We start from the raw sequence: 283,291 nt of genomic DNA on the forward strand, positions 1-283,291 counted from the left end.
CCAGCCTATTTCCAGAGCAGAGGGGCTTTATCCCTTGGAGCAAATCCATAGGCCTCCTCTGGATTCACTCCAACAGCTCAATGCCTTTCCTCTGCTGGGACCCCAAATACAAAAACACAGAAAGCATTCTTCTGTAAATGCAATTGTCCAGTAGGAATAACAATCTGACCAGACAAAAAAATAATAGTAACAGAAAAAAAAATGTAGAAGAGAATTAGCAGAAAAAGAGAAGGCAATTTAGTTCATACCTAAAGAAGAGCAATCAAATGTGATATAGGAGTGTTTGTTCCATCACATGCTATTTTAATATATTCTCTATCCTCACAGATACTTGCTGCATTACGTGTTGTAAGCAGCAGCCATGTCTACGGACGCTGAGATGGCCATCTTTGGGGAGGCAGCCCCTTACCTCCGAAAGTCAGAGAAGGAGAGAATTGAGGCCCAGAACAAACCTTTTGATGCCAAGTCATCAGTCTTTGTGGTACATGCAAAGGAGTCCTATGTGAAGAGCACTATCCAGAGCAGGGAACCAGGAAAAATCACAGTCAAGACTGAAGGGGGAGAGGTGCGTAAAATAAAAAATGTATGAAAAGCAGTTCATTCCCATGCTGGCTCTTAGCTGACATGCAATCCTGCCCTCTGACAGACCCTGACTGTGAAAGAAGATCAAATCTTCTCGATGAACCCTCCCAAGTATGACAAAATCGAGGACATGGCCATGATGACCCACCTGCACGAACCCGCTGTGCTGTACAACCTCAAAGAGCGTTACGCAGCCTGGATGATCTACGTAAGTGGCAGCAGCAGCTTCCTCTGGGCAGCCTCAGCAGCTGCTGGGCCAGCCTCAGGGGAAGCCAAGGTGCTGTGTCCCTTCCTTGCAGACCTACTCGGGTCTCTTCTGTGTCACCGTCAACCCCTACAAGTGGCTGCCGGTGTACAACCCCGAGGTGGTGTTGGCCTACCGAGGCAAGAAGCGCCAGGAGGCCCCTCCACACATCTTCTCCATCTCTGACAACGCCTATCAGTTCATGCTGACTGGTGAGTGGCTCTGTCTAGTCTTTAGGGGCATTGGATCATTAAATTCTCTTAAGGGATTCTCTGTCTCAGCAAAGTGAAGAGAATTTTTCAAACCTTTCTTGGATCAGACATACACATCTGTTGGAGTTTACTATCTTCATAGTGTCCTTTCTACTGTTTTAAATGAATGATATCTCTGCACTCAGTGATGTGCTTTGGAGGTTTGATTCTTTAAGTGAAGCTGACATCAGGCAAAACATTAGACCTACCTGATTATGTTTCATTCTTTCTCTGTTGTTATTGAGTTTAAGTACCGTGTTTCATCCTTGTTCACAGATCGTGAGAACCAGTCCATCCTGATCACGTAGGTACCCCCCTGCGCGGGTCCCTGCGGGGCTGCCCGGTGCCAGGGCACCTCCTGCCTGACCACACACCCTCTGCTTCTCTCTTGGCTTTGGCAGCGGAGAATCCGGGGCTGGGAAGACTGTGAACACAAAGCGTGTCATCCAGTACTTTGCAACAATTGCAGCCAGTGGGGACAAGAAAAAGGAGGAGCAGACCTCAGGCAAAATGCAGGTGAGGTCCCAGGGCTAGAAACCTGCAACAACTCAATTTCTTGATGAGCTAGATCATGACAAGAAGACATCTGTTCTAGGGGACACTTGAAGATCAAATCATCAGCGCCAACCCACTGCTGGAGGCCTTTGGAAATGCCAAGACTGTGAGGAACGACAACTCCTCACGCTTTGTGAGTTATTAATTGGTACAACTGCCAACACCAATTTGGATATTCTTGCTGTCCAGATTGGTAAAAGAAATCTCCATTGACTCTCCTTCTGCTTTCAGGGTAAATTCATCAGAATCCATTTTGGTGCCACAGGCAAACTGGCTTCTGCTGATATTGAAACATGTAAGACCCTTCTGGCCGGATCCCCCTTCCCTCCAGCCTTCCCCACTCCTTGTGCTTGACTGTGTCCTACCTTCCTTGCCAGATCTGCTGGAGAAGTCCAGAGTCACTTTCCAGCTCAAGGCAGAAAGGAGCTACCACATCTTTTATCAGATCATGTCCAACAGGAAGCCAGAGCTAATTGGTAGGAAAGATCAGTAACTCCTCCACAAAAAGGTCATGGAACAACTTTGAATTCTTTTCTGTGCCAATTGCATTTGACCTGGCTCGGTTTTGTTCTTCTTTTCAGAGATGTTACTGATCACCACCAACCCCTATGACTACCTGTATGTGAGTCAAGGTGAGATCACAGTTCCCAGCATTAACGACCAGGAAGAGCTGATGGCCACCGACGTAAGTAGCAGAAATTTTCTCAGGTGAAGTTTCATTTCTCTGACCTTTAACAGCTGGGGTACTCACCTTAACAACTCTTTTGTCAGAGTGCCATTGACATCCTGGGCTTCACTGCAGATGAGAAAACAGCCATCTACAAGCTGACAGGGGCTGTCATGCACTATGGGAACCTGAAGTTCAAGCAGAAACAACGAGAGGAGCAGGCAGAGCCTGATGGCACCGAAGGTACCAACACAACCCATCCCAGAGCACAGGAGATAGTGAAAACTCACTGAGTTGAAGGCAGCATGTGAGGGTCAGAATGATTGACTCAGCCTGTGCATTTCCCCAGTGCCACTACTGTTGAACAGCCAGAGGACTTCTCTACAGTAATATAACTCAGTGGAACCTGTAGATTTTTTTGAAGAAAGCAAAAATTAAGTCTAGTGACTCCTAAAGCAAGCTTCTGTCTTCTGTCAGAGTAGGAGTCAGGCAAAAGTAAAGCAAACTTTGCTGCTGTGTTGAATGGAAACATCCCAGACTTGACACAGAACCAGGAACTGCTCTCAAGTACTAATGAATAATTATATAATTATACCAGAGTAGCCTATATACAACCACAGTGTGTATACACACACACATATATATATATATCTATAATACTGCAATTTTCTTCTTATTTCAGCTCTCTAGTTATGAATGTGCCTTAAATGTCTTGTTGGAAATAACACATAAAAGCAGCTCAAAATTAGCATCTGTGTGTAAATCTTACATAATGATGTTTGGCCTTCTCACATTGAAGAACTCTGTAAATAGTACTGGTGTTTGCTATCAGCTTCTCTGTGGGACAAGACAGGCAGCAAATTGGAAAGTGATGACAGACTATATGCTGTGCTGCTTGTGTTTGTTAACCCAGCTGCAGATAAAATGGGAGCTGGGAAAGACTTAATGTGTTTGATATTTATCCTTAGGGACAATATAATCCGACTACGAAGGTTGTACAGGATATCCTACTCATACTTTTAGCATTATATCTCACTGATCTACCTCTCTCTCTCCAATGACAGGAGAGTTTCACTGACTACAATTTTCAGTGCAGTGTACTTGAATACCTAAGAAATTGTAACTGTTTGATCTGCCATTTTCATGGCCCTTAGTCCTTTTGTCTGTCTAGTCTCTTGCGTGTACACTGTAGAAGTATTGGAATGATATTTACCTTTATTAATCATATAGATTAAATTAGAAAAAATTAGCAGGTCAAGAAAAACTACAGTATTTTAAAGGACATGGTAACGTATATGAGGCTTCTGTAGAAATCTGAATTATTGTAAGACCCTTTCACTGGAGAGCTAATATCTGATCCTGCTCTATGCTTTTTTCCTTAGTTGCTGACAAGGCTGCCTACCTGATGGGTCTGAACTCAGCAGACCTGCTCAAGGCCCTCTGCTACCCCCGAGTCAAGGTGGGGAATGAATACGTGACCAAGGGCCAAACTGTGCAGCAGGTAAGAGACAAGTGAAAATAGGGAAAAAAATTTACTTGAATTAAAAATTTCAAACTCCTCTTTTGCTGCAGATGGTAGCTTTCCTTTAACCTTTTCTTAGGTATACAACTCGGTGGGTGCCCTGGCTAAGTCTGTGTTTGAGAAGATGTTCCTGTGGATGGTTGTTCGCATCAACCAACAGCTGGACACGAAGCAGCCCAGGCAGTACTTCATTGGTGTCCTGGACATTGCTGGCTTCGAGATCTTTGATGTAAGAGGAGGATCTCCATAAAGCATTCCTGGAAGAGGCATTAGGAAGTTGGAATAATCTGGGGGTCGGGATGTGCTTTATATCAGTTATGGGTTATTTCTATTTATTGGATAATCCTGCTTTTTCTCTAGGAACTGTCCCCTTCTGGTTCTCATTGCATGTAGTATCCCACAGGACTGTATTTATTTGTAGATGTTGTTGCATGCAGAAGTGAAAATTGCATTGAAAACTGCCCTGAACAACTGATAAATAATAGCAGAGAGAGACTTTGAGGAAGTTAAAATATGCCTTTTTAGAGGAAGATTTTGTTAATGCTGAAGCCAGATTTCCTCTGAATGCTTGGGAATAGAGAGGTAAGGTACACAAATTCATATGAAAAGCTGGACTCGGACTAAGCTCTGCAGATCTATTCAGAGCTCAGAAATATGTTGAGACAGTGCCAGGGCCTAAGAAGTTAGATATATTAGAGGATGGAATGTGCCAGTCACCTGTCCAGTTCCTGCACTAGAAATTCAAGATTCCAGTCATGGAGACCTTAGTGGGATAAGAATTAAGCCTATTGGAAGACAGAAGGTGTTCCTGGAACTGAAATTCACAAATAAGTAAATCTTTGCCTTCTGCAGTTCAACAGCCTGGAGCAGCTGTGCATCAACTTCACCAATGAGAAACTGCAACAGTTCTTCAACCACCACATGTTCGTGCTGGAGCAGGAGGAGTACAAGAAGGAGGGCATTGAATGGGAGTTCATTGACTTTGGCATGGACCTGGCTGCCTGCATTGAGCTCATTGAAAAGGTTATTGGCCCCCATATACTTAATAGTTTTTTCGGTTATAAAATCTCTAATGGTTCTTCAGAAATTTTCTGTCTCGTTTTAAAGAAAGAGCATACTCTTCCTTATATCTGAATGCTGCTACTTTCATTTATTTTGCTTCCCACTTTCACCAGACATTTACAAAATTAATTTCTGCATGCTAGATCTTTATTACATCCCAACCCTGAATCTTATAGGGGAGCTTGTTTTTGTATAACTGATGGCATATCCACTGACAAAATGCCCTTTCTGGAGAAACATAAGATTACACATACTGAGGAGGATTTTTTGGTATAACTTTAATCTTCCATTCCTCTTTCTTACATACATTACCTCTGTTTCTTCCTTCCACACTTTCTTCACATGTTGCTATTTCTCCCAGCCCATGGGCATTTTCTCCATCCTGGAAGAGGAGTGCATGTTCCCCAAGGCAACTGACACCTCTTTCAAGAACAAGCTCTATGACCAGCACCTGGGCAAGTCCAACAACTTCCAGAAGCCCAAGCCAGGCAAAGGCAAGGCTGAGGCCCACTTCTCCCTGGTGCACTATGCTGGCACAGTGGACTACAACATCACTGGGTGGCTGGAGAAGAACAAGGACCCTCTGAATGAAACTGTTGTGGGGCTGTATCAAAAGTCATCCCTGAAGACTCTGGCCTTGCTCTTTGCATCTGCTGGAGGGGCAGAAGCAGGTGATTTCTTTGAAATCAGTTCTACTATAATTTACAGAAAATTAAATTTAAATGTTGTAATAATATTTTGCAATGATATTTACATTTCTAAAATTAAAAACCCAAAACCTCATCATCTAGTCTAATAAAGGACATTATTACTCCCTAGAGACCTTAATAGACCTGTAGGTTTTAGAATGAGATAGCTGTTCTAGAGCATTAACCCAGTCTAGCTGAGAAACCAGATTTCTGCAATATGGACCATTCTCAAATACTTCAGTAAATACAATCAAATGTATCAACATGCTGTTAAATTTATGCATACACTTAGATGTAAGGATACATAAACACTGCATTTGGTGTATTTACTAAATATTAGTTTAGTGCCACAAATATCTTTCTATGCAAAATATTATGGTTTTTTTTTCCCCCTGTATTTTCTAAATTTCAGCTTGAAGTCATTAAATTTCCTTCTACTCTCATCTGAAAAATTCAAGTATTTCTCGTAACTTTAACTACAGCCTGAGTTAGCAAATTTTGATCATATTATTATTTTTGCTATATTTTTTAAGATGAACATATAAGGTTTTTCAGATTCTGTGTGCTTTTGTTGTTCACGTCTTTATAAAAAATTGATTACTTTTTAGAGAGCAGTGGTGGTGGTGGCAAGAAGGGCGCCAAGAAGAAGGGTTCTTCTTTCCAGACCGTCTCAGCTCTTTTCCGGGTACTGTAGAATAATCATTCTAAACTTACCACATTCTTTTCATAGAAAGAAAATCAAAAAAATTCAATTCAGAAATGCTTTAGATTGATCTAATATATCTTTGTGTTCAGAAAGGATAAAACTCTAGTAAGAGGAATTCTTACTGAATCTTGGGAAGTATTCTTTCAGAACTGCCAAAAAGTTCTGTAAAAAAATTATTGATCTTGGTTTTATTGCAGTGTTTTTATTTCCACCTAGTATTGAGATTGTGTAAATGACACTTTTAAACCTGAGGCTTTGTTCTTGCTCCTAAGGAAAATTTAAACAAGCTGATGAGCAATTTGAGAAGCACACATCCCCATTTTGTACGGTGCCTTATTCCTAATGAAACAAAAACACCTGGTAAGTTGTTAAAGTTCAGAGGTGGGATATATCTGATCTTCTCTGTGCAGTAAAATGATATACAATTTCATTCTGTGATTTATTAGGTGCCATGGAGCACGAGCTGGTGCTGCACCAGCTGCGCTGTAACGGCGTGCTGGAAGGGATCAGGATCTGCAGGAAAGGGTTCCCCAGCAGAATCCTCTATGCTGATTTCAAACAGAGGTCAGATTACTTTTCATCACCCTCCACCAGATCCACAAATGTTGAATCATTTGCATTTCCTAATTGTTTTAAGAACTGTGGAAGTTACCTTTAGGTATACAAAAGTCATTTGTCCAAGTGAGTCATCCAGGTTCTTTCTATAGCTATTAAAAAAAAAAAAAAAAGACATTTTCAAAGGGCTATTATTTATTACTTATCTTCCTCTGATTCCACAGATACAAGGTGCTTAATGCCAGTGCCATCCCTGAGGGACAGTTCATCGATAGCAAGAAGGCTTCTGAGAAGCTCCTTGGGTCAATCGATGTGGATCACACCCAGTACAAATTTGGACACACCAAGGTACAAACCCCCCCATTCACTGCCTGCCTGGGCTTTGCTCTCTCTGCCTGACAGTGATGAGCTGCAATGTTCCCTCTCTCAAGGTGTTCTTCAAAGCTGGGCTGCTGGGGCTCCTGGAGGAGATGAGGGATGAGAAGCTGGCACAGCTCATCACCCGCACCCAGGCCATGTGCAGGGGTTACCTGATGAGGGTGGAGTTCAAGAAGATGATGGAGAGGAGGTAGATATTTACTTGGCTTGCTGGGCCAATCCTTATCAGATACTAATGGCATGAACAAAACTGAAAATAAGCTGCTTCACAAAAAATCTCATTTATTTCTCATTAATTCATTTTGTCAATATGAAAGTATATCCTGAAAACAGATGAAGTAGTGTAAAACCTCAACTTAGGGAAACAGTTTTTTTAATACTTTGTTGCTGAAGTCATTAAACGGCTCTATTATATGTATGTCGAGCAAATCAATATGAAGTCTAAGCTAATTCTTTTAGGTCACTGCTAAATAAAATGAGAGAAAGACATATTTCAATCATAAGAGAAGCATCCTCTTCCCTTTGATAAATTTTATAAAAGTGACTGAGTCAACTTACAGAAGAGTTCTTTTCATTGGCCATAAGAATGAACCAAACATCTGGACCCCAAAACTGTCTATACAGGTTGATATTCTACATAACACTTGAACGTTTTCAGTGGAAATATATATATTATATATATAAAAAGTGATCTAAATATTATTAAGAAATATATATTGAATGATACATGATAAATATTTTACTCATAGAGATATACAGAACTATATATGATACATATATACTGTACATAGATTGTATATATATATTTATATATATATACAACTAAAAAGTATTATGTCTCAAACTTCCTGTTATACATATTAATATATACTGTTAAATACGTTTTATAGATTTTAAAATATATACATATGTACCAAAATATATTTTGTTATTACCTTTCAGGGAGTCCATCTTCTGCATCCAGTACAACGTTCGCTCATTCATGAATGTCAAACACTGGCCATGGATGAAGCTGTTCTTCAAGATCAAGCCCTTGCTGAAGAGTGCAGAGTCTGAGAAAGAAATGGCCAACATGAAGGAAGAGTTTGAGAAAACGAAGGAGGAGCTTGCAAAATCTGAGGCAAAGAGGAAGGAGCTTGAGGAGAAAATGGTGGCCCTGGTGCAGGAGAAAAATGACCTGCAGCTCCAAGTGCAGGCTGTGAGTATTACTAAAGTTTTTTGACTTGTGATGGCCTATATAAAATCATTCCAAATGTCTCCCTAAAGACAAATTATCCCAAAATAGCAATTATTTTAAAAACATACATATATTTTATAAAATGGGAAGAAAATCCACATACAATTGCTACCTTAATCTTTATAGCTATAACTTTATATACTTTACAGAAGTAAAGTATATGAACATAGCAATTTTGATATATCATCAAGTGACCAATTAAGGTTGTCTGGAGGTCCAATTAACACATTTTGTTTGGAGAATCCCAAGTGAATTTGAATGAAGTAGGAAGATCTGATAGTGTCAGTTATTTATCAAGCATTTATGGTCCCTGTCTCTTCAAGAAAAATGGTGATGAAAGTTCACTGCTTCCCTTCTTCCCAGGAAATAAGAATGTAGCAACAATATTGTCCTTAAAAATGTAATTACAAGTAAGTATTTGGATTATTCTGATGGCATTTAGATGTCTACAACCTAAAAGTACATCAGAGCCATTAGCCCCAAGTTGAACATTGTTTTATTTAATTGAATCATGTAGGAAGCTGATGGTTTGGCTGATGCAGAGGAAAGGTGTGACCAGCTCATCAAAACCAAAATCCAGCTGGAAGCCAAAATTAAGGAACTGACAGAGAGAGCAGAAGAAGAAGAAGAGATGAATGCTGAGCTGACAGCCAAGAAGAGGAAGCTGGAGGATGAATGTTCAGAGCTGAAGAAAGATATTGATGACCTTGAGCTAACACTGGCCAAGGTGGAGAAGGAAAAACATGCCACTGAAAACAAGGTATGAGGTAGAACCCGCCACTTGCACTCTGGAAAAGACTTGTCTTGTTAGAAAGTGTTAAGCACCACTTTCTGTCTCTGCTTGCTCCCTACTTCTCAAAGGTGAAAAACCTGACTGAGGAGATGGCAGCTCTGGATGAGACCATTGCCAAGCTGACAAAGAGAAGAAAGCCCTCCAAGAGGCCCATCAGCAAACCCTGGATGACCTGCAGGCAGAGGAAGACAAAGTCAATACTCTGACCAAAGCCAAGACCAAGCTGGAACAGCAAGTGGATGATGTAAGCACACAGACAGCAGGAACAGGGCAGGTATGGAGTCCAATGTGGCTGGCACAGGGCCTGATGGTCTTGTTGTGTTTAGCTGGAAGGGTCCCTGGAGCAAGAGAAGAAACTGCGCATGGACCTGGAGAGAGCGAAGAGGAAACTGGAAGGAGACCTGAAGCTGGCCCAGGACAGCATCATGGATTTGGAGAATGATAAGCAGCAGCTGGATGAGAAACTGAAGAAGTAAGTGTGGCTCTGGGGCACCTGAGTGCTGGGCTGCAGCACTTGTCTTGTTTCTTGGAGCTCTAACATGGTTCACTTGTCCCAAAGGAAAGATTTTGAAATCAGCCAGATCCAGGGCAAGATCGAGGATGAGCAGGCCCTGGGCATGCAACTTCAGAAGAAGATCAAGGAGCTGCAGGCAAGTCTCTGTTCCTTGCCCTGCCTTGCTCAGGCTCAGCTCAGGCAGGAGGAGGGCACAGCTGTGAAGGGTCCCTGCTGTTCTGCAGGCCCGCATTGAGGAGCTGGAGGAGGAAATTGAGGCAGAGCGAACCGTCTCGCGCTAAAGCAGAGAAGCATCGCGCTGACCTGTCCAGGGAGCTGGAGGAGATCAGCGAGCGCCTGGAAGAAGCAGGAGGGGCCACAGCAGCTCAGATTGAGATGAACAAGAAGCGTGAGGCAGAGTTCCAGAAGATGCGCCGCGACCTGGAAGAGGCCACGCTGCAGCACGAAGCCACGGCTGCCGCCCTGCGCAAGAAGCACGCGGACAGCACAGCTGAGCTGGGCGAGCAGATCGACAACCTGCAACGCGTGAAGCAGAAGCTGGAGAAGGAGAAGAGTGAGCTGAAGATGGAGATTGATGACTTGGCCAGCAACATGGAGTCTGTCTCCAAAGCCAAGGTACATAAATATTTCTTCTCATTGATTCAAACATATTCAGATATTTTTATTTCAACATAGAAATTTCAATTAGTCATACTTTAGAATAAACTATTGCACTTTGCAACTTCACTGTGTGTTTAAACACTTCAGTATTATTTAAATCATTTGATCATATCATTTCGTCCACCCTACAATGGGCAGGGAATATACTAGTGTTGGAACTGGTATCACAAACTTCATAGAAATATATATCAGTTAACTGAGAAATTTTGGCTTCTGAATCATTCTTTCTTCCTTTTTATGATTTCATTTGCTCACGTATTATGAGTTGAACCATTTAATGTCTTTCCTTCCGTTCCTCATGTAAACAGGCAAATCTGGAGAAGATGTGTCGTTCCCTAGAAGATCAACTCAGTGAGATTAAGACAAAGGAGGAGGAACAGCAGCGCATAATTAATGACATTAGTGCTCAAAGAGCTCGGCTACAAACAGAATCTGGTAGGACATTTGTGTTTTTAAGAGAATACTGTATATTATCTGTGTTGTTCAAAAAAAAAAAAGTAAAACTCACCTGGAGTCTTGGAGGACTGGACATGAATAAAGTAGAACCTGAGCCAAAAGTATGTTTTGTGATGAAGCTGGCCAACAGAACCCTGAGAGAATCCTGAGTTGCATTAGGAGAAGCATTGCCAACGGGTTAGCGGAGAGTGATCCTTCACCCTACTCATCACATGAGACCTTGCCTGGACTGCTTGGCCTTGTTAAACCTCCTGAGATTACCCATGGCCCATAATCCCTCTGGATGGCACTGTGGTACTCATTCTGTAAACTCAAGGCTTAATGCAAACATAGAGTAAGGCTGGTGGGATTTTACATGACATGTCATTTCTAGTCTCTAAGAGATGTGGGTATCAGTGATTAGGAATGCAGAAAAGAAGTAAAAGTTTGTTTAACTCAAAATATTTGTATATGGGCATTTATTATCAAAATTAAAACTTTTATGTAAGTAATAAAAAGGTTTTTTTACTCATCTGAACACTCCCAGGTGAATTTTCACGTCAGGTAGATGAGAAAGATGCTCTGATTTCTCAGCTGTCAAGAGGCAAACAGGCTTTCACCCAACAGATTGAGGAACTCAAAAGGCATCTAGAGGAAGAGATAAAGGTAAGAAGGCTCTCCAAATTCTGAGTTGTCCATTGGACTCCTTCTGTCTACGAGGAGCTTTGGATATGAACAACATTACAGAATCAACAAGATGAAAGGGAGGGAAAAAACCACTTAAGTAATACAGTGCAAGCCTTGCCATACTAGTTTTGTTCATCGTTCCCTAAAGTCTAGGGAATTGTTAATTGTTTTGCAGATTCCCAGACCTCCGATTTTCATTCAGTAGATTGCCATTACTCACAGCAGAATCAGTGCCCATCAGCATTTCTGTCAGGAGATCTCCCAGGATATTTCCATTCATTTTCTCACTGTTTTTTTTTTCACACAGGCCAAGAACGCCCTGGCCCACGCCCTGCAGTCCGCTCGCCACGACTGTGACTTGCTCCGGGAACAATATGAGGAGGAGCAGGAGGCCAAGGGGGAGCTGCAGCGAGCCCTGTCCAAGGCCAACAGTGAAGTGGCCCAGTGGAGAACCAAATACGAGACGGATGCGATTCAGCGCACAGAGGAGCTCGAGGAGGCCAAGTACGTGGGGAAGCAGAATGGGAAATGACTGGAGAAGACTGAAAATGGCCAAGGGAAATTGGAATCTCTGAGAGTGGGTTAAGATAAGAATGTCACGGAGGCAAGGATGTAGTGTATTTGTAAAAAAAGGACAGAGAGGGAAGGAGATAAAAAGAGAGAGATTGGAAGGGAAGTAATAGGCTTTAGGGCTAGAAGGACTAAGACAGGCGTAATATTCCATATGGGAAAAGACACAGAAATGATAGATCTTGTTGGCTGCATGTACTCATGGACAATAAAAAACATTGTGGAAAGCATTTGGAGTAAAACCTCCAAAGTGACAAACTCATGACAGTAAAGAACTGATGCCCATCCAAGCTCAAACATGGCATGTGCTGCTCTCCTCCCAGGAAGAAGCTGGCCCAGCGCCTGCAGGATGCAGAGGAGCATGTTGAGGCTGTCAATGCCAAATGTGCCTCCCTGGAAAAGACAAAGCAGAGGCTGCAGAATGAAGTGGAGGACCTGATGATTGACGTGGAGAGATCCAACGCTGCCTGTGCTGCTCTGGATAAGAAGCAGAAGAACTTTGACAAGGTCTTTTGGCCTCCAGCACCAGCACTCCTGGTCAGAGCAGGGCCCTGTGATGGCCACAGCCCTACTCACCCCCCGTTTCTCTTCAGATCCTGGCAGAATGGAAGCAGAAGTATGAGGAAACGCAGGCTGAGCTGGAGGCCTCGCAGAAGGAGTCGCGCTCTCTGAGCACGGAGCTGTTCAAGATGAAGAATGCTTATGAGGAGTCCCTGGACCACCTGGAAACAATGAAGCGGGAGAACAAGAACTTGCAGCGTAAGTCCCTGGCCCTCTGCTCCTCCCTGGCCTTTCTCACTATCAGGCCATTCCCACCATTCTTCATGGCTCTGTGCCTGCAGGTCTGCAGAGATGCCTGGCACCTTGGTGGGACAGGGCCCTTTCCATTCTGCTCTCTGCCTGACCATGCCATTGATCTTTGTTCCCACAGAGGAGATTTCTGACCTCACGGAGCAGATTGCAGAGGGAGGAAAGGCGATTCATGAGCTGGAGAAAGTGAAGAAGCAGATTGAGCAGGAGAAATCTGAAATCCAGGCTGCTCTGGAGGAAGCTGAGGTACGCAGCATTATTTCTTGCTGTCTTACGTGTCTTGGATCTCTACCTTGCTTGTCTCATTCTGAGACAAAGGTGAAGGTCTTATAAAAGTAGAGATATTATCTAAACATAGCACTCATTTTACTCAGAGCTTCAGGTTCAACACTTGTTACATGAAAAGTATTCATATTTTTTTTGACCAGGCCTCCCTGGAACATGAGGAGGGGAAGATCCTGCGCCTACAGCTTGAGCTCAACCAGGTGAAAGCTGAGATTGACAGGAAGATAGCAGAGAAAGATGAGGAGATCGAACAAATGAAGAGAAACCACCAGAGAGTTGTGGAGTCCATGCAGAGCACCCTGGATGCTGAGATCAGGAGCAGGAATGAAGCCCTGAGGTTGAAGAAGAAGATGGAGGGAGACCTGAACGAAATAGAAATCCAGCTGAGCCATGCCAACCGCCAGGCTGCAGAGGCACAGAAGAACCTGAGGAACACCCAGGGAGTGCTCAAGGTCTGTTGAACAGAAATTGCCTACAGAGAAATATCTTGGTTAATACTTTCAGTCCACAGGAGCTCTAAATCTGCTCATAATTTCTTTCAATGGCTCTATAGGACACCCAGATACACTTGGATGATGCTCTCAGGTCTCAGGAGGACCTGAAGGAGCAGGTGGCCATGGTGGAGCGCAGAGCAAACCTGCTGCAGGCTGAAGTTGAGGAGCTCCGGGCAGCCCTGGAGCAGACAGAACGGTCGAGGAAAGTGGCTGAGCAGGAATTAATGGACGCCAGTGAGCGTGTGCAGCTCCTCCACACCCAGGTGAGGTCATTTGGTGAACGCTTTTGTGCTTTATTCCAGTCACCATTGAATGATCAACTTGGAGGAAGACAGTCCTTTTTTCTGGAGTATGCATCATGCTACTAAAAAAAAAATCTTTGCTGAAAAAAAATGTGTGGTGACTTTTCCCTTACTCTATTTTTATTATTTTCCTGTGCCAGCCTTGGTGGATGAGATGTGGCACAGATTATATTTCTAAGCACTTTTTCAAATTAATGGAAAATGGAGAAAGAAAAAAACCAAAATGTCTTTTCCCCAGAGAAAAGAAATTCTACTAGAAAAATCTCTGGTATTGCTTTTTTACATAATTATGTCTTAAATTGTTTAAAATCTTGTAATGTTCATGATTTCAAATACTGAACTTACAAAAACAAACCTCTGATGCTACTCAACAGAACACCAGCCTGATCAACACCAAGAAGAAGCTGGAAACAGACATTGCCCAGATCCAGGGTGAAATGGAGGATACCATCCAGGAAGCCCGCAATGCTGAGGAGAAGGCCAAGAAGGCCATCACAGATGTGAGTTGGGTGCTCCTGGCATTGCTGATGGTGAATGTAGTCTCCCCAAAACATCTCCAGTCCCAAAATGGCTTTGACCCTTTGCTCTGATCAGGCAGCCATGATGGCAGAAGAGCTGAAGAAGGAGCAGGACACCAGTGCCCACCTGGAGAGGATGAAGAAGAACCTGGACCAGACAGTGAAGGACCTGCAGCACCGTTTGGATGAGGCCGAGCAGCTGGCACTGAAGGGAGGGAAGAAGCAGATCCAGAAGCTGGAGGCCAGGGTGTGTAGGGCTGGGGCTGTGCCTGAGTGAGCGTGTCCCTCCTTGGAGAGACATTGCCAGGGCAGCTGCAGGGCTGGGCTTGTCCTTGCAGGTGCGGGAGCTGGAAGGGGAGGTTGATGCTGAGCAGAAGCGCAGCGCTGAAGCCGTGAAGGGTGTGCGCAAGTACGAGCGCAGGGTGAAGGAACTCACCTACCAGGTAAGGCAGGAATCTTCTTTGTGTTGATGCACTCTTATTTCTGGAACCGAAAATGTATCCCTGAGGGATTTCTCTCTGTCCTGAGTCTCACATACAAAAAGGAGAATAATGAAAGCATCAGAAGTTTAGTATCTTTCTAGTCATTCTAACAATATACAGCTTATCACTTTTGTCTTACTGGGCAGCAATGTCAAATAGAAATGTTACCTTTTATTTAATGTAGAGGAGGGTAAAAGAGATGCTTCTCTGTCTTGTCATTCTCTTCAGTCTGAGGAAGACAGGAAAAATGTTCTCAGGCTGCAGGATCTAGTGGACAAACTGCAAACTAAGGTGAAAGCTTACAAGAGACAAGCTGAGGAGGCTGTGAGTATCACTGTGTTCAGTCAGTCCTTATCCAGGTGAAAGTGGGATTCTGTGTTGGTGTTTTCCCCTGTGTAGCTCTGTTTGAACCCAGCTCAACATTGTGGTAGTACGTCTCTCTTCGTTTTGCTTTCTTTATTTCGTATTTTCACCTAGCAGTTTTACAGTGGAATTGTTTTAACCCCTGTTTGATGCTTCCTCCTATGTCCAGGAGGAGCTGTCCAATGTCAACCTGTCCAAGTTCCGCAAGATCCAGCACGAGCTGGAGGAAGCCGAGGAGCGGGCTGACATTGCAGAGTCACAGGTCAACAAGCTCCGAGCCAAGAGCAGGGAGATCAGCAAGAAGGCAGAAAGTGAAGAGTAAATGCCTCCAGTGCTGTAAAGTGAGAGAATTGCACAAAATGTGACGTTCTATCACTTTTATTTGTAGTCACTGCTTTGTCCTTCATTAATCTGTAGATGAGTAATGCCTTCATAATAAAAATTGTAGAGCTTATGCCATGTAAATAATGAGAAGTTGAGTGTTGCATTTTCATCATTACCCTGAATTCTTCTAAGGTTTACATTTTTCCTTGCTTATTTTAAACTTATTTGTTCAATTAAAAATCTTGCTTCAGGTATTTCAAGGTGTTTGAACCACTTTTAAAGTGGTCCAATCAGACATCCTGCTTTGTTCTCGCTAGGAAATTTCATCTAATACTTCCTTAGCCGGAAAAAATATTTTTTTCTCTGGAACAGAATGTAATTATCCCTTATAATAGTTGCTTTAGGAATAAAATAGATATTATCCCAAATGTTCTGGCCAAGCAATAAGAACTTACTACACCTTCCTTCCTACTCCCACTTAATCTTTGATTATTCTTTTAATTCTTGTGTCTTCTTTGCAAGATCTTACTTCAAGTTAAATTTCTTCAATCCTTCAAGCTGCTTTGGAGTATAATTTAGAGAATATTTAAACCTAAAATGAGATTTACTTTCAACTCTTGTTCATGAAAGTGATGTGCAAACCAACATTCCCAGGGCAGCATAGCCAGCAACCTCATAGTCAGTTGGTCATTGTCTATATTCTGTTTCCAAAACTACTCTACATTTTCTAAACTGGTCAGGCAGACACTACCTCCTATCAAGTCTCCATTGTAATCCTGATAACTTTGCCCAGCGTGGCATCACTCAAAATATGGATTTTCATCCTTTGTGGATATCAGCAAACATCAGAGAAATCTATGGTCACCTCTTAAAAATCACATTGATCATTCAGTGTTGTTTCAAGCTATTGCACCCCAAAGTGATCTATGAACAAGAGCCTGGGTTACTCTCATCTCCTGGCATGGGTTGTACCATCAGGGACACCTTCCACTGGACCAGGTTGGTCCAAGACTCATCCAACCTGGCCTTGAACACTTCCAGGGATGGGACAGCCACAGGTTCTCTGGGCAACCTGTGCCAGGGCCTCAGCACTCACACAGCTGCTTCCTAATATCCCATCTAAACCTACTCTCTTTCAGTGGCAAGCCATTGCCCTTTGTCCTGTCCCTCCATGCCTCATCCCCAGTCCCTCTCCAGCTCTCCTGGAGCCCCTTCAGGCCCTGGATGGGGCTCTGGGGTCACCCTGGAGCCTTCTCAAGGTGAGCACTCCCAGCTCTCCCAGCCTGGCTACAGCCCTTGGGGCACCTCCATGGCCTCCTCTGGGCTCTTTCCAGCAGCTCCATCTCCTCCCTGTGCTGAGCCCCAGGGCTGGGACAGCTCTGCAGGTGGGGTCTCTCTCACCTGAGTGGGACAGAACCCCCCTTGACCAGCTGCCCACCCTGGGGGCTCAGCCCAGCACAGAGGGGGGTTCTGGGCTCCAGTACCCATGGCCTTGTTGGGCTTCCTGTCAACCAATACTCCCAAGTCCTTCTCCTCAGGGCTGCTGTTGATTCATTCCTCCCCCAGCCTGTAGATGTGCCTGGGAAGGCAGTTAATGCATTCATATAGATCTCTATGTGTCTATATATACATACAAATACAAATATACGTATTTATACATGCCCAGTGACCCAGGTCTGCACCTGGCTGCGGGCAGGACTGCAAGGGGAAGGCGAGGCTGATGTGGGCACTCAGAAGGCAGCAGAGAGAAGCAGCCTTGCTGTGACAGAAGTTCACTCCTCCACACTGCATTTACTGCCAGACAGCTCCAGCAAAGCACAGTTTTGCTGTCCCAGCCACAGAATACATTTTACAAAAAGCAGAGGAGTCCTTAGCAGCAGGCAAGGCCCTCCTGATGCCCTGGTAATCCCTACTGGGGCTGTTTCATAACCTGCTAGCAGGCTCTGTGCAGAAGGGTTTAGGGGACATTACTGAGTAGGGCTGTGAGGTTCATCAAGGACAAAGAGCATCCCAGGAGGGCCCTAATGCAATAAATACATAAATAGAGCTGCTGGACTGAGCTTCCCCTGGGAAGGTCCTGGGATTTGCTTTAGATCAAGCCACTTTGGACACACAGACATCATCCCCAGGGAGACTTACATTTCTGTAGCAGGATTATCAGCCTGTCCTTGTCCAGGATCACTTCTCAAAATTATCTTAAATAACATCACAGACACAGACTTAGCTATACCTTCTCACATGCCTCACAGATATTCATTAAGAGAGCACCATCTGCTTCTCCCACCTATACACATATTTTTTGATTCCCCACTAGGTTTGTGGAATGCTACCTCCCTTTACAAATGCTGCTGTGCTCAATATGTTTATTTATCACTGTGTCCTCAAATTCCAATCATTATTAGCTTCTACTTTTTCCTAATATTGGCACTAGGTCTAGCGGGCCACCTTTCCCTGAAACACTTTTCAAAAATCAGAATTTTACTAGACAGCTTCCAGATCTGCAAAAGCAAGGCAGCTTCAGCAAGAGCTCACACACCACAGCCAACAGCCCAGATGTTACATTTCCATGCTTTTAGGGAAACCTTGGGTAAGTACCCTCTGCTCTTGGCCACCTGTAACTGATTATTTTTGTTGTCTATTTGGCAACTGGCAGGTTTACAATCCTCATCATTTAATTAGCTGAAAAATTCTAGTATGGAACTCAAGCCATTTTTATCTCGACACAGGTTTTTTCTGCTGCTACTAGATAAAATCCCAAATATGCAGTATAATTTGCTCTTGTGCAAGGACACAGTACAGATATGAGATCAGCTGTAAGTGGGAGCAAATAATATGTATTATTTCAATTGCTTCTGCCTCTAGTTCTGTTTTTGCTACCAGAATCTTGGATTAAAAAGAATAAAAAGTGTTTTGTTGGCTTCAGAGTGACAAGGTACAAATAATAGCCTGGTAATTCATTTTTTTCAGTTTGGTTGCCTCCAAAAGGGAATAATAAGGAAGATCTATCATTTAAGGTGAAATAGCCCTGCAATCCACAAGGTAATAAATAGTTCTTGTCAGTAACTTGCACAGAATATGGATTGCTGCCAAGTTTGCAACTGCTGAAACAACCTGAAGACGTGATCACACCACTGGTTTATGCTGGGGAAAGAAAAAAAGATAAATTTAGGATAGACATCCCCTTTCCCCTAAAATATACAGTAGAAATCATTGGCTATTTTGCAGTGTTCAGTAGTTAGCTGAAAGATATCTTCAGTGCCCATGTTCCAGTATTATAAAAGAAGCTTTTCTAGGCTGGGGGTAAGTGACAGCTGTGAAAAAAAAGCTTGCAAATATATTTTTAGAAAGGAATCCCTCAAAGATTGTCATTAATTCAATTTGGCCTTGGTGCAGTGTCAAACTCATGTTCAGTGGTGCAGAAATCAGCATGAAATATCATACACTTTTGACAAGTTTGGGTTATCTTTCTGTTCCCTTTACATAAATTAATCTTTGTACTTTCATTAGAAAAGAGTATCACTTAAAGACAGGCTCAGAAGATAAAAGTACATATTCTCAAACCTCAATTCATTTGTTTCTATTAAATGCAGGAACATTTGCTGAAACAAAAGTTTGTTTGAAGGTGTACATCTCTATGTGTATATGCAGTTTTTCTGGCAACACTGATCATTTGAGCCTAAAAGTCATCAGAGACCTGAGAAGAGCTGTGGAGGAATTCTTGGTCTTTGTCCATTTGGACCAAAGACCAAAAAGCTTTCAATAAAACAGGACACCACCAAATTAAACTGTGGGGTTACCATGGTAATAAATCTCAGTGACTCATGTTATGCACCTTGGGAATGGTGTCTCTTCTCCTCCTTTTCTCCAAAACCAATCCCCTACAACTTTGCAAACACATAATTTAAATCACAGGGAACAGGCTTTATCCGTGAATGAGCACTAATAATGCTTATCAGAGAGTACCTTTGTAGTTTTCAGAGACCTGCATGAACAGTGAAGGATAAAATCCAAACTTACAGAATTGTTAATGCAGATTAATGATCTTAAAGGCCAGGCAACTTTGCATCAGATGTGGATGGAGGCTAAATCCACAAAAAAAATACATTTTCAGAAGCTTTTTGAATTGATGAGGGACAACAAGAAGGTAATTGCCCCTCTTCCCCTTTCAGTCTACCTGGTGTGCAGTAACAAAAGCAACACAAAAACCTGTTAAGATGGAGTGATGAAAGGTCTGAAAGGTGATGGTATCAGAAACACACATATGTGCCTGAAGGCCCAGGGAAAGGGGGTTGGGGATGAAATGTGAGAAGAGCTGTACTAGTTTAGACCAAAATGTCCATCTGTCCCCAAAGTATCAGATAGTTGCAGATACAGCAGCTGATCTGTCAGGGGTTTGGGCACCTCGTATGGAAGCCTTGCTTCCCTGGCCACTGGTACTGGGAAAATTATCTCTTCATGAGCATCCACTGGAAAAGCTGCTGGGCAACTGTCACAGGACCAAAGCTTTTAGTGCTGGAACAGGTGTGGTGTGTAGCCTAAGTCTTGGCAGAAAACAAACACTCTGCCGTCCACAAAAAGCAAAGAATTCCTGAGATTACCAAATGAACAAATCTGTCAGGTTGTGCTTGGCATGCTACCTAACCTTCCAGCTCCCAAAACAGGCTGACATTTATGAGGCACACAGTTTGACAAAGCCAGAATTATGAGAACTCCTGAAGATGTTTGTGATTGACCAACATTAGCAAATAGGATAATATATAGAATTCCAGGAATAACTATTTACAGAAGCCATGCAGATGAATCTGCTGGTACAACACATATTTAGAGACTGACACAGTAAATGTGTGGTCCTTCCCTCGCCAGATAAATTGCTGTAATGCGAGAGACACAAACCAGGTCTTGAGATTGTTAAAATGTAAAAAGTGCCTGCAATTCTGCTGTTGCAACCAAATTTAAAAGTTAATTCAAAATGTCTGATACACAGCAATTGGCAGAAGAAAAATACAGTAATAATATTATCTCCACATCTGTGTGGTGTCATTGCCATTTCAGAGAGCATTTGTGATCACACTTCAGGTCAGACTGGAAAAGACTCTGATTAAAAAAAAAAAAAAAAAGTAATGAAAAACACTGAAAGACATTCTAGAAAGGACTCAAAAAAACAAGGGAAAAGGCCTAAGTAGGATTCCTCTCAACACTGCAGGAATCCATTTTCTATTGCAGAATCCAATACAAATGCCTTTTGTTCCCAGTGTAACTAAACCATGGGCACCCTGAAGACAACCCAAAGCAAACAGCCAAGCAGAGCTGTGTAAATGCACCAAGGATTTTCCCCAGACTGAGCCAACGTGAAGCAAAGACAACAATTCATCTGACAATCCATCTCTTCCCATAGAGGAAACTGAGTCATTCCACAAAGAGGTGGTTAGATTTCATGGCCTCTGAAGTTTAAGTAATTTTCTGATGAAAGATTCTTCTGCCTTAAAATAAAGAAAAATGAGGCAATGATGACAAATCTACTTTGCCACCACATCTCCTTTACAAAATCATCTTGTGGTAAGAGTATTTTCCAAAGATGTGAGAGACCCTCAAGACTGTTACTTTTTGCACTTTCAAATGCCTTCAACAAGCAGTGTGGCTGAGCAGGTTTGGTTCACACCACCTCCTCCCTTACCATTTGTCAGGCAGGGTTTTGTCCCAGCATGTTCTCAATTATTCCTCCTTTTCTTACTGTCTCTTGCAGTGTCAAAACCAGTCACAGCTAATCTGAAAGAAGCAGACAATCCCCTTCCACCTTCCCTTACAGAGCAACTTACAGTCATTGTGGTTTGACATCCAGCCTGCTCCATGACAGCCTGCGCAGGAGAGTGGAGTGGCACAAAAATCAGGCACCTTTCTGCAGGCTGACCTTGAGCAAGCCTTGCAAACTCACAGGTCAGGAATGCAAGTCTCTCTTGTGGTCCATGAGCTGGCACTTGGTTCACTCTGTCCCAAGACAGGCTGGCTTCAGGCTTGCCAGCACCCACTGAAAAGTATAAAAAATTTGCCTCAATAAATCTTTCTTCTTATCTAGCAGCATGTGTAGACAAACAGGGAGGATAGGAGGGCACCCATTAATGTTATATCCTTAAAGAAGGAATTGTGCACAATTAGCAAAACCCCATCCTGCTGACTCAATCAAACTCTTGCAGTGCAGAGCCAAGTGTTGCCTTATTTGGCTTTATCAGAGCTGTCTTTGGGTTCCTCCATCCTCCATCCTGGCACAGATCAATGTGAAAAGGACAGGTCAGGGCAGCTGACTTCATACAACCTTAAACCATTCCTGTCCCTGAGTAATTAGCAGAGAGATCAGAGCTACAACACGTTTACAACTAAAGAGTAAATTATTATTGACCAAAAATAGAGCTCTGGAGTGCTGTGTGGGCAGGAGATAAGGTATAAAGAGCTGCAGCTGAAGGCAACTTTGTGATTTGTTATCTCAGCATCTCACGGTAAGTGCCATCCACTTGCTTCATGCTCTGACCATGACCATCTCCACAGATCCCCAAAAAGGTGGAATATGAAGGGGTGTTTTCTTCTCATTCCCCACCTCTAACATTCCAGGTCATGCTTTACATGCAGAGTCAAGGTGATACCACCCAAACCACTCCAAAGTGGTGCACAAGCAGAAGCAGGAGAGGCACAGCATGCCACTCCTTGGAGGGGCCTTCTACCAGCTCTGCTACCTCCAAGTCCTGTGGAAGCCACAGGAAGGCTAACTCTGAAGGCAGTTGAAATTGAATGGGATTAAATATGTAAAGCAAACTAATTTTTTCCTGGACGTCAGATTTGTTTCAAGCAGCTCACAGAAATGTGGGGAGGAACACAAGGCTCTGTGGAATTTTGCTCTAGGTCGGGAGTTTTAAGGCACTGTGTGCAGTGCAGCTATCTGGAGAGGCTACACAGGGTGTAGGAATGTTTGATATGGAATATGCTCAGGACAATGGACTGGTTTTGATGGACAATGGACTGGTTTTGATGTAACTCTCTCTGTCCTTTCTTTAACCATTCCACACAGGTTCTGAAAACAGATTTCCTCGTGGGATCTCTGAAGGTAGGGGTTTAACAAATAACACAAATACCTTTGCTAATTGATCCTGAGCAATAAAAAAAAGCTCACTCAGACAATGGAAAGGGTAGGTGCAAAAGACAGCAGAACTAGGATCACTGGAAAGGATATATGGTATTTTAATCAACATGAGCAATAGTCATAGTTCTTGGCAGGAATACTCCATGTATTGGGAAAGAAAAGTTACAGATGCTCAAACTTAGTGAAGAGCACAGAGTAGACAGAGACAGGAATGGCTTTTTGTGGTGTAATCTTGAATTCTGGGATTTACAGATTGCTAAAATTCATCCCCTGCCATCTGCACAGCTGCTGGAAGCCTGAGGTTGTGTTCGGAGAGGAGGCTCAAAGTAACATTCAAGTGTTAATTTCCTCTGGGGTAAAGTCTAGAAAATTATTTACTGACTTTGGTTTATCACACACGTAATGAAACCCAGAAAAAGTTCAGAATTCTCATGTCTCTTGCCAGTTAGGCAGGTCTGTTCATGTCCAAAGAGTAACCTTTACAGAGAACTTGTGTGCATCACTCCCTTCTAGGTTTTCTGGGGAAGGTTAGAGACTGGGAGTGTGCAGCAGAGCAGAGGAGGAACCTTCCTCACATCTGCATTCTATCCTAAAACCAAAAAGTGCTCACTGAAATTGGAGCTGAAAGGGATGGAAGCACAGGTTATTCTCCTAGGGGATGCTGCCTTCTCTGCTGAGGAATGTGTAAAGATTAAATTTTACAATATTTCCTATCAAAGACATTCAGTAGTTTAACAGACTATGCCCCTTGAGGAATTTTCTGATTTGCCTTTTCTGATGGCTTTTTCTGATTTCACTTTTTCATGGACACTGTGAAATACCTTCTCTTTTTCTTTCCTACTGCTTCTCTTGAGCCCCACAGACACAAGATCACATAGGCACAAACTCTGGGCTCTGTATACACAGAATACTACTCTCAAAGTAAGCTAAAGGTTCTGGATTTTATGCTTTTGAAATTCCTGGCTGTTAAAAGCTCTTGCATGAGGCAGTTCCTCAAAGTCCTGCAGGGTGCAGATCCCATAGCACACAGCTTTTGCTGGTAGAGATCTGCACTTCTACAACATGTCCAGAAGTAGCATTACAAATGTGTTGAAGAATTTTACTTGCTATTTCAAAAAATGCAAAATAAAACGGAGCATAAATTAGTTTTCTGAAAAATTTCTACTAGACAAATCCTTAAAAATATCTGGTACATATGAATTGTCTTTTAGTGATTCATAACTAATATAGTATGTTCAAGCAATAACATGTTCAAGCTATAATTGAGATTATTTGAAATGTTATATCACATACTTCTTTACCTAAATGCTATGTTATTTAGTTAACACTATGTTCTTAATTATTATCTGTAATATTCAAGATATTCCTTTATTGTCCAATTTTGTAACATAACAGGAAAAGATGTTTTATATTTGGTTCACCCAATAATCAGGTTTGGCTTAATATAGGTGATGGCTGACGTTCCCAATTTGTTCCAGTGCTTGGTATGGACAGAAACTAGTTGAACTTCTCATGCTTGGTATTAAAATATCAAAACCAGAGGGTGTTAAACTTACCTTCACCTGGAAATCACATGTGAGAGCCACTCTACATGACTCTCAAAGCTTACTTTTGTCTAAATTTTTGGCATAATCTCAGTGGCTTTGTGTATGTGGCCTGGAGAAGGATGTGGCTGTGCAGCTCTGTGAATAGAGGGTGAAGATAGAGGAGGATCAGCTTTTGAAGACTTCTAGCTTGATATTTTCTCTGCCCTCACTTGGTCACATAGGCCTATTTAAGAGCAATATCTTTAAAGACAATCTGGCTACAAGAAGAACTTTCTTTATTAGCACTTCTTCAGTGGATAAATAAAATTGAGGCAGAAGTTAAGTGCCTGATTAGTCCTCCTCTTCCTTTAAGTCATTGAGCAGGATCACTGTCTGGATAAATGTAAATTACAAATGCACAAACTTTCTGCAACTTTTCTGCATTCCTCCAGAGCAGCGGCAGCCATGAGCTCAGATGCAGAGATGGCAATCTTTGGAGAAGCTGCTCCCTATCTACGGAAGCCAGAGAAGGAGAGAATTGAAGCCCAGAATCGCCCATTTGATGCTAAGACAGCCTGTTTTGTAGTAGATGACAAGCAAATGTATGTGAAAGGTACCATACAGAGCAAAGAAGGTGACAAAGTCACCGTTAAAAAATACGATGACACAGTAAGTGATACCCTTGTTACTCCTATGGGATCATCCAGTTCAGGCAGTTCCCTGCTTTGGATTTCTCCTGTTGTTCCCTTCTCTTTATCTTGCTAGACTGTGACTGTGAAGGATGATGAAGTCTTTCCCATGAACCCTCCCAAATTTGACAAAATCGAGGACATGGCCATGATGACCCACCTGCACGAACCCGCTGTGCTGTACAACCTCAAAGAGCGTTACGCAGCCTGGATGATCTACGTAAGTGGCAGCAGCAGCTTCCTCTGGGCAGCCTCAGCAGCTGCTGGGCCAGCCTCAGGGGAAGCCAAGGTGCTGTGTCCCTTCCTTGCAGACCTACTCGGGTCTCTTCTGCGTCACCGTCAACCCCTACAAGTGGCTGCCGGTGTACAACCCCGAGGTGGTCACTGGCTACCGCGGCAAGAAGCGCCAGGAGGCCCCTCCACACATCTTCTCCATCTCTGACAACGCCTATCAGTTCATGCTGACTGGTGAGTTACTTGGCAAGAGTGGAAAACCCTGATATATGAAGTGCTGGCTATTTGGTCAAGGAATTTTAGGTTCTACTCAGTGGTCCCATAGTCCTACAGCACAACGCAAGATCACACCGTGAAAATCTTGATGGTCTCAAATCATCAGATAATAAAGGAAAAGCAGTAGCTGGCTGTATGGCTATGTGCCTCCTCTCTTTGTAAGGAATTTAAAGGAGAAACACAGCAAATAATCTGATTATAATTAAACAGTATTTAAGCCAAGGTATAGACATAAAAGAAAACAAATAGTAAATGGGAAGACTTGTAAAGAATTACTGCTTGCAGTCAAATTTTGTGCTACTGCATCCCTATCTGTACCAAAAAGAAAAAAAGTCCAGATGCAAACTAATGTGTATTCATGCATCACTTAGCTTGTATGAAGGTGATAAATACTGATATAACACAGCTCTTTCCCTTGAAGTCAGTTGTGCCTGGGGAACTGACATCCTCCACATCTCATTTGAACAGCTCTTTCTGTGATTTTGTTTTCAGATCGTCACAACCAGTCAATCCTTATCACGTGAGTATGTTTTGGTTTGAGTGATAGAGCTGACAGAAAAGTGATGATGTTTCCTGTTTCCTGTAATAATTAATAGTTTTGTTTCAACAGTGGAGAATCCGGTGCAGGGAAGACTGTGAACACCAAGCGTGTCATCCAGTACTTTGCCACAATTGCAGTCACTGGTGAGAAGAAGAAAGATCCACAGCCCGGCAAAATGCAGGTATGGCATCAACTCCCCCTTCTAGAATTTGCCAACACTGAGGAGAAAGTACCAATGTGTATTTTGGGGCTGCAGGATTATCTAAAGGCAGGAAGTGTTGTGCAGCTGAGAAGACAATCAGGATGCACAACCCAAGAACACCTGTGCTCATTTACCCCTGATGCCCAGCCTCAAATCTGCTGAATTCTTATAAAACCATTTTGTCAGTGTAGGAAAGCCTCTATTTACACAGGGGAGTCTTTACCAGGGAGGGGGAGATAATGTTAGACAGCAGCTTTCTCTGAGCTGGTTGTCCATCTGTGTACTTCAGTGTCCTCTGAGATCCTCAGCACCTGAGTGCTGCAGGTGAAAAGAGAGCAGCTGTAGGTACACAGATTGTGGGAATTGGAGTTGGGGCTGTGTGTGGCACAGTTTGGGGTCACTGGGCTGTGTGTGGCACAGTTTGGGGTCATTGGGGCTGTGTATGGCACAGTTTGGGGTCACTGGGCTGTGTGTGGCACAGTTTGGGGTCATTGCCAGTGGGGCTGTGTGTGGCACAGTTTGGGGTCACTGGGCTGTGCGTGGCACAGTTTGGGGTCATTGCCTGTGTGTGGCACAGTTTGGGGTCACTGGGCTGTGCGTGGCACAGTTTGGGGTCATTGGGATGGGGCCGTGTGTGGCACAGTTTGGGGTCACTGGGGTGTGTGTGACACAGTTTGGGGTCACTGGGCTGTGTGTGGCACAGTTTGGGGTCATTGGGATGGGGCTGTGTGTGGCACAGTTTGGGGTCACTGGGCTGTGTGTGGCACAGTTTGGGGTCATTGGCAGTGGGGCTGTGTGTGGCACAGTTTGGGGTCACTGGGCTGTGTGTGGCACAGTTTGGGGTCATTCGCAGTGGTGCTGTGGCCCAGCCTCATCCCCAGTGGGTGCAGCTGTGAGCAGCAGGTGAGCAGCACTGACAGCAATGAGCCATGGAGTGCCCAGGTGTGCTGAGCAACCACCCAAGGGAGCAGAGGGCACACAGGGGCAGTGCAGGAACATCAGGGGTGTAAAAGGTTGGTAAAGAACAAGAAGGGCAGATGCTTGCAGCCTCCTGAAATGATTTGATGCTACTCTGTATGGGCAAATGCTTAAAGCCTTCTGAAATTGTGTAGTGACACTCTGTGTGTCGTGGCCATCTCAACTACAACGCCTGCTGTGACAAGCAGTCAGTTCCCACTGGCACATGGCTGTGCCATTCCTGGCCCTTGGCTCATTCCTGTTGGCAGGGAAGTACAGGAGCTCTGCACTCCAGAATGGCTGTGCTGAAGTTAAGCATCATTTTGCTTGTATCAGGCAGTAGCTGCCACTGGCTGGTTTTCCTGTCTGTGGTCAACAGAATGGCCCAGAGGGACAGCATGAGAAAGGGGCTGGATTTGGGACAGCTGGGACCACTTCCCTGACAGTCAGAAAGTAACCTCAGAAAGGAGCCTTGCAGGAAAGAAAGTGCATGCCTCGATGTCCCTCTGCTGAGCAGCACAGCTGCTGCAATCTGAGCCCACTGCTGCATTTGCAAGGCACAAACTTCATTCCCCATCACAGAACAAGCAACAAACACCCTTGTGGCACAAGTGTGTGCCACCACAGCCTGTGAGATGCTCATCAAAGAGTGTGACATGTGTCAGCATGTTATTTGAGTCCCCAAGGGCATAGTGGAGCTTAAGGAGATTCCAAGGCTGAATATTCTTTCACTCAGAGGCAGGTGTCTGTGATTGATGGGTTGTTGTGGCCAAGGCAAGTTCATCACAGGCACTCTTTCCATCAGCATCATGTTAGAATCTCCTGGGCTCAACTTTCATCAGCTGCTCACTATGCCAGGACTGATCTCAGAAAAGCTTCAAGACAGCTGAGACATGTGCAGACCATGTGTGATAGAAGGAAAATCACCTGGCTCTCAGACTGACAGTAATCTGTTCTGCCCTCTTCTGAGTATTCACAGAATACTCCATATTTTTAGCATTCCAATCTCTGTGACAATAGTATGTTCCTCTTTATAAGAACATTAAATAAAACAGGTTATGGTTCTGTGTAGCACAGCTTTCAATGGCAGATCCAATCTGAAATCAGATGCCAGGTAATGGTACAGGAATAAGGGAAGTGTCTAACAGCATTTCTTCAAAACACGGTCTCAGCCTCCAGCACTTTGTCACCCAGCCTGTAAACAGGACTCCAGAATGAACTTGTGTAAAGAATTGCCATGTTCTTCTACACTGCTATCCATGTACAGTGCTCCTGTTTTAGTTCCCTGGTTACAGCTGTGCAGTCAAAAGAGACTTGGTGTTGGTGTAGTCAGCTGCACTGACACACACATCCCTCTCCTCTCCTCTCCTCTCCTCTCCTCTCCTCTCCTCTCCTCTCCTCTCCTCTCCTCTCCTCTCCTCTCCTCTCCTCTCCTCTCCTCTCCTCTCCTCTCCTCTCCTCTCCTCTCCTCTCCTCTCCTCTCCTCTCCTCTCCTCTCCTCTCCTCTCCTCTCCTCTCCTCATCACTTAGAAAGGCAAAAGATACATGTGAGAGGGAATTATTCAATGGATTGAGGATATTTTATTTTAAAAAAGATAGAGGTTTCTATGGTACTGTGTTGCTTTAATTTTAGAGGCCCATCTTCACCGTGGACTACCAAAAACTAATTTAAACCTGCTGTGCCATCTGCAGACAGTGCTGGGAACAGCAATGCCTCTCCCCTGTACCCAGGGCTGCACAGAGATGCAATTACTGCATGCACAGAGATGCAGTAACTGAAACGGTGCTGCTCACCTTTCATCTGACATAAACTAATTTATCTTTTTTTTTTCTTATTCTTTGTTTTCCATCTGTCTTGGAAATTATCCCTGGCAACACTTTCATGGCCAGGTTATGTAGGATCAGTCATGACTTTGCTAGAGTCACACTAGTGACTCTGCTTCCTGGACTCTATTGAACCAAGAAGGAGAGAATAATGTCACAGAAGCTTTTTTTCCTTCCATATTTTTGCACTTACCAAGAGAGATACAGCACAGTATCAAAACTTTACATGTTGATAATTCTTTCTGCAGTAATGCAACAGGGAAAAAAAAAAAAAGAAATTGAAGTGTCTCTGTTCTGTGCTCATCTAAGTCTGGTATTTGAGTGTGAGGCTTTGTCCATGTCTCAGTTTTCAAAGAATGTCAAGAGTTGTATTCCTGCATCCTGAAAGGCTGCTGTTGTTTGACTGCAACTGCAAAGTTTTGCATTCTCCCTTGGTAAGTGTTTCCTGCCAAAGTCTGTACTTGTAGGGCTTGAGCAACCTTCAAAAAACTTTCCAGATTTCTCACATTTTCTTTAGCTGTCAATACTTTTGTGAACAGGAGTGCAGAAACACTTCTCATACAGGTTTCAAATGCCCTGAAGTCCACTGAAGTGACTTTGTATGCGATAACCAACATCTGGTACCAGATACAAGAAACAAGCAAAACACAGATCTGTCTTTTAGCACTCTTCCCTTTGAAACCAATGGCAATATCCATGAGTGTTGGCTGATGAGTGATTAAGAACTATGCTAATTTTTGGGTTTAAATCACATGGGATATGTAAAAAATATCTGTAATATCCTTTTTGCAATATTTGTTAATTACTAAAGTGATAAAGAAGCATTTTCTTCTGTGACTAGGGAACTCTGGAGGATCAGATCATCCAGGCCAACCCACTGCTGGAGGCTTTTGGCAATGCTAAGACTGTGAGGAATGACAACTCCTCACGCTTTGTGAGTTCACTTCACATTTGTTGGAAGGAAGAAATTTAATGCAAGTCTCATTTATTGATTGCCATAACCAATGGTTTGATCTGCTCTGCTTGACAGGGAAAATTCATCCGGATTCACTTCGGACCAACTGGCAAGCTGGCCTCAGCAGACATCGAAACCTGTGAGTTGGAGCAACTCAGTGCAAGCAGAACTTATGCATTTGCAACCTCAAATTTATCAGGAGATTAACAGCACCTCTCTTTTGGTTAGATCTCCTGGAGAAATCCAGAGTCACTTTTCAGCTGTCTAGCGAAAGGAGCTATCACATTTTTTACCAGATAATGTCCAACAAGAAGCCAGAGCTCATTGGTGAGTGCCAGCAGTGCTGGGCTTGGCTCAGTGAGTGCTTTCTCTTCCCACTGTGACCTCCCCAGTGCCACTAAAGGTCACCCACATACCTGCAGATCTCCTCCTTATCTCCACCAACCCCTATGACTTCCTCTACGTGAGCCAAGGAGAAGTCACAGTTGCCAGCATCGATGACAGCGAGGAGCTGCTGGCGACAGATGTGAGTAGAACAGATGAGACATAAACTTTAAGGAATTTAGAGATTTTAGAGGAGCTAAGATTTTAGTTAGAGATAAGCTTTATGGGAGTTGATTAAAATAAATGGGTAGGCCTTGATGAAGTTAAGAGTTAGTAGTTAACTAATAATTGATTGCTTGCCAACACAGTGTTTGGTTAGCTGGGGTTATAATGAAGAATATAGAAACTGATAATTAGCTTTTAGGAACATAATTGTAGCCTCCTCTGTTCTGAAACCAACTGAAGACGAGAATGGGAGTTCTACCAATGGGTTCATTTGTCATATTTGCATTGAAAAGGTAGAAAGGACAGAATGAGGAAGACTTCATTTACTTCCTCATTTTGGGACCCCTCCCCATGAAAGGGACCACCAACCCATTTCAAGGAACAAACTACGCAGGCTTAATAGCTTTTGAACTAATTACAGTACGAAGTGGGGAATGGGATGTACCAAAGTTATGAATATGTATTTGCATTTTGGGTATTCAATACTTGTATAGATAAAAGGACTCTGTGATCACCTGCAAATTGTGGTGTGTATTTGGGAGTTATCCCACAATAAACATACACCTTCTAACATTAAACTGTTAGAGAATTTTTGTCCATTACAGTTGGATATCAGTACTAGATCAATATCCATATTTTCTTAATAAATCACAGAGCAGCCCTGCAGCCAGCCCAGCTGCAGCCAGGGGGGCCTGGCCAGCCAGACCCAGCACTGCTGGCCCAGTGCCATGGGGCTGGGATGGTGCTGAACACAGCTCAGGCAGGGACAGAAACCCCATATGCCCCTTGTGATTCACCCTTTGTGCTTTCCCAACCTGCCTGTTGCCCCTGCAGAATGCTGTGGACATCCTGGGCTTCAGCCCTGATGAGAAGGTGGGGATCTACAAGCTGACAGGGGCTGTCATGCACTATGGGAACCTGAAATTCAAGCAGAAGCAGCGGGAGGAGCAGGCGGAGCCGGATGGCACAGAAGGTAGGGCTGATTGCAGAGCTTGCTTGTGAACTGCACCAGCAGAGAGCCAGCAACCCAACCCCACAGAGTGCCCAACACTTTGAAAATTATTTTTCTTTCCAGAAATTGGTTTTTTTTAAAGACAGTTTCAAGTTTCACAAAGTCTGTAGTTTAATTTATGCTCTACAAGGAAACAGAAAGACATACAACTTAAGCATTGCTGCAGCCCTTTAGGCACAGACACAGCATTGTGCTGCAGCTGAGATGTTGCCTTTGGAGCAAGGGGAATATTCTCCATGAGATTGGAGAGGAGCTTCTCTTGATAACACATGCATTTGAGTTGTGCCAAAAGTAGGCTCTTTGTAACAGAAACATCCCAGAGAACCAGGACATTTTTCTTTGTCCCTACTGAACTCATTTGCTGTTTCTGATCCTAGTGGCTGACAAGGCTGGCTACCTGATGGGTCTGAATTCTGCTGATTTGCTCAAGGCTTTATGCTATCCCAGGGTGAAAGTCGGGAATGAATATGTAACCAAAGGACAAAATGTCCAACAGGTATATAAACAGCCCATCAGCTTTTCAATTTCTTCAGAGTTTTCTTTCAAATTTAAAGCTGACTCAACATTTGTTACTGCCATGGCTGTGCTTCTTACAGGTGTACAATTCAGTGGGTGCACTGGCTAAATCAGTCTATGAGAAGATGTTCCTGTGGATGGTTGTTCGCATCAACCAACAGCTGGATACAAAACAGCCCAGACAGCATTTCATTGGTGTCCTGGACATTGCTGGCTTTGAGATCTTTGATGTGAGTTACTGTAGGTATGCTCGTCCACTGAGGGTTGCTTGAAACTAAATGGCTTTTTTTTTTTTTTTTTTTTTTTTAATTTTTAGTTCAACAGCCTGGAGCAGCTGTGCATCAACTTCACCAATGAGAAACTGCAACAGTTCTTCAACCACCACATGTTTGTGCTGGAGCAGGAGGAGTACAAGAAGGAGGGCATTGAATGGGAGTTCATTGACTTTGGCATGGACCTGGCTGCCTGCATTGAGCTCATTGAGAAGGTGGAAAAAATCTTTTTATTGTAGGAGAGTACATTTCTTTTATGATAATTTATTTTACTTCAGTCATTCTTGACAAAATGATACATTACTGTTGAGTTACCTTTTCACATCAAAATAGGCAGCTTATGAAACCAAAGCTTTTGGAACAACAGTTGTCTCTGCACAAACAATGGTTTCCTGAACAACACAGCTGGGGTGGAAGGGAGAATGCCTACACAATGTTCAATTGATGACTTTAACAACTGCCTCTGAACAGTAGGTGAACAGTGAGGAGCGGTAATGGCTCCCTTCCCCACCTCTTACTTCCTTTGTGTACTCATATTTCTCCCAGCCCATGGGCATTTTCTCCATCCTGGAAGAGGAGTGCATGTTCCCCAAGGCAACTGACACCTCTTTCAAGAACAAGCTCTATGACCAGCACCTGGGCAAGTGCAGCAGCTTCCAGAAGCCCAAGCCAGGCAAAGGCAAGGCTGAGGCCCACTTCTCCCTGGTGCACTATGCTGGCACAGTGGACTACAACATCTCTGGCTGGCTTGACAAGAACAAGGACCCCCTGAATGAAACTGTTGTGGGGTTGTACCAGAAATCATCCTTGAAGCTGCTGTCCTTCCTCTTTTCTAACTACGCTGGTGCAGAAACAGGTGAGTGCCTTTTCAGAGATGGCCAATAAGGCAAAAGTCAACTAAAGCTTACTTCTGCTTCTCCTCTCAGTGGTATACTCAAGGCTACTAGCCCATAAGGTGATCTTGTTCTGTGTGCATCCAGATATGCCAAAACTAGGACACATTTGTGTGCTGCGGAGAAGTAAAGCACAGCAAGTCCAACCCCAAGTGACAGGAGGTGTATGTTTCCTGACTGTGCTGTGAATCACCTGCATGCTTACTCAGCCACTAGACAGAGAACAAATAAGTGTGCAAAGTGCAAGTATTTTAGTCTTTGTAGACAGAGTTTTGTTTCTTGAGGGGAACTGGAAGAACAGAAAGGAGACCATGGAATAATTTCATATCCAGCTGGGCAGTCCTGGTGTTGTGACAGAAAAAGAGACAGAGAATAAATTTAGAATTCCTCTATAAATCTTGATTTGATTGGTTTCACAGTATAGCAACTATGGAAAGACACTGAGCTACTTGGACTTGCATTTCTGAGACTAAAATTTGCCTCCTGTTGTAACTCAGAATAGAACTGTATTCTTCACTGGGAGTATTGGATTAGGAGATTTTTCTATAGAAGACCTCCCTGAACTAAGTGGATGCCCAGTGCTGAGTCTCATTTTTGAGGTCTTTCACCTAATTTAAAAAAATTTAAATGGGGGTTTGTGTAATAGTGAGAGCAATATGTGACCAGAAGCACAGAGTACACTGTTAGGAAACTTAGGTCAGGCCATACTGTTCCATACTAACAACCTAAACCTTGCATTTGAGATCAAATATCCCACACACTGACCAACTACTACCTAGCAGCAGTTCACTAAACTCTCAAGGAGCAGCGTGTCAGTATTTAAAATGAAATATTTTATTGGTCCATGGGCAAAGGAAGATGAAGCCTACAAAATGTACTGCATATTCTAACTGTTCACCTCCCATCTACTTCTTCCAAGGTGAGAGTGCTGGTGGTGGTGGCAAGAAGGGTGCTAAGAAGAAGGGGGGCTCTTTCCAGACAGTGTCTGCTGTGTTCAGGGTACGTGAATTTCTTTTTACATGAGCCATGCTTCCACGAAATGATCTGAGGGCCGGAATACCTATCTTAGAAAAACAGCTGAGAGAGTTGGGGCTGCTCAGCCTGGGGAAGAGAAGATTTCAGGCACACCTTATTCTGGTTTTTCAATATATAAAAGGGGGCTTATCAGAAAGACAGAAAGTTACCTTTTGCTGGGGCCTGTAGTGACAGGACAAAAGGCAATGATTTTAAACTGGAAGAGGGTAGATTTAAACTGGATATAAGAAAAAAATAATTCACTCTGAGGGTGGGGAGGCTCTGGCACAGGGTGCCCAGAGAAGCTGTGGTTGCCCCATCCCTGGAAGTGTTCATGGCCAGGTTGGATGGGGCTTGGAGCAACCTGGGATAGTGGGACAAGAATGCTGGGCTTAGTGACCTTTGAATGCCTCTTCCAAACCAAACCATTCTGTGATTCCCTGAACTTAAATAACTACCTGACTTTAAATAAGAATGCAAAAGCTTTGTAGCTTGAAGCAGAAGCCCTTGTTTTGTTCTATCCCAGGAGAACCTGAACAAGTTGATGACTAACCTGAGAAGCACCCATCCTCACTTTGTGCGTTGTCTCATTCCCAACGAGACCAAGACACCTGGTAAGTCCACCCTTATGTTCTGAAGACATGGGACTGGCAGGAATTGGCCTGTTAAGCTTCCACACCAACTTCCCAAATAGCTCCTTCTGCATGTGAATCCTTTTGGGGGCTGGCCTGCAAGACAGTAACAAGGGGAGCTTTTTTGTGCTGTCTACTGTGACTGAAAGAATTTGAGCATTACATGGCCCATTTACTCAGTTTTGCTTATGTGTGTATCTGCATCTCTGTTTAATGTGTGTACAGAACTGAGGGTGAAAAAGCTGGGTTTGATTACAGCTGATAAAATTGCCTGTTGTGGGTAATAGCATTTGAAAATCCCTTGTCTGAATGGCACTACACTGTTCCATCTTTGCCTACATCCAGAGAGGAGGCTGATGCTGTTGAAGATTTTTCAGGTGGTCTCCTAAAGCACCATCCTGCCACTTTTTGAGAAATGTGGCCTGATGGCTTTGCACAAGCACTGCTAGCCCTCGTGTTCTTAGTAAAACTCACTGATGCAACTCTCCACAACTTATATGAATTGAAGGCATGTTCTGTCTGCTCTTCCTGCATTTTTAATTGAGGGCTGGTTGAATTACAAAAAAAAAAAAAAAAGATAGGAGATAATTCTGAAATGCTAATACACATGAAGATTCCCTGGGATAAAAAAGGGATCATGATGGATGCATTTTGTTTAAGGTGCAATGGACCATTACCTGGTGATGCATCAGCTGCGGTGCAATGGGGTTCTGGAAGGCATCCGAATCTGCAGGAAGGGGTTTCCAAGCAGAATCCTTTATGCAGATTTTAAGCAAAGGTAGGTCCTCAGTTATTACTCACTGTCTGTTAGGAAGAGGCCTCAATAAGCACACAGATCAGGTGACAAGTCTGTGACACTTGCCCAGCCAGACCAGATTAGTGGCACTGGAGTGAACCGAGGCATTAATTCTGTTCTGAGGTCACTCCAGTGTCTCCCTCTCTGACCAGACCAGAGATTTCTCTAAATATCAGAACCAGGATAATTTCTAAAGTGAAGCCAGTGCCTGATGATTCAAAGAGATGCAAAACACTTGCAGTGTAATGAGTAAGGTGCCATTATAGGCTACTCTTTGAAGTCTTCCAGAGTACAAAGTCAATCCACAAAGGCCTCCTCACAGTGCTCTGTCTCTGCATTGTGTGCCTTTCCATCATCTTTAAAATGAAGAAAACTAACTGGTTCATGGGGGCTCAGTTGCCATAGAGTGCTAAATCAGAACTGTCTGCTGTCATAGTTAAATACAGCATCTTCCATGCTGCACTGGTGTGAAACTGATCCATGATATACAATTATTCCTATTTTCCTCACCCTCTTTGCAACCAGTTCTTGCAACCTGTCTCACCACAGGTACAAGATCCTTAATGCCTCAGCCATTCCAGAAGGCCAATTCATCGACAGCAAAAAGGCTTCAGAAAAGCTTCTTTCTTCCATTGATGTTGACCACAACCAGTATAAATTTGGCCACACCAAGGTAAAGTCCTTGTGGAAGAGCAGGTATAATTAAGCAAAATATTTTGTTTGTTGAAAGTATTTCTTGCATACTAAATCAGCCTTGATGATGATTGTAAACAATCCAACCATTCTGCCTTGGGCAGGGACACCTTCCCCTATCCCAGGTTTCTCCAAGCCCCATCCAACATGGCCTTGGACACTTCCAGAGAGGAGCTAAATTCTCCATGAACTGCAGTAGAGCAGGCATCAAATAACACTGCAATAATATGATTAGCTCATACTCAGAGGGACTTGTCATGAATCACAGGAACACTGAGGATTTGAATACTGACAGAAAATTTCTCTAGCACTTAAACCTTTCCCCTGAGGCATTTTTCTTAAACCTCCTTGCACTGCCCTGCATCAGCTGTCAGTGGCCATGTATCTGCCCAAGCCGTCAAGCTGTTTGACCCTTTTCTTTATGTTCCAGGTGTTCTTCAAGGCAGGTCTCCTGGGACTGCTAGAAGAGATGAGAGATGAGAAGCTTGTGAGCCTCATCACTCATACACAAGCTATGTGCAGAGGGTACCTCATGAGAACTGAATTTAAAAAGATGAATGAAAGAAGGTAATGTAAGAAAATGCCAGCAATTGTATTGTGTCAGACCAAAGGCCCGTCAATGTAATATATTGTCTCAGGCAAAAAGCTGCCCTTGGGAAAGAACCTTAGAAATTATTGGGGAGCAGAGCAAGTACAAACAATCAGCTTCCTCCTGACAGTCTCACAAATTCTGGCAGCAGCTGTTTAGCATTCAAGTCCATAAAAACGTTTCCTTATTTTTCAGAAATTATTTTTCACTTTCTGTCTTAAAAATTTCTAACATGGTATTGGCTATTTTGAGTGACCCAAAAGCATCAAGATGCTGTTTCCACAATCGACAGTAACTGCCAGATTTGTAGTCTTAGCAGCAGTACCTCAACCATATCAGTTGTCACTCTGGTATTTACCTGAGCACTTGTGTTTTCCTTGAGACTGAGGAAAGCCTCAGAGATTCCCAGTCAATATGGCAGAGAAGTCTGTCTGTTCTGTAGTATTTCTTCCTTGTATATTTAGACAATAGATATTATTCAAGCTACTGAACCAGCCATTCTCCAGTAAGGGCCTTGAAATTAGTCTTTAATAAAAGCAAGGGAGATGAGGGAAAAAAGCCTCATGCAAAAGGTCTTGGGGTAAATCCTGATGATGTGTGGAAAATAATCAGTATGTTTCCAGCTTGAGCCTCACCACCCTCATTAACTGGTTTCATGTGTTTTCAGAGAATCTATTTATATCATCCAGTACAACATTCGTGCATTCATGAATGTCAAACACTGGCCATGGATGAAGCTGTACTTCAAGATCAAGCCCTTGCTGAAGAGTGCAGAGTCTGAGAAGGAGATGGCCAACATGAAGGAAGAGTTTGAGAAAACCAAGGAGGAGCTTACAAAGTCTGAGGCAAAGAGGAAGGAGCTGGAGGAGAAGATGGTGACCCTGTTGCAGGAGAAAAATGACCTGCAGCTCCAAGTTCAGTCTGTGAGTAAACTCCATTTGCAGATTCACCTCATTTCCTCTTACTCTGCTGTTCTTTTTCTCCTCTTTTCCATTGTCCTCTATAAACAGGCACGTCATGGGGACAAAGCCTCCACTGCTTCGTGTCTGATCTTGTCCCTTACACCCAAGCAAGGTGCAAAGCATACACCAAACACTAACACCAGTAAAAATACAGGAGGTTCCAGTGCTATCACCAGTGGAGGAATCAGACATTCCACAGTGTCTATAATGTGGTGTTTGATTCTGGATGAAATATCGGCTGTTTCCACATCTGCTGCCACTATAATATGGAGCTTTTCTGTCAGAGGCAGGATTGAAACTGTGGAAACTGCTTTTCTCTGGAATACTTCTGAACAGAGACTGAAATTGCACCTGTCAGGTTCTAAAAGGCAATAAAATATTACATGGCCAAGAGCAGTTTGGTGAAAGTGGACTTGTCACTTGTTGCCAGGTGCTTTCAAATCAGTTCAGTTTCAAAAAAAAACAAGTATTGTTTCAGTCACCAACAATCTTTAATGTCTTTTGTCATTTTTATGATCAATATAATGTGCCTTCAATGTGTTCTGGTAGGAGAGTGAAAATCTAGCTGATGCTGAAGAGAGATGTGAAGGACTCATCAAGAGTAAAATCCAGCTAGAAGCTAAAATTAAAGAACTAAACGAAAGACTGGAGGACGAAGAGGAGACAAATGCTGAACTGACAGCAAAGAAGAGGAAACTTGAAGATGAGTGCTCGGAGCTGAAAAAAGATATTGATGATCTTGAAATGACTCTGGCCAAAGTGGAAAAGGAGAAGCATGCAACAGAGAACAAGGTGACAGAGGAATCAGAGAATTATTCTTCCCCAGGCAGTGCAGAGGAATCAGGGAATTATTCTTCCCCAGGCAGTGCTCTCACACAGCTTGTCAGTTTTGTGGGAAAATGTAGCCACTTGTAAGTTCTGTGAATAGAAGTGAGGTGTGTCCAATGCATAGGAGAGAGGTATTTTCACTTAATCAGCTGACAAAAAATTTTCTGTTAGGTTTCTTTATCATGTTATCATGGTTTGTTTCACTTTTACGGAAAACTTAACATATTTTTGGCTGTGCTTAACACTTGATAATCTCTTTTTAAAGAACATGACTTGCTGAGAAATTACAGCTGTTTTCACAGCAAATATATGCAGGAAAGACATTCCTTGAGCAAGAGCAACTCAGAGGGGTTTTGCAAATCCCAATTGGAAAAACTTTCAGAGGCAAGGAAACCTCTAGCAGGTTTCACTATAAATTTAGTAGGATAGGGGTGGGGATCAAAAACAACTAAAGCAAGAATTCCTATCACTGCAGGACCAGGGAGATGAGACTCTCAGGTGTGACATATGCTGCTGCCCTCATGGAAATCAATAGGAACCTTTTGCAGAGAGCATTTTGACTACATCCATGCAAGGATGCAGTCACTGCGTTCTCAGCCTGCCATTTCTCAAGGCATCCCCTCATGGGATGGATGCTGGCTGTCTGACAGGTAAAGAACCTCACTGAAGAGATGGCAGCTCTGGATGAAAACATTTCTAAACTCACCAAGGAGAAAAAGGCCCTCCAGGAAGCCCACCAGCAGACACTGGATGATTTGCAAGTTGAGGAAGACAAAGTCAGCACCCTCACCAAAGCCAAGACCAAACTGGAGCAGCAAGTGGATGATGTAAGGAGAAGTTTTTGGGTCATGTATATACAAACTGTGACAGACCAGAAATCTGTAGTTTGGAGTATATGCAACACCTAAAGCAGATAAGCCAGCTCTAATAACTTCAGCCAATAAAACACTGCTAATTTACAGGCAATTGTGGAATCCAGCATATCTTTCCTGTTCATCACAGGGTATTTCAGCACTGTAGACTTTTGTGATGTGATTTAACCCATTAGCTGAAGCAGGAGACGGTGCGACAGTTTGAAGGTTGCTGCAGAGGTATTTATGTGCACATATACTCCAGAAAGTTATAAATACTGGGAATTTATGTATATTTAGCAGTCTATATGCTAGGAACTACAGCTACTGGAAAAAATTAATTTCTGTTTTTTCAAAAACTGGTGTTTCAGTATTTATATTTCATATGTGCACAGTCAAGTTGTTGACACCTCTCTCATAGTGAGAGTGCAGCACACATAGAGATGTCCTGATTATTGTCCTGATTATTTTCTCTATCATCAATTTCCAACTTACTTAGATCTTTAAATCAAGAATAGTTACTTTGAAAGTATGATTTCAACTGTGTTTTATATGTTTTAGCTTGAAGCATCTCTGGAACAAGAGAAGAAGCTGCGAATGGACCTTGAGAGAGCAAAGAGAAAACTGGAGGGTGATCTGAAAATGTCTCAGGATTCCATCATGGATCTAGAAAATGATAAGCAACAAATGGATGAAAGGCTAAAAAAGTATTACACTGACTTATTGTGCTCTGAATTCTGAAATTCGTGTTTTATCTTAACCACACTGAATTTGCCTTCTTGTTCTTTAATAGAAAGGACTTTGAAATTAGCCAGTTGCAAGGTAAAATTGAAGATGAGCAGGCTCAAAGTTCTCAGCTGCAAAAGAAAATTAAGGAGATTCAGGTAAAGTGGAGGAGTTATTTATAATTTTAGTGGCAAGCACAAGTTTCTTAGAATTAATTGGTATTTATTCCTAGACCATTCTACAAAAATATTATCCCTCACATGAATAAAACCATTAATATGGGACTCTGGGTGCTGTTCCCATCTCAGGGCACTTTTACAGAAACTCTGTACATGACTACATAGGAAATTTCTTACATGAACATTGTGGCAGTCTTTGAGAATGGATGTGAATGTTTCCTCTTTATTCCTTAGTGATGATTTTACATCTGTCCATCCAAAAGTCCTCTTTCAACCAATTAACTCTCATAGGCTCGGATAGAGGAGCTGGAGGAGGAAATCGAGGCAGAGCGCGCTATCCGCGCCAAGTCTGAAAAGCAGAGAGTCGACCTGTCCAGGGAGCTGGAGGAGATCAGTGAGCGCCTGGAAGAAGCAGGAGGGGCCACAGCAGCTCAGATTGAGATGAACAAGAAGCGTGAGGCAGAGTTCCAGAAGATGCGCCGTGACCTGGAAGAGGCCACGCTGCAGCACGAAGCCACGGCTGCCGCCCTGCGCAAGAAGCACGCGGACAGCACAGCTGAGCTGGGCGAGCAGATCGACAACCTGCAACGCGTGAAGCAGAAGCTGGAGAAGGAGAAGAGTGAGCTGAAGATGGAGATTGATGACTTGGCCAGCAACATGGAGTCTGTCTCCAAAGCCAAGGTGGCTGCATGGAAAGGAGTATTTGTCATTTTTAGCGTTGTTCTTCTGAGCAAATGGATGAACTGAGGGATTTGTTTTCAACCTCTTTGCAGAGTAATCTGGAGAAGATGTGCCGAGCTCTTGAAGACCAGTTCAGTGAAGTCAGAGCCAAAGATGATGAACATGTGCGGCTCATTAATGATCTGAACACACAGAAAACACGCCTACAGACTGAGAATGGTACGTCCCTTGGTGAAATGTAATATTCCAGTGTCAAGCACTTAAATATGCTGCCTGAATGCCCGTGTGTTTTGCAACATATTCATCACTTGGGGATCTGAACAAAACTCAGAATGTAGAATCTCCTCCTGGTGGCAGTCATAGAAACCTGCCCAAGGAAACACAAAAACAAACCAGAAGCAGTACTGTCAGTCAAAATTAACAAGTGAGTTTGTGGTCAGTTCATCTTTTCTTTGATGTCAGCACAGCTTTTCATATCAGTGGGAATGCAATTACTACTATTACTACTTCAATTTACTATGTTATATCTTGCAATCCCACATGGCTAGCTGCTCTCATTCATTTGTTTAATGTCTCATATCTCTGTGTAAAAAATAACCTTTTCCTTGTTAGGTGAACTTACTCGGCAGCTGGAGGAGAAGGAGGCCTTGATTTCTCAGTTAACTCGAGGCAAACATACTTTCACTCAGCAGACTGAAGAGCTGAAGAGACAACTAGAGGAAGAAAATAAGGTGACTTTCATTTGAAACAATAAAATATTTATTTTAAATTTATTTTAAAATAAATTAAATTTCTCCTCAGAGAAGGGACATCAGAGTAGTGAAAATTTTGAACTTTGCTTTGGAATACAACACAGAGAGGAGACATTAGAAAATTAAATAAGCAAGACAGTTTAAGCCGTTCTCATCATGCATTCTGAAGATCAAAAACATGAGAGAAGTGAAGGAAAGCAGTTCTGTGCCTATAAGCAAAGCAAACAGCAGCAGCCAAGAAAAGGATATAGAGCAGGAGTGCTTGCACTTGGTTTGTTGGTGGATTTATTTTGCCTCTGCCGGAAACACCTGGTGCAGATGTGTTTGAGAGGTGTTCTCCCCCCAGACAAGCTGGGCAAGTTTCACAGACATATTTTATGAAAAATCCTTCTGCCAGGATTTTTTCTCCTGAGAAGCTGAGAGGCCTCAGAAACAAAATGTAAACAATGATTATCTGCTGCTGTGGAATGCAACAGGTGCATCTTTGATTGGTCTCATGTGGTTGTTTTTACTTGATGACCAGTCACAGGTCCAGCTGTCTCGGACTCTCTGGTCAGTCACAAGATTTTATTATCATTCTTTCCTAGCCTTCTGATGCCTCCTTTCTCTTTCTTCAGTATAGTTGCAGTATATAATTTTATTTTAATATAATATATATAATAACCTAATAAATCAGCCTTCTGAAACATGGAGTCAAGATTCTCATCTCTTCCGTTGTCCTGGGGACCCACAAAAACCACCACAGGCAAGCACCCGACCCTGTTTAACAACATCAGGCCTGAAACACAGAATCCCTAATGTTATTCATTTTGCTCCTTCTGTTTCTCTAGCAACTGCAGCACATGGACAGGGAGATATGAATATTTTATCAGACTAGAGGAAAAATACCCAGTCACAAATTATTTGTGTTCTCACAACTTGTTTCATTTTAACTGCCAAGGCCAAGAATGCCCTGGCCCATGCCCTGCAGTCCGCTCGCCACGACTGTGACTTGCTCCGGGAACAATATGAGGAGGAGCAGGAGGCCAAGGGGGAGCTGCAGCGAGCCCTGTCCAAGGCCAACAGTGAAGTGGCCCAGTGGAGAACCAAATACGAGACGGACGCGATTCAGCGCACGGAGGAGCTCGAGGAGGCCAAGTACGTGGAGGGGTGGCTTGGAGCAAGTAGAAGGATATTTAAGCATAATGAGGGCAGAGCTGAAGGAAACCAGAATGTGTTTGTAGGGGTAATATGCAGAGAAGTGTGCTTTTTAATGTATTAGAAGTGAAAAGGGGGGGTGAGTGGATATGTAAAGGAGAAGTAGGGGTGGAGGCTTAGGGGAGTCTACATAAAGGAGAATTCCAGTGCATTGAGTTAATCATAGTAGTTGAAAGAGCACATTCTTTACACTGTCAGTATTGAAAGCATATTTTTGGTCCCTCTCCACATTGCTACAGTTTCTTATCCTCTCAATCTATGCACCACTTCAGAGTGCTGTGCCACCCCAGGCTCCTGGCACCACAGCATTATATATTGCTCTCTGTGCCCATCTTCCCCATTCCAAACTCCTTTCATGTCCATTTTCTGAGAAGGCCAGAATTTTCTTTTCCTCAGTGCTGAATGTCCCATCCTGCAGGAAGAAGCTGGCCCAGCGCCTGCAGGAATCAGAGGAGCAGATTGAGGCTGTCAATGCAAAGTGTGCCTCACTGGAGAAGACAAAGCAGAAGCTGCAGGGGGAAGTGGATGATCTCATGATTGACGTGGAGAGGTCACATGCAGTCTGTGCAGCATTCGATAAAAAGCAGAGGAATTTTGATAAGGTTTGTTCAAAAGATCATGCCAGATCTAAGCAACATGAGATATTTGATAGGACAAGACAAATTCTGAAATTACCAAAGTTCTGCACTCACAGTAAAATAAATTGCATCTTACCCAAAGCAAAATTATGGTAAGGACCCCATAGTGGTACATATGGTAAAGTCACTGTGTAAATAGCCCCAGGTAGCCACAGCAAATAATAAATCAGCCTTCTGATAATTTTAAAAAAACATGAAGTCTTCACAAGAGAGACTGGTCAAGCGGACTGGGTACTCACATGCAAGCCAAGCCCTGGTGCTAGTCTGCCAGCCTAACCTTGGGGTTAGGCAGAGCCTCACATTCTTGGCAAGTTCCAACCTTCAGTGCCCTTACTAACATTTAAAAGAATCTGCACTGTTGGACCAAGCGATGCTGCACAGCCTTGTGTCTTGGCATACCCTTGTGTGAGTGAGAACACTGTGCTAAAAAAGGAACTTACAGGTCTGTGGTATCAAAGTAAGGAGAGAATTGGTAGAGAATGACCTTGCTTGGTGGGCTTAGTCCAGGACCACTGGCTCCTGCAACACTATCAATCCTCACACATCCTTATTCAGACCAACTACATTATGTTCGGGCTAGTGTCAAACCAAACTCCTTCCTAGCAGCTTGGGGCATGCACTAGTGTTGGTTGAAGAGGTAAATTTATGTAGATCACACCAAAACAACCAGAGCATGCATCACATGGAGTTATTGTCACAGGCAGAGAACTGTCCAAAGCAAAAGACCATTAAGATAGGCCAGGCCTCTTGGGTTCTTTTCACACAAAGGTGCAGAGAGGGAGTGGGTCAGAATGGGTCATTCTTCTCCTGTCCCTCCAGATCCTGGCTGACTGGAAGCAGAAGTACCAGGAGAGCCAGACTGAGCTGGAGGCTGCCCAGAAGGAGTCGCGCTCCCTCAGCACCGAGATCTTCAGGATGAAGAATGCCTACGAGGAGATGCTGGACCAGGCCGAGACTGTCAGGAGGGAGAACAAGAACCTCCAGCGTGAGTTCATGTGTCTGTCACCTTGGATTCACTGTGAATCCACATTTCTGGACTGCCAGAGCTCTGCCTCTTCCCAGGGTTTTGTTCTTTATGATTTTCCCACAAAGGTGGTGACTTCCTTTCCTGTTCAGCTGATCATAAAGTTGCCTGCAAGCACACACTTCCACCTCTACAGCATCCTGCCTCCTCAGGATGTTCCCCCTTCTTCACACCATGGCAATCCTCTGCATGGATGAGGACCAAGTTAACTGAATAGACAGAAATTATAATGATACTCAGGTTTTTTTCAGATTGCTTCAGTCACTGCTACTAGAAAAAATCTGGCAGGCTGTTGCCTGTCTCCTGATTATTGGAGGATCATGCAGCTGTGGCACAATAGGTTGGCATTTAATAAGCAAACTAATTATAGAAAGGAAATACAACTCAGATCCTTTTTGTGAACTGAATGATCACTGGGAATTATCTGAGCATAAAGAGATCAATCAAACATGACTGTCTCTGGAGATGTAATTTCACTACCCAGAGGAAGTTGACATTATTTTCTGAGCTTACTCCAGTTGGTCCCTCTCATTTTCAAATTGCACACTGAGCTGGGATGTGCAGGTTATCAGAAAGATTGCACATAAGATGTATTATTTTTCTCACAGTTACATCCCATTACACCAGAGTCTCTTTTGCCACTCCCATTGCCAAAGAGCGATTGCAGGTGCCACTGATCACACTGTCTGAGAGGAGCTGAGTATGTGTTTTCTGGTTGCAGAGGAAATTTCTGATCTGACTGAACAGATTGCTGAGTCTGGAAAAGCAAATCATGGGCTGGAGAAAGCAAAGAAGCAAATTGAGCAAGAAAAGTGTGACCTACAAGCAGCATTAGAAGAAGCAGAGGCAAGTGTCCTCAGTCAGGGCTTGTTTTTAGAGAAATCAAGAACAGAGAAAATTTGGGGATATATTTTATATTCCTGCTTATCCTGAAATTGTCCCAGAAGTGCAGTAAGACAGCACAGACAGACCAAAAAGCACAGGGACTGCTCCCCTGCCATACCAACGTGGCATTCCTTGCTGTGCTATCATGCACAAAACCCCCTCAGTCCCAGTCTAAAATTGAGCTCATTTTGCACCATCTCTTTGAATTTGCTTCCATGGAAGGCTGAAGAAAAGTCACTAAAATTTAAAAACTCTAATAGTTTTGTTTCTAGCCTTCTGTTCTCTATCTTCTCTGACTGCCACTTGGAAAAGATTTTATTACTTCTGTATTACCACATCTGATACTCCACAAAATATCTTTGTGAGCACAGAATTAGCTTGTACAGGATCCCTAGAAGTCTTTAGTCAACTTCCTGGTCAAAGAAGGGCAACTTTGACCCTACGTTAGGTTACTCAAAGCCTTGTCTAATTGGTTTTTATAATTTTCAAGGATGGAGATTACAGAGTACTGCTGGAAAACCTTTTCCAGTACAACATCATTCTCGGGGTTAAACATTTCTATCCCTGTATGCAGCCAGGATTTCCCTCGTATTGACTTTTAACAGACCTTTTGTCTTTTTATTGTCCACCACCAAGAATAGCTTCCCTTTATTTTCTCTTTAACTCCTCTTAGGTAGAAAAAGAAGTATAAAACAATCTCTAGATCTCACTAAATGAGTGGGCAGTAGGAGCAAGAGTTATCTTGGTCATGTAATCCATATACTCCAATTTATGCACCTAAATAGCATCAGTCTAATCCTGAATTAATCAACATTGGCTTATTCTAGAATCCAAAAGGAGAATCAGGGATCTCTGGAAAATATGTTCTTAAAAGGGATGCCAGGGCTGCATCAGCTGTTTTATTCTCTGCATGTGCTTATTTCTGACCAGTGGGTGGAAAGACCCAGCCTCAGGCTTTTCACTGTGCCTGCAACTGAAGCTGGATGGCACCAGAGGGAAGGAAATGAGTTCCAGACGGAAAGGTTGTGTGAAAGGGCAACTTGGCCACACAGTCACTGGGGTGGGGCAAAGCAGAAATCAGCATGGAGATGCCAGAGCAGGCAAGCTGCTTCTGAGCAGGAAGCTTGGCTGTCCTATTTTATATTTCCTCATGGTCTGTTGTCTCTCCAGTGTCACCACAGATTTCAGTGCCCAGACCTTGTGGTATCTGAGGCATTTTCCTAAGGAATATTATTCCTAAATTACCATTGAATATCCAGCTGGGCTACAGTGAGTATGGAATAGGAGTCAGCTTTTTCAGTGCTTGGTCTTTAAAGGTTCACATTCGGGTCCCTCCCAGCTGCAAGGGGCCACATTTCTGCTCGGGCATTTCCCAGCAATGGACGCTACAGAGACAAATTATAATATTTCAACCTTCACAGGGCTCTTTAGAGCACGAAGAGGGGAAAATCTTACGTGTTCAGCTGGAGCTGAACCAGGTGAAGTCAGATGTTGACAGAAGGACTGCAGAGAAAGATGAGGAAATTCAACAGCTGAAGAGGAATCACCAGAGGGTATTAGAGTCCATGCAAACCATGCTGGATGCTGAGGTCAGAAGCAGAAATGATGCCCTGAGGCTGAAAAAGAAGATGGAAGGAGACCTGAATGACATGGAAATCCAGCTGAGCCATGCCAACTGTCAGGTAGCAGAGACACAGAAGCACCTCAAAGCTGTGCAAGGGCAGCTCAAGGTAGGGACCACAAGGCTGCTGTCCCCTGAGCCTTTCCCATTCCCTCTGCTCGCTTCTGGGTCTCACATTTGGTGCTCTCACCTTTCAAGGACTCCCAGCTCCATTTAGATGATGCCCTGAGAGAGAATGATGACCTGAAGGAGCAGCTGGCTATCGTGGAGCGCAGGAATGGCCTGATGACAACGGAGATGGAGGAGATGAGAGCTGCCATGGAGCAGACGGAGCGAGCCCGCAGGGTGTCTGAGCAGGAGCTCACAGACGCCAGCGAGAGGGTGCAGCTGCTCCACTCACAGGTATTGGGCACCTCCTGGCTCCACGGGAGACTTCTACAGGCCTGTGGGAGTGGCACAAACACAAACTCACAAATGGGAGTGGCACAAACACAAACTCACAAATGGGAGTGGCACAAACACACTCAACTGCCGTGTGAGGGCAGTGGGAGCTGGGGCTGGGGTGAGAAGCTGGAGGGTGAGGTGGGGCTGGGTCAGGGACCAGCAGGTGCCTGGCAGGGCTCCCAACCCCACTCTGGGCTCCCAACTCCACTCTGGGCTCCCTGGCTCAGGGGGGCACCAGAAATGCAGCCCCTGTATGAGCTATGCTCATGTGGCTCTCTGCTTCCGATTCCCTCAAATGTGGAATTCACGTGGACTAGGATCAATTCAATATTGTGGCATTCACAGGGAGTAGGAAGAATTAAATATTCTAGAATTCTGAGTTTTTAGGCAGCAGCTCATCCCACACTAATTAGTGCAAACGGGGTGGGAATGACCTGTCTGCTGACTGCCCCAACAGAACACGAGCCTCATCAACACCAAGAAGAGACTGGAAGTGGACATAACTCACTTACAGACTGAAGTTGAAGACAGCATTCAGGAAGCCAGGAATGCAGAGGAGAAAGCAAAGAAAGCAATCACAGATGTGAGTCCTCTTGCTCTTCCATTTTGTGCTGCCACAGTCACTTTTCCACTTTAGAAAGGCAGCAGTCAGATGGAGGAGAACCAATTCTTCAGCAGAAAATATCTGTGACACACAGTCCCTGCCTCATGCAGCCATTGCCCTACCATTTGTCCCAGAAGATCCCTCCAGAAAGGGTCCTCATGTCCTGCTAGATGTCTATATTGAAGAGGAATTCTCTCTCCCCTTCTCCATACCCATTCACTTTTGCTTCCAGAGTAAATGTAGTAGGCAGGATAGAACAGGTGGTGGCAAAATTGTAATAGAAAAAGAGTAGTTTGAAACAAAGGCCTGTCTAGACACAGCACAGAAAAGCAGAAATTAAGGCTAAAATCATACATAATTCTATACAAATGCTAGAATGTAATAAAGAAAAAGAGAGAATACAAGTGTTTCATTTAAATGAGGCTACAGGTTCCACATTATCAGAAATAACAACACCTGGGACCATCTAGGAAAGGTATAGGAAAATTAAACAGAGGAGAATGGTGACACTATTGCATCAAGTGCTGGTTCACCAGTGTCTGGTCCTGCCTGCCCACCAGCAGCAGTGCTGCAGGACCCCTGACCTCTCTGCTGTGCCATGTGGGTGACAGCTATCAACCCCAGCTTCTGAGCTCCTCAGCAGGAAAAAGCTTTCAGTGCAGTTTGAGGTACTGGCAAAAACTGCTTAGAAGTCTGACTCTGGCAAATTTCAGATAGCCAAATACTCCAAGTCATGAGGAAGCCCAGAGATGCAGAGTGCTGGCTGCTAATACCTCAGTTTTGACTGACTTAGAACACAGAACTTTGGTACCAATCCATTTGCACACCTTGATTATTATTTTATTTTTATCAACACTGTCTGTTCTCTGAGGTGAAGCAGTTTTAGAAGCACAGACTTTGAGAAAGAGTGATCCTGTTTGTGTGGCAGAGCCTTAGCCAGGCCATGGGCACTGAGAATGTGCAGAGCCCCTCACCAATGTGAAGCTGGGGCTTTTTCTCAGGCACCCAGAACTGCTGGGATGGAAATATTTGTAACATAACTGTGACCACAACCAGGCAGCCATGATGGCAGAAGAGCTGAAGAAGGAGCAGGACACCAGTGCCCACCTGGAGAGGATGAAGAAGAACCTGGAACAGACAGTGAAGGACCTGCAGCTTCGTCTGGATGAGGCCGAGCAGCTGGCACTGAAGGGGGGGAAGAAGCAGCTCCAGAAGCTGGAGGCCAGGGTATGGTGAAGATTTGGGTAGATTAAGGTGAAGTTTCTGACTGGGCCCTTGGTTGCTGGAACATCTTGGGAGGGTGGAAACAGGGAGAGCCCCGGATATTCCCAGCAGGTTTGGTGAGAGCTGTGCTGAGTAGCCAAATATTGCACTGGGGGTGAAGAACCCGAGAGTGACCTCAAAAAAACTGAGTGGGCAAAAATGGGGGCAGATGTACATCAGGGAGACATAGAAGGTGGTTTTGTCTAGGGAAAAATAATTTAAGTTGTATTTACTTGGGCATGAAATTGGAACTGGTAATGGACACACTTCAGAAGCTGTTGAATGTGCCATAGAAATGGAAACTTAAAACAGAAAAAAAATTGGGCTTCATTAGGAAAGGCGCTGAGAAGCAGACAGAGCTGTATGGCAACACATTCTTGCCACTATATTAAGCATATCACGTGCAGTTCTGCTCTCTGCAGCTCAAGAAGGATCTGCAAGATAAAGATTGACATACAAGTCTAGGACTCTGTCACTGAGAGAGACCAGCCCATCTTTACCTTTAAAATAGATAAAAAGAAATACTTTACAGAGTGGGCAGTGAAATTTGGAAACCTGCCACCATGGAAGGCTGTAGAGGCAGCTGGTAAAAGGTACAAAAAGGGAGTAGAAATCAGCAGGTTTACAGAGGGGCACAGTCATAGATATGCCACCTTACATCTCCAGTTCAATGCCTGTGGAAACTGGACAAGTGGAAAGGGAATAGACAGCAGCCAAGTTTCCATGCTGTCCCTAAACAGTATTTGCCCCTGCCACTCCCAAAGATAACAAATGCAAGACAAAAACTAAAACAGATTTTTCCCATTTACCTGGTGAGCATTCATAGAACCCACCCTTCCCTGTTTCAATTTACTCCTCTCTGACAGATTTAAGCCTGATTTTCACTACAAATTCTCTAGGTATGCACAGCTGACTTCCTTTTATAGACAGCTATTGGTTCACACACTTTGTCATCATCAACATAACACGGGAGCATATTTTAGCTAATCTAGACCCAAGAAGCAGCTGGATCAGCAGCCATTCTTGCCATCTTCACTGTGATCCTGTGTTCCAGATTAATGAGTTAGAAAATGAGCTTCATTCTGAGCAGAAACGAGGAATAGAATCCCTGAAAGGAGCTCGCAAGTACGAACGGAGGCTGAAGGAGCTCACTTACCAGGTACTGCACATCCTCCACCCTCCTACGTGGGCCACCTCAGTTCAGCTGCCAAGGCTGACTCCTTTTTCACTTCCTACAGTCTGAAGAAGATAAGAAAAATATCTTCGGCTCCAGGACCTGGTGGACAAGCTGCAGCTAAAAGTGAAAGCCTACAAGAAACAGGCTGAGGAAGCTGTGAGTGGAGGAATCTTTTCAGTGGGGCCTGGGTGGAGATTTCTGAAAGGTGGGCTCCCTAGATCATTAAAATAATTGAATACTGAGTTTGACAGGTCAGCCAAGACCACACTGCCTTTGAATATTCTTAATTATGGCTCACAACAGAGCGGGTGTAGCTGTAGTTCTCCTGGAACTGGTGCACTTTTGGAGCCACACAAGCCAATTTTCCCACCTGGAATGGAGTGGGGTAATTGTTCTGCCCCCTGAGTGGCCATGCTGTGGATGGTACTGGGTATAAACACAGAGTGCTGGCAATGCAGGGCTGTACCTGTGAGGCCAGCACAGGTGTCAGTGGTGGCAGGGTATTGCTGGGTGGGGTCTCTGTACAAATCACAAACAGGACGGGACTGCTGGGAATGTGCCTTGAGCTGTTGGATTTTCCAGCATCAGCCTCATTCCATGGCTATGACAATGGGAAGATTCCAGCAGCTCACATCCCAGGCAGCAGACACAGAACTTAATGTTACAATTCACTTGAAAGTTTTTTGACCAATCACACAAAGCAAAAGCACATTGACAGTAGTTCCATCCAACCACTATAAGCACAGGTACCTTTGGTTAAACAATGCTTGCTTATTTCAAATACAATACCTGCTTGTGAGCCTTCAAACACAATGCACAGAGCTCCATTACTGAGCTTAGAACTCCCCAATATCTCACTGGATAAACTTTTCTGCAGCTTAGGGAGTTATTCCAGACAAGCATTAATACACAGACCATTGTTCTATTTGTCCTTACTTTTCTACTTCTTACATAATTTTTCTGCTGCCCAATCTCATGGCCTCTGCTTAGCTCCAATCACAGTTCTGCTGTCTCTGAGGCTGCCTTTTGCAGCTCTCCCAAACCCTCTGATTTTATGGATTCCCACAGTTCCCTCTCCTGGGTGATTCCCGCAGCAGGGCAGTGTGATTTGTGCCAATGCTGTCTGATTTTCAGGAGGAGCAGGCAAACATCAATCTCTCGCGGTGCCGCAAGGCGCAGCACGAGCTGGAGGAGGCGAAGGAACGGGCTGACATTGCTGAAGGGCAGGTGAACAAGCTGAGAGCCAAAAGCAGGGACATGGAAGGCCAGGTGAGTTGGAGGCTGCAGAGAGGGGCCTTCCTGTGCAGGTGGTCACTGCCCAAACAGCCACAGCTGCATTCCTCCCACTGTTTCACTGGAGTGTCCTCACTCAAAGAGGTCAAAGAAAGGCCAGGAATTGTTGCTGTCTTGGTTTGGAAAGACAGGTGTCTGCTAAGGAAGGCAGGAGCCTCCCCTGAAATGGAAAATGTAAACCCTCTCCCTCCAAATTGCTATAAATTTTAAATTAAGGGGCTCTCCGGCAAAAATATGGGAGCAGGAATAACAGTTCTTTAATAGGGAAGAAAATAAGAGGATAAAATAAACAATGCAGTGCACTAGAACAACACTGCCAGAGTCAGAACCCAGCCTGACACCCTGTGGGTCAGGGTGCTGGCAGCAGAACCATTGGAATTGTGGCTCAGCCCTCCTGCAGTGCCAGGGGTGGCTCTGCTGGAGCAGGGATCCTGGAGAAAGGTGCAGTCTCTGCCTCTGAAGATCCAGGGGAAGAGAGGCAGCTGCTGTTCCTCTGGGCAATGCAGTGCAGAAGCTGTGCTGGTGTTCCAGAATCTCAGATTATATCCAGGTAGGAATGCTTGGCTCCTCCCTCTGGGCTCACATCTCCCAATGGGATGCTGTAGTTCTTATCAGCCATGCAGTGACACTCAATAGCTGTTATCAGCAGGTGTCTCCCCAGAGAGAGGATGGAGTGTGGAAGAGATAAGGAAAACTGCTCACAGAACAGAAGACAGCTGCCACACAGATGGCAAATACATCTTGCAGTCTGGGACAGTCACTTACTCAAAACCACTGCATTTTGCAAGTTCTTTTGGAATCAGACCAGATACAATCAACCCTAAGAATCCAGGGCTTTCAGCACAATTGGGAGATATTACTTCTTCATTACAAAATGGCAGAACAATTGCAACAGCCACAGACTTGAAACAAGACCACAAATAACTCAGTTGCTCCAATACCCTCTACATTATCTTCCTTTTTCTGTTCTTAGAAATCAGAGAAATGAGGTTCCTGACCTGAGCTGCAGCAGGGTCCCTCCTGATAAAGACTTCTGTGTATCCAGCAGATATCCATTACTTTCTTCAAGTAACCTGGCGTGCTTGTGTGTAACTGATATATTTAGCCAGCCTTAAGGTGAAGCTGTAAGAAGTCTTATATATATATATATTTATATATATATATATAAATAAACCTGGGTGATGCTTTAGTGACTATATGGACTATTGATTCACTATGAGATTGACAAGTGTCTGTGTATTTGTGTGTGTCCCCGTGTCTGTCTGTCCATGTCTGTCTGTCCATGTCTGAGCATCCGTGCCCATATCTCAGTCTGTCTGTTCCTGTCTGTGTGTCTGTGCCTGTCTCAGAGTCCATCTGTCCATGTCTGTTTGTCTGTGTCCCGCTGTCCGTGTGTCCGTGTCCCGCTGTCCATGTCCGTGTGTCCGTGTGATGTGTCCGTGTGTCCCTCTGATGTGTATCCCTCTGTCCGTGTGTCCGTATCGCGGTGTCCGTTTTCTGTGTGTCCCTCTGTGTCCGTATCCTTCTGTCCGTGTGTCCATGTGTCCTTCTGTCTGTGTGTCCCTGTGTGTCCGTGCGTCCCTGTGTCCGTGTGTCCGTGTCCCGCTGTGCGCTCCGTGCCCGCGGGCCGGCGGGGGCGCTGCCAGGCGCAGCTGCGCCGGTGCGGCGCGAGGGGGCGCTGTGGAACCGCCGGCCCGCGGGGTGTGCGGGGGTTACAGGGGGTGCGGGGGTTACAGGGGGTGCGGGGGTTACAGGTGGTGCAGGGGATACAAGGGGTACAGGATGTGCAGACTGAGGGGTTCGGGGTATGCGGGGGGTACGGGGTGTGCGGGGTGTGTGGGGATTCGGGGTGTGCAGGGGTACGGGGTGTGCGGAGTGCGGAGGTTACAGGGCATTCGGGGTGTGCGGGGGATCGGGGTGGGATCGGGCTGTGCGGACCGAGGGGTTCGGGGTGTGTGGACTGAAGGGTTCGGTGTGCAAGAGGCGCGGGGTGCAGGGTGCGGGTGTGCGGGATGTGGGGTGTGCGGGGGTTACAGGATGTGCGGACTGAGGGGTTCGGTGCGCAAGAGGCGCGGGGGATGCGAGGTGTGGTCTGTGCAGGGTGCCCCAGACACGAGGTCGCTGAGCCGCTCCTTGTCCCGGAGAGGACAGAGCATCCCCGCCGTGCTGGGGGCGCACCCTCAGCTCCAGGGGCTCACCGTGGTGCCTCTGAAACGCTCCTGCACCAGGGCAGGATCCCACCCTGGTTGCTCCCCGCTGCTGGCAGGTGTGCCAGGGTAGTGCCAGGGCACAGGTAGTGCCCAGCTCATGCTCATGCTGGGCTGTGCCCTGTGGCTGGGCTCAGCCCAAGTGACAGCCACAGCAGCAGTGGCTCTGGCTGCTCTCCTCACTCCCAGTGTTGTCGCCAGGCACCAGTGCCATCACCCCACACCTGCTGGTCGCCCCAGCCAAGGCTCCTGCCTCCTCCCATGCACATCCAGCACTCTGTGTCCCTTCCTCCCCTGTCACTCCTTTCTCCTCCTCTGTGTATTTATCTGCTTAAATTGCTCCCATACGTTGTTTTCCATTTAGATTTCTGTCATCTTCTGTCCTCTGTTTTATACCCTGTCATCGCAGCTGGCTGTCACCCATGCCTCCTGACTGGCCATTCATCCTCCCTCCACATTTGGGCTCCTTTGTGCCAGTCAGAACTCCCTGGCACGTTGTTTGCTGCCACCCCTTGGACAGTGCCCTGCCATCAAGCAATGATCTGTCTGTCAAGCTGACAAAAATCATCTCATTGTTTCATTCTACAGCTCCATGGCTACCTGCCATCTGTGGAAACCAGGGACCCAGGGAATATTTCTCTGTCTGCTCTGGGGTGCCCTGACCCCCAGGGCAGCACTGACTCTGACCCTCATTCACGGAGAAAGTTTCCCAGACTTCAAGACAGACTGGAATCCACAAAAGTGTGAAATAGATTATAGAGAGTAGTGTAGGTGAATCACTTGGTGAGAAATTGCGGTTTTGGGATTTTTAGTGTGTTGTGGATGGCAGCAAGATGGAGGGCACAGGGTGTCTGTCCTGGGCTTCTTCTGCATGCTTCTTCTTCCTTCTTCTTCATAGGTTTGGTGGCATTTTGTAATTGGGCAGAAAAGTCCTCACTGGGGGCTCTGTGGGATCAGTTATTGGGTTAAAAGGGAAAATGATCTAGGTGTCAGTTCTTAATTGGATAGTTTATTCTTAAAAGACCTTGGACCAAGAGATTGTTGGCCATTTTGTGCCTTCTAATGAAAAGCTGCAGAACTCACAGTAGTGAGACTGTTTTACTGATAGGAAATAATAAACACCTGAGTCCCAACATGAACTACTGTCTCAAGTGCCCTCAATCCAGACCCAGAGAAACCCACAACTGGTACCTGTACAGCCACCCCCAGCTCTGGCTGGCCCATCCTGCAGCGTGGCAGGAGCTGCTGTCAGAGATGGGTGTGCTCAGCCTGGTCACAAACAGCAGGGCTGTGTCCAGCCCCAGTGCAGGTCCTGTCCAGTCAGAGATGGGTGTGCTCAGCCTGCTCACAAACAGCAGGGGCTGTGTCCAGGGGAGTGCAGGTCCTGCCCAGAGATGGGTGTGCTCAGCCTGGTCACAAACAGCAGGGCTGTGTCCAGGGGAGTGCAGGTCCTGCCCAGAGATGAGTGTGCTCAGCCTGCTCACAAACAGCAGGGCTGTGTCCAGGGGAGTGCAGGTCCTGTCCAGAGATGGGTGTGCTCAGCCTGCTCACAAACAGCAGGGCTGTGTCCAGGGGAGTGCAGGTCCTGCCCAGAGATGGGTGTGCTCAGCCTGGTCACAAACAGCAGGGCTGTGTCCAGCCCCCAATGCAGGTCCTGTCCAGAGATGGGTGTGCTCAGCCTGCTCACAAACAGCAGGGCTGTGTCCAGCCCCCAGTGCAGGTCCTGTCCAGTCAGAGATGGGTGTGCTCAGCCTGCTCACAAACAGCAGGGCTGTGTCCAGCCCCCAGTGCAAATCCTGCCCAGAGATGGGTGTGCTCAGCCTGCTCACAAACAGCAGGGGCTGTGTCCAGCCCCCAGTGCAAATCCTGCCCAGAGATGGGTGTGCTCAGCCTGCTCACAAACAGCAGGGCTGTGTCCAGCCCCCAGTGCAAGTCCTGTCCAGAGATGGGTGTGCTCAGCCTGGTCACAAACAGCAGGGGCTGTGTCCAGCCCCCAGTGCAGGTCCTGCCCAGAGATGGGTGTGCTCAGCCTGCTCACAAACAGCAGGGCTGTGTCCAGGGCCAGTGCAGGTCCTGCCCAGGCTGTCTCACATGACACACACACCATGATGCTCTCACAGCACAGCTGTGCACGTTAGCACTGCCTCTGCCCCGGCCAACAAACACTGCTGTGATAAGCCCAGGGCTGGCTGACAAATCAGCAGATTAGCAGGGTTTTAGCCTTTTGTTAAACACAAACCTGTTTGTACATAAAGGAAGAAAAAACTGCAAGAAGGAGAAACAGCTCTTGCATGGGAGTTTAGTTCTGCAGGAGCGTTCTTGGGGCTATTTTTTGCTCTGTTGTGATGATGGCTGAAAACATATTTATAAAGCCTTTGTCTGAATAATGCTTTGCATTTCCAGAAGTTTCCTGTTGTGCTTCGTAGCTCTCATAAGACCAACAGAGCCCTCTGAGTCCTTTGCTTGTCCCTCAAAAAAAAAGTGTGGAAAGCTGGAAGGAAGTTGAAAAGAGATAACTGCTAGGTTTATAAAATGAACTTTATTTATTCCTTTAAGAACAAGTAATGTACTATTTTTCATTTAGTCAAACCAGAAGTGACACGAAATATAAATATCTCCTCTATTAGGAAATTAAAAAAGGACTCTTTATTTTAGAACAGTAACAAAATAGCTGATTAAGGGAGATGGAGCTGTGTCCTATCATAATGTATCCAAAGGATAATTCTTGCTAGTTTGCCTATCTGCAAAGGAGGGTTTTTTAATCAAAAGGAGGATTAAAATGCTGATTTAAAACCACACCATGCACACACGGAGCTCATCCCCTCTAGGCATGGTGCCTGCTCCCCCTTTGAGGTCCTGGGGGAATGGATAGAAGTGGGATTCATTCCAGTGGCCTACAAGATTCTCTTTCAAGCCTGTAGGAAAAGAGTAACTTGTGCTGAGAGTTAACAGCCCCTTTGCTTAAGTCTGTGACTGACATCAGAACTTTCTGCAGAAAACCCAAATTTCTCAGGTTGAAATGCTGCTCCCAAGTGCCACTCCTGATCTGTACTTGTATTAGCATCAACACAAGAGGACTCAGGGTTTGACCCTTTCCAATCCCATGATAAATTTGGTTTAATTCCCCTCATACATTTGTTCTGCGATAAATACAACCTCTTTATTTTTTTTAACCTGGGACAAAACAACTCCATGTATTAGGACGAAGTGAGGACTGACTGTAGAGTGCAGCCCTGCAGTAAAGGCCTTGGCGTTCTGGTGGAAAACAAGCTGGACCCGTGTCAGCAGTGCTGCCCTGCAGCAGCAACACCCACCAGTCGTGGGACTGCATTAGCAAGTGGTCAGCAAGTGCAGGGATGTGGTCACTCCCTCCTGCCTGCCTCGGGCGAGGCTGCATCTGCAACGCTCTGTGCAGCTCTCAGACACACACAGCCCATTGTGAGGGAGATGCTGACACGCTGGACAGGCTCCAGCACGGCCCCAGGACCAGCAGGAGCGTGTGCTGGGTGAGGAGAGGAGGTGGGAATTAGGGAAGGCTGGGGGATCTCACTGCAGAGATGCTGCTGCAAGGGGGGATAAGAATTTCAGCACATCCAAGCTTTTCCTGCGAGTGCACAGTGAAAGGACAAGGGGCAATGGGTTCGTGCTGCCAGCCAGAAAAATCCTTTCTCAACAAAGGGAGCAGCACCTCATCTACCAGGAAAATGCTACCCAAGGAGGTTGTAGACTCTCCATCCTTGGGATTTCCAGGATAGATGTGAACAAGACCCTGGTGTGACTTTAGCCAAGTTGGAAGTTAGCCCTGCTTGGAGCAGGAGATGGGACTTCAATGCATATTTGTCACTGACTCAGCTGAACTCACTAATCTAGCAGGAAGGAAGGAAGTTGCACTCTGCAGCTTGAGGACTGATCAATTCACTGGAAAGGTCAAGAAGCACAGGCCTGGTACCTAGAGAAATTTCAAAATCTGAGAATAAAATTCCTAATTAAATTCTAGTCCAATTGAAAACTTGTGGGTTTTGTGTGTAATTTTTGTATGTATGGTTTACATACCTGGAATTTCCTTATGATTACATTATGAGGATCTGTCACCATTTGTTTTAAACTTTCTTGATCATTTTAATCTTCATTCCTCAGACAGTTTCCTTTCTGGGTCACTGCAATGTAAGAACCCTGCAATCTTTTCTTTCTACAGTGGTGCCACAAACTAGAACCTTCCTCACGAGCTGGAGAAAGCTCAGTTGATCTTCAGAAACTCTTCCTTCTGTATTCATTCTGCCTACAGGAGACTGCCTGATAAAATCCTCTGGATGTTTCCTTCCTTTCAGCTCTTTCCTCAGTACCCAAACCTGGCTAGATATTTGAAGCAGAGATTGTTGTGATTTTTTGATACCCAGATAGTCCCTACAGCCTTCACAGAGTTTTTGGGCAGCTCCAGGTCCAGGTGAAATTTGCAGGGAGTCAGGAATAGAGAGCCTACTTTCTGCCACTACTGTTGGCAGAGGAGTAGAGTAGCCTGGAAATACAAGCAAAGGGACTGGAGAGAATAATCTGTGGGGGCTCAGAAGGTTATAGGAGATGGAAGAGTCACTAGTAAAATCCTGTATGGAAAATGGAGTGAGGAGAAGCTGGTCACAGTGAGCAGGGCTCAGAGGCAAGCAGTGGATGTGTGATGCCCACTGACAGAGACAGTTTGCTGCCAACCTGCTGTTTGCAAATGCGTATCAGCAAGAGCAGATTTTAAAGATTAAAGCTGTCAAGAGAAAACTAAGGCTGAGTTTTTCCAAGAATTTATGGGATTGGAGCCTCATCTTCAATAGTCCTCAGGATGAACACAGTTCTTGCCTAATTCTTCAAGACTTTCCTGTATGAGTCATTGTTCATGGCAGAATAGCAGCTTTATCCACAGATGGTTGTAGAACAGAGGCACCATTGAGAGGCAAACACTGAGACATCTATGTCCTGCAGATACAGGCACACACACACACATCAACAGCTTCATCCACAGAAAGCAGTCAGTCCTGCTCCGTGTGCTCAGGCAGAATCTCCACTCTTTCATGACACAAGAAATCCCTGATGGAATTCAAGTAATGAGCAATTCATGCTGAAGAGGAAAGCTTAGTGTCAGGGAAATATCAATGTCCAAGCTAGCACACCCAGAGGGAGTTTGGCCAGAGGGCTGCCTGCCTGGATTGTTCTCCTTAGCTGGCCAGAAGCCCAGTTCTCCATGGGCTCAAAAGAGAAGATCAGACACTCTGGGATCCAGCAAGCTGCTGTGGATTATCTGGCAAGCCCAAATTGTAGCACTAAGATTGATACTAAGCCAGAGAGAAGGACATTTGAAGGAAAATTTGGGTGCTTTCATCAGAGTCCTCTTGAGATGTTTTTCCAGTGCTTCTCCATGTAATCTTGGACAAGTCCTTAGAACCCTCAAAGTAGGTTCATGCCCTCATCTCCATGTGCAGGTAAATATCAGAGTAATGGCTCAGGTCTGGACTCCAGTGCAGCTCTTAGGGGATAAAGGTCACTGTGGGTGGGTTGAGCCTATGACTGTGGGCCAGCACAACCCTCAGATGAAACAAACAATGGACAGGCTCCAAAATACCATGCCTGCACTGGAAACCCTTGCTACAGAATGTTATGCATGCCAAGAGTTTGCATGGCCTAAAAAAAATGACTAGCTTCAATAATGGAAATGAAAGTGGAATGATGTGACACCACCTCTAACTGGGGAAGACAGGAGCTATCATTTGCTGGAAATGAAGAGGGTGTTTTCAGAAATTCTCTCTCTACCTCTCCTTTTCCCTAGATTTCTGCTGTAAGATATTGCTGGAGACAAGATAATAAGTCAGACAGTCAGATCAGGAGTTATTTGTCTAATGTTGTTGTCTAACACTTAGAAGCTGAGATCCGTGTAGTCATTGCTTATTGTTATTAATACTGTAATTATATGATTTATAGACAGTGCCTTTCTTCCTTTTAATGACTTTTCCATTCAGCATGAAATAGTTAAACATTCAATGAACCCAAAACCATTAAACATTTAATGACCTAGTGTTTATATAGCTGGAAGGAGAGAGGATAAGGCTACAATAGTGTCTGCTTCAATATAAATGCTTAGAAATCACTGAGGTGGTCTAAAATGAGGCCTGCCCTCTCTTTGTGGGCACACTGACCACCATGAAGTGCCCTGGATGCCCTGAATGTTTAGTTTGCAGCAAGAGAAACAGCAGCAAGACCGAGGGGAAACTCTGATTTGAAATTCTGCAGCCATCTAATAGGAGCACACAACTGAGACTGAAGCTTTTCAGAGCCCCAAGAGGTGAGAGGTGAGCACCGAACTGCTGGAGAGAAGGCTTGGCATCACTCTTTCAAACAGGGGTTTGTGACAACTGGCTGCTGCTGCTGCTGCTGCCACCTAACTCTGAGGCCAAGTGTCAGAGTAATGAGTCACATTTCTAGGGCCAATTACTGCCTGTCATGCAGCAGGGTGGGGCCTGCCCTGCCTCTCAGTAGGAAATATGTTGACTGGAATTAGGCTGATGTTATCGGAACAGTTTGTTATTCTCAGCCTGCTTCCAAGAAAGGAAGTGAATGGAAGCAGCCATCTCTCCAGGTGAATTATTCTGGCAGAAACATCCAGTTGATTCCCAAGTGAATCACCACGAGCTGTTGTTCATGTAATACCACTGTCCATTTATAGACAGAGAATACACTTGTTTATGTCTGATTCTAAAATAGTAGATACAGCTCTGGGCACTACTTAGACAAAGATGACTAAACCTGCCTTGGAACATCACAAAATTTTACTACAACCACAGCCAGGCAGGGCACTGCACATCTGACTTCATTTTCAGGGTTGAACTTGTACAAAGGGAGTTCCAAGGTCAGCAGAGCCATCTGAAAAACTTCTAAAAGCAGAAACCAAAGGTAAAGCCAAGCTGTATCCTTTGGTGCTTTTTAAAAAATTCATGTTTGAATCACATATTTGATCAGATGAACATGACTCATAAATCCAAGTCCTCTGCTTAGAATGTTTCAAGTCCTGAATGCCTAAATTTCCAAATGTGATTCTCATGAGTATCTGGTCTAGGACATTCATTCTCTGTGAGTCAATGACCAAAACGAGACTGTAGACCAGATGAAGTTTTGTTCTGAGCCCCAGGATCTGTTGTGGTATTTTGACTGTTAAAAGCACTGAGAATGGCTCCTTCCACCAAAAACTTTTAAGCATTTTAACAACTGCAAGAACCTTCTGGGTACACGCTCAGAACATTTACTCTCCAAAACCAGAATTAATTTCTGCTAGTCTCTTAGCTATCAAAGGTCATTTAAAGATCCAGTGCTGCATGTGGCTTCTTTTTAGTCTCTTTCTTTCCTGGTTCCTGGCCTCAGGAGATGTGGTGGTGCTGCCTCTTGAAAGCAGGTATGGCCCATCAGTTATTGATGTGAATCTCCAATCCATCTTGGTTACCAAGCTCTCCCATACACCTGTGCTAACCCATTCTCATTGGAGCTCTGCAGGAGCTGAGAAGACAGCTGGAGTCATTTAGATCTTTTCCACAGGCTAGACAGATTGTCAAATACTGCTTTGAACAAAAAACAAAAAATAAATAAATTGACCATGCTGCTCCCACAGCTGTCAGGTGTGAGCCTTCTTCTGGTATTCCCAGGATGTTCTTAGGTCTCTCTTCAGGAATTCTGCCCATCTGCACAGGACTTGTTGCAGTGGTGGCATTTTAAGGCCCAAGAACAAGCTGTGAAATCATGGAATGAGCTCTCTCTCTCTGACTGGATGACCACAGTGGAGGTTTTCTGTAGTGTTATGTGAACTTGGCTCTTTCTCATTCCCAGACAGCATTTCTTGACACTAGGATTTGTTCTGGGATGGCTTCTGTACCTCACCATAGCCCTGACTCTGATATGCTAGATAAAAAAGATGCCTTTGCTCAGAAATAATTCTCCTCACACACCAAGCTTGTCCCCCTTTAACACCCTTCACAATACAGACATGACATGATGCAGAAGCAAGCACAGGTCCAGCCAAGCCTTTGGCAAGAGCTGCTCTCTGCTCAGGAAGCAAAGCCATCCTGCAAGCTGAGGAGAAGGACCAGACACAGCTCAAGAGAGCCCAACGTGCTCATTATCTGCAACATAAAATGAGGATTATTTATGGAACTGTTCAAGAGATCTTTACCTCAAGTGACTAAAAGGTTTTCTGCTTACAGACTGGATGTTTGTACACAAGCCAAAGGCAGGCCATAGTAACAGGTTTAGAAAGAAAATTTAAAATAAAAATTAGGCAAGTGTTTACATTTGGGTTTGCCTGCTATAAAATTGAAATTTGTAATTGATTCAGAGAGGAGAAAACCCTAGGACTCCTAGAGGCTTTCCCATCAAAAGAGTTCCTGCAAAAAAGAACAGGAGCCTGCAAAAATATTAGAAAGGGAGATAGTGAGAAAAAACAAGTTGGAAGTAGAGGAAAAAAATATCAAAGAATAAACCAAAGAAAATACTGAAGCATTCTGTTGAACATAAGTAATATTTTAACCAAAATTAATTATTTTACGTGAATACTCTAAACTATGTGGATCCAAGTTGCAACAGAGCAACTTGGATCCAAACCAAAGCTGGGTTTATATATGCTGAAGAAAAAGAGAGGATTTTGTTTTGATTTCAGTTCTTGCCATCAATAAATGGCATTGTTAGAGAATACTGCTGATAGATGTACCTGGATGCGTGCCACGATATCAGGTCTGTGCAGTTTTGCCAAGCAAGGCACAGCTGCTGTGATAATACCACATAATGGATCATAGATCAGTAGTTATCAGCTTAAACACCTATCAAAAGGGGGTGATTTTAAGCAATTCATCACAATCCAGAGAATCAAAAATAGAACTGTGGAAAAAAAGGCTGAAAATTGTTGAAAGAATCCTAATAAAAAACCCTGCAGAGCTCAGCTCTGATCTGTGCTAAATGAAGGGCAGCTACATTGAAAGCCACCTTCTGAAAGGTCTAGGAGAAAGGCCACCAACCAGGGTGCCACACAGAGAGGCTCACACATGTGAAACTCACACATGAGCTGCAGTCAGACATACAGGAAGCAAGGTGTGCACTCAGACAGGTGCTGCACTTGGGGATGTGTCACACACGCACTTCACACGTGCTCAGGTGTGTCACACAATGTCTTTATCTCACACCCTTGATCGCGTGTGACAAACACACACGCACAGTGAGTGTCCCACATCAGAGACGTCTCACACTCACAGACATCATTCCTTCCAAACACACACAGTGTCTGACACAGGGTCACAGTGTAGGTGTTGGACATGCACGGTGCTTCACCCACCATCTCGCACAGGCGTTGCGCACACACACAGGTGACAAACACACAGCGTCACACACGCTTCAGGCACACCCAGCGTCTCATTTGCTGCCTTCCAGTGACACACACGGGTGTCCTGTTGTCACAAACACGGTGACTCTCGTACACATGGCTGCCTCTCACAGACCTACAGGTGAGCATCTCTAACACACCCACGGGTGACACAGCATCTGTCCCCCTCACACACACACACAAACAGACACAGACACAGAGGGGTGTGGGGCACACAGAGTCCCTCGGAACAATGTCTGTCACACACGGATACACGGAGGGGTGTGGAGCACACAGAGAATCCCTCGGAACGGTGTCTGTCACACACCGATACACAGAGGGGTGTGGAGCACAGAGAATCCCTCGTAATGGTGTCTGTCACACACAGCCACACGGAGGGGTGAAGCACACAGGCGTCCCTCTGAATATTGTCACACACAGCCATGCAGAGAGCTGTGGAGCACACAGGCAGAACACAGAGAGTCTGTCGGAACAGTGTCACGCACAGACACACAGAGGGGTGTGGAGCACACAGAGCATCCCTCGGAACAGTGTCTGTCACACACAGAGGGGTGTGGAGCACATAGAGCATCCCTCGGAACAGTGTCTGTTGCACACAGGCATACAGAAGGGGTCTGGAGAACACAGGCAGAACACAGAGACCCTAGGAACAGTGTCTGTCACACACGGATACACAGAGGGGTGTAGAGCACACAGAGCATCCCTCGGAACAGTGTCTATCACACACAGAGGGGTGCGGAGCACACAGAGTCCCTCGGAACAATGTCTGTCACACACGGATACACAGAAGAGGGGTGCGGAGCACACAGAGCATCCCTCGGAACAGTGTGTCACACAGATACACAGAAGAGGGGTGTGGAGCGCACAGAGTCCCTCGGAGCAGCGCCAGTCGCACACAGCGGTGCTCCCCGTGCCTTCGCCCCCGCGCTGTCCCCTCGCCTCGCCCCTCGGGTCACTCACTCGCGCTCCCTCTCGCTGTCCCGCCGACACCGGCGCCGCACGCACCGCCCGCCCCGCGCACCGCGCGGCCGCTCCTCCCGCCGCTTCCTCCGCTCTCCCGCTCTCCCCCTCCTCCCAGCACTCCTCCTCCCTCTCTCGCCCTCCTCCCCTCACCCAGCCCGTCCCGCCTCTCCCGCCCCACCCCGAGCCGGCGGTGCCCGTGGGCGCCCGGCGCCGGGGCTGCTCGGCTGCCGCTGCCCGCGCTGCCCGCGCCTGCCGCCCGCCGGGCCGGAGCGGGGCCCCCTCAGCCGAGCGGGGCGGGCGCGGAGCGGCGGCGGCGGCGGCGGGCGCGTCCCGGAGGGATGTCGGGGACCCGCTGCCAGGCGCTGTACCCCTTCTCCGGGGAGCGGCACCGGCAGGGGCTGCGCTTCGCGGCGGGTGAGCTGATCACGGTGCTGCAGGTGCCAGACGGCGGCTGGTGGGAAGGGCAGAAGGAGGACGGGCTGCGCGGCTGGTTCCCGGCCAGCTACGTCCAACTGCTGGAGGTAGGACCGGGGCCGGGGCCGGGGCTGCGCCGGGCGGGAGGGGCCGGCCCGGGGACGTCCCGCGGGGGAACCGGCGGTCCCGGGGGCACACGGGGCCATGGCCGTGCTGCTGTTGGATCCCCCCTCAGCATCGCTGTTCCCCTGCCCGGGCAGGTGTCCCGGGGGCACACGGAGCCATGGCCGTGCTGCTGTTGGATCCCCCTCAGCATCGCTGTTCCCCTGCCCGGGCAGGTGTCCCGGGGGCACACGGAGCCATGGCCGTGCTGCTGTTGGATCCCCCTCAGCATCGCTGTTCCCCTGCCCGGGCAGGTGTCCCGGCACACGGGGCTGAGGCTGCCGGGTGCTGTAAGACTCCGCTCGCCCCTCCTCGCTCCGGCAGCCGGAGCGTTTGGTGCTTGTGGCTGTATCCATGGAGAGGCAGAGCTGAGGTGTGTGACGGACGAGCTGCTCCGGACGCTTGGGTTTTCACAGCGGCTGAACAGCAGCAGGAGTCGGTGGCTGCCGGGATGCAGCCCCTGTCAGTCCCTCACGAGGGTCGGATGTTGGGGATGTTGGCAAGCCCCGCTCCTTCTCATTTCCTTTCACCGAACATGTTGTGGATTTATGCTGTGGAAGAGGTGATTCAGGTCTAGAATGATGGAATCACAGAATGGTTTGGGTTGGAAGGGACCTTAAAGATCGTCCCATTACACCGACTCTCACATGAGCAGGGACACCTTCCACTAGACCAGGTTGCTCCAAGTCCCGTCCAACCTGGCTTTGGACACTTCCAGGAGAAGCCACAGGTTTTTTGGGCATCACCACCCTCACAAAAGGAGAATTTCTTCCTAACGTCTAATATAAATCTGCCTTTCTTCAGCTTGAAGCCATTCCCCCTTCACTCCATGTCCCTCTCCCCAGTCCCTCCCCAGTACCTGTATGGGGAAGATTCTCTAAGTTCTCCCTGGAGCCATCTCGTCTCTCCCTCTGTTGCAGGAGCTCCCCAGCCAGCTGCAGACACCCAGCTGCCCTACCTGTGGCACGGCTCAGGGAGCCCCAGCAGGGTTAAGGCTGGTTGTGCAGACCCGTGGACTTTCTGCCAGGATACTGAAAAGTTCTGTCAGCTTCAGTCATTTTCAGGGCCCTGACAGCTGGGATGACAGTTGGATTCCCACCTCGGGACTGCTTGTGCCTGAATGTGTTTACGGCTTTCAGTCCATGCAAACAAGACTCCATGTGAGGGTAAAAAATATGTCCGTGAAGAGTGCCTTCACAATCTCTGCATGTGAATTCTGAAGCATCTCGTGCACTAAAACAAGAACTTGCCATGACCCCATCAGTCCTCTCCTTGCTGGCCATGCCCCGTGGTCATTTGGAACTTACACTGAGGCTGTTGGGCATGGCAGTGGTGTTGGGGAGCATTTCCCTTCCTTGATTGGGCTGAAGCCATTCACAGCTCATTTCTCAGGTCAGCCTCTGTTTGTCCCCCCCTTCCAAGGGGAATCATCCAGCCTGCTTTGCTTATATGCAAGGCAGGCAATGCCCATCCCCAGTTTTCCATGCACACCTCCCAGGGAATCCAGAGAAGCAGGAAGCAGAGTCCTGAGCAAAACCTGCATCTAGAGCAATGTTCTGCGACCAAAAGATTCTATGCAAAAGGACATTTTGCCCACAAATCTGGTGCTGCCTTTTCATTTCTCTTGTCCAAATAAATTAAAAATCCATGATGCTTCCATTGATTTCCAGTTTCTTATTATTTTTCCTGGAAAGACAGGAAAGTAGAAGCAAGAGTTGCTCACGCAGTGCTGCAAGAGTGAGGCCGTGGACTTTGCCGTGCAACTGACACACTTGGGATTTCTTTTGTTGGTTTCAGAATGTGAGAGTCCTATTGTTTGTCAGTTTTGCCACCTACAAAATCATTTCTTGAGATAAGTGAATGTTTGTGGTTTCACAAATTGCTAAATGTTTACACATCTAGGGATTTGGGAGTTGTTTGAGGAAAAATGTATCATGAGATGTGGAAGATTCTGCTCAGCAGAGGCAGTGGGGAATTGCTTCAAAATACCATAACTTCGTTTTCCTGTCAGAAACTCTTGTTTCTCTGCTTAAGTTTGAGCAAGTTTCACCATGCTCAGTGCCCACAGCTCCAAAATGTGCCTTTCTGACCCTTGGCTTGTGTACCACTGACAGCTTTGATGGAGACCACTTGTCCACACAGCCTAGCCCCTTTCTCTTGGGCAAAAAAAAAAAGAAAGAAGGCAAGAAAAATGGCAAGGGCTGATTGTGTTCACTCTGGTATGTTTTCTCCAGAGATGGTACCTAATAAGGACTATGAGCTGGAGTTAAAAATTACATCAAATGAGAGCTAATTAACCAAATCCATGGAATCACAGCTACTTGCAGACATCAGGGTAGATGTGTGGAAGGAAGCTCTGTGTGTGTCTGTCTCTCATGGCTCTCTCTGTTCAGGTAGCCTTTCCCTTCTCTGCAGGTCGCTTATCCCTTGTGTGCAGCTTGCTCAGGGACGGATCTCACTGAAAGACATCACAAGAGGAATTCTCTCCTTCTCTGTTCTCTGATCTGAGTCCCTGCCCAGCCACACTGACATGGGAACTGGTGTCAGGGAGGTGATCACAGTGCATGTCCAGATGGAGCCATGGACATGGGTCTCCTTTCTGTACCAGCCAGCCCTTCCATGGGCTTTGGTGGCCCTGGCCTGCAGCTCTCAGTAAGGTTAAAGGCTCTGTCCTCAGCTGAACTTGACCACACATTGCTGTTTGAAGAGGAAGATGTTTCTCTCTCCCTCTGTCCTGCCCTCATCTCCCTGTGCCCAGTTTACCCCAGCAACTGCTGGTGCTCTCTCTGGAGCTGTGAAGGTGGCTTCCAGGAAACAAAGCCCTGTGCCAGAGATGGGTGTTCCTGAGGGATTGTTGCCTTTGCTGCCTCCTGTGTTCTTTTGCGAGCAAAAATGTCTTTTCAATTCATTCATCACAGAAGATCAAGGCAAGGACCAAAAATGTGGTGAATGTGGGGCAAGAGAGACATAGAGAGGTAAAGAGATTGAGACATTTGGCATTGTTTTCCTTCCTGCTCCTGTGGCTGCTGCAAGCCCACAGTGCAGGGTTAGAGGAGAACAGGGATGGCAGGAAAACATCATGCTCAAGGCAGTGATGGAAGCAGTGAGAGCTGGAGGAGCTCGTGGTGGGGACAAGGCAGAAATGACATCTCTCTGTGAGCTCTGGAGAGGATACTGCTGTCAGGGAGCAAAAGTGGCAGCATAAACCAAAAACTGATCAAAAGCAGAGAGCAGAGGGAGAAAGGGAGGGTATTGGCTTCATGGAGGGGGGGGTTCCAGATGGATTCCCCGAGGCTGGGCTGGTTGGGAGCAGTTGAGGAGGCTGCTGTGGTTTTAATCACAGAATCACTGGGTTGGAAAGGACCTTTGGAGATCAGCTAGTCTGGCTTGCCTGGCTATGTCTGTTAGGTTTTCAGCGTGTGCAAGGGTGGACACACTGTTCTGGACAATGTATTCCAGTGTTTAACTACCCTCACAGTTTCTTCTTGTGTCCTTTAAAGGAATTTGTGTCCCTTTAAAGGGAGTTTCTGTGTTTTAATCTGTGCCCATTGCAGCTCATCCTTTCCTTGGGTATCACTGAGAACAGTCTATATAATTATTTTACTGTCCCACACATAGGTTTTTATTCACATTGATAACATCCCTCTCAAGCCTTCATGTCTTGATGCTAAACAGTCCCAGTTCTTTCAGCCTCTCTTTGTATGACAGATGCTCCAGACTCTTAATCATCCTCATGGCCCATTGCTGGACTCTCTCCAGTGTGTCCTTGCCTTCCTTATGCTGGAAAACCAAGTGCAGTTCCTTACACTGCTGTAGACAGTAGGTTAATGGAGAAATGGTCCCTAAGCAGTATTTCCTGAGTGTGAGAATCCATGGGCACTAGAGCAATCCTGAAGACTGCTGTCAGTTTCATTTGCTTTTGCTTTGGCTGAGTTTGCTCCATGAGCAAGCATCACCCTTCTGCAAGCTGAAGGGAAGGAAGATGTTGTTGATGTAGATACCATCAGCTTCAACCCTCACCTCTCTTTTGGTGATTAATAGCTATGGCAGCTGTGAGACCTGAAAATCTGGGATTTTCTGACCCTTTCCTCCCTCCTGTGTGCTTTATATTTTTGCCTGACCTTTTGACCATTGAGCAGAGCCCTACAGGGCCCCTCAGTACCAGACTGTCACAGCCCCAGGTTAAGCAATTGTCCTTCCCAGCCTGGAGCAAGAGGGAATCTGTGCAGATGCAGGTGAGGAGGTGGTGTGCACAGAGCCAGTGGGGTGTGATGCACTGGGGGGTTTCTCAACAGCTCCTGTTCCTTACCCTGAGGCTGGCTGCCTCCTCACCCCAGCTGCACCAGGGTGCTTGGGATGGTGACGTGTGTAGAGAGAGCTCTACAGCTCCAGATGTAAGAGCAACCTGGCACAAGGCTCAGTTTGTGACAACCTGCATGGTGCAGGGCAGCACAGATGTTGAGAAAGTGGGGTAGTGTGTGTTCCAGGAGGTGCTTTGCATGGGACCCTCTGGAGAAACCTCTGTTGCGTCTGCTTCTTCTAGACAAGTGATTTTTGGAGTGCTGGAGAGATGTATCATTCAGTCACATTTCCAAGTGGTTTCTTTGAAAACCTATTTTTGGCCCTTGGTTTTTTTTTGTATTTGTAGTTAACTAGAAATCACTTATATAAGCAGCAGCAGCAACATATGCAAATTTGCTGGAAATTGTCAGCACTTTTTATAGCTTCAGTCATCCCACAGATGTAAGGCTCTGTATGAAGCACAGTGTGTGCTTCCAGAATGGATGGAGGTGGCTCTGGAATCTGACTGAGCGAGCTGCCACTGATCTTATCTGCACTCCACAGCTTGATTTACCAGAACTGTGAGGCACTTAGGAAGGCAGGAAGGAATGGTGTGCTTCTCCCTGGTGCAGGCTTCACCTGCAGCTGTCAGACAGATGGTTCATTGCTTCCACTGCTGTGTAACACTCACCTCACCTAAACCAACCTGGGACAGGTGGAGATGTGCAGACAGCTGAGCCTGGAGGTTGCTGCACGTCCAGCTGCAGGAAGCGTGGCATGGCATGGCACAGATTGCTTCCTTCGTGGTGCCTGGGGAGTCAGAGAGAAAAAGGATGAAAGGAATGCACAGAAATTAAAATACCTTTTATTTATTTTGTAATAGCAGAGATTGTGTAGAGGATTTCTGTGCTAAACTGCTCTCTGCCATCATGGGGGCTGGATGATGTGTGTGATAGGTATTAAAAGGGAGGGTGTGTTGGTACCTGTTGCAACAGAGCTTTTCCTGATGCACAAAGGAGAATGAAGTTGTGTGTGCACCTGGATGGCTGTGGGCACCTGAGCCCTGAGCTATTTGTACATGGTGTCCTTATCTCCTGCACACAGCAATGGTGCTTTGCTTTCTCAGAAGGTTCCTCTACATCCTTGGAGTTTGTTGTCTCACTCTCATTCCTCCACGTCCCCACTCAAAAATCAGCTTAACATAAAAGTCATGAAGAGCCACAGGAACTGAGGGGATGCGTGCTGATCTCAGGCACAGATGTGACTGCTGCCACTGCTTTTTCCTGAGGATATTCTGTGAAGCAAGTAATGCTCCAATCTGTAGTCTTGGGTGCTGGGGAAGGAATCTGGTGTTTAACCTGGTGTGATCAGACTGCGGGTGCTGAACCCAAAGAGTGGATGGCATCACTGCCAGGCTGGGCTGCTCATCTCCTGCCTCCTGCCCAGGGGTGCTTGTGGCACCATCCTGAGTGTTCTGGCCATTCTGCTGCCCCTGGGAGGTGGTGCTGGGGCAGCAACCACGGCTGAAGTGGGGATGGCATTTCCCCTGGTGTACAAGGTCGGTTTTCACTCTCTTGGTGCAGGGCTGGCTCCCCAATGAAGGCAGAGGGAGAGATTTGTGTGCTGGAGATTGGTGTGGATGGAACCTGCTGTGGGTGTTTTCTCAGGGAAAAGGTGAAGTTCCCAAAGCTCAGTGCTCACAGATGAGGCTGAGGCTGGTCTGCTCTGCAAGATTCAACAGCAAACTGTTGTTCAAAGTGTTCATGAGAGAAGTGACAATGAGAATCCTGTGGTATTGCCTTGTGGTTTAGTTTCACACAGGCTTTTTTCTGTCTTTGACTTTCTGTATTTTTGAGAGTTGAAGCTTGTGATCATCTGACCACTGATATTTCTGGCAAATGTGAATGAAATCAAATATAAAAGGGTGAGGAAATTATGTTTTGCTGCCAGAAAATCACTCTTTAATCAAGTTCTGAGGGAATTTAAAGCCCCAGGAGAATGTGAAGGGGATGTGAGGCTGCAGTTCACAATCCCTGTTATCCATCTAGCAGTAACTGTCTTGCTCTGTTGGAGTTACAGCTAAAATGCAAAAACTAAATAGTACCAGAAATAGCCAAAATTTGTGCATAAAAGGGTCTTAAAGACGGTTGTGGTATTTTTTATGAGCTCTTCTGTCCCCTGCAGAAGTTAGGGTGTTGCAGAAGCTGGGCTCATAGGTGCTGCTTCTGCAGCAGGTGAGAACAATCACACTGTTGTTCTTAGAAAAATTGCATAGGACAGAATTTTTAAAGATGTTTTTCCCTTATCCTTAGCTAAAAGATGAAAAAGTGCCATGGAAGGCTTAGACTGGAATATCTCTTATGGCCTGTGGATTACAAAAAGAATCTAAAAACAGTCTCCCTGCAGATGTCTGCCTTCTAGATGTGCAAGATTAAGTGAGTTGCTGTGCACCTGCAATTTAAGGGTGGATACAGAGGAACCATGAAAAATGTGGAGCATTTAAACACTCACTTGAAGATTGCTTTGTTCCCTAAAGAATTTCCAGCTCGTTCTGTGCTCTGAATGGGGCACATGTCCTGTAGGAAACTACAAGAGTGATTTCTGCAGCAGCAAATATGGGGAACTCAAGTCTCACTTTCCAGCTTGAGTGCAAATTGCACCTTCAGTGCCTTGAGTGTTTTGCCACAAACAGAGGTGCTGAATGTACCACACAGCACTTTAAACTGAATGTGATTTAAAAAGACGCAGTAGGAATAATGAGAAAATGCCAGATACTTATTTTCTAAAACCAAAGCTTTATTTTCATGTTCAAAATGGAAAATTTGGCTCTGTAATCAAGACCAGAAAATTCTGGCGGCTTCGATAGGATTTTGTTTTCTCTACTTATTTCACTTTTACTTGTGGGATAATAAATGACCAGGTAGAATTAACTAGTCATTTAACTAACCAGATTAAACCTGTGTTTTTATGCTCCATGATGCCTTATCTTCCATGGTTGCTTATGCCCATGAAGCCCATTATTTTCAGTATTGTGCCCCAATGCCCATTAGCAGAATATGAGTGTGTGAGTGTGTTCTCAGGACTTTTTTTTGTTATTTTGTGATTTTATTTTTGTTCTTTCGCTGACTGCTGACACCAAGTGCTATCCCAAAGATAGGACATTTCATTGTCTGTTTTGGAGAAGCTCCACAATAACAGCAGCAGGTAGTATCTCTTTTGAAAATATTTGGGTCTGTTGCAGTTGTTTTCACTGTGAGTGTTCATGCTACAACTCAGGGCAGCAGGAGTTTCTCTCTTTGTGTGTGTTCATCCTGTTCCCTCCATTGACAGCAAAGGGAGCCAACCACTACTAACTTGTGTTTGGGGGGTTTGACATAAGGCACTGATATTTCTGTCTCTGATTTCTTACACCCCCAGGGAGCACTGATTCTGGGCAGCCTTCTCAGCATCCAGCACTTCTGGACTGTGCCTTGCTCCCTGTGCAAGGCAGGTTTGCTGAAGCCTCCCAAAAGCTGGGGCTGGGGTGCAGTGGCTGCTCCCTGTGCGCTCCTTTCCAGGAACCTGCACAGCTCTGCCTCTGCAGACAGGGACAGAGGACCTGGGGGAGCCTGAGGGCAGCATAACGGAATTTGTGGTCCCCACACTCTGCTTTGCACCCTGTCTCTAGTTCATGTCACTTCAAAGCATCATTTGCCATATTTAATTACCTGTCACACTCCATTTTATTGGTATGAGCCCTTGAGTATGCAGAACAGTGTGAAACCAGGGCCAACAGTTTGCTCAGCCACTGTTTTCCAAGTTTGTGCTTCAACTAGTGTTTGTCTTGAAAAACTGAAGTGTGCTTTAGCGTATTTGGGATTTTTTATGCCACTCCACTGTGTAAAGCAGCAGCTGTTGAGAGGAGCTGCTGTGCAGGGCTGGTATGAGGCAGGGCTGTTTACAGATTTGCCCTGTACCTGCAGAGCAGGTGAGCAGGCTGAGTCTGTAGCACAGGGTTAGGCATGGCAGAGCCCCCTGCATACCTGCCCTAGCTGCAGAAGTGCACTTGTGATTGGGAGGGAGAGCAGGCTGTGCATTTTCCCCAGACTCCCTCCCTGCTGTGGGTTCCCAGTACCTGCTGTGGTGACTGCCCTGGGGAGCAGTCCTTTTACAGGCATATGGAATAGCCCAGAAGCTTTTTGCTTGTACTAGTAATCCAGTTTTCCACATCACGCTATCAAAATAGCTTTTGTACTAGCCTAGTACATCTGTGGTTTGCTTTTTTGCTGGCACATTCCAGAAAGGGGTGCCATGGGTTACTCAGGAGCTGCCACTCTGCATTTTGTAGAGTATATCTGGCAGCAGAACAGGCCAGCATCTTTTAACATCCACTTTTGTCAGCATTTGTGAGCTGTCCCCTCAGTGCTCAGCCAGCAGCATGAGGCACTTTGGAGTTAATTTAGGCTGACTGACAGATGACTTTGGTCACTAATCTTTGAGCTCCTCAACAGGTGCAGATGCAAAGGTTGAAAACCTTTCTCTGAGACCTGTCTGGCATTTCTCCTACCTTCGTGGTTGGTAAGAGTAGACTGTGCAGGCTGTTCTTGAGCCACAGATATTCCCACTGTGATGCTGGCAGCAAAAGCACCGTGGTCTTCCAGTGTTTGTTTGAGCCCTGGGTTTGTTTACTGCACAGATCTCTCAGGGCTTTCCCAGCTCTGTGGCACTTGGAATGGCCTCTGCTGCCACAGTCTCCAGGAACAAAATCTTTCCAGCTTTAACTCCTTTGCAGGCTATCACTTCGTGTGCCCATATCCATCAGTTCTTTGCCTCTCTTGGCATTGTGGAAAAAGCCCTCAGTGACAGGAAATTAGAAGTAATAAGTCTTGGGAAGACCTGGGGTTTTTGTATTGTAAAATGGATCAGACCAGGGTCTGTAAGGAAGGTGTGTGATGTTCCACAGAGTGCTCTGATGAGATATTCCATGATTTTCAGCAAAGGAGGGACACAGCAGACGTGAAAGCTGCAGAGGATCAGTGTTGCCAAAGCAGGGGCGAGCTGCAAGGCTCTAGCTCATCACAGACAGAGAAAGCAGGAGCTCCTCTGGGCTGGAAATGAAGCCTGGAATAATCAGGCTATCCCACAAGTACTGAATTTTCATCTTTAAAATGCCCTCTCACTCTCAGCAAGTCCAGCAGTGGATAAAAAGGAGAAAGGTATGAGAGTAGGGAGAGATCAGAGGCACAAAAATAAGAATCTCAAGCCGTTCATTTGATCTTCCCAAACTTGCCCCTATGTTTTACTTGGAATCACAGTAAAAACTTCCTTTAAATCTGCTAGCTCAGGGTTAAATGTCATTATTTACTGCACCTGCAGTGTCCTCGCAGGCAGCTCAGCCCTGCCTGTGGCCCCTGTTCACCCCTCACAGCCCTTTCACCAGGGACAGGCCAAGCAGCTCTGAGACTGCTTGAGAAAAATGCAGCAGTGGAATGGGGAGCATGGAAGGGGTTAACATGGAGCAGCTCCCTGGGCTGCTAAAGGACCAGCTTTTGTGGAAGTCTGAGGCAAGGAACAAGGATCTCTGAGCTTGACATTGTTTGGGACATGAAAAATGCAACAGGATTTCAGTTATTACCTCCATATGTAATACTTTGCATTTATTCCCAGTGTGGTTTGTTTGCTGTGTTGTTGCCTGTTCTTTGAAAAGTTACCAGAGCTCATGTAAACAATCATGTATAACCTGAATGTATTTACAAGCTATTTCTCACTTTCCTGAATTGTCTGAGGAGTGACTGGCATCATCACTCCTCAGACACATAACCAGACCTTTGTGGCTCACCTTTGGTTTGAGGGAGACTCCTTCTACTTCTGCTCTTTGCCTTCTGGCTTATCTGGTTTTTTATTTTGTATAGTAGTTTTTTCACTCCTTGTCTGCTTCTTTTCTCCTGGACGTCTTCATAGGAAGGAGTTTATGCTTTCACAAGCACACCTGTGATAGTTGGTCTGACAGCAGATATCACCACTCCCAAGAGTACCACACAGAGCTGCTCCTGCCACCATGGCTACAACATTGCTATTGAATTTATTCTGTCATTCTGCTTAGTTTGACTGTGGTCGTCCATAAGCACTTTCAGAACGTTCTTTTAAATTGGCTGCCTGGATCTGCTTTGTCCTCCTGATCCTTTCTAATTCACTTATTTAGCCCTTTGCTCGTGTTTCCAAATGAAACCCTGCAGTTGCAGTGTGCTGAAATGCTCCTCCTTGAGCCATTTCCACAAAACCACAAAGCCAGACCTGCAGTGACAATCTAGTGCAGTACAGGAGCAGTTCCAGTTGCTACAGAAGTGAAATTTGGTCGTAGAAGAGGCAGAGCTGGCAAGCTTTTGGTAGTGGGGTGGATGGAATAATTGGTACAGAGGAGTTTGGAGGAGAAAAATGGAGATGAGAGTGACAGAGTTTGCAAGGGCTGACAGAGAATGAAGAATTAACAGAGTTTGGATTTGATACAGATATGGCAAGGTGCCATGTAGAATTTGCACAGAAGAGGAATTGTATTTCCAAGGAGTGAGCAAATGCTTAACTCAGAAAGGAACAGACAGAAACTGGTTTGATAGACGTAGTTTGTTTTGTAGTCCTGAAGAACTGTGTGCAGAATTCAGTTTAAAAATGCTGCTGAGGGCTGTGTGTGCAGCACACAGCTGAGCACTTCCAGCCCTGCCCATGTAATGAGCTGCCTGTGCAGCAGATTAGCTTCTACTGTGCCAGCTGCTGTATAATAGGACTAATTCATTACCCAAGGCCAAGTAATCACTCTCAATAGCAAGATTTAGAAGAGAGCCTATGCCTTGTCTCATTGCACTGCAGACTGCTGATGATCAGTGATAACTGAGACCAATGAACACTGGGAATAGCCTCAGTCTGCTACACAATGAAGAAGAGAACTTCAGGTATTTCCCAAAAGAAATCAGGTTGAAATCATCTTTTGGACAATAATTTTGGAATGAACCTGAGTCAGTGTGCACAGTTCCTCTGAGCTGCACTGCCCCAGGCTTTGGGGACTCCTCACCCCAGCTCCCTGCTCTGCTCTTGACCAGCACCATTTACTAAGGCTGAATATGAATCTTCAATGAGGGACAAAGCTTTCCCTCAGTGCTTGCCAGAAACATAATCATGGGCCAGCAACATAATTCATCTCAGGGATGGGACTGTGGCAAATTCTGCTGTGCAGCTCGCTGGCAGTGCTGGGGAGGAGATTCTGCTGGTGCAAATCAGTGTTCCCAGCACGTTGTGGTCCCTTGGCCAGTGCTCTGTGTGCCTGCTCATGGAACAGGGCATCTCCCAGCATGTCTCTGATACCCTCCTAGGGAATCTTGTCAGTTTGGAGGTGGGACTGTCCCAGCTCAGAGGTGGGACTCTGCTGGAGGAGGAGAGGAGGTGTGCTGGCCACATTGGAGCCCCACAGTGGGGACAGGGAACCTGCAGATGGAGACCACCAGCCTTAAGTAGCATGTGAAAGGGGGAAGGAGCTGACAATGCTGAATGCTTCAACTCTGGCTGCATGTTTTTACCCAGTTAGGTCAGAGATCTTGATCACAGATGTCCACCCAGTGATGCTCAGGTCTTTATATCACAGTCTTCTAAGCTTGCACAGTGATTTTGGAATACAGCTGGCTGCACTGAACGAAGCAGCTTTTTGCTGGGCAAGATGTGAGTCTCTGGAAATGGCTCTTTTGTGATTTTAGAATCAGAAATACATGAGCAGGAATGGCTGTAGCCCCTGTGTTAGCACTGATTAGTGCTCTGTGTACGTGTCCCTGCTGTATGCAGTGGTGTTAGAGCTGCAGGGCTGAGCCCTCTCCTCCCTTCTGCTGCCTCCTGTAGCAGGAGCTCCAGTGCCCTGGCTGGGGTCAGAGCTGTGCCCTGGCAGCCTCTGAAGAGCCACTCAGAAGCTACAGCCTGTTTCCAGCCCAGAGTCAGGCCCTGGAGTGAGCAAATCCCAACATTCACTTCTGTGGTAGGGAATTTGCTTTTGCTTTCAGTGCTGGAGCATCCAATGTTTGCCTGTGGTTAGAGGAAAGTGAGCTTGAGAACCTTTTACTCCTCCTTTCCCCATGGCAGGGAAATGTTCTGGGGAGGTTGATGTGACCTGCACATCCCTTCCTGTGCAGGGATGGGATGTTTGCTCCTCACCACCAAGAGAGAGCCTCGTAAAGTCTTCTGCTCTTTTCTTAGCTCTGAGGAGTCACACTTCAACCACCCTGCACCTTCACCCTCTGGGGCACACCCCTCCTTTGGAAGACTCAAAATCAACGTGAGCCATCAGTGTTTTACTTGAGGAAGCAATGATTGTGGCTGCTGAGCTTTGCTCTGTGCCAGGGGGGTCGTGGGGCTGCTCCTTGCAGCATCTCTGGGTGGGACCTGCTTGGGGTGCACACCTGTAACCCCACAGAAATGCAGCACTGGCACCATCACACAGCTGCCATGGGGGTTCTGCCTGCCAGGGATGGCACCAGGCTGGATTTAGGCCATGGTTTGTCGTTGTCTCTCTGTTTGGGTGGCAGACCAGCTTCTTATGGTTTGAGATGCAGTGCAGCTAAAATCCTTCAAAATAATTTTTCCTTTACTAATTTTATAGAATTTTTTTTTACTAATTTATTTACTAATTTTAATAAATAAGGTCACAGCTTGGCTTTTGATAGCCTGTACATCTAGGATGTCTCATTCTGCTCTGTGGAAAGCAGCAATTGTCCCTCTTTATCACATAACATAAAATTACCTCAGCTGCCTTATCAGAATATTCCTAAGTACAATTGAATTACTGTTCATCACAATGTAGGACACAATTTTTTCCTCTCTTGTAAGCTTTTTCTTTTATTTATGATGTTGCCTTACTTGACAACTTCCACAGTTTCTTCTTAAGGCGAGAAATTTATTTATAACTAAATAAAATGGATGCATTTATAAATCTATAAATTCTTCATTATTGTTCATTTTCCCCCTCTCTGCTTGGCTGCAGCTCCAGCAGTAGTGAGGCAACATCTTCAGCAGAAGGAGTTAAATTTACCACCCCAGAAAAGAGCAGGCCAGATCTGAAAGCTATTCCTGTAACACTAATTTTGATCTCAGCCCTGTTTCCTGTCTAAAGACTTTTCTCTTTCAGTGGAGATCATGAAATGTTACATTTACAACTTTTGTTCAGAGCGTGCTGAGAAAATATCCTTCAGCTCCAGAGGTTCCCTCTGTCAGGAGCCCAGCCAGGGGAACAACAACCACGAGTTACTGCACAGTTTCAGTTCTCTATATTATTATAATAATATAGTACACAGAAGTGTGCTGCCATAGTGTAGCAGAGTGGGATTAATTAGGCATTAGATTCAATACATTTAAGTATGCAAGACAACTCCTAGAGGGAGGCCAAAACCAAGATAACCTCTCAGATTTCCCTCAAATAAAACAGGTATTATTCTTCTTCACATGGTGAGATCCTGCAGCTGTGCAAAATTCACCCAAAAAAATTCCTTCTGTAATCCTACCAACTTCTTCCCCTTGTTGCAGTCAGTTACAGGAATGTGCAATGAGCAGCCCAGAGGTGCTGCAGCAGGAGCAGCCCTGCACTGCTGGCCCCTCTGAAGGGCCACTGAGGGTGGGGGAGGCAGACACTGCTTTTTGGGGGCTGCAGGTGTGCGCAGGCACAGCCATCCTGCACATCCAAGCCGGCTGGGAAGCTTTGTTCCAATTCAGCAGCAGGCACAGAAGTGTTTGGAGTTGTGAGAAGGATGTTTGGGCAGGTGAAGACATGGCAACGCTCTGGGCTCCCCTTCAACCCTCTCGTGCCTCCTTAACGCCATCTGCACCCAGCAGCAGCCCCAGGAAGGCCTCTTGAGCCTCCCCCGTGCACTGGTGCAGCTCTCAGGGCTGGTGTTTTCCTGGGGTGTGAACTCCTGAGGCCACCGAGCACCAGGACTTGTCCAGAGTGGACACTGAGGGTGGGCAGAGGGGCCAGACCCTGCTGGCAGCCAGGGCCTGCCCTGTTTCCCTGTGGCTGCAGCAGCCTGGTCTCCAGGAATGCTGAATGTGTCCTGTGCTGCCCTGGGTGGTCTCCAGGAATGCTGAATGTGTCCTGTGCTGCCCTGGGTGGGGCTGGAGCAGCTGGAGAACACGGGTGGGAAGGTGGCACAGATGGCACCAGAGCCTGGGCACTGACAGGGCTGCTCCAACAGGTGCTCTCCACCTCCTGACACAGGAGTCCAGCCCTTCTGTGCAGGTGATGCTGATTTCTCCAGAGGGGATTGGGGTTGGTTTATGCCTGGCAGGAGCTGCCCAGAGCTCACCAGTGTGTCACTGACATCTTTTATGAAAAATCTTTTCTTTAGGGTTTTTCTTCTCGAGAAGCTGAGAGGCCTCAGGAACAAAATGGAACCAATGGTTATCTGCTGCTGTGGAATGCAACAGGTGCATCTGGGATTTGTCTCTTGTGGTTGTTTCTAATTAATGGCCAATCACAGCCCAGCTGGCTCAGACTCTCTGTCCAACACACAAGCTTTTGTTATCATCCTTTCTTTTTCTGTTCTCAGCCAGCCTTCTGATGAAATCCTTCCTTCTATTCTTTTAGTAGAGTTTTAATACAATATATATCATAAAATAATAAATCAAGCCTTCTGAAACATGGAGTCAGATCCTCGTCTCTTCCTCATCCTCAGACCCCTGTGAACACGGTCACACCAGTGGAAAACTCCTGGGATGGGGTGAGCAAGGCTCCTCCCTGCGTGCTGGGGGCTGAGTGTGTTTGGTGTCACTGGTGTCTCCAGGAGAGGAGGATTAACCAACCTCCTGTGCCAGGTGAGCAGCTCAGGGGCAGAAACTGATGGACATGGCTGCAGTTTCTTCTTCCCTGCATGGAATCAAGCACCACGTGCTTCCTTAGGGGCTGCTGTGTGTGCTGTGACCATCCTGCTGCCCCAGGGAGCCACCACAAGTGCCAGCACAGGTTGTCCAGGGGCATGGCAGGTTTCTCATAGGATCCAAGGATTGTTTGTGCTGTTGTGTTCCAGCACGGACAGGTGAGAAGCCTTGGGGCAGGAATTTCTTAGTCCAGCAGACAAGAACAAGTTCATCCTTATTTCAGAAGAAGAACACTCTGATTTTTACAGCCAGCTGAGGCAGAGAAACTCCTGAGCTCAGACTCTCCCAGTGCTTTTTCAGATGTCCAGGATGAAGGAGCTGGGTTCTTTTTCTCCCTGGTGACCAGAGAGCTGTGAGCACCTGCTCAGCTGAGGCCTGCAGTGCTGGCTGGAGGCAGGAGGATGGAGCAGCTCTGCCTGTGGATGTGCTCAAACAGGCTGGATGGCAATCCCCACAAGGAACCAAACTGAGATGTAGTTTTCGTGTCTTGCCAAGCTGTTCTTCTCTTGCTAAGTCAGAGAGCAGGAGCCTGAGGGTGTTGTTATCAATCTGGAGTTTGAATTCAGCATCTGTTCTGCATCCTCCTGCTTCTTGCCCGGGCATGAGGCCAGGGTTTGGTGTCCAGGAGGTGGGACCTGCCTGCAAATGCAGGGCTGTGCTCAGCCTCCCCATTCCCTCCTCCACAAACAAGGCTGCTGCAGCAGAGCAGGAAGGTGCAAATATGATTTTTACAGCCCAGAAAGCAGCTCTTGGGTTTGAATTAAACTTTCCCAAAAAACCAATAAGTTTGTTGGTTTTTTTTCCCCCACCTTGCATGTGCCTGAGCCCAGCACAAGCGTTCAGGCAGCTGGGTGCAGCACCACAGGTGGCACAGAGAGGTTCCCCAGGACTTCACTGGAAGTCTCAGAAGGGAAGTAGCACAAACAGGGAGATGCCCTGAGCAGGACAAGCTGCTGCCAGAAGGGACCCTGCAGGAGCTTGGGGCTCTGGGTAATATCCAAAGAGTGTTTCCATGGCTCCTGGATTAGCTGTACCAGAGGCTGTGCTGCAGTACTGGCGTTTTCATGCTCTTCACAGGGTAGCAGCTTGTGATCTGGAAATTTATGGCCATTTATTTTTGATTAAAAAATTGAATTCTACCTTTTTCAGAAAAGCATATTACTTAAAAACCCCATGGACTTAAAAATCCCATCTGAAGTAGTGGAATATAATTGGCAGACTCAACAGAACTTTCTTGTTTTTCCTAGGTTTAATCTTTTTTTTGCAGTCCCAGGTTTCAAAATACCTCAGCTGCAAATACTACTGTAATTCACATGCAAAAGCTTGCAGAGGTTCATGTGGAGAGGGTTTATAGGCTAGGAATGATTTCTTTATGCCTCTTGAAGGTGATGGTGTCCAGGTAGTGCAGGGTGGCCAGAAAGCACCTTTGCTGTGCTGGTACTATGAAAGGTTTCATTGTGAATGCCATCAGAAAGATTGCACCATCCCCACCCCAATCCTTAACTTTCAGCTCCAAGTGTTGATCTTTCCTAAGCAGCATTTTCTTATTAGATCATTCATGAGATTATTTCTATTAGGTTTTATTTTCTTTTTAATGCATGATGTCATACTTTAAATAATGTTTCTATTTTCATATCAAACGTGTCCATTCCAAGCCATGTCCCAGTGGAATGTCAGCATGGTGTAATCTTTGGGAACAGCTGCTGAGGACACATATGTCTACCTTATACTCCAGTCACAGGCTCACTGCTTTGCTTCAGAAAGGCTGAATAATACCTACATCAATTCTTATAAAGAGCTATTTGGTATTTTTTAAAGAAATTCAACCTTTACTGTGGCTTTGATACCACCTCCATCTTGAACCTTCCCTTCTGCAAGTTAAATTCATTTTTCTCCTGTGAGGGATGGGAAAATAAAGCCACCCTTTTTCTTTTTGGCAGATTGGTGACATATCCAAGACAGTCCCCTTTTATTCATTATTCCTGCCCTGTGTTAAACTACTTTTTTCTCTTTCTGTGCAGGTCATTTTTTCCTAGATCTCCAGTTCTTACTCTCTTTTGGACTAGATTTTCCATGGATTCTCAGAGAAAATTAGCAAATGCTCTGAGATTATGAGCCAGTTCTTCAAAATTCTCTCAATCTCAGGGTTCTGCAAGTTATTCTTTCCCTATTGCAGGCTGAAATCTTTGTAGCTGGTATTAACTGGATGGAGGACTTTATTAACAAATGACATTTTGTTGAATATCCTGAACATGGTCATTCATGGGTAGCTCTCCTCAGCTCATGCTGAGCTTCCACTGGTTCTTTTACTTGCCCTTCCTCTTAATACACATTTATAAACTATTTCCTGTTGCTGTTAATGTTTCTCTGCTGATTTTATCTACTTCTGCGCCTACACTTCTCTACTTGTCATAGGAATAACTGGCAGCTTTTTTTAATTTAAAAGCAGTCTAAAAGGTTCCTTCTCTTACATGCCTAGCACCAAGCACAAAGGCTTCCCAGTCCCAGTGACTTGTGATGTTTCTATATTACAATTATTCAAATTCACTGATGCAGTAACAGGTAATTATGTGCTGTAATGGACATAGGAGGAAGAGACAGATATTGAAATCCCCAATCCCATAAACAAGATTAACTTGCTAGGTGTACAGCAATCAAACCAATAGATTTTCTTTATCTGCTTTGAGAGTGTGGTTTGATGAATCTGGGCTATGCAGCAGTGTCTGGGCCACGTTGGGAATGCATCCTCTTGGCAGGGTAGTCGCAGGGATTGAGGTGCCAGGCAGTTTTAAAATGGCCAGTTTATTCATCATCTTTATCCAGTGAGTTAGGAGACTGGCTGGGAAAAGAGAGGGGGTGGAGGGGACCCAGTGACACTCATTGTGCTCTTCTGAGGATGCTCAGTTACTGCACAGAGCAAATTAAAATCCATCAATAACTGTTTCCAGGGATTTCCCCCTGCTGGCTTTTTTCAGGGCTGTTTGCTCCTGTTTGCACTTTTTCCAAGCTGAATATTGAATTGATATTTCCTGGGTGTTTTTGCCTGCTCCATTTTTTTTTTTTTTCCTGCATGCATCTGACCCATGTGCAGTTGATCCTGTGCCAGCAGCAGGTCTCCTGCTCAGCTGCCACTGCTGTCTCTCAGCCCTTTCCTTGAGGTTTGCCTTTTCCATCCCTCATCTCTGCAGTCCTCCCCACCACTGGCAGTGTGCTGCCTTCAGTGTTATTCTATAACATATATGGGTACATGGACCAGGACTGAATGAATTCCACTGCACAGATGTGGTGACCTGGATATTCTTCTTCTCAGATGATGGAGTTTCATTAAAAAGAGCCAAACCAGGCAAAGGAGATCTGAACTCCCTTCAGTGTGTAGAGGGCCAGGAGCAGCAGCTGTGGGGACAAGAAACAGGTTTTTTTACCTCAGAGGTAGGCCTCTAATTAGAAGGTAAACGTGAACAAAGCCTTTAATTTCAGCCAGAGGTAAGAGGCATTCATCAGTTCATTGCCTGGTCTGGTGAAATGTCTGCTCACAATACAGCCCTGGGAAGGTTGCATGTGGGAGAAACACACAGGTGCCCTCTGCTTGTGTCCTCCTCCAAATCAGAAAGGCCAGAGAGAGGAGAACCAGGAGTGCTGGAGAAGGGGCAGCAGCTGCTGGTGCTGCTGGATCGATGAGACCCAGCTCAGTTCATCCCAGGAGCACAGGGAAGAGGGGAGCAGGCAGCTCCTGCAGAGCCCTGGAGAGAGACCCTCTGCTGCTCTGCCCACCTGGGCTTCTCCAGGGTGCTGCTTTACCTGGATGTCCCACACAGGCTGGCCTTGATCTCAGCCCAGCACACAGCTCTGATGTGGCTGCCCAGACCTTGCTGTGGGACAGGACTGGGGCAGGCAGGCAGAGATACCTGAGGTCCTGCCTGAGCAGCCCCCAGCGTGGCTGAGCCTGGTGGAGAAGGAGATTTTCCTGAGGGACATCTCAGTCTGCTGTCAGGGCACAGAGGCAGCCCCACACTGGCATCCTCAGAGAAGGGGCCCCTGGAAATGCTGCAGGTGCAGGGATTGGTGTCAGGGGGGCTGTCCCTGCCTGCTGAGCCTGGCAGGAGCCTTCGTCCCAGCTGAGAGGGGCACCAAGCACTCTGCCCCCAGAGTCCCTTGGCCTTCCTGTGCCACCCTGTCCTGCCAGCAGCCATGGCCACATGGCCCTGCTCTCAGAGCTGCCCGTTTGTCTGCCTGGCTGCTTGTCTGTCTGTCTGTCTGTCTGGGCAGGGTGAGCCACGGCCCCGTGCGGGGGCTCCTGCAGCCTCGTTCAGGCGTGCCAAGGGGGCAGAATGGCCTCCCTCCCGCCCTTTGTTTTGTTGTTTGTTTGTTTGCTGGTTTATTAACATTTGTAGCAGCAGCAGAGATGAAAAACTAGAGGTGGTGTGTGTGTGTGTGAGTGCATTGTGCTGCGGGGTTACAGGCACAACAGCCACATCCCCCACGCCTGAGAGAGATTACAAGGGAGGGCGCAGGAATGTGCATCTGGCAGCACTTTGTGTCTTGGCCATTTCACTGCTTTCTCTGCATCTGAGGTTCCCAAAGTTTTGGTCATGGAGGGCCATTTAATCCAGGGAACAGATTTCCTCTGCAGGGAAACACCATTCAAGAAGAATTGAGGGTGTTTGTAAGTGAAAGGTTGATGCTTGAAAAGGTAGTAAGGTAGGGAACTGCCCAACCACAGCAACAGGAGGAAGCAAATTTCATTTTAAACTAGAGGAAAGTGTGGCTATAATATGCCAAAAGATTGCTCATGGCCTGGGGCCAGGAACAGAATCTGAGCTAACTATTGCAATTTTGTTTTAATTTCATGGGGTTTTAGATAGTAATTATAATAAAATTATCAGAAATGTGGATCATTAAACATATGGTTCTCAGGCACGTTGTCCAACATTCTTACTAAAAGAGAGAAGATTAGTTAGAGTCTTTTAAAAGTAGTTAAATAAATTAATGCCCTATCCCTGGAAGTGTCCAAGGCCAGGTTGGGCAGGGCTTGGAGCAGTCTGGTCTGGTGGAAAGTGTCCCTGCTCATGGCAGTAAGTTGGCGTGGGATGAGCTTTGATGTCTCTTCCAACCCGAAGCATTCTGTGATTCCATGATAAATACAGACTAACTAACAGGGATTATTCTTTGAGCACTCTCAGAATGTCCTTTTATTAACTTCTCATGAGAAGAATGTACTAGCTGACAAGAGATCTGACAAGATCTCCAGAAACTTACCTGTGATGCTTTTGCTTGCTTTTCTAACTTATAGGTGGATTACTTGCTCCAGAGTGTTTCTGTAAATACATGGTTTTGGCTGATGACTGCAGCAAGGTTTGAGGTTGCTGTGCCTTAGCTCTGCTCTGCATACTTGTGTGTGCATGTGGGAGGGAGTCTCTATTTTAAGGGAGAATCCCTTCCTTCCTGAAAGGGCACTAATTATTAGTTGTTGTCAAGTGATTTTATTGTGTCTGGGAAACTGCAGAACCCAGCAGTAGAATGTGGCTTGTTAAAACCCCAGTGATGTGTGAGAAATGAAGCCCATGAAGGGATGCCCTGGCACAGATGGGAGAGAGGATGCTGGAATTGCAGTGTTTGGAATTGCATCCAGCTGCTGGGGTTGCAGAGGATGCTGCAGGAGGATTGCAGCACAGGTACAGAGAGCACTCAGCCAGGCTGAGCTTCCTGCAGTGCACAGGCTGGAGGCCCCACATTAAAACATTTGGCTTTATTCCCAGATGTTCCATTCCTCCAAGCCCAGCTGCACTCACAGGCACAAGAATTCCAGAAGGCAGCCGTGCTGCCCAGCTCTTTGTTTGCCCTCAAGCCTGCTGAGGGTGACTTTTCTACCCCCCTTTTTCATGCCACAGCCCAGGGAGGGGGGTCAGACAGCCAATTTAAGTCTGTGGGGAGTTTATTTTTTCCACTGCTTCCAGTCACCCTTGCAGGGCAGAGCACCTGGAGCAGGCAGCATGCCCCCAGCTCCCTGGCTGCCTCCCTTGCCTCTGACCATCCAGCTGGTGTGCCACACTCTGCAGCCCCTCAGGGAGGGATTTGTCCCCACAGCAGGCCATTTCAAACTGGAGACAAGCAGTAATGCTGCAGCTGGCTTGCTCTGGGCTTGTGACTCTCTGTGCTCCTGGGGGTGACTCTGACAGTACAAGGTTTGCTCAACAATGGCCCTGTTGTCCCTGGATGCCCAGAACAACACAGCCCTTCAGAGTACTTGGCCCTGGTGCTCTGCCAGATGCTGGTGCACCAGATGCTGGTGTCAGAGACAGAGTGGCACATCCCTCCTGAGAAGGGTGAGCCTTGTAAAAAAACTTCACTGCTCCAGGTTTCCCTTATTACAGTCTCAGGCATCCAGTTCTGGGAAGAAAATCAATAATTGAGTGGTACAGTGCTAGAGACAGCCCTGGGGAGAGACCTTGAACAAAGGAATCCCTGGGCTTTTACAGCCTTACAATCCACATTCCCATTGCAGTGGTTGAGTCCAGGGTCTCCTGCTGTTCTCTGGCTCCTGCAGAGTCCCTGGGTGACCAAACAGCCCCTGCTCAGCCCTGCAGGGCCCTGAGCCCTTGGCCAGGGGAAGGTCAGTGTCCTCAGTGGCCGCTCCCAGCCACTTGCCAGGGGCTTTGGCGATTCCCCACTCCCAGCACAGCCTGCAGATCCCAGCTCAGCTCCCCCTGGAGCACTGCGGGTTCCACAGAAGGCAGGAGGGCTCCTGCTGCTCCTGGGCTGCCCTGGCACAGCAAACATCCAGCCCAGGGTAATAAAGCCTCTCAGATTTGGCCTTATCATAAAGCAGAGCAATAGGGCTCAGGAGCTCAGTCCCTGAGTAGGGACCGGGTGCCCGAGGCTCGCTCGCTCATGCCAACGCTGCGGGGCTGCCATCTAGCAAGCATGGTGATTATCAGCTCTATGGTGATTGCAAGCTCTCAGGATTTCAGCTCTGCTTGCTAGGCAGTGGTGCCCCGGGCTTGAGGCTGCAGCAGACGGAGAGAGAGGAGAAGGAGAAGGCGCAGGCTGTTCCACGGAGATGGCTTTGTTTGGGGAGGTCCGTGAAGGGTCTCTGCTCTTCTTCTTTCTCCCCTAATGGGGTACAGTTTGCTTCTTTTATAGGGTTGGAAAGGATCCAAGCTTGACCAATGCTAAGGGGTTAACATGACATTGCCTTATAGGGTTACAGAGATAGGTTGAGGGCGGAGGACAGGGAAACAGGAATTTTCCTTTGCTGTTTCAACATTCCTATTGTTCATATTCTCCATGGTGCTTTTCCTAAATCTATGGGGTTTACTACACCAGGGCTCTTGAAGGGCTGGCATGTGCCTCACCCCCAGTCTTTCACCTTCTTCTGCCCATTCCTACCCTACCAAGCCATGGTGTGATAACTCCTGCTTGGGGAAGCCTTAGTGTCCAGGAGAGGCAGCTCCTGACAGCCTGTGGCAGAGCTCTGGGTCTCCATCCCACTGAGGAAATGGGGCTGTGACTCAAGTACCTCATGTCAAACTCTGTCACATCAGAGAGGGCTGAGTTTGCACAGCAGCATGCAGAGCTTTTGCAGAGAAACGTGGAACTGTGCTCATGGCAGCTCTGGAATCTCTTGAGAAATCAGCTTTGTCCCAGCTGGCCACATCCTGGTCTTTTGAGACATTGTGGTAGGGAGACAGCATGGCTTCATTTTCTGATGGCAGAAGAGCAGCAGAGCAGGGCACTCAGTGTGCTGGCTGTGTCCTGGCAGATGAACCATGCCTAGACCTCCAGAGCCCACACCCACTGTGCTGGTTAGCAAATGAGATTCCAGATGTTAACTCTCTGAACAGCAAGAAACATTGGTGCTGAAAGGAAAACAGAGGAATGGGAGAGTGCTAACTTCTGTAATTCTTTTGGGGAAGAAGGAAAAGGACTACAGCTAATTCAGAAAAGCTCCTTGACTCCTGCATGGGAGCTGGCTGCTGGGAGGGTTTGCTCCATGCTTCAGGGGGGCAGCTGGTCACAGATATGCTTGGGAATGGGTGAGAGGTATCAGCCCAGTCCTTCTGGCATTCTTTCACTGGACTTGTCACTTCTGGGTGGTTCGTGTGCTGACTTCCCACAGGGGTGTCCAAGGCCACGTGTTGATGCCAAGATCTGCCCCTTTTCTCTTCAGTACCTGTTTCTTACACAGGACAGACTGCCATCACCAGTCTGTATGGACAGACAAATGTCATCACCAGCTGCCTATTTAACTGGCTCCTTGAATTCTCTTACCCTTCACTGGTTTCATCCCTTCCCTCACCCTCGTTTCTTCCTCTAACCACCTACCCCTCATCATCTCTTGCCTTGTGTAACACCTCTTTCCCTGCGTCCCTCTGTCCCTCAGTGGTCTAGAGGACCTTTCCTGTGACTCACTGGGCTGATTTTCACCCCAGACCAAGGCCCTGATGGCTCTCACCACAGGGGTGACTGCACAGAGTGCTGTGTTTGTGAGATTAGATTATCTCAGCTCCCATCATTGTCCCTCTGTGTTCTGTTCCTGTTCCTCTCTGCTCTGTTGGGTGTGGAGCTGGGCCCTTCACAGAATCACAGATCCCCTAAGGATGAAAAAGTCCTTTGAGATCATCAAGTCCCCCATTAACCCAGCACTGAACCATGTCCCTGAACACCACACCTCCTCATTGTCTGAGCACTTCCAGGGACAGTGGTTCTACAACTTGCCTTGACAACCTCTCCTAATGCCTCGCCACCCTTTTAGTGAAGAAATTTTTCCTGATAATGCAGCAGTTTGTCTACAGGACCCCTCATTGGCCTTCCAGGGCTGTGCTGTAGAAGCTGCATCCTTGTGGCTGCTCAGTGTGGCCACCCACAGCATTTTTCCTGTCCAGTGTCAGTCTGGCCATCACCTGGCCATGCATGGCTCAGCTGGATACAGGAGAGGGGCTGCTCGAAGGGAGCTGGACAGATTTGTCCATTCAGTGACTTCTCTGTTAGCACAGAAGGGAAAAACAACTGTGTGTTTTCCTGGGGGTGATTCTTCTGTGGATGCACTGTGGTCACTGTGTTCTAGATGGGCTTTCTCAGAGCAGACACTACTCCCATCTGGCTGTCCATGCTCTTTGGTCATGGTGAGAGGGTGGTGCTTCATTTCCCCCTTCTTGGTTGCTCTTTCAGTGCCAGATCTCTGCACCCTTGTCATGAAGTGCTGAATGCTGTCACCCCATGAGAGCAGCCAGAGAAAGGAGCACAGGAGAGGGAGCAGAGCTCAGGCAGAGCAAGAGGCAGAGCAGGCTGGCAGCTGGGCTGTCCTTTGCAGGCTGCTCTCACCCTCCTGCTCACTTACCACTCCCCAGATCCCTGCTATCAAAAGCTTTTTGTTGTCTCTTTGCTAACCACCCTCTTCAAATCAGGGCTCTGTTCCCAATGCTCTTTCTCCACACTCAATCTCAATCCTGCCATCTTTTTTATGCTTCCTACTTCTTACACCTGCCCAGCTTCCCTCCTCAGCCAGACCCCAGTGATTGCTATAGCCAGGCACTCCCAGAGCTGCTGCTCTGCCAGGGAGTGAGCATCGTCTGTGGCAGGATCTGGAGCCGACCTGGTGCCAGGAGTCCCACATCACCCAGCACGGGGCCAGGCTCAGCTGCAGCTCCCTGCTGGGACCTCTCCCAGTCTGGCACATGGCTCTGTGCACCAGGCACATGTTGGGAAGGAAGGGAGAGGGCTGAGCTGCACTGCAGTTACTCAGATTGTTTCCCTTCTGGTTTGACAGTGCCTATTTTGAAGGGGTCAGGATGGGATTCACAGGTCAGAGGATTTCTCTTCCCACACATTTTGGTCTCTCACACAGCACTGAGGCAGAAAACATCACCCACTCCATCTCCCTGGGTCATGTACCTTCAGAAACAGCTTGTTTCTCCCTCATTTATGGTACTGATGGAGAAAAATACCCTACTCCCAGAAGGCTCCTTCTCTGCTAACACAGTGATTTTCATGTGCATTACATTGCAGCAAAGTGCTGGGCACATGCCTGTGCCACAGCCAGGGACCTGGGTGGGTGACAAGGGAGGCTTTTGGCAGCTGTGGGTCTGGCTGGGGACCAGGCAGAGCTGGGTGGGAAGCATGCACACTGTGCTCCAGAGCCAAACCAGACAGAGGAGTGCAGAGATATGGCAGAGCTGGCCACCCTGTCCTCCTGGTCACAGCCACCATCAGCTGCTGGGAAGGTGGCAGAGATGGCATCCAAGGAAACAGAGATGGCATCCAAGGAGACAGCAGCTGCAGGGAGGTGCAGGAGTTGTTTAGGAAGAAGAAGGAGTGAAGCAGAGTGCCATGGCACAGGGGAAGCTTATTAGCACAAGGAGGTTTTTAAAACTGGGAGAAATGCAAGCTGCCCGGCTAAAGTGGAATGTGGGTATGTGCTGGGCACAGTTCAGCACACAGCTTGAACCTCAGCACTCTGAGATGCTCTAACTCAGCGCAGGAAGGGGGCACGAGGGCTGGTGGCACGGGAGGCTGGTGCCCAGAGCAGAGGAATGGCACAGCAGGGCTGCAGGGCAGGGCCACCCAGGGAGGGTGACTTGTCCCCAGCGGAATGTGCCATCCTATTGAGCCCGAGGGGAGCTGTGCTGGTTGCCATGACAACCAGGACAGATCATATGACCCGTTCCACTTTCTATATATAAGTCTGTTTCACACAGTGTATGTGACTCCATGGAAACCAAATGTTGAGCAAGAAAGATTGCATAAAAATGAACAAAATGCAGAGTGACTCAAAGTGTGAGGCACAGAGAGGCTGTGGGTTGGGCTGAGGGGTTTGGGGGTGCCCCAGGCCTTCTCCTGAGCCAGGGTGCAGGCTGGGACAGGCACCAGCTGAAGCCAAACACAGACCCCTCATCTTTAACTGCACCATACAGCACCCTCCTGTACCTAAAGGGCTTCCAGGACAGCTAGAGAGGACTTTGGAGTGACAGAGACCAGGTTTTGATGAGCTTTTAGGAAGAAATCCTTCACTCTGAGGGTGGCAGCCTGGCACAGGTTGCCCAGAGGAGCTGTGGCTGCCCCATCCCTGGAAGTGTCCTAAGGCTGGGTTGAACAGGGATTGGAGCAGCCTGGGCTAGTGGCAAGTGTCCTGCCCATGGCATGGGGGTTGGAATGAGATGAGCTTTGAGGTCTTTTCCAGCCCAAACCATTCTGTGATCCTGTGGTTCTGTCTTTTCTGCACCAGGACTGACACACACCCTTTGAAAGCTCAGTGATCACACGAACTGCAGTTAGACAGAAAGATAAGCTCAGTGTTGTCAGTGCAGAACAAGCTGTTCCCCACAGCACAGGGGCTGCTCTGGGGCAGATTCATTCCTTCATTCATGCTGTGTCCTTGCATTGCTCCTTGCAGGGAGTTTCCCCTCCATGGTTTGCCCATTTTTCTGTCACCAGTGATCCTCCAGCACTGCTTGTTTGGGCTCTGTGGCTTTCCTTGTGCTGCTGGGTCTGCAGGTGTGAGTGTGGCAGCAGCAGGTGGGTGTGCTGATGCTGCCCTCCAGCCCTGTCCCACAGCCAGAGGCTCCTCTGCATTTGCATGCTCTGCTGAAACAGGATCATAAAATTACAGAAGAATTTTAATTGGAAGGGGCTTTTGGAGGTCTCTGGTCCGGCCCCTTGTTCAGAGTTAGATCAGGTTGTTCAAGGCCTGAACTTGTGGTTTTGGGATTGTTTTGCTTTCCTTTCCCTGGGGTTATGTGTTGGGAATTGCCCCTGGTCTGAGCTCTGCTGGAGCACTGTGCAAGCCCATACATCTTCAGGGAGCTCAGGCTTGTCAACACACAGATGTTTCCTCCCTAGGATCCCTCTTTGAAGGAGAATGGGGATTTCCTGCAGTTTGAAAATGGGAAGTCATTTTCCTCTATTGAGCAAGGCAGAACTTGCCTCAGGGTCAAGTCATCATGGATTGAACTGATGGGTGTTACTCCCTGTTACCCCACTTTGCTGCATAGAACTCCCTTTGGCTTTTTTCCACCACTGGAACAGAATCACAATGCCAAGGGCTTTTCCAAAGGAACAGAATGGGTTGTGCTTCTGCTAACTTGATCAAGAAGACCAGGAAAGAAAAGAAAAAAAAAGACCAGTCAGAAAGTCAGAAGAGGTGGAGTGGGAGAGGCACTCAGCACCTCCCTGCTGCCCTGTTCTGAGCTGGCCCAGGCAGACAGAAAGTGCCAGAGCTCTTCCCCTGGCTGCTGCTCTTCTCCATGTGAAGCATCCAGGATGTCTGACCCAGCTGTCCTTCTCTTCAGACATGTTTCCAGGCCATCAGTGTACAGCAGCACACAGTGAAACAGCATTTCCTGGTTGTGGCCCTCTGGGGTGGCTCTGTGGCCCACACAGGTTGTCCCCTTCTTGGCATCCCTGGCCCAGTGCCCATGGATGCAGGGAAAGAAGCACAGGGAATGGTCAGGTTTGTGTGCTCTGAGCTAAACAGCAAATCCTTCTGTCTCTTGTCAGTGCTGCTCTCCTGGATTAGGGGAGTTAAACCCACAGATCTGTTGTTATTCCATGTGCTTGCCTTTGCTATCCCTCTCTCTCTCTCATCTCTCTTTGGTGCTGAAGAGCACAAGTGCCCTTTCTGCAATAGCTGCTCATTTCTGTTTCCTCTCTGCTGTGCATTTATCAGGAGAATTCCATCCCTGTGTTCCTGCAGGCAGCAGACAAAAACCATCCCTTGTCACATAGAACAGACCTGTTGGGTGGCTGGCTTTTGTATATTCCCCTGCTACACAAAATTCTGATCCTAGGAAATCTCCTGGGAGAGAAGTGCTTGTGCTGTTGGATTTTGATGTTTTGTCAGACACTTTGATCCCTTTTCCAGCCATCCAGTACAGATGGAGGAGGATTTCACTGGGGTCACACGTTCGCTGCTCGCATTGTTCAGGTTTCCTGTTTCCTCGAGCGTGTGTGTTGCAGACATCCTTTCTGGGTCCAGATCTGCCTGTCCACCACCATGGTGACAGCAGCTGGTGACACTTCCAGCAGTGACAGTGAGGGGAGTGGCCTGAACACTTCTGAGCTCAAAGGCTCTGTGCGAGTTGGAAGGTTTAGAAAGCAGAAGGGACTGCAAGCCCACCCAGCCTGAGCTGGGACAGGGGTGTCAGGCTCCTGGCCTTTTCTCTTTATTGGAATACAGAAGAACTTCTAGAAAGAGGCACTTAATCTTGATGGAGGAACCACAAGAAGTGCACAGCTCCCTGGTAAGCCTTGATACTTATCCTCATGATTGGCAGATTCTTTTCAAGCTGAGCTTTTCTTCAGCTTCCAGTCCCTGCCTGCTGCTCTCTCTTTGCTGGCCTGCAATGCTCTCTGCTGACACCTCTCCTCTCCATGCAGACATCATCTCTCGTGATTTACTGTTCTCAGAAATTATCCTGGCAAAAATTCCCCTAAAACAGGAACAAGAAATCAAAGTAACAGTCCAGTCTTGCTGATCTAAGGAAGAGGTGCATCTACACAGGGGTACCTCTCAGCACTTTCCTTGGTCCCTGTGGCTGGGAGCAGGGGTGCCCTGGTGGGAGCTGGCTTTGGGAGAGCTCTGGAGCCTGTCTGTGGCTGCTGTGCCAGATGTGGAGCTGTGCCAGATGTGGAGCTGGCCTCTTGGAAGAGTCTGCCAGTTGCCTGTGCAGTCCCATGGCCCTGTCCTTGCTGTGTCCCAGCAGCAGGATTGCTGTCATCACATGCCACAGTAACCAGAACTTCTCCCACAGAGGTGTGCAAACATGGTCCTGGTTTGGCTGTGCTGGTGAAAGAAGAGGCTGCAGATGGCCTGGCTGGAACAGGGCTGTGTCTGCTGAGAAAAACAGAGCAAGAAAATCTCTCCTTTTCCTCAGATCTCCTGTTCTGGCAGAAAAGGGACAATGTGCTACCCACGATGGCCTCTCTGGAACTCTCATTTCTGAAAGGATGGCTTGCTGAGTGTGCCTAAACATGCCCAGACCCATGTGCATCTATCCCAGATCTCATCATCCCACACTATCTGTGCCAGAGCATCCTGGGCTCCTGCCTGAGGAGAATAGGGCTTTAAATGGTATGGCAAGGGGGAATGGCTTCAAACTGAGAGAGGGTAGGTGGAGATTAAGACATTAAGAAGAAATTCTTTACTGGGGGGGTGGTGAGGCCCTGGCACAGGGAAGCTGTGGCTGCCCCTGGATCCCTGGAAGTGTCCCAGACCAGGTTGGACAGGGCTTGGAGACTGGGATAGTGGAAGGTGTCCCTGCCCGTGGCAGGGGAGATGAATGAGATGATCTTTAAGGTCCCTTCCAATCCAAACCAGTTGGTGATTCTGTGAGGAAACCTGTATGAAGTCATATTTTGTGTCTTCTTCTCTTCCTCCCCTATGGCATTTTCAGTTCCTCTTTCCCCCTAAAGCTGCTGTAGGAGTTGGAGTCCAAGTGTTGTTGGGAGGGGATTGCACTGGGACCATTGAGGGGCTCTAACACAGGAGCGGTCCCAGCATTCAGTGGATTTTCCTCTGCAGCCTCCATGGGGGGATGAGTCCTGCCTGACAGTGAGCTGAGTCAAATTCCTGTCTAAAACAAAAGGAAGAGACCCACACTTGCTCCATGCTGTCTTGGTTTCAGCTGAGGTGCAGTTGGTTTTCTTCCTAGCAGTTGGCACAGTGCTGAGTTTGGATTGAGTGTGAGAATAATTATAATTATACAATAATAATAATAATAATAATAATAATAATAATAATAATAATAATAATAATAATAATAATAATAATAATGATGTTGATAACACCCTGATGTTTTAGTTGGTGCTCAGCAATGCTAACCCTAAATGGAGGACTCAGTGTCCTGTGCTGTGCCAGCAGGGAGCTGCAGAAGGAGCCAGGAGGGAGCAGGGCCAGGGCTGTCCAAAAGGATATTCCACACCACAGAACTGGGGGAGTTGGCTAGGAGCGGCTGGATGCTGCTCATGGCTATGGGTATGGCTGTTCAATTGCACTGTGCAGCACTTGTCTTTCTTGGGTTTTAATCCTCTCTCTTTTTGTTTCCTCCTGTTTCTTTGTTATTATCATCATTATCGTTATTATTATCATTATCTTTTACTCATTTCAGTGATTAAACTGTTCTCCTCTCACGAATTTTACTTTTTTTTCTGGTGCTCCTCCCTGTCCCAGGGGTGGGAGGCAGGGAGTGGGTGGCTGTGTAATGCTGAGTTGCTGGCTGAAGCTAAACCACAATGCATGCACATGAAAGCAAACTGTTTCCCCATTGTTTGCAAGAACTTCAGCATTTGGCAGGGCTGAGATTCCCTCTTGTCTGTCATTGATAGAGACTTCTGTGCTCACAGCACTTCTTGATTGGCAAAATCAGAAGCAAAGGTAGAAATATTATTTACCAAAAAAACAGAATTAGCAACTGCAAAACATAATGCTTGTATGCTTTTTGAAATGATGCACGTTTTGGCAGGGACTACAGCTGAAACACAGGGTTAACTTAGCTTTTTATACTGTTTCCATCCAACATTTGCTGATTTTTTACTGTATACCATCGCCATCTGTCTCTTGGCATAGCCTTTGTTTAAGCATACAGCCATGGCACTCACCTGTGAAAGAGCTCTGCTTTTCCTGCAGTCCAGCAGAGACACATGAAGCACTCTGAAAATGGGACTGAGAGGATCTTGGGGCAACTCAGAGCTTCCCTTGAGCAAACTGCTAACACCTGTCCTTGCAGGGCTCTGGTGCTGACTGTGCAAAGTGGAAGAACACCCTGGGCCCCTAAAGTGATCTGAGCTTAATGGTGACCTGCTTGGCACAGGGAATCACTGTAGGATCAAATTAAGGAAAAGGGGCAGTGGGAATGGAGGGACTTCAGTTCCTGAAAGGAAAGAAGGCGTTAGGTACAGAAACAGCGAGAGTGCAGCAAAAATGTGTGAAACCTGGATCTTCTGAAACAGAACCCAGGGCTGGATTACCCCACATTCCTCTTTGTGAGGTTCTCATGCACAGCAGAGATAGTCTGGAGTATCTTTGCTGTTTTCAAGGCCAGATATCTGTGAAGGGAATATGAGGGAACCAACCTGCTGCTGTATCCTTGTAGAGCTGCTACACTCCCCCACTGCCAGGTTTACTTTTCTTCAGTGTGCTTTTGCAAACAGTAACAGGGGACCAATAATGCCATGGTGGAGGAGCTGTCCCAGGATTTGCTCCAGTACTCTGTGCCATCCAGTGGAGTTACTGGGAGAGGGTCTGGGTTTGTGGTTCAGGTGATGTTGCCCCTGTAAAATAAATTGTGACAGCACCTCCAGTGCTTTGACCCACTGGTGGATCCATGGGAAGGTAAAGGAGGGCCAGATGCCTGCCTCTCTTTCTCAGACATTTGATCGTTTCATGCTTTGTATTTTTCTGCTCAACCAGAGTCATTTTCTTGGATAGCTCCACATCCTCTTGGGACATTAAATACAGAGGGGTTCATTCTATCCCAAAGCGTGATTTCTCCAGGGCAATGCTGCTTCCTGTTCTGGATGAAGCTAGCACAGATGAAGGGAGAAACGGACTGAAATTCTTTGGGTATATTGGGAACTGTATAATGCCAAACCAAATCATTTCCTTCCAGCTGTGTGTCTGGTTAGACTTTACATTATCTGGATATTGACTTAATAGGTTGGTTTTGTTTTGTTTTGTTCTTTTCTCAGCAGAAACCCCGAAAGGCAACTCCTCAGCCAGGAGAAGACACCTTGAACGGGCACCTTCCTCCAGGCTGGCAGAGCTACATGTCTCCCCAGGGGCGCAGGTACTACGTGAACACCTTCACAAATGGTAAGTGGGGGTAGCTTTCTACTGGATTTGGGCTCCCCCCTGACGAAGGAAGGAATGATGAATCTGACTCCATGTTCTCAGAAGGCTAATTTATTATTTTATGATGCTATGTTATATTAAAGAATGGTATACTAAACTATACTAAAGAATACACCAAGGATACTTACACAATGCTAAAAAGATAATAATGAAAACTCGTGACTCTCTCCAGAGTCCCAACACAGCTTGGCCCTGACTGGCCAAAGAGTGAAAACAACTCACAGCAGAATCCAATAAAACAATCACCTGTGGGTAAACAATCTCCAAACACATTCCACATGTGAGCAAAACACAGGAGAAGCAAATGAGATAAGAATTGTTTTCCTTTTTCCCTGAGGCTTCTCAGCTTCCCAGGAGAAAAATCCTGGGCAAAGGGATTTTTCAGAGAATGTGACTGGCACAGCTTTCCAGTACATATTTCACCATATCAGCACAGATCTGTTTCAGAAATCATCTTGATAGTTGATTTTGATAACAAAAGTAGCTGCAAAACCAGAGTAATTAATATGATCCTGACACCATACCTGAAAGTACAAGAAGATTATGATCCTCTGTCATCTTAATTCTCATCATCAGAAGACATCTGAAACATTGACAAAAGACAGAGAATGTAGAGTAAAAATGCCCCTGTCATAAATGTTTTAGAATCTGAAACACTGTTAAAGAAACAATTTTACCACATTCCCTATTTCCTTTGCCTGGAGATATTTATGTCTATATATACATGTAAAGTAGTTTGATAGAACATCAGATATCACTAAAGCACCATTGGGGAAAACAGAAACAGTGAAGGTCACACTCAGCTTGCCCATGGAGACAAGGAAAGAAAAAACACATGTAACAGACAAAGCTTTCAGTCTGTATTTGTGTGTTCTGTTCCCTGTCATGTTGAGAAGGCAGACTTAACTCATGATCTTATCACCTGCTCAAGACCTGTCAAACTTGTACCACCTCCAGTTTACCCCAGACTCTGTGTCGACCTGCTCTTCTCATCATGAGCTCACAGCAGCATTGCAAAACAGGCTCTTGTGACCAGCAAATCCACATTTCTGCAGCAAAGAGAATGCCAGAGTGACGTGAAGGAGAGGACAGCGGGAGCTGACCTTGTTCACAGGGAAGTTGCAGCTGTCAGGAGTGACCTCTGGCATTCCTTTATCTCACAGAGGAGAGCAGTGGGCACTTCATGGTCTGTTCAGGGGCTGATGTGTTTTATTTCAGAAGCTTTTGGCCCAGGACTTTGCCAAGTCATTATTTACTGGAGCTTGATGCACACACATTTTACAGGACTCTAGAAAGTGCATTTCCATTTAACTCTGCCTCCATTTCCAAGCAGTTTGCTCTGGCTGCTGGGCAGCATTCCCTGCACAACTGGGGAGAGCAGCAGGAGTTAGATCCTCATCCCCACTGCAGTTCAAATGCAGGGCAGGAGGTGATTATCCTCAGTTCTGAGCCATCACTGGGATGCACCCATACTCACTGGGTTGAGGCCAGGTAAAAGCAGTAAGAGGCAGAGCCTGTTTCTCTTGTGATAAGAGCTCTTGTCACAGGGACCCTGCCTCAGAAAGGTCAGGACTGGGACTAAATTTCTCCATAATGTCAGGCAGTTTTGTATTTCCCTCAGAAAAGTTACAAGTAATACAACAAGGGCCAATTGCCATATTCTGCTTGAGAGCTCAGGCCAGAAGTCAGGAGATTTCTGATTTGTCTAGGAAGGGAGGATAACTTTGGCACAGGCTGACCAGGGAGGCGGGGGAATCTCCGTCCTTGGAAAATCTCAGAAAGTGGCTGGCCAAAGCTGTGGCTGATCTGCTGTTTGCAGTGATCCTGCTCAGAGTAGCTGGGCTGAACACTTCCAGAGGTCACTTCCATCCAGTCTTTCTCAGGAGGGTGCCCAGCCCACCTGTGGTTGTGCTCTCAATTACAGTGTTGTGTGGTTCTCAGAATAACAGCGTGTGAGAGAGGGTGGAAGTGGGGTTTGTTTCTGTGTTCTCAGCCTTGCTGCAGGGATCGCTTATTCAGGTTCTGTTCAGATGAGAATCTCTTCACCAGACTAATCCTAAACCCACTTCCACCATTGAAAGGCTCTGGTGAGGGGAGGTTTGGGCCTTCTTGTGGGATGGGACTGTGGCTAAACATTTACCCAGCATCCAGGCAGGGTCTGTGGGAAGGGGACCTGTGTGAAGGAAGGCATTTCATTGATGGGAAAACAGGTCTTAAAAGCAACAAAGACAGTTTGAAAGCTGACTAAAGGGAAAAACAAAGCAGGGACCATAGTTAAATTGCAATAAGCTGCTGCAAAACCGTTTGCCAGTTCATCCTCAGAGCGTGGTCATCAATGGTCCCTTGTCCAGGGGGAGTTTGTGCTGAAGGGAATCCTGCAGTGATCTGCCCGAGAATCCATTCTAGGCAGCATTTCCAGTGATGAATGGCATGTTGACATTGAGAGCACTTATTCAAAAAATAACTTTTAACTGGAGCTGGGAGGGAACATGGTGTTCTCTCCTGCACAGAACAGGCTCAGAATTCACAATCACCCTGGAATAGGAGGATGCTGTTCAGTAAAGATGCATTTAGGATCAGAGATTTCACCAGAAATAATTAAGTGGCAAAGACAGGCAATGGAACAGTTTACAGATGAAGACATTGGGGCTCTGGAGGATCTGAAGTTGAGTGAGAGCCAGCAGTGTTGTGCTAGCACAAACCAGCCAGCATTTTCCATTGTATAAATAGGAGTGTTGTCTGTGAGGCATGAAGTAAGCCTCCAACTTTACAAGGAAATTATAATGCCTCAGCTGGAATATTTTATCTTGTTTGGACTCTACACTTCAGGAAATATGTGAGTCAGCTGGATAAAGCCCAGAAGAGAGTAGCAAAAGTGATGGAAGATGTGGAAAACATAGCCTGTGGGTAAATGCTGAGAGATTGGGGATGTCTGCCCTTAGAAAGCAAAGATGTGGGCAGGGTTGTGGAAGAAGGCTTGAAGTGCATCAATTGCCATTCAGGAGAATGCTGTTTGCAATGCCTGTCATCGCCAGAAGATTTCAATTTCAACTTCAATTTTCATCTCTAGAACACATTTCAGTTGCAACCAGGACAGCTAACCCTTCCAAGCTCTGTTGGGAGTGAAGTGTGGAGTACAGAGTTGCCTGGGAGTCTGTATCACCCGAGCAGGTTATGCAAAACCATGAAAATTCATGGTTGGCCTTCTCTGGGGTAGAGCAGGGGCAGTATGACTTCCTGAAATCCCTGCCAGGCCTGTTTGTTTCAGTCTGTAAAGCCTAAACTACACGAAAATATTTATCAATATAGAAACAGACAAATGCCTTCAATGGAAATTGTTCTTTATTTGGTGTCCTTGTATTTCCCCAATTTTTACAATCATCATGTTTAACCAGGCTCTTGTCACTCATCTGCTGGTTTGCTTTTTCTGGTTGTCTGAGTCAAAAAATCTTAACATGAGTTCAGAGGAACTTTTCATTTGTGCTTTTCATTTGCAGCTGCGCTGAATCTTCCCGCTGCGTTTTGGGGCAGGTCCTGCCCATCCATGGACTGTCCTGGCCCTGATCTCTGCAGGGAAAGGCAGGATCAGGCAGGAATGTCACCAGGCAGCAGCAGAGGGTGGGCTCCACACCACAGGATCTGCTGGGACGGGGCATGGCTGGGAGCAGGGGGGGCACAGCCTTTGAGGAAGGTCAGCAAGGTAAAGCTGGACAGATGTGGTGTGGTGAGCTCTGTGCTGCTCCCGAGATGAGCCCTGTGTGTAGCTCTGTGCCTTCCTCCTAAAGACAAGAGGTGTTGGGTGACCTGTCTGCTCAACAACTTCCTTTTCTGACCTTGCCTGGTGGTGCATCTTCTCTGCCTCAGTGCAGAAGCTTTTTGTTTGGGTTAAATTGTTTTATTGCTCTTAGTGCTTGAGCCGTTCAGAAGTGGTAACACAAGGATCCGCTTGCATTCCCGAGGAGGGGAAGTGGGATTTTAGGGTCAAGTAAAACCTTCATTCTTCTGAGCCTTCAAAATGCAGCAGCCCTCCCTTCTTGTGAGGCATTACTATTATTGTCACCATTGTTTTCAGTGGTTGATGTCCTTCCACACTGGGATTATCTGCCTTTGTTGCACATCTTGACCCTGAGATGAGCTCAGTTGGTCAGAGCAGGGTGCTAACAATGGCAGGGTTGTGGCCTTGATCCCCACATGGGCCATTCACCTTAGGGTCTGACTCCATCATCCTTCTGGGTCCCTTCCAACTCAGACTATTTTGTAATTTTGTGATCTTATATGACTGTAACAGTATTTCCACAGTGTGTTGTTGTGTGGTCTAATTTTCATTGTCTTTACAGGAAAAAAAAAACCACAAGGAATTGGTTCTTAACTAGAAATAAATAGAATATATGAGACATATATGTGCTTTCTTCTTATGTGGAAGAAAAATGTTGGGAAAACCAGTAATGAAGGAATTGGGGTGACCCTGGAACCAACAGATGTGCAGAGGTGACAAACAGCACATTCCTGTCTGTCTCCACTTGATATCCCACCAGATAAACACTCCACATTTATCATCCTTTGAAGCAGGTTCAATTCAATCCTGAAACCATTGTCAGGGCCTCTGGGCTGCATACAATCTGCACAGTGAAACCCAAGACAATTTCAGTGCACCCAGGGTTTCCTGAGCATGGCCTTGCCACACGAGGGTTGAATGTACACCAGTGACATTACAGCTGGGTAATTCCTTGTGCAACCTCCAGAGCCATCCCTGCTTGCCATGGCAAAGCACAAGACAGAGTGCCCGGAATGCACAGCCACTACGTGGTTAATGAGTTACTCAGTGTCTGTAGGAGGGGTTTTCAACTGTGTGTGGGTGGTAGATTCAGCAAGAAAATATTTCATTATGCTGAAGAAATTCTCTGATGGGCTGCAGCTGCAATACCTCTTGCATTAGTCAAACAATGGCACTGCAGCTACCTTGCCCATCACATTAAAGATGAGTTATGTACTTGTGACACCAGTGTTTGTGTGGCTTACTGCCACCTTGCTTGCACAGCTGAGGCCAGCTTTATGTGGTGTGTTCTTATTTCCAGCCTTTTCTTGTCTTTTATGTAAAGTCCTTCCCATTTACTAAACAGCATTTTATCTCCTGGAAAGCAGAACTTCTGCTTTTGTGTTATCTTGATCCTAATCAAACTCCATATATTCTTATCATCACAAGCATCATTAATGAAATGCCACCTGCATCAGTAAGTTCTGGGGCAGTCCTGAAATGTGTGGCTGAAAAAGGTCATTTTCTTGAAAGGCCTCTGAGTTGAGGGGTTTTATTCCTGCCTCACCAGCTATGGTCAGCTCCTACTCCAGCTAAACTTATGAGCTGCACCTCAAAGAGTAAGTCATCCATGGGGACACCAAAGAGATGTCAAGCATTTTTATTACAAATTTTTTTCTCACACAGTTAAAATGTTTCAGTGACAATTTCCCTCTGATACAGGATGCTCTAGCTAAAGGGTGGTAATAGGAACCTGCCTTGGTAAAGTGGCCTAAAACCTAGAAAAACAAAGCACGTCTCAGAAAGTGCTGGAAATAGCATTATTATCACAGCTAAGCCTGCAGTGAAGGGCTCCCTTTTGTCACACGGTGTTTGCAAAAGGAGGGGCATGGGAGATATCCCAGTAATCATTTTGAAAGATCAAGTGAGAGCTCTTGTCAGCAGCTTTTCCCTGTGCTGTGGAGGTGGTGACAAGCACCTCTCCATTCCACATGGACACAACAGTTCAGGAACTCCTGCATGGTGCCTTCTCCATGGCTCCATAATGAAACTATGGAGCATTTAGCTCCAAAAATAGAACTACATATGACACCATGCTGAGGTACTGAAATAAAAGGAATACAAGCACATTTGTGAGGGATTGTGCTGGTACCTAAAGCCCTGACATTTGGCTGATGATGTATGTCAAACTGGAAAGCAGCTCCTTTGACCTTAGAGTGCTGCTGAATTCATGGAAGAGGGATCAACAATTAATTCTTCAGCTGCCACAGTGTGATCACAAAAATTGTCTGCTTCAGGATAGTCTCAGAAGCTCTGTTTCTTGACTAACACAATTCCCAGAGTGTGTGGCTCTCGGACAGATCATGTCATTCCTCATTCTGCCAAACAGGAGTGAGTTTGCTTCCCCCAAACACCACAGGTTTCCACTTTTCCTCTGGTAGGAAATGCTTCACCACTTCTGTGAAAACCCTCTCTGGTTCCATTGGCTCGTGGAGCTTGGATCTTGTAGCTGTTTTCCCTTTTACTACGTCATTGCAGTTCTAACAAGTGGTTTTCTCCTGCCTTGCTGTTCACTGAGTGAATTCCACAGAGCCACGGAATGGTTTGGCTTGGAAGGGACCTTGTGCCAGCTCCCTGCAGGGGACACATTCCACTAGACCAGATGGCTCCTGGCCCTGGCCTTGGGTATCTCCCAGGGCTGCAGTACTTGTTTTTGTTCACTGCCCTCCTTCCCAGTCAAGAATTGTCTGCATTGGTCTGCTGGGTCATCTCTCTCAAGGAAACTGCTGGATATTCCTTCCCCACACTGCCTACATGGTCTAATTAACATGTGGCTGATCAGGGAGGACAGAACTTGCTGGTGTTGGTCTGCCAGTGCTAAATTGCACCCAGAGTACAGGGCTTCAGCTTGACTGGAGCATCTTCTGGGGAAAACTGTGTGGGATGTAAAATCTGGGCCTGTATGGAATCTGTTCCTAAAGCCATGATCACTGTTTTACCACAGGGTTACAAGTAGCCTTCTGATTTTCCAAGCACCAGGATTGTGCTGGTACTCCCAGACAAGACTGTGCTTTTGCTGGATCAGACAGTGCATTATCTCTCCACAAGCCTTCTCTGTGTCTCTGTAAAAAAAGTCATCCCCCCCCTCACTTCTAATCCCCACTCTCACTTCTAAGCATGACTAAGCTGCAGAGAAATCTGTAATGTCACAGTTTTGCCTTGGTAAATGTAGTTGCTTCCAGTAGATGGCATTCCAGCCATGCAGTCCTGATCCAGATTAGTTCCTGTCCCTGCCTGAGCTGCCAGAATAATCCCTGCACAGAAGGAGGTTTTTTTTTCCTCCTAATGCTCAAAATAAATGGAGTTACAACACTCTTGTTCATTTCCTACCTAATTAAAGATGTTTTTCCTATTTAATACATTTTATAGCAGTGGGTTTTTTTCTTAATTTTTCAATGTGCTTAACTCCAAAGTCATTTTATTTTGGAAAATTTGTCAAGACACCGAATGTTTTGGATCGGATTCACAACTCTGCTAACCACTGGGCACTGCTCTTTCATGTGTGAATTTTCTGCCCTCAAGTTATGTGTCTGGGTCCTCTGTGTGGCAGAGGGGAAGAATGAGGCACTGCACAGCAGCTCCACAACAGCCAGCAGGCAAAGCAGAGAGCAGTTACAAGAAGCAGCTGGTGATTTTCACAGAATCACAGAACAGTCTGAGTTGGAAGGGGCCCCCAAGGATCATCGAGTCCGGCTCTTGAGTGAATGGCCCATACAGGGATCAAACCAACAACCTTCATTTATATTAGCACCATGCTCTGGCTAACTGAGCTGTCTCTTTAACCATTTAATTACATTTCATATATATTTGTTAGGTTTTTAGGTACATTCCTCTGCAGGGTCTCAAAAATGCTAGAGACAGATATGGTTGTGTGAAACCCCCAAGCCAAATAGGAAGGTAGCTTGTTTTACTGCTAACATCAAAGTCAGTGCTGGCAAAAAACCATCACTTCACTGACTGCACTGGGGCTCAGCATCAGGGGGCATCACAGTCCCTTCCCACAGATCTCAACTCACATTATTAATTATTCAACAATTTCAAATTAAAAAAAATCTATAAGACACCTGTGTCACGGACATATTTTCTGAAAAATACTTTTGCTAGGATTTTTTCTCCTGAGAAGCCTCAGAAACAAAATGTAACCAATGGTTATCTGCTGCTGTGGAATGCAACAGGTGCATCTTTGATTGGTCTCATGTGGTTGTTTCTAATTAATGGCCAATCACAGTCCAGCTGGCTCGGACTCTCTGGTCAGTCATAAGATTTTATTATCATTCCTTTCCAGCTTTCTGATTAAATCCTTTCTTCTATTCTTTTAGTATAGTTTTAGTATATAACTTTCTTTTATTATATATCATAAAATAATAAATCAGCCTTCTGAAACATGGAGTCAAGATTCTCATCTCTTCCCTCATCTTGGGATCCCTGTGAGCACCGCCACACACCTGGGTACTGTGTTATTTACCTTTGCCTTACAGTAAATGTAAATTAGAATTTATTTAACCATGCACTTGTGGATTGTAAGCCAAGACAAGCTGACTCATAAAAGACAACTCTTTGCATTTGATTTTGCTTCTGTTTAGTTAAGACACTTCTCAGTTCTTCTTTATTGACCTAGCATGGAATTTATTTACTTACTACCCAGTTCACAAAAACAGGCTAAAATTTAAACATTCCCCCGTGACCCAGCAAAGCTTCTAGTTCAGGTTTTGCACTTGTAATGGAAGAAAAAGCTCAAAGTTTTTTTCCTTGCAGGCAAAAGCATGCTGTAGCTTGGGGAGGGGTACCTGCTTCCATTTGGGATCTGTAATCCTGAGTTCTTTCTGAAATAAGGAATCTAACACAACCCCTGAGGACACACCTGCATATATATTCACACAGACATCTATATGCATATAGATACATATATGCATATACATATGTCCATGAATCTATATATAAAAATAGGCTTTTTATGGTTCTTGAAGCATGTTAACATCCTGCTTGATGCCCAAATAAGCACTGACCCAGGACAAGAGGCCTTCTGTGCCCTGAGGGAGGTGCTCACTGCCAGCCCTAAAATGCTCAAGGGCTCTCCTCCATCCCCTCCTGACCATGGTGATCCAGAATACTGACACAGGGGCAGGATTTCAGGCTTTGGCAGAATTAGATGGTTGCTGATTGGGATTTGGGAAACAGCAGTTTCAAACGAAGCACCCAATGTAGTCCTCAGACTTTTTTACATGACTTGCTAATTTTCTTATTGATACCATGTGGCAGTCAGTGTTGTTTAGCTGATTTGGAGATGTGCATTCAAAAGGAATGGTTCCTTGGGCTTCCTGGTTGGACTTCTGTGGAAGTAGCTACTCTCACTCCACTGTCTTCTGTTCACAACTTCTAAAAAGTTCTGTACTTAAATCTTCTGTCTTCAGCATGTGGTCAAAATCAATTTTCCATTTGCTGAGAAAGTGAGCAGAATGGTTAAACTACAGAGGCGACTGAGGGGGGAAAGCAGCAGCAGTCTTTGGAGTGTCACAACTGGTGTGACAAACATTTGCACATTCCAGCTGCTAAGTGAGACCTGGGTGGAAAAAAGGAAATTTTCCAGAGAAATTTTTTTTTGGGGGGGAAAAAAGGTGCTAAGGCTTGTGTTGTATATGTGACTGAAAGCCCATGTGTGAGTCACTCACAGCTGCCTTCCATGGAGAGAGCAGGGGCAGAGGCGCTCTGTGCCCAGGCTGAGCAGCATGGCTGGCACCTGGCAGTGCCCACCGTGGGCTGCAGGCAGTGCCCAGGCTGGGCTGGACCTCAGTGCAGCTGGCAAGGCAGTCAGTGCAGCCAGGTGAGCGTTCCCAGGCAGTGACCTGGGGGAAGCAGTGATGCAGCCTCCAGCCTGCTCTGTCTGCACCCAGCCCAGCTGGCAGCTGTGGCAGGAAGAGATGAGGGGAGAGAGGAAGGGCAGGGAGGTGTAGGCATCTTCCTCACAGGGTGAGAACCTGGTTCAGAGGACAGTGAGGGTCAGAGCCACTGGTTTATGTGTCATAACTCTGATATGTGTACGAAAGCCTCCCTCACCCTGACACTGGTGTTTCCCCTCCACAGAAACGACGTGGGAGCGGCCGAGCAGTGTGCCTGGCACTCCCAAGAGCCCTGTGTCACAGAAGAGTTCTGCAGGTACTGTCTGATGCTGTGCCTGGCTCAATCTGCTTCTCTTACCTTTCAGCAAAGCAAAGAGAGTGCTGTGATACAGTGGGAGAGAGACTTGATGGACATGTAGAATCATGGAATAGTTCAGGTGGGAGGGGACCTTAAAGATCGTCTCGTTCCACACACCTGCCGTGGCAGGGACAGCTTTCACTATCCCAGGTGATGGAATGTGCTCCAAGCCCTGTCCAGCCTGGCCTTGGACACTTCCAGGCATCCAGGGGCAGCCACAGCTTCTGTGGGCACCCTGTGCCAGGGCCTTACCACCCTCACAGATTTTCTCTTAATATCTGATCTCCCACAGCTTAAAGCCATTGCCCCTTGTACTGTCACTCCAGACTCTCACCTAATGTCCCTTTCTGGCTCTCCTGCATCCCTGTCAGACTCTAATGTCTCCCCAGACCCTTCTCTTCTCCAGCCACATGGTTGTGAGAGTGTAGCAGAGCAAACATGGTGCCCTTTCCCTCCTGACACAACTTGTGGACTGTTGTTTCCCTGCCAGCCCATCTTCTGTCTGGGTGTCTGAAGTGTCCACTCAGGAGCTGGGACGGTTCCCTCTGGGTGCACAAAGGCAAAAAGGGGCCCAACAAGCACTTCCTCAGTTCTGCTTTGTGACAGGGCAGGGAAATCAAAGAGCTGCAGACACACAGGGGCTGACTGATGCTCTTCCACACAGAGAATATGCACAGCAGAGTTTCAGCATGTGATGGCTACAGGGGTGACCACATATATCATCTCTGTCTGGACTTGAGGTTGCAGGGAAGCAAGTAACAGAGTCAGATGTGTAACTGTACTGTAAAGCTCTTGGGTACTGCAGAATGAGAAAGCAAAGCAAAAATTACTCTAGAATAAAAAGTGTTAAATGTAAAGGCCACTGGTGACATCTGACTGTAAATAAAGTAGGTTAGAAGATGTTTTCCTTAGAAATTTTTTAACTGATGTCCCTCTTTATTGGCAGAATTGGGTGGGTAGTCTGGGTGAAGATTGTGCATTTCATTGTGACCAAAGGATTTATAATGTAGTTGAGGATCTTGTTTCAACACTAGTTTGAGCATTATTCATTGCTCAGTATATTAAAAAAAAAAAAGGCAATTTACAGTTCCATGCAGGAACCATAAACATCTTGCTAGGCTTGCTTTCTTTACATGAAAACTCCCTTGGACCAGGACTTTGAATGGATGCCAGGTGCCCAGCAAGCCACTCTGTCACTCTCCTCCTCAGGTGGATGGGGGTGAAAACTACAACAAAAGGGTTGGGATGAGGGCAGGGAGACATCACTCATTATGGTCATGGGCAAAACACACTCCACTAAGGAAAATGTTTAATCTATTACCCATCAAATCACAGTAGGGTAATGCGAAATACAGCCAAGTCTTAAACACTGCGATCTATATCTGCAAATTCAGTTATGGGGTTAATTTTTAAATTTGTGCATATGGGATTAATTTTTAAATTTAAATCTTAAGTTTCCTTGGCTATCAGCAGCAAGCCTGATAACTCTCCCTCTGTTCTTGCAGTGAATGGCTACTACATCTCTGGGTCCCCAGTGCACCAGCTCGACTCAGGTCACACCAGCCTCCGAAAACCCAGTGGGGACCCCCAGGTAAGTTTTGGGAAAAAGCCAAACAGCAGGATCCAAGAATAAATGGGTTTCTAAGTAGTTTAGGAATCCACCCAGAGCAAGAAGTCAATAGGTCATTTTCTTTTAGAAGCTCTCAGATCAGACAGATTTGTTGTGTGTAGTATAGTTAGGCCTTGTGTCCAGCTGGTAAAACAGTAAAAAAAGCCAAGATCCTTTGGATTTTTTGTCCTGTCACTCCTTTCTGAAAAATGCACCAGGCCACTTCAGTCACTATTAACAACCCTATGAATTTTCCTGCTGCTCCAGCCTGAACCCTGGGCCTGTGTCCAGCACAGTCCTCTCTTTACATTTGCACATCCGCCCATGTCTGTATCTCATTGTATTTTCCTGCAGCTCCAGCTTTCCCTCCCAAAGACAGTATTCACAAAGAATTCACCCAAAGCTTTTTTCTCAATGACTTCATCCACTCTGGCCTGTCCTTTCACAGCCCCTCCTCAGTGCCTCACCCAGCACATCACCCCAAGTTAACCTACAGGATGCTGACCTGTGGACCTCCCCTGCCTTTGTCCAGATTTCCAATAAATATCTCTGCACTTTTGCTTGCAACACGTCATATCCCTGGGAAATTCTTCCCCACAGATGTGGGGATGCAGATGCAGCACAGGGCCCTCTTCCAGCTCCTCCCATGAAACTCTTTGCTCCCTGCCAAAACATCCCCATATGACCGTGTGACTGCCACAGCTGGTGGATCACACTCCTCTTGGGCCTGTGCTTCCCCACCCTCTGGCTTTTCCCCCAGTGGTCCCAGACCTGAGTTTTCTGTTTCCTTTCTCTATGAAAGTGGTGATTCCTTCCACAGTGCTAAGTGCCCCTGGGGAAGTGCCTGGTTGATTGGTGTGCTGCTGCCACGTGGACCTGGCCTGCCCGGTGCTCTCAGTGTCTCTGACATTCTCTGTTTCTTGGGCTAAATTTTGTGTTGTCTGAACACTGTCCTGCTTTGCCTTGACCCTGTTTTCTCACATGCTGCCTCTTCAGCCTTTCACCTAGGTCAGTATTCCTGGTTTAGATTCATGGCATTTCTCATGATACAGTCCAGCTCTTCGGATTCTCTGTTTCTTCCACATCAAACATCTTGTGCTAACTCCCTGTGCTGCTGTTTCTCTGAGCAGTTTGCCTGGGCTGGAGACAGTGAGCACCTAAACTAGGTCAAAAGCATTTTAGAATCTTACATAGTGCATTACCAGACACCCCTGTCCACACATCTCCCGTGACTCCCTCAGAGAACCCAAATAAACTTGTAAGCTGTGACTTCCTTCAAAAAGTCCCTTGTGAATCCTTTTGCCAAAAAAAAAAAATTAATTTCTCAAGGTATCTGGCTCCCATGTTTTTGTAGTTGTCTTGGAACACAGTCAGATTAACTTCTGCAGAATTTCCTTTGTAGCAACATTTGCCACCTTCTGTTTTTACACTGCTGAGTCTTACTCAAATTCACAGACACCTTTTTACTCAAATTTACATCTGAGATACATGAGGAGTCATAGAGTCACGGAATGGTTTCAGCTGGAAGAGACTCTAAAGCCCATCCAGTGCCACACCTTGCCATGGGCAGGGACCCCTTCCACTGTCCCAGGCTGCTCCAAGCCCTGTCCAGCCTGGCCTGGGACACTGCCAGGCACTCAGAGGCAGGCACAACTGCTCTGGGCACCCTGTGCCAGGGCCTCACAGGGAAAAATTTCTTCCTCCTATCCCATCTGACCCTGCTTCTCTGGCAGTGGGAAGCCATTCCCCCTTTTTTACCATTCCAGGCCTTTGTCCACAATCTCTCTCCAGCTTTTTGTAGACTGACCTCAGGTACTGAAAGTTTCCACTGAGGTCTTCCTGGAGCCTTCTCTTCTCCAGGCTCTCTCAGCCTTTGCAGTGCTTTGCTCAGCTGACTCAGCCATCAGCCTGTCAGAAATCCCTTTCATGGCTTTTCTCATTCCCTTCATCGCCTCCATGCTACTTTCCACTGCTCCTTTATTACAGGTTTTTCCAAACTGAACTCCTGGCTTCATCCCTGCTTTGAACCTGCTTTGCATTAGTTCTGAATCCCTAACTGGCTGCTGGTGGCATTAATTCTCAGAACAGCTTGTGTCTACGCCCTCTTGGGAAGCTGCTTTTCCTGGGGGCTGTGGCAGCTTTGCAGAAGAGTCCTTAGTAAGGAAGGCATCTGACCATAAACCTGTGGTTGCAGAAGCTGTTCTGCATACCCTGAAAGTCTTTTTCGACTGTCTCTCTCTCTCCTTGTGTGTCTTGGGCCATCCTAAGCTGCTCTGCTTTGACTGCTTCCTTGTCTGTTCCTGGCACGGGCTGTCTCCCACTGTGGAGCAGCTCCTAGGCTTTGGCCAGGATGCTTTCTTGGACCTGGGCAGCAGCCACCATGCAAACAAATGCTGGCAAGATCCCTCCAGCAAGCTCAGCCACATTTCTTGGAAACAGGTCAGGGGGTGGGGGGAAAAGCCACAACTGAGAACAACGCGGAGCTATGCTGTGCTGGGCACTCAGCCAGACCTTGTTTATGGCTTCCTAGAGAGCAGCTCAATGCTGCCCGTTCAAGTTGTCACAACTGCCACCAAGGGGACAGCAGAACAGCCGAGGAACTGCACGTGTGTGGTGCTGGCACCTTGCTGCTGCTGGGTGTGAGTCCCAGGACGAGCACCGGGTGGGATTTGGGGTGGGAGTCCCAGATGATGCCAGCAGCAGTCACAGCATCTGAGCCCCAGCAGGGACCTGCGACAGGGACAGGGGACACTGCTCCGCTCCCCTGGGGGGGCTCTGGGGCATATTTGTGTCCCTGTTCCCAGGAGGATCTGATGCCACCATTCCGCAGACAGGATGACTGCCTGATGGCAGGACACTGCCACCATCAGTGGTGGCGTCCAGCAGTGTCCCCAGCAGGGGATGTCCCGTCCCCGTTCTCGTACCCAGCAGAGCAAAGTGCCACCCGTGGGACTCCAGGACTGCTGTCCCTGTCCTCGGGGGGGTGTGAGGCCCCCATCCCACGCCGTGGCAGGGCACTCTTCGCACCCCCTCCAGCGGGTGCCACCGTCCCACCCCCGGCGCCGCGCTCGGTGCGGCGGGGGCGGGAGAGGCGGAGCAGAGAGCCGGGGCCTCCCGCAGCTCCCCCTCCCTCCATGCCTGCCTCCCGGGCCGAGCCGAGCCGAGCCGTGCCATGGGACCCGCCTCTCCCCGCCCCGCGCAGCCATGCTGGGCTCCGAGAGCGGCCGCGATGATGCGCTCCGCTTCCCTCCGCAGAGCCCGGGCTCCCCGGCGGCGCCGCGGCGGCAGAGCAAGGAGAGCAGCCTGACGGTGAGAGCGGGGCACCGGGACCGCGGGGGCTTCGTGATGGGCACGGGGACTGCGGGGATTCATGCTGGGCTCCGGGGCTGCGGGGATTCGTGATGGGCACGGGGACTGCGGGGGTTCGTGATGGGCACCGGGACCGCGGGGGTTCGTGATGGGCACCGGGACCGCGGGGATTCATGCTGGGCACCGGGGCTGCGGGGATTCCGTGCTGGGCACCGGGACCGCGGGGGCTTTGTGCTGGGCACCGGGACCGCGTGGGGGTTCGTGCTGGGCACCGGGGCTGCGGGGCTTCGTGATGGGCACCGGGACCGCGGGGCTTCGTGATCGGCACCGGGACCGCGGGGGCTTCGTGATCGGCACCGGGACCGCGGGGATTCCGTGCTGGGCACCGGGACCGCGGGGGCTTCGTGCTGGGCACCGGGACTGCGGGGGTTCGTGCTGGGCACGGGGACTGCCGGGGTTCGTGCTAGGCACCGGGGCTGCGGGGCTTCGTGCTGGGCACCGGGACCGCGGGGGCTTCGTGCTGGGCACCGGGACTGCGTGGGGGTTCGTGCTGGGCACCGGGGCTGCGGGGATTCCGTGATGGGCACCGGGACTGCGGGGGGTTTGTGATGGGCACCGGGGCTGCGGGGGTACGTGGTGGGCACCGGGACTGGGGGATTGCGGGAATTCCGTGCTGAACATCGGGTATAGGGGCTGGGAAACTGCGGGGATTCCGTGCTGGGCACCGGGGCTGGGGAGCCGCGGGGATTCCGGGCAGTGGGGATGGGGAGCCGCGGGCATTCCATGCTGGGCACCGGGCACCGAGCTTGGGAACCGCGGGGATTACGTGCTGGACACCGGGATTGGGGGATCGCGGGGATTCCGTGATGGGCACTGGGCAGTGAGCTGGTGAACTGCGGGCATTCCGTGCTGGACACCGGGAATGGGAGGCCGCGGGAGTTCCGTGCTGGGCACCCCGTGCTGGAGCATCCTGCCCCGGGGATCCCGTGCTGGGCACCCCGTTCCGGAGCCTCCTGCCCCGGGATCCCGTGCCGGAGCATCCTGCCCCGCGGCGTTTTGATGTTCAAACGCTGCTAACCCACGGAGGGTTTGGGATCGCTGCCCTGTGCTGGGGTTCAGGCGTGGTTGTCCGTGGAATAGTGGGGGGTTCCAGGATGAGCAGGAGGGAATGCGGTGCCTTAAGAGGTGCCTGGCACTGTGACCAGGTGTCCTGAAAAAACTCCCTCATCTGATCATCTCCACAACAGTGTCTGTACTGGGAGAAGTACTGAAGAGTGAGAGGAAGACACAGCAGGATCTTTTTTTCCCAATCTGTATTTGAGGTGTCAAGGATGTTTCTTGTGCCAGAATGCCCAAGTAAAGATTTCTGTTGGAAAGTACAGGCAAAGGTTTTATATTTCAGTGTGAAGTTAATCTTTACATTTACTTTTAGTCTTTATAATTAAGTATAACTGGCTCAATGGTGAGACTTTTACAAGAACATGTAGTGACAGGACAGGGAGCGCAGTAGTTTAAAATTGAAAGAAAGAAGATTCAGATTAGCTAGTAGGGAGAAATTCTTCCCTGTGAGGGTGGGTAGGCCCTGGTGCAGGCTGTCCAGAGCAGCTGTGGATCCCTGGAACTGTCCAAGACCAGGTTGGAAGGGGCTTGGAGCAATTTGGGGTAGTGGAAGGTGTCCCAGCCCATGGCAGAGTGGTGAACAAGATGGGCTTTAATGTTCCTTCCAACCTAAGCCATCCTATGATTCTGTATTATGAATGGAAATGTTCTCAGTTGTATGATGTATCTCAGTTTACAGACATTATTATCTTTAGTGTGCTCGGTGACCTCATCTGGAACACAATTAGCACTTGTGGGCTCTTCAGTGCAGGACAGGTGATTAAAACCAGAAGGGAAATCAAAATAGATGAATGAAAGTGGCTAGTAATATAAAGTTTTATTCAAATGGAAATCAGAAGAAATGAACAGATAAATTAATTTTCAGCAATAAAGGAGAGGCAATTCTTGCAGCTGCAAGTATTGGCAGGGTATCAAGTCCCTGAGAACAAAAGGAATAATTTAATATTTTACATCCTTGTTAGTGTTACTATGAGGAGGAGATTGTTGTCTGCATTGTCACGTGCAGCCTGCAGATTTATTCATTAGTGGGCTGGGTTGCTGGTGACAGAGACCAGGGCTCAAAAGAAGCACATAGAAGTGCCTCTGACTGAGATGTGAGTCAGCCACTGCCATGCAGGTACAGTGTTCTGGGGCAGGAGGGGGAAATCTTCAGCAGTTTTTGAAAAAAAAGCCATTTCAATCAGTGATTTTAGTTACAAAAATTTGTTGTTACCAATGTTAGTAGTGGTAATTGGTACATTGAGAGCGTGGTGTGCTTTGAAGCAAGTACAAATCTGTCTGTTCAGGCATTTCTGCAGATGTCTGGGAGAATCAGCTGGTCCAGGGCTGCAGTGGCTGGGGCAGGAGACATGTCCCAGCCCTTGAATGCAGCTCCTGCCTGCTCAGCTTGGGGGTTTGAGGCCAATCATGGGCTGAGCATCACATCCAGAGGGACTAGACATGGTCATGCAGGGTGGAGTGCATGAGCACAAGAGGAGGAGAGCTTGTTTTCTGCAGTCCCTGCTCCTTACAGGGCTGGAGGCTCAGGCTGTTCTCTGCGGGTGGTTTTCCATATTTGCTGGCCCATGTGCCATCAGGTAACATCTGCAAAGCAAACTGTGTGTTATGTCAGGGTCACTGGGTGTGCGTTTCTCCTGCAGAAGCACAAAGCTTTCACGTAGGATGAATCAGATAGACAAAAATAAGCTAATTTTAACAGCTGTTTGCTCCAAGCCATTGCCTCCATCAAGGCAGCATTGTGAAAAATAAATCTCATAAGGAGTGTAAACTGTAAAACAGTGTAAGTGTTTTCCACTGTCTCCTAGGAGGTTCTGTGTGCTCAGTGCCACTCAAGCTGACGTGGGGATGTTCTGCTTAGCAGAGCTGCAGGGCATGTCCTTAGCTTGCTGTCAGATGCTTTTCCTTGGTCTGTAGCTGTGCTCAGGCACAACCTCTTCTTGCAGAGGGGAATTCTGTGATCTACTTTGAGGCTTTTGGTCCAGGAAACCTCCCTTCAAACTGAGATCCTGTGGCACACAAGCTGCAGACATCAGGTGATGTCCAGCCAAGCTGTTGCTGCGTCATCGCCTTCAGCAGAGGAGTGGGAGCATCTTCCTCAGGATGCATCTGCCTCCTCTGCATCCAAGTGGCATTTAGCAGCACAGCTTCTGGAAACCCTGAAGGCAGGTGGAGCTGGAGTATTTCCCATCTGTGTGCAACCAACAAGAATAATCTGGTGTTTCCTCTTTGGTCAGTGAATGTTACTGACATGGTCTTCCATCTTCTTTGGAAGAGAAACTCCAGCTGGGTATATCAGTGGCTGTTATGAAACTGCAGGTGTGTGGTCTTTGCTGGTTTTACAATTAATTTCAAGGTGCACTTGCTGTTTTAAGGCTGGATGGTTTGCTGGCTGATTCCTGAAGCCTCTGGTCTGTGGAAGCTGAAGATATTTACAATAGTGAGGGAAAGTTAAATGCAGAATGTACAGGGGGATTTCACCTGAGGAACAGAGCTGTGTCTTAAGAGCAGGAAAGCTGCCTGATTATAAGGTATTTCTGAGTGAGGGTTTCTTTCTTAAAAATTCTCTAGTGCCTTGTTAGGACAGTGCAGGACCTGGAAGATGCTGGTGTTTGGAGTGCATGTGCTGGCCACGTCAGTGAACAGTGCTGCAGATGGGAAGAGGGGCAGCCTGTGCACAGGAACTTGGGATTTCCTGCTCTCTGCTCTGTGTCTGACGAGTGTGACACACACAGGGCTGTGATGAGCACAGCATGAGGCTGCCTGCTCAGCACAGGTCCCCCCTCTGCCCTGACTGGGGCTGACTGTGGTAGATCCTGTCACAAAGCCCTGGCTGGGCAGGGGCCTGAATAATACCTGAACCTTTCTACAGATAGACCAAGTGAAGAGGGCTCCTCCATGCTTTCGGCAGAATCTTTCCTTTGAAGTAGGAGAGAATCAATGGATTTGTTAACAGTGAGGACTTGAATTGTCTGTTCTTCCCTTCTGTGGTACCCTAGCTGCAGCATCACCCTACCACAGCCAAAACCCAGGGCAAACTCATGGTGTTGAAGCTGCCCAGACACAGCCTAGGCATTTCTGGGCTTCCCTGTCTGGGGAGAGTTCAGGCTGCCCAAGCTCTTCTCCAGCCTTTGCATTTGGCTTTTTTTACCCAAATAGTTCATTTGCCATATGAGCTCAGTGTTGGATGTTGTACTTTCTGGGTCTCAGCTGAAATTGTAAAGAAGATCCTGAAGTGAGGCAATCTGGGATATCTCTTCTGTGTTTAAAGTGCTGAGAATGTGTAGAAATAAAAAAAATAATGTGTATTTTTAAGTTGAAGAGACAAGCAAAAATGTTGCCCTGCTTTAGTCACGTGAGTGTGGCACAGTAAGTTTTCCTGCTCTCTGCTCATTTATTTATGTTGTGACTGATGTAATAAACATGTAGTTGGTTATCTAAGCTTTGATCAAATTATTCTTGTTTTATTCTTGTTGCTTGGCAATGTCTCATTTACTGGTGAGTGACTTCAAAGCCTGTAGAGACTCTGAAATCCAGGAGATTAATGTGCACGTCCAGCCCAACAAAGTTTGTTGTTCCTGTGCAAATCCTGTGCATTCACCTGGCTCCCTGGGTCTGTTCCTCTTCTGTCACCCTTTTGTGTCTCAGACATAATTAAGAGTCACCTACCACATAAACAGCTCATTTTGTCATTATTGCCAGTGTACTCGTGGGAAATAGGAGCTGGAATATTCAGCTGTTAGGAGAATAATTGCATTTGCTCGTGATCAGTACACAGGCAAAAGTATTTTAATCCATCGAGTTTGGCACACAGCTTGCCAAGAGAAATGCATTTGTGCTGCTTCTCTGATCCCCTCTGTGTGTGTCCTCCACCAAGCTTTGTTTGTCACTGTATTTTTTTTCCTTCTCTGACTCTGATCCTTCTGTCCTCTTTAATCCAGTGGCTCCCAGACAGGTTTTCTGGTGCCACTCCTGGCCAGTGGCAGCTGGAAAGACAAGCTGCTGTCCCCTGGCAGGTTTGCTCAGCTCTTCCTTGGGGTTTTGCCCTGCTGGTGTCTTGTTATTAATTCTGCTTTGTTGCAAGCTGACAATAGCCATTATTTTGACAAAGAGGCTGCATAAGAACTTAATATCATGGTGAGGCTGATTATCACGTCAGCTGTCCCAGTGGAGCTTGTGGGAATGCAATGCAGGTCATCACACCTTGTTTTCTCTTCATGCTCTGTGATTCCATCATTATCTGAGAGACCTGTTTTAATTTGGTTTGTTTCTTCCTGGCAATTACAGCTGTAATAGTCACCTTCTGCAAGCTTTTGTTAATCCTTGCTGGCAAGTCAGCACTATTAAAATATCCACAGTGCCACAGGTGTGGATTTGGAGCTTGCATGGAGCCTGGACAGCTCTCAGGGATGTCAGCAAAGTGTGGTCTCTCACAATTAGTGAGGGCAGTGCTCCTTGGCATGGAGGGAGTGTCACTGTCCATGGCACTGATGGAGCTGTCAACCATGGGGACATCACCTCGAGGTGCTTTGGCTGTCCTCACATCACTCAGCTCATCAGTGGCACCAAGCTGGTGAAGCTGAGTGGGGTTTTTTTTTGGTTTTTTTTTCAGCTCTCTTTGCTTTTAGAAGGAAGAAAAGGAGCATTTCAGAGGGAGGATTGGGAGGGGGGAATGCCACACTGTCACACCACTGCTGCTCAGTGCCAGCCTGTGTTCCCCTCCTGCTGGGAAATCCTGAGAGCTTTTAGAAATACTGGGAAATACCAATCCAAGAGCTCTTGTTTCAGTATAAGCAATCTGGGGTAATGAAAGGAACGAAAGGTCACAGGATTACCTCTGTAGTCATATGGAATTTTTAGTAGTATTTCTAGAGTTTAGAAAATTTTCATGCCCCTTGCTGGGACTTAGTGTAAAAAGATGTAAATTCTTTTTACCATAATGTGTTTGTTTGTTTGTTTGTTTACTTTTAAGATTGTAAAAGCTTCTGTGTTTTTTAGTTTTTAATTCTGGCACCAATTCCCTTTTAAAAGTGATACTACACCCAAATGGCCTCATGGCTCTTTCCAGACAATTCAGCATCATTTCCAGACAATTCAGCCTTTAGAGAAATGAAGAATATTTTGATTTATTAGCCCTGCTTTCATCACCTGCTGATGTGCACACACTGTTCCACTTCCTGCTGCATTCCTGGAGTTCTGTGCACTGCAGTGAGGCTCTGTCACCAGTCCAGCCCTGGCATTTCCAGTGACTCTGTGGTTATTGCTTCAGGACGTGGAGACTCACTGTCACATCTCTAATCAGCAGCTTCCAACTGACACAGATTTAGTTTTTGTGGAGCAGGCACTGCCTTTAGCAGGAGTGGGAATTTCCTATGCTGGTTCTCTTTGCAGATTTTTAAGCTGCAGGATACAACTCCTGTGCCCCTCACTGCAGATCACCTCCCTGTCCTGGTGTGCAGTACCACGACACAATCATCCAACTCAAGATATTCTATATTTTCTGTCATTCTGTGATGCCCAGACTTCTGTTAAAGGCTGCAGAACACACTTGGGAGGTGCAGTTGGTTAGAGCATGGCCATCCTGCTCTGAACTCAGCTGGTGCATGACTTTTCTGCTGGGGAATACAAGGGAACAGGGAGGGTGTTTGCAGTGCTGTCTGTGCTTGGGGTCCTGTGGCCAGTGGAGGCCAGCTCTGAAAATCTTCAAAACTCTAGAAAAACTACCAAAAATTCCATAGCTGGATGGAGGTGCCAGCTCTGCTTGGAGGTGCTGGCTCTGACTGGACATTCTTGCTCTGGCTGCAGAGGCTGGCACTGTCTGGAGAGGCTGGATCTGGTTGGATGTGCCAGCTCTGACCAGAATTGTGCCTCTGGCTGGAGAGGCTGGATCTGGTTGGATGTGCCAGCTCTGACCAGAATTGTGCCTCTGGCTGGAGAGGCTGGATCTGGTTGGATGTGCCAGCTCTGACTGCACATTCTTGCTCTGGCTGCAGGGGCTGGCTCCTGGTTGGAGGTGCAGGGTCACCAGTGCATGGCCACTGCCTGCAAAGCCCAATTTTCTGACCTGCAGGTCAGTGTGGAGCCTGGTGGGAGCTGCAAAGCAAGACACATGGTTTAGGATCTGGTTGAGGTGACAGCCAAGGACAGCACAGGTTCAGGGTGCTCAGCCTGCTTTGGGATGGGCTTGGCAAGCTCTGGCAGGGTGATTTGTGTGGAGCAAGCTCTTGCACTGTTACAGGGCAGCTGCTGAAGCTCCAGCCTGGGCAGAGGCAGCAGAACCAGTGTGGGTTTGTAGGAGCAGCCTGTATCAGCTGAAGGTTTTGTCTGCTGTGCCCTGGCGTGGTGGGTTTGTGCTGTGTCAGCAGCCACATCCTCTCTGATCCTCTCTGGAGAGCCCAGAGGCAGATTCACTGCATGCCTTTGGGTCTGCCTGTGCAGCTGTGCTAGCCCTACCCACAGATTTGTGTGGATTTCCTGTGAGTTAACTGATCCAAAACAAACCCCGACCCCCATACAGATACATCTGTGACATCCCAGCCCCAATATCTCTTGATCCCTTGGTGGATCAAGTGCTCTCAGTGTTCCCATGAGCCTGAGAGGGGCTGATTTTAGGGCATCTGCCCAGCAGGGATTTGGGGTGAGCATTACAAACTGGCAGCGAGCTCTGACTCACGCTGGTGCTTGCTCTGGAAGGCTCAGCTGTGTCCAGGGTTGTTCTGCAGTAGCTGTGGTGCTCATTGCCTTCAGTGTGCTGTTAGCAGGCTGCAGTGTTCCACTGGGATAGCTTAATGAGTGCCTGGATTTTTTGATGCTGTTGTTTAATGAGCGTGTGATGAGTCCTGTCTGACAGATCTCTGAGCACTGAAGGTTCACTGGCTCCAGAGAGCCCCTGCTCCTTTCTACACAGAGCATCACTTCCATCTGAAAAGGTCTTGGATGTAGATTGAAGGGCTGTGCACTGATAAAACAATTCCTTTTTTTGGCATCCTGTAGGGGATGGCATAGCCAAAGGTGTTTTGCACTGACAGTGCCTGCAGTGCTCTCTGGTGCTCACTGTGTTTCTGTGCTCGGGGTGTTTCACATCAGGCTTTTTAGCACAGTTTTTAGGGATCTGGGAGAACTCCCTGCCTGGTGCTTTCCAAATCCAGCAGCTTTTCCTCATGTGAAATGGAAGTTGATTTCCCTCTGCCTGCAGAGAGTAGCATTCTGGGGATACTTAGCTGCTGTTTCCATGCAACAAGCAGTTTTCCTGCCCTGGCATGCCTTCACTGCGGATTTTCTGATGGATATAACTTTTTATTTACGTATTTCTCATTAACAGCTAAATTTCATTACTGTATAACTCTCCTTTTTTTTGTTTGTTTGTTTTTTTTTTTAACAGATCAACTGTGTGACTTTCCCCCACCCTGACGTAATGCCAGAGCAGCAGTTGCTGAAACCTTCAGAGTGGAGCTACTGTGATTATTTCTGGGTAAGTGGGCAGCCAGCCACATGCCAGATGCAGCTCCAGAGCTTCCAAGAAAGTGGAATAAACAGCTTGATTTGTGGTACAAGGTAAAGGAGAATTTGGGCTGAGATACAGGGTGTTCAGGGAGTACCACAGAGACTGGGCATGCCAGTGAAGATTTCCTGGAAACATCTGACCAGTCTGAGGTCTTGCTGATCATCAGAGAAGGAAAGGCAGGGGCAGTTTCCAGGAGATGGATTTGCTCAGGAAATAGGGAGGATGTAGGAGAAGCTACATATTTCAAAATACCACAGGCAAAAGGGCAATGCAGGAGGAAGGGAATAGAATCCCAGAATCCCAGACTGGTTTGGGTTGGAAGGGATCTTAAAGCCCACCCTGTCCCACCCCTGCCATGGGCAGGGACACCTCCCACTGTCCCAGGTTGCTCCAAGCTCCATCCAGCCTGGCCTTGGACACTTCCAGGGATCCAGGGGCAGCCACAGCTGCTCTGTTCACAGGGAACAATTCCCAGTCTCCCATCCATCCCTGCCCTCTGGCAGTGGGAAGCCATTCCCTGTGTCCTGTCCCTCCATCCCTTGTCCCCAGTCCTCCCCAGCTCTCCTGAGCCCCTTGAGGCACTGGAAGGGGCTCTGAGGTCTCCCCAGAGCCTTCTCTTCTCCAGGCTGAGCAGCCCCAACTTTCTCAGCCCATCTCCAGAGCAGATGGGTTCAGCTCCGTGGCCTCCTCTGGACTCACCCAACAGACCATGGACAGTCTCAGGTGACTGGCAGGGAATGTGATTCCAGTGCTCCCAGAGCACGAGAGCCAGGGATGCACGAGGAAGCAGGGGGTGCCCCTTCTAAAGCCAGTTGAAAACTCTCTGTGAAATTGTACAGCTCCCTCCACAGGGTGTTCCAGAGGTCAGGTAATGAATGCATTCTTTGTAGGGTGAGGTTTGTGAAGGACAGGCCAATTTATAGCTTGAGCAGTTTTAATGCAGCCTGGAGCGTGCAGAGTCTCCATGGCTGGTTCTGGGTGTGCCCCCTTGTGCTCAGGTCTCTTTTCAGGCTCCTGAGTCACATGAAAATGATGCAGTAATCCTTGCAGTGTGGAGCTGATAGAAAATGATAGAAAATGGTCTTTCAGTGGAAAACTTCCTTCCACCTGAATATTTTTCTGGGCAGTGAGGGGAAAACCACAATAGAATGAAGAAATACTACAAAAGGAATCAACAGTGAAGCTTTTAGGGATCTCATGTGTGTTTTCAGTTACTAGTGATTGAAGTGTTTCTCTTTCTTACAAAAAAGTGTCAGTGTTGGAGGCCCAGCAGAATGTCCCCTTGTGCCTGCTCAGTGCTGATGGCAGGACATTGCTAAAATACACTGGAAAAAAAAATACACATATTTGAAAATGGTCATGTTACCACAAAATTTCTTCAGTTCCTTCCAGTCTCCTGATCCCAGTGAGCCTAAATCATTAATGGTGTACAGACAGATTTTTTTGCACATGTCTCATAAAAGTTCCTGCCCTGTTTGGTCCTCCCTATTCAGGCTCAGCCAGTGCTTGCTTCCATGGCTTGGTCACATCTTGATTTCAGTGAAACTCTGCTTACAGCTCCTTCTTGCAGACTTTTATCCTCCCATAACTCTGCTTGCAGGGAATTTCCTCTTTGGCCTTGTCATGCTCTGCCCACAGCTCATTCTCCTTCCTCCATCATCTCCACTTCTCCCACTGCCTCAGCCCGCTGGTGCCTGGCAGGGGCATCCTGCCAGTCTCCTGCTTTGATTAAGCTGGCATTTTCCTCTGGCTGGTCCTGCAGCACTGAGGGAGATGTCCTCTGAGAGTTTGGGTGTTGGGAGAGGGTAGGAAATGAAATAGGGGAGCAGAGAGAAAAGAGGCTGCAGAGAGAAAGCTGTTGGTGCTTGCAGCCAGTGGAGCAAGGGGCTGTGTGAAAAACAGGCAGTGAGGGATGGGGTAATCTGTGGCATGAGTTTGCCTTGTCTTACAGCAGATCTGTGCAGACTGGCTCTGTTTTCCTCAGTGAAAATCACAGTTGGCAGGCTGCTGAAGGTGTTTTCAGGGCTGGAAGGAGCAGCCCTGTCCTCTTCCCTGCCCCAGGAGTGTTCCCTTGTTCCAGGGTTCCTTGGGGCCTGACCCAGCTGTGAAGGATGCTGGGCAGAAATGACAGCAGGGCTGCTGCTGCTCTGGCCCCACAGCATCCTTTTTGCTGGCTAAAGATAATTGTGAAGCTTCCCTTTTCAAATTAAACAAAGGAGCAAGAGGATCAGGAGAGTGTTGGGCCATTTCTTTGAGAGGGTCTGAGGTGCTGCAGCCACAGCTGCTCTCAGGGCAGGGTTCCTCAGGCACCACTGCTGGGAGCCACATCTCTGTGGGTTTGGCCTCCAAAGCTTTTTGTTGAACTTCCTTTTATTTCTTTCAGGCAGATAAGAAGGACTCACAAGGGAACAACACAGTGTCGGGATTTGAAATTCTTCTTCAAAAGCAGCTTAAAGGGAAACAGATGCAGAAAGAAATGGCAGAGTTTGTTCGAGAAAGGTAATCAGCACTTGGCTGTCAAATTAAATATTTATTGCAATTGCTTTCTCCCAATTTAGATGCTCCTTAAATATGTTAAGGCTTGAACTGCATAAAAGGTTTGCTACAAGTTCTTAATGAAGATTTAATATTTCTTGAGTGTTTGTCCACACTTTCCAGGCTTCTCCAGTTCTCACTTGTCTGAGTTGGAGTGCACAAAGGCTGTCTGTTAGAGGGAGCCAAGAAGGTTTTAAGCTGCAGATTCAAGGAAAAAGCATGAAAAGGAGAGCAGCACAGTGGAGGTGATGTTTAAAAGGGAAATATTTCATCTGAAAAATACAGAAGCAGTTTGTTCACGTGGAGCATAGGCACAGTTTCCTAGAGGAAGATTTAAAAAGACATCACTTTGAGCTTGGTAATAGAACCACAGGATGGTTTGGGATGGCAGGGACATTAAAGATCATCTCATTCCAGCCCCTTGCCATCTCTAAGTGCAGGGACACCTCCCACTGTCCCAGGCTGCTCCCAGCCCTGTCCAGCCTGGCCTTGGGCACTGCCAGGGACCCAGGGGCAGCCCCAGCTGCTCTGGGCACCCTGTGCCAGGGCCTGCCCACCCTGCCAGGGAACAATTCCCAATTCCCAATATCCCATCCAGCCCTGCCCTCTGGCAGTGGGAGCCATTCCCTGTGTCCTGTCCCTCCATCCTTTCACCCCAGCTCTCCTGAGCTCCTTTAAGCACTGTCAGAAGCTCTGAGGTCTCCCCAGAGCCTTCTCAGGGTGCAGCTCAGCTGGGCAGAGCTTGCAGATAGTTGCTTCATTTATAATTTGTTTTGTTTCTCCCTCTCACCTTTATTTTCATGCTAGGGATGTGGCAGCAGTGGGAAAATGCAAAGTGTCACAGGCAGAAATGGTGAGCAGATACACTCACATGAGGTTTCTGTAGCCTTTGACATCAGATAATCCAAGAGGCAGCTACAGTGTGACCAGAGGGAGAAGAAAGAGCCACCTGGAACATTAAAAATGCCATTGAGAAATAGGAATGCTATGGGAGAGGATGGGAAGGCAAGCAGAATTATGACAGCAAGGGAAAGAAGGGGAAGCTGCTTCAAAGGAAGTAATATATAATGAAATGTGACAGAAATAAAAGCAGGAGGCATTCAAGAGGAAAGGAAAGTTGGTGTGAAATTCGAGAGAGCAAGGAGAGCAGCTCTGACAGTGTGGGGAGGCGTGGCTGTCCTCAGCAGAGGAAGAGGCAGGCATGCTGGAGAGGAAGGAAAGACCCACTGTGTGCTGGGAACAGAAAAAGGCTGGGAATGGAGTGTGGAGAGAGTCTGGATGGGAGTCACAGAGAGATTATTTCATTTTTCATCTGGTTGTAACAAAGGATCAGGATTGTTCTGTGTGGAAAAGGAGGAGGGTGGTGTTAAACTGGAGGGATTACTCATGGAAACGGCTCAGACCATCAGGGGAACCTCTGTGTTCCCAGCTAAGAGGGCTGAAATACTGATGAGGTTTTCATGATGACCATCAGGGGAGCACAAGACCACATTTAACAGGGAATTTCTGTGTCCAGAAAAATCTCTTTGTACCATCAGCCTGCTGGAGGTGAGTTCAGGCAGCTATTAAAGACAGCCCTTCAATAGGGAGCTGGTATGGACATGATAGCCAGACATGATAACCAGATTTCTTCATCAAATATATCAAATATCAAATATCAAATATCAAATATATCAATATCAAAGGGGAAGCTAACTGAAATTTGGTTTATCAGGTAGATGCTTTTACAGGAGCTTCTTGCCCATAGTGATCTCAGACTGAGCAATTACACGTTCATTCAGTTCTGTTTAACAGAGGTGGGGTTATAAATGTCAAATAGTCACAGACTTTGACTTTTAGGAAGACAGACCTCAAGAAAGGAAGGAAGGTAATTAATAAATATACTGAACTGAAAAATCCAGGGTGTTGGTGTGAAAGAATGTATTACTTTAAATCAAAAGTGAAAATAATGTCCAGAATTTGCATACAGAAAAGGCTCCAAAACAGCCAAAAAAACTCTGCAGGCTGCCCTGAGAAGCACCAGGTATAGGAAATAGTGTTTCCATAAGCAAATTGTTTCCATTATTCACTTTTTAATTAAGCAGTGCTCTGTTTAGAAAATGTAAGTTAAAAAGCAGATTATTTAGATTCTGCCATGTTCAGCAGATCCATATATGCACCTTTCACTGTTTGTCTGACCAATATATGGAAGATTTCTGCAGTCTCTGCACTACAGGAAAAATAATTATGCTTCTGTTGTCTGATAACTTCATTGTTCCCTCCTAATCTGGAGGAACAGTGTAAAAAGACTCAGGCAGAATCGTCCCTCAGTGGGAATTATGGAGCTGTCTGTCAGATATCCTCTACCACCTTTTCTCCCTGTTCCCCCTGTTGTCTTAATCCATTTAGTTTCTTCTTGCATGGCAGTCACATCAGATCATCTTTGCCTCCCATTGGAGCTCTCTAGTTTTTCTTCATCCACCATAATATGTCATGACTGAAATTGTTTGAGAGTGGGCACAAAAAGTACTTCTTTTTATCTCAAACGTGCCCCACAAAAGGGCACTTGCTCAACCAGCTCCTGCAAAGGGGCCTGCCAGGAATACCCCACCTTCTGAGTCTGTGTGGATGGACAAATAAAGACACTTCAGAGCAGGTTTTGTGCATGGCTGGCACAGAATCAGGAGTTTTCTAGCTGGGGGACACACAGCCCTCTCAGAAATGTTCTGTTGAGCAAGCTGGGTTGAAAACCAGTGAACAGACAACTGTTGCTGTTCCTGGGAGCGTGTACACCTTGCAGTTGTTTCACTGGCAGGAGGAGATGGTTCCAGGCAGGATTCCCATCACCTCTGCACCAGCAGTGGCTCATTCCTCCCTGCTGGGCTGTGTGGCAGCACCTTTCTGTCACAGACACCTTTTATGGAAAATCCTTTCCTTAGGATTATTCCTCCTGAGAAGCTGAGAGGCCTCAGGAACAAAATGCAAACAATGGTTATCTGCTGCTGTGGAATGCAACAGGTGCATCTGGGATTGGGCTCATGTGGTTGTTTCTAATTAATGGCCAATCACAGCCCAGCTGGCTCAGACAGAGAGCCCGAGCCACAAACCTTTGTTATTCATTCTTTCTTTTTCTATTCTTAGCCAGCCTTTTGATGAAATCCTTCCTTCTATTCCTTTAGTGTAGTTTTAATATAATATATATCATAAAATAATCAATCAGCCTTGTGAAACATGGAGTCAGATCCTCGTCTCTTCCCTCATCCTCAGACCCCTGTGAACACGGTCACACCTTTCCTCCTCTGCTCCCTTGCCACTGGCAAGCTCAGCTCCTGTTCCTGGTGCCTCCAAGTGGGTGAAGACCAGGACAGGGCAGTGAGAGGAAGGGGCTGCACCACCCATGTGCAGGTGCCAGAAGTTGCTGCCACGTCTCTGCCATGGTTGTCACCCGTCACAGAGAGCAGGAAGCATTTGGTGTCCCTAAGAAAGGTGCACTTCAGCCCCAGAAATCTCATTTGGGTTTTTCCTGGGTGGCTGCACTCCTTCATTTTTGCCTCAAGGATGTGCAGCCTCACATTTCACAGCAGACTGAAGCACGTGCTCCTGGTTTTGCAGACAGCAGAAACACAGCAGAAACACTCTGTCCTTGTTATTTGCTCTCTAGAACTGGAGCTTCTTCAGCTAATTTTGTCTCACATGCCGTCCTGCATATAGCCCTGCTCTTGCCTCTGCATTTTTAGCATATGTGGGGAGAAGACTGCTCATCAAACTGGTGCTGCCAAGCCCTGGAGACTGAAAGGAAAATTCCTGTGGCAAAATCTGTTAAAATGCAGAGAATTTCTTCAAATTATGTGTGTGGGTTTCTGCCTTAAAGCTTACTTACTGCTGTCTTTTTATTTTCTCTCTGTGTGTATGTGAGTGTAGGATAAAGATTGAGGAGGAATATGCTAAGAACCTGTCCAAACTGTCTCAGAATTCCTTGGCTGCTCAGGAAGAAGGGTAAGTGTGTCTCTGTGACTTTCACAGAAGACGAATTTTAATATAAAAGGCATTTCTCCCACGCAGGTACAAGTAATTTTCCCCAGCTCTCTCCCTCTGAGTAGAGGTTTATTTAGATTAGCACCCTGGGCATGTTAGGGAAGATGGAATTGCTTCAGAGTTGTTTGTTTGGGTTTTTTTTTTTTTTTTTAGGTTATTACTGAGAAGTTTTTTAGAAATATATGTATAAAATGTTGCCTTTCCAGTCAGGTTTATATGCTGTCCTTGTTGTAGCCAGGACTGGTTCCTTCCAGGATTAGCATGTGTGTGTACTAAACTACTTTGAAAATGGAAAGACACATAGAATATATACATATATATATATATATACTACTGAGAGTAACTGTGTAAGGTCAATGCTGGTACAATCAGAGCAGCACAGGCAAGAGGGAGGATAAAGAAGTCTCTTCTCATCAGGGTTCTGGCCCTTCAAGAAAAGCAGCAGACTGCTGCTTATTTCCAACATTTTCACACTTGGGAAGTTATTAGGAAGACATTAGGCAGTGCAGTTCAGCCTGAGTGCATTTTTTCAGTATTAATGCAAAGGCACCACTCCCGAAGGATCAGAACCTGGTGGCTCTGTGTGTTTCACCTCAAACCCTCTGAGCACTGAGGGCCAAAGCTGGGAGTGACTGTCCTCACCTTTGCACAGTGTGATTCTGCCTGCACTCGAGCTGCATGAGGAGTTTTGCTCAGCTTCCAGGAGGCAAGGACAGAAATTGCAAGAGGATAACTGGGCTGTTACTGCCCTGAGCACCTGCACCTGCAATGGTTTCTGTCCTCCTTTCTCCTTAGGGCTGGGTGCTCAGCTGATAGAGCAAAGCTAAACCCACTTCCACATATTCCTTCCACTTTCTCCTACCCCCATTGGGAAAAGGAGGGAATGACTGAAGAAATGTAAGGAGGAAACAAAGTAGGTGAAAAGAAAGGGAATGAGCACTCAAGCCTAAGAAATGTTGAAGTAGGGAAGGAAAGGACTTGGTGCAGAGTGCATGGAGATGAGAGCACTGGCCAGTGGTGCTCTCCCTGCATCAGATAACAGGGTTAGTGTCAGTGGGAAGTGGGCAGTGGGAGAGGACCTCGGGGAAGGAGGAATATTGGGAGCACTTCTGTAGGTGTATCCAAGTTGTTCAGCTGATGAACACCATATTTGAGGACTCAAGTGCTTGCTGCAGCATCACAGGTGACAGATGATTAGTTTGAGATTGCAGGTGACAGGTGATTTTTCAGGCTATCAGGAACAGTCAAATCTCATTATCCTTGAAAAGGGGATAGGGAAGAGATAGAGGGAGCCAGGAACTGTAGATCACTCAGCTTTATTTAACCTGTGCAAAGTGGTGGAGTAAACCATCAAACTTCCACTTTGGGGAAAAATTAGATGCAATTGTTGTATTTGCATAGAGAGCCATGCCAAGCCAACCTAAATTCCTTCAGTGATGGAGTAAAAGAGTAGGTCAAGCCTCACAGCTCTTAATTTAGTGTTGCTTTTTGTGATGGGAGATTCTCGTAGGCAGACAAGAGAAATGGTGGCCTAAATAAAGCTTAATGTGCAAAAAACTAGGTAGGAAAAACCCACTGCTCACAGAAACTAAACTGCAGAAAGTAGCTGTGGAATGAGATCCCAAAGGGTTTGTCCTAAGTCCAGGGGGTTTTAAAATGTTTTTGTAATGAACAACCTATGATAGAAGAAATTATGGATTTACTGTATCCAGAGATGTGACAGAGCTAGGAATGTTGGTACGTGCAATTTGAAGAAAAGCTTGCAATTCAGAATTCTTGTCTTAAAATTGAGAAATTAACTGGAAAAAAAAAGAAGATGCATTTTAATGAGGACAAAGCAGCGGGTTTTATACTTTCACAGGATGTGAAAGATACAGTTACATAACACTTGGTGGGAGAAGGATCTGGCTATAGTGAATCACAAGCTTATTCATCAACAACTTCATGCTGTTGTCTGAAAAGGCAATCACATTGAAATATGGTGAAGAAAGAGCGTCTGATACAAAATAATCTGTCACCAGTTTAGCCCCTGGAGTTGCACTGTACTGGGGACAGTGTAGTTTTGGTTGTGATGCCTTAAGAGGAGTCTGGGCTGTTGTAAAGGATCTGGAGGAGTGTGCCTCAGCTGCCACTGTCCTGGAAATAATCTGAAAGAAAAAGACAACAGAGGAATTTTCAAGTGCTGAAAAGCTTCTCTGAGACTTTTCACCTGAAGTGCGAATCTGCTCTCTGAAGTAGGGTGTAAAGTAGAAGAGGCAGAAAAAACTGCATTGGTGGAAAGTTTGTTATGGTGAGGATAAGATACTGAAGGGTCTTGCTTAGAGAGGCTCTGGTGTCTCCGTAAGAGGAGATTGTCATGAGCTGGGTTTTCAAAGATCTGCTGCAAACAGTGCCAACACAATTCTGCCTTGGTCACAAAGGTTGGTTGTTTTCTCAGATTTCTGTTACCCTTTTCCATGATTTTGCTGATTAAGACATGGTACAAAGTGTTGTGCCAGATTTCTCTGACAGATCCACAAGGAAAGGTGGGGAAGGGACTGATCGTTGTCCTGCTCTTCCTTCAGCACACTGGGAGAAGCTTGGGCTCAGCTCAAGAAGAGTTTAGCTGATGAAGCAGAGGTTCATCTCAAATTTTCTTCTAAGGTAAATGGCTCTTTCTTTTCCAAAGATTTTTGCCCTGAATTGGTGGGCCTCTCCCTTCAGTGCATGTTAGTGGGGGAAATACACATGCATTGTTACAAATTTAGAAGAATTAATAAGTTGGTGAATAAACTTACTGAAACTCTGCCCCAGCTTCCTCACAATCAGTTTATTTAGTCTACCTGCTGGGTAAATTAAAACACATCTAGCTTTAATTTTTCATAAAAAAGAAGTAAAACTGATTCTAGATGTTGCTCACCTGGACTCTGTGTTCCAGCCAGTAAATTGAACTAGTGCTTGTACACCTCACTTCTGCAAAGGAAGAAATGAAAAGCACTACTTGGCTTCTCAACAAGAATCTACCTGTCTGGAAGGAAGAGAACCAGAATTATGGCTTTTTTTGTACCATTAGCCTTTCTTAAAAGTCTGCTGGGAACATCTTGTTATTTTGGGGTTTTATCTCAAGTGATGCCCAAAGAGATTTCTTTTACAAATTATGGTATTTATCTGGGTTTTTTCTACCACATGTGACATGCTCTTGAATCCTGTTGCATTCTGTTAACCTCTGTGGGTGTTCAAGTTCAATTCAGTGGCAGATATCTCAGCACAACAGCCATGTTCTGGAGGAAAATTATAGCTCTGCACCATTTGTAAGCAATTCAGCAGAGGTTACTCAGGCAACCAGCTGCTGCCTTGGTAACCCACTGCTCTGCCTTAAACTTCGACATCAGGGCTGTAATTAGTGAAATACTTTTTGCTCCCCATTGTCCTCCTGAATTGTTTTCCAAAAGCAAGAAATGCACCTTGGAGTGATGTGTGTGTGTGTGTAGGCAGGCCAGGTTTGAGAGGGGCTTTTCCAGTATTTTACTTCTCCTTAAACTCTGCACAGAAACTCCTGTAGCATCCTCCAAATCCTTCCCACTGTTTGTGTGCAAACAACACGTGGACGTAGCACTTTAGGGGCAGGGTTTGGTGGTGGACCTGGCAGCCCTGGGTATTGTATTTGCCAGGAAATGTCCTGACGAAGGCAGGAATGATGAATCTGACTCCATGTTCTCAGAAGGTTAATTTATTACTTTATCATACTATATTATATTAAAGAAGACTATACTAACTATACTAAAGAGTACAGAAAGGGTACTTACTAAATGCTAAAAAGATAATAATGAAAATAATAATAATAAAGAAATAATAATAATAATAACAATAACAATAATAATAATAATAATAATAGTAATGAAAGCTCGTGACTCTTTCCAGAGTCTTGAAACAGCTTAGCCCTGATTGGCCAAAGAGTGAAAACAACTCACAGCAGAATCCAATGAAACAATCTCCAAACACATTCCAAAGCAGCAAAACACAGGAGAAGCAAATGAGATAAGAATTGTTTTCCTTTTCTCTGAGGCTTCTCATCTTCCCAGGAGCAAAATTCTGGGCACAGGGATTTTTTCAGAGAATGTGAATCCCACACCTCGTCCCATTGACGATGGGACTTGATGATCTTGGAGGTTTTTTCCAGCTTAGCGATTCTGTGGTTCTGTGAAGAGCCAGGAATTGCTGCCTGGCTCCTCAATCCTTCCTTTGTTTCCATTGCCAGCTCCAGAGTGAGGTGGAGAAACCCCTGCTGAACTTCAGAGAGAACTTCAAGAAGGACATGAAGAAGTGTGACCACCACATCGCAGACTTGCGGAAGCACCTGGCCAGTCGCTACACGGCTGTTGAGAAGGTGGGAGCAGGAGCAGCCTGCAGGCTTTGAGACAAACCAGACTGCTGGTTTGAGCAGAGCAGCTGCCCCTTTGGAGAGTTTCAGCTCTGTCACAGCTGTTGCTGCTGAGGGCTTTCCCTGTTCATTGAAATTAGGGGGCCCCCGACGCAGGGAATGATTGGTATCCGACTCCATTGATTCAGAATGCTGAATAATTGCTTTATTAAACTATATTATATGACATTATACTATATTAGAGACTACAATTCTTACTATTCTTTAGAAGACTACTATTCTTAGTATTCTTTGTATACTAAATATATATATATATATATATATATATTCTTTATATACTAAAGAATACTAAAAGATACTCAAGAGAAATCCTGTCTGAGAAAGCTAGGATGCAGCTTTGAGTGGTTGGCCAAGGAAACAAAACAATCCTCAGCAGAATCCAACTGACAAATCACTTCAGGTAAACAGTCTTCCTAACACATTCTACATGTGCAAAACAACAGGAGCAGCAAGTAGAGATAAGAATTGTTTTTCTCTTCTTCTCTCTGTGCTTCTTCAGGAAAAAATGCTGAGAGAGAGAATTATGTGTCTCTGTTCAGAGAATGTGAATGCCACAACTGTTAGCTGTGCCTTGCCCAGCCCCAGCAATAATTTGGTGTTGAGCTGAGATCTGGGAAGTGGGGGGCAAACATCTTACTGCTGGAGTGGCTTGTTGGTTCATCCAGCCAGCTTGGGGCAATAAATTTGATGCAAATGCTTCTTATTAGTGTGCATCTGTTGTCCTCAAAATTTAGAGCACCTTGCCTTAGAATGGCAGCAGGGTCTGGTCAGAGGCTCACCTGGCTCAGTGGCCAAAAGCAGCTGGACCACGGCCTGGCAAATCACAAACCCTTCACAAGAACATCCTCAGTGAAAAAACCCACACAGCAGCAGCAGCAGCACTCAGTAATGGGCTGATGTGACACCAACCAGGAGGTGGCTGAGGCTGTGGTGCAGGGAGTTGGACCCACAAAATGTGATCTCCCAGCAGCAGCTGGCAGAAATGGGGATGCTTGTGCCTCAGCTGCCAAATTGAATCCTCATGAGGTTTGCTTTTGGGTGTAAATTGAAAGGAAAATACCATTCCCAGTCATGCCCAAAGCTGTTTGTGCTTTTATTAAAGCTCAGCAGGAGCTCCCCAGGGACAGAACTGTGGCAGGATACACAAGGTCCTTAGGCTGAGTGTCTGCAAGGAAGGCATTTTCCTGCAAAACACCAAGTTCTTCACACTCCTGTCTGCAAAGCAACTCAGTAGCAATATTGGTAAGAGAGAATTAGGAATAACCTTTGGAAGAAGGGAAGAGCTGTGACTGCAGTGCCTGTGGAGCACTCAGCCCTTACAGATTGCTCTCCTGCCGCTCCCTCTCCAGACCTGCAGGACCCACCAGGGCCTCAGAACTGCACATGGAAAAAATTCCAGGCATGCTTTAGCAGAGCTGGTGTGACTGTAAAAAACTGCAAAGTTCTAAGAAAATACAGTCATGCCAATTTAGTTTGAATCACTAGTACGGTATAAAGAACAAATGTGACATGTTTTATAACAAATCTATGCAAAACAAGTGATTTTTATGTATTTATTAACCTGCATGTACCAATGTTTATTTTTTTTACATGTATAATATATATTTGTACTGATAAATCGAGTTTTAACAGCTTGAAGACCTTCTAAGTAAAGTAGTTCAAGTCATCAGTTGTAACCAGGCCTCACGTTCTTGATTTCTACTGTTGGCATGAACCTGAATAAGTTTTTCTGAATCAAGTTCCTATTGTTGGAGATGGGTGTACGTTGAGTCCAGAACTCAAAGACAAATTTTGTAAGATACTTGAAATTACTTCAACGATTCAGATCCTAAGAAAAGTGAATGGAAGAGGTGGCCTGGTAATGATGCTGTTTAATTCATTTGAAAGAGGCTCCAGCTCTCTTTTCTTGCAGAAACAATGAGAAAGCTGTTAAAAAACAGGAGAGCCTGATGATGCCATTACTCCTTTGCCTTTTTAAGACTCTGTGAGGAGTTCAGATACAATTGTGATTTGTTGGTGGTGACCCCTTTGTGGCCACAGGACACTTTTGTGAACTCCATGGTGTGGTAAGAGCCTGAATCCCTGTCAGGACCCAGTTCCATGCGCAGTTGTTGATTCCTTGCTGAGAGCCACTTGTAAGAAGGAGTCCTAGGGGGCTGAAAGCAGCTGCCAGAGCTTCTTCTGTGTAACTTCTGACTCTTCCTCATTCCTCCAAGGCCCGGAAAGCCTTGACAGAGAGGCAGAAGGATCTGGAAATGAAAACACAGCAGCTAGAGGTGAAACTCAGCAACAAGACAGAAGAGGAAATCAAGAAGGCCAGACGGAAGTCCACCCAGGCAGGTGAGTACCTGTGCCTGTCAGCACACAGCAGGAGCCAGGGGAAATCCATCCATCCATCCATCCATCCATCATCCATCCCTCTATCCATCCATCCATCATCCATCCATCATCCATCCATCCATCCATCCATCCATCCATCCATCCATCCATCCATCCGTCATCCATCCATCCATCCATCATCCATCCATCCATCCATCCATCCATCCATCATCCATCCATCATCCATCCCTCATCCATCCATCATCCATCCATCCATCCATCCATCCATCCATCCATCCATCCATCCCTCCATCCTTCCATCCTCATCCATCCCTCATCCATCCCTCATCCATCCCTCATCCATCCATCATCCATCCATCCATCCATCATCCATCCATCATCCATCCATCCATCCCTCCATCCCTCCATCCCTCCATCCCTCCATCCCTCCATCCATCCATCATCCATCCATCCATCTCTCCATCCATCCATCCATCATCCATCCATCTATCCCTCCATCCACGTGGTGCTTGTTTTTAATGTTGTAAAAACAAAGACTGTTGTATTTGCAGGGGCCCCCGTGGCAGGGAGGAATGATTTATCTGACTCCATGTTCTCAGAAGGCTAATTTATTATTTTATTATACTATATCATATTAAAGAATACAGAAGGATACTTACAGAATGCTAAAAAGATAATAATGAAAACTCGTGACTCTCTCCAGAGCCCTGACACAGCTTGGCCCTGATTGGCCAAAGAGTGAAAACAACTCACAGCAGAATCCAATTAAACAATCACCTGTGGGTAAACAATCTCCAAACACATTCCACAGCAAAACAGAGGGGCAGCAAATGAGATAAGAATTGTTTTCCTTTTTCTCTGAGGCTTCTCAGTTTCCCAGGAGAAAAATCCTGGGTGAAGGGATTTTTTCAGAGAATGTGAATGGTACAAAAGTCAAAGAGAACCATGCTACAAATCTGTGTGATGTTAAATCCTCTGAAGAAAAAAGCCTAGTTTTTCTGACTCAGATGTCACAAAGTATTGATAATTGAGGTGAGAACAGCAAAAGTAGGCTGAGTTATCTGTCTCATGAAGGTGTCCTTAGGTTACTGAATGTTTGTGAACTTCCAGAGTCAGATTCAGAGAAGCTTAGCTGAGGGTGTTTCTTCCATAAATCACAGTTCCTTCCTTGGTTCATTCCTAAATCACACTCACCCACAACTTGGTGGGTGCCTATTACACTTACTATTACTGTCTTTTTCCTTGAAAGTGATGGGTTTTGGGTCTTTTCCCTCTGCTACTCAGTGACTGAAATAATTTCTCTTCTAGGAACACTGAGGATACAGTAGTGTGTGCTGTCCTGTACTGGGGATCCAGGCAGTTGTTGTGACCTTTGCATGTTTTACAGAGGCTCAAGCCACATCTGCAGGATCCATCAGGAGCTTTTTTGAGATCTGCAGAGCTGATGCATGCAGCTCAGTACCTTGGCTGAAAATAAGTTTTAGCTAGGCCTCTCATGTTTCATCCCTCCAACAAGGGCTGTTCCTTGGCAGAGTGATCCTTCAGAGTTCTGAGGATTTTAAAACTTCAGGATAGGTATCTGGGCTTTAAGGAGTCTGGGAAGAGTCCCTGGCAGTGTGACCATGTCTACAGGCAAGCATTTGAGGAGAAAGAAAAGTTATGATTTAACAACAGGAGGCTCTGTAAGAGATGTTCTTTATCACCTGAAAATTTACCATCTCTCTTTGTTCCTTGGTTCCTTTACAAATTGTTTATAATCAATTTTTACTGAATAAGCAAGGAGGAGCTGAAGATCAGAGAAACTGAGCCTCATTTAAAGAACAAAGAGAATTTCCTAGCTGCAAAGCAGCAATCTCTGAAATTTGTTTTCCAAACTTGCCACCTTTCCCCCTCCATCAGTGCAGAGTCCTGCAACAAAGAAAAAGATGGAAAGAAGTGCAACTTCTTGTGTTATCACAGAAGGAGCTCAGCTGGAATTGGGCATCTCCAGAGGCTGGAGAATGCATGAGGCTGCAAATCAGCATCCCTTCATCCAGCAGCTGGGCCCTGCTGCATCCCTCCCCTTTGAGACAGAGACCCTTGCACAGCAGTCTCACCTGCAGAATGCTGCCCTGCAGTTCCATAACTCACCATTGTTGATTTCCCATTTTATTGGTTTATGTTTCAAATACAACTTTCCATCTATGGCTTTTTTTTTTTTAATTGAATTAACTTGTCTTTTTCGTACATTTCTGGGCACTTTGTAAAATACTACTCTTAATGCTTATATTTTTTTTCAAAATCTGTTCATTCTCACCCCAGTCGCCTGCTTTCTTGCCATACATCAGGTGCATGCATTTAGTTGAAATGTTGGTCCATGTAGCACAACTCTGAGCTCCATCAGGGTTCATCTTCAGATCCTTGGAGTTTACAAAACCTGACCTGCACTTTCCTTCTAAGCTCTGGCTTGACAAGACTGATGTGTTGCTGCCTTTTCTCTTTCAGGGGATGACCTGATGCGCTGTGTGGATCTTTACAATCAAGCCCAGTCCAAGTGGTTTGAGGAGATGGTGACCACCACTCTGGTGTGTAACATCTAAAACTACCCTTGCAGAATTGTCATAGCCTCCCAGTATTCATCATTCACAGCTAGTTCAGGGCAAAGTAGTGGGGAAAATTGGGTGATAAATCTCACATTGTGTTTCCCATTCTCAGTCCTAAGAAAAACTCATCAACAGGGGAAAGAAGAAATAATTGTTTCTTTGCAGAAGGCATTAAACCAGTTCAGGGCTGCTTAGGGGCCAGAACACTCGAATTGTCCTTGAGAAGGATGAAGTAATGCACAAGGAAAACACAGAAAAACACATGATAAATCACCAAATCCATTTACACATTCATGAATTTTTCTATTTCACAATTTTCTTTGAAGTCTCCCCAGAGCCATCTCTTCTGCAGACTTAACAGCCCCAGTTGTCTCAGCCTGGCTTGCTGCAAGCTGCCTTGGAGCATCTCTGGGCTTCCTCTGGACTTAACCCAGAAGCTGCACATCCTTCTTGTGCTGCCAAGCCCAGAGCTGGCTCCAGGTGGGATCTCACCAGAGCCTCCCCTAAGGGCCCTCCAGACCCTCTTTTGTCTTTGTGGCCCTGCTTTGGACATTCTTAACAGCTTAAGGTCTTTTTTTTTTTTTTTTATATTGCTGGTGCCCAGAACTGCACACAGTGCTCAGTGCACTCAGAAGGACAAAATGCAGATTTTATATAGATTTTTTGGGGTATAATATCAGAATCCAGAAGAAGAGGGAGGCAGAAAATGTCAGGAGGAAAGACAGAAATCACCTGCCTTTTCAACCAGAGTGTTGCTGCATTCTGCTTACTGCCAGCTGAGCAAGGTGGAAGCTTGTCCCAGCTCATCATCTGGGGAGCTGTGCTCTGACAGGTGTCTGGTTGGAATGGGGGTGGTCTGAGCCATCCCCCCAGTGTGCTTCTGCTGTCCCAGGGAATCACCATCATTTCTGTAGCTAGCAATAAAACACACAAAATTTCCTGCAGGAAACAGATTCCCTCTTGCTCGCAGCGTCTCTGAAGGCAGTGCCTGCACTCTCTGCCTTGGTTGTCTCAGTTTTGGAGCCTTTTGGAGAGGTCTGACCTTCTTTTCTGTTGCTAGGCTGAGATGACTGCTGTTGCTTGCTGTTTCTTATTCTTTGCAGAGCAGAGGAATGTGCAACCACAGAGTCCAGCTCCAAAGCATGACCCTGGGGCAGTATCGCAGCTCCTGGCAGCCTTTTGTGTATCCTCCTTTCTCTGGGCCTCCAAGCTCAGGTTCCAGTAAAAATATGGACTTGTTTTTCTTCATGTCCAGGAGCTTGAGAGACTAGAAGTTGAAAGGGTGGAGATGATTCGGCAGCATCTGTGCCAGTACACACAGCTGCGGCACGAGACAGACATGTTCAACCAAAGTGTAAGTGTGCTTTTGTTTGCTCTCTGTGCCCTTCACTGCCCTCCAGCTGAGCAGAGCTGTCCCTCCTGACCTGCTCTGACTGGCTTTTGTCAAAGGATGTGGGGGGAAGTGTCTGCAGCAGAGCTGTGCTGCCTCCCTGCAGTGCAGGGCTCACTGATCGCGTTTCACGCAGCTCTCTCCTGAGGGAGACACAGCCAGCTGAAGTGCATTTGGCCAGCATGAGCCATAATTAGCTCTCCCAGCATGATGCACTACTCCATGAGGTCTTCTGTTTGTGCAGGGAAGATGCTGAATTGCTTCACTGTTGGAGAAGGGAGTGTATATATATATATATTCATTATTAAAAACTGGCCATTTATCAAATATTGAAGTATGGGGGATGCACGCTGACTCAGTGCAGTTGTATTTGGTGTAAGGTGCATGTTGCAGGACAGGAGTCAGAGGCTGCCTGGTGCTGCCTGGCACAGGAAACCTGTCTCTGCTTCTTCAAGTCTCCCTGTTCTCCTCTCACCACAAGGCTGCACATCCAGACCTGTCTTGTCCATCCAGTCTCATGTACGTGCAGCTCTCACTTGTCTGCAGATGCAGTGTAGGCATGCCCACAGCTGCTCTGCATGTCAGAGCAATGACTCTCTGCTTGAAGTGTGCCCTTGACATTTGGATTCTTGTTTTCTTCATTTCAGACAGTAGAACTTGTGGATCAGTTGCTTCGGAAAGTGGATCCTGCCAAAGACAGGGAACTGTGGGTAAAAGAACACAAAACTGGAGATATCCGACCTGTGGACATGGAAATATAGACTGATCTGTGGTTGGATGTGATGAGTCCACTGAATTAAGCAGGCTAATGTTTGTTTTTAAGGGTCAAAAGAGCATAGGGAAAAGGTTGTTTCACTACCAGACAGACACCTTGTAATTTTTGCCTGTATGGGCTATCTCTGTTCCATTTAGTCATTACAATGGTCTCGTTGTGCTAAGCCTTAAGCACCAGACATTCCAGGGTGAAAAAAAAAACCAGATGTGTGCTTCCCACCAGAGGTTCCCAATTGCACGCAGCTTCCAGGAGAAATCTGCTTCCTGGCACAGAACGTGCCCTGTTCTCCAGTGACTTTGTGCTCCACCCCTTGCATGACTATCTCTATCCAGTATGTTAGAACAAGCAGGCAGAGAGCCTCTGGCCAGCAAGGAGATAACTGAACATGATGCAGGAGGCAAGGAAGTCCTGATCACCAATCCCAGGTCTGTCACTGACTGCTCTCATAGGGAAATCAGTTCACTTTCCTGGCTCCCCCGTTTATAAAATCTGTGGATCCTGCAGCAATGTTGTGTGGATGCATTGCTTTCATATAACACTGTCTTTCACCATGGCAGTGAAGTGATGGCCCTTCTCCCAAAATCTATGGAGAGGATTCCTGTTCTTCCTGTTTTATACTCCCTCTCAGGGATACATAAACCCATTTTCATGATTTCTGTTGTCAGCCGGTCAGTAAGTTTGAAAGTGTTACCATCACAATTTTAATCAGGAAAGACTTGGTTGTACTATACCTACCTCATAAGCTGTCAGAGTGCCCTCAATGACAGAAGGAGGTCGTATTCCAAGGAATAAATGAGATGTTTAAAATCTTTCCTGCTCATGCAAGGTGTTTTTCCACAGAATCTCCTTAAAGACAGTCCTCTAATAGTTTACTTGGGATTCAGGTTTAAATTTCCTTTGTTGGTTTCTTCAGGTGAATATCACAGACTTTAGGTATTTTTAATTACTGGGTTTCTCCCATTAAATTTTGGCTTTTATCTTTTTGGAGCCTGATTTTCAAAGGTGCCATGAATATGTGATGCTGGATTGCATTCAGTGTAGATGTAGGTGCCCAGCACTTCTGTACCATCTGAGGTTTTTTTTTTCTGTTTCCCTTAACTTGCAAACCACCAAAAATTCAACACAGCTCTTAGCAAATAGTGTTATGTAGTTTGGAGACTGGTTTTGAAAAGGTATTTATTTTCTTCTGCTGTTTTTTCTGATGGAGTATTCAATGTTGATGTTAAAATATTTTTTCAGCATTTCATACAATGCAAAGATTCTTCAGATTCTTGCTTTAGATCCAGGAGAAATCTTGATTCTCACCACTGTGGCCTTTACTCAGTGTTTACTGTGGTCTTAGCTACAATATCCCAAACCACACTATTTCATTTGATCCACACTTTTGCTCCATTTTATCTCACTGTCTTTTTCTCCCCAGCCCCAGAGCTGCATCCTTCTTTTGTTCTACTACTATTCCAGGTTTTTGTTCACCATCCTCCAAATGCTGGGATTGGATCATTGGGAGTCAATATTCCTCCTTACAAATACAAACTGGGACACAGAAAAGTCTTACCTGGAGCATGTTTGTAACATTGCTGCCGTGCTTGTTTTTCTGGTTTATTATTTCTAAATTATTACTGCATTTTTCTATTGATCCCTTTTTTCCCAGCCATCTCTTTACTAGCACAGCTTCATTCCTGTCTTGCAAATGCCTTCACAACCCATCCTCTGCTGCCTCATCAACCATTCCAAGCCTTCAGCATCCTTTGCACGCTGGCAGGTGGAGTGCCATGGCTGCTGCGTGCTCAGGGTCACTGCTCCTGCTGTGGCCCCTCTGTGCTGCTCTCCCCCTGCACACTTGGGAATTTGGACTTTATTCTTGCTGGTGGCAGAGCTCAGTGTGCTGTGAGCCTCCCCCAGGCTCCTGCACAGAGCACTGCAGCACCAGCTGAAGGGTTTGGTTTGCCTGGGTGTCCTCCCTGGAGTCCTCTTCTCCTTCCTTCTGCCCTCGAGCAGGTCAGTTGATGATCTCTCCTTTTCAGTTTCTGCTGATTCACTCTCTGTCTTACTAATTTTTGGCCATATCAGTGTGTGCTTCTAACTCTTCCCTTGCACTTCAGAGGACAGGCACTTTTTTATTTTATAAGCCTACAAGTGCAGGTTGAACTTTGAAAACTTCCGTGGCCAAAATATAATGTGAATACGTGAAAGCTGCATTTCAGGTTTCCCCCTATTCTAGGCTGTATTGTAAATTTAAATGAGCAATCTTGACAATGCCTCAGCACATTCTTGTTTTGATTGCAAAGCAAAGCTAGTTGTGCACTTTATACAGTATTCTCCTTAATAAATACCTGAAAGAAGTTAGCAATTACATTTTATTTTTCCTTTCTTTAAAGGTGTTCGTTATTTTATCTCTTTTGGACTGGAAATACTGTCCATTAGCACAGGTTTCTCTGGAGACTGTAATGTGTTTTGGTTCCTCTGCTAAGATGTATTTATGCTGCTCTGAATTCTTAGTTTGAGGGTTTGTTGTTTTTGTTTGGTTGGGGTTTTTTTTTTGGGGGGGGGAAGGTTTGTTTTTGGGTTTTCTTTTACTCTTTGGTTTTATTTCCAGCCACTTTTCCCTCTTCCAGTTCTTGGTCCATTTGAAATGTTTCAGGGATGTGAGCTGCCCACAGCAGCAATTCTCTTGGTGGAGTTTGTGTCTCTTTTTCACTTGCATGAGCAGAGGAGAGCACAGGCACCTGGCTGCTGATCATTGCCAGCCCCAGGAGCCTCTGGGTTCTGCTCCACCACAGGTGAGATGCTTCACCCACAACACTTCCATCTGCGTTCAGTGCAAGTTTTGCTGTTGCTTGTAAGCATCTTTCAGCTCATTTCTTTCAAAAGATGCTATTCCCTCTTGATGTGACCCTGCAGATCAGAGTTACCTGGCTCATTCCCTCTCTCTGACTGATGGATTTTGGACAGTGATGCCTTCCAGGTCAGGGCATGCTGGAGTCCCCTTGCTTCTAGCAGGCAGCACCCTCAAAGAGGGTAGTGGCACATTGAAAGGAGAGCATGGGTTCCTGCTCTCACAGGTAACTTTGGGAGTTTCAGCATTGCTCTGTCCTCCACTGAGTTTCAGAAATGCAGTGGAGCCCAGTCTGTCTCCATGCTCATCCTAAACAGCTGCTTCTTCAGAGCAAACTCAGTGTTTTATTAAAATTCCAGCATGTGTGGATGCTGCATGATGCTGCTGCAGTGTAGCTGAGCAATGGAATACCAAAGGAAGTCTCTTAGCTCCAGCACTGAGCTTGGGCGTCATCTCATTTCAGCTGGCACCTCACACCCCTGGTGCGAGTTTTGGCTGGTTTGGTCACTGTGGGGACCAGATTGGCAGGGTTGTCTCACATCTCTGAATGCCCTGAGGTCACAGAGAGGCCAGCTCTCAGCTAACACTGTTTGCTTTCGCTGCCAGGGGTAGAAAAGGGGGAATTTCCCTCTGGTCCTTAGCAGGTGGCTCTGCCTGCCCAGATCTGTCAAGCCACCCGTGTTTTGGGAGTGCTGCCACACCTGTGAGCTCCCTCTTGGTCTGAGTGATGCTGTCACACTCTTGTCCTGTGCTGGAGGGCTCTCTGGCATTGTCCATTTCAGCCAGAGCCTTTTGGCCCTTCTCTGGGCTTCCTGAGCCCCGTGGCTTCAGATCTCCTGGCTGTCTGACACACAGCAGTGCCAGAGCTGGTGAGGTGCATTGCCAGCTGTACCCTCAGCTGCCACACAGAATGAGAACTTTTTATTCATCACCCAGAGCCTCCTGCCTGTGTCTCCAAAGCACAGTTGAACACCTTTCTCCCTAAGTTATTCTTTCAGCTCATTTCCTGCCAGAACTCGTTCTGGATCCAGTGCTGTTGGCTGATTCCTGCTGGAGTTATGAGCTGAGAGCAGTGAGTATTTTACCACATGGGCCAAATGCACTCTTCTCCCATTAGCAGCAAGATTCCAGTTTTTTCTTGGAGCAATATCCCAAAAAGGCCAAATTCTCAGTTTGCCAACCTGCTCCAGGTTCAGTCATCTCTGCACTCGCACTTGTTCATCACCTCTGTGGGTTGGACATCTTTTGAAAGATTTTAGTTGCTCCCTTATAGGGACATTACTTCATTATTGGACACTGGAATTGTAGAAGATAGCTTTAATTTTCTTAAATTTTAAAATACTGTAACAGCAGTGAAAATCATTCAGAAATCCCTCTTATGTTTCTAGACTCCCTTTCCCCCTGTGCAGTCACTTCTGAGCTGCTGGGGGGCAGCTGTGCTCCCCCTTATTGCACAGATAAACACTGAAATCACACTTCCTTCAGTGCCTGACAAGCAGCATGCAACCTTGTGCACTGTTTCTTTTTCCCTTTATACAGCTTTTTTTTTTTTTTTTTTAATTTTGCTTGGGTTGGGGTTTTTTTCTTTTCCCCTAAAGGGAATTTTCTGTGGTGCATTCACAGGAAACTTCTTTATGCTTGTAGCAGTTGTAGTTTCTCAGGCTTTGTTAGAGCTTCCTAGAATTGTCCTTGTTTTTAATGTCATTATTTAATATTGGCTGCAAGTTAGGCTTGTTCTATAGAACTGGGCATTCTTCACCTGTTCTTTGGAGTGCTCAGCACTCAGAGATTTCTTGGAATACAGCAGGGAGCTAAGAGGTAAGACTCTTTGAAAATCAGGCTAACAAACAGAAATGCACAAGCCTCTTTTTTCCTTACTTATACTCAAGTACATGGATAAAGTAAATAAGAAGAAATGAGAAATAATTAACGTGTAGCTGCTCTCTGTGCAGCTCCTGTGGTGTTTTTGTGTGGGGCTGCAGGCAGAACACACCTCTGGAGTCTGGACCCACCGATGATCAGCTGTAAAAGCTGATTACTGATGCAGCTGTAAAAGCTCAAATCCATAATTCAGTGGCCAAGTGGCTCTGCCCATCCATTCCTTCATCACACACAGGGAGAGAAAGGGCGCTGCTTACCCAGGTGGGTCCTTCACTACCAAGCACCTTAAGAAATCCAGACAAGCACTTTGAAGGTCCCCCTGGAATGAGTAGATGTGGCTTCTCGGTGTGGTTATTGGATGTTTCCTTCTGAACTGAAAGCAGATTTACTGTTTCACAGTATCTCCTGTGCTCTGTCCACTAGTGCAGCCTGCTGGCTCCGCTCCAGAGATGGCAGCAGTGTCCTCAGGGCAGTCCTGCTCACCCTGACATTCCTCTCATTGGCAATTGCATCTTCAAAAGGCAGTGTCAAAAAGGCAGTTTTCAAAATAATGAGCTTTTCAGTTCACAGACCTCTCTGGAAAGCCTGCAGGCTTTTTGCTCCCCAGTGTGTGTTGAAATAGCAGAGTGCTGGGGCAGAGGTTGCTGAAGCATTGGCTCTGAGGAGTTGCTGGAGTGTGGACATTCCTGCCATGCTCTCCCAGGGATGGGGAGCAGCCCACAGGCATCCTGTGTGCACCAGAGGAGCCTGCAGGTCACACCTGTCCTAACCAGGTGGGCAAGAGCCACAGATAAATTCAGGTTAAAGCAGACACATAGGGCAGGAGGATGGTGACCTCGGTGGCATCTCTCAGACCCTGATGGGCACTGAGTAGTGCTGATAAATTCAGATTAAAGCAGGATGGTGACCTCAGTGGCATCTCTCAGACCCTGATGGGCACTGGGTGATGGTGAGTGAGGAGCCCATCATTGTCCCAGTCCTGCTCAGAGCTGGAGGATCAGTGCTGGATGTGTCTGTGGCTGGTTCAGAGCTGTCAGCTGCTCGCACCGTGCAAGGCCAGTAGGTGCCAGTGCTGCCCTGGGGACTGGAGAGGGGCTCTGGCTTGTGGCTGCCCCAGGTCAGGTGTGCTGAGCCTGCTGAGCTTCAGGAGCCTGGAGCACACTCAGCCCTGCTGAGGCGCAGTGGGAATGGAGCCTTTCCTGGCAGCAAATCCTTGTCTTTCCCTGAGAACACTGTTGGAAGAATAACACCCACTGCTTTGTCTTAAAATAGATTTTATTCACATGAGTGGTGCATCTTTCAACTCTTTATTTTCCCCTCTCTGTTGTTACTGTAGCCCTTCATCAGTGAAGTACAACACCTTTAATTTTGAAATTTCATAGAACATATCTGTTATTTCCATGTGCTAACCAAACTTCATGCTTTTGGCTGTTTTCTGAGAGTTTTAAGAGCTTTTTTGGAGAGGTTATTTTGGGTTTTATTTTGGATGTTTTTTTTTATCAGCCACCAGGTTTGGAAGTGTAATAACTTCTTCTTGTGCTAGCTGCAGTTTCTTTTTCCTTCCTGAATGTTTTTTTTCTGAAGGGACCAACACATAGCACAATTCAGCTTAAATTTCTAATCCCATGCATTCCTCAAGGCAGAAACCTTTTGTGCCTAATGATGCATCTGAGTTTAAGAACTGAACCTGGATAAAATCTAAAATCACAGACCAATAAAAAAAAATAATCTTAGATTAACCACATAATAGTCACAGAAAAAACCCACGTATAGATTTGAGACATTCAAATTTAATTCCCTCAACTTACATTAAGTTGGACTATTTCAGGTGTGTCATAAGAGACAAACTCAGTGGATATTCAGAACAAAAGCTTTCCAGCTGTTCTGTCCAGGTTCAGTGAGTGGACAGGACCATAATTGTGAATATATGCAGTCTTTTAGGGCTACTGATCTAACAAGTAACTGAGTAATGGCTTGTATCACAACCCTATTAAAATTCTGCTCGTAAATCCCCTTGAAGTGCCTCTTTAAACAGAATCTGCTACAAGCACGTGAAAAATACAGATTTACCCCGCAAATTGCCAAATCTCAGGAGCAGCCACTGTGCACAGATCTGTGCAGGATTCTCAGCCCCTTCCTTGCCCTGAACTTGGGCACCCTTTTAGGACAGCCCTGTCTGCAGGAGAGCTGCCTTTGCCTCTGAGAATTTGCTGTCCAGCTCAGGCATCCCAAGTTCTCAATGCTGAAAATGGAATAGAGAAAATTAGAATTTAAAAGCAACCGCATTGAAACTAATCTTTGGACCCGTGCTTGGTCTCAGTAGAATAAGCAGGGAATTCTGCATAAAAATAGTATGCAGGAATAATTTTGCATAAAAGAGATGTTACACTTTATTGCATAAAATTAATAAATAATATTAATAATAATAATTTTAAAAGCCCACAGCTTTATTTTTTTTTTTACAGCAGTTGCAGAGAAGAAATGTTCTGGTCCTGGAACTCAAAAGCTGAATGTGATTTCAGGGATCTCAACATCTGCTAACAAAATAATCAAAGTCATGTTAATACCAGAATTTGGCAATGGTTGACCTGAAATCCCTTTTTCCTTTGGAGGTTTTTGATGAAATGGCTGAGATTATCAGAATTGCCTAAGGAATTTGGATGTCCACACTCTTTTAGGTCAAAAACACTCTTTAGGGACAGCAGCCTCTGTCCAGTAGGAAAACTGCAGCTACTGGTGTTGGACAAAAATTCTTTCTTCTCCTTCTTTTCTGCAACACAAGACAGTGAGAATTCCACTGGGCAGTTCTGCAGACACTGTAGCAGCAGGGATTCACAGATACCAGGCTAAACCAGAGTTTTCTACCAAAATTAAGTTGCTTATTTGGTCCTTTTTTGTGTAAGTTTTCCTAAATACTTCTAAATTTCTAGGAAAGTTGTCTTTTGCCAGTACTAATGACTTGTTTTTACAGATGCTTAACCAAAATTTTATAACCTCCCATAAATTTTGGCTGACTAGACCCCTTAAATAGTTTATTTATCACACAGCCTCTGTCTGGGTTACTAGTAAATCTTGGATCATTGTGGGAATTCTAGGATGGCTTTTGTTCCCTAAGGGTAGATGAAGGAATCACTTACTGAACTTAAGTTGAATGAAGAGAAGATTTAAGGGGCAGATCTTCAGCTTGAATAAACTGGCAGGGTTCAGTGGAAGCTACTTGATGTCAGCTGTGGATCTTGTCCTTCAGTGTTGAAGGCATTTCCTATATGTAATTTTTCTGTCTTACTGTAAAACAATTTCATATGGTTAAACTGTATTTTCCTATATTGTTCTGCAAGTTTATATACACCATAGTGCTCATCTCATCTCCTGTAAAATAAACTGTACAGAGACACATTGAGCATGGAATTGTCTTTACCCAGTTGCTTTTTCTTCTCCCACAGCCCCAAACCTCATGAGTGCAGTTTGATCAAAGACCCTGTGGGGTGCCACATGGACTTTTTTATATTTATTAATTACTATTATATTTATTTATTGCTATTATATTATCTTAACGCAGCTTGATTTTGCAGCCACATCACTGGGGTGTAATTTTCTTCTGCTTACCCTTTTCAGATCTTCACGTGATATTCAGACACGTTTGGTTCCTGCAGTTTTTATTTTCAACTTTTTCTTTTTTTTTTTCTGGAAATCAATTCCAGAAACACGTGGGGTTAAGTGGTTCTTGAAGCAAGCAGGCTGACCATGAGCAGCCTGAGAGCAGCTGCCATGGAACGGGTGTGTGGTTTTTATGTTTTGAGTGATCTGGAGCTCTTCCCCACCCAGTCAATCCTTCACTTTCAAGCTTCACATGCAGCTGGAAGCTCAGTTGAAAGCACTGCTGTAAAAACCTTGTTAGTGATTCTTCTCCGTTCGATATTTGAGTTAATATGCATGTTGACAGGTTTTCTGACAAAGTCAAAATCAGGCCTGCCAAAATCCTGCCTAAGCCAACAGCTGCCTGTGCAAGGGGGCTCAGAGCAGCTGGGGGTCACAGTTCTGCCCCACTCCCTGCAGGGTGTGGCATCCAGACCTCTCAGAAACCTCTCTGGAGATTCTTCCTGGGCCTTTTTCCAGTTTTGAACTCATGTGAGAACTGGTTTCTGCAAGCCCCTGCACTCTGTGCTTTGTGCATGGAGGTGGGAAGTGGTGGCAGAGAGAAGACACTGAAGGTTAAACGCTGAAAAAGTCCCAGGTGGAAGCTTGGTTTTCATAGCAGTGTCTTTACACCTTGTCCAGAGTTGCCTAAAGCTGTGTAAAAAAAAAAACTTCAGAAAGCTGTTTCAGATTCTGGTGCTTGGTGTAGAGCAGCTGGTGAGCACCTTGAGCAAAAAGCACTTCCTTGTGGGGGACTTTGACACAACCTGGAAACCCAAACTGGGGAGACACTGAACAAACCATTTGCTGTGCTGGTGTAGCAGTGCTGGCAGAGGTGTGCACACTCTTCTCAGAAAGGAGAAGACACTGAAGGTTAAACACTGAAGAAGTTCCAGGTGGAAGCTTGGTTTTCACAGCAGTGTCTTTACACCTTGTCCAAAGTTGCCTAAATTTGTTTTAAAAAAATCTCTGAGATTCTGGTGCATGGTGTAGGAGCAGCTGGTGAGTGCCCTGAGCAAAAAGCACTTCCTTGTGGAGACTTTGACACAACCTGGAAACCCAAACTGGGGAGACACTGAGCAAACCATTTGCTGTGCCAGTGCCCAGAAAAACATCCCAGTTAAGGAGCAGAGCAGGTATTGGCAGTGGCAGGGTGGCAGCCTTGCAGTCTGCAATATTTACATGGCAGAGATCACAAGGTTTAACACCATTCTGCACAGGAATATCTGTGCTAGGCTTCTGCTGCCATAATAATGAAAAAAATCAGCTTGGATTCCACAGTGTAATCAAGCCTTTGACTTCTGAGGTCCATCCAAGAGGAGAAGCAGAACATGACTGCACCTGCAGATGTCTCAGGCCTGAATTTAAAGCAGCGCTCCTGGACCCACGGGCCAGGTAAGTCCTGATGGTGCTCCCGGGGACCCTGACAATGATCTGTTGGAGCTGTCTTCATCTGTGCCGGCCACTGGGCACACAGAGAGACAGCTCTGCCTTGCAGGGCTTGGGAGGGACAGACAGACAGCCTGCAGCAGGTCACAGATGTGTATGTTTGCAGTGTTCATGAAGGATTCACATAAAGCCATTGAAATAGGAGTAGACATGGATACTGCTGTGGGGCAATTGAAAAGTTAAACTGATTCTACAAGATGGATGGGTTGAAAGGGTTTTTAAACCTTCAGAAGTCAGTGTGACCTGTGTTCTGCACGAAGCCCTTAGAAGTAAAGCTATGTGTAAAGTAAAAGTAAAGCTATGTGTAAAGTTAAAGCATTGGTTTAACTCAGATCTTGTAATCTTTCCTGGTTTGCTGCATTACCACCATTTCTGTCATGTGGTTTCAAGGAATACAGTGGAAATTTCTGTATTGATGGTCAGATGGCTCAGGGAATTCTATTTGCACAGCTTACTTTGAACTAACCTCACACACAAGGGAAGTTTCAGCAGTCATGGTCCTCTAGCTTGACTGGAACCACAGAAATACCTGTGTCATATTTCTTCTTGGGGAAGTTACTGTCTCAGTCCTTATACAAATGAAAAAGAATTACAAACATGCACTGGTGAAGTATTTATTGTAGGGACAAACAGTCCAGCCTCAGTGGTCTGTGCTGCAGGCTGTTTGCACTGTTGTTTTCACAAGCCCCTGAAAGCAGAGGATGAAAACCTTCAGCTTAGCTTTGATTTTGACTTCCTGTTTTATCAAGTAGAAAACCAAACACTCGAGTCTCCCAGAGCTACAGCAGAAGTTACAGTCTTTTTATTTACAGAGCAATGATTTTTTTTTTTAATTTTTTAATTTTTTTTTAGACTTAGCAAATGTTTTAAGACCGTGTCGCTTGTCTCTGGTTCTTTGCTCAAAGAGACTGGGGCTGGTTTTGTGGCAGCTGGTTGGATGTCTTTAACCTGAGTTCTGCAGCTCTGCTCTCGGGCTTTAGGGGCTGTTCCCACTGCCTTTCCACTTTCTGCAGGTTTGTACAAGGGAGGAAGACTGGGTGGCACTGTGGTGGAAAGTGGGAATGTGGGGGTTAAGTGCAGACCAGCACTGCTCAGGGCTCTCAGGGATCTTTCTGTGTCTCACATTCCCAGGGGAGTGCCTGCAAACCGTGTGCAGCTGTGCAGGGTGAGCAGCCTGGCTGCTGTGCTGCTTCCAGACACCACGGGCAGATGTGAGCTCAGGGCCTTGCTGACCTTTGCTGCTTTGTGCTTTTCCTCTCTTGCTGAAGCCAGTTCATTCCTCGCCTCCCAAGTCTGTGAGAAGTGAAACTGTGCATTAGCCCATGTAGCTGAGTGTCCTGGCATGACAGTGACCAGTAAGCACCAGTTTCATTGGGAAGGGTGGGAGGAGAAAGCTGGGTCATGAATTACATGGAATTCATTGTGATTCAACCCCGGATTGCACTTTGATCCCTGCTCAGGGACTCTTCCCCAGCACTGTCAGTGCTGGCTTTTCTCACCTTTGTTGCTTTGTGCTTTTCCTCTCTTGCTGAAACCAATTCATTGCAAATCCAGAGTTTTACTTCTCCCAAGTCTGTGAGAAATAAAACTCTGGACTAATCTATGTAGCACCAAATTAGTCCATAAGCACCAGTTCCATAGGGAGGGGTGGGAGAAGAAAGCTTGGTCATGAATTACATGGAATACATTGGGATTTGATCCTCTGCTCAGGATCTTCCCCAGCAGAGTCAGTGCTGGAATTAAACAGCACCTGACAGATATTTTGCCTCCCTAGAGATAAATAGATGGACAGTTCAGTCAGTGATTGATAATTGATCTTCTGTGGTACCTTTCTCAAATAAAGTCCAATAAATCCACCTCTTTCCTTCCCTGAAAGGAAAAGGAGAAAGGAAAAAGCTGAAGAATTCTTCCTAGTGTCTTTTTGTTGTTCTTGTTCCTTTTCTTAGTTCTTCTGGGCGGTGTTTTGCATCCTCTTTGCTGAGCCAATGTGGTGCACAAGGAAACAGCCTTGGAGGGCTGGTATGTGGCAGCTGAGCTTTAATTTCCTGGAGCTAATTGCAATGCTGAAGCTCACAAGCAGCTGCTTCTCACTGTAGATGTGTGTGGCTCCAGGAATGACTGCAGAGATGCCTAAACAGGAGATGACATTTAGCACAGCAGAGAGTTTGTGAGATTTGAAATGGCAGGTGGAAAAAAGCCAGTTAAAAATCCAGAGGGGTGGTTGCTATGGGAGTTGGGAAGATGATGTTAGTGAAATAACATCATGGAGAATTTTACAGAATTTTCCTTACAGAATCACAGAATTTTCCGTAATGGGAGCTCAGACTGATGGGAAAAGGGAAGAAAAATCCAGAATCAAATGAAAGAGTGAAAGGAAGGACCAGTATTATCAATTCCAAGGCATAACTGACAGAGCTTTCCAGAATGGAATGTTTGCTTTACTGTTTGAGCCTTTGAGGCACAAGAGACTGTGACGTGCAGAAGCAATATATTTAACAAAGAATGTAAGTACACATGAATAATTAGCATACAGCTGACATCTCTGGCTGTAGGAGGAGCCACTGTGTCTGGAGGGCTGTGCTCTAGGTGTAATAAAATATCAGAGATTAATAGCCTGTCTCAAACAGATTACTGAGATGGAATAAATCTTGTGCATATCAGATCAGTTATCACCCCACATCTCATGGCAAAGCTCTTCTGGCCCCCACAGGCTATTCTGGGCTTGGAATGGGATTTTTTTTTCCTTTCTTTTGTCATGCAAGTTTTGACAGAAAGCAAAATCCTTGGCAAAGACAACTCCAAAGCTGTGGCAGTCAGGTTTGGGCATGGGTTGGTTTTGATGTCCTGAGGATTAATTAACCAATATTCAGGAGGACAGTAATAATTGTTTTCCTGAATGGATTGACTCAGCAGAGTCCCAGGACTGTGGGAAGCCTTTATCTCCCACCAGGCTTTCTCCAGAGGCAGTGGAAACCTGGGGAGTAAAGGTGAGAAAGCAATGGATAAAAGATCTGTTACCAGGTCTGCATGAGCATGAACCCCCGGGGGAATGTTAAACTTTCTGTTGCCCGATAATCAGTCAGCCTGCAAATTAAATCCATAATTTCCATAAAATACCACTGGTAAACAAACACCAGTTTAGGTCAGGCTGTCTCCTCCTCTTGTTTTGTTAGAACAAGATCCTACTTCATGTCCTTCCTGTGGGAATTGGAAAAACAGAAACTTCCACAGGCACTGAAGAGTTGGATCTGCAGCCTTAAAAGACACTTAGGTTGGTGTAAAAATACAAAACACAGACATTAAGCAGAAAAATCATAAATTATGTTTCTATAGTTGTAAGAATGTGCCTTAAGTAAGTGAGAAACTGTATTAAATAAGATAGTGAAAAGTCTATAATGCAAACTGAAATAATAATATAAATATAATTTATAGTGAAAAAATTTAAACTTATAAGGGGTGTGCTTGTATGGAATAAGCTAAAGAGTTTAGAAGTTAGAACAGAAGCATATGTGTGCCTGTGAGTTAGAAGCCCATTAGATAAAAATGTCCACAGTGCAGCAGAAGTAAGTAAAAATGATAAGTTAGAAAAGTAAAATGAAGCCTGTAGCAACTGGCTATTAGTTGCTTATAGAAGAAAGAAATATATATTAATAATAATATTTGTAATATTATTTCTAATATTTCTAATATATTTATAGTGTATTTATTTATAAAGTTATATATTAGAAAGTTATATATTACCTTATAACAAAAAAACTTTTAACTCCTCTTAAGCTATAGCCAAATGCTTACTCCTCTAAAATATCACTGATTGATGTTTATCTAAACAGTGGATTGTTCTTAACTTAAAACCAGTCCCATCCCTTCATTTCTGGCAGTGCCAGTGATGCCTTCCCACTGTTCCTGTGCACTTGCAGCATCCCTGGCTGCCCCGGGGGGTGTTATCAGCTCACCAGGTCTTATCAGCTTCAGTGTCCCTCAGGAGCCCCACAGAGGGTGGAAAGAAAATCCCAGGGGGATTCCTGACCTTCAGATTCCCATGAGGGCACTCAGCTATTCCTGCCTCTGACCAACCTATGTGGGTTGTGCAGTTCGCTGCTGCCTTCTAGAAATATTTAGAAATTAGGAGCTTGTAATAATTCTGTAAAATAAATAATGCTGTATTCTTGCTGTTGTCTACTTAGAAAGGCACTTTCTGAAGGAATCCATGTGGTGGTTGTTTTTGTCTGGATTAGACCTCAGGCCAACAGGGCTTGCTTATATAACAGGAGTTGATTTTTATAAACTGAAAGAGGCAAGAAGCCCAAACACATAATAGAGAGGAGAAATTGCAGCTAGAGGGGCTGCTGTTCAAAACACAGAAAACTGGTTTCTTGACCATATGAAAATCTTTAAAATGCAATTAAAGAGTAAACTCTTTCACTGAGATGCCATAAGATCTTACCATTTCAATGTCTTTAACACCTCAGTAAAACACATTCTAAATCTTTTCAATCTCTTCAATGTCTTAAACAATGGCTCTAGAAGAAATCAGTCTGTTTTAAATTGAGGAAGACACAAAGTGTGCACGTGTGGTGTCTGCTGTTTCCAGGGGCTGCTGAGGAAATCCATTACAGTAAAATTCTATATAAGCAAAACTCACATTCTAGTAAAAAAAAACCTTTAAAAACTACAGATTAATTATTTTAAAATAGCTCAAACATCTACAGTTTATTAATAGATCACTGAAATATACAACTTGGTATTGATTAAATAGCTTAACACAGATAGAACTGTAAAAGAAATACTTTTTTAAAGTGCCAGAAATAGGTTCTTGAACTAGTGCTAGTCAGTGAATTTATCTGTTCTTTGCAATAGAAGAGCATAAATGCCACAGGTTGCATGGCTAAACCTTTGTAGCCGGATAAATAATCAGCAAAGCATTGGTAAGTTATGGAAGTGGAATCATAGAATATTTATTGTATTCTTGATAGGATATTCTTGATAAACTTGATTGCATTTCATAGGTCTCTGGATGAGTTTGGATGTGAGAAATAAAACTTCACCATGGCTCTTGTTAAATGGAAGAAGAATGACTTTGCAATACTCTTGGTGCTGTCACAATTCCATGTTTTTATCCATTTTGGGTCCCCTGGGAGGAAGGTGGAGGCAGCACTCACCACTGTTTTGTCCTTAAGGACACATGTAGGGCAAACCAGAAGTCACAGTGACTTGTGTCAAAAAAAAAAAAAAAAGAAAAGAAAAATGGTAACAAAAATTGTATCAGAACATTTCATTTGGGCACATTCCATGGAAGTATTTTGGCTTTTCATCTCATAATGACATTTCCAGCAGTAAATGGAAATTTATCTTTAAGTGAAGATGCTCAAAAATGCAAGGAAAATCTTGGTTTATCCCAAGTTTGTTTTTTGGTTTTTTTGGTTTTATATATATATATATATATACACATATACACACCTATATCTAGATATATACATATATATGCATGTATATATAAATATAAATATATATATGCATATATATATATACAGATGCATATCTATATAAATATACACAGATGCATATCTATATATATATATGTATGTATATGTGTGAGAAATTGGGGTGTTTTTTCTTGGGATGGGGCAAGATTTCAGTCTGTGAAGGAAGGAGTCTTCCACACAGATCTCTCTGTTTATGATCCACTCCTATGAAAGAGAAAAGTTGACTTCTCATGCCGTGACTCAAGCCAGTCACTTATGGATGAAGCTGACAAAATGTGTCTCCAGAGCCTGCTGCTTTCCAGAGCTCATCCTGCTTCCTTGTGTATGCTACAGAAATGGCAGCTCAATGCAAAAATGCTCCATCCAGAGGACCTCTTCTCCCAGGCACACAGCTTAGCACCCTCCAGACAAATCTCATTTTTCTCAGCCCGAGACACCTGGGACGCCTGGGACATCAACTGCTCCGTCTCGGAGCTCTGCACGGGTGCAGCTGAGAGACGAACGCTCCCTTTTCCTGAGCCCTGCTGCTGCCCCAGGGGACAGCTCCCTAAATCTCACTTTCCTCAAAGACTTCCTCGGTGGTCTCTGCAGTGGTGACCTCTCCCTCGCTGCTGTCAGACATGCTCATCTGGGGAGGGCCTGCCTTGGCCCCTGGGCTCTGCCTCTGCTGCAGCTGCAGCTCCCAGGCCGTGCTCACCTCCAGGCAGCGGCGGTGCCTGCTGCTGAGGTGCTGCTTTTGCCTTTTCTGGGAACATTTCCTGAGGTATTTGATGTTTTCCCCTAGAAAGCAGAGCTTGCAGCCAAAGGGATCTGCCAGCAGGAAACGGGACCACTGCTTCTGCAGCTCTGCTTTCACCTGAGGAGAGGAGAAAATAATCATGTAATGGCATGTGAGCACCTGCTGCTCACTGACACAAATCCCAGGTGTAAAATGAGAGGAGCTGTGAAGTGCTGAGCTTCCTGCCCCTTTGGGGATTTGTAGGAGTGAATGGGGGGGTGGGATGGTCAGGATGGATGGGGACCAGAGATCCCTGAAGCCAGGGCTTGGAATTTGTGGTTTATTGCAAAGGGCCAAGTGCAGGGCCCTGCTGGAGCTGCCAGCACAGCTTGGACACGGAAAGAGAAGAGAGAGGTAAAGAGAGAGAAGGCAAGAGCGTGGTAAAGGGGATGAGAAAGCAAGGTTCCTGTTCCAATACAATAAATCTTCTTCTGTATTGAATATTCTAATTCTCACTCACCAATCTAGTACAAGATACAAACCCTGTAGCATTTCCATACAGCCTATAAGAATCATTACATTACCATACTGTGTTACCCTAAAAAACCCTAAAAACTACTCTTTGGGCCTAAAAACTACTCTTTGGAAACCCTAAAAACTACTCTTTGCAGTAGTTTTAAACCCTAAAAACTCCTCTTTGGGCCCCTTCTGCCAAGCTGTAGGGTCTGCTCTGCCCCTTGGGCCTGTCTGCAGGCAGAGGGTGTTGTTCCATCAAAAGGGGATCACCTTCAGCAGCCACACCATTGTTTTCAGTTGTTCAGTAACTGAGGGATCTCAAAGCTTGCTTTCATTTCAATCTCGCTTGTAGTTTCCATATTCTCCAAATCTTTTGCCAGGCAATCATATTGATAAGGCTTTCCTGTTTCATCTTCCCCTACAGGGTTTGGGTGCACCTGGTGCTCGTAGGGTGGGAACAGATTTGTTTGCTAAATCAATCTGAAGAGCCCAACCTCTTCACCCTGACTCAGGAAAGCTTTTCCTCGGCAAATCTGATGTGTGTGAGTAGTGGCAGTCTGCACCTGGGCCAAATGTCAGGGAGAGCAGACAGATTCAGTGTAGAAAACATTTAAAATGAACTGAGATAACATCATTGTCCAGGGTAGCTTGCAGCAAGTCAGGCTGAGAGAGCTGGGGTTGTTCAGCCTGGGGAAGAGAAGGCTCTGGGGAGATCTTAGGGTCCCTTCCAGTGCCTAAAGGGGACATACAAAAAAGCTGAGAGACATTTTTACACATGCAAATAGTGATAGGACAAGGAGGGGCATGGTTTTAAACTACAAGAAGACAGAATATTTTGCATTTGAGTCCAAACCTGTGGTAGTTCTTGCTGTTCTCTTCACTCAAAACAATTTTACCAGCTCAAAAGAATGCACAAATGCTCTCAATAAGCAGAGCTGGTCAGTGTGTTCATCCTTCTTGGTGTCATTAATACATTTTGCATTAATACCTTTTACTAAAATGTATTAAAATGAACTAAAAGCATTTTACTAAAAGGAGCTAAAAGCTTCTCTCACAGCATTGAGTCTTACCTCTCCATTAGCAAAGCAATAGAGAACTGCTACCAAAAAACCCTGTAAGAGAAAAGGAGTGAGAGGAAAAAGTCAGTGTGCAGGAAATACCTAAAGCTCTAATTTAAAGGTGACAATAGTGTTAAAACCATAAATATAAACCGTGCTCCTTAATGTTCAAGAAGGAAACTGGTTGCCTGCATTTATTTATTTACTATTAATTAATTAAGTACCCAGTCACTTGTTTTTGGGCAGTTCCTTGGCAAGTGCAGGGCACATTTTGTGCAGATGCTGAAGACTATAAATTTCTTTTATATTTTCATATATAAATATAGATTTATATAGATTTATTTTTATATATTTAAATATATATATTATATATAACTATTATATATTTTGTAAATATATATATGTATGTATATTAAAATATAAAAATATTTTATTTATCGTTATATAGAAATTATATATATAATTTATATATAATGATAAATAAAATATATAAATAATTAAATTTTTATATAGTTACATATATGTATATATAATATTTACAGATTATAAACCCCAGTTTTATCTTCATTTTGCTACCACATAATGTTGGGGTTTTTCCCAAACTATTGTGTTATACTGTGACTGCTACTATTTGCAAATGTGGTAAAATAAAAAATAAAATGCAGCTTGGTTTCTCATATTATCTATATGCTTGTCTGGGTTTGTGAATGATTCTACTGAGATCTCATTTGGGCTCTTTTTACAAATTATTTCTATGTTAAATGATTAGTGTTAGTTCAAAGTCCAGCTATATTGAGTGTTATGGCCATTTGGAATTGCTGTTTTTCCTTTGAAACTGATTCAGATAAACACCTTAAAAAATCCTACAGACACCACTTGTTTTCAACCAAAATCCCAAAATTACAATTTCCATTTGCCTCTTTCTGTCTGGGTTTGGTCTCAGACCAAAGCAGCTTACAGGCTGCATCTCAGCCCCACAGAGATGCAGATTCATTCCCCCTGCTTCAGGAAATGCCCTTTTTTGGTTGTCTAAAGGCATCTGAGACACAAGTTCTGATTAAGAGAATAAATACTCTGAGTCCCAAGGCAATATTTATATCACAGCTACAAAGGTGCAACTCAGCTGACAGCATTTGATGGTTCCCACACTCATTTTTCCAGAAATATTTCGGCTTTGCTCAGACAAAAGTTTAAAAAGAAATCCACATACACAGAATCTTCAACATTTTTCATTATACCTAAAATTAACCAACAGCCTTCTGAGCCTGCTGTTAATTTCCCAGCAGTCCTGAATAATTTGGAGTCATTAATTCCTTCAGCATATGTGCAGTTTATCTGCCACACCACTGGAATTGGGGACAGGAGAAACAGCAAACAAAATTGCTGTCTCCATGTGTTTTATTTCTGTCATTTTTCATGCTTCACCTGGGTTAATGTAGGAAGATATGGTTAATTAGAGTTAATAATAGGTGATATTAATAGGTGATAATTGGTGTTAATTATAGCTGATATTAGTTAATAGCTGATATTAATGATAATAGATTATAGAGTTAATAATAGGTGATTATAGAGTTAATAATCGGTGATATTAACAGGTGTTATTAACAGGTGTTAATAATAAGCACTATTAGTTAATGGGTGATATTAATAAGTGATTATAGAGTTAAAAATGGGTGTTAATAATAGGTGAAATTAATGATATTAGGTGATTATAGAGTTAATAGGTGATATTAATAGATGATATTTATGTGACATATATATCACATAAATATATAACGTCTTCTCATCTAATATTTTGAATATTTAAATATATTATATTAAATACAAATTTACAAGCTTAAAAAGCCACTTTTTATGCAGAGCTTCTCCTGCTCCTTGAAGCAGTTCTCTTTTTTGGGGGGTAGAAAGTTCCTGACTCTGCTGGGTGGTTTGGGGGATTCCTGTTATGGGTACAAACTGTAAATTTGGCCTCACCAGAAGCAGAGAGAGGATTTAAATTGCACTCCTGAGCCTGGTGATGGGCACTGGGAGAAAGGCAGAGGCTCAGCTGCCTGCGAGGCTCCCTGGGCTGGTTTCAGTTTGGAAATCCTCTGGGAATCTCCTTCCCTGCTGCTGCAGGGCCAGAGCAGGAGTGACAAGCGCTGTAAAACCCCCCCAGAAGGTGGAAAACTTCACTGATTATTTATGCTCACTTCATTAAATACTGTTTTCTTTAATGCTTACTCATGTTTCTCCCAGTGAATTGATCTTCACACTTAGAAAGCTGCCCGGCGTGTTGTGACTTGTCAAACACACGTTTTCAGAATTCTCCCAGTGTGAGTGAAAACGGAGAATCAGAAATTCAGAATAAATAAATGCTCCTTAGCAGAAACACCAACAGGAAAGGACAGATGCACACCTAAGCTTCAAAGTTCTTCAAAGCTCTTCTAATGACGATTGGAATGTGAGAAATTACTCATCAAATAACTGGGTTCTCTCCACCAGAAACCAGTGGTTTTTCCTGAGGGAAACAATTTCCATGCACAAGGGAGCCAAGATGTTTAGATTTCCCCATTTCCTAAGGCAAATCAGCATCCTACCTACAACAGAACTCCTATTTAGAATTTAATTTCGTGCTCCTTGAAAATGTTTGAGTTAAACCTTCAGCTGGGATCCCAGGGATAATTGTTTTTCTTTAACAAAACAGTTTAACTGCCTTTTTAAACTACTGAGAAGATTTACAGACTAAACAAATGTAATTGGGTACAGTTTATGTGCTTTTTGGCTAATCCCTTCATAAATAATGCTGCAGCTAAAAAAGAGAATCTGCAATAAACACTGGCTGAGATCTCTGGGTATTTTTTAATGGAGCTTTGCTTCTAAAGCATGACATGCTGCCAAGCTCATGCACGTTTCTCTAAAAGGAATGAAGTTTGTGTTCTTTAGCAAGGATGAGTAAGCTGGTTTATAGATCAGATTTCTCTGGACAAGCCAGTAAATAAAATCTTCACTTAAAATGATTCTGCACTTTTAAAATAACATCTAGGCACTGCAGCCTCTCCAAGTAAGGATATTTCTAACCAAGGAACTTATACTCCAACATTAAGGTCCCTTCCAACCCAAATAATCCTGGGATTTTGTGAACACCATGTCAGCAGGCTCCTCAGGGTTGTGGCTCTCCAGGAATTTTCTGCTGTCACTGGGACGTTTTTCCCCTCAAGCTGTGGTGTACATTTTAAATTACAGCCTCAATAACAGTGCCAAAACACTGATGCATACATGCACCAGAGCACAGGTGCATTTATGCAAAGGGAAAAACCCAGGATTGTGATAAATTGTGGGGAAAGGGCAGCAAAAGAAGGCTCAGGTGGCCTCAGGCTGCAGAAGAGGGCAGCAGTGTCAGGGCTGTGAATTGCTGAGGAGCAGCCACTGGAGCCAGAGAGATTCCTGGGCTTTGCAGCAAATGAAGATCTGGAAATTGCTGTCCTGGCAGGGCAGGGAGATGTGGGTACAGGACAGCTTTAGCAGTCTCTCAAAAATTCAATATTCAGCAGGGCTGCAGCACTGCAGACAGGCAGGCAGAGATGTTTGTGCCAGCGCCCCGTGCTTGGCAAAGGGGAGCAGACGGTTCCAGGGAGCACAGGCTGGGCATGAGCGACCATCTGAGAATCACCCTGAGCTCCAGACCAGCTCACCTTGGGCTCTGGGCTCCTTGGAACTCGGTTTGGTTGGAATGTGGCTCCCTCACCCCAGTGCTGCAGCTGAGATCCACAGCTGCCCTCCCTCCCTCGCCTCAGCTTTTGCTGCTCAAGCCAAACCATGGAAATTATAATTTTGGGATTTTGGTTGAAAACAAGTTGTGTCTGTAGGATTTTTTAAGGTGTTTATCTGAATCAGTTTCAAAGGAAAAACAGCAATTCCAAATGGCCATAACACTCAATATAGCTGGACTTTGAACTAACACTAATCATTTAATATAGAAATAATTTGTAAAAAGAGCCCAAATGAGATCTCAGTAGAATCATTCACAAACCCAAACAAGCATGTAGATAATATGAGAAACCAAGCTGCATTTTATTTTTTATTTTACCACATTTGCAAATAGCAGCAGTCACAGTATAACACAATAGTTTGGAAAAAACCCCAACATTATGTGGTAGCAAAATGAAGATAAAGGCAGGGGTGTCACGGACATATTTTATGAAAAATCCTTTTGCTAAGACTTTTCTCCTGAGAAGGCTGAGAGTCCTCAGAAATTAAATGTAACCAATGGTTATCTGCTGCTGTGGAATGCAACAGGTGCATCTGGGATTGGTCTCATGAGGTTGTTTTTAATTAATGGCCAATCACAGCCCAGCTGGCTCGGGCTCTCTGGTCAGTCACAAGATTTTATTATCATTCATTCCTTTCAAGCCTTCTGACGAAATCTTTTCTTCTATCTTTTAGTATAGTTTTAATATATCATTTTCTTTTAATATAATATATAACCTAAAATAATAAATCAGACTTCTGAAACATGGAGTCAAGATTCTCATCTTTTCCCTCGTCCTGGAACCCCTGTGAACACCTAAATAAATGTATAATTGATATTAAATTAACATATTTAATTAATTAATATTTATTTTAACATTGATATTAATTAATTAACAACTAAATAAATGTATAATTGATATTAAACACTTGCAAAACCTGCCACAGGGGGACTGAAGAGGAGCCAAGTGCCTGAACACTGTAAAACACTCCTGACTGGGTGGGTGAGAAACCTCTTCTCCACCTGCAGATGCTGCTCCATTTTTCTGTTCCATCATCTGAGGGCTCTGACAAATTTTCTCCTAAAACTGACTGGAAATGGATGCAGGTGTACAGCACTTCTGTGGGTGTGCATCTGGCAGTGTTCACTTTGCAGGTAAGGTGAACAAACCTTGAGGAAAATGGAGCCCAAGCCTTGGATGACATTCTCATGGCTGTGATTTTGGCTGGGAGTGTTTTAAATGAACCATTTTAATCCTATTTTAGGGGTCTGTGATGAGCTGTTGCCTATTATCAGAGGACACCTTTTTTTTTCTTAAATGTCAAACTCCTTTTTTTGGTGTTTGGGACTATCATACTTATTTATGAATGATTTATCTTGTCACTGCAACAGTGTATTTAGAGATATTGTAGGTTGGGATTTAATATTATATCAGATTTCACTGTAACTGTGGTGAGCAGCAAATGCACATGGATCTATGAACCCTAAAAACAATATTTGCAAAACACAAAAACCAGAATTTTCAGAACTTACATGAAATGAGCTCATTGTCAGCTGAATGAAAAGTCTTATATGTCTTGAAAGTCCTTCCACCTGTTCATCAGTGATGAAGGTAAATACAAATTCATGGATCCCCAACAATGGAATCAGCACTAGCGTAGATCTTGCCAATCTTAAAAAGAAAATGTTTGATTACTGTTTATTTTTTAACATCCTTGGTGACAGAAATCAAAAGCTCAAAGACAAAGAAATTATTCCAAAAACATGCCCTCAATATTCTGACCTTGGAATGGTAGCAGCAGTTTTGTGATTTTGAGAATAATGTGTGTATAAATCTGTGGAAAGTCTAGTTAAAATGCTTGTGTAAATGAAATGTTTTCCATGGCACATCCTGGCCAGAATAAAGCAATTCCAATTCTCTATCAGGCTACAAACATAGTTCTAGAGGGTTTTTAGTTTTCTTCCCAAATTTTGGTGACAAAGGGAAAGATCTGTCATAGCAGCAGAGCCACAGGTGTGAGAGGAGATACCTGAGGGCAGAGATCTCAGAAAGAAAGAAAGAAAAAAGAAAAGCTTTTGTGAAAATGCCCCCAAAACTCAGCACAGGTGCCGAGCTGCCTTTGCTCGCAGATATGGAAGTGTCTGTGGAGCCTATTCAGAATATTCAGAATATCTATCAGATATTCAGAATATCTATTCAGAATATAGCTATTTCCCATACTCTGAATATCTGTTAAGTTTTTGATGTGACAAAATGTTTAAAAAGGGGCCAGGACTTTGGAGGAATGGACCCTCTGTTAACAAAGTGACCAAATTATTCTTTGTCTACTTAAAAAAACAAAAAGCCCAAAAGTTTCTCTCCTCAATTTAGTAAAAAGACACCTCATAACACCTTTAAAACTTCACCTCAGACCAAGAGCTACCCAACTGGACAGAGGCCAAAAAGTCTAAATTATTCACGAGGAAAATAAGAGAACAATAGAAATAGAGTGTTTGTAGAGTGTTTGTAGAGTGTTTTAACAAAAACAAAAATCTCCTACCTCTAGCTCAGTTTTTCTCTAAAAAATCTTTGTTATTTTGCCCTTTATTAAAGCTTTTCTGTTTCCAACACTACCTCAAAAACCATCCTACTAATTTTATACCATTCACAGTAGCTAAGCTATCTCAAGTGAGATAAATTCAATAAGAGCTCATCAGACCTAACTCAAGGAAAAAAACTATCAGGACTTCTGGGTCATTTGTTACATACCTGTATTTGTAGTCATGGAAGGTCATTTGCTGAGCTTTCAGTTTGGAAATCAGCATTCTGAGAATTTTTAAGAAGATGACAAAGTTAACCTTGAAGAAAAACACATTTGGTTTATTTAGAGCAAACGTTATTGCACTCATCAGTTAACAACTAAATAAATGTATAATTGATATTAAACACTTGCAAAACCTGCCAACAAATAACTGGAATGCAGCTGGGTTGAGCTTGGAATACAATCAGGTTATTGTAACATACTAAATATGCAAAATTGAGTAACTTGGTGTTGCCTTATTCAGCCTGGCATATAATTCAATACACGATCTTCCTCTACAAAATCACATTTCATGTTTTTAACATAGAACCCTGCCTCCTCATTTTTTGAGCAAAACTTTATCCCTTCTGTCACTTTATGTGAAAATTGAAATATTGTGAAATTATTGAAATATGAAATATGAATTATTGAAACATGAAATATTATTTTGATATTTCTGTGGTAGGAAACTGTGCCTTATTTGTTCCAAAATTTTGAAGGACAAAAATGGCACTAATTACAAAGACCAAGGAGGGAAAAATAATACAGGTTATATAATTCTTACTGCAATGGAAAACAACATTGGCCCTCGGATGATCCACCAGATCCCCATGTGTTCATTTGTTCCCCAGCACCTGGAGAATAATTTAAAGTATAATTATTTTCATAGGAAATAAAAAAAAAAAATAGTTAGAATGCTCACATAATTGTCTATTTCAAAAGGAACTTGGTGAAGTTCAACATTTTCAGGTGGCCCCCAAAAGAAATGGAATAAAACTCGGAAGAGTTTCACCAGCAGCTCTGAAGAACTTGCAGCATCAATGTTGATAAAGGTTTCCCTGGACCATAAACTTCAGAACCATCTGGCAAACTCAGCCTTTGAATCCACAAAACACGACACCAAACCCTCAGAATGGAATTAATCCTACCTAAATTATCAATCTGAAACTGGAGACTGGAACTGAATGAACTGGGAACTGTGACTGTGCTTCTTGATCTGCTAAAAAACGTGCACACAGTTTCCTTGCAGCTGTCTCTTTTTCTCCTGCTTTACCCCTCTGATTTGTCCTATTTCTTCTTGCTAATTATCCTGAGGTTCTGTAGGATCTTGGCTTGTCATTTAGAATTTATCTGACTCTGTAAGACCATAGTTATGGCTTGGATCTTGCTTATTATCCATGTTGGCGTTGCAAATAAAATTCTCCAGAAACCACAAAAAATAAGAGGAGAGCAAAAGATTCCATGCATAAAGCACAAATGGGAAAAATGTGTATTTTATGATTGGCTTTTTGCAAATATTAAAATGAGTATAATATGTGTTATGTTAGAAAGTGATGCTGTATTAATTTTCTTAAGTAGTGTGTTAAATATAGTTTTAGGTTATACCCTCAAGAGCTGTGAGGATCCAGAGGAAGAAGTTGACAGTGCCCAGACAGAATCCTTTGTTTGAATGGAATTTATGCATCGTGTATGAGGTGTATGCTAAATGCATAAGGAATATCTGAAAATTCCCAGAAGTTTTTTAGTTATTATTTTTTTAAAGTTTTTTTTTTTTAATGTAAAAGTACTAAAGGGAACCTTGAAAGTGTAACAAATACCCATAGGTGCTGGATAATATGATAATTTGCTTGTCTGTTTTTGTGTCAAGTGCAGCCAAGCAAACAGAAAGTCAGGATTCCAAAGAACATTTTCTTGAATAACTTACCCAGTGTTCTCCAGTTTGGATCTGCTTATTCCCCATGGGCCCACAAACAGGATTGGAACAACTGAAAAGAAAAGAAGAATCTCTTCCAGCCAAGCTTGTAGGAGTAGATTTTTTTTCATTTCCTTCACAAAATATCCTCCACTGACTCAGCAAAGCAAAAGAAAACCAGAGCTGGGGCAGTTCTGGACTCACCCCATCCTATCACAATGTAAGTCTGCAGCAGCCTTCTCTCAGAGAGCACCACAGTTATCAACAGGGTATGCAGATAAATTCCTTCCACCAACAGCCAGAAGTAATTGGCCCCAACAAAGTAATGCATGAAAAACTGGGCAGTCCTGCAGATGATTACAATCTGTAGGAAGGAGAAACCAGGAGTAAGTGTAGATGTCAAGATCTGCATGTGAGAGTTTTTACTGGTGAGCTGTTAAAATAAAAGTTATCTTTCATTATCTTGCAGATAATTTTCCTTGTTGATGTGCATAAGCTCTATTCCTACAAAAACATACAGAAATAATAAATATTTATAATATTTATTATTATAATATAATAATTATAAATATATAATGAATTAGAATTATATATTATATTATATTATATATTATAATATAAATATTATTAAAATTATACTATTTATAATTATTGTTATACATAACAATAATATTATTTATTATTGTAATTAGAATTACTATTATAACATTTATAAGTCTTTATTCAATTTATTTAATATATAAAAACTATCATTTATATAGCTAATATATAATTATTAGAAATATAATATATAATTATTCATATTATATATCATTATTCATATTATATATTATATCTATTATATATTTATATAATATATAATGTATATATAATAATATATAGATATAATAATATACATAATACATATATTATACTACTATAATACATATTATATATTACAATAATGTGTATTATAATATATATAATAATATTATATTATTATAATATATATATCTATGTCTATAATATAATATATGATAATATTATATAATATATGATAATATTATATAATATATGATAATATTATATAATATATACATAATATATATTATATTATATATATATGTCTATATATTATATAGCTATATCTATATAATATATAGACATAGATATATATATAATCTGTGCCAAATAAACAGAGACTTCTTCCTAAAGGCTACAAGGTGTGAGATGCTTTGCTTAAGTGGCTGTTTCTAAATATTACAATTAATTAATTTGTTCTTCCTATTAATTTAAAAGAAATCTCTTACAATCAGGATTTCATGTTGACTACCCCAACTTTTATCATCAAAACTTCAGCTTACGAACACCTCAACACTTGATGGTGTAGGGAAAATTCCAAAACTGGAACTGTTGTGACCACTAGAAGCACACATTTATTATCAGCTATGAATCAACACATTACCTCTGGACTGAGGTATAAAATCCATCCACTTTCATCATTTGGTCTTTTGGAGTAAATATTGTAATACACAGAGTCTTTAATAAGAACTGCTGCAGCACGCAAGATAAAGGATGCAAATAAATTCATATGGATGTAGTTTCTTGTGCAGTGAAGTTTTCTGGGGGAGAAAAAAATAATGTATGAATCCTCCAGAATATGTGTAATTTGCAGAAAGAAAAGTTTTAAAAACCAACAAAACCCCAGCAAAACAACTGTTTTATTCACATTGTTGCCATCCATGCATTCTGCTTAGAAATTGCATTTGTATTGCTCCTTGGAAAAATACAAATGATTTACATGGGACCAACAAAATGGTTTGGGTTGGAAAGAATCTAAAAGCCCATCTCATTCCATCCCCCCTGCCATGGGCAAGGACACCAGGATACTCCAAGGCCTTAAAATCTTCCAGGAATGGGGCAGTTTGTCTGGGTGGCCTCACAGTAAAGAATTTCTGCCTAACTCCTAATTTAAATCTGCCATCTTCAGCTTAAAGCCATTCCCTCTTGTCCTATCACTCCTTCCCTCTTGTCCTATCACTCCATGCCCTTTTCCAAAGCTCATCCCCAGCTGTTTGGTTGGTTTTTTTTTTTTGTAGCCCCTTCAGGTACTGGAACACTGGAAACTAAATGATAATTTCATTCATAACTAAGTGATAACTTCAATTTCATAAGAAGAATATGAGTACAGGGCTCTGTACACTTAAAATGCATGTGAATTTTTACTCACCTGAGTAAAGAAAGTATAAGCAGAGCTAATACCAGTGAGATGAGAGAAAGGTAATATCCTATTGTGTATAACAGCTGTAGGGTGGTGAGCAGTTTGTGTTCTTCTTCCTGGGAACAAAGAAGAGAAATGTGTTATGTAGGCAGGGGGACAGGGCAGGAACCCAGCTCAGGAACTTTGGGGTCACATTTTTGAATAAAGGGAGATGCAGGCTTCTCTTTTGGATGTGCTGTGTGGGTTTTCGTGTAAAAAACAGCTACAGTCTGGGAATTTATTGCTGCTGGATCACATTCCTACTTTGTCCTATGTACCTATAAAAAATATAGATTGACAAAGACAATATTCATTCAAGGAGCCAGGGCAGGATTCTGATCCCTGCTCAGGTTACTAATTGTTGTGGTTACTAATTGTTGTTGTGTTGTGAGGGTTTTTGGAATGAGGTGAGAGATGAGAATTGACTCCAAGTTCTCAGAAGGCTGATTATATTATATTATATTATATTATATTATATTATATTATATTATATTATAATGCTATACTAAAACTACACTAAGAAAGAGAAAGGAGACATCAGAAGGCTGGACAAGAATGAATAATAAAATCTCTGACAGACTCAGAGAGTCTGACACAGATGGACTGGGATTGGTCATTAATTAAAAACAATCACATGGAACCAATCAAAGATGCACCTGCTGGTGAGCAACCTCTAAACCACATTCTAAGCAATCAGATAATTCTTGTTTCCATTTCTTTTCTGAGGTTTCTCAGCTTCTCAGGAGAAAAGTGCTGGGGAAGGGATTTTTCAGAAAACAAGAATAACACCCTCTGCACTGCCTTTTGAAATCAGTGTGGGACAAAGATGCTTGCACCCTGAGTTTCTTTTTAAGTCCTAAGGCTCCCCCAGACTATTCCCAGATTTCTCGTGCCCAAACACCATTTGTAGCCCAAATCAGAGGTAACTGAGCCTGTGTGTGGGGTCTGGACACAGCCACTGCCCAGCTGTGCCTGCACAATGCTGGCAGCCAGCCCTGCCTGGAGCTGTTGAAACAGACTGACTTCTGTCCTGAGTTCAAAGGAAAAATTAATAATTATTAAATCAGAGCTCTCTGGAATGTCTTTGAATGACAGATGAGACCTCAGAGAAGGAAGGGAACTACCCACACTTTGATAGATTATCAAAAACATCCTGAGGTGGAAGGTACCCACAAAGATTGTTGAAGTCCAGCTCTTGGCCATGCAGAAATTTCCTTTCAATTTGCCTAATTTAACATTTATTTCTCCTATTTTTTTTTTCCATTTTAGCTGCTTATGTCTGCCTCTCAACTCTTCAAACTTCAAACTTCCAGCCCAAGGAGAGCATCTCCCATGAGATACAGAATATGTGGCTTTCATAATCCACATTTGGCCTACAGAGCTTTTCTTGGAACCTGTGTCATTTCCTCGCTGATTTTGCTATTTTTCTTGTCCTACTACTCAGCAGCAGGACTTTAGCACTCTCTTCCTGCCAGCAGTTTTCTCTAATAATTCCAATTATTAGAGAAACAAAACCAAATCACTCTTGAAGGGGGTGAAAGGGCCCAGGGAAAGCAGTGTGGGTGCAGGAGATTCCCAGCTGCTGGTCACTCTGCTCCATGGAAACGTTCCAGCAGGTAAAAACCTTGTGAAAATCACAAGTAATCATCTTGGCTGTTTCAATTTTGCCACACCAAAGCACACGAAACCAAGCTGATTCCTCTGATGTGTGAAGATGCTGGTTCTGGGTGATTTCCAACAGCTTGGGGGGTTTTCAGTTAAATAAAACAAACAAATTGCCCATATTATTCAATTAAATAAAACAAAACAAATTGAATTTAAAAATTATTCAATTAAATAAAATAATACAAGCCCACATTTAGTGTTGGTAGGAAAGCTGGTTAAAGCTTTCGAAGAAATTGTCTGCTGTCACACAAGATGAAATAATATCAAATAAGCTGTCCAGAATAGTCAAGAAACCTTGGAAATCTCTCAGAACTAATTAATATTTATTACATTTGCACAAATAAACTGAAAGTTTGGAAATTCATGTACTTACCATATAAAGAGCTTAGTAAAAATGTAGTAATACACAGAGCTACTAAACCAATAATGTTTCATAACAAATCAGTAAAGCAGTGTTACTTGATAAGGTAAGAAACAGCACTCAGTCAGTATTAAAAATTAAAAACCAGTGGTGATAGTGCTTACCTAAGAGACCTAATTCTGAATTCTGGGGTAAAAGCAGTTTGGCTGATAAAGCCCAGCCCCTGGCCTGGTGCAATATGAGAAACACAGGAAGGATGGCATTGGCTGAGGGGGAATCCTGCAGCCTCTGCCCAGTTAACTTTGAAATAACCAATTAACAGCTCATTAAACGCTGAAAGGCTCGGGAGGGAAGCTGAGCTGTCTGACTTTCACAGACCAGTGTGATTTGGGGAGATGCTGGGATGGTACTTGCTTGACAAGTTGCAGTGGTTTTCTGTTTTCTTAGGAGAAAATCAGCACATGTGAACTCCGGAGTGTGAACAGAAAATGTGGCATCTAAAGCAGGAATCCCCTTCTTTAATATTTGCTTTTCTGCTTCTTATAAATAAAATAACAGCTTTCCATCTGGTAATTTAAATGAAATCTGAAGATGCTTTGCAGGTATTAAATGGAAATGTTTTGTCAGTTACTCAAGAAAGGACTAAGAAGATTAAAGTTTTCAGCCGTAATATAAAACATACTTACATTTTTTTGGAAATGATTTTTCTCAGAACATTCTGAACTATCCCGCCAAATGTCTGTGGAATTTTCCTTTGTTTGCCAAATCCCTTCATCCAAGCAGACTCTGTATACATGTCCTACACTTCCTGAAAGTAAACAGAGTTTTAGTTTGAAAGGTCAAAATAGAGATTTCATTTTTCATACATGTTTGAAAGATTTCTACCTCCACAATCGACTCTACACCACCCATACTCAAAAAAAGAATTAAACCCACTTTTCTTCTGTCTTTGTCAATATATATTTTTATAGTAACATAGGACAAAGGAGGAACGTAGTCCAGCAGAATTAAATTCCCAGAATGTACCTGTTTTTTACAAGAAAATCCACACAGCACATCCAAAAGAGAAGCCTACAGACATCTCCCTTTATTCATTTTTCCTCATTAAGCTCATGAATGGGTAATTCATTGACCAGGTTTGTGCAGTCAAAACTGCACAAGGATTTGATCAGGGAGTGATCTTTCTCTGTAATATCTGATGCTGCTGATATTTCATTTCTGTGCACCTTCAGCGGGGGGGGGGGTGAACTGATGAACTTTTCTTGGTTTTCATTGAATTTTCCCAATTAATCTAATTAGGAATTTGCCCACAGCATCAGAGGAATGGTGTGGGGACCCTGGCTGGTGTTTGCTTGATGTTGTCCTCAACAGTTCCCACCTGTTTATTTCTGATCAGACCTGAGCTGTTTCAATCATTTTTTGAGTTGAAATTGTTTAAGGGTGATAGCAAACCAGAATATCTTGTTTTGCTTAGCTCAGAACTCAGAAAATTGCTTTGGGAGCACAGTTTGTTGTGATGGAGCAGGAGCTCTGCATGAATGCTAGACACTGGAAAAAACCTTAAACCATCCAAGAAATGTGATCAGAAATCTCCCTTTTGTAGGAATTCAGATGAGAAAAAAAAAAAAAAAAAGAGTCCCCATTCCATGGAGGCAAGATGCTTTTGTTTATTATGAAGAGCTGGGTTTGTCCTAAATGGTTGGCAGAAGCAGTTTGGGAGATTAGATAGGAACTTCATGCTTATTAGCATAAAAAGTCTATTATTATTTATATTGAATATATTATTATCTAATATATATATTAGATAATATAAAAATATATTTTAGTACCACTTTCACATTACCATTTTCCAGCCATGGCAAATATGAAGGACAAGGAACAGAGACATTTCCTGGGGGTGAGTAAGGCCAGCAAACAAATTGATCAAATGTCCCATTGCAATGTACTCCTGGGGAGAGAAGCAAATAAAAGTTTTACAAAAAGTCGTGCAGACAAGGGTCAGTCATGGAAACCACTCTGAACTGCTCCAGAATAATGAGATATTGCAGATAAATGTTGTGTATGAGATAAGTTTATTGCTTAAAACCACGAGCAGGGTGTGCGGATTCCTCCTTAGGGACAGCTCCAAACTCTGCCCTGTGACAGGGACAGAACCCATGGAATGGCTGGGGAGGGTTGGGCTGGACATAGGGAAATACAGGAATTTGTTCTTATCCCAGAGGGTGCTGGGCACTGCCCAGGCCCCCCAGGAATGCCAGGGATGGGGTTTTTGGGGGTCTGGGCAGGGACAGGAGCTGTACTGGGTGATCCTTGGGGCTCCTTCCAGCTCAGGGTGCTCTGTGATTCTGTGATTTTATGATAGTGTGACCACGGAGAAAGGAAAATAAACAAGGACTTCAGGCTGAGATTTGTGTCAGGTGAATTGTTCTACATTTAGGAACAGACATACAGCAGGACAATATTTGCATATTCATCAACCTTAATAAACGTCTTCATTGTTTAATTCCTTACCACTATCTACAGATGATTCCTGCAGCATTTTCAAGCATTCCTGTTTGTATTTGTTCCATCCAGTCGTGGTTTTTTCCAGCAGAGAACCTTTGGCCTGGGAATGAAAATACTGTACAGGAGAAAAATCAGTTAGAACCTTTTAGTCCTTAAATGACAGATTGCTTTCCATTACAAGAAATTCTGGTCCAAAATGAGAGAAAGGAGAAATGAGGAGAGGAGAGAGGAGGAAAAAATGATAGGTAAAAAAAGTCTAAAGGAATCAGGAGAGAAAGAGGAGAGGTGAAAATGAAATGAGGGGAGTGGAGGAAAAAATGGTAGGTAAGAAAAGTCTAAAGGGCTTTTTGGTTTTAGAATATATTTAAAGACAGTCAAGCACACCTGGTTGAACAATAGAGCAAAAAAAAAAAAAAGTTGAATAAGCCAGTAATGAATAAACAATGCTATTTTGCTACTAACACCTTTCCTCTGGTGCATTCTGTTCTGCCCAGCATTTCACAGACCGCTTCTTTTACCAGCAGCTGCAACTGTGCCATAGACATCTTTCTATTCTTCTTTTCCACTTTTTTTTAAAAGAAACACTTCTGTAAATTTTAGTTTTAGTTGCCATTTGCACCATGTTGCCCTTTTTGCTCAACAGGGCACTGTTTTGCTTTCCCCTTGTGTCCATAGGTGAGAAGAGTGTTTGCCCTCTAGAATTCTCACACAATAAAATGACAGACACCTCCTCATCTGTCTGCAGAGGTCTCTAAGAGCTGATAATTGCTGTTTAGGAAAGCAATGGCTAAAACCAGAAGAATTAAATGCAAAAACGCTTGGTGATTTGGGTGAAGAAATGCCTTTTTGGGAGCAAAGCAGTTCAGGAAGGATAATGGGAGATGCTGTTCACAGCTCAGTGTTAGCACGGGGATCTGATCATTATTCATCCATAGAAAAGGACATGATCCTCTGTGCAATAAAACCCCCTGGCCTCCTCAGCAGGGCTTTCAGAGGCCAGAGCAGTCAAAGATTACTGCTACTACAAGTCACCAGAAATGAAAAATTCATTATTGGTGGAAAATGTTGCCAATTCCAATGAGCAAATTTTGGAGAGCAAACAAAATATAAGTATTCTAAAGAATCTTTTTCCTAAAAGATGCCTTTCAGTTCTCCAGGAAAAATTCAATTTCTTTTTGTCTGGACTGCACTCTTTCTTTGAAACTGCCTTTAACACGTCTGGTTGTCCTGATGTTGTCTGAGATACATAACCAGAACAATATATGGCTGTGGACTTCACCTTTGTTCCTTAAACCTATGGTTAGTTTTTATATTAATGAAGAAAATGATATTTATTTATTTTCAAAACAAGAACAGGGTTCTGGTGTCTAGCTCTTGGGCAGGATCACTATTTCATGCATGTTTTTACTGTGTAAATGTTGTCTGCTCAGTACTCTGCTTTTAGTCTCTCATCTCATTTCCAGACACCCACTTGAAGCTTGAGGGAGCAGAAAAACTAAAATCATTCTTCCGTGGATGGGCTTGCAAGATAAGGAGAGAATATTTACAGCAGCCATGAGAAAGGAATGCATGTTTCCAAAATAAATTAAAAAAAAAAAAGCATCTTGACGTTTCCCTCCTGCAGGCCCCCAAATCCTGGGAGCCAGGGGAGATTCCTCAGACACTGGTGGGTCAGTGAACCCCATCTGGAGAGGCAGAGCCTTGGGGATGACACATTTGGGACAGAACTGCTGGGCTGGAGGAAGAACACTCCAGTTTCTGATAAACAAATGTGTTAAACAGCCAAGGGAATGCAGAGGAAACCTCGCCGTGGCTACCTGGCAGCTCAATGGGCTCCATTCCTGGAGAGGAGGAATATTCCTGGAAGTGAGGAACAGTGATGCACAGCCATGGGGAAGTTCTGGAAGTGAGGAACTCAGTGATGCACATCCATGGGAATGTTCCTGAGCTGAGGAACAGTGACACACAGCCATGGGAATGTTCCTGGAACTGAGGAACAGTGACACACAGCCATGGGAATGTTCCTGAGCTGAGGAACAGTGACACACAGCCATGGGGAATGTTCTGGAAGTGAGGAACTCAGTGACACACAGCCATGGGAATGTTCCTGGAAGTGAGGAACAGTGACACACAGCCATGGGAATGTTCCTGAGCTGAGGAACAGTGACACACAGCTATGGGAATGTTCCTGGAGCTGAGGAACAGTGACACACAGCCATGGGAATGTTCCTGAGCTGAGGAACAGTGACACACAGCCATGGGAATGTTCCTGGAAGTGAGGAACAGTGACACACAGCCATGGGAATGTTCCTGAGCTGAGGAACAGTGACACACAGCCATGGGAATGTTCCTGGAGCTGAGGAACAGTGACACACAGCCATGGGAATGTTCCTGAGCTGAGGAACAGTGACACACAGCCATGGGAATGTTCCTGAGCTGAGGAACTCAGTGATGCACAGCCATGGGAATGTTCCTGAGCTGAGGAACTCAGTGATGCACAGCCATGGGAATGTTCCTGAGCTGAGGAACAGTGACACACAGCCATGGGAATGTTCCTGAGCTGAGGAACAGTGACACACAGCCATGGGAATGTTCCTGAGCTGAGGAACAGTGACACACAGCCATGGGAACGTTCCTGGAGCTGAGGAACAGTGACACACAGCCATGGGAATGTTCCTGAGCTGAGGAACAGTGACACACAGCCATGGGAATGTTCTGGAAGTGAGGAACAGTGACACACAGCCATGGGAATGTTCCTGAGCTGAGGAACTCAGTGATGCACAGCCATGGGAATGTTCCTGAGCTGAGGAACTCAGTGACACACAGCCATGGGAATGTTCCTGGAACTGAGGAACAGTGACACACAGCCATGGGAATGTTCCTGAGCTGAGGAACAGTGACACACAGCCATGGGAATGTTCTGGAAGTGAGGAACCCAGTGACACACAGCCATGGGAATGTTCCTGAGCTGAGGAACAGTGACACACAGCCATGGGAACGTTCCTGAGCTGAGGAACAGTGACACACAGCCATGGGAATGTTCCTGAGCTGAGGAACAGTGACACACAGCCATGGGAATGTTCTGGAAGTGAGGAACAGTGACACACAGCCATGGGAATGTTCTGGAAGTGAGGAACAGTGACACACAGCCATGGGAACGTTCCTGAGCTGAGGAACCCAGTGACACACAGCCATGGGAATGTTCTGGAAGTGAGGAACAGTGACACACAGCCATGGGGAATGTTCTGGAAGTGAGGAACAGTGACACACAGCCATGGGAATGTTCCTGAGCTGAGGAACAGTGACACACAGCCATGGGAATGTTCCTGAGCTGAGGAACAGTGACACACAGCCATGGGAATGTTCTGGAAGTGAGGAACAGTGACACACAGCCATGGGAATGTTCCTGAGCTGAGGAACAGTGACACACAGCCATGGGAATGTTCCTGAGCTGAGGAACAGTGACACACAGCCATGGGAATGTTCCTGAGCTGAGGAACAGTGACACACAGCCATGGGGAAGTTCGCCCAACAAGAGTGAGGAGCAGGTTAGGTCTAAATGACAGTTCCACATCATTTCCTGGTGGAATTGTCCATTTCTTTAAATCTGCAGGTTTTAATATCCAATATCTGGTCACAGCCAATATCTGGTCAGTATTGGTGTAAATATTTGTGAGATAAATTAGTTTTGGTCACACAGCCAATACCTGGTCACTATTGATATGAATACTTGTAAGATAAATTTGTTTTGGTCACACAGCCAATACTTGGTCACTATTGATATGAATACTTGTAAGATAAATTTGTTTTGGTCACATAGCCAATACCTAATCACGATTGATGTAAATATTTGTGAGATAAATTTGTTTTGGTGGTCACATAGCCAATACCTGGTCGCTCTTCATATAAATACTTGTGAGATAAATTTGTCTTGGTCACATAGCCAATATCTGGTCAGTATTGGTGTAAATTTCTGTGAGGTAAATTTGTTTTGGGGGTCACATAGCCAATGCCTGGTCACTCTTCATATAAATACTTGTGAGATAAATTTGTTTTGGTCATGTAGTGACCAAATATATATATTTATATATATAATAATGACCTGGTCACTATTGGTGTAAATATTTATGAGATAAATTAGTTTTGGTCACACAGCCAATGCCTAAATACGATTGATGTAAATATTTGTGAGATAAATTCGTTTTGGTGGTCACATAGCCAATACTGGTCACTCTTCATATAAATTACTTGTGAGATAAATTTGTTTTGGTCATACAGTGACCAAATATGTGTATATAATAGTGACCTGGTCACTACTGATGTAAATACTTGTGAGATAAATTTGTTTTGGTCATACAGTGACCAAATATGTGTATATAATAGTGACCTGGTCACTATTGATGTAAATATTTGTGGGATGAATTTGTTTTGGTCACACAGCCTTTGGCTGCATTCTGACAGACCCAACTATTGTATTTGTGGGGTGCCCTTGTGGCAGGGAGGAGTGATGAATGTGACTCCATGTTCCCAAAGGATAATTTATTATTTTGTGATACTGTATTATATTAAAGAATACTGTACTAAACTATACTAAAGAATACAGAAAGAATAATTACTGAATGCCAAAAAGATAATAATGAAAAACTTGTGACTCTTTCCAGAGTCCTGACACAGCTTGGCCCTGATTGGCAAAGAGTGAAAACAACTCCCAGCAGAATGCAATGAAACAATCACCTGTTGGATAAACAATCTCCAAACACATTCCAAAGGAACAAAGCACAGGAGAAGCAAATGAGAGAAGAATTGTTTTCTTTTTTCTCTGAAGCTTCTCAGCTTCCCAGAAGGAAAATCCTGGATGAAGGGATTTTTCAGAAAATGTGAATGCCACACCCAACAAATACCTCAAATACCACAGCAAAGGTTGTGGTTACAAATCCCAGGGAAGTTCTGTGATGATCCAGGTTTTGGGCTAGGTACAGTGCAGAAATACAAACTTCCAGGGACATTTCCCATGATCTCAACCAGTGGAAACCAGCAGCCTTTGATCTGTGGTGCATTTCAGTTGCCATTTGGCCACTGCTTTTAAACAGGGAAAATTAAACACCCATGTCTAAGACAGAAGCTCAGAAAGTCCATGGTGTTTTGCCCTACACTGGACATCATTTCAGGTGGTCTGAAGTGGTTTTGGCAAAAAAGGAACTGCCCCAGCCTGACAGCCTGGCCCCTGCTTGCTCTGAAGTTCACCCTTGAGGAAATTTAATCAAAATTCCCTGGAAATCTCTGGCCATTTATTGAGATTGCACCAAGAAGACCCCACTCTATGGACATTTGTTGGATGCAGAAGAAAATGCTGCCTGAAGCTTTCATTTAGGAAATGGATTATATCTGGTTGCAGACTGGTTTAAATTTAAGTTTTTCATAACTGACCACAGTGCAGTCAGAATTTCACCCTTTTAATTTTTCATACTAAGCTGGCAGTGAAATGAAATGTTTCTGTTTATTCAGGCTATGCTCTTATGGACAGAAAAAAGCCCCTTCAATTCAGGCATAAACTAAAAATAAAAGCTGAAAAATATTTATTCATTCTTTCAGCCCTGATCCAGGTTAAGTCTGATGGATATTTTTCCTATCTATAGAAGTTTTTGCTAGAAAATACAGATATAGTGTATTTATGTATTTAATATAGTGTATGATATAGTGTATTTCCGTATTTATGAAAATACAGATACAGTGTATTTATATATTTTAACAGATTTATGGCTATTATTCTTTTAAATGGTTCTTATGAAATAAAAATATAATGAAATACAGCACATATTTCTTTAAACAAATTGCAAGAACCACTATGACAAATTAATTCACTGTCATTAGTCTAGCAAAATTTTGATTTCACAAAAGAATTTGGGAGATTTTCTGTCAGCATTGATGGAACTAATGCTTTGGCTGAGGTGTCTCACAAATCTGAGTTGTTTCAGTCCTATAAACAGAAGCTCTGTGCAGAGAAGTTCTGGATTTTAATTATATAAAATATTAGGAATATTTTCTTTAAAAATATATATATTTGTCTCCTGGTAATTTTTCCTTTATAAAAATTTTAGAAACACAGATATGGGCTTGACTGCACAAACAGCTGCAAACCCACTTTCTTAGAAACCCGAGAAAATGGAGATTAAGTGGATAGAAATATCTTTTTGCTTTCAGTTTATTGTCTTGACGCTCATACACTTCATAGAAATGAACCCTAAATATATCTGTGAATTTTATTCAGTTAAATTGAAATTTACCAAATATCAGTCATTGTTTTAAAAAAATATTCAAATCAAGATTGATATTAATAAATAAATAAGAATTACTAAAAATTTACATGAAAATTTCCTTGAAGTGAATTACACTGAGATATTTTCTCATTAAGTAGCTAAACCCCTCCTATTTATAAGGTAAGTAAGAAGTCTTTAGAATTTTGTAAAGATTTAGGGGAGAAATAAAAATAAAAATAAAAATAAAAATAAAAATGTTTAGTGGATCTATACAAGAAATAGAGGCAGAAATCTCATACAGATTAATTTGCTTTCTGCATGAGGGTGAGATGCAGAACAAAACCAGCCTGATTTCACAAATTGGAGATTCAATGCTCACAAGTCAGTGCCAAAAACAAATCAAAGCTGGGTTTAGAATAGCTTAAAACCAATAGAAAATAAACGTGATTCATAACAGTATTTTTATCTGGTAGGAAAACGGAAAAAACAAATATAATTCAATGCTGATCAATAATGGTATGAAAAATGATTGTGCAAACGGTTGTAAACATAATTTATTCACTGCATGAGTGAGGATTAATAAAATAAAATGGTAATAAATGCCCTAGTCAGAGAGAGTTCTGATATAAAACTCTACAGCTTTGCAGCCATTATTTCTCGTGGCTAATCAGCAATAAAAAGAAATTGTTGTGTCAGAAGGATCTTTGCTACAAAGATGCTTTTTTGTTTGTGACACTTAAAATGCTACGTGCTAGGAACTCCCTTTGCCACTGTCCATTATTAATTATTGAATTAGCTTACCTGTTTCACAAGGAACAACACCATGAGGGAGCTGGCAGAGGTTGGAGCTATCCTGGACCAGAGTCCCATGCTGGAATAGAGAGCAAGAAGTGTCACCATGCCCTTTGGGATAAACTTGTCCCCAATTCGCTGCTATTTCACTCTAAAGTTCAATTATATTAATTAAAAAAAGAAAAAAAGAAGTAAAAGTGTCTTCTTTTACGAATGCCACTGTTCCATGAATGCTCTTTCCAATAAGTGAGGAAGTCTCCTGAAGTGTTTCGCTTTGCTAGACTCCAGCTCTGCTTTGGTGTTTCTGATTAAAGGCAGAGAGAGCTCAGTCTAAACTTCACAAACTCTGCTTACTGCAGCTTCTCCATTAGCCAATAAGGAGGCAGAAAACTATTAAAACATGAAAGGGCTGATCCTGTCCCTTGAATCACCACAGGAATTTTGCCAGTGATTTTTCCAGAATGCAATCCAGCTCCACAAAAACACATATATATATTTATACATACATACATACATACATACATTTTTATATGTCTATATTAATTTTATATGTGTATTGATTTTATATTTATATTTACATTTAATATTTATATACCATATTTATTTTCTATTTATATTTATATATTTTACATGTATATTTATACATATCTCTATATATGTATATATTTATCCATATATATTTATACACATATATATTTATCCATATATATTTATACACATATATATATTTATACAAATATATCTATATTTATTTAATATTTATTTTTATTTTATATTTTTTATTTTATATTTTACATTTAATATTTATATACTATACTTATATATTTATGCATATATATTTATACATGTCTCTATATATGTAAATATTTATCCATATATATTTATACACATATATATATTTACATATATATTTATACACATATATATATTTATACACATATATATATTTATACACATATATATATTTATACAAATATATCTATATTTATTTTATATTTATATTTATTTTATATTTCTGTTACATTTAATATTTATATACAATACTTATATGTATATATTTATGCATATATATATATACATATCTCTATATATGTATATATTTATACATATGAATTTATAGAAATATATATTTATGCAGATATATATATTTACACACACCTCACGAAACCAATAAATGAAACTTTAAAACACAGGAAAAATTTTTTGTAGGAAGCTTGTTGTTGTCTGTCAGAAAACAGCTCACTAAAAGTTGGTTTTATGCTTTTTGATCATATTTTGTCAAATGTGCACAGCCAGTGCAGGATCAGGGAGAATCTAAGTGTGAAAAAAAAAATTATGCTCCCAGCAGTGAATTTTTACTGGAATTTTTGTGATGTTCATTTTTTTCTTCAAAGGTGCAGCTGCCAGGTGGACCGTGGCTGCCTTGGTGTTACCTGCACATATTCTGTTTACACACCTCTCAACTTTATTCAGCAAAAAACACTACACATAACACCTAGCTTGAAGGAAGGTCCACAAACCTATTTGCTCCTTGTTTTTTTCACATTTAGACAGATCCAACCAATAAATTTCTCCTATTTCTCCAATTAAACAGAGCCATTCTTGCATCAAAAATTGATTTGAAAGTTGCGGTACCAGCATTGCTAGGGAATGAGCAAAAACTGTCTCTGTGAAACATCTCAGACTGCAGGTGTCACCCAGAAGGCATCAATGGTTTCACAGGTCTCAAAATATATTTAATTACAGCCATATGCAGATTAGTCACAGGAACAGAAAGAGAGATCAGGGTTTAATCCTTAGAAGGATTTCCCTCCCTCCCTTTCTCCCTCCTGCTCTCACACTTGCTCCCACTCCTGATCCTGTTATCCTTGAGTTTCACCTGCTTCTCCAGCTCGGACATCTTTGGGTGGAGAGCTGTCTTGAAAATCCAAATTATTTTCATTAGAAGGTACATATGTGACTTCAGTGTCCGTCCTGAGGAACCATCCTCCCCCAGGGCACATTTTGACTTCACAGTTGTAAAATGAAGCAGTGAATTACTCTAACACCCACCTCCTTTTGGTTCTTTGCATAACTTACTGCATCACCAAACAGGCAGAAAATACAATACATATAACATAAGGTGGGAAATGTTTCTTAGATGGAGGAAAAAGAAATTCTATTTCACACAGTGAAATATGAAATAAGGATAATTCAGCCTTTTCTCTAATGTTTCAGCTCCCTTGGGGAAAACTTGTGTTGTGTGTTCATGGGGGCAGGCTGGGAAGTGCCCTGGAAACCATCAAAAGTCAGGTAATTGAATTATTTTCAAATAATTATTTGTCACTGGTGGAGCTCTGAACATAGGCAGTTCCCTTTCTAGTGCTGCATGCTGTGAAATGCTCTGGCTGACCAACCAGTTTTAGCTCCTTACAAGCTTTTTTATAGCAAGAGTCACAACTGTGTTCAATTTAGAGAGCTCAGTGTCACAGGAGCATTTGGAACGGTGAGATTTTATTTATTCCTTAGCTAAGAAACAGAGATTCCATCAGTCTGACTCTGATCAAGGTAAACAGGCATTTTTTGTTTGTGTAAATAAAACTTTAGTGATTGCACACTGGGGTGCTTCCAATGCTTCTGTGTTCTGTGTATGATTCATGGGGCAAATTAACATTTATTGCCACATTTCCTCATATTCCTTCCACAATACATCGCTGCCAAGCAACACTGTCCTTTATTCTTAATCTCCCCTGCCACATGACTTCTGGTCATGCCCAGATCTCTGCTCTCTGCCTTAAACTCCTAAGCCAGCACAATTTTCTGGGAGGGATGAGGAATGGGATGGTGAAGGCAGGCAGATGGTGAAGGCAGGTGTTCCATCAGGCAGATGCAGAAATTTGCAGGAAGGAATTTCAGGAATAATTTCTGGCGCATCTCTGGAAGATGCCATCCTCCATCCCAGAGGCAGACAGGAGGCACAGAGCCTCAGCAGCATTTTCTCTGAGTTTCCTCTCTCTAATCTTCTCCATCACAGCTTTCAGCAGCAGTTACTGGTGCGAGGGCACCAGGAAAGTGGCCAAACCTTTCTGCAAAGGGGACAGCAAAGGGGACCTGTGCATCCGCTTCAACAGCGCCGACGGCAACGGCAGCCAGGCTGTGCAGTACATCTGGGAGACTGGCGACGACAAATTCGTGGAGAAGAAGTTCCATGCTGGCATCTGGTACTCCTGTGAGGAAATGATCAATGAAGAAGGTGAGTAAACCCGTGGAAATTTATTTAATGAAGAAATCGTGGGTTTTTCCTGCTTATTCGGTGCGGCCGTCCCTTCTGCTTCATTACCGCCGATGTATTTTAGGGTGTTTGGGTCCTTAAAAAGTTGCTCTTCTCTGGAAAAAGGGACCTTAGAGGGTAGTGTCTAGTCAATCCTTAAAAAATTCCTAATAAATTCTGCAAAGAACATGAAGCTGACAAGTTGTGGCTTTGATTTAGCTGACAGGTTGTGGTACAGATGAAGATTATTTGGTTTTTATTCTACTCAGCATAACAGCAAGTTAAATGGCTCTAACAAGAAAGCATTTCATTTTTCCAGTGGTTTTATTCCGTTAGTCCAAAATGAATCCTTGCTTTAAATAACTCCTTCTGATCCCCTATGGATAAAATGCCCTATGGATCAGAAGGATCCATAAAAAACATAAAAACATTAAAAATGCAAACTGATTTTTTTAAAATTTATTTTTTAAATCATTGGCACTAATATATCTGTGGGATCTAAATTGGTTCCTGGGTTTCCTCTTGAGCACAAGTATTTCTACTTTTTCCCTGTGATCTCACTTTACATTTCATTTTCCAGTAGTTTTATTCCATTTATTCCAAAATGAATACTTGCTTTAAATAACTCCTGATCCCCTATGGATCAGAAGGATCCATAAAAAACATAAAAACATAAAAAACGCCAACTGATTTTTTTTTTTAAATTTTTAAAATCATTTCCACTAATATATCCTTGGGATCTAAATGAATTCCTGGATTTCCTCTTGAGCACAAGTATTTCTACTTTCTTACTAGGATCTCACCTTGCATAAATCAAAGCAGAAGAGGATTATTTTCATCCTGCTAAAACATGATATGGAGACTTACTAGCCATAAGTGGTGGCATTTAATTAGGGCTCACTCTGCATATGTAAATATTATTAGAGAGAAATTAGCTTGCCATTCCAGAAACTTTCTAGCAAATTTTGTATTTTTGTATAAGGGAATTGCTGGTCCAAGAATCCCAGCATTTATTGTAAAACCTGATCAACATTAAGTTTTTCCCTTTATTGCCCTGATCAGTTTACAAGCCCAGCTAGAACAGAACTTCAGAGAAATCAGAGCAGCTGTCACCTATGCCAAAAAATGCAAATATTTTCACAGTCACCTGTCCTGAAGGACCAGTTTTACCAAAACTTCTTTTAAGTTATGCAGTTTTAAGGGGAAAATGTCAAAGATCAGAGCAAAAGTTGTCCAAAAGACACTTTCATCCACGCCATGGGTTCCAGGGTTGTGTAATTTGAGCATCTGCTGTGGAAGCTCAAGTTTGGAAGCTGATGTTTTCTGACTTGGTGCAGTTAGGAGCTGGAAAAAAACCACCCAGCATGTTCAGATCAGAGAATTAATTCCCAGAGCTTTGTTCACAGCATCTGTGAGGGGGGCATGTGGGTTTGGAAATCAAAGCTTACAGGAAGAAATTGGAATGAAGCTTAGAGGGAATTTGTGTGAGCAGCAGCCCTGCTGCTGTGAGGAGAGCAGCTCTGCCCTGACACCAGGACTGATTCCACTTCTGCAAAGGAATTTTCCTCTCCTGCCTCTCACCCCATGGAAATCCATTCACAGCCTTCCTCTGGGTCTTCCAGGCTCTGGCTCTACCTTGAAATAGTCTGTGAGGACTCTCTGGTTTAACCCCAGGAGAAATTTGATGTACCAGGTTCTTTGTGTACACTAAAGCCAGCTTCCTGATCTTCTCACTTTCTGCTTATATAATAGATTTTGCAATTTTTTTTTTCTTTCTATTATTCTATTTCTTTAGACCATTACAGAGTACAAAATAATCCTGAATTTGATTTAATTTTTTGCTTTTTTTAGGTGAGAAATGTAGAAGCTTCATCAGTCTGACTCCAGCTTCTGATCGAGGTAGATATTGCGCTTTGTTTGTCTGTAGTCAAAACTTTCCTGATCACACTTACCCATATAAGTATTCTGCATTAAATTAAATTAATCAATTTCAAAAATGCTTGCTTTAATCACAAAGAGTATTTTTTGTCCTTTATTTAGTTTTCTAACTTCAAAATGAAGGTAATACAGCTTACAATATCAATCTATGTCTTTCTGAAGACACACCACTTGAATATGAATGGCTTTTGAAATTGGAATATGGGTACTGGAAGTCAAAATTTGTGTATTTTTGCCCTCTGTCCCCTCATACCTCCCTATTTGCAGCCAGGAATTCTGTGGCAGTGTGTGAACATCCACCCAGGAGGTTTGTGTGCCCAGGGGATTGAGGGAGATGTGCTGTGCACCAACCCAGCCTTGCTGGAATCTGAATCCCCTCCCTGTGCCTTACTCGGGGCTGTGGGGATACACTTCCATTCTCTTCTTTCAAAGATTACTCAATAATTCTTCATTAAGAATAATTAATTCTCAATAAAGAATTATAATTCTTAATACAGAATATTTCAAATATTCTCATAAAACATTCCTGCAGATGCTGCTTTGTGCCTTCCTCTTGATCCCCAGTATGAAAACATCAGTCCATCACTGATCTGATTAGACCAATCAGTTTACAAGTGGCTGATCCAGAAAAAAACCCAAAACTCATTCTTCCCAGCATTTTGGGACTGGAGTATTTGCCTGGATATCCAATTTCAGACCCTGGAGAAGGAGAAATACTCATTTTCTGAAGGCCAGTCTTCCTTCTACCTGCTGCAGCTCATCACAGTGTCTTAACAGAATAACAGAATTTTCTAGCATGAGAAAAAATTATAAATGAGATGTGGGTGTAGTCACACAGAAGTGAGGGGTGGTTTTGAGAGTTCCTCCCAAGGAAAACTGCAGGTGGACACAGAGCTGACACTGACTCTGAACAGCATCAGAGAATGTCTCAGGCCCTGGCAGGCCAGGTGGAGACAGCCAAGAAGCATCTTGGTACCTAAAAACCAGGAATCTCCCCCTGGGGTAGTGAAATCCTGCGTGGAAATCCTGCCCAGAAGGGGTTTGTGCTCTGCACATGCCTGGGGGTGCTGTGGGATCCAAGCTCAGGGTGCCGCAGGCTCAGCCTCCCCGAATTCCCACACACAGGGCTGGGCGCCCTTGTTCAGGGAATTTCTTACAATGGCTCACTGCCCAAAAAATGTTAAAATGCAAACTCTCACAGCTGGAGCAGGCAGAACTGTTGGGCAATGCAACATCTGGAGCTCCTGATGAAAATCACAGTTTTTTACCGAGACAGATTTTCTGGAGAAACAAACCATGTCCAAGAACACCCACACATAGCCTGGCCCAAGAATTTAATGTCTGAATGGCCCATGAATCACAGAAGTCCCACAGACATTGTCCAAGCCAGCATTTGGAGTTCTACACCTCACAAACGTTGTCTCCTGCCCTAGGTGGTGTCTGGTAACCAAGGATGTGTCTCAGCAGTGTTTCAGTTTTTAAATTATGATTGTTTGTGCACATCTTCACGTGAAATCACTGCTTGTATCTACAGCCAGGTGTCTCATGGCATATTTGGTTTTTAAAAAGTTTGGGTGTTGGGAAGGATGAAAGTTTGACAAGAAAGTCTCACAGATATGGATGCTTAGCAGAAAGATTTTTGAAAGTAGAATGTGATGAAGGAATAGAAATGAAAGCAAGTTTTGATATAGAAGAAAAGAATTGCTGAGCCAGTCTGACTGGATAACCAAGGAGGCAAAGGGTGTGTGAGTTAGAAGGGGTTTTTATGGCTTAGAGCAAAGGATAAACCCACCCCAAACAAGAAGATGTTTTTACCAAGCAGAAAGAGAGCACAGGCAAACAAGGCAGCAAATGTGGCAAGTGGAAAAAAGGTCTCAGAATTTTCCACTGAATTAGTTCCTGGATTTCCTCTTGAGCACAAGTATTGCTACTTTCTTACTAGGATCTCACCTTGCACAAATCAAAGCAGTAGAGGATTATTTTCATCCTGCTAAAACATGACATGGAGACTTACTAGCCCTAAGTGGTGGCATTTAATTGGGGCTCACTCTGCATATGTAAATATTATTAGAATGAAATCAGCTTGCCATTCCAGAATCTTTCTAGTTTCTGTTTTCTGCAAGAAAACTGAAAAACAACTTCTAGCTTAAACTGCAATGTACTAACTTTTATTGAATGGAGAATGGTAACATGAATATGGTAATTATAGTAGTTAAGATAGGCTATAGGTAAAAGTTAAGGTATAGATTGGTTCTCCTGTATTAAGATGCTCAGCAAAGAAAAGTCTAAAATGCAATGTAACCAAAAGAAAAGCATAGAATGCATTTGTAATCTAAACTAAGGGTCTCCAGGCCTGCCTGCAGCTGGAGCTGACAGCTGTGGGCACAGCTCTGTCACCCACAACCCTGGGCTGCTGTGACACCTTGGGTACAATAAACTGCATTTTGGAGAGCAGCCTGGAATCCCACATCCCTCATTTTGGCTCTTACAGGGGTGCCTAACATGAGGAGCCATTAGCAAGAGCCTCAGTGAGGGATGTGGCTCCCCAGGCCTGCCTGCAGCTGGAGCTGACAGCTGTGGGCACAGCTCTGTCACCCACAACCCTGGGCTGCTGTGACATCCTTGGTACAATAAACTGCATTTTGGAGAGCAGCCTGGAATCCCACATCCCTCATTTTGGCTCTTACAGGGGTGCCTAACATGAGGAGCCATTAGCAAGAGCCTCAGTGAGGGATGTGGCTCTCCAGGCCTGCCTGCAGCTGGAGCTGACAGCTGTGGGCCCAGCTCTGTCACCCACAGCCCTGGGCTGCTGTGACATCCTTGGTACAATAAACTGCATTTTGAAGAGCAGCCTGGAGTCCCACATTTCTCATTTCAGCTCTTACATTTGGGGAAGGGCATTTGCCAGATCTTGCCACAGCAGATTTGGACATAAGGAGGCCTCCTGCTCCTGGCTGTGGGACATGAGCGCGCTAAAGGTCAGACAGCAGCCCGAGAGACTTTCATGGCAGGATTAACTTCTTGCATAAGATGTAATTACCAGATCTCCAAAAAGAGAGGAATCAGCAGAAAACCAGGGAAATGAATCTCAGCGAAACCTGGCCTCAGGAAGGTTTCTCTGTCCAGAACAATCAGGATCCTGTTGGGTTGGAAGTTAAGCCTGTGGGGAAGGTTTTATTGAATGACTGGACCCACTGACAGTGCAGGTGTGTGCATGGCCCCCAGGTTGTCAGCTGGGTCTGCTGCTCCTCTCTGCACTCAGAACCATGACATCAACAGCTCTTTTTATATTACCTTTGGTTGTTTGTATATATCTTTGCTTCTTTTTATATTAACTTTGGTTCTTTTTATATTACCTTTGGTTTGTGGTGATTTTAGGGTAGCTACTGAGTATAAAACCACACTGACCCACTTTGCACTAAGTGTGTAGCAAGAACATGCAACTGCTTTTCCAATAATTATAATTTGAAATTTAATTAATTAATTAATTAAAATTCTTAAGATTAATTTTTAAAATAATTGAAATTATTTTCCAATAATTATAATCAGTTTGTCATTGATACTGAAGTCCTCCACAGATGTTCTCATTATCACAGCACCCTCACATCCCTTCTGCTTCGGTTTAACTTTGCATGAAAAATACAAATGAAGAAGAAAATGGTGAAAATAAACATGCAACTGTTTTTCCAATAATTAAAATTTGGGGTGTCCACTGACACTGAAGTCCTCCACAGATGTTCTCATCATCACAGCATCCTCATAGCCCTTGTGCTTCTGTTTAACTTTGCGTGAACAATACAGACGAAGAAGGAAATGGTGAAAATCTGAAATGATTGCTGATAATCTCAGTGCTGTTGATTTGGTTTGCAGGGGTTTTATGGCTGTCTATTGTAGCAGAGCTTCTCTACGTGGTTTTGCTCCTGACTGGGAACATTCTCATGTCAGTAGAAATCTGCTACTACAGCTCAGTCATTGATGGGCTGAAGATCAACGCCTTCTCTGCAGTGGTCACCGTGCTAGCAGGTACAGCTAAACATCTCCATTGCACACAGTGAAGCCAAATTTTATGGGAAAATATTCTTTTCAATTAATTATTTCTTAATGTGGCCTATTTGGAGTTTTAGATTTGTGGCTTTTGCTATCTTTAACTTAATTGTTTTAACTTGATCATTTTTCATTTAGTTGTCAGGTTGGTTGCCAAGGCCTAAATAACTAATGTCATCATAACATTGTATTTTTTAGGTCTTCTGGGCATGGTTGCTCACATGATGTACACAACTGTGTTTCAAATGACTGTAAATCTTGGTCCTGAAGACTGGAGACCTCACACTTGGGATTATGGCTGGTCCTATGGGTACTGGTTTATATTTGGTTCTGTCCTCCTGTCCTGTCCCTGTTCCCTGGGAGAAGAGCCCAACCCCACCTGGCTGCACCCTCCAATTCATGCTCATGTGGCCATACTTTTACATGCCTCTTTTAATTTCACACATTTTTTAAAAAATTGTATTTCAATATAATTTTTTTTAATTCTGTCTCCTTAGGTGTTTTAACATTTCAGAGTTGATGTCCTTTTTTCTCTGTTTTTACTGTGCCATGCATTTTCTCAGGAATGCATTTCAATTCTCTGAACCTGCTTTACCCAGATATTTAATAGTTCTTTTTAACACTTTTGGGTAACTCACATTTTTCTCAGTGTCCTCTGTGAGATTTATACCCTTAATAACTGCACCTTTTCACTTTCTCTGTATTCCTCTTTTTTTTTTTTTTTTAATAAAAACCCTTTCTGATATTAAGAAAGGGTTAATAGAGAAATAAAGCATATATAGAGAAATAATAAGCTTAATAGAGAAATAAAGCTTAATAGAGAAATAAAGCTTAAATAAAGCTAAAATAGAGAAATTTGAGGTAATTCATTAAACAGGTATGTTAAATGTATATATTGCAATAAATATGTAGAGGTCTGTAAATGGTCATTGACCAAGAGTATTTCTTCCTCACCTGGCCTCTTCATCTTTCCCTAACACACACCAACACAATCACACCTAAACAGTGTTTTCAAAAATAAAATTGAAGGGCTTGAATATGAAAATTCCCTGCTAATTTCTGAAAATTTTTTCCTTTTTTGTTCACAGCCTTGCATGGACCTCCTTCGCTTGCTGTATGGCTGCAGCTGTCACCACGATTAACAAATACACAAAAACTATCTTGGAATTCAAGCACAAGAGGAAAAAGCTGGAAAGGAGCTTTAGGATTCAGTACAAGTTTCCTGAGTACACAGCTCCAGAGAAGGTTTGCAATGTGTATGTGAACTCTTTCCAGAACACCACAGACGACCCCACGCATGCATTGAGAAGTCTGCGTCACCTGGCCACTATTTCAGTCCTGTAAAGCTGAACCAGATCTCAGAGAATTCTGTAAATTATAATCCTAGATCCAAACAAAACAGTATCATGAATAAAATGTATCAATGTGTAGTATTATTTATTTTTCTTAATAAAGAAATTATATTTCCGTGGATGTTTCAAGGAAGTCTTGGTATTGGAGAAAAATATTCAGGTGGCTCAGTTCAGATAAAAACAGTGAGACAGGTTCCCCCCAGGTCTAGTTTTTAAGTTTTTAAGTAATAGAGAGTATTTGAGTTTGTTTGAATTTTAGAGCATCCCTCCATTCTGATTCTTTATTAAAAAGACTGTAAAAAATCCCATCCTGAAACCAAAACCCATGAGAAGCAGGGCTGTTGCTATAGGACACAAAAGAACACACGCTCACACTGTTTTCAAGGTGAAAGAGAAAAAAGGGCCGTTTATTTTCTGATTCTAACATTTATAGTTTTCTAAAAGTGACAGTGGATTGGAGGGTGACAGTGGCACCTCTCCAATGCCACTGGTTAAACTAACATTCTATTAACTCTCTCTTCTTCTATAAAGGAATGCAAAACAATGAGTTATTTACAGAAAGTGTGTGAGAAAATTCACTACAAGAATGTCAACATCAGAAAGTTTAGAAAATCTTAAAAAACTAGAGTGACACAGGGCAGCAAATAAGGCATGTGGTGCATGGCTTGGATAATTTTTGGTGGTGAAAGGTTCAATCTCTCCAAGAAAACCTGTGGACCTCAGCTCATGGTTCAAGAGTTACACATGGTGGATTTGCTGTGACAGGAAGGTTGGTAGAGGAAACAGGTTTCAGTGTAAACATTTGGATAAAATGAGAAGGCAAAATAAAATCTGGAAGATTCATAAGGAGGCAAAATGAAATCTGAAAAATACCTGGTTGTGGACAGCACACAACTCACCTATGGAATTGCCCAGGAATCATTCTGGGAACAGAGTCAGAAAGAATCAAAATTTGATTTATACATTTCTACATAAAGAATCTATAATCACATTAAAGATGGGGAGGTGGAAATGATTGCAAACACCACAGATCAGGAACATGGAGCTTCCTCATGGAACTGAGCCATGTGCCTGCTTGGTAGGACACCAGAATATTCCTGTTATTGAGCTCCTTGGGAAACACACTTGTGAACTCTGGGTGGCACAGGTCCTACACAGCCTACTGAGCAGCTCTGGCTTTGGAAAAATCCCTATCTGCCTTTATTCAAGCAATAAATACAGTGGGAGCTTCTTCTGCCAGCAGGATCTGTACCAGGTCAGGTTATGGCCAGTGATAAGCTGGAGCTGATAACAGAGAAGCATCATTAAATCAGAAGAAAACCATTAGTAGTAAGAGAGGAGAGTTTTTGTGTATGTATTGAATTACTGAAAAAAAAAAAAAAAGAGAGATTTCCTCATTGGCAACAGGTCCCAAAATTAAATTAAATCAGAAGAAAAAAATTAAAATTAAATCAGAAGAAAACCATTAGTGGTAAGAGAGGAGAGGTTTTGTGTATGTATTGAATATACTAAAAAAAAAAGAGATTTCCTCATTGGCAACAGTCCCAAAGCTTCACTGCTGCAATTGTAGAAAAACAATTTCCTATATCAAATCAGAACGCCATGTGTTCCAGTTCATGTCCATTACCTTTTTTATTTCTACTGTGCATATTTGAGAAGAATCTGGCTCCATATTCCCTACACCATCCTCCAGGGTGGCTGCAGATAGCAATAAGTTTTCCTCTTCAATCTTTAGAAAAGTCTGTATTTATCCTTTCCAGCGCTCTGAAAGTGCCACCTTCAGTCCAGCAGGGGAACAGAGCAGTGGCCACAGTTGGGTGCCCACTCTGTTAGAAGCAGTCTCAACCCCTTGACCAAAACACAAGATCTTGATTCCTCCCCTTGTTTCACTCATTTCTTTGTGATGGATATGTTTCTAACACCGTCACCAACAGAGGAATTATTTCTGATTCCATCTGGCTTTCTGGTTTTTGTCAACCCTAACTCTTTTTACAACAGACTTTTACCCATCTCATGCTGTTCCTGGGTGTGATGGAAGAATTTCCACCTCATCCATGAACAAACTTGGCTAATGCCTACAAGTCCTTTGATAAATCAAATTTATGCAAGTGCCTCATTTTTTTCCTTAGCCTTCAGGTCACTAACACAGCCTGGCAGTCTCTCCATATGCTGCTTCCTCAGGATTGTTTCTTACACTGGTTTGCAAACACATAAAGTGCTATAGGTGGGCAAGGGCTTTTAAAATAATTGTGCAGTAAGAATCCACCCAGATCCATTCCTAAATCTCAAACTGTCTGTTTTTCTCATGCTAACCATTCCAGAAGCTGTATGTCTTCTGCTGGACATCTGATAAATAAATTCACCTGATGAAATGCAAGATTTCTTATCCCTATTTGCAAGCCACAATTTTATATTCTGCCTATTATTTTAACTTTTGACACCCACTAAGTCCTGGAACCACATTGTTTGAAAGCAGAGGAAGAGCACCAGCAGCATTTTTTATTGTGATTCATTAGATCCAATCAATTTTGATGAATGTGGCATCTCAGACACAGATTTACAGCAGTTCTGGTTACCACTGGAAACCAGGTATTTAATGAGAGAAATAGGCACCTCTGGGGTGCAATTCCTGTTATCCTGAACTCATCTTAATATTTCTTTTTTCTATCATAATATTTTTATTTGCAACATGTACCCACAGGTGAGACAGCAAAACAGAGATCAACAAATGAAATAGAAAACTTCAGATTAAATAATAGATTTCCCCAGAGAGGAAAAAAAATATTGTGTCTGAAATACCAGTGGAGAAACCTCATCTTCAAGATGAGAAAAAGCCACTGAATTAGAGAAAAGTGTGACCCATTTAAAAGGTCATCTAATCCCTCTTTTCTTTTAGGCAGGATAAACTAAAGCTACATTGCTTTTTTACAGATGTTTCATTAATCTCTTCTTTAAAGCTTCTGAAGACAGGCATTTGAAAATTTCTGTGGCAATTTATCCTTTGTGCTTAACTATTCTTAGCAGAAAATGCTGTCCCTGTAAATCTCCTTGGCAGTAATTTTAGCACATTGTCCTACTCCAGCAGACATGGAGAACACTTCAGTCCTTCCTTCTCTGCAGAACATTTCAGGAATTTGAAAATCACTCAGATATAACTTTCTAGATAAAAATTCATCTGGGTTTTAAAACTTTCTTGACAGGATACTGGTGTTATTTTACCTCTTTCACTGCCTTCTGCTGTGGCTCCTTGAACTGCTCACAGTTTGGGAGTGAAATTGTGTGAAGAATTTATGCTGATCTATAGAACATGCAAAATGGAGCAGAAGGATTATTCAGCTTATTTTAACATGTAATCCACTTGGTTTTACAAAAAAAAAGAACGACAATAATAGAAATCATAGAAATCACAGAATGGTTTGGGTTGGAAGGGACCTCAATGAGCATCTGTCTCATTTCACCCATGGCAGGGACAACTTCCACTATCCCAGGTTACTCCAAGCCCCATCCAACCTGGACATGAACTCTTCCAGGGATGGGGCAGCCAAAAAAATGTTGGTTCATGGTTAGCTGGGATGTCCTGTGGTGCCTGATCCTTTTCTGATGAAATGATGCTTATTCTGCATCTTGCTCTTACGGAAATGTGGAGGACTTGGCTTTTGCTGAGGTACAGAAACAAAGAGAACTGAGATCACAGCAAATGCCCATTGGTTTGAAGGAGTAGAGCTCTGCTGAAGACCAAGAACATTTTGAACAAATGATTGTTTGACTTCCCAGTGAAGGCATAATCACTCACACTACAATAAACCCCAGTGCTAGACCAGAAAGCAGATGGAGCTCCAGCAGGAGCTGCAGGAACTGACCCCTCCATCCCAGAGGTGAACACCTCCCTGAGCCAGGTTTCTTGAAGCCAGAGCAATTCATTTAGAGCTACAGCCAAAGGTTCACGTCCCTGCAAGTGACAGATATTCCTTTGCCCTCAGAATTCCTGTCATGTTTGGTGATTGTATCATGAATGAGGTCTGTAAGTGCTGGAAGTTATGTGAGCAATGGGACTTGCAGCAGCAGCAGCACATTGTCATAATCCCTAAAACCAATTTATAGATTATTTAAATTTAAATTTAGGAGCTAGTCCAGCTGACCTTTCAATGGTGTTCTGTTTCATCTGAAGTTCCTACATTTATAGAAGATTGTGTGTGTCAGTGATAGTGGAGTTATTCTACTCATAGCAAACAGACCAAGTCACTGACATTCGAAACAAAAACCTTTTTTTTTTCAGGTCAAAAGCAAAGAAATAACCGATCAAAATCAATTTTCCTCTTCTGTCTTCAGCCTTTCCCTAATCCCTGAGGCAACAATGGCAAAAAACAGCTCGGGGAAGAATGTTCTGATGTAAACTGCTGCTCTGGGGATGGGATTGGCCATTAGCACCTCCTGCTTCTTCCTGCTCACCGTGGCAAGGACCTCCTCTGCCACCTCCACGGGGTGCACACCGTAGGACACCTTCCTGAAAAAGACTGCAAATGAGAGAGGAGTGAGAGCTGCAGACACACAGACAGAGAAACAGGCAGGTACTCTGAGGGAATGCTGTTAGAAAGGTACACAGCTGGTGAATCAGTCAAAGCAGTTTAATTTCTATGCACTTTCAATCCCTTCCCCACTCCATTCTCCTCATCAGTATGTGGCCAAGATCTTTTCATAATTGAGGTAAAGTCCTTCCAGTCCCTAAGGGAAGGGGCAACCTGAGTGTACTGGAATTGTCCCTTTTGTGTTGCCCTGATTTTTTTAAGATTTTCTAAGCCTTCTTAAGTTTACATTCTTGTAAGGAAACTTTCTCGGACACTTTATGTTAATAACTCATTGTTTTGCATTCTTTTATGGAGGAGGAGAAATGTGATGGGCTGTTGGTTTGTCCAGTGTCATTGGAGAGGTGGCACTGTCACCCTCCAATCCACTGTCACTTTTGGAAATCTATAAATGTTGGAGTCAGAAAATAAAAAGTCCCTTTTTTACCTTGGAAAGAGCAGCGGGTCTGTGTTGAGTTGTTTCGTGTCTCATAGTGACACTTTTGTGCTCTCCTCCCCCTCCATTCCTGATGCCCTGATTATATTTATTTTCTCACACAACATTGTCTCATTCCAGGCTCCTTCTCTTTTCAACGGGCCAATATTACCTCCACACAGAGGAATATAGAGGTACTCTATATAGATATAGAATATATCTATATATAGATATAGATAGATATATATAGATCCATATCTATATATATATCTATATATAGATATAGATATATATAGATCTATATATAGATATAGAATATATCTACATAAAGAAATATGAAATATCTCTTTCCTTTTGCTGCTCATGCCTGTTCATCCTTTCTGTCATTTCCATCATTTTTCCTTTTTTTTTTTAACCCTGGAAAAGCCTCCCTCCTGCTTTATGTGCCTCATCTTCATCCACCCAAATTTACATTTCCAGATTGATGCCTCCCAGTTGCCTGGTGCTGGCTGGCGATGGTAGGAGCAGATGAAGGTTGGATTCACAGTGCTGACAGAAATATCAAATTCCTCCATTTCAGCTCGAAGACAATCAAAAAATCCTACAGCAGCATGCTTGGAAGCAGCATCTAAAAGTAAAAAGCACACATGTGCATGTTTAGATACATGCTTGCATGGAAGCAGGTGTATAATAAAGCACCAATGTTTGGGAAAATGAGCATAGAATGATGAACCAAAATGCATTTCTAAGGTAGCTTTTTAACTATTTTCAATTGAGTTCCAATTGGAAAAAATTTCAGCCAAATACTGTAGTAATGGTAAATTTGGATGCAAATTAGCACTTTTAATAACCACTTTTAATAATCAGGGACTCCTCACAGCTTATGCATTAGAGTTTATGTTTTTGCAATGTATAACTTACAAGCTGCACGAAATGGAATTCCTATTTTCCCTTGGATGCTATTAATTAGAACAATTTGGCCAGTTCTTCTTGAGATCATATTGGGAAGGATGGCTGCAAAAAGAGAAATACAAGAAAGAGACACATGAGTAAAAGTTGATTTAGTGAAAAGGAGCAACAGCTGAAGTGTAAATAGCACAAATTTAGTGAAGGTTGTCTCAATACTGCAAGAAAAAGTATCACAAAATCCAATGGCTAGGAATTGTCTTCTAGACTTCACCTGAATTCTACATGCAGAGTTGGCTGCAGTATTAATTAACACACTTAATTGCCAATGTGCTTTAAGTGGTAACAGCAAAAAAAAAAGAAAAAAAATATATAATTAAATACCTTTGGTTAATGTTATAGGTCCAAAATAGTTGGCATCCATTATCTTTTTATCAAGCTCCAGGGAAATGCTCTGCACTGCTCCTTTCACCTTCATGCTTGCATTGTTGATCAGAATATCCACACAGCCATAGCAGTTCAGGATTTCCTTGGCTACATCTCTGATGCAGCTTATGTCTGTGATATCCAGAAGAATCAGCTTTGGGGCATATGTCTGGGGAGCAAAAGACTCATTTCAGTGGGACTTGTTAGATACAAACTATATTTATATTTTTATTTTTTTTTGTAGTTATAGTTATAGTTATAGTTATAGTTATAGTTATAGTTATAGTTATAGTTATAGTTATATAGTTACAGTTATAGTTATTTCTATTTCTATTTCTTTATATTTATTTCTATTTCTATTTCTTTATATTTATTTCTATTTCTATTTCTTTCTATTTCTATCTATTTCTATTTCTTTCTATTTCCTTTGATGGATGAGCTACACACACATGGGGACAGAGGGAAGGTTAGGAACGGTTTGTTTTGCTACAGGTCATACAAATGGAGTTTGCTTTTGTATGGTTTCTGCAAAATCAGGTTTTATCAGCTGTGGGACAGAGGAATGAACTTCAAATTTTTTCCATTTACTGCATTAATTAGAGAATGTAATGCAGAACTTTTAGTCATACTTAATATTTCTCCCTAGTTGAATCTGTGCAGGCTAACATGAACACATTACTTTTGTGGTTATTTATGCAGATGAATGAAGCCCACTGCAAAAAAAAAGGGCAAATATTTGTAGGTCTGATGAGCAATGGCTGCAAAATTGATGTGATACCTTCAGGAACACCTGTGTCCTGGAATAGTTCAGCTGAATTAGTCACAGAAGGGAAGTTTGGCCAGGAGCCTCGAGAAACACCTGCCAAAGAGCTGGAGTCCTGCATCTCCTCTGTCAGTGGCCAAGAGGAAAAGGCAGTTTTCTTTACTTTTTTTACTCCAAATCCCTTCTACCTGGCACTTTATCCACAAACAGTGAAGAAGCTCAAAATGAATTTGATCTTTAGCCCTATCTCCCACTCCTCGAGCACACGAATTATATGAAAACCTGGTGGCATTTCCTGTCATTACATGAAGCATTTGGATCCCTTCCATCCACACGATCAGGCAAATTGCTCTGCTGAGGATTTCTAGCTGGGTGGCTTGTTCAGAACACAGGAGCACCCAGATGCTTCACAGGAATAGCTCAGGAGAGCAGGATTTTGGCATCATCTCTCTCTGGGCTGTTGCTGTCATTACCTGGGCGACCAAAGCCGTCATTAATAGCAAATCCCATTTCTTGTGCATTTTTTTTTACTGCATCTAAAATTCCATTCTGTCCCTGAGCGAGGTTTATCCCAGGCTGTGCATACCTACCATGCTGGGGTCTGTCACACTAATTAAGGCATCATACAAGGCTTCCAACTTTTCCCATGTCCTGCCACACAGCACAAGCCTTGCTCCTCCTGCATGAAACACACGAGAACATTCTAGGAGAGAAACACATTAAAAAAAAATAATTACAATAGTGGCAAATTGATTTTGTTTATTTTGCTTGAAATGGGATGCTGGTTTTGTTAAGGGTGGTGAATCCATGCTTTAAAATTCATTAATTTGAAAATGATAGGAGAAAAAAGAAAGCATTGGCTTGTGATAGTACATAGGTGAGTAATAAATTAAATTTAATGTAATGGGATAATGCCTGTGTTGAATGGGCAACAGAACAACCCCAGTGCTTGCTGTCCTCTAGGAAACATTTCCTCCAGATTTCAATACCCACTTGAAATCCAGTCATGCCAATCTACCCATTTTAGATTTCTTAAATGATCATGTTAGACTCTTAATATCTGTATGGAAGTATTTCTGGATCCACCCTTGTAGTTTTGCAAACCTGTGCAGCTGGAAGCTTTTATTTAAGCAATCTTTTTCATTATTTACCACAGTAATTTTAAGAATGCCTTCCATTTTCTCTTCTTTTTTTCTTTTTCTAGCATAGAAGGATTTTTAATTTAATGCCCAAAAGAGTATTTGCCAGAACAATTAGAGCAGTATTTTCCCCATAAACAACAGTTGAGGCAATCTTGTGAAAAAAAATAAAGAGAAAAAGACTTCTATGTGAACAGCAATAAAGGTGGAAAGGGAAACCAATGATGTTCTCCTGTAGAACTTATTCTGAGTTTCAGCACTCAGAAAAAACAGGAACTAGGTTTCAACAACAATCACAAACCATTGAAAACATCTTCAATCATCATAGATTTGTTTCTCTTTTTTAACTTTGATGAATGTTGCCTTTAGTCCAGAAATTCTGGCTTGTAGGAAAAGAATTTGTCTGTTTCCTTAGAGCCCACACCCACAGCTGGCCCCTGCCCAAAGTCCCTTTTTGGCTCTCTTGGAGCCCCTTCAGGCACTGGAAGTGGCTCTAAGGTTTGCCAGAGCCTCCCCTTCCCTGGGATGAGCACCGCACTCTGCCAGCCTGGCATCTTTGTCACTTCCCCTGGACCAGGGGTGCTCTGGGCTGGCCACCCAGATCAGTTGTTTGAACAGGTAAATTATTGCACACCCTTGATGCCTTCAGTTTTGGCTTTTATGTTTTTCAGATCCATTAGTGTAGGACTCTGAAATCCATATAAAGTGTCAGCTACTGCCTTCACATTTTGGTCAGACAGAAGAATCCCTCTGGGCCTGAGATCCAAGGACACCCTACAGCCTCAGGCCCCAAAAAGTACAAACAAAAGTGAATTGTGGGAGAGCAGACTGGGAGAATATGACTTCATTAGCTGAAGCTGCAATTGGACAATTAACCTCTGATATGCAATGGACCAAACTTAAATCTGTATAAAAAACTGGTGACCATCATCCATCCTGGGTGGAGGCTCTGCAAGGTTTCTGACTGCCCAAGGTGAATCTGTGGAAGGCCTTTGATAAATACTCACTTTATTCTCCTAACCTTGTCCAATATATATAATAAATATATAATATATACAATAATATGACAGGAAGACAATATATATAAAATATATATACATACATACATACATACATATATATATATATATATATATATATGTAGACAATATATATACTATATATATTTATTTATATATATATTTATAATATATATAATGTACATATAATATATATAATATTAAAAGAGGTGGCTCTATTGAGGCCTCCTAATAAATCCCTACTTTATTCTCAAACTCTGTCCAGCCTCTGTTCTAAGCAGCCACTTTTTCCTTGTCCTCTGAAGTCACACTGCACAGAGCCAGGCAGCCCATCTGGAAACACTGGAGGAGTAATTTGGGTGAAATTTAAAATATTTAGAGGGGGAAGAGATAAAAACAGGGAAAAAGGGGTGAGCATTGCTGTTCACAAGAAGCAGGAACTGTTGAAGTCTCTCAGGGCTGAAAAGGAACATGTAAAGAGTAAGGTGACACCTGTTTATGCAGCCACCCTGCACTGACAGCCTGTGAAATGAGATCTTACAGTAGCAACGTGCTAAAAATAGCACTCAGTGTTCTTCTAAAACCTCTCACTCTAGTGAATTAAATAAATACAAAGCTCTGCAGCTCCTACTAGTTAACCAATATAATATATATATTAGATATAATAATATAATATTGATAATAAATATAAATATAATATAATAATGATAATAAATATAAATGTAATAATATAATTATTATATAGATTATGTCAAATATATTCATTAAAAATATAAACATCTATGAAACATAAATATACATTAAACATATATAAATATAAACATATTAAACATGCATAGACATCTATTAAACACATATAAACATATATTAAACATATTATAAATAGAAAATATTTATTATTATAAATAAAAATATATAAATGTTTTATATTATATATATTTTATATTATATAAATATTATATAAATATTTATATAAATAGAAATAATTTATAAATAGAAATATTTATGATTAACTTCTGCTTCATCCAGCCAGTTACGAATGCACCCAAGGCAATGTGTGCATGTTTATCACCCCGAGGGTGCCTCTCTGGCTGCTTCTGTTCTGTGCCACTGAGAAGAAATGAGACAACTCACCCTTGCCCAGCCCAGAGATGGCATCTGTGATCACCACCACCTTGTTCTGCACTGCTGACTTGGACAGCAGCCACCTGACTGACTGGTAAATGTAAATAATTCCACTGATCCCCAAGAGCAGCAATGGCAGAGCAAGGACAGAAAGGAAACCCATGGCTGTGGGAAACAAAAGAGCACTTGAGAGTACAGCAATCACAATGCACATTGATTATTTTTCAATTATTCCAATGTTTTCTGATATAGAAAATCTACTGATCAGCATGCCAAAGCAGCAACTTGAAACAGTAGGGAGGTGATTTTCCAATCAATGGTGTAATGCTGTTTTTTAATGAACAGGGGAATGTTGTTTCTTTGTCTGTTTTCCTTGTCTTTTTATGGTCTAAGCAAATCTGGTTTCCTTTTATGCAAAATTACTGTATGATGGCAAGACCATAATAAAATACACATACATATATATGAGTGTGTATATATATATATATGTATGTATGTATAAATGCATGTATATTCTATTATGCCTTGAAGCAAAACATGAAATAAACACTGAACTTTTAATCACATTGCTATTATTAGAAAACAGTGAAAAAGTTTTTAATCCAAATTTCAGATAAAACTCACAACACAAGTCTTTTCTGTTCTAAAAGACAGAGAAAACAGAATCACTTACCATGGCTATGAAGACTCCAGATACACACAGATCATTCTATTGTATTTCTGCAAACTTTTTCATTGCAGATTTAATGAAGATCCTTCAGAGTTTCACAGAGCACTGATTTGTTGAGGCTGCTTGCCCTGAGTGAGAGTGGCTATGTATGGCTGGTGACAGAGGCACGCCAGAGTAAATTTAGCCTGACCAGAGTGATCTGCATGCCTGACCTTCCCACCCCACCAGCCACAGAAAAGCTCCTGGTACAGAATCAAATCACCTGCACAATGCATGCATTTCTAGCTGTGGTGAAAAATATGTATTTTATTTTATATATATATATATATATATATATATATATATATATATATATATATATATATATATATATATATATATATATATTTTTTTTTTTATTTTTATATTTATATTTATATTTATATGTATTATATATAAATAGATATCATTATTACATATATAAATATATTATATAGTTATATAATTATTTATTATATATAGATTATATCTTGTATATTTATATAAAATATATGTTATTATATATAAAATTATATTATAGTTTATAATCATATATATTTTATAGTTGGCAAAATTAAAAATTAATATTATATGTGTTATGGTTAGAAAGTGATGCTGTATTAATTTTCTTAAGAAGTGTGTTAAATATAGTTTTAGATTATAACATAATGTTAAAATGAAACATTTTAGGAAACTGAATAGAAACTATGCTATGTAAGATTGGTGGTTTTCACATAGCTAAAAAAACTATGACAGAAATAAATACGTTTTTCAATGCAAAATGGTCACAGTGTGCTGTAATGGACCTCAGTTTCTGTAAGAAAATGTAAAAACATTGAGTCATGCCAGGCCACCTGCAGCAACAGAGAGGAAATCCAATTTTTCATCATTCCTAAAGCCCCAGCTATCTTCTCTTACTTTTAAAGCATCAGCTTTTAATAAACAAATGAGCAGTTCCCTATCAGCAGCTGAGCCAGTTTGTTCCTTTTATGGAACATGATGTGTTGTTTGTTTAATTCAGTCAGGGCTCTGGAAACATCTTTCCTGGAAAGCTGAAACATTAAAAAATAAAAAAAAAAAAAAAAAAAAAAAAAAACACACAGTAGAGATAGAGGATTTATACAAGTTCCAAGTGATTTGTTTCCAAATGAACTACAATAAAGGTAAAGGAAAAGTAAAAAAGGAAGGAAAAAGTCAATTGAAAGAACAATATAGCCCACAGTGTGTAAGACTGTAAAGATAAAATCCTATCATGTCCATTAACATAATGAAAAATTGTAAAGGAAAGCTGTCAGAGTCATCTGGGAAAATACAGATATGCAGTGACTGCATTAACCCAAACACCCAAATCTTCAAAAGCACAGAAATCTGAGTTTCAGAAACACCCGAGAAATGTGTTGTGCACTGCCACCTTCAGAGCACTGCTGGGAACGCCAGAGGAACAAGGATATTTAAAATTGTTCTACACGGTAATGCCTTGAGAAGGCTGCCCTAGAGCAGAGGCTGGGCAGAGTTACAGAATAAAGCAGGGATTTATTCAAAGGATCTCCTCAATGGATCCACCTTGGGCAGCACAAGAGCCCAGCCAGTGCTGCACCCAAGATGAACCAAAATGGTCACAAAATGCGCAACCGATCACGGTGTCTCTCATTTTTATAAGTTCTAGTCCATTAGTTTATTGGAGTTAATTGTGCAGTTACAGGTTTAAGTTAATTAGGCCCATCCTTGCTGTTTTTCTCTCTTTATTCCACCCTCGTTTGCGTTCCTGGGCCTGCTGGAGCCGCCGCTTCCGGGTGCGGTCACGTGGGCAGCGCGTCATGTGACCGGCGGCGCTGCGGGCAGGAGGTGGGAGCGGGACGGGGCCCTGGGGTCACTGCGGGGGTGTGGGGCCGTGCTGTGGGGATGTGGGGTCACTGTGGGGATGTGGGATCGATAGGACCCCGGTGTAGGGATGTGATGGATGGGATAGAGGGGGACCCCGCTGTGGGGAAGTGGGGTCACTGCCATGGGATCGAGGGGATCGTGCTGTGGGGTCACTGCCGGGCTGTGGGATCCAGGGGACCCCGGTGTGGGGCCGCGGGAGCCCCGGGGATCGCTGGGAAAGCCGCGCGGGTTAGGGGGGTCTGGGCACAGGGGATTGGGAGCGGTCCGCAGGGACGAGCCCGGGGCGCCCCGCTCCCCTCGGTGCCGGCCCCTGACGCGCCCGTGTCCACTCCAGGCCATGGCCGCCCCCCGCCCTCCCCGGGTGGTGCCGGGCGAAGCCTCGGAGAGCGACTCGGAGCCGGAGCTGCTGGTGGAGACGGCCGGGGAGGCCCTCGGGGCCGGGCTGAAGGTGCCGGGCGAAGCCTCCGAGACGGACGAGGAGGAGGAGGAGCAGGAGCAGAGGCCGAAGACGCCGCCGGTGCTGGCGGAGGAGCCGGCGGCCGTGTGGGGAGGCGGCCCCTCGCTGCTGCAGCAGCGGCTGCGGGAGGGGACGGGGCGGCTGCGGGGCGCGGTGGGCAGCGCCCTCCGGCACAGCTACGGCAGCGCCGCCCGCAGCCTGGGCGGGCTCGGCGGAGCCCTGGGCCGGGCGCAGGTGACCGCAGCTGCGGCCGCGCACTGCCTGCGCCTGGCCCGCCGCGATCTGCGGGCTGTGGCTGACACCATCGACATCGTCACAGCGTGTCACCTCCTGCCCGACATCCGCGGGCAGCTCTGAGCGGCACCGCCGGGGCACCGCCTTCAGCATCCTCAATGAGTGGCACCAGCGGCGGCACCGACACCTGGCAGATATCCACGGGCAGCTGCCAGCAGCGCTGCTGTCCTCGGCATCGCCAGTACCGCATCTGCCACGGCGGGGTCATCACCGACAGGATCATCAGTGCAGCATCCTGCCGAGGGTGGTGTTGTGAGTCGCGTTTGCAGCACCCCATGCTGACCCTGAAGACCTCCTGACCACGGTGGCATCACCACCAGTGTACTATGGTGACACCAAAGAGTGGCTTTGGCATAGAGGGCACCAGCCTGGTGCCCCAGGACCTGCATGATCTGGTGACATCTTCACTGCTGGTCTCCTGGCCAGCTGCCACCATCCCTGAACTGCAGCCTGGTGCTGGCTCATCACCATTGTCCCCAAGTGCCACTGTTTTATGTGACATGGAACTGAATAAAGCCGTGGTGGTGTCAGAGCCATAGTGAGGAGCTTGGAGGACAGTCCACTGTGAGGACAGTAGTGTTGCAGGCATGGGCACAGAGTAGGGTGACACGGGTGCTGGTGTCACATTGGAGTGGCCTTTGATTCACTGGTAGCCCAGGGGACAAGATTGGTGGCCTGGGCTGTATCCCACATGTCCCCAAGCACTGGTACTGTCACCCTCTTGTGAAGTCCCTGGTGCCTTCAGCCCAAACACTGTGTCCCTCCCAGGGGACACTGCCCTCACCCCATCCCAAGAAGGACACACTGTGGGGCCAAACAAGGGTTTATTTGGGGGGACACTTGTACCAAAACTCCAGAGGACACAGGGAGAGGCTGTGTGTTGCTGGAGGGGTCACATGTGGGTGTTGAGGCTGTCCATGTACTCCTGCAGAGCCTGCAGCCGGGCATCAATCTCAGCCAGCTCAGCTGAGGGCTCCTTGGAGCGGTTCTCTGGGGAGGCAGTGCAGGAAAAAAGGATTAAAAATGTCTGGCTTGGGGTGTCCCTCAAATATCTAGGGGCTCAGATGGGGCCTCACCTTTACCAGGACGCTTGCCAGCAGTCCTGCACACTGGCAGCTTGTGGCTGGCAGCTGGGCGAGGCGCCTGGGGGGCAGGTTGGGGGTGACCATGGACCTCCTGGTCACCCTGCTTTGGGATGGAGGGGTGGGGGAACCCCAAAGGGGCAGCCACTCACCATACAGGGGCTGTTGCAGAGTGAGGTGCTCAGGGGTCTCCGTGTACGGGTCATTCTCCTGTCCCTGCCCAAGGAGGGGGGTTAAAGGGTGCTAGAAGGGATGCCCAAGCATCCTGCCCAACCCCAGCATTACCTGCAGGGCGTGGGCTCAGGGGCTTTGCTGCCAGGGCTCCCTCCCTGGCGCCAGCTCCGGGAGCTTTCAGCTGCAGGGAGAAATGGGGATGGGGGGAAGTTGAGGAAGGAGCCCCAGCCTGCAGTGGGTCCACCCCCAACTCTCCTCCTGTTCCCCACTCACCAGACGAGCTGCGCCTGTGGCTCCTGGCCGGGCTGCTGCTGCCAGAAGCCACTCCACGCCGCTGGCTGCACCCAAGGGAGATGGTGCTAAGGGGGAACATGGGGCCGAAGCGGGGAGGAGACCCCCCCAAGAACCAGGGAGGGATGTGGGGAGCTGTCAGCACCACTTACTTTCTGAGCTCAGCCTCCTTCTGCCGGCGCTGCCGGGCCCTGACAAAGGCAGTGGGGTCGAAGCGTGGTGGGCGGGAGCCTGGCAGGGGGAGGCAGAGGAGGGGTTCAGGGTGAGGAGGGGGTGAGCTGTGTCCCGTCTCCACTCCTGGGCGTGTCCCCAAGTGTCCCACACCTGCAGGTGACAGGGACTTTGGCGAGGGCTGGCCTCGGCTGCTCCTGTGGCTCTCCAGGGATGCTGAGCGTCGCTCCTGGGCGCGTGGGGCTGGACTGGCAGATTTCTGGCGGCTGCCAAGAGGACCAGCACCATCAGGGGGGGACAGGGGGACACCCCACAGTCCTGAGGGTCATCCTGCAGAGTTCACCCTGGCCTCACCCCCTCCTGCAGGAGGCCAGTTCAGCTGTCAAGTTCTTCACCCGCAGCTGCAGCTTCTGCTCTGACGCCTTTGCCTGGGCCAGCTTCGAGGGGGACAAAAAAGGCTCACTGTGCATCTGGCAGCCCCTGTCCCTCCCCAGAGCAGCTCCCACCCTCCCAGCCCACCTCTGCAGCCAGCTGCCGGTACTCGCGCTGGTGCCGGCTCTCTGCTGCCCGCTTCTCCTCCAGTGCCTGCCACAGCCTGGGGGGAATGCCAGGGGGTGGTCTGGGGGTTCCCTCCTCACCCTGAGAGACAGGAACCTCCAAACCCTTCCGGGTGCCCTGGCCCCACTCACGCATCCCGCAAGTGCTGGGTCTCCTCCAGGCGCCGCGCACGGAGCTGCCCCAGCTGCTCCTGCAGCTCCCGCACCAGCGCCACGAGGTCCGGCCGGCCCACGTAGGGCAGCGGCAGCGGGTAATGGATCCTGGAGGAGAGCACGAGGTGAGGCTGGAGTCACTTCCCCGTGACCCCTGCCTGCTGTCCCCTGTCACCTGTCGAACTCCACAGAGTAGACCAGGATGAGGTAGCGCTTGCTGTTGAGGGGTGAAGAGGTGGAAGGGGAAGGCCGGGTGACTGCCCCCACTTTCCGGCTATGCAGGGTCTCCAGGTCGGTGAAGGTGAGCAGCTCCAGGCTGACGGAGTCGCTGCTCTGCAGGAAGTTTGAAAAGCAGGAGGGCTCGGTGGGACACACACCCCACCCCAGGTACCCCCAAAACGCCGTGTAGGGGAGCAGCACGGCCACACCTGTGTCAGTGCCGACTCCAGCATGCTGCAGAAAATGCCAAACTGCTTGAAATTCCCCGTTTTGCGGGTCAGGTCCTCGATGACTGCAAGGAGCAGAGGGTATTTGGTCAGTGGCAGCCGTGGGAGATCCCCTCATCCCCCAGGCTCCCTCCAGCACTCACAGGCGGCATCGAACTCGCCCCTCCACAGGTCGCTGGTGCCGTGAGCCTCCACCTCCACCCGCAAGGTGCTGCGGGTCTGGGTCACCCGCACCGTGTGTGCCCCGGGCCGGAAAGCGCACTCGGCCTGCAGGTACCGCGGCTCCGCCATGGCGCTGGGGGCTCTGCGGGCACAGGGAACCCTTAGCACACCGGGGCACCCTTGGCACACCCGGGCACCCCAGCAGCACAGAGGGGAAAGGGGAGCCCGGCTGGAGGGCTCGGGACAGCTGAGCTGGGGTGGGGTCCAGGCTGGTGAGGGCCGGGTGGGAGCAGAATTACGGGGAACGGACGGGGCGAGAAGGGGAGCCCACAACCCCACGAGCGGTGAGCAGAGCGGACCTCGGGGCTTTTGTTGACTTGGGCTCGGCTGGGGGCGGGCGCAGGGCGAAGGGGTGGAGAGAACACAGCGGAACAAAGGGAGAGCCGTGGGTTTGGACCTGCGGCCTGCGGGGATCCCAGGGCGTGGCGGGGCTGTTCGGGGGGTACCGAGGGAGGGGAGCTGGGGGTGGCCGGGCCCGCGGTGCCGCTCAGCCCACAGGTACCGGGAGCAGCCTGTGCCGCATCGGGGGAGCCTCACCGCCCGCCGCGATCCTCCGCGCCTGGCCGCGCCCCGCTCCGCCGCACCGCCACACCTCATTGGCTGGCCGCGCCACGCCCTGCCTCCTCATTGGCTGGTCGCACCACTCTCCGCCGCTCATTGGCTGTTAGCGCTGCCCGTCATCGCAATGCCGTTAGCCGCTCCGCCCTGCCCGCCAGCCTCCCGCTGCTATTGGTTGTCAGGCAAAGCCCGCCTCCTGCTCCCGCTGCACTATTGGTTATTGGAGCTGTCGCTCATTTTGGGGCAGAGGTGGAGCCACGCCTGCCTGTGTAGGCCCCGCCCCTTCTCATGGTCCCTGAGGGACCTTACCCGCCATTGATCATGGCCGCGGTCGGCTCTGACGGGAGATACGGAACGGGGCGGGTCACTGGGCCTGGGGCAGGAGGTCTGGGCTGGATATGGGGCAGCACAGAACCCGAGGTAGTGCAGGAGGGCACCGACAAGTTGTGGAGCAACTGCACCTCGAACCTGTTTTTATTAACCAGTGAGAAGCTGGGGGATGCTCCTAGAGGCCGCAGGACTCCACTAGAGGGCCCCAATGTTTGGGAGGATCGCCCCCCAAATTGCAAACTTTCCTCCTGAAATGGTTGGAAGGGGCAGCCCCAAGGCTCCAGATCCGCCCCAGAATGTTTTATGAGGTTGGCCCCCATAAAATATTGGGGAAGAGAGCAAATACAGCACTCCTCAGCACACCCCAAAACTGGCCCTGGGACTTCAGCAGCCTTTCTCAGGCAGAACATTGTCTGTGGGTCTGTCTGTGCAGTGGGTGACACTGAGGGCATTGTGAGCACCCCAGGTCAAAATTGGGGCCTTCAAAATGACCCTCTGGGCTCTCTAAATGACTCTTTGAAAGTTTAAAAACGTAAATCTTGGAATGTATAAATGTGGTTTTGTAGCATGAAAATGCCGGTTTGGACCTTGAATTGACTATTTGGTGATTTAAAATCACCAAAGCACCGGTGCTGTTTTCCTTACTTTTAAGGATTGCATTATGTAAATAAAGGTTTGAAAAGCTTGGGGCTGAATCTGAAGAGTAACCCTTTGGACCTGAAGCACAGGCAGAGGCAGGACGAGAGGCACAGGGCTCAAATCCAGACCCAGAGTGACTCGGGAGATGTTTTTTACTCTGGGGGTGACTGAGGCTCCTTGGGCAGGTTCTGAGCTCTCCACCTGGGCAGCACTAAGAGCTGGTGGTCACCCTGGGGCTTGCCTTGCACCCCAGCACACCCTGAAGGCCTTGCAGGGACAAAGGAGTCTTAAACTCAGGTTACTAAAGCTTTAGTTTTGGAGAAATCCAGCAAAGTTTAGAATTTCTGAAAATCCAATTTCTAGCTTGGCACTGCCCTGTCGGCAAGGGCGAGTGGCTGCAAATAGAGGCTATTTTCTGTGGGAAAAAGAAGTCATTTCCCCAGGGCCTGGGTATCAGATTAAAGGTGAACATGAAGGCTCCACAGTGGTGGTCACAGATAAACAGGGCCAGGAGAGCAGCTCCTTTAAAAAGGCCTTTATTAAAGACAGCTCTGGGTGGAGAACCCAAGGGGTTGCACACACCGCCACTGCTCCCACAGGACGACACTGGGGAGGAGGATGAGTGAAACTTTATCTTTCGGGAGAGCTGGAGCTTCCATCCTCACAAAAGTCCTTAGGAAGACAATGTTGGCTCGTAGTTTAGAGGTATCCTCCAAGCTGAGTACTCTGAAGGTCTGGTGGCAGGACAGAATCTGGCTCTGGTCAAGGGTGGGCGATTTAGTGTGGTTTTGCTGGTTAAAGTCATACTTTATGTGCTGGTTTGTTGTTTTGAGAGGGTTCATACAGTTCCCACAGGCCTCTCATTTAAATTCAGTCCGGGTGCAAGTCCTCCTGGGAGCAGGGGAGCAGGGAAAGTGGTTCCCGACGGGAATAGATACAAATCCGGGGTGAGACAGAAAGGGGTACAAATACTCCGTGTATGACAGGGAGAGCTACAAATCCAGGGTAAAACAGTAACACTTAACAGCGGCAACTAAAGGCAAGTCCTAGAACTCTAACATTCAATATTTAACAACAGACCGACACTTCAAATTAAGACCCTATCAACGTCATTAACATCAAGTAGCAATTACTACTGTGAAAAAGCGCTCTCATCTCCCGGGTTTCATTTCTCACAGCCGTGCCCCCCAGGCCAGCGTGTGCAGGCTCCGGGCAGCGTCGCTGAGCCGCCCGCGGTACTCGAGGCGGCGGTGCAGCCCCGGGGGCACGGCCGCCAGCCCCCGCAGCAGCCCCCAGCAGCCCGCAGCGATGGTGCCCGTGGAGTCGCTGTCGCCGCCGTGCAGCGCCGCCCTGGCACACAGCTCCTCCCAGCTGTCCCCCGCTGCCAGCAGCGCCTCCAGCGCCACCATGGGCGCGTCGTGGCCGCTGCGCCCCGGCCAGGCGTCCAGCGCCCAGCCCAGGTACTCTGTGTCCCGCTCGGCTGGGGACGGCAGCGATGGCACCCGCGGAGGGCCACCGCCTGCCAGGAGCCCGCGGGACTCCAGGTACCTGCAGAGACATGGCGACATCGAGCTCACCGGGGACACTGCTGTCACAGGCAATGGGGTAAGCAGTGACGCTGGGGGTCACTGGGCTGTGGCTTTTCAGCAGCCCCTGTGACCCCAGATAGCTGTGGGGACACTGGGGACAGTCAGGAAACCTGGTGGTTTCCAGCAAGGCACTGGATACCAGTACCACCAAGAACACTAAGTGCCCCAGGAACCCCAGGGACACAGAGGTCACTGTCCCCAAGGATGGCACCTTGGGACACTGGGTGCAGCAGGGACAGACTGGGCATCAGTCAGGGTCAGCAGTGGCACCAGTGACACCCCTGGAATGCCCTGCCAGGACCATCAGAGAGCCTGGCTGGCACCAGTGGCATTAATGGATCCCTGAGCCCTTTTCAGTCTCCTCCCCAGCCCCTCCTTGTGCTCCCGGTGTCCCCCCAGAACCCTCCCAGTGCCTGCTCACCGGTGCCACGCCTCTCCAAAGAATGGCCAGGCAGCAGCATTGTCCTCCACAGCCACCCCGGTGCCCTCCACGTAGGCCCGTGCCAGGGGCAGGACCCGCAGCAGCTCAGCCCCCCAGTGCTCTGGGGGTTCACCCCGAGCCCCCAGTGCCCCAAAGAGGGCCACGGTCAGTGCTCCAAGGTAGCCTGTGGGGACAGGAGTTTCAGGGGGGTTCTGCTGTCCCCTCCTGCCCTCCCCTGCCAGGCTGGCACTCACCAGTGGGGTGGTGGTGGGTCATGCGCCCGCTCTCGATGCTCACCCGGATCAGAGTTGGCAGCTCTGAGGCATGTGGGTACCTGCACTGGCATCAGACCAGTCCCCATGCCCCTGCTCCTGTATCTCCAGGAATGTCCCCATTCCCATACCACCAACCTTTGTCCCTGCTGTGCCCATTCTCCCAGCCCCATCACTTCCACATCCCACTCTTACCTGCTCTGTGACCTGTGTCCCTCTTCCCTATTGTTGTCCCCATGTTCTCCATCCCCAGCCTCCCAGCTCCAGCACCACACGTCCCCACGCCCTGGACCTTGTCCTCTCCAGCTCCACCAACCCCATCCATGTCACCCACCCCACTCCTCTCCCTCTGACATCCTCATGTCCTTCTTACCCTACTCCCATCCCTTCACATCCCCTTCCCTCCAGCTCTGACACCCCCATTTCCCCAGCCCCAAACATCCTCACGTCCCCACTCCCCCAGTTCTGACACCCCCTTATCCCCATCCCGTGTCCCTCCCTGTATCCCCCCTTCCACTCATTCTGACACCCACATCCCTGTCCCTGAGTGCCCCCAGTGTCCCCAGGTGTCCCTGGTGTCCCCGTGCCCACCTGAGGCCGATGGCCAGGCTGCGCATGGCAGCCCCACAGCCGGTGCCGCGGGGGTTGAAGGGGATGCGGAAGCCCTGGGGCTCCCCCGGCCGCAGCTGGGAGGTGCCTGGGGAGGGGGACACGGGGGTGTGAGGCTCCCTGAGCCCCCCTGCCCCTCCCTGGCTCCTTGGGCCCTGCTCACCTAGGATGCTGCTGGGTCCAGGCTTGCGTCCCTCCATGTCCCCCATGGCGGCCACGTAGCGGCGAGCCAGCTCGTGCAGGAGGGGATCCCCCTCCAGGCCTGTGCAGGGTGGGAGTGAGGAACCCACCCAGGTTACCCAGGATGGCAGGGAGAGGCCCCATGAACCCCCCAAATATGAAAGGGGGGAATAAGATCCTCATTGCACCACCCCCAAAAATGTGGGGAAAGGGAACACTGCCCCACAGAGCCTCCAAAACTGGAGGGGAAGCAGGATGAGTTTAGTGGGGAAATGGGGAATCTTCCTGAGCACTGCAGACTGAGTGAGAAAGGGGGACCCTGCCAGGTTCCCAAAGAGGGAGGGGGAAATGTCCCCATCTCCAGCACCCAATAGGGGAGGAAAGGGCACATAAATGAGGAGAACCACACAGACACACTGACAGTCCCCATGCCACCCCCACCTAGAGGAAACAAGGATACACATCCCCCCAAGCACCCTGAAAACCCCTAAAAAGTGGGGGAAAGTGTAATAAAGATGTCCCAAAGGCCCCCACAGAACTGGACAATCCCAGCAATCCTCCAATTGAGTCAGGGATGTCATGGGGACCTCCCTGACACATCCCAGGCTGTAAGGGAGCACCCAGACACCAACCACACAGCCCAAGGAACACAACAGAGACCCCCCACTCCTCAGGGGACATACAAGGACACCCTCTCCAGTGCCAGCCTGGGGTACAACGGGGACCCCAACCCCATGAACCCCTCCCTTTTGGTCATGGTGTCCCCCACCTGTGGCCAGCCCCTCGGCGGTGGCGAGGTGCAGCACGGTGTCATCGCTGACGGGCCACTCGGGGGGCTCCAGGCTGATGGCTGCCAGCCCCCCCAGCTCAGCCAGCTCGGCGTGGATCTGGGGGCCCGAGGTGCAGTACTCCCAGCGGGCCCCCCGATAGCCCAGGGCATCCCCGACCCCGCTCAGCACCATGGCTGCCTCGTAGGCCTCCACCGAGGGCACCCTGGGGGGACAGAGGGCTCAAGGGGTGCCAGGGTGTTCAGGGGGCACCCTGGGGGGACAGAGGGCTCAGGGGGTGCCAGGGTGTTCAGGGGGCACCCTGGGGAACAGAGGGCTCAGGGGTGCCAGGGGGAGCCTTCTCTGAACAGAGGGCTCAGGGGGGTGCCAGGGGGAGCCCTCTCTAAACAGAGGGTTGAGGGAGTGCCAGGGTGTTCAGGGGGAGCCCTGGAAGAACAGAGGGTTCAGGGGGTGCCCTCTCTGAACAAAGGGCTCAGGGGGTGCCAGGGTTTTCATGGGGCACCCTGGGGGAACAGAGGGCGCAGGGGGTGAGCCCTTCTCTGAACAGAGGGTTCAGAGGTGCCAGGGTGTTCAGGGGGTGCCACGGTGTTCAGGGGGAACCCTTTCTGAACAGGGGGTGCCAGGGTGAGCCCTCTCTGAGCAGAGGGCTCAGGGTGTGCAGGGTGAGCCCTCTCTGAGCAGAGGGTTCAGGGTGTTCAGGGTGAGCCCTCTCTGAGCAGAGGGTTCAGGGTGTTCAGGGTGAGCCCTCTCTGATCAGAGGGTTCAGGGTGTTCAGGGTGAGCCCTCTCTGATCAGAGGGTTCAGGGTGTTCAGGGTGAGCCCTCTCTGAGCAGAGGGCTCAGGGTGTGCAGGGTGAGCCCTCTCTGAGCAGAGGGTTCAGGGTGTTCAGGGTGAGCCCTCTCTGATCAGAGGGTTCAGGGTGTGCAGGGTGAGCCCTCTCTGAGCAGAGGGCTCAGGGGTGCCAGCAGCAGGGGAAGCCCCAGGGATCCCATGCACTCACCTCTCCTCCATGGTGCAGCAGCTGGGAACGCCTGTCAGGGTCAGGGCACGGGGCCAGTGCTGGCCAGGGGCCCTTAAGGGGACCAGAACACCCCGGGGATGTGGGGTGCAGGGCTGCTGCCCCCACAGTGAGAGGGAGAAAGCAGGGAGGGACTCCAGGGGCAGAGGGAAAGAGAGGCTCCGGGGGCCCCAAATCTCTTTTTAGGGACAAAGCTTTAAACTGTGGTAACAAAGCATCCTCTGAGGGCACAAAACCTAACTTCAGGGTTCAAAGAGTTTTCAAAGCTGAATTTTCAGGGCCCCAAGCCATTTTTTTAAGACCCAAACCTTCTGTTGCAGGGTCTAAAACCCTCTTTTACCACTCAAAGGTTCCACTGGACTGCCTGAACCCCTCTAGTCAGGGCCAAAGCTTCACTTCTTGGGGCAAGAGAGGTTCACCTCCATTGCAGGGTCCACAAGGTCATTTGTAGTATCTCACCTATTAATTTTTTTCATGCCTAAAGCCTCTATTTTGGGGCCAAAATCCTAATTTTTGGCCTCCCAATCTCTCTTATATTAGCTGTTGCTTTTTTAGGGGCACAGAGTTTCATCTTCTGGATCCAAACCCTCATTTATTGGACAGAAATCCTGCCTAGGCTACAAATCCACATTGGGATGGTCCTAAACCCCATGTTTCCTTCTGAAGCTCTTAGTTCTGGCTTCCTAATCAGGCTCCTTTTAGGCTACAAAGTCTCATTTTTAGTATCCAAAGAATGTTTCAGCTCACAACTTCTCTTTTGTGAGTTCCAAGCAGGGTTTTTCCTCTCCAAAGCCTTCTTTTCAGGCAATTTGGCTCTTTTCCCAGCTAAAAAAAACCAACCAACCAACCAAACAAACAAACAAAAAAAAAAAAACCAACAAGCAAACCCCTGTTCTTTCTTGCTTGGTCACACTCTACAGAAATTAAAGTGCTACCTCAGACAGGTTTGGTCCTGAAGGCAAGTTTACTGTTTCATAACCTCCAGGTTGATGATCATGAAATAACAGAATTCTCAGTAACTGGTGAAACCAGGAGAGCACCAACAAAACTTCTGGAGGGCAGAGTTTGACCTTTTCAAGAAGCTGATTTGGAAACTTCCTTGGGAAGCAGCCCTTAAAAACAGAAGGGGTCCAGGAAGGATGGATGTTCTTCAAGAAAGTCATCTTGAAGGCAGAGCAGCAGGCTGTCCCTGTGGGCTGGAGGAGGAGCTCTTGGGGGTGACAACAGGCCTGGAGGAGCAGGGAACTCCTGAAGGGACTCCTGCTCCTCGTGTCCCAGCCTCAGAGTGGGCAGGGAGCAGCTGGCAGGGCTGGGCAGGTTTCTGCAGTGTCTGAGGGGTCCCTTACTGGGGGACAGCACTCACAGCAGACCCAGGGTGTCACCGACACCTTTTATGGAAAATCCTTTCCTTAGGATCTTTTCTCCTGAGAAGCTGAGAGGCCTCAGGAACAAAATGTAACCAATGGTTATCTGCTGCTGTGGAATGCAACAGGTGCAGCTGGGATTGGTCTCATGTGGTTGTTTCTAATTAATGGCCAATCACAGCCCAGCTGTCTCGGACTCTCTGGTCACTCACAAGATTTTATTATCATTTCATTCCTTTCTATTCTGTCACAGACATCTTTTATGAAAAATCCTTTCTTTGGGATTTTTCTTCCTGAGAAGCTTCAAGAACAAAATGCAAACAATGGTTATCTGCTGCTGTGGAATGCAACAGGTGGATCTTTGATTAGCCCATGTTAGTTGTTTTTAATTAATGGCCAATCACAGCCCAGCTGGCTCGGACTCTCTGTCCAACACACAAGCTTTTGTTATCCTTCTTATTCTATCCTTAGCCAGCCTTCTGATGAAATCATTTCTTCTATTCCTTTAGTATAGTTTTAATGTAATATATATCATAAAATAATAAATCAAGCCTTCTAAACATGGAGTCAGATCCTCATCTCTTCCCTCAACCTAGGACCCCTGTGAACACAGTCACACTATTCCTTTCAAGCCTTCTGATGAAATCCTTTCTTCTGTTCTTTTAGTACAGTTTTAATATATCATTTTCTTTCACTATAAAATATATCATAAAATAACAAATCAGCCTTCTGAAACATGGAGTCAAGATTCTCATCTCTTCCCTTTCTGACCACATCAGGGCAGTCTGCTGGTGCTCTTTGTGCAAGCTGCTCCCTACTAGAGACACTTTTGGTACTTCCTGCACTCCTCTTCTTCCTCTCTGGCGTTGCACAAGTCCTATCACCTGCTCCTCCCTCCTCCAGGCTGACAATCTGCCCTTGTCCCCTCTGTGGTGGCACGAGTCCCCTGAGCCAAGCACCGCTCCTGGTGTCCTCTGCCAGCTTGCTGGGCGTCCTCTCTGCCCCAGCATCCAGTTAGGAAAGACATTAACGAGGACCAGCCCCTGACCCTTGGGAGGTGCTGTTTGTTCCTGGCTCCATACCTGACATGGTGTCACTGGGCAGCCCCCTCAGGGCCTGCCCTCAGCCCTTTTCAGCCCCTACTGTCACATCCAGCCCACGTCCCTTCCAGTGACTTAAACTCCATGTTTAAAATTGCTGGATGGGCACATGCAAGCACACAGCTCCCAAAATCCCATCACACAAACATCACACTGTGGGCATTTCCAGCAGCTGCCTCAAAACGTACAAAGAAGGAAACACCCTGTACATTATTCATACCATGTCACAGCCCACCAGTCAGAGGCATGATGGTCACTGGAAATTGTCATCAGGCTCAATAAAAACACAAGATGATGTGTCAGGGAATTCTTTATGTTTTATTCTTGCCATAACTCTGGCAACCAGCCAAATATTTAGGCCTAAAAGATGTTGGGTAACAAACCCTTAAATTCTACATTAGGCTTCCATGAGTGGTGGCTGACAAGCCCTTAGTTTTGTATAGAGCACTTCAATGATTTCTCAGCTCCTCAGAAGTGCTGGCTAACAAGCCCCAACACACTTCCACCAGCTCCCACAACAAACCTCAGTGTGGAGCATGGGGTAGAATCATTGCCATGCCTTGCCCAGACAAAGCAAGGGAGGAGGTAATAAAGGCAGAAATGGGAGAGAGAGAACAAAGCTCATCACCAGTCCATAGATCCCATGTTGGTTCTACTGTGGATGGTCTGGAGCAGGCATTGCAAGACAAAAAAAGCCAGAGAGAAAGAGCAAAAAGGTCCAGGGGGGCCAATTGGCTTCCTTTTATAGTTAACTTGGTGCCTACTTCTGACACTGACTAAATCTTTTGTGCTGTTTTCTTCATGCATGCACAGCCAGCTCTTCTGGGAAGTGAGCATGAGTGTCAAAGCAGAGCAGGAATTTGCCTCAGTCTTCTCCAATGACCTTTCCTATTGTAATAATCAGAATGTTTGAGATAAAGCATGCTTAGATCTGGTCCTCCACAGGCCAACAAGGGCTTTTAATTCTGGCTTTGGCCTTTCTGCCTGTTGGTTCCAAACAGGTGGGACTTTGTCCCCTTCAGATGCTGTGCTGCTGCAGCATCCAGGCTGTGCTTGTCTGACATGCACCTCTGGGATGCTCAGACCTCCACACTAACAGGTAAGAGTTTGTGATCTCCACAGCCTGGCTCCAGAGGCTGTAGTCCTGCCATGAGGAGGACCTGCCCAGCTCCCTCTCTACTGGCAAGGCTTGCACCCAAGCAAGGCTTGGTGCAGGCACCTCCTGGCAGATCCTGTCAGAGAGCCCTGGAGCTGTGGCACTCCTGGGAGCATGGTCCAGGCCTAAAGGACTGCTTCTCTTCCTCCTCCTCCCTGTTAAATTGCCACCGTTGGTGCCGCTCGTGATCCAGCTGCAGAGATCACTGCCCCACTGTGGGGATCTGCTCCTGGCTCTCTTCCTGGCATGGTTCCTCTGGCTGTGCATCACTTTAATCCTGCCAGGCACAGCCTGTGGTGCTGGAGAACCTCCCTGGCCCAGCATGGAATGGGCATGTGCTGGTGCTGGTGAGGAAGCTGTCGTTTCTCTCATCTTCAAATCCGAGCACCTGGAGGAGAAAAGAGTTATCTCTGCTTCAGGCATTCCTTGTAGGTTCCTCTGGGACTCAGTCATTTTCTTGGAGCAACAGAGAGATTTCACCGAGGTCACCAGTGGTGAGTTTAATTAAAGTCCTCCCACCATGTCTGCCACTGTCAGAGTGAGTCCTCATCTTTTTACCCCCTATGGCCTCCACTTCACAGAATCCTGGAATCTGGATGAAAGAAATCTCATTCCAACCCCCATGCCATGGGCAGGGACACTTTACACTATCCCAGGCTGCTCCAAGCCCTGTCCATCCTGGCCTTGGACACTTCCAGGGATCCAGGGGCAGCCACAGCTGCTCTGGGCACCTGTGCCAGGGCCTCGCCATCCTCACAGGGAAGAATTTCTGCCTAATATCTAAACTAAATCTTGCCTCTTTCACTTTAAAATCATTTCCCCTTGCCCCATCACTACCCTCCCTGCCAAGGAGTCTCTCCCCATCTTTCCCAGGGGCTCCCTTTAAGTCCTCTTCTCTCCAGGAGTCATCTTCAAAGAGCAGACAATAGACAGTTTGCACAGGGCAGCACCCTAAACCCCAGCAGGGAAAAGGAGGACTGGAGTGGGAGAGTTCAGAAGTGACAGCATTGAAGGGTGCAGGAAGGAATTGTCTCCTATGGCAGAAACACTCAGGAGGATGAGAGGACAAACAGGTAATTCAGGATAAGGAAATGTTTTCACCCTAAACCCCAGCAGGGAAAGAGGAGGACTGGAGTGGGATAGCATAGGAGTGTCAGCATTGAAGGGTGCAGGAAGGAATTGTCCCCTATGGCACAAACACTCAGGAGGATGAGAGGACAAACAGCTAATTCAGGATAAGGAAATGTTTTCTGACCACACGATCCTGGTTCTTACCTGGCATAAAACAGCAAGTAGGCTTGCTGCCCTAGAACTGTGTGGATGTCACAATTATCCACAGACTCATCGTCCATCTTGTACCACAGCCCATTGCTGGCCTGCAAAGAAAGGCACCCAGCTCTGGGAGAACTGCAGGGTTTGTCTGGGTCACAAATGACACAGACAAAAGGACATACAGATAACAGTGACATACTCCATGCTTTTTCAGAAAGCTAATAACAATTTTATCAGGAACCCATTCCTTTTTGTACTCTAGTTAGCTTCAGGAGGACCTGATTGGTCCTTTAATCAAAACACTGTCACCATGGCTAATTAAGAAACCACCCTTTTGGTAAACAACCTTATGAGGAAAACAGCTTATTACAAACAGCACCTGTGGGTGGTTTCCATTTGATTATCATTATTTCTCTCCAGCTCCCTAAAGCCTCCCAGAGCAACTCATGGGAAAGCTTATCTGGCTTTCTCTCTCTCTGACCAGACTGTCACATCCACATCTCCACAGCACCATAGGCAGAAAACTGCCAAACCAGGAGTACACAAATCCAATCAAGCCCCAAAGGAGACTTTCTCCCCCCAAACCTTGGCTGCCAGTAACACTCCTGGGGAGGTTTGTCTTTCCCAACACACAGGAGGGGAGTTGCTCTTTACCTTTGCATAGCACAAGAAGTGTCCTTCAAGACAGGTGTCCCCACTGTGGACCACGATGGCATAAAGGGAGTAGAGCAGGGGTTCTCCAGCTGTGTCTGACATGTATGGCCGAAGGTCCAGGTACTCAGGATACTCCACGAACTGCAGAGAGACCAAGAGGGCTCAGACACGATCCTCAGCTGCCACAGTAAATATCCCTCAGCTTGTAATGGCTTGGGTGGCAGCAAACTGCTCTGGCAGAGGTGCTTTGGCTGAGAACAGAGTCCAGCCTTGTCTTTTCATGGCAATTCTCCTCTGCCCAGAAGGGAGCACAAGAATTCCAATGTGAGCATCTTGTGGCAGAGCTTTGGGGAATCTTCTGCTTTGGAAAGAGAAAGTTTGCACTCCACTTGCTTGCACACCTTGCTGATCTTTGTGCCAGTCCACTGGTCAGCCCTTTCCAGGCACAGCGTGAGGACTCGGGGTGCACGATGGACTGTGACCTTCTTGGAGGCAGCAGCTTGCTTCTTACACCTTGAAACCAAGCACAGACCAAGTGCTGAAACGCACCCCATCTTCCCCCAAGAAGGCCAGGCAGCCTTTCCCCTGTCTCACACATCCTTATGCTATTTTAAGGTTATTCAGAGGCATATTAAAAAAGTTGTGCCTTGTTATTGTGCATTCAGCCTCCTTGAGAAGATGAGTTCAGTGCTGTGCAGCCCCTCACGCAGGACCTGGTGTTTTTGTGGCATGTGGAATCATCTTACTTGCTACATCTGAAGCACTCTGTCTGATCCAGCTGCTTGGGTGTCACACAGTCCTCCAGAGCTGTGGTGAGGGTTGAGGCTGCCTGGAGGAGGGAGAGAGGAGCTGCAGGAAATTCTCTCACCCAAACACTTCCCAGGACAAGAAGACTGAGGCAGCTGATGCTGAGGAGGACTGAGGGTGTGATAGTGAACATTTCCCTCATGTCCCAGGGGCTCCCAGAGTTCCCTCTGTGTTGGCACCACTCAGTTCAGCTACCAAAGGCAGGCAGGGGTGTGACTGTGTTCACAGGGTCTGAGGATGAGGGAAGAGATGAGGATCTGACTCTGTGTTTCAGAAGGCTGATTTATTATTTTATGATGTATATTATATTAAAACTATACTAAAAGAATGGAAGAAAGGATTTCATCAGAAGGCTGGCTAAGAATAGAAAAAGAAGGAATGAATAACAAAGGCTTGTGTCTCGTACAGAGTCTGAGCCAGCTGGGCTGTGATTGACCATTAATTAGAAACAACCACATGAGACCAATCCCAGATGCACCTGTTGCATTCCACAGCAGCAGATAACCATTGGTTACATTTTGTTCCTGAGGCCTCTCAGCTTCTCAGGAGGAAAAATCCTAAGGAAAGGATTTTCCATAAAAGATGTCTGTGACACAGGGGCATCAGCAGTGAAAACTGATCCTGCCTGCGAGCCTGGGAGCCAGGTGAGTGTTGAGGGAGGGCAGAGGGAAGGAGTAGGAGAATATGCCAAGGGTGCAGGGGGGTTAATGCTTGCTAGTCCAGCCCAAAGCAGCACCATGGGGAGAGCAGTGCCATGGCCTCTGCAGGACACTGAGGACTCTGTGCTTCCCCCTTCCCACTCACCACCAAGCTCCCTTGTGCTCTTAGTGTAGGTTTTTAAGACAAATGCTTTGGTTCTGGAAAGCTACAGGGGCCTTGGGATGTCTTGAAGCTCAGTTGCAAACCTCTTACTCTGATATCCAAAGAGACATCCAGGAAGGCCTTGTAGGAATCGACAACTGCTTGGCAGCTCAAGCACGTGACTGGAAGGAATATCAAAATTCTGAGTGAAATTAATTGACTGTTCTCGTGGGGTTTCCTACACCAGCTATCACAGCACCAGCTGCTTGTCAAAGGTGGACAGAAGGGCACAGACAAGCCAAATAAAGCAGCAGTTGTGGAAACCTACCTCTAGATTTCATGAAGCCCCCAAATATTTGATGCACGATGGTCGTTTCTTGTGAAGAGACGTCCAAGCTGGAAACAAATGGCAAGGTAGAGAGTCACATCCTCTGAGGGTTTAGCACTAAAAGGTCTGGACATCAGTTTTCCTTGATGGGAGCACATCAAGGAGTCCAGTGGGGTTGGGAAAACTGAAACTTGCAGTTTGCTGGTGCTTACTGGCAGCTCAGACAAGCTCTGTGCATGGCATCGAGCGTGCAGCACAAGAACTCGTAGGCGTTCTCCTGCCTGCCATACTCAAACTCTTCCCCTATGACTGAGAAAGAATTTAGTAGCTCTCCCCTAGAAGGAGGGAAGACAAAGAAGAAAACCTCTTGGAGTGCCCGAAACAACTTACATTTGAGGTTCCTGAGGACAGCTCCAGGCAGGATGGCGGTGGCTGAGGAGCACAGGACCTTCCTGACGTGTGCTTCCATGGTGCACATCATACAGAAGCCTTGCTGCTGGCCTGAACAGGGGAGGGAGCAAGGAAGGGAGGGACAGAAGCTTCCTAATGGAGATCTTGAAGTTCTAAGAACAGTCTCCACTTCTTTACTCCCCCAAATGCCAGTGTCCCAACAAGCCCAGGACATCTGAGTCCAAAGAAAACATAAATGTTTCTGTGCAGAAATGTTCTGTGCAATAAGGCAAGTGAGTTCAACTTGCAGGGGTAGAAACCTGGGGCTAGAAAGAGGTGCCCCTTGATAGGACAAGCATCTTTTAGATGATGCTCAAAGGACATAAACTCGTGGGGCTGACAAAGAAGGGCTGCTGTTCTCCTAAACCTGATTCCAGGTTCTGGGAATCCTCGGGATGTGCCCAAGAGATTTACAAGGAGATGTTCCTAGAAGCACTCACAGAAATGTTTCTGTGCAGAAAGATTCTGTGCAATAAGCCAAGAGAGTTCAACTTGCAGGGGTAGAAACTTGGGGCTGGAAAGAGGTGTTCTGCTGAAGGTGAAGCACCTTGATAGGACAAGCATCTTTTAGATGATGCTCAAAGGACAAGCTCATGGGGCTGACAAAGAAGGGCTGCTGTTCTCCTAAACCTGATTCCAGGTTCTGGGAATCCTTGGGATGTGCCCAAGAGATTTACAAGGAGATGTTCCTAGAAGCACTCACAGGACTGGCTGTGCTGGCAAGAGAGCAGGTAGTTGGCCAGAGGGGGTGTGTATGTCAGGCACTGCAGGATGACATTGATGTAGCAAGTATTGCCCAGGTTGAAGAGTCCTGCTCCAGGTGTCTGTCTTTGCTGCCAGTCCATGGAAATCTTCTCTGGGGGCAAAATCCTTTGTGGCAGAGCCATTCCCTCAGCACTGCCTGCAGGGAAACAACATTTGAAAAGAGGTGAGACAATTTTCAAGTTGTTCCTTAGAACCATATTCAAATGTTGAGTTGTCTGCAGGAGCACCAAGGACAACAGCTCCAGTCACCAACTCAGAAACATCAGGGAAAGCCTAAAACCCTGCTGACATCTACTGGTAGGGAAGCACTTTTGGAAAACTCTCTGTTCCCCTGTGTACTCTGCCAAAAATCCATCAAACCCACTCTGATTTCTGGGCCTTCCTTTCCCTTTGGAATCTTGTATTTCCAGGACTCACCGGAGCTGTTCCACTTTGCAGTCATCGCTCCTCTCGGGAACAGAGGGGAGACCTTTGGAAGACAAAGCTCCAGGAAGATCTCCTGCAAAAAGATCAGCTCAGCACCAATCCCATCACTTGAAGGGAAAGGAAACAATTGCAGCTCAACAAACTTATTTAGAAACCCCAAACATGACCCACAAAGCACCTTCAGCTATCAAAAAAAGCTTGGGTGGTGCTTGTAGCTGTTGTCAAGGATGAAGATTTTTTGGAAAAAGGCAAGTCCACAGTGGAAGGAGCCTAGATATCCTGAAGGCCAGCTCAGCCCAGGCAGCTTTCAGTGGCTCTCTCCTCAGGATGCCAAACTCTGGGCAGGTGAGATCACAATTGCTGGGCCAGTGCCATATCTCTGCCTCTTTGTGACATGAGGCCACAGAACCCCCTGGTTTCACAGCCCAGGCACTTCTCACAGCTGGAAGTCACTGGAGCAGATGCTGTCTGTCTGTCAGTCTGTCTGTCAGCAGAGCTCCTGCCTCCTCCAGGAGCTCCAGCAGCCAGAGGCCTCAGTTTGCTGAGGGCTGCAAATGAGCCTGGTCGTGGTTTAAGTTGGCACACTTGGAGTGCTGGGAGTTTCTGTTCCACTCTTCCCAGCTTCTTCCAGGCTTTTAAGCCCCTAAAAATCCCTTTTTGGAGGAAGAGCACTTGGCTGTGGCAGTGAAGCATCCTTTGAGGGCACAAACCTCACTTCAAGGCTGTCACTATAGGACACAAAACAACATGATGTGCACACACCGCTGCTCTGAAGGTGAAAAAAGGGAATTTCATTTTCTGACTCCAACATTTAAAGATTTCCCAAAGTGACATCGGATTGGAGGGTGACAGTGCCACCTCTCCAATGACACTGGACAAACCAACAGCCCATCACATTTCTCCTCCTCCATAAAAGAATGCAAAACAATGAGTTATTTACAGAAAGTGTGTGAGAAAGTTCGTTACAAAAATGTAAACATCAGAAGGCTTAGAAAATCTTAAAAAATCAGGGTGACATTTTCATTTCCAAAAGCCCATTTTCAGTTCTCACAGACCCAGTTTGAAGACCCAAAGCCCCTTTTGGAGGGTCCAGAGCCCTCTTTTACAGCTCAGGGCTTCCACTAGGATGCCTAAAGCCCTCTAGTCAGCATCAAAGCTGACTAGACATTGACATTGTTGTTTTTTGAGTCCAGAGAGGAACCAGCAAGCTTCACCTCAACTTTATAGAGAGGCTCTGTGAGAGTGAAAAAATGTCTTAAATTAATTCCTGTTGCCCTTTGGGTGTGATGTAAGTGAGTTTGTACTTAGAAGGGGAAGGTCAGTGAAAACTTTCAGTCCTGACACTGCTGATTTGAGAGCAGGAAAAGTTTGCAGCTTGGCTCTGTGCTACCTCCAGAAATGGGGGAATTTTGAGCTGGGCTCAGAGTGTTTCCTTATTTTGCAAGTTGGTTTTTTGGGCTTTTTGAAGAAAAGTGAATTCCAGCACTGCCTCTTCCCTCTAGAACATTTTGTGTGGGACCAGCTGTTGAACGTTCTTCGTTTTGTAACAGGACTCCATGAGACTGAAAATGCCTGAAGGTGCATGGAACTGTGCTGGGACAGAAAAAACCTTGGGTTTTTCCTGGTAAGAGGAATGGCAGATTTGTATTTCCAAACCAGCTGTGGGTCTGCTGATAGGTAAAACCAGCACTGGAAGATGAAACAGTGGGAAGGATTCCACTGATTGGTGAACGAAAAAAGATATTTGCTTCTACAAATAAACTTTAGGTTTGCTGATAAATGAAATTAGACATTGAGAGATGAAAGAAATAATGGGGAAGAAAAACCCTTAAATCCCATAAGAATTAAAAATGAAAAGGGAGGAACATTAGAGGGGAATCTTTGGGATCAGGTGTTTTGGGAAGTCTGAACCTCTCAAGTACCTCAGTCAATGGGGAAAGAGAGAAGGGAAATGCAGCTGGGAAATTGGGATAAAAAGGAGGCTGCATCCTCCAAAAATTCGAGAGATCCCAGGGGAATGCCCCATGGCCTCTCCCTTTATTCGAATAAACCCTTAAATTCCATAAGAATTAAAGATTAAAAGGGAGGGTTGAACATGAGAGGGGAATCTCTGCTATCAGGTGTTTTGGGAAGTCTGTACCTCTCAAGTACCTCAGTTAATGGAGAAAGAGAGAAGGGAAATGCAGCTGGGAAATTGGGATAAAAAGGAGGCTGCATCCTCCAAAAATTTGAGAGATCCCAGGGGAATGCCCCATGGCCTCTCCCTTTATTCGAATAAAGCCAAAAAGGGCTCGTCTCCTTTTCAGACATAAACCTCGGGTGTTTGTAGATTAATTTTCCTAACACTGGGCACTGTCAGAGCCCATCAGAACAACCACACGAGAGCGCTGCCGGCTCACAAAAGGAGGAGAAGCACCGAGATCAGCTCGGAAACAGCCCGAGGGCAGAGCTGGAAGTGTCCCTGCTCCCAAATAACCTTTGTCAGGACAGCAAGTGTTCACTGCCCTTCCCCTTCTAAGTACAGACTCTTATTTACAGCACACCCAAAGGGTGGGACACAGCGTGAATTCCTGGGCTCTAAGAAGTCTTTTCACTCTCCCAGAGGCTGCCTACAGACTTGAAAACATCCGGTGAAAACAGAGCTGACAAAAGTGCTCAGCGGAGAGAGAGAGAGAGCTCCTGCTGCCTCCAGCTTCAGCTGCACCCATCGAACCACCCTGGTGTGTTCCCTTTCCTTCTCAGCACTGGGTCCTGTCATAACCCTGCAGCCTCACAGAGTCAGGATGCAAACAGAACAGCACCAGGCTCTGCTCACACGCTAAAGTTACCAGGACTAAGAGCTCAACAGCCTGGAGTTCACATTCCCACCACAACACTTCAACAGGCAAATAGAAAGCACCAGGCACTGCTCACACACCCAAAGGTACCAGGACTGAAAACTCAGCAGCCTGGAGATTGCATTCCCACCATAACACTTCAACAGGTCTGGCCCATAGAGCTCCTTGCTAGGAAAAGCAATTAAATTCACTAAGGACCACCCAATGTGTGCAATCAAAACTGGTTTCTTTGCTGAAGAGAGGGACTATAGGCAGAAATGGGATTCCCTCCTCCAAAATAGAAAACATGCAGGGGTTGATCCCATAAAAAGGCTGTTACTGGGCTCTACCTGCCCTGGTAGGGTGGGCAGGGGCAGGGAGGCAAGGAGAGGCCAGGGGAGAAAGGGCCAGGCAAGGCAAGGCAGGGAATGGATACACAAGGGATGGGCAGGCAAGGCAAGGGCACAGAGGGGTCAGAAAGGCAGGGCAAGAATATAGAGGGGTCAGAAAAGCAAGGCAAGGACACAGAGGGGTCAGAAAAGCAAGGCAAGGACACAGGGGGGTTAGAAAGGCAAGGCAAGAACATAGAGGGGTCAGAAAAGCAAGGCAAGGACAGAGAGGGGTCAGAAAGGCAAGGCAGGAACACAGAAGGGTAAGAAAGGAAAGGCAAGGCAGGGAATGGGCACAGAAGGCCATGGAATGCAAGGAACAGGCAGGCAAAAAGATCAGCTCAGCACCAATCCCATCACTTGAAGGAAAAGGAAACAATTGCAGCTCAACAAACTTATTTAGAAACCCCAAACATGACCCACAAAGCACCTTCAGCTATCAAAAAAAGCTTGGGTGGTGCTTGTAGCTGTTGTCAAGGTTGAAGATTTTTTGGAAAAAGGCAAGTCCACAGTGGAAGGAGCCTAGATATCCTGAAGGCCAGCTCAGCCCAGGCAGCTTTCAGTGGCTCTCTCCTCAGGATGCCAAACTCTGGGCAGGTGAGATCACAATTGCTGGGCCAGTGCCATATCTCTGCCTCTTTGTGACATGAGGCCACAGAACCCCCTGGTTTCACAGCCCAGGCAGGCAAGGCAAGGCAAGGACACAGAGGGGTCAGAAAGGCAAGGCAAGGACACAGAGGGGTCAGAAAGGCAAGGCAAGGACACAGAGGGGTCAGAAAGGCAAGGCAAGGACACAGAGGGGTCAGAAAGGCAAGGCAAGGACACAGAGGGGTCAGAAAGGCAAGGCAAGGCAAAGAAGAAGAAGGCAAGGCTTTGAAAGGCAAGGGAAGAAAGGAGCAGGCTGGTGAAGGTTTGAAAAGCAGCAGAAAGGAAGGGAGTGGGTAGGAAGGGCAGGGAGGATCAGGGGGGCATTGCAAGGCAAGGAAATGAGAGATAGGAAAGGAGGGAGAGTCAGGAGGAGCAGGCAGGGCAAGGCAAGGTGAGGGAGGAAAGAGCAGGCAGGTAAAGGGGAGGGATGGGTGAAAATGGCACCCATACAAAGCCAGATGTGTAGGCAAGGCAAGACAAAGTAGGGAGTGGAAAGGAATGGCAGGAAAAGCAAGGTTTGGTAGGAATGGCAACGAAAAGCAAGGTTTGGTAGGAATGGCAGGAAAAGCAAGGTTTGGTAGGGATGGCAGGAAAAGCAAGGTTTAGCAGGAATGGCAAGGCAAGGCAATAGATTGGCTGAAAGCCCAGAGTTTTTAGGAAAAGCAGGGCAGAGCAAGGCAAGCCCAGGGATGGGTAAGCAAGGAGAATCAATGACAGGGTAGTAAAAACAAGGCAAGGGCAGGGAAGAAAGAGGTAAGAAGTCATGGTTTCTGAAAAAAAGAAAATGAGTTGGGTTTTTTTTTCCCCAAGAAAGAAATCCTGTAACCCCAGTGCAGATGGGAGCTGGCCCAGGGGAGGCCAAAGCCAGCCAGGGCTGTCTCTGCTAGCTGCTTTTTCTGGGAGAAATCCTTGGATGTGCTCAGATTTGGAGGTGCAATGCAAATTTTGCCATGGGCTTCTGGATGGGAAGGGCAGCTCTTTCCACAGGAAGAAAATAACGAAACCCCAGTGCTCGAGGTGGGGGTGAGAGGAGGCCCACAGGAGGACAAGGCCACCCAGACTCCTCTGTCCTAGCAATCCTTGCATGTGCTGAATCTTGGAGCTGGAATCCCAATTTCAGCCAAGAGCTTCTGGATGGCAGTGGCAGTTCTTTGCCACAGGAAAGAAATCTCATGGCCCTGGTGTTCCAGGTGAGACATCTCAGGGGAGGTCAAAGCCAGCAAAACCCATCTGGTTATTTTCTGGGAGCAGTCCTTGGAGGTACTGAATTTTGGAGATGCAATAAAAGATTTTGGTCTCCTGGATGAGAATGAGATTTCCTCTCCATGGAAAGGAAAGAACACAGCCCCAGGGTTTCACGTGCACAGGAGAAACCCATGGGAGGTTAGGGTTAGGGGGTTAGGATTACATTTATGCAAGGATTAGGGTTATAGTTAGAGTTAAATGAAAGTTAGGATTAGGTTTAGGGAAGGGTTAGGGTTTGGGATAGGGTTAGGGTTTCAGATTGTTTATGTAGTGGTTTGGTTTAGGGTTGTTTAAGGATAATTTTTAGGGTTATGTAAGGCTTGGGGTTATGGTTAGTGTTGGGAATAATGGGGTTTTTTACATTCCAAATTAGGGTTAGGGCTAATTTTAGGATTTGGGATTGGTTTAGGTCTGGGTTTAGCATTAGGCTCTTGTAATGAATCAGGATAAAGTTGGTGTTGGTGTTAGTTCAGGGTGTTTTTTTGGTCATGGTTAGATTTATGTCTTTGCAAGGGTTAAGGTTTGGGTATTTTTTTATTTAGGACATGGGTTATGATTATGTTTTGGGTTATGGTTCATTTTGGGGTTATTGAAGGTTTTGGGCTAGGATTGTGTGAGGTTTATGGGTGTGATAGCTTTAGGCTAAGTTTAGGCTGAGACCTCAGGTTACCACGAGTGTTGTTATTATGTTTAGAGTGAGATTAATATTTAGGGTAAAGTTTAGTGTCAGGTCTGGTGTTAGGCTTTGTTTTATGCTTTCAGTTCTGGAGAGTTCAGGTATTATGGCTGGAAAACAAAAAGTAAACTCAAAACTGTAAAAATCACCTTGGGTGGGAAGAATAGGAAGAGCTGGGTAGGTGAGCCAGCTCATTAATTAAGTGGTTAATTAACTCATTAGCTTCAGGGGAGTCTGGGACTGCCAATTGCAATGTGTACACAGAAATAAAGGGCCACTTGGAACAAATGCCTGTGGCACAGTGGAGCTGGGGCTGTGCTGGTGGCCCACAGCAGCAGCTGGTGAGTGGGGTCTCAGCTGAAACCCTGGCAGGGGACAAATTTGCAGGGGTGACATCCCCCACACGACCTCTCCATGGCTTCCAACAGCCTCTTCCACCCTTGGGGCAGCATTTGAGTCACAGCTCCCAAATTTGGGTGAGAACAGGGGGCAGAGAAGCACCCTGTGCTGGCCAGGGCTTCCTCCTCACTGCAGGACTGATCCTCATCCATCCTCTGCTGCTCCTTTGGGCTTTCTCCCATGGCTTAAAGCATTTCTGGGGCTGGGGCTGATGGAGCTGAGCATCTCATCAGCAAGTGCTGAATGGCAGCAGAACATCCTGGGGCAGGGAGTGAGGAGGGCTCAGGCTGCAGCACCCAGAGCAGGAGCTGTGCAGCCCCTGCCTTCCCCTCAGCAAATATTTATGCTTGAAGCTTTCTCGCTGAAAGGCCTAATTGGTGTCTAGGTGAGCTGGCACACTAGAACAGAGCCTAATAGAGACATTGCAGTGCTATTAGCACAGATGGTTGTCATATGTATGCAAATGAGGAGCAAATTGAATTTGGTGTCCCCTCTCACCAGCTGTCCTATCAGCACTGGCTCCTGCAGCAGCGCGAGGCGCTGCCACCGCTCTGCTAATCTGTCATCGCAGATTAATTACAACCAACACATTAATCTTCATTTGTTTCCCCACACAAAGGAACTATCCTGTGCTTTCAAGTGCACTCTGATGGGATGGGGTGCTCCAACCTGGGAAAAGAAGGAAGAAAGGGAAGGAGGGCCCGGCAGCTTCATTAGTGCCAGCCCCGGGGGCTGGGGCTGCCGCAGCCTGAGCGGGGCTTTCGAGCTCCTTCTGGCAAACCAGACCCCGCTGGGGGCACGGGGAGCCTCAGCCACCTGCCTGCAGCTCCTGGGACCTCCACTTTGCTCCATCAGCCTTCCTGGGGCACGTGCTCTGCTTGGCTTTGTCCTGAAGTGACAGCGTCGCGGCTTTCTGGGGTTGAAATGGCTCCTGAGGTATTAAAAAGTCTCTTTTTCCCAGCCCCATGACCAAAGAAGGAGTCGAGATTCGTCAGTTCTGCTTTTCAAGGTTGTTTATTTTCTCTTATCTATTACTATAATCTATACTATTATCTATACTCTCTTATCTATTATTCTCTAGCTATGATTTCTCTGACCTGCTGAGATCTGTCCACAGGGCACAGTCCCTGCCCTTGGGGTGGCGTTGGCTTTTTATACTAAGAAATAATCAGAACTACTGCTTTTTATACTGAGAAATAATTTTAACTACGTGTACTTTATTTAAAATAATTTTCCAATACCTATCACCCTGTGTTAGACAGTCTGTCTCTGCTCTAAACCAACCCAGAAGTGTCACCATCACAGCAGAAGATGGAGGAGAAGAAGGAGAAGAAGAAGGACAGGACACACCCAGATTCCTCCATCTTGCCCCATGAACCCCCATTATAAATCCCCAAAATTCTACTTTTTCACCCTGTGACAAATTCCCTATCATTCTACACAAACTCTTGTGGCTTGTAAATCCTCACACAAAGTTGGTAATTTGTTTCCATGGGTTAAAATCAAACCCACAGGTGTTTGTGACTCTGTGCCAAGGTCTCTGAGCCCCCTGCCAGGGTCTGGAGCCCTCCAGGGCAGCCAGAGCCATGTCCTGGGTTCCTGCATCACTGTCACTCCTGTCCTGAGCTGGCAGCTTCCAGGGGGTGCTGGGTGTCAGCACAGACCTTTGCTGCTCCCCAGTTTAAGGGGTGTGCTGGGCCAAGGGGGCCCTTCAGGATGCTGCAACCCTTCAGGCAGTGGCACTTTTACTGCTGCCCTGGGTGAGAAAAGAGCGACTTGCTTCAGTCTCACCACTAATTTTGACATTTTGATGAAAAGCAAAATAATTCTTTCTGTTTCTTGGTTTTGGTTTTTTTTTTTTTTCCCCAAGTGAAAATATTGCAGTTAAGACATTTTACAGGCTTCTGGAGTTAGCACCCACTATGTTTTTGGGTAGAAGTCTAGTCTGTAACATTTTTTTCACCCCAATTTTCTGCTGTTTATTGGAGTAACCTGTAGTTCTGCTCAGTTCTCCACTAGCTTAGTGTTTGGATTGCTGTCTGCTCCACGTGTGGTCTCTAATGCTGGGATCTGAAGGGTCCTGATGACAAATGTTAACCAAGTCTGTTTAATCAGTCTGTGGAAGCTCAAATGCCACGTATCCCATGGGATGGAGAGATGCTAAAGGAGCCACGGTGAACAACTTCCAGCCAGCTTGAGAGAGCAGCAACAACAGACAAACAAGCACTTCCAGCCATCCTGGAGGTGTTTCCACGTGTCATTTTGATCCTAAAACCCATTCCCCTTACTGTCCCACCACTGTGCAGGATCCACCATTCCCTTTGAGGCCCTGTCATCCATTTTATGACCATTTTGGTTCATCTTGTGTGTTGTAGCCTTTGGGCTCTTGTTCTACCCAAGGTGGATCCATTGAGGCCTTTTAATAAATCCCTGTTTTATTCTTTAACTCTGTTCTAGGCCAGCCTTCTGAAGGCACCACCTGTCACAGACATCTTTTATGAAAAATCCTTTCTTTAGGATTTTTTCCTCCTGAGAAGCTGAGAGACCTCAGGAACAAAATGCAAACAATGGTTATCTGCTGCTGTGGAATGCAACAGGTGCATCTGGGATTGGTCTCATGTGGTTGTTTCTAATCAATGGCCAATCACAGCCCAGCTGGCTCGGACTCTCTGTACGAGCCACAAACCTTTGTTATTCATTCCTTCTTTTTCTATTCTTAGCTAGCCTGCTGATGAAATCCTTTCTTCTATTCCTTTAGTATAGTTTTAATATAATATATATCATAAAATAAGAAATCAGCCTTCTGAAACACGGAGTCAGATCCTCATCTCTTCCCTCATCCTCAGGACCCCTGTGAACACTGTCACAATTAGAGAAACCAGCAGAAATCAAAGGGGACAGCAGAGATGCCCTTGAACAGCCAAAAAGGATGTTTGCTGGAAATTCCATGCACAACAAGTTGCACTTGAGACTTTATTCAGTCTTGTGCTCCATGAGCAGTGCTTTCTCTGACACATAGAGTGTTTCCTCTGGTTGTGGTGTGGAAATTCAGATATTCCTTCTGTCTCTAGCAGGGTTTGAAGCTGGGAGTGTTTCTATTAACTGCAGCCTTCATCCCCAGCCCTTAATCCATGCTGGATGTGTGGGGGCAGTGCCTGGCACAGGGGCAGCATTTGGGGTGTCCATGAAAATTGTGTATTTTGGCTGAAGCTTGCTTGTGGGCAGAAAGGCTTTTGGGGCATGAGGCTTCAAAGGGTCTTTGAGTAGCTGTGCTCAATACTCTGTAAGGGTTGTGTTAAAGTGTCCCCTTTTTTGTCAAATATGTGTCTAGACAGCAAATTCGTAGTCGTGGCCGAAATGTTTCCCTCCTGGCCTCATAAAAACATACCATCACCTCGAAAACATCATGCTCCTGCAGAAAAATTGCTGCTCTGGAGCTACAAGGAGCACTTGAGCATCCCTGTGAGTGGAAAAACAAGGAGAAAAAAATAATGTCTGGTTTTCCAGGGAGGGATTTGGGCAGCACGTGGGCCATGGAAAGAACATGTGATATAAGAGAGGATTCCCATGAAGATACAAACATACTATTCTGTGCAATAATGTGATATAAGAGGGGAATCCCATGAAGATACAAACTATTCTGTGCAATATTACAGACCCCAGTGCAAAACAACTAAATAACTGTTTAGTGCAATACAACAATCAGCCTTAGCAGAGGCACAACCTGGTTGTTCTTTACAATTGTTTTTATTAATTTGATTGAGTGAGTGAAGAAGCAGGTACCCAAGTGCTGTCTGTGGGAATCCATAAAATCAGAGGGTTTGGGAGAGCTGCAAAAGGCAGCCTCAGAGACAGCAGAACTGTGTTTGGAGCTAAGCAGCAGCCATGAGATTGGTCAGCAGAAAAATTATGTAAGAGGTAGAAAAGTAAGGACAAATAGAACAATGGTCTGTGTATTAATGCTTGTCTAGAATAACTCCCTAAGCTGCAGAAAAGTTTATCCAGTGAGATATTGGGAAGTTCTAAGCTCAGTAATGGAGCTCTGTGCGTTGTGTTTGAGGCTCACAAGCAGGTATTGTATTTGAAATAAGCAAGCATTGTTTTAACCAAAGGTACCTGTGCTTATAGTGGTTGGATAGAACTACTGTCAATGTGCTTTTGCTTTGTGGGATTGGTCACAAAACTCATAAAGTGAGTTGTGACATTGAGTTCTGTGTCTGCTGCCTGGGATGTGAGCTGCTGGCATCTTCCCATTGTCATAGCCATGGAATGAGACTGATGCTGGAAAATCCAACAGCTCAAGGCACGTTCCCAGCAGTCCTGTCCGTGTGTGATTTGTACAGCCAGTGACACTGCCCGCCAATCCAGAGCTCCAGAAAAATCAGATTTCTCCCCTTTCCCCTGCCCATCCTAGCAGGAAGAGCCGGTTCACCCTTCTCACCCTCTCCTCTGGTTTGCATGGGCAAAGAAATGCAAAGCACATCCCAGGAAGGCTCCACCCTGGCCCAGGTGCCACGGTCCCTGCAGCATCGGCAGCTCCCTGCCTTTGTCCCATCCCGTGTTTGCATTCCAGCCTCGATCCCTGCTGCCCGGGCTTTATTGGGATGCAAACACACAATGCAGGTTGCCACGACCAGTGCCCAGCCCTGCTGTCTGGATGAACAAAACTCTGATTTGGGCTCCAGCCCCACCTGTGCCCACTGCGTGCCTGGGAAATGAATGGGAGGGAGGGGAGGGGAGGCAGCTGCAAATTCAAGGCTTTTCAGTGACCCCCAGAAGTGTCTGGATGCTGCCCAAATCTCTGCTAATTGGCCTCAGGAGACCCCCCCCATTTGCTGCACCCTCATCAGTTTTTCTGAGCCTGAGGGGGGGGTGAAAAATCCCAGGGTGGAGTGGTGGGGGTGGAATTTTGTATTCACATTCAAATGTCACAGGTTTGGGTGGCAGCAAGCAGCTCCTGAACCTCCTGAGCCCACCTGATGCTGACACCTCCCAGTTTGCTCCAGCACAGACAAAAGGATGGGACTGGGGCCCCTGGAGGTTTCCAGGCAGAACTGGGAATGGGGAGCAGCTGGGAGGAATTGTAGCTGGCCCGGGGTGGTTTTGACAGCGAGTAATAAAGAACTGCGCTTTGAAAGAGTGAGATTTGGGGCTCCCATGCTGCTGCATGACAATGAACTGCCAGCCCCAAGGTGGGAGAGGTCTGGGCTTGCAGGAAAGGGAAATCAATCACTCCTGGGCTACCTCACCCCATCCCTGGTTTGCCACAGGCTCTGCCAGGAGCTCTGGCACAGCAGAGTGAGAGATGGGCAATGCCATGGGTGACTCTCACAAATAATGGCAAATAATCATGTGTATATGTTAATATATACATGATATTTATATATATATATATATAACGTATATATCATCACTTCTTTATTTAAGAAGTTATAGAACTTCTTATAGATATATAGTTATTGTTTTATAGATTTATAACTGTTTTATCACAATTCAAAGGCAAATATCATGTATATATGTAAGGAGAAGTTTTATACATTTATAGTTATTATTTTATAGATTTATAATTATGTTTTATCACAATTCAAAGGCAAATATCATGGATATATGTAAGGAGAAGTTGTATAGATTTATAGCTATTATTTTATAGATTTATAACTATGTTTTATCACAATTAAAAGGCAAATATCATGTATATATGTAAGGAGAAGTTTTATACATTTATAGTTATTGTTCTGTAGATTTATAGTTATGTTTTATCACAATTAAAAGCAAATCTCATGTATACATGTTAGGAGGAGTTCTATAGACCTATAGTTATTTTTTATAGATTTATAGTTATGTTTTATCACAATTAAAAGGCAAATATCATGTTTATATGTTAAGAAAAGTTTTATAGATGTACAGTTACTGTTTTATAGATTTATAGGTATGTTTTGTCACAATTAAAAGGCAAATATCATGGATATATGTTAAGAGAAGTTTCATACATTTATAGTTACTGTTTTATAGATTTATGTTTTATCACAATTAAAAGCAAATCTCATGTATACATGTTAGGAGGAGTTCTATACACTTATAGTTAATTTTTTATAGATTTATAATTATGATTTATCACAATTAAAAGGCAAATATCATGGATATATGTTAAGAGAAGTTTCATACATTTATAGTTACTGTTTTATAGATTTATGTTTTATCACAATTAAAAGGCAAATATCATGTATATATGTTAAGAAACGTTTTATAGATGTACAGTTACTGTTTTATAGATTTATAGTTATGTTTTATCACAAAAGGCAAATATCATGGATATATGTTAGGAGCAGTTTTAGAGATTTCTAGTTGTGTTTTACCCCCCTTGTGTTGCTGTCAGGGGTGCCCTGGTTTGGGACATTTGGGAGGGTCAGATTGTCACTGTGGAACACCTGAGCTCCAGTCAGGATTTAAGGAATGATCTCCACCCCAGGGCAGGGAAGGAGGAGCTGATGGAGAGAACTTTGGGAGGGGTTAAAGGGTTAAAAGGCAAAACCTCCATGGTGTGGGTGAGCACGTGGTGGGGGAAATCCTTTGCTCCTGGTGCCATAATATTTCCTCTATTCACTCTTCTGTTGTATTTTTGGTAAGGTTTAACAAACCTTTTACATTTTTGGAAGTCAGTAGCGTCTCTTACAGCCGGGAAAGTTTTTCCCTGGGTTTATCTCCCACTCCAGAGCCTGGAGCCACCCTCAGCCAGGACAGCAGATTGGGGCTGATGGGTGCTGAGGGTCTTCTCTTCCTCCTGTCCGTGTTTGATTTGGGGCCCTGTGCCCTGACCCAGCTCTCCTTCCTCCCTCTGGTGCCTGAGGAGGCTGTGGGTGACTTCTCCTATGGGGTTTGTGTCAACAGGCTCCATCTCTGCCCTGTTTGTTTATTTTCTAACGATTTGTAGCTTACCAAAACCTCACCACAAAAGCGACTCCCCTTATAGCAAATATTGGGGATGGGGTCTGTGCAAGCTGCTGACTTTTTATTTCATGGGACCACCCTCTTTCCAAGATAAGATTCTTTCTGAGTTTATCTTAATTCATTTCTTGCAAGAAAAGTTAAATATATTATTTTTAAGGGGTTTTTTGTTTTGTTTTTGTCGATTTGGGGTTTTTTGTTTGGTTGGTTTTTTGTCAGGAAAACATTTTGTTGGTCTCAGCCTGCTGCATTTGATTCTTTCTGTTTCCTCTTTTTAATTATTAAACACAAGTATCTTTTGAAGCAGAGCTTGGTTTCCAAATGAAATGTCAAAAAGTTTTCCTTGAAAATACCAAGGAAAAAAATGTTTTGGTATTTTCCATTTTGGCATATTCCAGAGGAATATATCAATAGTTCCATTTGGTATGTCCTATGTTTCTTCCTGATTTTGTTGTCAAATAACCCAATTAATTTAATGTGAGCTTGCTATTAGTTTCATTCAATTCTAATTCAATTTTTTAAAAAAGAGATGCTTTCCCTTGAAAACAGAGGAAGGGGGAGGAAACAATGCTTGTGGCAGGATTTTGAGTATTGCCTTCTGACAGCACAGCACAGTTGATGGAAGGTGGAGACTGGAGTTGTAAATATATATAAAAAAAAAACCTTTTCATCTCTAACAAGGCAACAGTTTCTCTCAGGCAAATCCCAGAGATCTTACCAAGACCCCAGGAAAGGGCTGGAAATGTTCCCACACCATAAATACACTTGACATCTGCCATTGAGCAGTCTGTTGTGTGAAATGGAGCCAAATTCCAGGAATTGTGTATCCATTTTCTACTCTGCAATTGCTCTATATTCACTTGCCGCTTTCTTCCAGGTTTTTAAATACTTTTTTTTTTTTTTATATATTTTTTTGGAATCTTTTCTCCACCTGGTGCTCCAGTGACGTTGTCTCCAAGGAAAGGCTGTGCTGGGGAGTTTTGGATGCTGCCAAACTATGTGGTTTCTGCTGCCTCCCAGAATAATGGCAAAGAACTTCTCCCAAGCCTTGTGGCACCTCCTGGGGCCTGGATGGGAAGTTGGGGATGGGAAGTTGGGGATGGGAAGTTGGCGATGGGAAGTTGGGGATGGGAAGTTGGGGATGTGGCTCCTTCCCTCTCCAGGCAGAAGTCCCAGAACCTCCTCTCAGACTTCAAACTCCAGCTTTAATGGCCTTTCAGGTGTCTGACGTTTTCTGGTTTGTCCTCTTTGTGCTCAGCACCTGGCATGTGGAAAATGTGCTTGGAAGGACAAATAAATCATTTTGATCATCCTGATGGTCACAATAAATCACACAGGCCATGGGAATTGCTCCCAAAGGGCCTGGGGAGCTGGGTGTCAGGTTTTGATGAGGCCACACCCTCAGCTCATGGCAGGTTTTGGTGCTTTACACCAAAAAAAACAAAACCCCATTCCTGTGTGGGTCAGGGATGGAGGCAGAGGCTCAGGGTGAGCCCATCAGCTTTGGCCTTGCTGTCCCAGCAGGTGTGGTGGGGACAGGACAAGTGAAACCAGCCAGCTTGGGATTTTCTGCTTTTAATGAGGGCAGAAGGGAAATAAATGGACTAAGGAACAGAGCAGAGTTGCCTATCCAAGTGAACTGAGAACTGTGAACCAGAGGGGAAAAAAAACTTAAAAAAAAACTTAAAAAAAATTAAATTTTAAAATTTAATTTTAAAATCTATATTTAATTTTTTAAAATTTCATTTTTAAAATTTATATTTTTTTAATTTTAATTTTTAAAATTTAATTTTAAAATTTATATTTAATTTTTAAAATTTAATTTTTAAAAATTAATTTTTAAAAATTAATTTTTAAAATTTAATTTTTAAAAATTAATTTTTAAAATTTAATTTTTAAAATTTTTATATTTAAATTTAAAAAAGAAATAAAATTTAAAAAAAATAAAATTTGGGGAACTGATAACACAAGATTTCCATTTGGCCCTTGCCTTTTGAGCCCGTTCTGCTTGGGATTTTTTGTTCAACCTGACTGGAAACCTATTATTTTGTTTAAATGAAAGATAATCTTGATAGCTGGCTAAGGAAGCCAGTGCAAAACAAACTTGCCAGCTTGCAAGAGAGAATTGCAACACTGGCAAAGAGCAGCTAAAGATTAAAAATCCTGCTCATCCCATAGCCCCAAGCTGTTATTAAGCACCCACAGATAAGAGGGAAAGCCACAGCTCTCCCTTCTGAGGTGACTCATGAGCAGGAATGCCTTTAGCATGGGGAAGTTTTCATTTCAGCAATTCCTTCTTTGTGCATGAAGCCTCATGAAACCATGGGCAGCTGCCTGTGCTGTTGGACCCGTTTGCTGTGGGTCTCTGCCTTGCTGGGACAGCTTTGGGAAGCTCACAGCATCAAAGCGTTTGCTCTGGGCAAGGTTTGATCTCCAGGGTGGGTTGTGGAAACCCAAATCACCACAGGGAATATTTCTGTGTCTGCTCTGGGCTGCCCTGAGCCCCAGGGCAGCACTGACTCTGACCCTCATCCATGGAGAAAGTTTCCTAAACTCCAGAATAGATTAGACTCCATAAAAGTGTGAAATAGATTATAGGGAGCAGAGTAGTTGTATCACTTGGTGAGAAACTGAGGTTTTGGGATTTTTAGTGTGTTGTGGATGTATGTGGTGTTTTAGTGTGTTGCACTGACTTGGACCCTCATCCATGGAGAAAGTTTCCTAAACTCCAGAATAGACTGGAACCCACAAAAGTGTGAAATAGATTATAGAGAGCAGTGCAGGTGAATCACTTGGTGAGAAATTGAGGTTTTGGGGTTTTTAGTGTGCTGTGGATGGCAGCAAGATGGAGGGCACAGGGTGTCATCCTGGGTTTCATCTTCTTCATGCTTCTTCTTCTTCCTTCTTCTCCATGGGTTTGGGTGGCATTTTGTAATTGGGCAGAAAAGTCCTCACTGGGGGCTCTGTGGAATCAGTTATTGGGTTAAAAAGGAAAACAATCCAGGTGTCAATTCTTAATTGGATAATTTAGTTTTAAAAGACCTTGTACCAAGAGATTGTTGGCCATTTTGTGCCTTGCTGCTGAACTCACAGTAGTGAGGCTGTTTTACTCATAAAAAATAATAAACCCCTGAGTGCCAACATGAATTACTGTCTCAAGTGCCTTCAATCCAGACTCAGATAAACCCACAACGGGGTGGGTGTGAGAAGGAGGAGCCACAGAGACCTGTGGTGTGAACCAGGTCTGGATAAAAGGCAGCAGAGGGTAAATGAAACACTTGGCTCCCCTGCTCTGTGCTTCTGAGGAGCATTAAAAAGGAGCAATTTGAGAGGCACCGTGTGCTGAGCATAACCTCCTGCTTCCCTTTGTGAGTGTGCTACCCCCTTTAATTAAGGGGGATGAAAATGGGATATTCCCTCTTGCAGAGGGGCAGGAAGGGCTGCAGCTGAGGCTGCTCTGTCCCTCACAGCCCTGCACAGCTTGGCACCCTCAGCTGTGTCATTCTCACTGTGCAGCACCTTATGGGGTGGGCAGCACTTGCAGTGGCCTCAAACAGCCCGGGGATGGCCCTTCCAGAATCATGGAGGGGTTGGGGTTGGAAAGGTATTGTTGCAGGATGGCCCCAAAGTTGGGAATAATGTGCTCTGGCTCCATGATTCAGAATGCTGAACAATTGCTTTATTAACACTGTTATATCATATTAATACTATATTATAACTCTACTGTATCAAAGAAATACTGTACAGTGGGGGCACCAGTTGTGGGTTTCTCTGGGTCTGGATTGAAGGCACTTGAGACAGGAGTTCATGTTCGGACTCAGGTGTTTATTATTTCTTATCAGTAAAGCAGTCTCATTACTGTGAGTTTGGCAGTTTTTCATTAGAAGGCACAAAATGGCCAACAATCTCTTGGTACAAGGTCTTTTAAAACTAAACTAATTCTAAAACTAATTCTAAAACTAATCCAATTAAGAACTGACACCTAGATCATTTTCCCTTTTAACCCAATAACTGACAAAGTCCAGAAGCTAAAGTTAGGATTCCTATTTTGGTGAATGGACTTTACACCTGATTTTGATTTAACTTCAAACCAATTCTCAGGACTTCATATAACCTGCAGGATATTTTCACTAGTATTGATGGGTAACATGCCAAATTCACTGATTTGGGTCTTTGAACATCACATCTAGATATTTAAGAATACCCAGACCTGGAAAGGAGCTGTTTTGCTTCCTCTTGGCCCATTCTTCCTGTATTGCAGAAATCATGGAGGAGATGGAGGTGGAGAAGTCTGGCAGTCTGCAGGATCAATATTTTTGCTGTCCCAGACTCTCTGAGGATTGCAGTAGATCTTCAAGGTAGTACTAGACACTGTTTTTGCCTTTGTGTTTTTCATTAGCTCTCTGATGGCCTTTCAAAGGGAAGAAACACTGAATATGGACTGTACAAATACACTCTTCTCCATCTGGAGGGAGAAAATGATATTTTTTAATGCCTGTGATTAGTCTGCAGTAATTTGTTTGTTTGCTTGTTTTTTCCCCTCCCCAAAATGAAAGCCCAGAAAATTTTTATTTTTGCTGCAGCCTGAAATGCAACCTTTTGTTTCCATGCCTTGGTAATTGAAGGTTTATGTTATTGCTGCTACAGCCTTTTTCCAGACATTAAATCAGTAATTAATGCTCTGTTGCTGGAATGTTAGCAGGTTTGAGCTCTGCTCTGTGGGAGAGATTCTCCATCAAAATATGAGAGAGACCTTTTGGTCCTTGCTCTGTGAAGTCTCTTGCATGGGCTATTTCAGAATCCACTCAGCTAGAAAGTGAGCATAAGGCAGATTCTCCAGCCTGGTGCTCAGGGTGGGCTTTTGGGAGCCACAATTGCTCAGTTCCAGCCCTTGCTCCAATGAACCTGACGCTGAAATGCTGACAATGGAAGCAGCTTTATTAATACTGCCAGCTCAAAGCCTTTGGAAATCGCGTGTCAATCTTCTAAATGTTGAGATAGTGGGAAATGCAGCTGAATCTTTGGCTAGTTTTTATTTCCCTTTTAGTTTGTAGCTTTTGAGGGACACGTTTTGAAACTCAGGATCGTGACCGGGGCTAGGAAAAGCTGTGCACAAACCCTTCCCCTCCCTTCACCCCCTTGGAGGGAATTTTTCCTCCTCATTTTATTTTATCAGCACCTTTGTACCCCTGAGCAGAGGAAACAACCTTTTAGTGAAGGCAAACTTCCAACTCCAGGGCAAAAACACCATCTCCTCCCCAAACCCCTTGTCTCCAAAGGGGACATTCCTACCTCCCTTTTGCACTGCTGCTGACTTCAAGGGACCAATTTTCAAAGGAATAACCTTGAGGTGTCTCTTAGCAGAGTTCCAGACTGAAATGATTGCTCATCTTTAGTTTGCAGCAGAGCCTGACCAGATTTGCTCCCACTGACCTTGTTTGAGGTTATTTTTCTGCTTTCTGTCTGTATATCAATATTGAATCAACAACTTGCCATTAAACAAACAGGTCCCTGTTGATCTAGAATTTAAATTTCAGCCTTAACCCACTGCTTGGAAAGATTCAGTGATGATTCTCAATTAAAAAAGATATCTTTCAGTGATGGAAAAGTATCAGAGCCTGCAGGGTTACAGGGAAGGCCCAAGGAGAGGATTTGGGGAAAATATATTAATTAATATTAGAGAAGTGAGGTGTCAGAGGCAGTTAAATGAGCATTTTTAAAATTTATAAACAAAATAATCAGCCTTTCCAAAAGCAACAGGGCGTCTCCATTCATTTAGAAAGAAATGAGGAGCCTTCCCTCTGCAACTTGTGGTGCTGAAATAATGAAGTGAGCTGGGCTAGAAGAGTGAAGTGGTTAATTGTAATCTTGCTTTTAAATTCACCACGTTTGAAGAAGTCCTTAAAGAATTCCTACAGATGCCCTAGAGACTGATTTCAAACTATGAACTCTGTGATTTTGAACTCTGCAGTTCAAAACATAACCTGCTCTGACATGGTCCCAAGAGGGACCGACATCATTTGTTCTTATTTTCAATTACTATGAGTTTTGAGTTTTCTTATTTTGAGTTTGAATTTTCTTATTTTGAGTTACAGGGTCATTTTCGAGAAATAAGAACCACTCTAGGAGGCATGAGTGCAATTTCAGAAAATAATTCACACCGAATATTTCAGTCTTTGCAGAATGGAGAAAATGAAAGATTCTTTAGGCAGCAGCCACAAGCTCACCTCTGGCTTCCTTCATCCCCAGCTGTAACCTTCACAGTGTTCAATTGTTACTCCTCATGTGGATATTTTAAAGATTGGTCATGCCCATGAATACCTTTGTTCCAGCCCGTGTCTTGCTGAATGGTGTGATATGATACAGACCATGATTCATAAAAGTTTCTTGGAAGTGGCTCAAGAGAGATTTGGTGTTTTCAAACAGCTTTTTGAAATGCTAATGGCTGTTTAAGAGCAGCAGTGAGCAATTTCAGCTGGGGATGGTTCAGTTGAGGAGGTTCTTGAAGCAAGTTTGGAGGAGTCAGAGAGACCCAGAGAAAAGAGGAAAACTGGTATTTTGCTTAAACACTTCAGAGTGGGAATTGCAGCTTCTTTAGAAGGCAAAATATTCCAGTACATTAAAAATCACTTTAAAAATCAAGAGACTTTTTTGAGACCAGAAACTTTTAAATAAGTATTAACTTATGAAGTATTATAACTAAGAAATAAGTTGACTTCTAATAGAAGAGTGTTGAGTTTCATATCTCTCATGCTTTACTTTTTATCCAGACTGATAATAGAATAAAATCTTTACAATAACAGAATAAAATCTTTTAACTCTTACTTGTCCTGTCTCTACCACCCTAACTCTGTCTGGCTCACATTTCTAGGACCAGAGAAAAAGGCACAAGGAGCAGGAGGGACCTTGCTGCTGGAGGAGCTGCACAGGCTCAGCCTGGCAATGGTTTATTGCCAATGGAACAAACCTTCCCTGAAGGAAATGCTGCAAAAATAAACCTCAGCAGTGCCCAAAACCCAGCTGTAAAGTTTTCCAAGGCCGCTGGTGCATAAATAGCACGTTGCAAAAGGTGGATTTAAAGCCCAGAGAGTCGTGGATGTTCCTGAAGGCCAGAGAGCAAAGAGAGGCAGGGCTGGGGCTCAGTTCATGTCACAGAACTGGGAAGTCTGGGCTGTATTTACCCAGCTGGAAGCAGGCTTCTCATCTATTTCTACGCAGGTTTTGCCTCTGGTGCATTCTCTCCCATTAGGTTTAAGTGACTGGAAAAGGCCAAATAGGTCTGAGGTCACTTTTGGCTAATTAATATGGCAACAAGTGCTGATTAATTAGTTTGGGCCTGAAATTAGCTGAGATTTTTCTTTTTTTTTTTTGCAGTGGCATAAACCATAGATTTATGAGCGCTTCTTCTCCAAGACAAACAATACTCTAAAAATGCTGATTTTGGGGTGCATTCACCCTGAAAATTGCTAATTGGATTTCTCAGAACTTCAACAGCAAACATTTTATTTCATTTAAATGCATCTTCTCTTTCCTTCCCTTTCCTTTCTCTTTCCTTTCTTTCTCTTTCTCTCTTTCCTTTCTTTCCCTTCCCTTTCCCTTCCCTTTCCCTTCCCTTTCCCTTCCCTTTCCCTTCCCTTTCCCTTCCCTTTCCCTTCCCTTTCCCTTCCCTTTCCCTTCCCTTTCCCTTCCCTTTTTCATTCTCTTTTCCTTCTCTTTTCCTTCCCTTCTCTTTTCCTTCTCTTTTCTTTTCCTTCCCTTCTCTTTTCCTTCTCTTTTTTTTCCTTCTCTTTCTTTCCTTCTTCTTCCCTTTCCCTTTTTCATTTTCTTTCCACTGGTAGGTCTGACTGTTGCCCAGAGCCATCAGAACCAGTCTGGCAGGAGGCTTCTCATCCTTGATAGACCCTTCTCACACGAATATTTATGTGAATTTGCAGGGCTCACTCTCCATTAGGTGAGTCAGATGTTCAGGGGAGGGAAGGTGAGTCCTGCAGAGGGTCTGTTGGTCCCAGAGGTGACAGAATCCAGAATCTGCCACACAGAAACAATCCCACAGCACATCATGCAGGTGGAAACCTCAGAGAAGACTCTGCAACCTAAAATCCATCAGGATTTGGGGTTTTTTTTGGCCAAAATTAAGTCAATAATGTCGATGCACCCCTTCATTCCATTTAATTTCATTTCTGGGAGCTGGCTGCCATGCCTGCCCGCGTGTGTTCCCACCAGAGCAGCATTCCCAGGGCAGCAGGAACGTGCTCCACGTTTTCCATGCAGTTACAGCTGAGCCCATTCTGGACTTTCCAGCCTCTTCAAATCCTTCCTGCAGCACTGGCCTGTGCTGCTGAGTGGCTGCCCTGTGTCACAGCCCAGGGGGAACCAGTGACACAGTGTCACAGACATATTCTATGAAAAATCCTTTTGCCAGCATCTTTTCTCCTGAGAAGCTGAGAAGCTTCATTTTTGTTTTTACTGCTTTGGAGAAGCTTCTTTTTTGTTTTGCTGCTTTGGAATGTGATTTGGAGAATTGTTTACCCAGCATGTGAAATTGTTTTTTACTTGATGACCAATGACAGCCACCTGTGTCGAGGCTGTGAGCAGTCACAAGATTTTATTATTATTCCTTTCAAGCCTTCTGATGAAATCCTTTCTTCTTTTAGTATAGTTTTAATATATAATTTTCTTTTAATAGAATATATATCATAAAATAATGAATCAGCCTTCTGAAACATGGAGTCAAGATTCTCATCTCTTCCCTCGTCCTGGGACCCCTGCAAACCCACACAACACAGATCTTCAGGTTTCAGATCATTGTCTGGGGTGTTTTGCTGGGAGATAACCCAAACCCCAGTCCTCTGCTTGGATTTCTGCTGCTGTGTGATTGCTCCAATCTCCAGGTTATGCTTTATAATCCTGTTATCCCAGAGCTGCTTCATAACATCTTGTCCCACGAGCCCCTTTCCAACTCCTGTTTTTGCAGCTTGTCAAGTTTTTCTTTGCCACTTTCCCCTACAACACCTTTTCCCTTTTTGTGATTTCTGAGCTTTCTGAGCTTCTTTTACATGAAACCACAACCAAATCCTTCCCAAGGCTTCCTCATCCTTTCTGCTGCTTCCGTTCTATTTCCTGGAAATTTTGGGCTATTTTTCTCACTAACTATAATGTCCAAGCATTTAATAGCACCTACTTCTTCTCAGCTACATACTTGAAAGAAATCCTTTAATTTTTAAACTTTTTTCTCTCTTCACTGTCCTGTTGCATGCCAAGATAGTCTGGGAAAAAAAATGGTTGTATGATATTGCATTAAACTGGCCTGTGCAGCTTAGCAGGGGCTAGTGGACTTTAATGATCATTTATTTTCTTTCATTCAGTTGTGAAAAGGGTTGTCCAGAGAGCAATTCACTCCAAATGGTTTAGGTCTGGATGAAACACTTTCTGAAAAGTGCTTATTTCTTTTCAGCTCCTGCTATTTCCAGCCTGCTGAGACTTAAGAATTCAGTGTAATGTTTAACCACTGACACCTCTATTTGACATTTTCCTGGACATCATGAGTTGCACTTTGAACAGTGATGTTAATAGTGATGATAACATCTTGCTAACTCTAAATTCAGACTAGACAAGATAGCAGTGCTGCACTTAGGCTGATCACAAGCTGATCTCATCAGCTGATCATTTAAATTTAGTCTGATCAGATCACAAGCTCAGGCTTTTGAGAGGGACTGGAAAGTTGAATTACCAGGTAGGCATTTCTTCCCTGGTTATGCCATGCAAAACTCAGTGTCAAACCATCAGTATATCTGTCTTCATCTGGCATTTGCAGCTGGTCATGCAAACAGTTTTTAAACCCTTGCTGGCTCTTTAAACCCTGCTGCTCTTGACAGGCATTTTTCGGTGCAAAGTCCTTCAGTGGCCTCTGAGCTCCACACCTTGTGAGTAAGACGTAGCAGAAATAACAGATTGCTGCATGTTTTGCTTGATTTGTGGTTAATTCACAGTGGAACTGGGAAATTAAGGACTCCTATAAATAGCAAGTCTTATATTTACACCTGGGCCTGCTGAGCATGGACCACCTGCAAGGAAAGCAGAGCTGAGCAGCTCCAACCCCTGTGGCTGTGAGCAGAGCAGGCAGAGCTCCCTCCCAGGGGGCAGAAAGAGCTGAGTGTGCCCTCATGGACAGGCAGGGGCTGGGGGCTGCCCCTTGGGATGCAGCTGCAGCTCCCAGGCAGGAGGGTGCACAGGTGTTGGATTTGTGGGGTGCCCCATGGCAGGAATGATGAATCTGAGCCCCCTGTTCTCAGAAGGCTAATTTAGTATTTTATGATACTATATTAAAGAATACTATACTACACTAAAGAATACAGAAAGGATACTTATCAAATGCCAAAAAGATAACAATGAAAACTTGTGACTCTTTCCAGAGTCCCAACACAGCTTGGCCCTGATTGGCCAAAGAGTGAAAACAACTCCCAGCAGAATCCAATGGAACAATCACCTGTGGGTAAACAATCTCCAAACACATTCCACATGTGAGCAAAACACAGGAGAAGCAAATGAGATAAGAATTGTTTTCCTTTTTCTCTGAGGCTTTTCAGATTCCCAGGAGAAAAATCCTGGGTGAGGGGATTTTTCAGAAAATGTGAATGCCACAAAGGGGAGAAGGGAAGAGGAGCTTTGATAGAAAGTTGAAAAACCAGAGATTAATATGTCAGGTGGAGGGAGGAAGCTGACTTTGCAGGGAAGGAGGAAGAGGGAGTGCAACAAAGCAGTGAGGACATGAGCAGCTGGTCCTCAGAGCACTGGGGCTCAGGCCATGGAGCTTGTGACTGATTTAAATAAATATGTAAATGTACTTTGCTGTGGCTCCGTGGAGCTGCGGGGACTCCATCACAGGGAGTGCTCTGCTGGCCCCACTAACCCAGGGCTCACTTGTTTCTGCTTCCATCAGGAGAGAAAATCACTGCCTGCAGTTTGGATGGTGATGGGCTGGAGGGAGGCAAGTGACAGATCAGCACAGCACTGTGTGCAGAGGTTGTGGTTCATAAGGAGCTGCAGGCTCAGGGGAAACTCCCTCTGCATCTCCCCTTTCATGGCAGCTCCCTGCTAGGAGGGCTGAGCTTCTCTTTGCATGTTTCCCTCTGGTTTTGCAGAGCTGGTGGGAGCTGCAGACCTGTAGCAGCAATGGCCTGGGCCAGTCTGGAAGAGATGATGGCCCAGAAGTGGAGAGGAGACATCCACACACACAGGAAAGCTCCTGAGCCTCATCCTCTAGAGCACCCAGGATGGAGAGACATGGAGAAAGGCTCAAAACTTCATCCTCCAGAGCATCCAGGATGGAGAGAGATGGAGGAAAGGCTCAAAGCTTCGTCCTCTAGAGCATCCAGGATGGAGAGACATGGAGGAAAGGTTCAAAGCTTCATCCTCTAGAGCATCCAGGATGGAGAGATGTGGAGGAAAGACTCAAAGCTTCATCCTCCAGAGCATCCAGGATGGAGAGAATGGAGGAAAGGCTCAAAGCTTCATCCTCCAGAGCATCCAGGATGGAGAGAATGGAGGAAAGGCTCAAAGCTTCATCCTCAGAGCACCCAGGATGGAGAGAGATGGAAGAAAGGCTCAAAGCTTCATCCTCTAGAGCATCCAGGATGGAGAGATATGGAGGAAAGGCTCAAAGCTTTGTCAAGCAGAGCTCAGTGGTGACTCTGGCAACGCTGCTTCAGTGGAGTGAGCACCTCATATTCCATATTTACATGTTTAAATCAGTCACTCTCTATGCCTTCCCCACATGTAGAGCCCATCAATGGCAGCTTTATGCAGGCAGGAGCAGAACCTGGGGGCTGGAGCAGCAGCACAGTGTCAGGGGAAGTCAGTACAAATTGCTCCATGGGCTGGACATTAAAGCAAGGAGTGATATCACTCTTAAAATAAGAAACTTCATGTAATGTGCTTTAATGGCTGAATAATTGCTGTGAGCAAAGAAAGAGGCTTTTGTGAGGGAGGATCAGGGAGAGCCAGGAGTGAGTGCTCATGACATCACAGCAGTGCACAAGAGAAACTTTATTCTCACAGCTCCTCCAGAAGGGCTCCTCGAGCTGCCAGCCCCAGATAACTCAGTGGGAGACTTGAGAGAAGAGTTAATAAAATGATTGATTTACAGCTGGAAAAAATTACAGCCTGAAAACTGGCAGGCTGACATTGTTTGAAAGATGTGCTAGAAACCTCCCCCCAGTTTTTTTTTTCCCTTTATGAGAAGAAGGTCATTTGCACCTAAATTTGGAGCTTGCAGCACTTGAACTGGTATTTTTGGGGGACTCACTGTCAGTCACCCTTCATGGGAAACTGTTGTCAAACTATTATCATCCTGATTTAGCTGGGTAAAAATAGATCTTAAAAGTCTGTACCTTCTTGTGGGAAGGAGTAGGTTTGAAATATTTTATTTTAATTTACCAGCTGTGGATCAGACCCAAAACCTTTATGTGTTTCTTATTGCAGGGTCTGAGTGCAGCATGTTTTCTTTACTTGTTAGGAAAAACTGTCAACTTTGTCTCAACTCTGTATATATTTTTTAGGTGGTTTACAAGCACAAGGCAAACTAAGGGTCCTTTCACAACTTTTGGAGCTGGTCCATCATATTTTTTTTTTATATTTACTTTGTAAAAATACTTCTTAAGGTTGTAACACGTAATTTACTGTTGATAGAAACAAAATCCTGGGGACACTGCATTGTGTCTTTGCAGAGAAATAGTTTTTTGGGGTTTTTTTTAATGTGAAATTTCTCAGGTATGATGGTAGAGGCAGCTCCAGGAGCTGTTTGCAGCAAAAGGCAAAAGCATCCATAAAAAGTAGATGTTGAGAGGAAGCTCTTTTATGCTTTCAATCTTCAACCACTCATTTAAAACCAGATTTTTATTTTTGGTGTCAATATGTTTGATCCAGCCAATAAGGCACAAGTCTGGCTTTCAGAAATCTTTCATGGGCTTCCAAAGATGTAACAAAACTTGCTCCAGACTGGATTTGACTCAGACTAGACATGGAAAAAAAAGAAAAAAACACCTTCACAAATGTGTGTGTGAGTTGGGGGTAATCGTGTAAGAGGCAATGAACAGAAATTAGAAGGACGTGGTGTTTACTGCAGATGAAGAAAAAAGAAAGGAAAATAAGGCCAAACATCAGCAATGTACACTGTGGGGCAGCCACAAACACAGTGACATTATGTCCACAGCTCATCTCTGTTATTGAAGCCACTTCAGAAAACGAGTGTCTGAAAAAGAGCAACACAATTGATGAATTTTTGTCTCTCTCAGGAAAAAAAATGTAGGCTCTGTGTTGGCTTTTGCATGAGAAAATTATCAAGCTGTTTGTGGTTTTAGAGAAGAATATAAAGGAACAAGGTAAACCACAGAGGGAGAGCAGCTGAAGAGGTTTAAAATTTTTCTGGTGTTTGAGTCTAATGGACTCTGAAGGCAGATGAGTTTTACCAAGAACTCATATCTTTATTTAAGACACATTGAGATCTTATCTTCATCAGACAAAATCACTGGTGTATCAACAGTCTGTTATCACATTCTTCTGGAGTCTTGTCAAGTAAATCTACTTAAGGAGTTGTGCTCTGTGCTAAAAACCTCCTAAACAACTCAACAACTCTCCCACGCTAAAAATAGCCCTCAGTTTTACCTAAATCTATGCTGACATGTCAAATTAATTTCATTTCCTCCTTGGGAATGAGAGCCAAGTGATGGCTTTGGAATAAGGAGGCTTTTGGCAGTGTTTGGATTGATGCTCTCCTAACTCAGGGCAGTTCTGTCTGGAGGAAAAGACCAAGTGAAAGATGGAATTTCAGTATACACTTGGTTGAAAACAGCTCACAAGAACAAAAATGATCTTAACAAGCCATGTGGCTGATTAGGAACCCAGCAATGCAGCATTTAGTGAGAAGTGTAAAACAGGACATTTTAAAAGAACACAAATGCACAAGTACCACATCAAAACTAATTGACTGTAAAATGGCCTGGCATAAAAATGGATCACAAGTTAAACATGGGCCAAAATCGCAATATAATGCAAATCCTCAGTGAAATCTCAGTCAGGGATGGATGAAGAAAACTTCTTTGCTCCTGAGTGTGTTTGAGGCTTGTTGCTGTTGAGGTGGGCACGACACAAAGCAGAGACCACAAGCAGTCTCGGATGTCAACTCTTTATTATCAAACACGGCTGACTTTTATAAACTTTCCAGTTGTTTATGCTTCTTCTACCTTAACTATTGGCCACAATAAGTCAACATAACACTATTGGTGAAAAGTTACAGTGACTTCAACTAACTTTCTGAAAATGCTTTGTCCAGCTGCAAGGTTCTCTTATCTTTTTCTTCAGTTCTTCACTTCTCTTGGCCTCTTTGCTTACAGCCTTGGAGAGAGCTCCTCATCAGCTTCTTCTTGCTTCTCAGCTTCTTCTGGCTCCTTTAGCTAACAGGCCTGCTGCCAGCCCCTTCCACAGAGGCTCATCCCAAACACCACATCCCGCTCTGAACCCAGCACAGCTGCAGGAGGGGAGCTCCAGGCTGAGCTCAGGAGAGCTGTGAAGTGCAGGAGGGGCAGATGAGGAAGGTCAGGGTTTGGCTCAGAGAGGGGCAGGAGGGGACTGTGACACAAAGAGGGGCTGGGGAAGGTCGGTGCCCGAGTGGTGCCCTCACCCTGCAGGCACTAATTAACCAATGTTAATTGCTGGGGGTCTGCAGCCTGGTGGGGCAGTGGAGGGGCTGAATCTCTTCCCTTTCTCTGGAAAACTCCTTGGAGAAGCTCCTGGTGCCGTTCCCAGGTGGGCAGCAGGGAGATGTGGGGATGCTCTCCTGGCTCTGGCCCTGGCAGCAAAGGTCCCAGCAAGGACTGGGCAGTGCCACCACTTAATGTCTGTCCACCACTTTTGTCTTAATCACAAAACTTAATGGTTTTCTGATTCTAGGATTCTTCATCTGGAGCATTTTCATTATACCAATTTATTTTTAGCGCAAATGTTTGTTTCTTTGTGATAATAGTGTTTCTTATTGAGTATTTTCTAACCACAGTGAAAGCTTTTCTTTCTTTTTGTGCTGCTGGGCTTTTAGTGTTTCCCATTTCTGGGGAGGTGAGGTACAATGATTAGCAGAGCAATCCTTTAAAATGCCAGGCTGATCTTTTTTCTTTAAATTAAACCCCCAACTAAAACAGAAACCAGCAGCTCAGGGGTGGGAACCACAGGAAGATTATTGTTAAGAAGAGAAGAACAGGAGGATAAAATGTGCAGCTTTTGAAAAGTCCTTTCTGTAATGACACAGTTCTCTCTGTTTGCAGAAGACAGAATAAATTAAAAAAACTTCTGCCAGTCTAAAGATCCTGATTTAGGAAGCCAAGGTTGCCTAATGGACTGGAATATCATCTCCATGTTTTCAATTTCTTCCATTTTACCCAAATCATTCACTTCAATAATTAAGCGATAATGAACTGAACAGTTTTCCCTTTTATACCCAGCTCTCTCTGGCTAGAGATTCAAAACAATCATTAAAAACAAAAGGGAATCCTGTCTCCAGAGCATGCCTGCAGATAATGGGAATATCTTTCACTTTCCCTCTCCAGGGCTCTCCTGGCTGCCCTCCCATCAGCTGCCATTCCTTGGGATGCTGTGGGGCCATCCTCGTTCAGGATGATCTGTCCAGACCCACATTCCTCACACAGACCCAGCCTCCTGCCTAGAAAATGCCTTTGTGTCCATCCACACAGAGAACCTCATTGATTGGGTAGAAAGAAAAATGGGCTAATCTTAATTAAAGCACTTTTTAAACTTTCCTTGACCTCTCCCTGACACCATCACCTCTCAGATCCTCTTCCTTGGCCAGCCTGTGACAGGGATCAGGGAAAGGCAGGGCTGCCCTTAGCCAAGAGGTTGTGCAGAAAAGGGGATTTTCCACAAAATCTGCACTTCTTCCATTTTTCAAACTCTAGTGCAAAAGCAGGATGAACACTGAGCAGCTCATGCAGGAAAACATTCCTAAATCTTTGCATTCAAAAGCAGCTGGATGGATTCACACCACATGGGTGTAGGAATTTCCCTGCACAACCCAAGGCCATGAGTGTGACCTTCACTCCCTGTCCCCAGCAGGAATTCAGAGGTGTTCAGTGATTCCCAGCCTTGTGCAGGCTGGCCTGGAGCAGAGGCTGGGCAGAGTCACAGAATAAAGCAGGGATTTATTGAAAGCATCTCCTCCATGGATCCACCTTGGGCAGCACCAGAGCCCAGCCAGGGCTGCACCCAAGATGAACCAAAATGGTCCCAAAATGCACGGCCGGGCACGGGGTCTCTCCCTGGGATCAGTTCTGCTCCATTTGCATCTTGCAGTTCATTGTCCCATTCCAGCTTTAGCCCATCCAGTCCCATCCTTGTTTTTCTCTCTCCAGCCCACGGTGTTTGTGCTCCTGGGCTGAGATTTGGATCATTTGTCCTTGGTCCCCAGCTGGAGCAGGAATTGTTTTGTGTCCCTGCTCTGTGCACAGAGCTCAGCATCCCCTGATATGAAGCCCAGACCCACACACTAAAGCAGCACAGAATGTGAAAAATATAAAAGCCAAAACCTGAGGCCTCATCAGTGCAAGCAGCAGCTCTCCTGACCCATGACCAGCACTCAGCTCTCTCCTACAAGAGACTGAGATCCTTCAAACATCTCAAAGACAAAGCTGGGCTTTCCCAGCATCAGGATTTTTAAATTTTTTTTGTGTGACAAAAGTGTCAATCGAGACAGATCAACATTTGATATTTTAAAATATCAAAATTCTTTATGTTTTTTCCCTAAAATCCACCCAATGCCCATTGCCTTCCCTCATCACAGTCTGCTGTCCCTGACCACCAGGGACGTAAATAAATTAGTTATGAGTTTTTCCAAGCAGTAAACTTTCTTCTTTGAAAAAAACACAAAAATGGAAAAAAGAAACAGCAGTATCTAAGAGCTTTCCATGCTGGAGTCAGGGAGCTTTTCAGAGCCATGAAGTATTTATTTTAGTTTTTATTTTTTCCCATTAGGTCCTAATTCTCAATATTTTATAAGAAGTTAAATTATCCAGGAGAACTGAGTTTTCATTTTGGGGGAAAATAAAAATCCCAAAAGGCGTTTTCCTAATTAAAAAATGACCATCAAGCACAGGGTGCAAAGAGCATTTTGGATGGAGAGAACTGAGCACAGAAGGAACCGAGCACAGACTAAAAAAAAATCAGAACTGTTTGTTTTTCCTGCAGAGAGGATCAGCTTTAAGAACTGAGCAGGCTGCAGTTAATTTAGACTCCTTTGTATTTCACCCCAAAAGCAAAGCAGTGCTTTTCCTTCTTTCCTTTCCATACCACTTCGCTCTCTGAGCCCTCCTTGCTGGGCACCGAGCCCCTCCTGGCTCCCCATGTGCCTTCATCCCACCACGCTCCACAGCATTTCTCTGCCTGGTTCAGCCCAGGGCCAGCAGGAATTTGAGGGCCCAAATTTAGGCTGGAATCCCAGGATTGTCCATTCAGACCTTGCAGCCCCCAAAATATTGGTTTTTGTGTGATGTGAAAGCTCAGAAAGCTCTGTCAGTGCCAGAGCACCGAGTCCTCTGGGGAGCTCCAGGAGCCTTGGGTCAGGCAGAAGGGAAGGGGAGAGGGGTTGAGAGAAAGGAGATGTGTTTTATCAGAGTGAAGCCACCAAAAAACAGGTAAAATGTGATAAGTCACTCGTGGGGAATTTTGGAAGGAATTTGAGATGGGATCTCTGAGTTGTTTTTGATGATGGGGTTTATTTTTCTTATCTACTACATAGGCAGGAAGGGTGAGTTTGGCTCACATCTTCACAGCACGGCTCAGAAGGCCACAAGACCCTCAGTTAGAAGACCTTTTAAGGAGTTATTGACCAATAAAACACTGCAAACAAGGATATTTATGCTTTTTACCCAATTTTTAAATATTTTGTCTTATGGACCCATGCTGCAGTGTAAACTTTCCTGGCCAATCTTGTTACGGCACATGAACCTACAGCACTGCATTCTAAACTCCTTGTTTGCCTCCATAACTACTTTATTTTTTCTATATTTTAAACACTAAAAGCCTAAACTTTCTTTTACTTAGCTTTACCTGTCTCTGCTTTAAACCACAAATCCGCATTCTGGCTTCTTGGAAGGTTTTCCAAGGTCTCAGATCAAATCCTGGGTTTAATTCTAAGCTTTGGCCAAGTTCTGAGAGTTCCCTGCATTTTGGATTCCAACAATAAAACCCCAATTCTAGGTTTTCTCATATGACAAATCAGAGCTGGAGCAGGTTGTGGTTTGCCTTGGCACAAGTGTAAAGGATGGGCAAACAGCAGATGGGAATTTCCACCCCAGGAAAAGGGAAGGAGGGATGGGGCAGATGTGGACACAGGGGACACCAGGGAGGGGCAGCAGGTGGCTCTTGGTGGAAGAGGTTTTACAGCAACCTGAGCCAGAGAGAAGCTTGATCAGAGGATCTGTGTTTGATCAGAGGATCCATGTTTGATGAGAGGATCCATGTTCAATGAGAGGATCCGTGTTTGATGAGAGGATCCATGTTTGATAGGAGGATCCGTGTTTGATCAGAGGATCCATGTTTGATGAGAGGATCCATGTTTGATAAGAGGATCCATGTTTGATAAGAGGATCCATGTTTGATCAGAGGATCCGTGTTTGATCAGAGGATCCATGTTTGATGAGAGGATCCATGTTTGATAAGAGGATCCATGTTTGATGAGAGGATCCGTGTTTGATGAGAGGATCTGTGTTTGATCAGAGGATCCGTGTTTGATCAGAGGATCCATGTTTGATGAGAGGATCCGTGTTTGATGAGAGGATCCGTGTTTGATCAGAGGATCCATGTTTGATAAGAGGATCTGTGTTTGATCAGAGGATCCGTGTTTGATCAGAGGATCAGTGTTTGATGAGAGGATCCATGTTTGATCAGAGGATCAGTGTTTGATCAGAGGATCCGTGTTTGATCAGAGGATCCGTGTTTGATCAGAGGATCCGCGTTTACCCCTGAAACAATTTCCTACCAAGGTCATTGACACAGAAACCCAGAAAGAAAGAAGGATAAATAAGAGAAACCTGCAACTGCCTGTTCCAATGAGCACTTTGTTTGTCTTTCCTGACCAATGAGTGAAGGGTGAACTGTGCAAACCCAGGGCACCACAGGAATATTTCTGTGTCTGCTCTGGGGTGCCCCTGACCCCCAGGGAAGCACTGACTTGGACCCTCATTCATGGAGAAAGTTTCCTAAACTCCAGAATAGACTGGAACCCACAAAAGTGTGAAATAGGTTATAGAGAGCAGTGCAGGTGAATCACTTGGTGAGAAATTGAGGTTTTGGGGTTTTTAGTGTGCTGTGGATGGCAGCAAGATGGAGGACACAGGGTGTCATCCTGGGCTTCTTCTTCATGCTGCTTCTTCCTTCTTCTCCATGGGTTTGGTGGCATTTTGTAATTGGGCAGAAAAGTCCTCACTGGGGGCTCTTTGGGATCAGATATTGGGTTAAAAGGGGAAATAATCCAGGTGTCAGTTCTTAATTGGATAATTTAGTTTTAAAAGACCTTGTACCAAGAGATTGTGGCCATTTTGTGCCTTCTAATGAAAAGCTGCAGAACTCACAGTAGTGAGGCTGTTTCACTGATAGGAAATAATAAACACCTGAGTCCCAACATGAATTACTGTCTCATATACCTTCACTCCAGACCCAGAGAAACTGACAGTAAACTTAGGAGTTTTGTAAGAATGTATAAAAAGCATGCATGCTAGAATAAAAACAGTTTGAAGCCTTCTGAAAATGGAGTGTTGTTTTGTATTGTGACTGTCTCAACTCCAACAACCCTTGGGCACCCACCTGAACAGTCCTTGGTGGGAACATCCAGACTTCTCCCAGTTCACTCTAGGCTGAACTCTGTCAGGGGAAACCCAACCTTGGCTTATTTCAGACCTTGCCTAAGCACAAAAAACTGTCTGCTGTGACCCACTTGAGTGTCAGAGCTAGCTGGCCTCTCTGCTGACACACCCAAGGCATCTCAGTGTCACAGATGTCACAGTTGTCCTCCCAGAGCTTTCTGCCTGCCCTGTGCAGAGGCTGAGAGCTGCAGCAGGGAGCAGCACTCACATGGTTGGGGGCTGATGAATGCTGGGGTTGGAATTTGCCATAGCTTTTCTCATTAATTGCGTTCAAATGTTATTAATTATGAGCTCACTTGTCGACATGAAGCAGTTTCAGTGTCCAAGAGGCAAAGCTGGGTTGGACACAAAGAGTTAGAGGTTTGTGCTTCCCTCTGATGAACCGGCCACCTTCTCTCAGCACTATCTGCATCTCACCCCCCCCACTTTGTCCCCCAAATCAGGAAAGAATTTGCATTATTCCTCTGAAAGCGTTAATTGAGAGGAGAACAAATGAAGTTCCAGGCAATTTGAAGAAGCCTCATTACTGACTGAGGGCTTGTTTTGAATCAGTGTCCATCAAAGCAACAATTGCACTGCCCTGGCCCAACACCAGAACTGTGCTGGGAGGGCTGGGATGGGGAGAGACAGGGTTTTGTTCTCCAGGAGACAGTTGTGCGCATCTAATGATGCCCACTGCAGCCAGCCAGCCCCTGGCTGATTGCTGCACAGTCCAGTGCATCCTTTCCAGCATTAAACCCCTATTATCCAGCAGCAGGATGGAGCCCAGGGCCTGGGACAGGCTGGGCTCCACTCGGAGCAGGGGCTCCCAGACAATGTCACACTTCTCTGCCTGGAGACCACCCGCAGCAGAAGGTGCCACTTGCAATTAAGAGGGGCTTTTTCTGCTTTGCCTGACTTTTTCCCAGCTGGAAAAAGAGAGAGAGAGCTCCAGCCTTGGCCAGGGTGAGCTGGGAAGGCTTTGCAGAGAGCCCAAAGGGATGAAGAACTTGCTGCACAGGAAGGGAAGGCTGCACAGGTTTTCAGCTGGGCTCTGCAACAGCTCCTGGAGATTTTTTATTTTTCTCTTTCCTCTTGCTTCTCTCCTTTCCCTTTGGCCCAAATTCTCATCTTCAGTCACTTTCAGTTCACTGGATGCCCTCCTGTATCTCCAGGCATGTGAGGTGTCTAGGAAAGGCCAGTGTGGAAACAAGGGAGTCTAAATGAGGGTTAAGGGTGTTCCTGCCTCTCTGCATTACCCTTAAGGACATCAACCCATCAATGTTCTCACAAACCCACCCTTTCTCCATAACTCACTCCTTGAGGTGCTGCACATCCTGAGTTGGCTGGCAATTCTTGAATGGGTGAGAAGGATCTAAGGGATGGACAGAGAAGAGTTTTGCCAACAGCATCCAAGGCTGCCTGGACCCAGAGATTTTGCTTTCAGCCCATTTATGCTTCTGGGCCATAAGCAGGATAAGGGTAAGCAGAACAAGCTGCCCACTGGGCCAGCAGAATTCTCCTGAATTCTCAGAATTCTCCTGAATTCTCAGAATTCTCCTCATGCTGGATCACTGCTGATTCAGTGATCATCTCCCCAACTCTGTGGGATGATCACTCAATTCAGACAGAGCTTAGGGACGCCCTGTTAGGGTAAGGGCAATCATTTTAACAGCTTGATTTCTGTTTGCTCCTGGTCAGTGATGCTGAAATAGCAGTGACACAAAAGGAGCTGGGCTGAGCCTGCTTTGGGTAAAAGCTCTGAGCTCTACATGTGCAGCTCATCACCAGCACTGTCCTCCTACATGTGCCCAGCTGATTCAAAGTGTTCCTCAAACAATCCAATAGTAGCTGTTTTCTCTAAACATTTACAACAACAAAATGTGCCTGTGTACATCAGCAGAGAGCCAGGGAGAACCACGGCAGCTGCTCCCCACATTCCTGCTGCAGCTTGTGTATATTCCAGTGCTTTTAAAGCAGCTATTTACATTTTCAGTTTTGGCTTCCTGAGAAGATTTGGCCAGCTCCAGGCCTGGTGCAAAGAAGGTGCATTGCCCTGGCAGAGGGGGGACCTGGGGTCTTTTTGCAGGACACACACCTGCACCTCCTGCTTTGCTTGTGGCACTGAGTGGATTTTTAATATATTTTATGTATTCTTTAGAATATATAAATTCTATATCTAATATATAAATATTTTATATATACTTTTTAATATATTTTATATATTCTTTAGAATATATAAATTCTATATCTAATACATATTTATTTATATAATATATAAATATTTTATTTATACTTTTTAAATATTTTTACATGTTCTTTAGAATATATAAATTCTATATATAAGAGATATATTTTTATATAATATCTATATTATATATATAAATATTTTATATATACTTTTTATATTGTTATATATACTTTAGAATATATAACAATATATATACAATATATATTTTTATGTAATATATATTATATATATAAATATTTTATGTATACTTTTAAAAATATTTTATAGATTCTTTAGAATATATAAATTCTATATAAAATATATATGGTTTTATAATATATATATTATATATAAATATTTTATATATACTTTTTAATATATTTTATATATTCTTTAGAATATATAAATTATATATATAATATATATTTATATAATGTATTTTATATATATATATAAATATTTTATATATTCTTTTTTATATATTTTATATATTCTTTATTTCACATAGATTTGTAGCTTTGTAGTCTATTATTGTAGCTTAGCCTTGTTTCCCAAGGCAGAAAGACAAAACACATTCCAAAACCCCTGTCCTATCTTGGCTCTCCTTAGAAATCAAGGTTAACACCAGCTCTTCAAGGCATCTTTTTTATAAACAACATTTAGTCCTTAGCAGAGGGAGGAAGATTTAGAACCGGGGGATGACTTCACCGAGTGTGCTTCTAATTGGGGATTATTGTCAGATATGATCATTTGCAAAATCTAAATATATAATATAAAAATTGCATATGTGTTATGCAGGGTGTGCATTTTTGGTGTTTTCCACCTCACGAATGATGCATCTGAGAATCCTTATATAAAGGTAACCCCTTCTATCACCCTAACTGTGTCTGGCTCATAATTCTAGAACCAGCAAAAAAGGCATCAGTTGTCCTTTTCTAAAAAGGCACTGGCACTTGGCAGCCTTACTGAAGTGTCCAAGCTGTGGTCTGTGCTGGACTGGTACCTAATATATTTACATTTTTAATATATTTTATTATTATTTTCTATTTTATAAGTTATCACACCGTTTTGGTGCGAGAAAAACCATTTTGTGTGATAAAAACATTATTTGGGGCCACTCGTGGTACCACCTGAGGTCCCTGGGCTCTGCCCAGCAGGCAGGGATGCTGCTGAGGGAACATTGCACACCATGGAAGGCTGAGAGCCAAGGAAAACCACCTTGGACATCCCATTTTCACCAGCAGCACTGCAGCTCCTCTGCTTTCAAACTGAGCACAGGCACTCACAGAAGTTCAGAGATTTTTAGAGCTGGAGAAATTGTGGTGGCTTCAGCAAAGAGCAGCACAAAGGATTCAGGAAACAGCCTGGCTTTCTGCTCAGCACGGTTCTCACCAGCTCCTTCTAGGAATTAATGGAGCTACCAAAGGCTGGGAGGAGAGAAATTGCCATCCAGCCCATGCTGGGCTCTGGAAAGAGTCACAAGTTTTCATTATTATCTTTTTAGCCTTCTGTAATTATCCTTTATGTATTCTTTAGTATAGTTTAGTTTAGTATTCTTTAATATAATTTAGTATCTTAAAATACTTAATTAGCCTTCAGAGAACATGGGGTCAGATGCATCATTCCTGCCTTCATCTGGGACCCCACAAATGCAGTACTGAAGCTCATGGGTGTGGGTTACAAGGAGTGCTGTCCACAGGGTTAACACTTTCCTTGTCACAAAATATAAAATATGTGAGGCTGCTGAGGCTGGTTTTGGAATCTCAGAGCATTCTGATTTCTGCTAATAACAGAATAATTCTGTTAATTCCTTGAAGCTGCAGGTAATTGAGAAGGTCAGGGGAGGAGGAAAAGGGCACTCTGGGGTTTTATCTGGTGCCTCCCCTTCCTTCCCTTTTTTTTTTTCCCTGACTTTGCATGGAGGGGATGCTCAAAGCAAAATATACAAATATATATTTGTTTCATTCCAGGTGTTTTTTCCTTTGGATGGAAAGATAAAAAAGCCTTTTCACACAGTGAGACACAAGTGATCTTACATATTAAACAAAATGCTGACTGTTTAGGGCCAAAACCCTCCGGGGGGGATTTTTAGAGCATTGCCTTAGGACCAGAAGGGAATTAGAATATCCTGTGCAATGTGATGAAATATCCTATAACTCCTTCTGCAGGGCATGATCCCATAAACCCAGGTGTTCCCCTGGTAGAACTCAGGGATCTCCTTCTCTCCCCCAAGCTGCCTCCCATTCACTTTAATTATCTGCTGTTTAATTTACCTGCACCACAGCAGGGATCTTGCACGGTTGGTCACCTTTAATGGCTGCTCAACAGGAGAGATTTAATTAAATTAGCAAGTTCAAAAACAAAGGTGGAAATGAAGAGAAAATAACCCTGGCATGTTAAACATAAAAAACTTCATCACTTAATAGTGACATTAACAAATGATCTTCGCTGCTAATTTTCCAACTGACCAAGTCTGATATCTGATGGAGATACAGGGAATTCGGGTAATTCTCTTTTAATCATTTCCCTTCACATGATGGAAGATGGGAACTGCTCACCAGTAACACAGTGCTGGCCCCAAGGGGAGAGGCAATTCTTCATGGCAGACAAGCTCAGGTTTTGTGTTGGTGCAGCATCAATGTGAGCAGAGAGCGAGACAGAGGCAGAGCAGGGTGCAGCAGGGCTTTACTCAGAGAGCAGCTTTGGATTGCCAGGCTCAGCAGAGCTGGCTGATCAGCTTTGCTTCCACGTGGCAGCACCTCCAGAGAGAACATAAAGACCTGAGTGCTGTAAAGCGCTGCAATTTCATAGCAGTTAACAGCAAGAGACCATAAAATCTGTGTTGCTTTTTGCTTTAGCCTCCCCTTGAAGATCCATCTTCTCGTGCCTACGTGAATCTCTGCTGAATCCCTGAGAGCCATGAGTTTATTTATATTTCTGTTTGCTCTTCCCCTGTTAACTGCCACCATCTGCTTTCACCTCTGTGAGTTGTGCTGTGCATCCCATCTTGGACTCTGCTTTCATTCCCAGATTTCATAAATAAACCTTACAAAAAAAAAGGCGATGGGAGCTGGCACTGACTGCAGCATCTCCCTCCATCAGTGTTTGATGTGGAGAAGCTTTGCAATCCTGGAGCAGCTTTATCCTCTCCTTGCTCACCTTTCAGAGCAGCTGGCCCTTTGTGGCACTGTCACATTTTCTGAAAAATCCCTTCGCCCAGGATTCTTCTCCTGGGAAGCCCCAGAGAAAAATGGAAACAATAATTATCTCATTTGCTTCTCCTGTGTTTTGCTTCTTTGGAATGTGTTTGGACATCGTTTACCAACTGGTGGTTGATTCATTGGTTTCTGCTGTGAATTATTTTGACTTATTGGCCAATTGGGGCCAAGCTGTGTTGGGACTCTGGAAAAAAGAATCACAAGATTCATTAGTATATTTTAGCCTTCTGTCTGTATCATGTGATATTTTATAAATATTTTATAATAATATAAAATATAATAATATGAAATATAATAATATTTATTTATTATATTGAAATATAGTATTTTTAAATTATTTAATAATAATTTTATATTTATCACACCATTTTATTGTGATAAAAACCACATTATTTATGCCATTTCATTGTGATATTTTATAATTATTTATAATTTATAATTTTTATATATTTTTATATTTATAATTATATATAATGATTATTTGATATTTCATAAGTTATCACACAATTTTGATGTGATAAAACCCACATTATTTATCACTCAATTTCAGTGTGATATTTTATAATTATTTTATATTTTATAATTTGTAATTTTATATTTATCACACCATTTTGGTGTGATAAAAACATTATCACTCCATTTCACTGTGATATTCCATAATTATTTTATAATTTATAATTTATAATTTTATATTTATCACACCATTTAGGTGTGATATTTTATAATTATTTTATAATTTATAATTTATATATTTTTATATTTATATTTATATATAATGATTATTTTATATTTTATAAGTTATCACACCATTTTGATGTGATAAAAACCCACTTTGTGTGATAAAAACATTATTTATCACTCCATTTCACTGTGATATTCCATAATTATTTTATATTTTATAATTTGTAATTTTATATTCATCGCACCATTTCAGTGTGACACTTTATAACTATTTTCTATTTCATAATTTGTAACTTTCTATTTCTCAGATCGTATTTACATTTATGAAATCAATGTATGAAAAGCCCAGCTGAGGCCTGCAGCAGAGCCCTGGTGCTGCTCACAGCTGGGGCAGCTGCTGCTCAAAGCCTCAGTTTGATTTAGTTTAAGTTTCAAAGGCAACATGTAAACATTCCCAGTGAAGACACTTCTTCCAAGGGGCTCAGCCAAGTGGGGTTTCCTTCTCCCTGTTTATGGGAAAGCATTTTGTTTAGATAAAAATCAAATAAGCAAATCCCCACATTCCTCTCTGGCACATCTCAGCCAGCCCCTGGGATGGAGATTTAGCACAAAATCGAGGGAAATTTGCATTATTAATCCTTTATTACCCCCTGGCTGTGTGTGTGTGGGGCAGAGGCAGCACAGCCTGGTTTGGGTGGTGGGAGAGGGTGGTGCAGCCTGCAAACTAAGAGTTACCTGAGATCCATCACGGCAGAAATTCCTCTTTGGAGAACTCAAACCCACCCAAAAGCTGAGATTGCTTCCACTGTGTCCTCAAGAATACAAAATAAGAGTTTGCAGCCTGCAAACCAAGGTTACCCTGAGATCCATGACAGCAGAAATTCCTCTTTGAAGGACTCAGACCCACAGCCTGCCTACAGCTCAGAAGGTTAGAAAAGCTGAGATTGCTTCCACTGTGTCCCCAAGAATACAAAATAAGAGTTTGGAGCCTGCAAACCAAGAGTTACCCTGAGATCCATCACAGCAGACTTGGGTGGGTTTGAGGACTCAATCTCAAAAAGCTGAGATTGCTTGCATTGTGTCCTCAAGAACTGTGAAATAAGAGTCTGCAGTCTGCAAACCAAGGTTATCCTGAGATCCATCACGGCAGAAATTCCTCTTTGAAGGACTTGAACCCACTCAAAAGCTGAGATTTCTTCCACTGTGTCCTCAAGAATACAAAATAAGAGTTTGCAGCCTGCAAACCAAGGTTATCCTGAGATCCATCACAGCAGAAATTCCTCTTTGAAGGACTCAAACCCACCCAAAAGCTGAGATTGCTTCCACTGTGTCCTCAAGAATACAAAATAAGAGTTTGCAGCCTGCAAACCAAGGTTACCCGGAGATCCATGACAGCAGAAATTCCTCTTTGAAGGACTCTTCTTGCCCATATCTCAAACCCACAGCCTGCCTACAGCTCAGAAGGTTAGAAAAGCTGAGATTGTTTGCACTGTGTCCTCAAGAACTATAAAATAAGAAAGAGTTTCCAGTTCTGCCCTTCAGGGCAGGTTGATAATTCATTTCTACATGAACACCAGAAAAAAAGATTTATACCCGTGTTGTACCACTCAAAATAGGCTTTAAGTGAGAATTAATTGGTATCTGTACCTCTGAGCAGGGTGAATTTCCCCTGGGTCTAAATCAGTTCTGCCCAAGCCTTTTGTGCAGTTATTATTCCTTTCATTAAAGGGCTACAAGAAGGGATGAAGATCTCCACTGAGAGCAGCTGGCTAATTTTTGCTCTTTATTTATAACAACTCAGGTCAACATCTGATTCCTGGCAAGCAGAGCCCCAACATCTGCAGGAGGAGAGGCCTCTGCCCTCCCCAGCTTGCTGGAATTTTCTAGAAAAAGGCAGATATTTCTCCAGTTAATGGGGGATAATTACTCAGTTAATGGGAGATATTTCCCCAGCTAAATGGGAGATAATTCCCCAGTTAATGTCAGGCTGTTGAGGTGGGGACAAGGTGACCAGTGGTCATTTTTTGGATGCACAGCTGGGTGTCACAGGGCAAGTGATTGAGGGAAAACCCAACCTGGTGCAGAGATGGACTCCACAATCATGCTCCAAGGTGCCAGGTTTTCTTTCTGGGTCTGTTCAAGGAACAGGATCCTCCTCATCTCATGTTGGATGTGTCAAGTTTGCTCCATGATTTGTGGGAAGGGTCTGGTGTCACTGCCATGTCCCCACTGCCCTACAAAGATCTACCAGAAACACTGATTTTTGGTTTTTCTCAGCAGCAAAGACCCCAGAAGTTTGTGCAGCAGGTCAGTAAATCAGTTTGTCCCCACAGCTGAGGAGGACAGGGTCCAGTGTTAAGTGGCTTCTCCAGCTCATCCATAAAATGTCAAGGAAAATAAAAAATATCCTAGCCATACCTGGCTATGTTTCCCTTAAAATGCTGAATGTGTCTGCTTTTCAAGTCAAATTTGAGAAAAGAATCTCTGATTGGAAAATCCTGGAGGAATGTTCTGCTGGGAAACACCATGCTCCATGGCAGAGGAGCTTCCCAAAGTGACACCTCAGACTCCTCACAAGCCACAGAAAATTCCCTGGGAGCTGCTGGTGGAACCTGGGCAGTGTCCTGCTCACACACACAAATCCTGGATACCTGTGGGTGTCATGGGTGGCCTGGGGGCTGAAGTGTCCTGGTGTGTTTGTTTGCTGCTGGGAAAGATATTATTTGAAAGCCCAAAATGAATTTTTTTTGCTACTGGGAAAGTTATTATTTGAAAGCCCAAAATTTCCTCATAGTGTGAATTTTCCAGTCAAATGGTTCCCAATTCAAATTTTTCACAAAATGTTGAGGAAAAAATAAATTCCTAGCCATACCTAGCTATGTTTCCCTTAAAATGCTCAATGTCTCTGCTTTTCAAGTCAAATTTGAGAAAAGAATCTCTGATTGGAAAATCCTGGAGGAATGTTCTGCTGGGAAACACCATGCTCCATGGCAGAGGAGCTTCCCAGAGTGACACCTCAGACTCCTCACAAGCCACAGAACAATTCCCTGGGAGCTGCTGGTGGAACCTGGGCAGTGTCCTGCTCACACACACAAATCCTGGATACCTGTGGGTGTCATGGGTGGCCTGGGGGCTGAAGTGTCCTGGTGTTCATCCATCCTGAGCATGATCATGAGCACCACCATTGCCTTCTTTAGGGCTGGTCCTTCACCTCCTTACCCTTAGGATTTGACCCCAAATGATTCCAAAAGTCATTTTATAGCTGATCAGCATGACATGAGGCAGTTGGGATGCACTCAGGGAACCTGCAGGGCACTGACTGCTTTTCCACTGATATTCACCGGGGGTGAAGGTGAGGAACAAAAGCATCAGGACCAGCCTCACCTTCAACTGGATTAATAGGCTGATTAAAACCAATCAGCTAAAATTATGATTAATAATTTTAATTTGATTAGATTAGTTGTCATCAAGCTGAAACCCCCAGACAGAGGTGTGGGAAGGCCCAAAAATAGTTAAAATCAGTCTGAGAGATTCACTGGAGCAGTGATCTGGCAGATCTGAGCCCCCAAAACCCTCCCCATCCTCAAAGTCCAACCCCCAAACAAAGGGAGCCAGTTCCTGACTGGGGAACATGCTGGGCACCCCCAGGAAGGAGGCATTGCAAGGGTTAAGGCTCTTGGCAGCATTTCAGTGGCACGCTGCAATAAAATATTTTATGGCATTTTTACAATATTGTGCAATGGGATTTCCAAACCTCAGAAGAAAACAGGGAATTAAAGCAGGATGCAGCTGAGCAGAGCCAGCCCAGCAGGTGAGGGTTTATCAGGAGATAAACCCTCTCCTCTCCCAGCCCTCCCTCCACCCTGGCTGCAGGCAGCAGCTCCTGCTCCCCATGCCCTGGGCCAGCCCAGCTTCCCTGGTGCTGCTTTTTGGTGCTATTAAAAAACATTTTGTGTGATTTGTCAGAACCCAGGACATTGCTCTGGCTGCCCTGGAGGGCTCCAGACCTTGGCAGGGGCTCAGAGACCTTGGCACGGAGTCAAAACCACCTGTGCCTTTGATTGTAACCCATGGAAACAATTCCCAACTTTGTGTGAAGAGTTACAAGCCACAAGAGTTTGAATAGAATGACAGTGAATTTGTCACAGGGTGAAAAAGTAGAATTGTGGGGTTTTAGAATGGGGGTTCAAGAGGAAGATGGAGGAATCTGGGCGTGTCCTGTCCTTTGTCCGAGTTCAGGACATCCCTCTGGCTGTCCTGGATTGCCCAAACCCCTGCCAGGGGGCTCAGAGACCCTGGCACAGAGCCCAGGACCCCTGTGACTTTGATTATGACCCATGGAAAAAATGACCAACCTTGTATGAGGATCTGCAAGCCACGAGAGTCTAAGTAGAACAATAGTTAGCTTGTCACAGGGTGAAAAATAGATTTTTTGGGTTTTTTAGAATGGAGGTTCAAGAGGCAAGATGGAGGAATCTGGGCGTGTCCTGTCCTTCTCATCCTCCATCTTCTGCTGGGATGGTGACACTTTTGGATTGGTTTGGAGCAGAGACAGACTGTCTAACATAGGTGATAGGTATTGGAAAATTATTGTAAATGAAGTACACGTAGTTAAAATTATTTCTTAGTATAAAAAGCAGTAGTTCTAATTATTTATTAGTATAAAAAGCCAACACCACCCCAAGGGCAGGGACTGTGCCACAACCCAACCTGCTGGACAGATCTCAGCAGGTCAGAGAAAGAATGGAACAGATAAGAGACAATAACCTTGAAAAGCAGAACTGACAAATCTCAACTTCTTCTTTGGTCACAGGGCTGGGAAAAAAGACTTTTTAATACTTTGGGAGCCATTTCAAGCACAGAAAACCCAAGACTTCCCAGCACATCTGGGCTGGGTTTGTGTTTGTGCCACATATTTCCACAGTGAGCACATCTTACATGTTGCTGCAAACAGCCCCCAATAAACACCAGGGCCAAGTGTGCCTGGATATTACAGCATGTTAAACACCCTCCATTCCCATCCATGGCCTCCTAGTGGATAAATAAAACAATAAAAGAAAAATAAAAAATAACATCTCCTCTTAAAATAGCATAGTAAAAATGACATCTCCTCTCGAGATGGGTTCCATTGTCCATCAGGTTGGCTCTGAGTCAGAGAGCATCCAGGCTGTGGGAGCATTTTGCCCAGACACAGGACATGGGGTGGCTCAGGAGCAGAGGGTTCTGATCATCTTCTCTCACTGCTCCAGAAAATTCCCTTTTGAATGTGCTGGAGAAGTAGAAAATTTGGCTGCAAATCCAAGGTAAATTTGAGCAGAAGTGTTTCTGGTTCTTGGGGATCAGAGAACACTCCTTACAACATGCAGGATCTTTAATCCCCAAAGCTGGGCGGTGGAAAAGGCCTCTTTACCTCCCTCAAGTAAGATCTTCCTTCCCCATTTCAACCCTTCTGGTAACAACATGGGGCAGGAATTTACTTTTAAAGAGGTTCTTCTGTAATCACTTTATTCCAGGAACTGGCACTCTAAGAAAAATCCCAAACATCACAAAGCTTGGCAGAAAATTGTACAAATTGGCAACACTACATTCAGAGTGAGTGCAAGCTAAGAAAAGCCTAATCCAATCTTATGCTTTAGAGGAACAGCATGGTGGAAACAGAGAAACAGACTGCCTGGGGTGGCTGGGAAAGAAAGGCTTGTCCCAGCATGGGATGTGTCCAGGTTCTCAGCAGAGCAGGGATTCACAGAGGAAGCCCCAGTGTTTGAACCTCTGCAGGCAGAGACATCTCCTGCCACGGCTGATTTGTCTGATCAAACAGAGCAAATCCCTCTCTCTGATCCTGCTGATGGCTCTAAATTGCTTTAACCATTGTGAAATGAGCCACACAATACATTTTCAATGCAAGCAATTTTCTTTTTTTCCCTTCCTTAACAGCTCTTTGGCCTGACTTCAGCAGGAGGTTCAGCTCCCTTGGAAGGTGCTGCTGAGGAGCTGGGGTGTGTGAAGACTCACCTGGATTGCTTGCACCCATTTGTTTCCTCCTCTGGATTACTGAAATGCCTTTTATCACACAGAGATTCCTTGCTGTGGGTGCTGCACACCCTCACACGAAGGCACCTTTGTTAGGGAGGGTTTAATTAGAGCCTCATTAGGCAAGAGGGTGACCTGAATGGGGTCAGTTTGGGGCTGGGCACCTCCTCTGAGGGCGTCTGGCTCTTCCCAAAACAGAGTCTCCCTTTGCTGCCCAATGGAGAATGTTGGGAGTGGTCACCCCTGCCATAAATCCTGGTTGTTCCAGCTCCTCCTCTGCAGCTCCACTCCACTTCCAACTCCATGGGTAGAAGCAACAAGAAGAGTTGTGTCTCATTCACATTTTCTGAAAAAATCCCTTCGCCCAGGATTTTTCTCCTGGGAAGCTGAGAAGCCTCAGAGACAGGGAAAACAATTCTTATCTCATTTGCTTCTCCGGTGTTTTGCTCACGTGTGGAATGTGTTTGGAGATTGTTTACCCACAGGTGATTGTTCCATTGGATTGGAAGAGAAGGGTTTTACAGGTGATAGGAAGGTAGGAGGGGAAGTTCTGTCTCCCCTTTCAGCTCCTGTAGTCCCAGTGAGTAATGCAACACTCTTCCCTTTTGCCTGTGGACCTACCCAGGCTCCCCCCAGCACCTCACAGAGTGTCCAGCATCACCTCCAGGGGTTTTCCTTACAACAGGAGGCTTTGAAGCCCAGCTTGGGCTCCCAGAGCACCTGCAGCTCACCTTGAACACTTTTTCCTTCCAGGATCCTTGCAAAGCATCTCCTGGGAGAGCTGAGGCTGTGCCTGGACCCCTCCCTGGGCACTCTGGCTTCCAGGCCAGCTGCTATCAATGGCATCAGAACTTGGATCACATCAATTCCTGTGACATTGCCCAAGTGAAACCCTGCTCCCCGAGGGAGGCTCAGCTTCATTGGCTCTGCTTGTTAATATTGTATTATTGGCAGCCAGATGGTGCAGGGACAGGCAGTTTTCACTCATTTCACTGATATCCCTCAGTGGAAAATGATTTCTGCTTATCTTTCATCCTCACAGGCTTCAGCTGGAACAAAGTGTTGAGGGCAGCACCCTCCACCAAAGTCACCATGAGGAAGGGCCTGGCTGGCAAACAGATGTGAAGAGGTCTGTCTGTCTGTCTGTCTGTGCTGGTTTCAGTTAAAACAGCTCCATGGGGTGGCTGGGGGAGTGGGAAGAGGTGGTGGCTCCTTCTGCCAAGCCTGGAGAGCACCTGGAGTGGTGCTGCTGGAAGGGCTTTGCTCCTTGCTGTCACCATGATATTTTATGAAAAATTCCTTCGCCAGGATTTCTTCTCCTGGCAAGATGAGAAGCCTCAGCTTCTCCATGTTTTGTTCTTCTGGAATGTGGTTTAGAGATTGTTTACCCCAACATGTGAATTGTTTTTATTTAATGACCAATCACAGTCCAGCTGTGTCAGACTCTCTGAGTCTATCATGAGTTTTTATTATTCATTTTTTTTAAGCCTTCTAATGTCTCCTTTCTCTTTCTTTAGTATAGTTTTAGAATATAATAATATAATGTAATGTGATATAATGTAATGTGATATTATATTATATTATATTATATTATATTATATTATATTATATTATATTATATTATATTATATTATATTATATTATATTATATTATATTATATTATTATATCAGCCTTCTGAGAACTCAGAGTCAATTCTCATCTCTCACCTCATCCTGGGGACCCTCACAACACCACAACACCTTTCTCCTTTTGTTTCTCTGTTCCTGACTTCTGGAATGGCACCCAGAGCTTGCAGTGGGTGCTCAAAACACAAAGCCTCCAGAAGCATCACCAAAAGCTTTCCAGGGGAAGCCTCCTGGGATCTACACAAGTTTCTGAGCCCATCAAAGTCTAAAGCTCACGGGAAGTTCAGGTTGGACACCAGGAAAGAATTCTTCCCTGAAAGAGCAACTGGCACTGGAATCATCTGCCTGGGGGGTGGTGGAGTCACCACCCCTGAGGTGTTTAAAAAAGGCCTGGATGTGACACTCAGTGCCAGGGTTTAGTTGATGAGGAGGTGTTGGGTCATAGGCTGGACTTGATGATCTCAAAGGTCTTTTCCAGCCCGTGGAATTAATGAATTAATTCTGTGATTCTGTGCAAGAAATCAGCCCCAGGTTCAGTTGAAACCTTGGTAAACCCAGGTTTAAGGTTTGTTTAGCCTCAGACACCTCATCCTGGGTGAGGCTCCTGATGTGTCTGGACCAGCTCAGGGCCATGCTGCCAGGCAGCAGCTGGGACCTGCTGGAGGATGGAGCAGCTGAGCCCTGGTTTATTTTATTTTATTTTATTTTATTTTATTTTATTTTATTTTATTTTATTTTATTTTATTTTATTTTATTTTTATATTTATTCTTTTTTTTCTATTTTATTTTATTTTATATTTATATTTCTTATTTTTCTATTTTATTTTGTTTTATATATATTTATTCTTTTTTCTATTTTATTATATATATTCTTATTTTATTTTATTTTTATATATATATTTATTCTTATTTTATTTATATATATATTTATTCTTATTTTATTTTTATATATATTTATTCTTATTTTATTTTTATATATATATTTATTCTTTTTTCTATTTTATTTTATTTTATTTTATTTTATTTTATTTTATTTTATTTTATTTTATTTTATTTTATTTTATTTTATTTTATTTATTTTCCTGCTGACCCACCAGTGAGTGCTCCACTGCCACGACCAGCATGTGCTCCCCAGGTCAGCCACTCACTGGGAACATCACCAGCAAAATAGCAAACAGATGTCATCCAAGATCATTCATAAATATTTGATAGCAGCCTGTGAGCCCTTTGGTGAAAGACAGAGACCTCAGCCCCGCTCCCAGCTAATTACTGAATGCCAACAAATGCTTTTAATTGGGTCTGTGGCAGTGACAATGTTACTGACAGCAGCAGAGAGAACAGCCTGCTGGTGTGGATTTGCTTTGCTGAGGATACCCCTGGTAATAAAATGTAAATTGAGGGTGATGCATAGGAGTTGGGAACTTCTGTTGTGTCTCATTGAATTAACACAGAAACCTAAGGAAGGATGGAGAGTGAGGGGATGCAGGGAACTGCTGGGAGGACATGGGCAGGAGTCACTTTGCATTTGCTGGAGCCAAGCAGGCACCATGGAGTGAGGAAAGGGATAATTTCCAGGATTCTGACCCATGTGCTGTGTGAGTGCACATCCTGAACCAACAGGGTGTTTTCCGAAAGGGATCCTGCTGCAATCACAGCAAAAATCCCATTTTCTTAACTCTTTCTCAGTGACAGAGATGTCAGCAAAGAGGAGATATGAAATGAAGGGGGAGAAGGTGCAGGATTCAAAGAGGCTTCTGTTCCTGGGTTCCATGTATTTGCCACACTCCACTCATTTCCAGAGGCTGCAGAGCTGTCCCCATGTCACCAGGGATGATGTGACACTTGATTTGTTGCTGCTTCCAGAGCATTTTGAGGTCTTTGTTTGAAAGGAGCTTTTATTAAACTTCCTGCATGCTAAGAACTGCCTAAAACTAATAAACAGGGTTTAAAGAAAGTGATTTGGGGACATGACAGCAGCTTGGTTCTGTGTGCTCCTGGGTGTGTGTATGCAAGTGTCTGCAGCTCACAAATTCTCTTGAGAGCCCCCTCCTTTTGGAAGGAAAAGACTCCTACACGAACATAAGACTTGAAATGGCAATATTTGATATGCAAGCATTAATCCCCTCTTCAAGCAGCCCGTTTATGAAAGCTGGGCAAGTTTGGTTTTTGAAGGCGGTTTCTCAAGATGTCATTATCCTCCTGCTGCAGCAGATTAGCGGATTGCTGGGAGGATGCAATTTGAGCTCAATTAATTCTGCTTCAAGTCCCAATTCAGTGGTGCTAAATAGCTCTCAAGGCCTCTCATCAGGCTCTCCAGCACTGCAGGAATGCTGCCCTGGGACTGGGCTTGCACCCCATGCCAGGCACTGTTTGCACCATCACTCCCTCTTTTCTTGAGGACTTTTTTGCTCAGTTACTCAACCTTGTGTCCAGGGAGCAAACACCGAGCTGGTCTTGCAAAATACCAACCTCAGCATTCGGTTTTTCTTTATTATTTTTTGGTATCACTTCCCTTAAGTCAGTGAAACTGTTGGCACAGTCACTCCCACGTCTGCTCGGATGCAGCGATGAGAGGGAATGGCAGAGCTAAGCAGATAAACTAAAAAGCAGTGAAATAAAAGTCATCACTTCACAAGCAGGGTTTGGTTTGTTGTTTTTTATTCCTTGGGTAAGACTTTTCCTGACTGACATAAGCAGGATTAAACCAGAGCACTGATTTAACCTGCCCTGCCCAGAGCCTGCAGATCCTCGCTCGTGTGCTGGGGTTTGTGCTGGGGTCCTGGCATGTGTGAGGTGAAGAATGTGTGAATCACAGCTCATCCTTCCAGGCAGGAATTGTCATTTCTTTCTATGTCTTTGCAAAACTGTGGGAACCCAGCACATCCCTCTGGCTGTCCAGGATGGCCAGGACCCCTGCCAGGGGGCTCAGAGACCCTGGCACAGAGCCCAAAACACCTGTGGGTTTGATTGTGACCTGTGGAGCAAATTACCAACCTTATATGGAGATCAGCAAGCCACAACAGTTTAGGTAGAATAATAGTGAAGTTATCATGGGGTGGAAAAATAGATTTTGGGGTTTTTGGCATGAGGGTTCAGGAGGCAAGATGGAGGGATCTGGGCATGTCCAGCCTTTCTCCTTCTTCTTCTTGGCCTCCATCTTCTGCTGTGCTGTTGGCACTTTTGGATTGGTTTAGAGTAGAAGCTCACTGTCTAACACAGGTGATAGGTGTTGGAAAGCTATGGTAAATATTGTACAGGTAGTTTTTAGTGTAAAGACATAACACTGCCCAGGGGCAGGCACAGTGCCTCTGTCTGTCCTGCTGGATGGACCTCAGCAGGGCAGGAGAAAATATTTTATAGATAAGAAACAATAAACAACCTTGAGACAGAGAAATGAAGAGCCCTGACTCCTCCTTCGAGCATCGAGCTAAGAACAGAGACTTTCCAACTTTCCCAGGGTCACTCTGACCGGCTGGAGATCCCAACACAAAACTTGTAAAACTGGGCCTGGAGCCAAGACTGCCCAAACCATTATTAATCCTGGCCTAGTTTACAAACAGGTATCAAGTCCATTTCCTTCCCTCCTGTTCTTCCTCTCTCCTCCTTCCTTGCTCTCCCTCTTGTGCTCACAAACACATACTGCACATCCTCTCTCCTGCCTCCAGCCAGCACCATTACAATGAGCCCACCTTCTTTATTTATTTGTTTGTTTGTTTGTTTGTTCAATAGGAGTTCAGACCTTACCAGGATATTCAGCAGCCTCCCAGTGTGATGGATTTATTTTCACTGGATGAAAGGAAGAGAGGAGAATTTGGGTACCAGAAGGCCACTTCAAGCATCACCATCAGCATGAATATGGAGTTGGTGACTCTTGCAGCTGCTTTATTTCTGAGCAGGGAGGATTTCTGCAATGCATCTGAAGGGGAAGGAGCTGGGGCAGGTGGAGGGGATGGAGCTGTCTGAGGTCCCTTTGGGTTGCAGACTCATCACCCTCCTCTCTCCAAATGCCCAAACTGCTCTGTGACAAACCCAGAGGGGTAAAGCACTGGCTCTGGCTGCCTGGAGAAGCTGTGGCTGCCCCATTGCTGGAAGAATCCAAGGCCAGGGTGGACTTGGAGCAACCTGGTCTAAAGGAAAGTGTCCCTGCCCATGGCACTGGATGACCTTTAAAAGCTATTTCAATTCAATCCATTCTGTGATTGCAGAGAAATAAACTCTGAATTGTCAGGTGGGACCAGAGAGCCCAAACAATAAAACTTGTTAGGAGAAGTTTTATAGATTTATGGTTATATTTTATCACAATTAAAAGGCAAATATCTTGTATATATATTAAGAAAAGTTTTAAAGATGCATAGTTATTGTTTTATAGATTTAGAGTTATGTTTTATCCCAATTCAAAGGTAAATATTATGTATATATGTTAGGAGGAGTTTTATACGTTTATAGTTATTGTTTTATAGATGTATAGTTATGTTTTGTCACAATTCAAAGGAAAATATCATGTATATATGTTAGGAAAAGTTTTATGGATTTATAGTTATGCTTTATCACAATTTAAAGGCAAAATTCATGTATAGATGTTAGGAGAAGTTTTATACATTTATAGTTATGTTTTATCACAATTAAATGGCAAATATAATGTATATATGTTAAGAGAAGCTGTATAGATTTATAGTTGTTGTTTTATAGATTTATAGTTATGTTTTATCACAAAAGGCAAATATCATGGATATATGTTAAGAAAAGTTTTATAGATGTACAGTTACTGTTTTATAGATTTATAGTTATGTTTTGTCACAATTAAAAGGCAAATATCATGTTTATATGTTAAGAAAAGTTTTATAGATGTACAGTTAATTTTTTATAGATTTATAGGTATGTTTTGTCACAATTAAAAGGCAAATATCATGGATATATGTTAGGAGCAGTTTTAGAGATTTCTAGTTGTGTTTTACCCCCCTTGTGTTGCTGTCAGGGGTGCCCTGGTTTGGGACATTTGGGAGGGTCAGATTGTCACTGTGGAACACCTGAGCTCCAGTCAGGATTTAAGGAATGATCTCCACCCCTGGGCAGGGAAGGAGGAGCTGATGGAGAGAACTTTGGGAGGGGTTAAAGGGTTAAAAGGCAAAACCTCCATGGTGTGGGTGAGCACGTGGTGGGGAAAATCCTTTGCTCCTGGTGCCATAATATTTCCTCTATTCACTCTTCTGTTGTATTTTTGATAAGGTTTAACAAACCTTTTACATTTTTGGAAGTCAGTAGCGTCTCTCACAGCCCAGATCAGCCCCCTCTGCCTGCAGGGTGCTCTCCATGGCTGGGAAGGTTTGCAGCCATCGATGAAGGGACTGGATCAATACACAATCTGTCTCTCCTTTGTGCCTGGGAATCCTTCAAAAACCAGTTCAGCGCTGGGCCAGGCCCAAAGGAGGATGCTGCAGCTGGGGTTCATGACCCTGGCAGATGCCTGCTCCTCTGAGGCCACCCTGCCTGTCCCCAGTAACCCCAGGGGTGACTCCCAGCCCTTGGGAAGGATTGAGGGGCACAGCAGGGCTGGGATGCCAGCACAGGGATATCAGTTTACCATCCTGAGGCAGCACAGCCACCTGTACAGAGCCAGCAGCTCCAAACTGGAATAATCTTCACCCTCAGTGTGATCCCAGCCCCAAGCCCTTGAGAGGAATGGCAGATTTGTCTTTCCAAACCAGGTGTGGGGCTGCTGGTGGATAAAACCAGCACTGGGAGATAAAAGAAACAATGGGAAGGATTCCACTGATTGGTGAATGGAAAAAGATATTTGTTTTTACAGATAAACTTTAGTTTTGCTGATAAATGAATCTGGATAGTGAAAGATGAACGAAACAATGAGGAAGAAAAACCTCTAAATTCCATAAGAATTAAAAATGAAAAGGGAGGGTTGTGCATTAGGGGGGAACCTCTGGTATCAGGTGTTTGGGGAAGTCTGAACCTCTCAAGTACCTCAGCCAATGAAGGTATTAACCCCTTAACTCCACCAAACCCCTTAAACAGGGGGTTTTAACCCCTTTAACTCCACCAAACCCCTTAAACAGGGGGTTTTAACCCCTTTAACTCCACCAAATCCATTTAATAGGAGGTTTTAACCCCTTAACTCCACCAAAACCCCTTAAACAGGAGGTTTCAAAGGGCTCACCCAAGAGTTTTAACCCCTTATTTCCACCAAACCCCTTAAACAGGAGGTTTTAACCCCTTATTTCCACCAAACCCATTAAACAGGAGGTTTTAACCCCTTAACTCCACCAAACCCCTTAAACTGAAGATTCCAAAGGGTTCACACAAGAGTGAGGATCAGCTGCACAGCACCATCCAGAAAGAAGAACTACCTGGCAGATCTCTAGAGTGATTAAACCCCAAAAGAAGGTGATTTCCTAATGCTGTGGGTGTGTCTGGTTTGTGCAGAAGCTCAAGGGGCCACTGGTGGCCAGCTCTGTCCCACTGCTGGCCATGAGCTGTGCTCAGTGAATCCCTGGCCATGATTCTCATGCAAATGGGCCAGGCTGCAGGAACAGATGTGAAACGTTTGTTTCTGTTCTTGCTGGCTTGTAAAGAAATAATGCAACTGGAATGGGGTTAAAAAGGGGGCCAAGCAGGGTGTGGGGGAGAAAGTTTATAACAATGGTTCTCCCTTGGTGGCCCAAAGTGATGGAGTTTATGTCAGGCTGTGCCAAATTCCTATCTCTGAGTGAATTGGACCAGCCCAGCCGGGCTTTGAGGTAGGGGCAATACACAAATATTATAAATACAGGGAAGTGTGGAAGCTGTGTCATGTCCAGTGTGGAGCCATCAGTCATCCCCTTCCCATCCTCAGTTTATAAAGTGGTTTTTGATGGTGCTTAGACAGTTTACAGCAGCTGTGTGGACAGGCTGGAAAAGCTGACTGCATGCTCCAAGTATTCCGTGTCTGCTCTTGGGGAGCAGCAGCGACGAGGTGCCCTGGCAGGTTTTGTTGATATTTGCAGCCAGAAAGAAGTAAAATCCATTGAAGCAAAGAGACAGGCGGCTGGAAAGCAGAGCTGACCTGATGGCACTCCTGAGGGGGGTGCCCATCACCTCCCTGCCACTGCATTGCTCAGGGCAGGGCTTGGGGAAACCAGGCTGAGGAGAAAAACCCCAGAGCTGCTGGGGTGGTGTTCACAGGGCTCCCAGGACGAGGGAAGAGATGAGAATGTTGACTCCATGTTTCAGAATATATATATATATATATATATATACATATATATATATACACATATATTTATTTAGTTATTTCATATATGTTTCAGAATATATATATATTATATATATCATATACATATGATATATAATATATATATCATAAATTTATTATTTATTTTATATATATTATATATATTTATATATTATATTACATCATATATTATATTATATTATATTACATTACATTACATTACATTACATTACATTACATTATATTATATTATATTATATTATATTATATTATATTATATTATATTATATTATATTATATTATATTATATATTGTATATAATATATATATTATATATTATATAAGCGATACTAAAAGAATAGAAGAAAGGTTTCATCAGAAGGCTTGAAAGGAAAAAAAAAGAATGATTACAAAATCTTGTGACTGACTGGACAGTCCGAGACAGCTGGGCTGTGATTGGCCATTAATTAGAAACAACCAACGTGGACCAATCCCAGATGCACCTGTTGCATTCCACAGCAGCAGATAACCATTGGTTACATTTTCCTCTGAGGCTTCTCAGCTTCTTAGGAGAAAAATCCTGGCCAAAGGGATTTTTCAGAAAATATAATGGCTACCCAGAGTGACACGGTGTGCGGTGAGGCTCCATCCTCTCTGAGATGTTCTTCATCGTGGAGCTGTAGTCACTGAGCTGCCCACTCAGATATAAATGTGTTTTCAGTGAGAGTGAGGCTCTTTTTCTGCGGATATCCATGCAGAGAAACCCCTGAAGAAGCAGAGCCCTCAGTGAGAACATGCCTGACGTGCTCAGAGCTCACACAGTGCAACCACGTGGGTGTCCCCCACAGCAAAACACACACCCACACCTCTGCCTGTGCTCCTGAGTGCACTGGAACACAAATATTTACACAGAGAGAGGAGAATCCCTTGGCAGCACACATCCTGAGCTTCCCTTTTCCCATCTGAGCTTCCCTTTTCCCTTCTTTGTCCAACCTGCTGGGAAGGGTTTTCCACCCAGGCCCTCGTTGGTGCATCCCTGGCTGTTTTTTCCAGCCTTGTGGAAGCCTGATTCAGCCCTCAGTGCTCTCCAAGCGTGACCTGATACCAAATTAAATCCATTTAAAGACTGCCCTTACCTTCAGAGCTGCTTGGTTGAGGCTTCATAGAGAGACAAAGCATTTTATGGAGGAGCAAAGTGAAGCTGGGAGTCAGCAGCTCTCACTCCCATGCAGGGCACACCTTTCCAGTTGTTGGGGTCATTTTTTCCAGCTGGAATGTCCATCCTGGCCTGGAGAGACCTTACCAAGTATATATCTTCATCCAAGCCAACCCCAGTCCACAGAACACACCACTTTGCCCAAAAGCACATTTTTAACAGAACCAAAACATTTTATCAGCAGTTAGTAGCCAGCCTTCCCTGTGTGTTTAATGAAAAACCATAAATGCAGATTTAGGGTTTAATTTTCCTTGTATTGTTTTCATTGCCTGACTTGGATTTTTTGGGGTTTTTTTTGGTTTTGGTTTTTTTTTTTTTTAATGGAGAATAATATTAAAAAGCACAAAAGGCCTGGAAGGTATTTATTGTTGTTCCACTCACAAGTGTATCAACCCCAGCACAAGGAAGCACGCAGAGCACAAATAAAACGAGACACAAACAAAGGTAATAAAAGAGACAAGTATCTGTTTCCAGAGCACTGGAAGAGCAGCAGGAGTGTAACTACTTCATGTTCCAGCTAATATAGCTGTCTGCAGTGATCCCCAGCAAGCTACACCAGGCAGCACTTCATAGGTTCCCCTTGGAGAGCTCCTGGAAATATTTGCCTGCAGTGGCTGAGGGCTGTTGAGAACATTCCAGGCTGCCAGCCCCACAAGAACCCCACAGCTTGGGGTGTCCAGAGCAGGGGATCACCTTCAGAGGCCACACCATTGTTTTCCTGTTGTTCAGTAACTGAGGGGTCTCACAGCTTGCTTTCATTTCAATCTCACTTATAGTTTCTATGTTCTCAAAATCTTTTGCCAGGCAATCATATCTGTGAGGCTTTTTATATTTCATATTTATAATCATATATATAATCATAATATATATAATCATATATCTATACATCTATATATATCTATATCTATATATCTACATCTATATTTATATATATGATTGTTTATTATTTATATTTATTATTTATATCTATATATGATTATATATAATCATATATCTATACATCTATATATCTATCTATAGATATCTATCTAATATATCTATATATCTAATATATCTATATCTATATCTATATATCTATATCTATATATCTATATATCTATATATCTATATATGTCTATATCTATATCTATATATCTATATATCTATATATCTATATATCTATATATCTATATATCTATATAGATATATAGATATAGATATAGATATACATATACATATATATATAGATATAGATATACATATTCATATATATATATATAGATATAGATATAGATATATCTATTTATCTATATAGATATATATATATAGATATAAATATAGATATAGATATATATATATATAATCATATTTATAAGGCTGTTTCATCTTCCCCAGCACAAGGCTGCCCTGCCTGGCTGTGCCACATGCCAGCAGTGAGGGCCACCAAAGCCACAGCTGGGCTCAGTCAAGAGGGGAGAACACAGAGCACAGACCATGGTCCTGCTGGCCCCAGGGCTCCATAGCCCTCTCCAGCCTTTGGGAAGCTCTGCTGCTGGCCTGGCAGGCTGAGCCCTCAGCCAGGCTCTGCCCTCCTGCATGGCACAGGCATCCCCTGAGCAGGATGGGCACCTTGGGAAGGGCAGGAGCCCATCCACAGCAGCCAGACACCGTGCGGCTCCTGCCATGGCTCTGAGGCCAGTCCAGCCTCCTCCTCTTTCTGGTTCTTATTAATTCATGCTCCTGCTCTGAGGCCTCCCAGATGTCCTCGTGCCCTGTGCCAGCTCTCTAATCAAGCTGGCCCAGTCCCAGCTGGCCAGGAGGTGTCAGGACAAGGTGCATTCACTCTGTGCCATGGCAGGCAGCAGGTACAGGGATATGTGGCCCCCAGCCCCAGCAGGACTCAGATTTCACTGGCTTTCTGCTCACAGCCCTGCTTGCTTTTGGGCACAGGCATTGCAAATTATACAGCAGACCAAGTCATTCTGTCAGGTTAGGAGAATGCAGAGTGAAAACAGTCTCTCAAAACTTTTCTTTTTTCCCTGGTTTACATGGTATTTCCTGTGAGTACTTTTGTCCTTCCAAAAGAAAAAAAAAATTAAAATCCAAAGCAAAATCCCATCCCTACATTTTTAGTGTCTCTCCCTCAATATTTCAAGGTACCTTTCCAACAAAACTACCAGGCCTGGGTTGATGATCAGGTCTCCAGCACTTCTCCATCACCTGTCCCATCTGCTTGGACTCTGTGGATGCTCCTTGGGGATGCAGCTCCTGTTCCCAGTGCCCCCATGGCTCTGCTGCTGCCCTGAACACCCTCAGCACGTGCTGTGCCCAAGGAGCCTCTGCTGCCCCCTGTGCCCCCACAATTCCTATTTTTCATGATTTGGCAGCATTTGACTCTGCCAGGCTCTGGGCATCCACACCTTGTCTGCCCCTGCTGGAGCCCAGGACATCCCTCTGGCTGCCCTGGAGGACTCCAGACCCTGCCAGGGGCCTCAGAGACCCCAGCACAGAGCCCAAGACCCCTGTGCCTTTGATTTTGACCCATGGAAATAACTACCAACCTTATATGAGGATCTGCAAGCCATGAAAGTTCAAGTAGAATGACAGTTAGTTTATCACAGAGTGAAAAATAGATTTTTGAGGTTTTTAAAATGGGGGCTCGGGGTCCCATGATAGAGGAATCTGGGTGTGCCTTGTCCTTCTTCTTTCTTCTTCCTAGCCTCCATCTTTTGGGTGATGCTGGCACTTTTGGATTGGTTTAAGGTAGAAACTCACTAACATAGGTGATAGGTATTGGGAAGTTATGGTAAATAAAGTACACGTAGTTTTTAGTATAAAAAGCTAACACCACTGTCACAGACATCTTTTATGGAAAATCCTTTCCTTAGGATTTTTCCTCCTGAGAAGCTGAGAGGCCTCAGGAACAGAATGTAACCAATGGTTATCTGCTGCTGTGGAATGCAACAGGTGCATCTGGGATTGGGCTCATGTGGTTGTTTCTAATTAATGGCCAATCACAGCCCAGCTGGCTCAGACAGAGAGCCCGAGCCACAAGCCTTTGTTATTCATTCTTTCTTTTTCTATTCTTAGCCAGCCTTCTGATGAAATCCTTTCTTCTATTCTTTTAGTATAGTTTTAATGTAATATATATCATAAAATAATAAATCAAGCCTCGTGAAACATGGAGTCAGATCCTCATCTCTTCCCTCACCCTCAGACCCCTGTGAACACGGTCACACACCACCCCAAGGGCAAGGGCTGTGCCACAAACTGACCTGCTGGACAGACCTCAGCAGGTCAGAGAAAGAATGTTATAGATAAGAAATAATAAACAACCTTGTGAGAACAGAGGAATCCTGACTCCTTCTTCGACTGCTGGGCTGGGAAAAGAGACTTGTACCCATCTCAGGGTCACTCTGACCAAGAAAAAATCTGAGATGCCCCAGAAATCCCAGTGGGTTTGGAAGCCCCTTGGCAGCTCTGGGAGCAGGGCAGCAGCCAGGGTGCTCCTGCCAGCACTGGCAGCCCAGGGCTGGGGACACGGCAGGGCTCAGCAGCAGCTCCTCCCAGGGCTGGGGACATGGCAGGGCACAGCAGCTCCTCCCAGGGTTTGGGACACGGCAGGGCACAGCAGCAGCAGCTCCTCCCAGGGTTTGGGACATGGCAGGGCACAGCAGCAGCAGCTCCTCCCAGGGTTTGGGACATGGCAGGGCACAGCAGCAGCGGCTCCTCCCAGGGTTTGGGACATGGCAGGGCACAGCAGCAGCTCCCAGGGCTGGGGACATGGCAGGGCTCAGCAGCAGCGGCTCCCAGGGTTTGGGACATGGCAGGGCACAGCAGCAGCGGCTCCCAGGGTTTGGGACATGGCAGGGCACAGCAGCAGCTCCTCCCAGGGTTTGGGACATGGCAGGGCACAGCAGCAGCTCCCAGGGTTTGGGACATGGCAGGGCACAGCAGCAGCTCCGCCCAGGGCTGGGGACATGGCAGGGGACAGCAGCTCCTCCCAGGGCTGGGGACATGGCAGGGCACAGCAGCAGCAGCTCCCAGGGTTTGGGACATGGCAGGGCACAGCAGCAGCGGCTCCCAGGGCTGGGGACACGGCACGGCACAGCAGCAGCTCCTCCCTGGCCTCAGCCTGCCCCAGGGCTCTCCCAGCACACCTCAATGGCTCTCCAGAACAATGCCTGTTCCTACAATCTGAAAGCAAAAAGCCCTTGAACTTTCTGTCTGATTTCAAGGGGGGGAAAGCCCGGGAGATTATTGGGATCAATGGAGGATTTGGGTGGAACAGGAGCTGTCATTGCCTCCTCCCTCTCCCCTGGCTCTCAGATCCTTGGCCACTGCTGGCCTGTCCCCGTTAGCCATTGTTCCCATTCATTTTAGATGAAGGGGCCTTTGTTGTGGGAGCCTATGTGGGGTCACATCACCCCCTGGTTATCAATCTGTTTCCCTCTGCTCTGTCCCATTCTCCATCTCCCCAGCACAAAGGGATGTTTTCTTCAGCAGCAGCTTCCTGACAGGCAGGGCTTCCCTTTCCCTTCAGACCTTATAATCACTTGTTAAGTTGCACTAGCCCCGGGCTCCCGGGCCCTTTTCCACCACAGTCCCAGTTTAACCCCTGATCCCATCTGTGCCACGGGTCACTGGGAAAGGGAGACAAATACAGCAATCCCAGTGGGGCTGGCACGGGCTGCTCAGAGCCTCTGAGGTGCAAGCCTTTCCCTTTCCCAGCTCTGGGGAAGCACCTGGAAACATCTGATGGTGGAAGCAAAGCCTTCAGCTCTGGTTTCCCAGGGGGGCAGAGAAGGTTTTGGTTGCTCAGTTGAAGCCAGAGGTCTCTCCTGGTGAGCAGGTGTGTTGTTTTCAGTGAAGGGCATCCCAAATCAGCCCATTTGGAGTAGGAAGCCTCACTGCTGAAAGGAGGATTTTGGCACCAGCCAATGCCAGGAGAGGAGCCCCACTCACCCCCCTCAACACCCCAAAATGACTGGGGCAGGGTGGAGGCATTCCTGAGGGGGAGGCAGGAGTGCAGAGAGAAGCAATAAAATAAATGAATAAATAATAAAACTGCGAATAAAAATTAAAAAAAATAAAACTGTAAATAGATAAAAGGAGAAAGGAACAGGGCAAAGTAAGGAGCAAGTGGAAAGAGGAGCACAGAGGAGAGGGAGCCTGCCATGGCAGCAGCAGGACTGGTGCCAGGGAGCTGAGTCACAGCCAGGGGCACAGCCCGGGGGTGGCCACAGTCCCCTCCGCCCTGCCAGCACTGTGGGGACAGTGGGGAGGGCCCATGGGGCCAGCACAGGGGGAAGAGCTGCCCTGGGATCCCCCCAGGCTGGCTCTGCGATGGGTGCAATGAGCAGCTCCGAGATGGGCAGACAGAAATTCAAGGGGCAGAGGAAGAGGCTGCTCTGAAAATGTTAACTCAGTTGTGCAAGGGACTGAGTAAAATGAAAAGCAACTTTTGCTGCAAGCTCCAAGTCGTTCAAAACCCCTGAAGTGATCCCTGAGAAGGGTTATTTTTGCAGCAGGGCTAAAACAGATAAGAGGAGTAAGTTCTCAGCACTTGATGCCATGATCTCAGCCACATAATTTTTCTGGCTTTATAGTACACTGTTCATCAAATGCTCTCTGTAGCAAGAAAAACTCATCCAGAAATAAGGTCCAAAGCAGTCTGCTGCTAATAAAGAATCTCAGATTTGCAGCTGTACTAACAGAGCCCACAGCAATACGGGTGGAACTATTTCCCTGTATTGCCCTTTCTAAAGCATTAAGACACCTTCCTTCTTGGAGAGCTGGTCCTGGCTGCAGAATTACTGCTGCCTTCAGCCCCAGGAGGCAGAAACCATGAGTCAGGGTCTGTAAAAATATCACAAGTTTGCCTTAAATATCGTAGGGCTCTTTTAAATATAGATATATTTAGCTTATTGCTTTCTAGACACTGAAACTTTTTATACAGGCTCTGGTCATATTTTCCCCAGTCAGCTAGTGACTCTTTAAAGGAAAGCTGAGATTCACACAAATATTTCCAGGAAAAATGCTGCAAACATAAGGCTTGAAAAGCAATCCCAGCAGATACACGCTCTAAGCTCTCTCACACCAATTTCCCTTATCTTTTCTGGTTTTCTCCATTTGAAATGACCATTTTTTTTTCAAACAGAAAGCGTAGCACTGTTCTAAGTGTCCAGGAAAAAAGTATCAAAATGAGAATAATAAGTGAAACCACTTTTACCCTTCTGCAGGGCCCAGTCCAAAGCCCATTGATGTCAGCAAAGCCTTTTCATTGATTTCACTGAGCTGGATCAGAGCACAGATTTATAAAGGCATTTAGGTTCCTAATGATGTAAGAAGTTGCCTAGAGGTGTTGGTGGCCTAACCTGCTTACAGCATTTTGTAAATCTGCTTATATATTGGAGCATTGAAATACCTGAAATGCTACAGTATCTTGAAATCACCAAACACACCAAAATCTAGTGGAGTAATTCACTGCAAATAGCATTTGTTATTAATTTTGGTCTGTTTACTATTTGGAAACACATTTTTATTAGCCAGCCAGCTCTGCAGATGGCTGATTATAATTCAGTGCAATTTTTCTCCCCTCTTTTCATTGCATAATTTGTGGATACACCAGCTTTATTTCCAAGCAGTTGAAGTTTAAGTCCTCGGCTAGGTCCACACCAAACAGAAGAAAAAAAAAAAAAAAG

At 45.0% G+C, this 283,291-nt stretch overlaps 9 protein-coding genes across 12 annotated transcripts; 5 read left to right on the forward strand and 4 right to left on the reverse strand.

The window, feature by feature from the left end:
- Nucleotides 1-340: 340 nt before the first annotated feature.
- Nucleotides 341-15,835, forward strand: LOC118693639 (myosin-1B-like). The gene is given in 40 exon segments (XM_036394361.2): nucleotides 341-565; nucleotides 647-790; nucleotides 882-1,038; nucleotides 1,354-1,381; nucleotides 1,479-1,593; nucleotides 1,673-1,765; nucleotides 1,864-1,927; nucleotides 2,010-2,108; nucleotides 2,214-2,317; nucleotides 2,404-2,542; nucleotides 3,682-3,800; nucleotides 3,901-4,050; nucleotides 4,674-4,844; nucleotides 5,245-5,554; nucleotides 6,181-6,257; nucleotides 6,551-6,638; nucleotides 6,725-6,842; nucleotides 7,058-7,181; nucleotides 7,265-7,401; nucleotides 8,154-8,409; nucleotides 8,966-9,208; nucleotides 9,310-9,361; nucleotides 9,364-9,485; nucleotides 9,568-9,713; nucleotides 9,801-9,891; nucleotides 9,980-10,024; nucleotides 10,026-10,370; nucleotides 10,724-10,850; nucleotides 11,398-11,516; nucleotides 11,845-12,041; nucleotides 12,431-12,614; nucleotides 12,701-12,866; nucleotides 13,039-13,163; nucleotides 13,346-13,654; nucleotides 13,756-13,959; nucleotides 14,373-14,498; nucleotides 14,593-14,763; nucleotides 14,855-14,959; nucleotides 15,227-15,322; nucleotides 15,531-15,835. Coding segments are annotated over 40 exon segments (5,823 nt in total). The 5' UTR covers nucleotides 341-361; the 3' UTR covers nucleotides 15,684-15,835.
- Nucleotides 15,836-24,805: 8,970 nt separating this feature from the next.
- On the forward strand, nucleotides 24,806-54,389 carry LOC118693919 (myosin-13-like). Its single transcript, XM_036394820.1, is given in 40 exon segments — nucleotides 24,806-25,009; nucleotides 25,106-25,249; nucleotides 25,341-25,497; nucleotides 26,032-26,059; nucleotides 26,150-26,261; nucleotides 29,905-29,997; nucleotides 30,094-30,157; nucleotides 30,247-30,345; nucleotides 30,441-30,544; nucleotides 31,402-31,540; nucleotides 31,957-32,075; nucleotides 32,176-32,325; nucleotides 32,412-32,582; nucleotides 32,914-33,223; nucleotides 34,180-34,259; nucleotides 34,801-34,888; nucleotides 35,567-35,684; nucleotides 36,252-36,375; nucleotides 36,826-36,962; nucleotides 37,652-37,907; nucleotides 38,496-38,738; nucleotides 39,425-39,601; nucleotides 40,187-40,332; nucleotides 40,419-40,509; nucleotides 40,822-41,211; nucleotides 41,304-41,430; nucleotides 41,824-41,942; nucleotides 42,904-43,100; nucleotides 43,579-43,762; nucleotides 44,618-44,783; nucleotides 45,544-45,668; nucleotides 47,129-47,437; nucleotides 47,527-47,730; nucleotides 48,230-48,355; nucleotides 49,433-49,603; nucleotides 50,694-50,798; nucleotides 50,878-50,899; nucleotides 50,902-50,972; nucleotides 51,951-52,204; nucleotides 54,146-54,389. Coding segments are annotated over 40 exon segments (6,168 nt in total).
- A 10,484-nt stretch (nucleotides 54,390-64,873) lies between these two features.
- Nucleotides 64,874-146,985, forward strand: GAS7 (growth arrest specific 7). Of its 3 annotated transcripts, none has more exons than XM_036394357.2 (14): nucleotides 64,874-65,197; nucleotides 97,095-97,218; nucleotides 107,153-107,224; nucleotides 108,772-108,857; nucleotides 112,131-112,184; nucleotides 120,682-120,771; nucleotides 123,188-123,303; nucleotides 127,240-127,314; nucleotides 129,918-129,996; nucleotides 131,591-131,719; nucleotides 133,990-134,113; nucleotides 136,598-136,677; nucleotides 137,951-138,049; nucleotides 138,733-146,985. In XM_036394357.2, exons 1-14 carry the CDS (start codon nucleotides 65,015-65,017, stop codon nucleotides 138,844-138,846), a joined length of 1,425 nt encoding a protein of 474 aa, XP_036250250.1. In that variant the 5' UTR covers nucleotides 64,874-65,014; the 3' UTR covers nucleotides 138,847-146,985. The 3 variants fall into 3 exon arrangements, with proteins under 3 accessions (XP_036250250.1, XP_036250251.1, XP_036250252.1); XM_036394358.2 differs by having other exon boundaries at nucleotides 97,098-97,218; XM_036394359.1 differs by lacking the exon at nucleotides 64,874-65,197 and adding an exon at nucleotides 93,602-93,649.
- A 7,707-nt stretch (nucleotides 146,986-154,692) lies between these two features.
- Nucleotides 154,693-178,567, reverse strand: GLP2R (glucagon like peptide 2 receptor). Its single transcript, XM_036394887.1, has 13 exons — nucleotides 178,469-178,567; nucleotides 171,417-171,525; nucleotides 170,749-170,853; nucleotides 169,592-169,713; nucleotides 166,850-166,956; nucleotides 166,085-166,241; nucleotides 164,845-165,004; nucleotides 164,653-164,713; nucleotides 163,513-163,582; nucleotides 162,917-163,005; nucleotides 161,701-161,839; nucleotides 156,450-156,491; nucleotides 154,693-155,001 (listed from the first exon to the last, which is right to left on the reverse strand). Exons 1-13 carry the CDS (start codon nucleotides 178,565-178,567, stop codon nucleotides 154,693-154,695), a joined length of 1,569 nt encoding a protein of 522 aa, XP_036250780.1.
- Nucleotides 178,568-181,381: 2,814 nt separating this feature from the next.
- LOC118693920 (germ cell-specific gene 1-like protein) lies at nucleotides 181,382-189,162 on the forward strand. The gene is made up of 5 exons (XM_036394821.2): nucleotides 181,382-181,691; nucleotides 183,561-183,608; nucleotides 187,518-187,670; nucleotides 187,890-188,001; nucleotides 188,780-189,162. Exons 1-5 carry the CDS (start codon nucleotides 181,382-181,384, stop codon nucleotides 189,033-189,035), a joined length of 879 nt encoding a protein of 292 aa, XP_036250714.1. The 3' UTR covers nucleotides 189,036-189,162.
- Nucleotides 189,163-193,291: 4,129 nt separating this feature from the next.
- DHRS7C (dehydrogenase/reductase 7C) lies at nucleotides 193,292-200,264 on the reverse strand. The gene is made up of 7 exons (XM_036394622.1): nucleotides 200,093-200,264; nucleotides 199,429-199,584; nucleotides 196,727-196,839; nucleotides 195,332-195,542; nucleotides 194,963-195,055; nucleotides 194,514-194,669; nucleotides 193,292-193,557 (listed from the first exon to the last, which is right to left on the reverse strand). The coding sequence occupies exons 2-7, from the start codon at nucleotides 199,580-199,582 to the stop codon at nucleotides 193,349-193,351; spliced, it is 936 nt and encodes a 311-aa protein (XP_036250515.1). The 5' UTR covers nucleotides 199,583-199,584; nucleotides 200,093-200,264; the 3' UTR covers nucleotides 193,292-193,348.
- A 1,659-nt stretch (nucleotides 200,265-201,923) lies between these two features.
- BLOC1S3 (biogenesis of lysosomal organelles complex 1 subunit 3) lies at nucleotides 201,924-203,274 on the forward strand. The gene is made up of 2 exons (XM_036394797.2): nucleotides 201,924-201,952; nucleotides 202,326-203,274. The coding sequence occupies exon 2, from the start codon at nucleotides 202,329-202,331 to the stop codon at nucleotides 202,803-202,805; it is 477 nt and encodes a 158-aa protein (XP_036250690.1). The 5' UTR covers nucleotides 201,924-201,952; nucleotides 202,326-202,328; the 3' UTR covers nucleotides 202,806-203,274.
- A 275-nt stretch (nucleotides 203,275-203,549) lies between these two features.
- CCDC61 (coiled-coil domain containing 61) lies at nucleotides 203,550-206,389 on the reverse strand. Of its 2 annotated transcripts, XM_054516890.1 has the most exons (14): nucleotides 206,376-206,389; nucleotides 205,760-205,920; nucleotides 205,599-205,681; nucleotides 205,346-205,503; nucleotides 205,150-205,278; nucleotides 204,980-205,055; nucleotides 204,815-204,897; nucleotides 204,614-204,726; nucleotides 204,442-204,520; nucleotides 204,272-204,357; nucleotides 204,110-204,179; nucleotides 203,977-204,040; nucleotides 203,819-203,885; nucleotides 203,550-203,732 (listed from the first exon to the last, which is right to left on the reverse strand). In XM_054516890.1, exons 2-14 carry the CDS (start codon nucleotides 205,905-205,907, stop codon nucleotides 203,635-203,637), a joined length of 1,254 nt encoding a protein of 417 aa, XP_054372865.1. In that variant the 5' UTR covers nucleotides 205,908-205,920; nucleotides 206,376-206,389; the 3' UTR covers nucleotides 203,550-203,634. The 2 variants fall into 2 exon arrangements, with proteins under 2 accessions (XP_054372865.1, XP_036250689.1); XM_036394796.2 differs by lacking the exon at nucleotides 206,376-206,389 and having other exon boundaries at nucleotides 204,272-204,336.
- Nucleotides 206,390-207,885: 1,496 nt separating this feature from the next.
- On the reverse strand, nucleotides 207,886-212,260 carry LOC118693926 (ADP-ribosylhydrolase ARH1-like). The gene is made up of 7 exons (XM_036394826.1): nucleotides 212,225-212,260; nucleotides 211,206-211,429; nucleotides 210,420-210,518; nucleotides 210,239-210,344; nucleotides 209,630-209,709; nucleotides 209,376-209,559; nucleotides 207,886-208,913 (listed from the first exon to the last, which is right to left on the reverse strand). Exons 1-7 carry the CDS (start codon nucleotides 212,233-212,235, stop codon nucleotides 208,538-208,540), a joined length of 1,080 nt encoding a protein of 359 aa, XP_036250719.1. The 5' UTR covers nucleotides 212,236-212,260; the 3' UTR covers nucleotides 207,886-208,537.
- Nucleotides 212,261-283,291: the final 71,031 nt, after the last annotated feature.

Source organism: Molothrus ater, chromosome 19 (assembly GCF_012460135.2).
Source record: "Molothrus ater isolate BHLD 08-10-18 breed brown headed cowbird chromosome 19, BPBGC_Mater_1.1, whole genome shotgun sequence".
Taxonomy (NCBI): Eukaryota; Metazoa; Chordata; class Aves; order Passeriformes; family Icteridae; genus Molothrus; species Molothrus ater.

Bases quoted from the DNA above. Each gene is read 5' to 3' on its own strand.
- DHRS7C (XM_036394622.1), bottom strand. From the start codon at position 199,582: ATGGGTTTCCTTTCTGTCCTTGCTCTGCCATTGCTGCTCTTGGGGATC. The intron at 196,840-199,428 runs GTGAGTTGTCTC...TTTCTCTCCTAG, and splicing joins CATCTCTGGGCTGGGCAAGG to AATGTTCTCGTGTGTTTCAT. The intron at 195,543-196,726 runs GTAGGTATGCAC...TTTGCTCCCCAG, and splicing joins GTGTGACAGACCCCAGCATG to ACATATGCCCCAAAGCTGAT.
- LOC118693926 (XM_036394826.1), bottom strand. The intron at 209,560-209,629 runs GTGAGTGCCAGC...CTGTCCCCACAG, and splicing joins GACCCACCACCACCCCACTG to GCTACCTTGGAGCACTGACC. The intron at 208,914-209,375 runs GTGAGCAGGCAC...ATGTCTCTGCAG, and splicing joins TTTGGAGAGGCGTGGCACCG to GTACCTGGAGTCCCGCGGGC.
- BLOC1S3 (XM_036394797.2), top strand. From the start codon at position 202,329: ATGGCCGCCCCCCGCCCTCCCCGGGTGGTGCCGGGCGAAGCCTCGGAG.
- GAS7 (XM_036394357.2), top strand. From the start codon at position 65,015: ATGTCGGGGACCCGCTGCCAGGCGCTGTACCCCTTCTCCGGGGAGCGG. The intron at 112,185-120,681 runs GTGAGAGCGGGG...TTTTTTTAACAG, and splicing joins GCAAGGAGAGCAGCCTGACG to ATCAACTGTGTGACTTTCCC. The intron at 136,678-137,950 runs GTGTGTAACATC...CTTCATGTCCAG, and splicing joins AGATGGTGACCACCACTCTG to GAGCTTGAGAGACTAGAAGT.
- LOC118693920 (XM_036394821.2), top strand. From the start codon at position 181,382: ATGCCATCCTCCATCCCAGAGGCAGACAGGAGGCACAGAGCCTCAGCA. The intron at 187,671-187,889 runs GTACAGCTAAAC...TGTATTTTTTAG, and splicing joins AGTGGTCACCGTGCTAGCAG to GTCTTCTGGGCATGGTTGCT. The intron at 188,002-188,779 runs GTACTGGTTTAT...TTTTGTTCACAG, and splicing joins GATTATGGCTGGTCCTATGG to CCTTGCATGGACCTCCTTCG.
- CCDC61 (XM_054516890.1), bottom strand. From the start codon at position 205,907: ATGGCGGAGCCGCGGTACCTGCAGGCCGAGTGCGCTTTCCGGCCCGGG. The intron at 205,279-205,345 runs GTGACAGGGGAC...GCTCTCCTCCAG, and splicing joins TACTCTGTGGAGTTCGACAG to GATCCATTACCCGCTGCCGC. The intron at 204,180-204,271 runs GTGAGTGGGGAA...TTCTCCCTGCAG, and splicing joins CCACAGGCGCAGCTCGTCTG to CTGAAAGCTCCCGGAGCTGG.
- GLP2R (XM_036394887.1), bottom strand. From the start codon at position 178,567: ATGGTGACACTTCTTGCTCTCTATTCCAGCATGGGACTCTGGTCCAGG. The intron at 169,714-170,748 runs GTAATGTGAAAG...GTTTACTTTCAG, and splicing joins TTTGCCATGGCTGGAAAATG to GAAGTGTAGGACATGTATAC. The intron at 166,242-166,849 runs GTGAGTAAAAAT...TTTCTCCCCCAG, and splicing joins CTTATACTTTCTTTACTCAG to AAAACTTCACTGCACAAGAA.